The 288,358-nt window shown below is 41.2% G+C and overlaps 1 protein-coding gene across 1 annotated transcript; it reads right to left on the bottom strand.

The window, feature by feature from the left end:
- Positions 1-54,695: 54,695 nt before the first annotated feature.
- Positions 54,696-243,157, bottom strand: Npsr1 (neuropeptide S receptor 1). Its single transcript, XM_057768633.1, has 9 exons — positions 243,011-243,157; positions 207,416-207,548; positions 98,547-98,650; positions 82,039-82,132; positions 80,002-80,203; positions 68,272-68,348; positions 59,541-59,627; positions 55,756-55,936; positions 54,696-54,786 (listed from the first exon to the last, which is right to left on the bottom strand). The coding sequence occupies exons 1-9, from the start codon at positions 243,155-243,157 to the stop codon at positions 54,696-54,698; spliced, it is 1,116 nt and encodes a 371-aa protein (XP_057624616.1).
- Positions 243,158-288,358: the final 45,201 nt, after the last annotated feature.

Here is a 288,358-nt window from a genome sequence, read left to right as displayed (position 1 = left end):
GTAATCCCCATTTAGGCAAAACTTCTGTTATGTTTTCAAAAATTCTTTCTAAAGCATCTGCATTTGAGTCAGATAACAAAATGATATCCATGTAATGGTAACTTATAGACTTAGGAAATTGTTTGCATATTATTTCCAGTGGCTGATTTACTAATTATTGGCACAGGGTGGGATTATTGAACATTCCCTGTGGGAGGATGGTCCACTGGTATCTCCTACTAGGCTGAGAAAGTAGGCATTGTGAAAGCAAATTTTTCTCGATTTCTTTCTTATAAAGGTGTAGTGAAGAAATAATCCTTTAAATCAATAACTATAAGAGGCCATCCTTTTGGTAATAGAAAAGGCAGAAGAATTCCAGATTGTAGATGTCCCATAGGTTGGATAACCTTGTTGACAGCTCTTAGATCTGTTACCATTCTCCATTTTCCAGATTTCTTTTTAACAACAAATATAGTAGAATTCCAAGGGCTGGTTGATTCTTCAATATGGTGAACACCTAATTGCTCCTGTACTAGATGTTCTAAAGCTTGTAGTTTGTCTTCTGTTAAAGGCCATTGTTTAACCCATGTGTGTTTCTCAGTTAACCATTTTAAAGGCAAGGTTGTTAGTACCTCTGAAGGTTTGCTAGTTGCTTTGTGTTCTTGTACAGCCTAAATGGCTGCTGATTTTGTTTATAATATTTTATAATATCCTTCCCAGAAACATGAGTTTTGGGGACTGTAAGAATGTTAACCTGGGTATTACATTGCGGCAATAGGTCACAGCCCCAGAAATTCACTACAATATTAGATACATATGGTATCAGCCTTCTTTTCTGTCCTTCTGGCCATATGCATTCCACCAACCTTATGCTTTGTTTTACTTGAGATAGGTTTCCAATTCCTAGGTATTGAGTATCTGTCTCTTGAAGAGGCCAATCTTGATGCCAAGATTCTGGAGTAATGATAGTCACATCTGCACCTGTGTCTAGTAATCCCTCAATTACAATGACATTTATATACACTCTTAGCATTAGTCTTTTATCATTTATAGAAATCTGCTAAAATATATATTACCTATTTTCTACTGGAGTTTTTGACTCATTCTTCAGGTCTATTCCATCATCCAGAACAGTATGGTTTTTTACAGTAGGCAATGGATTGTTTAATTTTCCTGGTGAGAGTTGTTCTCCACAGTGACTGGGAATGATTGTGCCTTGTTTAACATCAGGGCCTGCAAAAGCCCCTCCTCTTCAAGAAGCTTCCCAGTGGTATTGGGTTGCCTTGTCTGTCTCTTATTGACCTATGTTCATTAATCCAGTGTTGGCCTTTGCCACGCCTCCTACATATACCAGAAGGCTGAGTCCTTCTATTCTTGTCATTCCTAGAGGAACATTATTCCTAGAAATTCATTGTCTACAGTCTTTTCTATAGACAACTGGAAATTATCAGATATGCAGTTGAGACTATGTGTAAGTCATCCCTGGGTCTAGCACATAATGATGAAGCTAAATCCTGTCCTTGTACCTTCTGTCATTGCTCATACATTTTGATAAATTCCTCAATCTTTTCAAATCTTTCTACTATTGTCTTTTTAAAAGCCTGAATCTCCTGTCCAATCCTCTGTTCTAAGGTATAAAACTTGTCCAGTAAAGATAATGTCTCATCCTTGGACATATCATAACTTTCAACAGATTTTGATACTTAGATTTAATAGCACAAATTATTTCAGATAATTTTGTCAAATTGATGCTATCCCTCTCTGTAGTATTGAACAATTTTTTTAATGAGATAATATTGAAAACAAGCTAATTCCTAGAATCAAATAAAGGGATGGAAAATGGCATAAGTCTTGTACAATACCTTCCATAATATAAGCAATTTTTACTAAGGGATATTCATGATTGCTAACTCCTGATACTTTAATTTTCATTGTTGGTGATGTTATTGTGTATATTTTCCCTTTTTTAGGGTTTGCTACTGTGAGATCATCTATTGTCTGTGTTTTTGTGGGTGTGGCCAACTTCCTTGGGTTGGAGTTTTCCTTCTAGTACCCTGTATAGGGCTGGGTTTGTGGCTAGGTATTGATTAAGTCTGGTTCGACATGTAATATCTTGTTTTGTCCTTCTATGGTGATTGAAAGTTTTCTGGGTATAGTAGCCTGGGCTGGCATCCATGGTCTCTTAATGTCTGCATAATGTTTGACCAGGACTTTCTGACTTTCATTGTTTCCATTGAGAAATCAGCTATAATTCTGATAGGTCTGCCTTTATATTTTACTTGGCCTTTTTCCTTTGCAGCTCTTAATATTCTTTGTTTATTTTATTTGTTTAGTGTTTTGATTATTATATGTTAAGAGGACTTTCTTTTTTGATCCAGTCTATTTGGTGTTCTGTAAGCTTCTTTTATCTTCATATGCATATCTTTCTTTAGGTTGGGAAAGTTTTCTTATGTGATTTTGTTGAATATATTTTCTGTGCTTTTTTTTTTTTTTTTTTTTTTTTTTGGTTTTTCGAGACAGGGTTTCTCTGTGGCTTTGGAGCCTGTCTTGGAACTAGCTCTGTAGACCAGGCTGGTCTCGAACTCACAGAGATCCGCCTGCCTCTGCCTCCCGAGTGCTGGGATTAAAGGCGTGCGCCACTATCATGATCCTTCCAGGTGCCAGTGGATCCAAGACTCAGATGATTGCTTCTCATAGTGCAGGTGGGCCATAGGTCTAGTCATCCCCATAGCCACTCATTATTCTTAGAGGTGCCTCAGTGCTCCTGGGGGTGCATTGCAATTCTGGGGGTTGTTTTGGCCTGTTCCCACAAAGGTTTCTTGCTTGGGCTGCTCCCATTGAGGTTACTGCCTTGGGCCTGCTCTAACAGAGATCACTGGCTCAGGCCTGCTTAGGTGTAGGACATTGTTTGGGTTGGAAGCATCACCCCAGCCCCTGGCATTCATCCTTGGGGCACCAATAGAGCACCAATGGAGCAGAAATTTCCATCTCAAGACCCCTCACTTTGGGATTTGCCTTGGTCCAGACTCCACCTCCAGAAAAGCCTGCCAAGCACTGACCCTCCCCAGGGTCAGGACCACTCCCACAGGTTATTTAGGCTGTTGCAGAGAAAAAGAACACGTGGTCTCAGGTTTTGCATGGTCTCTCTCCCCCTTACTATGCTGTCCCAGCCATCTGGAAGCACTGCATTTATAAAACATGGGCAGTTTTTATTCGGTCTAATTTGGTCTGATTGGAGTTATTTGCATTGGCAGAGAGGCTCCTCTGAAGATTATTCCTAACAGTCATTGGCTGGGAACTGCTCTGGCAGAGGTCGCTGGCTCGGGCCTACTTCCTAGGAGGTTGTTGATTCATGTCCATCCTTTAGAGGTCTCTGCCTCAGGATTGCTTTCTCCTTGATGTTCCCTTGTACCTGCTCCTATGGAAGCTGTTACCTTAGGCCTGCTCTGGTGGAGGTCGTTGACTCAGGCTTGCTCCAGCAGAGGCAGCTGACACAGGCCTGTTCCCATGGATGTCCCTGGCTTTGGCCTGCTCCCATGGACATCCCTGGTTTAGGTCCCATCATGCAGAGGTCTCTAACTCAGGCCAGTTCCCTCTGTGGTCGCCATTCCCTTGTACCTGCTTCTGTGGAGATCACTTGGGCCTGTTCTGGCAGAGGTTGCTGGCTCAGGCCTGTTCACACGGAGGTCCCTGACTTGTGTAAGTTGCTGGCTCAGGCTGGTTCCCGCAGATATCCCTGGCTTGGGCCTGCTCCTGTGGAGGACCCTGACTTGCTTGGGGGGTCTTGCAGATGTCTCTGGCTCAGGCCTGCTCCTTTGGCAATACCTCCCTTGTACCTGCTTTTGTGGAGGTTGCTGCTTCGGGCCTGCTCTGTCTGGTGGAAGTCAGTTTTTGAAACAAAGTCTTTTACTGGCCTGAAACCATTCTAGTAAACAAGGTCACTCACCAGTGACCACAGGGATCCACCTGCTCCCCTGCACTGGGATGACAAGCAGATGTCACTATGCCTGACTTTTATTAATTTGAGTTCGAAGGGACCAAATTCTGGTTTTCAGGCTTGCAAGAAAAGTGCTTTATCCACCAAGCTACCCTCAGCCCTCTCACCCTTTCCTACCGTCTCCTTAGATCTCTCCAACCGCTGATATCCACATTCCATGCTCTCCCTCTATGAATCCATTTACTTTATTTCTGTACATAAATGAGATCACATAGTACTTGTTTTCCTGCTTTCATTTGGTAAAATGTTCTCCAATTCTATCTACACTGTGGCAAATGACGGGATCTCTTGCTGTTGTAAGGCTGTGTAGTTACCACACTCTCTGTATTCATCCTTCCTGTGATGAAGACTTGGACTGACTCCATGACTTGGCTATTGAGTAGTGTTACTGCAAGCAAGGCCACACAGCCATCACTTCAACAAGCTGATTTCAGATCTTTGGAGATGCCCACCCAGAAGATTGGTATTCTGATTTTAGTTTGTTGAGGAACCTCTGTGGTGACTTTGCTAATACATATGCCAATCAACACATCTTTACATGGAGGTCTCTAAACAAGCTTCCCTTCTTGGACAAGCATGTCAGAATTATATTGTAGCAGGTGTAGTGAGGTGGTCAAAGGGAGAGTAGAGTGTTTTACCCACTCCAACAAGGACATACCCCCTAATAGTGCCATTCCTTATTCGATTATGGGAGACTTAGAAGCTTTGATAAAGGCCCTACTGACATTTCAATTGTATTTTGATAAATGAACACTATCTGAAGATCTGAGAGTAGAACAGTCCTACTGCTCAGTCCTACAGATCAGGTTATGGCAACACACACCTTTAATCCCAGTAGCCATAATGACATGCACCTTTAATCCCAGTAGCCAAACTAGTTGTCATAGAAACCAGGCACTGCATGCCTTTAATCCCGGTGGTTCTCACCTTTAATCCCAGCCCTAGAGAAGACTATAAAATGGGAGGAAACAGCTGTCAACAGACAGTCTCATTCTGAGATTCCAGGAGACAGGATCGCCACTTCGGACTGAGGCCAAGGTAAGAGCCAGTGGCTGGCCGTTTTGTTTTTTAGATCTTCAGGTTTGATGTGGGAGTCCCCTCTGTGTGCTGTGATTACCATTAATGAATAAAGAAACTGCCTTGGCCTGTTGATAGGGCCCAACTGGACTGAATGCTGGGAGAAAGAAGGGTGGAGTTTGGAGACATCATGGATCCACAGCCAGAGGTAGGAGTGCTGAAACTATGCTGGACCTTGTGGTGATGCACAGATTAAATTAAAATATAAGAGTTATCCAATGAGAAGGTAGAGCTAATGGGACAAGCAGTGATTCAATTAATACAGTTTCTGTGCAGTTATTTCAGGGCTAAGCTAGCTGGGCAGCCAGGACATAAAAGCAGGCCCTCCTTGCAACACAGGTTGAACCCTAAATTCTGACTATGAGCTTTTATTAATCATGCTTCAAGTCTTCATGCAAACCATTGCTGTCAGTCCTTTAACCCTCAATCCTCTTACTATACAGAGCTAGTGGTCAGCTAGATAACCCAGTCCACCAGTAAATAAAAACAACTGTAGCTGGGAACAGCCTAAGCTACAGTAATGGACTTGCAGGGAGCTAGAATCTTCCTGGTGTCCAAGACCTAGAAACTTGGCTTTATTCCAGTGCTTGCCATTCCAGTTTCCAAGTCAGTTCTTCTCATCTGCAGCACTATTCTGTGTTCTACGAGACTACTTGGTGCGTATGAACAAATGTTTCAATTAAATGTGCCTCCTCAGAGACTTTCCAAAACTGTAAGCCCCCTTTGTGTGTCCTAGTACACATTGTGCCCCTAGTGTACTTATATAATTGGAAAGAAGGAGGAGAACACTTTAATGTGGACCCCAGGCTACAGCATGAAAAGCGAGCTGCACCTATCTGCATTCCACTCCTTGTAGGAGCTGGTATTGCTGGGGCAACAGCCATAGGAACATTGGTTCTCATGGCCGGGAATGAAAACTTGAGGGAATTAAGTAAATAATTGAACCAGGAGTTAGAGATATTAGAGGACTCCATATCCAGACTAAAGAAACAAGTAGAGTCCTTCACAAAAGTGGTTCAGCAAAATCAAAACGGCTTAAATCTTTCTTGATGAAAGAAGGCAGATTCCATGTAGCTTTAGGAGAAATGTGTTGTTCACATGTCAATCAATTGGGTGTAGTTAGGGAAGAACTTGCCACGGTCAGGAAAAACCTCAAAGAAAGGGAAGAAAGAGGCATAGATCAGGTGATTGGTGTTAGTCTCTGTTTACCTGGTCCCTATGGCATTAGCTAGACTGTTGATTCTTACTCCGATTGGCTAAAGGTGGGACCCTGCATCCTCAACTGCCTGGCATCAGTGAATAAACTCTGTTAAACTACTGGTCTTTAGGATCAGCCATGTCCCTCTAGAATAGGATGAGTTAATTATTTGACTTGTGCCCATAGAACCAGTGAAGAATTTGATGGGTCAAGACAACGCAGAGGTTCCTTCATTTTGTATTCTTGCTGAAGCCATTCCAGGTTTAATTAAAATCTGATCTCCTTCATGGAGTATCCCACAGAAAACTAGGCAGCTCTATTCTAGGAAGCAAAGGTCAGGGTGTCCTAGCTAACTTTTCATAGCTTCTATTAAAACTGGAAGCTTCAAACTGCTTACTTTGTAAAGTTCCCCTTCTGTGACTACAAAAGATGCCAGGAAGTGATTTCTGCCTTTACAAATGCCCTGTTCTGGAGACTCAGGCCTACACCTAGATCCCCAAACCCTTGACTCTGATTCCAGCTGACTGAAATACAGACTTTCAATTGGCTGTAACCTGTGTCTGAGTGGTCCTCTCTGGAGACAAAAACGTGTTTACGTGTTCAGTCCAACTTCAAAACTTCTCATAGTCCTTTAAAGTCAATGGGGCCTGAAGGTCCAAAGTCTAAGGTCTCTTTGGAGACTCAAGGCAATCTCTTAATTGTGACCGCCCTGTAAAATCAGAATCAAAAACACGTCATATACTTGCAGGATACAATGTCACAGGATATACATTATTGTAACTAAAGGAAGAAAAGGACAGTGAGGATATACTAACCAAAGAAAGACTGAAAACTAGCAGAACAAACTTTCAAATCCTGTATCTTTATGTCTAATGACAAAACATTCTTCAGATCTCCAAATCCTAACTTTGATTATGCAACACACTTCTTTCTCTTGGGCCAGTTCCGTGCCTTGTCAGCACATCTGCTTGGCAGGTCTCACAGCTCTGGCATAGCCAACACTGAGGTCTCCAAGGCAATCCATGATTAGCTTTGACAGCTTCAGGTAATATCTGTCTGGGCCTCCATGCAAAGACTCTCCTGCAGTATGTACCTGACCTCAGTGGCTTTCCTTAACTATGGAAGAACATTTCATAACCCCTTCCTTGCATCCTTCTTGATCCTAAATCCAGAACTGTATGGCCAAACCTGCCAAGTTGTTCTGCTTGCTGGTACTGGAACCTGGCCCTATACTTAAATTATATTTGCATAAGCTTTCCAGTGCTATTCTATCCTAGAAAACCTCTCCAACCTTTTCTTCCCACAGGTAGCAGGATTGCTCTTAATTCTATTTAGCATCAGACTGCTTTTCATTAAACTTCTCATCTCCTTGAGCACAAGGCATGGCTCTAATATGACATTTCCTAGTTCTCTTTTGTTTAAAGGGTTTTACCTCCTGGTGTAGGTTGTAACTTCCCCTGCCATGGTAGCTTATCTCAATAGCTAAGTAACACAGGACTCTTTCCTTCCCCAGCAGAACTTCCTGCCTCTACCTGACCTTATCTGAAGAATGTCCCTGGGCCTGGAGGACTGACTTTATCTAAAAGCTGCCTCTAAACCAGATGCCTGATTCATCTTTAGCTTGACCCTTGACACAGATCTCTGTTAAGAAGACTGTATTAGAAGGTCTGCTATAGGACCCTAACGTCACATACTAAACCTTAGCTGGGTGATGGTGGTGCACGCCTTTAATCCTAGCGCTCGGGAGGCAGAGGCAGGCAGATCTCTGTGAGTTCGAGACCAGCCTGGTCTACAGAGCTAGTTCCAGGACAGGCTCTAAAGCCACAGAGAAACCCTGTCTCGAAAAAAAAAAAAAAAAAAACAACAACAACAACAAAAAAAAAAAACAAAAACAAAAAAACCTTGTGAAAGGAGAGTGCCACTTAATACAAAATAGGGCTTGTCCCCAGACTCCCCAATCCTATAAATTTCTTATACTCTGGAATAATGTTGAATTGATTCACTGAAGTCTGTCTCCTGAAAGGCTGTCTCCATTCATACCCACAGCAGTCTTGAACCCTGTTCCTTGTTTCTGTTCCCTTTACCCTCATGGAACAATGGAACAATGCAGCCAATGATCTGGAGGAAGATACAGAGTCACATTCTTTTTCCTATCAAGCTACATTTGTGTGTGTGTGTCCCACTTGCTCTTTTTTTCCTTGTATATCACTAATAACCACATAGTACACTCAATAAAAGGCTTTCTTGAAATCTCCTCTGCAGATGACATTAACCCAAAATTCTTCAATTTATTCTCTAGCAAAATTTTAGAACAAAGGTAAAAGCCAACCACATTCTTTGCCAAAATGTCACAAGAATGGTGTCTAGGCCACTTGCTGGTATGTTTCCCTTCTGACACCTCTTGAGATGCGCCTGTGTAGTCTACTTTGCCTTCAGTACTACTGTCTTCAATGATCCTACTAGTCTGGCCCGTTAAGTCCTGCTTAACATGGTCAATGACTTTTCTAATCCAAAGACTTCCATATTCCTCTAAACAACAGCATAATTAGGCTCGTCACAGCAATATCTTACTCCCTGGTATCAATTTCTTTCTTAGTTACTGTTCTATGCCTATGAAGAACCTATGGGAATCATTCTCATTCAAACCAATGCACACAGGCTTTTAGCCTTATAATTGTGCCAGGCGTGAGTTTCATTGTGTGGAGCAGGGTTTTAATCCAATCAGAAAATGATCCACTACCTCATGATGTTTATAGCACTACTGCAGAAGTAAGATTGTCTTACTGGCCAGGCATTATTGTAACTTGCAGTGTTCACAGCTGAGTAAGTTTGATAACTACTTTGTCTCCCCCAGAAGCAGGTATAGCACACACAGCATATTATCTTCTCATCCATTTACATTGTTGTTTGCTTTTAATGACTGTTGAACAGGGAGAAATGATCACAGCATCATGTCAGCTTCTTCTTCATGACTATTACCTTTAGAAAATTAGTCACAGAGATGCTTGCCCATACCAATGTCCCAGGAAGTCATAGAGGGAATTACAGGGAACTTCCCTAGGCAAACGGGATAGAGATTATTCTCTGGTGTGGTTGTCTATGAAAACCTCAACACCTTGCAGCCAAGTGAAAGGAAATAGATGACCTATTTGGAGATCTTTCTTCTTCTTCCCTTCCCCTCTGTACTTTCTTTTATCTCTTTGTTTATTTTCATACAATATTTTGAGGGAAATATGAGAGAGAGAGAGAGAGAGAGAGAGAGAGAGAGAGAGAGAGAGAGAGAGAGAGGAAAAAGAAAATAATACTGAAGACCCAATTTCTCAAGCAACTCTTTAGTGGAAGTGCAAGACCCTCTGATCCACCTCTTTTCTCCCCACCCTTCCTCTCTTTTCTTCCCTCCCCTTCCCTAATTTCCCTCCCTCCCTCCTTCATTCTTTTCCTCCCTCTCTTCTCCTCTTTGTAATGGTTGACACATAGTTAAGTAACTTTTTACATTTTGAGGTCCCAATCTCAAAGCTCATTGTCTGAATTTTCCCTATATGGCTCTGGTACCAGACCCCACCCCTGCCAACACTTTAGTTTGCTCATTTATAACTGCAACAAGATGAATAGTTGAAGTTAGAGACTGGAAAGCATTTGGTGGGTAGCAAAGACTGCAGAATGGGATGGGAAAGCTGGGTTGATATCATGGGTAACATCTTTGATACTCTGCTTTTGAGTCAGTTGCTTGTCTCTGATTCCCAGGTGATCATCTGTAGGAAGGGGGTGGCAATTGGTATAAAGATTCATAGAGCTTCATTCAACAACAGATGGCAATGACCCACATCGGAGCACTGGACTGAGATCCCAAGATCCAGGTGAAGAATGGAAGGAGTGAGATTATGAGCAAGGAATTCAAGACCATGAGGGGGGTCATCCACTGAGGCAGTTTGCTTGAACTAATGGTAGCTCACTAGCTCCAACTGGACTTGGAGTGAATGCACATGGGAACAACCAAGTCCCTCTGAAGGGGGTTGACAGCTGGGGCAGACTGAGGGGCCACTGACAGTGACACTGAGATGTGTCTCTACTGCAGATACTGGCTTCATGGGATCCTATTCTCTTTGGATGTAAACCTTGCTCAACCTAGATGTAGTAGGGAGGGCCTTGGACTTTCCACAGGGTGGGGTGCATGACACTCCCTTAGGGTTGGAGGGGTGAGGGGAAGGGTCTGTGGAGAGAGAGGGAGGGAACTGGGAGAAGGGGAGGGAGTGAGAATTTGGATTGATATTTTTTAAGTAATAATAAAAATGTAAATAGAAATCTTTATGCATAATTTATACATAAAAAATAAATATGCTGCAAATGCATAAAAATGATTCATAGAGCTAAAATATCTTGTGTATAGACTAAATCTAGACTGACATCCTTCTGTTACCTATCTCTAGCTAAATATATAAAAAGATATAGAAAGAGGCAGCCATAGGAAGGTTTTGTAATAAAGCATAAAATGCAATCTATTTCTGTTCAGTTGTCAGTCACCTTTCTCTGACATCCACATTCACAAGACACTGATGAGGGCCATGGACACAACAGACTTCTCTACAAGAGACTTTTCAACTGTCCTTCAACTCTCAACCTAAAGACTTTTCTTTTTAAAATAAACTTTTAGTTTTAGAATATCATTGGAGAAATTACAAAGAGGGCACAGCATTTCCAATCTCTCCTGTCCTCACTTCCCATTACCAAGGTCTTACTTTGTTGTGGTATTCTTGCCTGAATTCATGAAGCAATAATGGTGCTGTTATTAATGACTTAAAGTTCTCTCTATGTTCTTGTTACTAAAACTTTCTGATTTTTAAATATTCATCAGGATATCATCTTATATTTAGTTGTCATGGACTGAATTTTGTCCCCTGGGCCCATTAAAAAGAAAATATGTTGATTTGTTTTCCCTTCATAGGGCAGAAAACCCATGCCCTCAAAACCTGTGCCCCTAAAACCCGTGCCCTCAAACCTTGTGCTTTCACCAGAGCGAGAGTCCAGTGCCACATCTTTGACCTCCAGAACCCTGAGTCAGATTGAACTCTCTTGGTAAGATAGCTGACCGGAAATACTCTATACTATGAAATGGATGAAGATATTGTGATTCTGCTACAGAAGCAAGCAACCTTTCCTAGTGGCTTCCCCCTGTCAAACTCTCCCCTTCATGTGTTCCCAAACAGGGCTAAGGAAGAGAATGAATAATTGAAGAATCTTTCTGTTGGCAACAAATATGATTTCTGTGGCTGAAGCAGAGAAAATTTCCTTTGCCGGCCCCAGTTCTTTAGAGCAGGTTGTGTTGTGACTCTAGCCTGAGGAAGCAGGGTTGGGATGGGGCCTGCCATTGGCAGATAATGGCTCTAATATGTTCAGCCAATGTCTATTTTCATTTAATGGCTTTCTTTTAACGCCCACTGTTTCCAATAGATCATACTTAGGTCCTTACCTGTCCTTTATAACTGATTGTGTCTAAAGTCATCTGCTTCATTTAGAGAAGGCCAACTCCATACTGATTACACACAGAGAGAATCTGGGAGGCTCTTAGGGGAAGTAGTACTTTTTTCAGGTCTTAACCTAGAAAAGGGAGCATGCTAGGTACCTGGTCTAACGCAACAGACCCTGTCATAGAGCTCCTAGCCAAGGATTTTGGAGGCCGTCTCACACAGCGTCATAGAAATCTTTCCTCAAAGTACTTAGCATAATGTGGTTTTACTTTTGTTGTTAACTTACTACTGTACTTTCTCCTCTTACTGACCATGCTTGCTTTGCTTTAGGTTTCAGAGTATCTTGAGTTTTTCAGGGCCATGCTTGCCAAGGTCAACGAATATTGTGCAAAGGATGTGAGTTTGAACAGCAGACTAATGGGGGTCAACATCCCACCCATGCCAACTTCCAGTCTTGACCAAGGGACTTGGTGTGTAGGCCTCTGAGACGTTCTCTGGGAATTAAGATGATGACAAATGCCCTTTGGAAGGGCTCCACAGGTACCATGTTAACCTTACACTTCATCCCTCTGTTCACTTACTTCTGTGTGTACTAACTGAGAAACAAAAACCTATATCACAAGAACTCTGTCTTAGGGTTTTCTATTGCTGTGAAGAGGCACCATGGCCATATAACTCTTACAAGGAAAACATTTAATTGGAGTGGGTCATTTACAGTTTTTGTGGTTCAGTCCATTATCATCATTGTGGGGAACATGGTGGCATGCAGGCAGACAGTGTGCTGGAGAGGTAGTTGAGATTTCTGTATCTTGCAGGCAACAGGAAGTGGACTGTGACACTGAGAGAAGCTTAAGCAAAAAAGACTTAAAAGCCTTCCCCAACAGTGACATATTTCTTTCAAAAAGGCCACACTTATATCAGCAAGGTCACACCTCCCAGTGGTGCCACTCCCTATGAGCTTATTGGAGCCAATTACATTAAAATTATCACAAGCTCCTTCCTTCCCTTTTCTGAGAGAACACAGAGTGACAAATGCTGCCTGCCTGATGGATGGTCTTGTATGATGATGACCTCGGTTGGGTCTTCTGACAAAACTATGGCATGACCAAGTTCATAGATTTCATGTTTAACCAGACAAGAATGTCTATACTCCAACAGAAAAATGCAAGAAGTATTATATCATACTCTAGTCTTTAGACTCTAGAGTCCAGAGAATCCACTGTTCTCAGATGTGCAGTAACTGTCTCTCTAATAGTAAAAGAGGAAGAACCAAAAAGTCTCATCAAATGTCCACATTGTGTCCTGTACAAGGAATAAGAAGTAACATTTTAAGGATATTTGACAGATGTAGAAACCAAGGCACAAAAGAAGAAATCTCTTGTCCAGTTATACTGATGGGGTGGAAGCTGATGGATGAGTCTGTTGTGCACCGCCTTCCTGAGCCCAGCCTATCAGACAAATACCTAGGGGTAAGGGCCACCTTAGGTTACAATGCATCTTCAGGGTTGCAAAGCAGGGAGGAAAGCAAGAGCGTGTGAGGGTCTGAGCCTCTGGAAGGTTCTCATTTCACAGACATTTTTAAAAATCTGACTGGGTAAGAAGAGGAGCACTACCACAATTTTGAGCCAAATTTGAAGCGAGCTGTGAGCTGCACAGTTCTCCTTAGCCCCTTACATTTCCCACCATTTTCTGTCTTGCTGGAATCCCAAAGAAATGTGATTATCAGCAATGGACAAATGCCTCTCAAACCATGAGGCTAAGTAAAACCTTTTCCCTCTGAAGTTGATATGTCTCAGTCTGTGTTAAGGTGACAGGAAACATGGAATAGCATCCATTTCCATCCACTACCTAAACTTATCTGAATGGTAGGGGAGGAGGGTTGTGGAGTATTACTTTAACTGGGTAAAGGTCTGTTACATTTGTTTCTGCTACCTTTGGTGATGATGTAAGGATGTATTTATTACATTTGTTTATGCTGCAGAATATTACTTTAACTGGGTAAAGGTGCGTTACATTTGTTTTTGCTGCAATTGTTGCTGTTTCATCTTACTTGCCTAAGGCACCTGACTGGTCTAATAAAAAGCTGAACAGCAGCACCTAGGCAGGAGAGGAATAGGCAAGGTTGACAGAAAGAACAAGAGAAGAGATTGAGGGAGAAAGAGGGGGACATGTTAGAGGCCAGAACCCAGGCAGCTTGCGAGTCAGCCAGACACAAGAAACAGTAAAAGTAGGACAAACAGAAAGAAAGAAAGGAAGAAATAAATAAAGAAAGAAAGAAAGAAAGGAAGGAAGGAAGGAAGGAAGGAAGGAAGGTAAAAGCTCCAAGATAAATATAGATAAAAAGAAATAGATTAAAACAAGAGCTGAGATAAGACTGAGCATTCATAAATAATAACAAATCTCCATGTCATGATTTGGGAGCTGGTTGGTGGACCAAAAGAAAAAGTCACAAAGGGGTATTGAGGTAGGAGCCTCTATCACACACTGTACCTTTAAGACACCTTATGGTTGTCACAACTATGGATTTGAGAGGGGGTTCTTTCCATTTGTAGGTGAGAGGATATAGACAAGAAACATTCAACTGGATCCCAAGGAGGGCCACCACTCGGAGGTGCTCCAGGCAGGCTCACTGCACATCCCTGCTTCCTGGAAGGAAGAACAGTTGCACACTCAGCCATAGCCTGGCCAGGCTCTGGTACCACATCTCTGAGGCATCTCTGGAGTCTTCCTGGAAGAGTGCTGCCTTCCTCACCTTCATGTTTATGTTGGTCTTAATTTCCCTACTCAGTCCTTCCTCTTTACGCTCTCTAGAGGTTTGTTTTAAATGCATACCCAGAATTTTGACTCCTTCCTCAACTCCTGTTTTAAAAAAAAGTCTATGCATTCATTTAATACTGTGAAATTAGGGTTTATTCACAAAATTGAGCCACATAATCCACGAGTTTTAATGAAGCCAGGCAACTGCATTAAGTGTGAAGTGAATATGAGTGAACTCACTCTAGGAGTGAGGCAGGGGCTATCTGTCTGGAGGGACTGTGTTCCTGGAAGCATGTTGAGTTGCAGATAAGCTATGTTGCAGTTCTGTGGTCACAAATTTGTCAATATTTCCAATTTAGCATTCACTTCATTATAAGTGTGATGTATGTTCATCATAAAACATCTAGGAAACAGGAAGGAATTATGAAGTAATCCATATTAATATTATCCCACCAACAGGGACTGGAACATGAGTGTGCATGAGCATGCACTTACATAATAAGATTCTGTTATTTATCATACACCTCAATATGGAGTTCTACTTTTTGTAATACTAACTGACCATTCACTTTCTTTTAAATCAATTTTCCTTGTTGGCCAGTGTTCCTACTTGTCTCTATCAGGACTTTCCAAGTCTAGCTGTGTTCCGTAGCCACCTGGCAGCTAAATAATTCCATCTCCTTGCTGATTCAGATGATGTCTGTCCAACTGTGGTCCATATTTAGAACTGGTGCAACTGTAAGCAGTGGAAAGTGGCACCAGGAATAGGACCACCATAGCACATTGTCACAATGAGGGCGGGACGTAGAAACTCGTCAGGCTGTTTATGGCAGGGACAGCACAAGAGAACAGCTGTACTTCTCTTCCTTAGTTAGAAGCAGGAAATAACTCTGGTTGTGTCCTGACTGGAGGCTCTGTCAGCAGGAAGCCATGATTCTTTATCTCCTCCTAAATGATCACCTTCACCTGAAGGCTGGAGGTATGACTGAAACACCAGACAAGAATCCCTTCTGAAGAACAACTCTGGAATCATGGTGGAAATGTGCCATATCTGTTCTCCAATTTTAGCCCATTTCCTAAGCAATTTAAAGGTCTCCTCTCTTGATGGGGCAATGTTACAGTATCCTTCCAGGTCACCAGGGATGGACATCAGTGCTCTGTTGAAGCCCACAGAGGGAGAGCTATTTCTTCCTGGTCAAAAGAATGAGATTCATATGGCATTATGATCTACTCCAGTGTTTGAAGCTTTACATACCATTGTCTCCTCACTTAGGTGTAAACCATCTGAACCTGTCAATCACCTGGCTCAGAGATCACTCCCCCAAGAAGGTAACTCACAGAAAGAAAAGCTAAGGAGATGAAAGGAAAAATTATTCTCTAAATGATACAATGTACTTTTTCTCCCAGAACACCCTCCCATGCAAGTTTTGTGAAGCCTCTACTACGTAGCTTTGATAGACTTCTGCTTTTCCAAAGTACTCAGAAAAGTGCAACTTTTTTCCCAGCCCCCTTTCCAAAGCCCAGACATGCTTTTCTGATTCTCTGGACTTTCTATCTCTAGTTCTGAGCTACCTCATACTTGAACCATATGGGTGCTTGCAAATGGTACTTTTTTCCCTTTCTCTTCTCGATCTCCCTCTTACTAACAAATGCCAAGGTTTACAGCTTGCTTGGCCTGCTGCCATTTGCTCAAGAATTAATAAAATTGTCTCTAAACTTGTTTTCAAATCTGAGGACCCAAAGAGGAAATCCCTATTTTCTACTAGCATATGGTGACAAACATAGAGCTACCAAAATTGATGGTAACATCACAGTGGAGGAATCCAGGAAGGCCCAGCCAGCTATGCTAACTTCTAATGCTTAGCTTGTAGAGAAATAACTGAGTTGGATCCTCAAGGTTCATGGTAAAAAAGAGATGTTGTGGAATATTTTTTTTTATTTTTTTTTTGGCCCCCCTGTCTCAGTGGTTGGGTGCACCCCTCATGGTCCTGACTTCCTTGTTCATGTTCTCTCTCCTTCTGCTCCTCATTATAACCTTGGGAGCTCAGTCCGGTGCTCCAGTGTGGGTCTCTGTCTCTATCTCCATCCATCGCTAGATGAAGGTTCTATGGCGATATGCAAGATATTCATCAGTATGATTATAGGATAGGTTCATTTCAGGTTCCCTATCCTCAGGTGCCCCAATGAACTAACTGGGGACATTGCCCTGGGCTTCTGGTAGCCATTCCAGGTTCAAGTCTCTTGCCAACCCTTAGGTGGCTCCCTTAACTAAGGTATGAGTTTCCCTGCTCCCCCATCCAACCTTCCTTTACCCCCAATCACCCCGATTCCCCCAGTTCCCCTCATCCTCTCCTTCACACTTTTCTCTCCCCATCTCCCCTCATCCCCATCCCACCCCACCCCCCAAGATTCCCATTTTTTGCCCATCAATCTTGTCTATTTCCCATAGCTGGGAGGATATCTATATGTTTTTCCTTGGGTTTACCCTCTTGTTTGGCTTCTTTAGGATCACAAATTATAGACTCAGTGGCCCCTATCCATGGCTAGAAACCAATTATGAGTGAGTACATCCCATGATCTTCTTTTTGGGTCTGGGTTACCTCACTCAGGATCGTATTTTCTATTTCCATCCATTTGCATGCAAAATTCGAGAAGTCATTGTTTTTTACCGCAGAGTAGTACTCTAATGTATATATATTCCACACTTTCTTCATCCATTCTTCTATTGAAGGGCATCTAGGTTGCTTCCAGGTTCTGGCTATTACAAATAATGCTGCTATGAACATAGTTGGACAAATGCTTTTGTCATATGCTAGGGCATCTCTTGGGTATATTCCCAAGAGTGCTATTGCTGGGTCCAGGGGTAGGTTGACCCCAATTTTTCTGAGAAACCGCCACACTGATTTCCAAAGTGGTTGCACAAGTTTGCAGTCCCACCAGCAATGGATGAGGGTACCCCTTTCTCCACAACCTCTCCAGCAAAGGCTATCCTTGGTGTTTTTGATTTTAGCCATTCTGACAGGTGTAAAATGATATCTCAAAGTTGTTTTGATTTGCATTTCTCTGATCGCTAAGGAGGTTGAGCATGACCTTAAGTATCTTTTGGCCATTTTAACTTCTTCTGATGAGAATTCTCTGTTCAGTTCAGTGCCCCATTTTTTAATTGGGTTAATTATCCTTTTAAAGTCTAGTTTCTTGAGTTCTTTATATATTTTGGAGATCAGACCTTTGTCTGTAGCGGGGTTGGTGAAGATCTTCTCCCAGTCAGTTGGCTGCCTTTTTGTCTTAATGACAGTGTCCTTTGCTTTACAGAAGCTTCTCAGTTTCAGGAGATCCCATTTATTCAAAGTTGCCCTTAATGTCTGTGCTGCTGGGGTTATACATAGGAAGCGATCTCCTGTGCCCATATGTTGTAGGGTACTTCCCATTTTCTCTTATATCAGGTTCAGTGTGTTCAGATTGATATTGAGGTCTTTGATCCATTTGGACTTGAGTTTTGTGCATGGTGATAGATATGGGTCTATTTTCATTCTTCTACAGGTTGACATCCAATTGTGCCAGCACCATTTGCTGAAGATGCTTTCTTTCTTCCATTGTATACTTTTAGCTCCTTTATCGAAAATTAGTTGTTCATAGGTTTGTGGGTTAAAATCCGGGTCTTCTATACGATTCCATTGGTCGACTGCTCTGTTTTTATGCCAGTACCACGCTGTTTTCATTACTGTAGCTCTGTAATAGAGTTTGAAGTCAGGGATGGTAATGCCTCCAGAAGTTCCTTTATTATATAAGATTGTTTTGGCTATCCTGGGTTTTTTGTTTCTCCATATAAAGTTGATTATTGTCCTTTCAAGATCTGTGAAGAATTTTGATGGGATTTTAATGGGGATTGCATTGAATCTATAGATTGCCCTTGGTAGAATTGCCATTTTTACTATGTTGATCCTCCCAATCCAGGAGCAAGGGAGATCCTTCCATTTTCTGGTATCCTCTTCAATTTCTTTCTTCAATGCCTTAAAGTTCTTGTCAAATAGATCTTTCACTTCCTTGGTTAGAGTTACCCCAAGATAGTTTATGCTTTTTGTGGCTATCGTGAAAGGTGATGATTCTCTTATTTCCCTCTCTGCTTCCATATCCTTTGTGTATAAGAGGGCGACTGATTTTTTGGAGTTGATCTTGTATCCTGCCACATTACTAAAGGCGTTTATCAGCTGTAGGAGTTCTTTGGTGGAGTTTTTGGGGTCGCTCATGTACACTATCATATCATCTGCAAATAATGCAAGTTTAACTTCTTCCTTTCCAATTTGAATCCCCTTTATCCCCTTATGTTGTCTTATTGCTATTGCTAAAACTTCGAGAACTATATTGAAGAGGTATGGAGAGAGTGGACAGCCTTGGCGTGTTCCTGATTTTAGTGGGATGGCTTTAAGTTTCTCTCCATTTAATTTGATATTAGCTGTCGGCTTGCTGTATATAGCTTTAATTAAATTTAGGTATGACCCTTGTATCCCTAATCTCTCCAAGACTTTTATCATAAAGGGATGTTGAATTTTGTCAAATGCTTTTTCAGCGTCTAATGAAACGATCATATGGTTTTTTCTTTCAGTTTATTTATATGATGGATTACATTGATAGACTTGCGTATGTTAAACCAGCCCTGCATCTCTGGTATGAAGCCTACTTGATCATAATGGATAATTTTTCTAATGTGTTCTTGGATTCGGTTTGCCAGAATTTTGTTGAGGATTTTTGCATCGATGTTCATGAGTGAGATTGGCCTGTAATTTTCTTTCTTGGTTGGGTCTTTGTGTGGTTTTGGTATCAGAGTTACTGTAGCTTCATAAAACGAATTTGGCAATGACTCTTCTGTTTCTATATTGTGAAATACCTTAAGGAGTATAGGTATTAGGTCTTCTTGGAAGTTCTGGTAGAATTCCGCATTGAAACCATCTGGTCCTGGACTTTTTTTTGAAGGGAGGTTTTTGATAACTGCTTCTAATTTTCATGACTAACAGGTCTATTTAGGTTGTTCACCTGGTCCTGGTTTAACTTTGGTATATGGTATTTATCTAAAAAAGTGTCCATTTCTTTTACATTTTCCAGTTTTGTGGCATACAGGCTTTTGTAGTAAGATCTAATGATTCTCTGAATTTCCTCTGTGTCTGTGGTTATGTCTCCCTTTTCATTTCTGATCTTATTAATTTGCAAATTCTCTCTCTGCCGTTTGATTAGTTTGGATAGGGGTTTATCAATCTTGTTGATTTTCTCCAGGAACCAGCTTTTTGATTTATTGATTCTTTCAATTGTTTTCTGTGTCTCTATTTTGTTGATTTCAGCCCTCAGTTTGATTATTTCCAGTCTTCTACCCCTTCTAGGTGAGTCTGCTTCTTTTTTTTCTAGAGCTTTCAGGTGGGCTGTTAAGTCTCCAATGTGTGCTTTCTCTGTTTTCTTTAAGTGGGCAGTTAGTGCTATGAACTTTCCTCTCAGGACTGCTTTCATAGTGTCCCATAGGTTTGAGTATGTTGTTTCTTTATTTTCATTGTCTTCAAGGAAGACTTTAATTTCTTTCTTTATTTCTTTCTTAATCCAGGTATGGTTCAGTAGTTGACTATTCAGTTTCCATGAGTTTGTAGGCTTTCTGGGGGTAGCATTGTTGCTGAATTCTAGCTTTAATCCATGGTGATCTGATAAGATACAGGTGGTTATTAATATTTTTTTGTAACTGTGAATGTTTGCTTTGTTACCGAGTATGTGGTCAATTTTTGAGAAGGTTCCATGAGCTGCAGAGAAGAAGGTATATTCTTTCCTATTTGGGTGGAATATTCTATAGATGTCTGTTAAGTCCATTTGATTCATTACCTCCATTAATTCTCTTATTTCTCTGTTAGGTTTCTGTCTGATTGACCTGTCCATTGGTGAGAGAGGAGTATTAAAGTCTCCTACTATTAATGTGTGCGGTTTGATGGCTGCCTTGAGTTTTAACAATGTTTCTTTTACGTACGTGGGTGCTTTTATATTAGGGGCATAGATATTCAGGATTGAGATTTCATCCTGATGAATTGTTCCTGTTATGAGTAGAAAATGTCCCTCTCCATCTCTTCTGATTGATTTAAGTTTGAAGTCAACTTTGTTAGAAATTAGTATGGCCACACCTGCTTGTTTCCTAGGTCCATTTACTTGATAAGCCTTATCCCAGCCCTTTACTCTGAGTAGGTGCCTGTCTTTGTGGTTGAGGTGTGTTTCTTGTAAACAGCAGAATGTTGGATCCTGTTTTCGTATCCAATCTCTTAGTCTGTGCCTTTTTATAGGTGAGTTGAGTCCATTGACATTAAGTGATATTAATGACCAGTGGTTGTTAACTCCGGTCATTTTTTTTTTAGTAGTAGATTTTGTGTGTTTCCCTTCTTTGAGATGTGCTGGTAAAGGGTTTCTAGATGTCTGAGTTACTGTGGTCATTGTTGGACTCCTTGATTAGTGATTTTCCTTCTATTACTTTCTGTAAGGCTGGATTTGTGGCTACGTATTGTTTAAATTTGTTTTTATCCTGGAAAATTTTGTTTTCTCCATTTATAGTGAATGAAAGCTTGGCTGGGTATAGTAGTCTGGGCTTGCATCCATGGTCTCTTAGTTTCTGCAGTACATCTATCCAGGACCTTCTGGCTTTCATGGTTTCCATAAAGAAGTCAGGTGTAAGTCTGATAGGTTTACCTTTATAAGTAACTTGGCCTTTTTCCTTTGCTGCTCTTAGTATTCTTTCTTTATTCTGTATGCTTTGTGTTTTGATTATTATATGGTGAGAGGATGTTTTTTTTTGATCCAGCCTATTCGGTGTTCTGTATGCTTCTTGAACCTTCATAGGTATATCTTTCTTTAGGTTGGGAAAGTTTTCTTCTATAATTTTATTAAATATATTTTCTGGACCGTTGAGCTGCGCTTCTTCTCCTTCTTCTATTCCTATTATTCTTAGGTTTGGTCTTTTTATTGTGTCCCATATTTCCTGAATGTTTTGTGATGAGAATTTGTTGGCCTTGCTGTTTTCTTTGATCAGCGTGTTTATTTTCTCTATGGTATCTTCAGAATCTGAGATTCTTTCTTCTATCTCTTGTATTCTGTTGGTTATGCTTGTTTCTGTAGTCTCTATTCGTTTACCTAGATTTTCTCTGTCCAGCTGGCCTTCTGTTTGTGTTTTCTTCTTTGCCTCCATTTCAGTTTTTAAGTCTTGAACTGTTTCCATTATTTGTTTGATTGTTTTTCCTTGGTTTCCTAGGGTATCATTCACTGATTTACTCAATTCTTCAAACTTTCTGTTATACTTCTCATCCATTTCTATAAGGGCATTTTTTACATGCTGTTTAAGGGCGTCAATCACTTTCATAAAGTCAATTTTATCTACTTCTTCATGATTAAGGTGTTCATGTCCTCCTGTTGTGAGGTCGCTGGGTTCTGGTGGTTTCATATAGTTTTTCAGATTGTTGGGTGAATTCTTGCATTGGCGCCTGCCCATCTCTTTCTCCGAATGCTCCCCTATGGATCTTCTTTTACCGGATCAGGTCTCCTTGCCTACTGATGTACTTTCCCAGTGATGGCACCCTGAAGTGATAGCTCTCCTGGTGCTCCAGTGATGTCTCTCCTGTTACCAATATCAGATCTCCGTGCCCAAAGACGGCAATCCTGGTACCCCGATTAGCTCTACCACTGATGGCTCTCCTGGTGCCAAGATCAGATCTCCGTGCAGGTTGGGTAGTTCGTAAACAAAGGCCTTACCTTGTTTGGTGCAGGCAGGCCAGTGAACCAAAGGAAGTCTCCCCTGCCTATTTGCCCTGAGGATTTGCCCCCAGCGCCAGACAGACTGAGCTGGATGGTGTTATGTGCCCAAAGAGGAAAGGGGGCAGAAGGAAGAAGGGTTCTGGATGCAAGCTGGGTGGGACAAGAAGAGAGAGGCAGTATGCAGGGTGTAGAGCCCCTGCAGGGAGGCAAGGGAGTATAGGGTGGGGGATGAGGAACTTCAGAGTTCCCTGTCCAGGGCTGCTTCCGCCGCCGCTGGTCAGGTCACAAACTCACCCCGCTGCTGTCTCTCCTGGTGCCTAGATCAGATCTCCATGCAGGTTGGGTAGTTTGTAAACAAAGGCCTTACCTTGCTTGATGCAGGCAGGTTGGAGAGACAAAGGAAGTCTCGTCTGCCTACTTGCCCTGAGGATTTGCCCCCAGCGCCAGACAGACTGAGCTGGATGGTGTTATGTGCCCAAAGAGGAAAGGGGGCAGAAGGAAGAAGGGTTCTGGATGCAAACTGGGTGGGACAAGAAGAGAGAGGCAGTATGCAGGGTGTAGAGCCCCTGCAGGGAGCCCAGGGAGTATAGGGTGGGGGATGAGGAACTTCAGAGTTCCCTGTCCAGGGCTGCTTCCGCCGCCGCCAGTCTGGAATATTTTTTTAATACACTGTGAAGATGTGTCACTGTGATTGGTTTAATAAAAAGCTGAATGACCAATAGCTGACAGAATTTTTGTGGCAGAGAGGAAGCTGTGAAGAAGGTGGAGGTGCTAGGGAAAGGCCATGAAATACAGAGGATAACAGGATGGCCAGTATGGAGATGAGGCAAATGAACCTCAGGGTAGCACATAGATTAATAGAAATGGGGTAATTTAAGTTATAAGAGCTAACAAAAACACAAGCTTAAACTATCAGTCAGTCAAGCATTCATAATTAATAATAGTTCTCTGTGTTGTGATTCAGGAACTGACTGGAGGGACAAAGAAAGACTCACTACAAATGGTGCCCAATATGGGACACATATTTCCTCAATAGATGTTAGAACACTTAAAAAAGGTACCAAACATACAAAAATGGAACAAAATTTGGCTTCCTACTCCCACTGAATCTCATGAGGGCTGTGTACAGAGATGCATATGGCATTTAAAATGTTTCAATAGCATAATGTCTTTCCTTACAGTGAGACATATCTGCTCCTGGCAGCACCAGTTTACATCAAAAAGAATTGTGGGCATCAAAGAACTACCATATTGAGTTTGCTTTCTTTGTGGCAAATTATAGTCATTTGGGCAAGGGTCTGATCTTGCCTCAACTGCTGACAGTATGATGTCCAAACTGGACAAGCAAGACACAAAAAGAGAGTGACTGCCAAAATTTACTAAGACAAACTATGTCAGTCCTTCAAAATTCCTGCTTTACAGAAATGTCTGTCAGATATTCTAGGCTGATAGGCCAAAGATGGATGCTACAATATTGCAGAGGAACATTGGGGTGACTGTTCAGGCAGCCAGATGTCTCTGTCATTCCAATAGTTTCAGAAGTTACTTTCTCTCCACTTCCTGTTTATTCAGGTAATATTTTATCTTTCTTGGGTCTCTAATAGGGATTAAAGACTAGATAGTTATAGTTTTACAGTTTTTCTTGTTATCAAATTCAAAAAAGAAACTTATATAAGTGATGTAAAGTGTATAACATAAAAGCTTAAATTGTTTATCTAAGAAAATATTTTGACGTCTAAAAATAGTTTTAAGATTGTAATATAAGTAATGATAAAAATGGTTTAGGTATAAAACTTCAAATTCATCATGATAATATAGGTAATAGACTATTTTATCTAAATATGCCAAATACAAATGGACTAAACATTGTGAATGTAAGTTTTATCTGACAATTGTTCTTATTGTTTATAGTTTTACTATGTTAGAGTTAAAACCTTGCCTTTTTGTTTAGATAAAAAGGGACAAATATTGTGAAATAATTTTGTACACTGTGAAGATGTGTCACTCTGTTTGGTTAATACAAAGGTGAACAGCCAATAGTTAGGCAGGAATTTGGGGACAGTGAGGATGCTGGGAAAAAGAAGGTGGAGATGCCACAGAGATTCTATGAGATACAGAGAAAAGCAAGGTGAACAGTATATAGATGAGGAAAATGAGCCTCAGGGCAGCACATGGATTAATAGAAATGGGATAAATTAATTTATAAGAGCTAGCTGAAAAAACAAGCGTAAGCTATCAGCTGAACTTTCATAATTAATAATAAATCTCCTTGTGATTTGGGAACTGAGTGATGGGACAGACAAAGACTCTCTACAAAGTCATGCCTATCAAAACAGACAAGATCCTACATCTTCTAGTTTCAAAGAAGGGTCTGTGCTCCTTTTAGTAATTCCTCATAAGGCATACTGTCACCTCCTTGTTTGCTTTCTAGTAGCACTAAAGTCTTTCTTTGAGAGCAACTGTGCTGTGTCCTGTCTAGCTCTCTCTATGGCTATACCTGCTACATACTCTAGTTCTCAGTAGGAACATTTAGAATGCTGGACATTCCCACTAACGGGGGAGAACATATTCATGGCTGCTGACCAGCTCATTTAGCCTTGCACATGCCCTGTGGTATAGTTATCACAGGGGTTGTAATATCATAGCTTGTTGGTACTGACATTTCCTCACTAGCTGCCCCTAATTCTCCATTTGGCTCATTGATCCCATCTTCTGTGGTCCTTGGGCTTCTATGATTTGTGCTTAAATGGAGTCTTCTGTCACCTGTGTTCTGTCAAACTTTCCTGAGGCTAGTGCCTTTGACTCCAAGGTCTCTTCCCCTACCTTCACCCTGACCAGAGCAGTAAACTATCTCTGAATAAAGGGATGTGGCTGCTGAGCTCTCTCTAGAAGCCATTTCCTTCATGACCTTCTCTCAAGCCCGCCTATAAGGAATGGGTATGGCCATGCCTTTTTGTGTCGGGCTTGGAATCAGGAGCCATCACTATGCTCTAAGCTGGGCATTGCATTCTTGTTAGTTATCACCTTCTGGAGGCCCCATGTATTCAGGCCTCATCTCCTGTCTGACTGAGCCATTGTAGTTCCACCCACCTGGAATTGGGGTTCCTCTGTACTCAGTGACTTCAAGGTCCTAGCCTTCCCTATGCCTTTCTGTCACTACAGATTCTTTCCTTTGTATCAGAAACCTTGCTTGCTTTGGAGTCCCTACTGAAATACAGACATCTTGAGAGGAACCATACCTTCGGCCTTTCTCAGGGGTGCTGTGGATAGAAGGGATACTAGTTGGTAGACATATGAGCAACTTTCTGAACTAAAACTTGCTATGCATGTGTCTAATGCCCTGATGAGTACTTCCATATACCTCAGTTAATTTTATTTCACTATCTCTTTGCTCATGTGGCAAGTTCAGTACTGACATTTTGCAGATCACAGAATGAGACCCAGAAAAGATAAACTATAGTGATATTTTGTTTATGTTTTTAGCAAATAAAACTTGCTTGAAGATCAAAGTGCAGATATAAGCAACCAGAGGTCAGGAAGTGGTAGCATACACCTTTAATCCCAGGATGTGGGAGACAGAGGCAGAGGGATCTCTTAGTTCAAGGCCACCCTGGGCTACACAAGTTTGAATCTGTCTAAAAGAGAAACAAAGCTCACACAAAGGTGTCCCAGCCCTTGGGATCCCATGCCTTTAATCCCAGCACTAGGGAGGTGAAGACAGGAATGGTAAGTCTAGGCAGAGAAGGGAATAGAAGGCAGGAGACAAGAGCTCAGTGCAGTCTGAGATTTGGCGGAGACAAATGGAGTCTGGAGATGCAGTCTGAGGACAAGATCACCCGTTTAGTCTGAGCATTGATAGAGGTAAAAGAACTCTCTAGTAGTTGGTCACTCTGCTTCTCTGATCTTCAACATTAACCTCTATATCTGACTCTGGGTTTTTATTATTAATACCAATCAGAATTTGTGCTACAATAAGTTAACTAAGTAGTCAGTGAAACAAATAAAGACATTGAGCCTGGGCTTCAGGAAAACTAGTCTCCTGGTTGTGCAATGCTGAATTTCTCTGCCCTCTTCCTTCTCTACTCCCCTAAAAGTTGTTACAAAACATTTATTGGGTCTTTTTATCTGCACCCTTCCCTGAAGAGCTTACAGAACTTCTGAGGAAAGCAATGAGCTCAGTCAGGAGTGATGGGAACACTGGCTGTTAAAATAAGATTTGACATTCCCATGAGGCCTTGCTTTTGTCTCTTAGTCATTTTTCTGGTCCTTTTGGCAAGCTCATGCCATTGAAATCCTATAATAAAAGGCTATTGTGTTTCTTCAGATGAAATCAGGCCTGTCATTGCCATGGTAGACCAGAGGAGCTTTGCCTTTTCAGTCAACCATGGTAGCGTCATTGTCCCTGCTGGTCCTTATTCTCCCTTAACAATAGCAGCCTGGTACTGCTAAAGGCATGACTTGGTGCAGATGGAGGCTCCAGGGGACACCAGATTGTGCAGGATGCTTGATTCCTTGTTTTAGCTTGGAGACCTTTAGACCAGTGTGGAGTATAGGGTAAGGTGTAGGTCAGACAGTCAGGGTGTACAGTAGATAGTTATGGGGTATAGGGTGAATAGATAGTGGTCGTAGGCCATGGCCCCCTTTCAGAAGCATTTGCACTTCCAGTTCATTCATTCCATTGGCTTTTGCATATTGGGCCCAGGAAGGACCCTACCCTTAGAATAGGACTTCTGAGACTTCAGTGGTTATGGGGTTGCTGCCTGAGACTGCGTTTCTAATGAGCCTCCAAGGGAGATTAGTCAATGTCCCTGGTACATGGACTATGTTTTCAGTGGCGGGGGTTCATCTAGTCACTCTGACCTTTAATTGCTTATTCATGGGACCAGGCATGAATTATATTGTCAAGAGTTTTGCCAATTCATTCATTTATTCATTCATCCAATAAATATGCAAAAGGTCCACTATTGTCGGGCAATGAGGACACCATGGGGATGAAGATAGAAGTCCTGCCTGCAGCTGTAGGGAGTAGATGCAGGCAATTAAATAGATAATTAAGGCACAGTGTGTCAAGCCAGATAGAGAGGTGGCAGAGGAAGTAGTATCCAGGACTGGATTTTTTTTTCCAAGGCCTCTACTGCTGAGGAAGGAACCAAACAGGAGAAAATGGGGTCTGCTGCTCTGCTTAGCCCTGAAGGCAGCATCACCAAAAGTGGGGGTGGAGTAGGTGTGGTCTGCATAGGTCCTATCTGCAGGCACATTAGTCTCAGAGAAAGACAGAATGTTCTTACCTGCCTCTTCACAATCTCTCCTACTCTTTGCCTCTCGTACTCATCATTCCCAGGGGTTCCAGAAACTGTTGCTGGGACTTCCATGAAGCTACTTAGTTAGCTCTTTCAGTTTTTATGTGTTTTAAGCAATGAGATGATGTAGTCCGGGCTTTCACTGAACTGAACTGAACATTGAACATTGAATAATTCACCTTTGATTTGGGTCCTTGTATCATTCCAAGCATCCGATATGGGGACAATATGAGTGACATTTCCTCAGCCCAACATTCTCCCACAGGTTCTCTCCCTCTCCCTATGTTTGCCTTCATTCTCCCTGAAGCAGTCCTTTAACAGGGTGGATTTTGTCGTGGTCAGAGTTCAGACATGACACCACTCTATTCAAAAATTTAATCAATTTAATTCCTACTAGAACATCCTGGCAGGCAACGTTATTGCTTCTATATTATGTATGAGCCCAACTGGGCACAGACAAGCGCTATCTCTTCCCAACTCTGTTGGTTGTTACTAAAATGCCTACAGGCTCTCAATGAAAATGTTTAGTACTCCATCAAATTCAGTCCTGGGATTTCTGTTCCTTGCGAGTTCACTCACCACTCTGGAACTCAGTGAAAAAAAGTGGCGGGGGTATTTGGGCTTTTGCCAGTCCTTCCCAATGGCCTTGGTTGGTACACGTTATAGCTTTAGCTTCTTATCAGTTGTCATCTGAAGGGCTGGGCACCAATTTCTGTTGTTGTGCTCAGGGAAAGTTGACTGGCTACAAACAGGTTGTGCTTTCTGCTGCTTCCTCTAGTGCTGTCTTCTTGCTTCCTTTCCAGGTCTGTCTGAAGCTCTGGACATTGGTCCTTTTCTGTACCGCTTGCTCTCCAGTAAAAACACCCTTTGGCATCTGTCTCAAATGATACTTCCACTGAGCTGTTCATAACATTAGCACCTGTCCGCCCATCATATTCTTTTCTCAGTAAGATGTCAATTGAAGACTTGAGCTCCAGGAATACACCTGGCCTTTTGACATTAGCTGAGGTAAATCTGGCTCTTTCTGGCTTAGATAAAGTCACCTTTGTCCTGATGACTTTGTGAAGCTCTTCTGACCCACATCACAAGAATCTACATGTCTTTCTGATACCTACGACTGCACTGCAGAAGTGGTGGCTTCCTTTCTAAGTCTCTCAGGGCCTTGCTGTTCAATGTCAACACTTGTTCCAGAAGAGCACTGGCGTAAGGAACCTAAATGACTACAGTCTCTTCAAGATTTCTATAAATTCCCAAGGGGCTTACTTATGTTGCCATCTGGCTCTTGGTTTTTTATTCCAATGAGTGAATTCAGTCTAGGGATGTATTACTTTTTTTAACCGCTCTTGCAAAACCATGACCAAAGCAACTTAGACAATGAAGGCTTTATTTGGGCATATAGTTCCAGAGGGGTGATAATCTATCATCACCACAGCAGGAAGCCTGGAAGTGAGTACCAGGCACAGCGGTAGAAGCAACTGAGAGCACAGATCAGAAACCACAACCAGGAAATGGAAAAAGCAAACTGTGGGTGGAGACTTTAATCACAAAGGATAGCCCCACACTGGTGACTTGCTTCTGCCCAGCCAATAGCAACACCTATTGAGGACTACATATAAAAATGCCTGAGAATAAGGGGGACATCTCAACTACTTCAAGGGGTTACCTTGCAAGTTGCTTATATCCTCCCCAGTCTATACCCATGAGCTCAGTCATAAGACCCTGTCATGCTTCTCTTTGTCCCCAACTCTTTCACTTATCATGCAGCATTCATACTGTGCACTTTTCATAGACATGGAATAAATACAGCACAGACAAGAACAGCACAGTGGTTCATAGTCCTATACTTCACAGATCTCACGGTCATTTCCACGGTTTGGGCTCCAGGCTTATCTCAGCCTACAATTGATTTCCAAAATGAAGTCTGAAGAAAGTTGTTAAATAAGATAATTTCCCTGTTAGTGCCAAATTTATTCAGTAAGAATTTATTTTAGAGTGATCCCAAAGCTGGACCAGGAAGCTTGTGGCTAGGAGTTGAGAAATGTGCAGTCTAGGAAGAGGTGAGCACATGAGGAGGTTAAGTGATGAAGAAGTTCCAGGCCTGTGCAGGCTGCAGAGGAGGGGTCTGCCCCACCCCCCGAGGGCCAAGGTTGTCTCACACAGATGATGTTTTCAAAGCTAAGGTTTGAAGACACATGTTTAGCAGACAGACGAAGAGGAGAGGTTTTGTTCACAGAGCGCTTATGCTCAGGCACAGCGAGACATACATTCATTTGGGAGATTTTGAGAGTTAAGTAGTTGTATCATGTTGGGTGTAAGAAGGACATGCTAGAAAATGTTTAGTGACCTCCCACCATGACTGACATCAAGCTACCAAAGCAATGGTTTTGGATACAGCATTGGAAAGAAATGTGCGTGACTGGTCTCCAAGAGCTGATAGAAGCCAATGGTCACACTGCTGGCTACAGGGCATCCAAGAGGCTGATGAAGCAGGGTAATGATTTTGTCCCTAGAAAGGGACATTCTAAAGTTACAGACTTTTGTGTTGTAGTTCACTGTCATCTCCTCGGGACTTCTAGTAGTAGTCCAGTAGAGAGGAGAGAGTCAACAGGATTTTTTTTTGAATGAATAAACAGAAAAATGGATGGTGGTCTAAAGCCTTTGAGGTCCTGAGACATTTCCCTCCAGGAAAAGGGACTGTGGCATGCTTCTAAAAGTAGAGATTATGGTAACAAGTTGAAAGATTTATAAAGACTGTCGGGAAAGCAATGAGTAGGGAAAGGTAAGGAGAGATGGCTGTTTGGAAACTTCTGCCGTAACTTGGTAGTTGCTAAATGTAAAAGTTGAGGCAGGGTGCATGAGACTGAGGCCTGGGCAGAGGTTCCAGCAGGATCTGAAGTCATTGAATCTGCATTTCAGAACAGCTAGTTTAAAGCACTGTTCATGATGGGGCCTGTGTTTTGTCCCTTTGAATTATTTTCTTGTTTTACTTGAATTGCTGCATTGTCTAATCCAGGCTCCAGTGATTTTTGCCTCCACCTGACCATACAAAATGCTTTCTCCCCAATGATTTCCCAAGGATGTGGTCCATCGATAGCTGTATCTGCTACTGCATTGAGGTAGCCCTGGTTTGGAGGATGGTGGGATGTCTCATTTTCTGGGGAACTTGACCCACGATACTAAGGAGGGTAGGCTAAGCAGGCAGTGTTTGTCTAGTTCCTCTTGAGTGGTTGGTTTCCTTTTTACCCATAGCTGTGGGAAGCCTGTAGTGAATGGGACTGCTCCCTGTTCTAGCTCATTCTACCCAGCTCTTCGGTGACTGGGGACCAGGCACCCATTTCTCTATCTGTGTTAATTTTGACAACAGAGAAAGCAGTCTTGCGGCTTAATAGACATGGAGGGGGCTCCCCAAACCTGGATTAAACCTGGATTTAAACTGGAGTCCATGGGAACTGGCTCAAGAAAAAAAAATCCGAAAACCACGTGACTGATGCTGCCCTGTGCTCACAGTTGTCCAGTCTTGTGGCCCTCCTCCTGTCCCTGCCTTTATCACTGTGAGTAGTCTCTCCTCTCACAGAACAGCTGTGTCCCATCTGCTAGACAAGTGTGGACGATGCTGCTCCCGATAATGGGTGATGCAAAGATTCATGCTGTATCCCAGCATAGCTGTGCATCCAGATCACAGTCTCTGCTCTCGTTGGGAGTTTGCCCTTTGTGGACTGATGTCACCTCTCGCGGGTGAAGAATGCTGACATTTCCCAGCATCATTGTTCCATTCATTTACATCAGAGTTGCTGAGGTGAGGCTGTGAGACAGTGATAGGCTAGATGGTCTAAAGAGCTCTGTGAGGAGGGAGGGGTCCTGTGACCCCCTAAACTGTGCACCCAGTAGAAGAGGAACAGGAATCCTAAACCTCTAGTCATGTATTCCTCCAGGCACAGCCAAGACAGCAAAAATTTCTGCACACATCCCAAACCCACCTTTTTCCTGGTGACTCCTGGCTCTGGAACAAAGGAAAGTCACCTGGGGTAGATAAGCAACATTTTACAGCTCCCCTCACTGCAAGCCCCGAGACTGCAGTTTCCCCTGCTACTGACTTCAAGGGCTCGAAACTTCTGATTAAACAAATGGATTTTCCCTATTTCAGATAGGCAGGCCTCAGTCATCCATCCCTACACTCTGGAGTGCCTCCTGCTCAAAGTGTTGCTGATTGAAAGCCACACTGTCGTCATTGTATTCTGAAACACGGGCTGGGAACTGCATGACAAGGACCTTGCTGAACAAGGGACCACTTGCTTATAATCTTGCAAATTTTCCTGCTGAAGAGCCATAGCTTGCTAATGTCCTGAATAACCTTTTCTTATTTCAAGAGGAAATCCATCATCCTCGTTGCTCCTGGGGTGACAGGGAAATCTTTAGAAAAAAAGATGTCTCCACTTCTCGGATGACTCATGTGGGCCATGGGAACTTGTATGAGTCTCTCCACTGGGACGTGGACATGTCCCCCGGATTGGCATTGTTTAGGCTGATGGATTAACTGGGCCAACTGTCTGTTCCTTTCTGATTCTAGCTTCTGTTCCCCCAAACTCTAATTCTCTCTCTCTCTCTCTCTCTCTCTCTCTCTCTCTCTCTCTCTCTCTGCGTGTGTGTGTGTGTGTGTGTGTGTACTCCTGCATGTGGAGACAAGAGGAGAGCCTTGGGTGTAATTCCTCAGGAGCTATCCATATTTTTTTTCCTGAGGTAAGATCTCTTGCTGCAACCTGGGACTTGCTGATTAGCCTGGGATTCTGAGATCTACATGTCTAGATTTTTATTTGAGTGCTGGGATTGACCTCAGCTTCTCATGCTTGTATGAGGGTGGCATGTATGTGCCAACTGAGCTATCTCTCCACCAAAATCATTATTGATGGCATGGGCAGGGCGTGCTTGGAGAACCTTTCATTACTGGCTCTTTTTTGAGGCACTAAATGGTTTATGTTATCTTAAATGGGTTGGGGTCCACAGCTCCTAGTCTTGTCGTCTAGTGTTTTGTCTCCCATTCCATGGTACGGCTTATGAGCATGTTCTCTTACTTGGCCCTCCTCTATTTCCTATGCTTTGGGGGTTGTAATGGCCTCTTGCCATTACAGCTCTATCAGGGTAGTTTCTCCTTTTCTTAGGGGCCTCAATTAGTCTTGATGGTGATGGTTCTGGGTTCCTAACTCATATCAGGTCTTGTTCATGGGCTCCTGTACTCAAGACCTTGCTTATTCTTCATAGAAGAGTCTCATACACCTCAGAATCCCATAGCAGAAGGAGCTGGTTTCCTTCCCAGGCAGAAGGGTGACAGTGGGGACTGGCTTTTGTTCTCCCTTTCCTGGCATTTTCACCAGTATGGTGTTCTTGAGAAACTCATTACATCTTGTGGTCTGGAAGACTCTTCCATCTGGTGTGAGTTTGGCTGCGGGTATCTTCTCCTCTACTGTAATCTGCATGCCTATGTGTACTGTGGATAATATCTCTAGCATTTCCCTGATGTAATTGACTTTCTCTCAATGTGAAAATCTTCTCATGTGCCATCATTTATTCCTAGCATTTCCCAAAATTTTCAGTTCTCGCATCTGACAGTTTAGGTGGGAAAAGAGAAAAGCCAGTTTAACCATTTTTCTTGGGAATTTTTACCGAAGTCTGAGGATAGAGTCTAAAAAAGAGCTTTGTGTTAGTGTATCCAGGTAGCTACCCATTTGAGCTGGGTCCAATAAAAGGCTGTTATTGTAATGGTCAATTAGAACATTGTCCAGTCAATGGAAAGAACCAAACAGCTGTAGGATTCATGATACATTTGTAGTTGGGTTCCTCTACCCCCCCATTCCTTTCTCTTCCTCTCACATTTGTCATTTTAGACACTGCCCTATTGTCCTGTCTCCATCAGCTGACCTCCTCTGCTTACTCACAGGTCCTGATGCTTTAAGGGTAGAGAGGATTCATTGTGCTCACTCCCATTTGAATTTTCTGTTCCCATTAATTGACTCAGTCTTCTAGTCATAGCTTGCTTCCTAGTCAAAGGAAGCGTGCCCATCAGGTGTCCACTTCTGTCGAATCTGCTTTGTCCAGGAGGTGCTGTACCACACAGCATCGGGTGAAGAGCCACGGTAGCATTATGCCACTCAAAAATATATTTTGCGTTTGGCTATGATAGCTCTTCTGCTTCATAACTGCCTTTGAGTGGTTAGAATCTGAGCCTTTCTCACTTACTTTCAAATAAAGGCAAGGTAAGGAAGGTAAGTTCAGAGTGGACGTGGACTTTGGGAGCAAGAAACGGGGGAAGGCACAGGTGTCCCTTAAGAAAAGTCAAATGTATATGAAGAAGAAAGAAGAGCCTGGCAACCTGAGTGTGGAGCAGGTGAGAAGGATTGGTTTTCTGTCACCTCTACCAGTCTTGCCTAGAAGAGACTGGCTGGCTGGCCTCCCACACATGGACAGAGGCAAGGAAGGAAAGTGATTCCTTCTGCTTTGCTCCTGCTCAGGAAGCTAGGGGGTGTGTCTGGGGAAGTGGAAAATAGGATCCACTGTGTAGTGGAGCAAAGGGGAAAATCTCAGGGATTGTGGCCTTAGTGGAAGAGCTGTTTCTTACCAGGTAGGGGCTTGCTTTTGCGCTGCTGAAAAATGTTTCCTTGTTACTAACTTAGGAGAAAGCGGAGGGGGGGGGGGGTACAGCCTGGTTGTTTTGAATGTGGGAAATAATTATGTGCCCTCTCAGGGCAGAAGTATTGTCTTTGTTTTGGTCTGGTCTGTCCAGTGGGCGAATCACGACATCCAGGTCTTTGGATATCAATAGGGGAGTCAACTATGCTGTGATTTGGATGTGTGGTTTATTCAATAACACTTGAAATCTTGGTACCAACGTTACTATCCTAGGAAATTCTTAAGGGATGATAAATCTTTGAGACAAGTAAACCCTTCTTCAGAAATAAATTGTCATTCTGGTGGAACTGTAGAGGGTTAGTGACCATGAGACCAGGTTGCTATGAAGTGAATTGACTTCCTCAGCGGGTTCCCTTGCTCCCACTTTCATTACACCACACGTCGCCACCCACATTTCAAGCAGAAATTGGCAGCCTGCTCTTGGACCTCCAGAAATGTGAATTTTCTTTTTTAAAAATTCACCTTTGTAGGAAAACCTCAGCATAAAGTATTCAGTCTTAGGTGTTTTGTTATAGTAATGAAAGATAAACTCTGACACGCTACAGTTGACCACTTCCAGCATCTCAGTGCTTACCAAAAGAAGTATTTATTTCTTACTCATGTCTCTGTTTAATGGGGGTAGTGGCAGAGAAGTGGGCTCTGTGAAACATGCATTATTTCAGACATTTGCTGTCTTCCTGTTATGGGATTGCTAAGGCTACTACCTTCTCTGTTAAGCTTGTAAGCATGAAAGAAATACTCATGAGAAGTTTGTAGGGCATGTTTGAAGGTGCACCTGACTTCTCACATTCATTTGTTAAAACTCATTCCCGTGATTGCTGTGGCTATCCAAGTCATATGACTTATAGTTAATTAAAAAACAGGCTGAGAAATATACAGCCTGTCACTAGGAGAGAGGTGGGATGTATATGTTAGTAAATAGTAGGTGCCAAGTATGAGGAAGGCCAGGCCAAATTATCGCTTATAGGCTCTCCTGTTTGCAAATATAAATGATGGCAAAGGTGTTGTTTCAGTTCCCTCCTACAATGAATTATTTTATCACCCATTCAAAACTCTCATGGGGAAGGAAGAGCCTACTTTTGGACACCTTGATTCTAATGTTTTGTCCATGGTCTGGAAACATTAGGAAAAAATACACAGGAATAAGTTAAAAAAATCAGGTTGGATCTTGAACATCAATTTTCTTTGAACTTCAAATCACATAGAAAAAAAGAATATAAAATTGGATGTCAACATCTTCGCCCTTTAATTATTTCATTTTAATTTTTCCATGAAAATTTGTGATGAGAAGTAATTTATATTCAAATAAGGGCATCTTCTAATTGGTATTTCATTACTGAAGTCTCTTAATGTTGTCAGTGAATTTCATTGTAGAAATAGAAGAATCTATATTTAGAGTAGCAGTGTGATCTATTACCCAAATCAGAATGATTTTGAGAAAGAAAAGCATCTCTTAATAATTATGTAGGAACAACAGGTACAGACCATTTTGGATATCACTCTAGAAATATTGGACAATGTGGAAGGACGTAATAAAGAGAGGAGCAATGGAGGGGAAATAGATCATGCCTGTAAAAGATTTAATCAATCAAAATTTCTTATCCACATAAGAATTTTCTGGCCTAACTTCCAACTTCTCTAGCAGTGGTTCCCAAAGGATCCCCCAAAGAGCAAGTGAATTAAGGTGCATCCAGTCTGGAAATGAGAAGCAAAGACCAGAATTTCAGATGGAGGACACTCAGGGTGGAGTTGGTTGCTCACCTGATGGACGGCTGAAAGAGCGGAAGGGGAGGTTGCACAGACATCATTAACTATGGGGAAATAAAGGGCTTGTTTAGTGCTTGACTCTGGAGGAGTGCTTGGTGAAGGGAAGCAGACTGTTCCACCAGGAACTATGGATGTTCACTCTGGGATCACCACACCCCTGGCTGACCACAGATGACCGCCCGTGGTGGGCAGCTCCTCCCTTCCTGAAATCTCTTTTCATTGTAGAGCTATCACATTCGCATTGTGCATTTGCTTTCCAGTGACCTGCAGGAGGGGAAATGCTTATTCTGTGCTCTGAGTTTGGGGCTAGTAAACGGGGCATGCTCCGCTCTGCATTCCCTTCCCCTGGGAGCATGCTCCATGTGCAAAGTCAATGCTCCCACTGTCTCTTCAATGCAAACCGTACCTCTGAATTCCTTTAATTAGTATGTATGAGTACTTCCTCTATTCTGAACTCTGTTCTGGCTTGGGGACTTCAGACTGAACAGGAAAGATCCTTGTCTTACAGAAGATCCAGACAAGAAGAATGTATATAGAAGAAAAAAAAAAAAAAAAAAAACTCATGTCAAACGGAGAAAAAAATGAGAAACACAGAAGTGATTTCTGTCTCTATCCCCACAATGTGGAAGGACAGAATCTATCCTATGAGGTTGTCTTCTACCCTCTACATATTTGCTCACGTACACACACATACACATAATATTTATTATTCAAATATAAAGTACTTAAGAATATTTTAAATAATATTCTCGTGTTTATTATTTAAATAAATTGTAACAAAGACTTCTTTTAAAAAAAATCAAAATCTGAAATAAGATAATTGTGGTAGATAAGACTGCTGAGTTGACCATGGTAGTATTAAGTAATGTAGTTGAGATGAGCTTCCAGAAGAAGAAGCAGAAGGAGGAGGAGGAGGAGGAGGAGGAGGAGGAGGAGGAGGAGGAGGAGGAAGAAGAAGAAGAAGAAGAAGAAGAAGAAGAAGAAGAAGAAGAAGAAGAAGAAGAAGAAGAAGAAGAAGAAGAAGAAGACGACACTGGACAGGGAATTGTGTGGAGGAATTATGTCTGAAAAGGACCTATGTGTATGTCCAGTGTATATGAGGGACAGCAAACAGTGACAGGGTCCACAGAACGAAGAGAGGTCTAAGAGGACAGGAGGGGTCCACAGGCCCACACCAACACAAAGGCTAGCTGCTTGGTATTCAGGATCCAAACAGTCATAGACTTCTGAGGAGAATCCTCCTTCCTATTCATTCCCCAGTTCTGAGCAATCATTCACTTGTTTCCAGTCAGGAAAAGTCACGGAGCAGCTGGGGCCAGCGCAGCCTGTGGGCCCAGGTAGCATCCCTGCCTCTCATTTGAGCAGAACTGTCAACTGTGTCTATACTTAGCACTTTCAGTAGCTTCACAAGTACATGGAGGGACTCTTGGCTCACTCACCTCCCTTACATCAGCCTCACATCCTGAACAACAGAAATTACAGCAGGAGCTGAATAACTGCAACTAATGAGCTTGTTGGATTTGTTTTGCTTTCTGCCAAAGAAATGTTCAGAAGCTGGTGCTCAGCCCACACCAGGGACGACGCGAAGCCTTTCAAAGGGTCTGTGAGGGGCAGGCATTTGCAAAGCAATAAGCTCGTACTGGCCTTTTTTATTTTCATCCTCCCATATAAATTTTTTTTTCTGGTGGAATTTTCCAGAAGTTATATGGCATCTCATAGAAAAATAAATTAAGTTCGGAAGCAAATTGAAGCCCTCTCTTTTCCAGCTACATATTTGAGTGAGTCATGATTCCCTTTATATATTTCCATCAAAATAACATATCACAACAGATTGAAGGCAAAAGTATGGGAATCCAGTTGCCATCTATGAAGCCAAACTTAAAGAGATTTGTGAAAGTTAAAACATATCGCTCTTCTCACTCAACGATCTTTGAAAAGGAAGTTGCTTTTCATATAAGGCAGATTAGTGTTAATATAGAAGTTTGTTTTTACTTGTAAATAATTCATAAGCATTAAAATCTCCCACAGTTTTACTTTTTAGTAAATTAATTATCAACACGTATAACTCACATACACAAAAGTGGGGCCTTGTTTGGTATTTGGGGGAGTCTGAAATGTGAGGATGGGTGCCTTGGAAGGCTTTGATGCAGAGTCCCTGGCTTAGTGTGGCATATCCCTCAAAAGGCTGCTTTCAGACTCCATTCCCTGCTCCAAGATACCACGTAAGCACTCAGCTGTCTCCCAGTTTGCTTTTCTTTGCCTTTGGGGAACACACACACACACATGCACACACACACACGAACACACACACACACACAACTTTAGATTAAGGTCTACCTTCAGAGAAAAACACATTTTTTTTTTGAGGTGCCAAGAAGGACCTTGCTCAATATAAGCAGATACTCTACCCCGAACCACATCCCTAGCCCTCCATAAATTACACTTTTGCCTAGAGGGATCTGGAGAGTTATGGGAGATCAAACGTTGGACTCTTAGGAGAACATATCCATGGTCAGAATGGACAAGGAAACTCTGTGGGTGGGAGCAACCTGCAGTGAGGAGCCTGGCCTCTAACACCCAGGCACCAGCCCATGGAGGTCACCTCAGCTAAATGGTACAATCGAAGATCTAAAAACTCTATGCAAAACCCCAATGAAGTAGAACTTCATGACTGCAATTCAGAAATCTCTATGTTTTTTTACTTCTAAAGTGTTTTTTGAAGCAGGCAGGTTTGGGACCTTTAGATCAGCCTTTAAAAAGTCTGCCAAGTAGTTACGGACATGTAGAGTTTGTTATTTGCACCCAATATTACTTTATGCCGTCTACTGGTGATTACGCCTTTTGTATGAGGGAGGCCCTTTGTCCAGCATTCTGTATTTACACAGCAATTCCCACTTGAGGGGGGCAATGTGCTCCCTGTTGCTCAGGGGTACCATGTCAACAAGTCTATAATGCATCTGCTCTACCTTCTGGGTGAAGACATATATAGTAAATGAGAAAAAGGAAGAGAGATTGTTGTGGGAGCGGCAGCGGGGCTGTGTCCTGCCACCCAGCTAGCTTTACCTGGCGCCACTCTGTAGTAATATGAGTGGAGGGCTAAGTTCCTGGCACCCGGCCGCCCGCACAGTTAGTTTTACCCGAAATAATTACACAGAAACTGTATTCTTTTGAACACTGCCTGGCCCATTCGTTCCAGCCTCTTATTGGCTAGCTCTTACATGTTGATCTAACCCATTTCTAATATTCTGTGTAGCAACATGAGCTGGCTTACCAGGAAAGATCTTAACCTACGTCTGTCTGGAGTGAGAGAATCATGGCAACTCACTGACTGGGCTTCTTTCTCCCAGCATTCTGTTCTGTTTACTCCGCCTATCTAAATTCTACCCTATCAGAGGCCAAGCAGTTTCTTTATTAATTAACCAATGAAAGCAACAGATTAGAAAGAAATCACTCCCACATCAGAAATCCTGTGGATAGTCATGAACAGGAGTGTCTAGCAGCAAATGCCACCGGACTGCAAACCACTGTACAGAAAAAGAAGAGAACAGGATGTGAATACTGATTTCTGCTGAACTGACTCACAGGCTATCCTGGCTGCTTCTGTCAACTTTGAAAAATGTTGGTACCAGTATTCTTGAAGTCAGTGGATACTAATGACTGATGATACCTCTGCATGCATGAAAAGATCTTTTGGCCATCATTCTGTTTCCTGCATGCATCTGAGACCAAATTGGTCATTTCTCTGTTTCCATCTTACTCCAGTAGGATGTAGAAGCCCACTGACTCTCCTCCTATATACCCAGTCCCAAATTCAGATCCCTACACTTCTCACACGGAATTGCAATTTGGACTCTTATAAATAGTAATGTGTGTTTGTGTGAGTGTGCATTTGTGTATGCTTATGCAGGCCAGCATTGACATCTGTGTCTTCCTTGACTGCTATGTAGTTTTTGAGATAAGGTCTTTCACAGATTTAGCTATGCCAGTTAGTGAAGAAGCTCAAAGTCTCCTCCAGTTTCTATTATCCCAGAGCTAGGGTTACTGGCATCATGAAAAGGTTTTAAGTGGCTGCTGGGGATCCAATCTCAAGTCTTCAAGATGACAGGGCACACTTGTAACTGCTACTCATGAGCTTGAAGAGCAATGTCTACTCTTGATAGTAAACACCCTACCCATGATAATAATGTCATTTGACTTATCCAGGCCATTTAATTTTTTAATTAATTAAGGATTTCATACTATGAATTTTGATAATATTCACACATCCCCCATAAACATCCTTGTCTATGGTGGTTTGAATTAGAATAGTCCCCAGAGACTCATATATTTGAAGGCTTGTTCACTTGGACAAGGCATTATTTTAAAGGATTAAGAGGTGTGGCCTTGTTGGAAGACATGGCCTTGTTGGAAGTGTGTCACTGGGGATGGGTACTGATATTTCCAAAGCTCAAGTCAGGCCCAGTGGCTCTCTTCCTGCTGCCTTCAGACCCAGATGTAGAACTCTCAGCTACTTCTACAGCACTGTCTGCCTGCATGTCACCATGCTCCCCACCATGATGATAATGAACTAAATCTCTAAAACTGTGAGTCCTACTTAAATGCTTTCTCTTATAAGAGTTGCCTTGGTCATGGTGTCTGTTCACAGCAATAAAACACCGAGACAGCATCCACCCTCCCCTCCCTACCCACTTGTCTTTGTGTCTTCTCCTTTGTAAAAAACCTATGGAATACGATTTGTGCTGTCCGTATAATCTTGGCTGTGTGGCCTTCCACTGGAGTGTGGTCAACTTACCAGTGGCTACATTCCTAATGAAAACAGACTCTTTCTCTCCCAGTAGTTATCAAATATAAATATCTCCTCAGCTAGGGGTTGGATTTTGTGTCTACTTCCCCTCTCTGTCCTGGGAGTTGGTCTGCAGTCCTTGAGAATGTTGTCAGACCTCCCGTGAGTTTACACATGAAGCTGCCCCTCTAGCTTTTATACTCCTTCTGACCCTCTTCAGCCATGACTCCTAAGCACTGGAGGAAGAAGGTATGATAGGCATTCTGATTAGGGATGGATATTCTACAGTCTCTTATTCTCTGTATCACGGAAAGTTGTGGATCTTTGTGTTGATCACTATCAGCTGTTAAGAGAAGCTTCTATGATGAGGGTTAATAGATACACTGCTCTTTAGGTATAATAGTATGTTATTAGCAGTCAGTTTAATAACATATCCATTTAGCAGAATAATAATAGGTGCTTTCCTAGGGCCTATGACCTGCCTAGCTACAGGCTATTAGCCTTCAAAGCAGTGCCAGGGTATGGGTTCCTACTTATGCAATGGGTTTTAAATTCAACCAGAAAGTAGTTGGCTACTCCTGTGACTTTGTGACACTTCTGTATCAGTGGACACGTCTGGTTAGGCCATTCATTACACATTACAATAACTTACAGAATTCACATCTGGGTAAGTGTGATGATAGCTTTTCCCTTTCTGGTAGCATCCATAGCACCATCCAGCACCATAAAAACTAGCCAGTAGAGATGAAGCTTCCAGGTCAGTACCACCGTGATCTCTTTATGTTCTATGACTTAAGTATGTGTCATCTTCAAAAATACAGTCTTATTAGCAAGTTTTGGAAAGTATCTAAAAGGAATGGCAATAGCCATTCTCAGGGGTCAATGGGACCTCACTGGCAAAAGCCCCCAAAAGGTAACCCATTGTTGGCTTTGGGTTTTTTATTTGCTAGTCTTTTGTGTCTAATAGGAGCATTGTTAACCAGTTATAGGATAACTCTTTATGTATATGTCTTTCTGTATGTCTGTGTACACACACACACACACACACACACTTCTATAGTAGTAGGTTTACATATGACTTTTAAGAGAAATTATTATTATGTGTATCAGTGCTTGCTTACCTGCATATATATACATAAAACCTAAATGCCTGGTACCTGCAGAGATCAGAAGGGGATGTTGCTTCTCCTGGAACTGGAGTTATTAATAGCTGTGAATCACGCACGAGTACTGAACTGAACCTGAGTCCCCTGCAAGAGCAACCCGTACTCTTAACTGCTGCGCCATTGTACAGTCCCCTACCCATGAAATTTTTGAAAAATCGTTTTTGATAGTTATCCTCTCCCATAGCTTGTCTTTTACCCTGTCCACACCAATTTAGCTCTTCCTATTTTTATCATTCTATTTAACCTTTTAGGCCACTGCATTCTATCTTTCGTCCTTTGAAAGCCATGACACCTGACACCGTACAAATTTCTAGACCCATGTGGATATTTCTAATGAAAGACACATATATGCACAACTGAGAGAAAGCCTGCACCATGCAATGATTATCCTTCTGTATCTGGTTGCCTCACTCAGAATTATTATTCTCTATATTCATCTCTATCCATCACCTGTGAGTTTCATAATTTCAGTTTTCTTGAGAGCTGAATGATATATATTGTGTAAATGTACCACCTTTTCTTTAACCATTCACACGTTGATGGACATCTGAGTTATTTCCATTTCCTGGCTATTTTGAATAGAGAGGCAGTGAATATAGATGAATAGGTATCCCTGTAACAGTATGTAGAGCCCGAGTAAAGGTTTTGGGACAACCTTGACACTGATTTCCAACTGGCACCGATTTTCTTGGTGGCTGTGCCAGTTGGCACCCCCACCAGCAGTCAATAAATATCCCCCTTTCCCCACACCTGTACTAGTATCTGTTGTCATTTAGGGTTTTGATCTTATCCATTGTGAATGGGTAAAGTGAAATCTCAAAGTGGTTTTAATTTGCATGTCCCTGATGGCTAAGGGTGTTGAACAGTTAAAGAAAAGTTTCTCTTTTATTGATATTCCATTTTTGAGAATGCTCTGTTCAGTTCCATGCCCCAGTTTTTAATTGGGCTACTTGTTTTTTGATGTTTAGTATGTTAAATTCTTTGTATAACCTAGATAACCCTATGACAGACATACTATTGATGAAGACTTTTTCTCTTTCTGTAGTCTGTCCCTTTGCTGGAATGACAATGTCTTTTGTTATACAGAAGCTTGTTAGTTTCCTGAGGCAAACTTGTTATTGCTGGTCTTGAGCCTATGCTACCTGGGTCCTGTACAGAAAGTCCTCTCCTGTGCTAATGAGTTTAAGTGTATTCCCTAGTTTATTTTTATCAGATTAATGGCATCAGGTCTTATGCTGAGGATCTTGATCGACCTGGGGTAGAATTTTGTGCAAGGTGAAAGATAAGGATATGGTTCCATTCTTCCACATGTAGCCATCTATTTTGATTAGCTCCATTTGTTGAAGATGTCTTTTCTCTGATGTGCATTGCTGGCTACATTGTAAAAACAATAGTGTCTCTAGGAGTGTGAATTTATGTGTGGGGCCCCAATTCTACTCTATTGATCAATGTGTCTGTTTTTATGTCAGCAACATGCTGTTTTCATTACTAGAATTCTGTAGTATAACTTGAAATATTGAAAGGTCATTGATACTTCTAGAGGTTTTAATTTTATTTATTATTTATTTCTTTTCTTGTTTAAGATTTTTTCTGATTATCCTGGTATTTTGTATTTCCACATAAAATTTAAGATTAATTTTTTTTCAATCTCTGTGAAGAATTATACTAGGATATTGATAGGGATTTCATTGAACCTGTAGATTCTTTTGGTAGGATGGCCATTTTCACAATATTAATCTCACTGATCCACAAGCAAGGTATCTTCCCACCATCTTTTAATGTCTTCTTCAACTTATTTTTCTATTGTATTAAGTTTTTCATTGTACAGTCTTTCACTTCTTTGGTAGATTTACTCCAGGATATTTTATTTTATTTTTCTGAAGCAATTGTGAATGCTATCGTTTCCATGACTTTCTTCTCACTCTGTTTGTCCTTTCTATATTTTATATAGGACAGTTACGGATTTTTCTTTGTTAATTTTGTATCCCCATCCATCAATGGTTGTATTTATCAGCTGTATGTATTAGTTTTCTGGTGGAGTCTTTAGTGTCTTTTATGTATAAAATCGTATCATAAGCAAATAAAGATATTTTGACTTCTCCCTTTTCTATATTTGACTTCACATGAAGGGGAGCATGTTGCAGATGCGGTGCTGCTGCTAAGAGTCCTATATCTTGCAGGCATCAGGAAGTTGACTGATTGTCACAATGAGGGAGGCTTGAGAGAAAGAGACCTCAAATCCATCCTGACAGTCACACACTTCCTCCATCATGGCCACATCTCTTAATGGTGCCACTACCCTGGAGGGGACATTTTCTTTCAAATGCTTTGGTTCTATCCCAGGTCTCTGGGGCACCCATCCTCTGGGTCTGGCACTCCAGGTAGTGTCAGGGTGAGCTCACGCTCAGGCTGGACCAGTCATTGGCTGGCTACTCTCACAATTTCTATGCCAACCTTAACCCAGCACATCCCACAGGCAGGACGGACTTTAGGTCAAAGGTTATGTGGCTGGATTGGTTTCCCAATTCCTCCACTCAAAGTCTTGCCTGGTCACAGGAACTGGTCAGTTCAGGTTATCAATCTGTTATTGATAGCCAGTTCTGGTTATCATTCTGTTATTGATAGGAGTTATAGCTGGGCTCATCCTTGTAGATTCCTTTGCATCCAGTTTCTACCTGACCCCAAAACGTACCCGCTTCCAGTCATCTTTCCCCTTTCAGTACTTTCCTCCTCCTTCCACCCCCTAACTCAATCCCTCACGTCCCCATTCCCACCTGTCCCCAGTACCCTTGAAATTTCTCCCATTTCCTCTTCCCAGGGGGATCCAAGCACTATTCCCGGCCTTGAGACTTCTTGTTTACCTAGCCTCTCTGGGTCTGTGTATTGTAGCATGGTTATCCTTTATTTTACAGCTAATACTCATTTATGAGTGAGTACATACCATGCTTGTTTTTCTGAGTCTGGGTTACCTCACACAGGATGATTTTTTTCTAGTCCCACCCATTTGCCTTCAAATTTCCTAATGTCACTGTTTTTAACAACCAAGTAAAACTCCACTGTATAAATGCACCACTTTTAAAAACCATTCTGTGATTGAAGGACATCCAGGTTGTTTCCAGGTTTTGGTTACTATGAATAAAGCTGCTATGAACATACCTGAGCAAGTGTCCTTGTGGTATCATTGAACATTCGTTGGGAGTATGCCCCAGAGTGAGATAACCGGGTCATGAGGTAGATAGATTCCCAATTTTCTGAGAGACTGCCAGATTGATTTCCATAGTGGCTCTACAAGTTTGCACTCCCACCAGCAGTGGAGGGGTACTCCCCTTGCTCCACATCCTTTCCAGCATAAGTTGTCTTTTGCATTTTTGACCTTATCCATTCTGACAGGTGTAATATGGACTCTCAGGGTCATTTTGATTTGCATTTCCCTGATAGCTAAGGATATTGAACATATCTTCTAAGTGTTTCTCGGCCACTTGAGATTCTTTGATTGAGAATTCTGTTTAGATGTGTAAACCATTTTGAATTGGATTATTTCGTTTGTGATGTCTAGTTTCTTGAGTTCTTTGTATGTTTTGAGATGAGCCCCCTTCTCGGATGTGGGGTTAGTGAAAATCTTTTTTTTCCATTCTGTAGGCTGCTGTTTTGTTTTGTTGACAGCATCCTTTACGTTACATAAGTTTTTCACTTTTGTAAAGTCCCATTAATTAATTGTTGATTTTACTGTCTGTATTTCTGGTGTTCTATTCAGGAAGTTATCTCCTGTGCCAACGTGTTCAAGGCTATTTCCCACTTACTTTTCTATCAGGTTCAGTATTACTGGATTTATGTTGAAGTCTTTTATCTATTTGAACTTGTGATTTGTGCAGGATGATAGATACGGACCTATTTGCATTCTTTTACATGCCTACACCCAATTGTGCCAGTGCCATTTGCTGAAGACGCTTGTTTGTTCTCATTTAAATTTTGGCTTCTTTGTCTAAAATCAGACATCTCCATAGGTGTGTATGGCAGAAGCTATGCTGTTACCTCTGGGAATGGTGCATAAATGTTTTGTAAATGGAGCTCCTTAGATAGCAGGGCCCTTTGGAGAGTTCCATCCACCTGGCAGGGACCTGCGGAAGCCATGCTACAGAACCCTGCACTGATCCCAGGGAACTCATGGACTTCGGGCCTCTCTAACTTTCACTGTGCTTATTCTCTTGGTGACTCTTAGTTTTGCTTTATCAGTTGTGAATATGGTTGAGTTTACTGGGAACAAAAGCTGATTTTTTTTTTCTAAAAGTTTAAGCTGCTTTGCAGTCTATCACAGAATTCAGTTCCTCCCATTGCCCCAGCTGCCTGTGCAGTCATTTTGAGTAAGCAGGAGGAACTCACTAAGGTTAATTGCTTACATAACTATCCTAAAGAAGAGATAACTATATTCCAAAGTACTTAAGAACTTCGGAGATGATTTCTTAAAAGATGACATTAAGAACTTATAGGGACACATAAGGAAAAGATAAAGGATATAAAGGTCAGACATCTCTTTGGTGCCAGGACATGATTGACTAGATATTCTTTCAGTTAAAACTCCCAGTTCCCTTGGAAGTAAAAAGTACGCATAAAAGCAGCCAGGAGGAATAGAAACTTGTTCCAAATGGTTGAAGAGGTAGGTAATCATTACCATTTTGAGAATGTATAAAGAATAGGATTATACCTTTGTCCACATAAAAGTGATACACAGATTATTTAGAAATTGACTTACACGGAAAATAATATGCTAGACGTTGCACCATACACTCAGCTGATTACACAAATGCAGACTTATCACATTGTTAAGAACTAATCATAAAGCTTGAATCTCTTTTTTGTAATCTCATGTTTGCTGCTGACTAGGACACAGTATGAATAAGATGGGCCTGGCTAGATATAATCATTTGGCTTGAAATATAAAAATTAATGATATGGGGTAAAGGTCAATGATGTCAAAGGAGTGGGGAGGCAGAAAAGAAACTAAAATGGGTAAATGTTAATGATTGGAAGATGATTAAAGAGAAATGTCCTGCAACTACTCATGCTTGAATGCATTAGAACTTGTTTGAGAAAAGGCTTCAGATATTCAATGCCATCTGTTTGAGAGACACTTGGTGGTCAGACTCTTCATTTTTGCGTATTTCACACCTCCATCCTGTGGCTCAGAACCCTTCTGGAGCTGAACTCCAGCACACATGAATTTATGTCTGAATCTTTGAATCAATTCCATTTTTCCACCTGTCTGTTTTTATGCAATACCATGTTGTTTTTATTACTATAGCTCTAGAGTAGCACTTGAAATCAGGGATTGTGATACCTCTGGAAGTTCTTTTATTGTACTGGATTGTTTAGCCTCTCCTGGTTTTTTGTTTTTCCACATGAAGCTGAGTATTGTTCTTTCAAAGTCTGTAAAGAATTGTTTTGGAATTTTGATGGGAATTGTGTTGAGTCTGTGGCTTGATTTTAGGAGATCTTTCCATTTTCTGACATCTTCTCCATTTTTTTCTTCAAGGATTGAAGTTCTTTTGATACAGGTCTTTTACCTATTTGGTTAGCATTACCCAAGATATTTTATATTATATGTGGCTATTGTGAAGGGTGTTGTTTCCCTGATTTCTTTCTCAACCCATTTAGCATTTGTATATAAGAGAGATACTAATCGTTTTTAATTAATCTTGTATCCAGCCACTTCAATAAAAGTATTTATTAGCTGTAGGTGCTCCCTGTTAGAATTTTTATGTTCGCTTATGTATACTATCATATCATCTGTAAACAGCAATACTTTGACTTCTTCCTTTCCAATTTGGATCCCCTTGATCTCCTTTAGTTGTCTTATTGTTCTATCTAGAACTTCAAGTACTGTCTTGCTAGATAGGAAGAGAGTAGACAGACTTGATCAGTTCAACTAAAATCGCCTCTGACTTTGACAATTTTCTTTCTATCTTAGGTGTTGCTTATTCTTGTTTATCTAAGTCTTTCAGATGTATAATTAGGACATTTATTTAAGATATAGGTACATCATTAGGTCAGTTTGTTGAGATCTTTCTAGATTTTTAGTGTAGATACTCAGTAATATAATTTTTTATCTTATGGCAGCCTTTATCGTGCCCATAGATTTTGATATGTAGCATTTTCACTTTATGTTTGATTTCCTCTTTCTCTCTAGAAACTTTCAATATCTTTTTTTCTGTGTATTTAGTGTTTTGACTATTATTATGATGTGTTGGTGTTCTGTATGCCTGTTGAACCTTAGATTTTGGAATTTTTCTTCTGTGACTTTGTAGGAAATATTTTCTGTGTTTCCAACTCTTTTATACATTTTTTTTTATTAAATTAGGTTTCCATCTTATAGGGTTTCAGAGTTTATGTATATACTTTTTACTTTTTTTTTTTTGGTTTTGACCTTTTCTTTGATTGAGTATCCAATTCATGTACTTTGCCTTCCTGGCCTGATATTCTCTCTTCCATTTGACCCAATTTACTGGGGAGACTTTCCTCTCATAATTCCTTTTTGTTTGAATTCCTGACATTTTTATTTAGAGTTTTTTCATTTTGACTTTTATTTAGAGATTCTATCTTTTTACTAAATTCTATTTGTTTTGTGTGTGTATTTGGACTTTTTTTGTCCCACCAGCCAGATCCCCCCAAAAAAACACATGGAGACATAGTACTAATTACAAAAGCTCAACCAATAGCTTAGGCTTATTTCTAACTAGCTCTTATAACTTAAATTAAGCATATATTTATTAATATACATTTTACCATGTGGCTTTCACCTCTATCCCATTTTGTGTATCTAACATGTTCAGTGTCTGTCTGGCTTCTCTGCCCTTCTTCTTTCCAGCATTCTCTGACTCCCCAAATCCTGCCTAGCCATTGACTGTTTAGCTTTTTATTAGACCAACCACAGTGACATATCTTTACACAGTGTAAAGGGATATTTCACAGCATTCATGTGTTTTGAATTGTTTTCATTATTTTATTTAACTGTTATGTTTTGTTGTCTTCATTCTGGAATCTAGTCATTATTCATTGAGTTCCAAGACCATGGCTATTCTTCCTATTTAAAAATCATTGTCTTCATACACAATTTAAGTCACTGTCTCTAGAAACAATACTGTTGAAATACTAATTTTTTTGTACAGAACTATTATCTTAATTATTCATACTTGTTTTTGGAGATTGGACCTAGGTATCTGGAGATAGTTTTTTGTTAATGTATATTGATATGGAAATTTTTTCTCTCCTTTGTTAAGTTGGTTTTTATGTCTGCTTCCTATTACCCTCAGTTGTCAGGACGTTGATACTGTGTATGGGCTTTAGACTTTAGTCTTGAAGCAAACTAGCATTATTATTTGAATGGGGTATGGGAAGCAGTCACAACTCAGCTCCAGCCAGGTGAGGTTTCTAAGACTAGGAGCAGACCTTCTGTAGAGTTAGGGTCTCACTACTAGTCTTCAGGAGTCCAGGGGAAGCATTCTGGACTTTCCCTCAGGCAGGAGGAGCCAGTATAATTGACAATGTGAGTCTAGGATCCCAACCTGAAGAGGGGTAGTCAGAGGTTTGACTGAGTATTGCAGTGACATTGGTAGTGTAAGTCTAGGTGCCATACCTAGAGAATGGAGGCTCGAGGCATTTTCCAGAAGGCAAGCAGGGGATATGTGGTACTCAGGCAGATTAGAAGGGTAGGTTGGATAGACAGTGTGAGTTTGGGGCCCTGACCTGGAGAGGGTGAGTGGAGGACTGGATGAAGAGATGAATGGGGTTGGTAGCATGAGTCTAGTATCACTGCTTGGAGAGGAGTGGCTCTCAGGCCATGAGATGGGTTAGGTGGCTAGATGGTTAGAGGAAGAGTGTCAAGAATTCCGGCCTAGAGATGGAGCCCAGGATGGTGGTGTGAGTCTGTGGTTCCTAACTGAAGAGGAAGGGCTGAAAGGAGAGTCTGAAGGTAGGTCCAGGAAATGCAGTCTTCAGGCAAGTGGAAGGGTTAGGTGGTTTATCCAGCCTATTCTTGAGTTTTGCCTCCTTGCAATTATCAAAATTAAGTGAGATTGAATTCTCCACTATAGTTGTACATTTTGAATTCCATTTTCTCCTATTTCTGACACCCCTTCAAAGCATACATCCCGAGGCTGTGTTTTTAAATGCAAAGAAATTTGGAATTATTTTCCATCTAATTAAACTAAAACACTCATCATTGCGAAGTGTCTCTGTTTATCTCTGCCTATTGTTAGCCTCGATGTTTGCTTAATGTATGTCAGTGGCTTACAGTAGCTAATGTTTCCATGGTCTACCCAGGCTCATCATTTTATTTTCAAATTTATTGAATTTTTACATTGCTGGCATTTATTATTATTATTATTATTATTAATTTTACAAAGAACAGATAATTGCATATTTAAAAAATCTGATAGGACAATTTTTTATTGCCAACAGGAATTTTTTTTTCATTTACTCTAGTTGTTGTCAAATTTGGGTGAAAATCCATAATCTTTCTATGTTCTTTCTATCTGTCTTTGCTGTCTTATACTCCTCTTCCTCTTGTCTTTTTATTGTTTGATTGTTTTTAAACCAACTAACATATGGATATCAGTTAAGTTGCAAAGCTTGATGTGGTGGTTTGAAAAAAAATGCCCCTATTGGAAGTGGCACTATTAGCAAGTGTGACTTGTTGGAGTGAGTATGCCCTAGCTGGAGGAAGTGTGTCACTGTGGAGGTGGGCTGTGAAGTCTCATATGTGCTCAAGACACACCCACGTTTCAGACCACTTCCTGTTACCTGGACAAGATGTGGAATTCTCAACTACTTCTTCAGGACCATGTCCCACCATGACAATAATGGACTGACCCTCTGAATTGTAAGCCACCCAATTAAATGTTTTCCTCTGTAAGAGTCGCTGTAGTCATGGTGTCTCTTCACAGCAATAGAAACTCTAACGAAGGTACTTTTTAAGGGTAACCAGCATTCCTGTATTCATTGCAGCCAAGATGTGAAATCAAACAATGTGTTCATTGACATGGGGATGGATAAAAGTTACGGCTTCCTGTGCCTTAAGAGTAAAGAGGATGGAATTGTGTCATCAGCAGAAACACAGGAAGCCTAGAAAATCCTGAGTCAAGTGAAATGAAATAAGCCAGGCACAGAAAGAAAAATGACTTGTTGAATATTTCCACAAAGAAAATATGGGTTACCCAAGGCTGAGGAGAGGCTGGGGTGGGGTGGAGTGGCGAACAGGGAAAAGTACGGGGATTCTCTTTTTCAGCACCTCTCCATTGCCGTCTCTCTTTCACACAGGATGGACTCCATACCTATGTCGATTAGGATGGATTTGAATCCCGATCTTCCTGTGTCTTTCTTCCAAGTGTTGGGTTTGAAGGTGTCTGCCACTATGCCAAGCATTATCCTCATTTTTTTTTTCCTGGAAGTTATGTATTGCTTCTATTCTTTTAGCAATTATCCTGAAAGCTTTATGTGTATTCTCAATATATCAATGTGTAATCTTAATCTACATTCTATGCTCATTTAAAGTAATTCAAGAAACTTGAAATACTTTCATTGTATTTAATTCCTTTTTAGGCTCATAGGCAATTATGTTAGGAACTTTGGGTTACCCCCAGGGACCTTTTTTTTGGAGTCTCTGAGAACACTCCCATTCATTTAAACATTCTGTGAGGATGGAATTACATGTTTAAAATGTTAGCTGTTCCAACCCTATTGTGGATAATCAATTCTTAAACGAGGCATAGCTGTTTCGTATTTCTCCAGCTTGGTAGGGGCCACCTCCTTTTACAGGAATGGAGGTTGCCAGGCTGGAGGGAATGTTGATAGAGCTGCATACACAATGAGCTATACTCAAATGATGGCTGGAACAAGATGAACAAAACCAGATGCAGGCTGTTAGCGGCAGGTCTGTGCCTTGCCTGAAATGTCAGCTCAAACACAAGACTAGAATCATTTTATTTCTTGACCAAAATTTTTTTTCATTTCCTGCTTTCTCATCATATAGAAGCCTACAGCCCTCTTAAACCCACACTACAAATATAGGAGGAAGAGACAAGGCTGTTTCTGGTCTGAACGAGACTGGGGAGCAGGTCTGAGATGTGTTCCATCAGACTAGTTCAAAGGTGCTTCATTCTCGTAATTATGGCAGTGGAATGTCATTCACAAGGTCTTAGTGCTGCGGGGGAGGGGCGGCTGGCCTGTGGGAGCTGTTTCTCTATGAAATCAACCCTCACTTAAATTGCACTGCAAATATGCCCCGAAAGAAGAGAATCTTTAACCATATTGAATTTAGTTCAGTAAAGCAGAGACATTTTCTATAATGTGACTGAACGTATTCCACACAGCTACTCTGTTACCCTACACCTTTACCTGTCCCTGAAGTTGTGTAACGCACCCACACATTTCTTGACGCCTTGGTGTGGAACTTAGGCACTTTCATTCTCTACAGCACCATGTCGCCTTTTCCAATCCCAAAGAGCACCAGCAGCTACAGAGAGCAACACTGTGCCTTACATTCGAATTCTATTTACAAGATTACACTCTTTCCTGGTTGGGATGTTATATTGGTTTCCCAGTTCACGTGGTAGGGAGAAGAGTTATACCTCCAAAAGGCAAATGACTAAACCTCGAGTCACTCAAGTGTTAGTTTTCAAAGAGAAGAATCCTCGTAGTCCTCTCTGCCCGTCTAATTTAATCCGCCACAGTCTCCAGACTTCAGCATTCTCTGCTCCAGTGCTACCTAGGCCTCATGCTACATTTAGACTAGTGAGGCCGGAGATGTGAGAGGACTCATCAAGGTCATGAGACTAATGACTCCCATGCTGAAACCATTCCCAAGTTTGGAAGATAATGGCAGTGAAGATTTGAGACTCCAGATCAATGTAAAGCAAGCCGGGCATAAATGGCAGCTTCCGACAGGACTCTGTCCCATTATCTTACTGATCTCTAGTTCCTCTGGGGATGAGAGATGCAAGCTCACAACAGCTGCCGACACAGTCCACAGACGGCACAACAGCCCTCACCGCAATCTCTCTTTAACTTTAAGAATCGATTGATGGATGATGTGGCCATGTGACATGTCCTGCCGACCAGAACCCAACAGAGATTGAGAGCATCTATCAGGAGCCTGGGCCTCTAGTTTTGCTAGCTAGGACACCCGCCAGAGTCTCTGTGTTAATTGGCTCCTGCGGGGGCAGCTATTTCAGCAACAGCTCTCGGTGGCACATCTTAATTTAAAGGGAAACACTGGAAAGTACGTCACAGCCGCTCAGAGCTTCCGCTTGCTCATGTCTAGCTGACTGGAGGAAGAGTGAAGCAGCCTGCCAAGCTGTGGCGTGGACAGAAAGGTACACTATTCAGTCTCCTCAAACTTAGGAAATATTTTTTTGGGAGACAGTTGGTACAGTGTCTGATTTCTGCCTAAAGAGATGCTTTCCCTAATGTAGATGAAACTGAAAAAGAAATTTGTGGGAAAATTGCCACCGTGACCTTAAGCAGGCAGTCTTTGAGTCGATACAAGAATGAGGAGTAGGGTGCTGTTAAAACAGACAGGACATACTGGTGACTCCACCCAGCAGCCAGCCAAAAGGACAAGGGAAGGCTTCAACTGTGGGAGGGAGGATTTTGCCAAGGAGATTTCAATGTCAAAGACTGCATGAGAAGCTAAATATAGGATGCTCGGGCGCGTCACAGGGCCGGGGGTGGAGTTGTACACACAGGCAAATGATGCCATTTCTACTTCTGGCAAAATCTGAAGAAAAAAAAATTGACTAGAAAACATTTAGTCATATTTCATTTGAATTATACTTATAAATACTGAATTGCAGACCTGTCAAAATAAGCCCCGCCAGCAATTCCTCGCAGAGGTGTCAGATAGACAAAGGTTACGTACAGCATGAGGACAGTAAGGAGCTTGCAAGAACATCGTGTTGGGAAAGCCACAGAGCTAAGCCGCCAGCTGAAGAGGATTCTGGGAGCAAAATGGACAGAAACGTCCCTGAGGTGTGCGGAATGAAGCTCAGAGCGGCTTGAATGTTGAATACGGGAAGAGCCTTCACTCAGCCTTAGAGAGCTGTGAGTTCCAGGTCTCCGTTCTCTCTGGGCTTCATGGGCAAGGACCTATCACTGTTGGGTGTGATCTTTCTGCGAGGTGAGAATGTGCCTACATGGTGACCTTGTCCAGCAGGCAGCTGGACTGTCCCCTTCAGAAACCACAATGCAACAGGCTTGGGAGCTTGTTTCCGCCAACATTTTGCCTCGCACATGGAGGGTGTGTACAGTGCCAGGTTCTGGAAGTGAAGTTCTTGGAATTTCAAGGCAAACTTCTCATCTATACCCACCAAATTTCCAACACAAAACTGGCGGAGAGCTGTCTAATCTTTGTAAAGTCTTGTATTTCCTTTCAAGACTGTGACAAGATGACTCAGGGAGAGCCCTTCTACATCTTTCTGCCTGTCTGTGCCATTAGCTCACGAGGACCCAGCGTCAGGGCTGGCGCAGGTGCAGAGCTGTGGGAAGGAGAGCGGAGGGTTTCCTCTCACTGACACGAAGAGGTGACAGGTTCATGTGAGCTGGTGCGCACATCGCCGCTGGCATGCCCTTACTGGAAAGTGTGCTTCATGCATCCACTAGGTGACACAGGAGTGGAGCGGGGGTGGCTCAAGCTTCATGCACGTCCACTAACTGGTGGTGGAGATCCAGCAGGGCTGAAGGAGCTCAGCCTAGTATCACGGCTTCAGGGTTTAGATGAATTCCGGTTTCGAGAGAATCTGCATCTCTTGCCTCTCACTTCTCTCTCGGTATGTCATTCTGGAGTCCTGTGATCTCTGCTCCCTGGAGAAAGTCAGAATAAAGAAGGAAAGGAAAACAACGTAACCGGAGGAAAAGGCAGTGTAGACGCTAAAAGATAAGAGTCCAGAAAGGTCATTAAAGATCAGACACCTGTTAAGCCTTAACCACTGTGCCTCTTCATAACTGCTTGTCTTTACAGCCCAGTCAGTGGACAGAAGCAGCATTGGCCAAAAAGGAGACAGCTTTTAACCCATGGTCACATGCAGGAAGGAAGCTCAGGGGTGTGCACAGTCCAAGTTCACATGTGGCTTTTCAGAAGCAGGAGGAAACCCTCAGCTGCTGCCATTAAGCCAAGCCTTAGACCAGTGGTTCTCAAGCTGTGGGTCTCTCCTGTCAGCTATTTACATTACAATTCATAACAGTGGCAAGATTTCAGTTGCGAAGCAGCAACAAAAGAAGTTTATGGTTGTGGGGGGGTCACCTCAACAAGAGGAGCTGTGCTAACCCATCACAGCATTACGAAGGCTGGGAATCACTGCCTTAAACCATCCCATTACTATCCCCTGTGCTATGAGTTTCTGCATTTACGCCCTGTATAACGAGAACAGATGAAAACCAGCAGGATGACAGCAGCTGTCAGAGGATCAAATTTCAGCTCTGCCACTAATGATCAGTAAACCCTCAACAATGTCACTCAATCTTGTGAGCCTTACTTTGTAAAACTTTACCTCTGAAGTAGTAAATGTCCCATATAGTATTCCCAGCAGGCTTATACTCAGGCAGTTCATGTGGGGAAGTTTCCATCAAAATTAAGAACCTTCACTTCACGTGTGTAGCACTGCCACGGCCTGAACCTGGATTTGAGGTCACCAGACTAGTGGGGACTTCCTAACTTTTAAGCACCTCATCTATGAAACAGGAGTTCCGTAGTCTGATGATCAGCTTCAGGAAGGAAATGGGAATCAGGGTCTAGATGTAAAAACTGGTGACATGTCAGGCACCAGTGCTTACTTGCAGGGGAAGCAGATGGAGCTGCTGAAGACACAGTAGATGAGTGGGTTGATGGCACTGTTCAGGGCTGGCAGGTTCTGGATGATCACGGAGGCATAGAAGCGCTCCTTGGTGTCCGGAAGGAGGTTAAAATTGTCCAGCATGTCAAAGAGGAAGTATGGGCTCCAGCAACAGATGAAAGCTAGGGAGAAGAGAGCCATTAGTGCCATCATGGCCACAACTGAAACATCACTCTTGGTTGGCCATGACTGACTGGACTTTTAGCTAGGATGTTCTTTGGCGCTAGAGCTCTCTCCACAATACTGGCCTGGGTATGCTGTTGTGAACAGTTTGGTGTGTCAGAACAGGACTGTTATGCTTGCTTAAACATGCGTGTGTCCTGGAGACACCATTCTTGAGCTGAGATTTCCTGGATCCCCTCTATCTGGAAAGGGGGCTCTGATTTCTACTGGTGTGGACTTACTGCTGAAAGTCTGGGATCTGATAGAAACAGTCAGGGCCTCCCACCCATCATAGTGCTGAAGGCAAATGAGCAGGACCCTTCAGAGATCCCCAGAAACAGACAGAACAGGATGAAATCTGATCACATTGATTTCTAGGTCTAGGATATACGATAGATAAAATGATGCTATTATTTTTAAAGCATGGGCCATAAATGAGATCATTATGATCTCAAGTTGCTTAAGTTAGCATTTCCCCAAAGCACTCATCCAATACTCTGTCTAGATCAACTGTGTTTGAGTTCAGTGCCTCGGAGGATACGAAGGAGATGTGGGAATCTCAATTGTGATGGTTAATTTATGTGCCATCTTGACAAGGATCCAAGGTGCCCAGACATTTGGTTAAATATTAATCTAGTTGTGTCTGTGAGGTTGTTTCTGAGAGAGATCTTGCCTTCTGCTGGTGAAGAGGCCTCATCAGATCTATTGAAGGCATAAATATAACAAGAAGGACCTATGAGAATTCATTCTTTCTGCTTGGTTCTCTTTGAGAACCAAAACCTGGAGCAATAGCCCAAACTTTGAATTAAAAAGGAGCATTAAGAGTCAATTTTATTCTTGAACATGTAGGTTTGGATCTAGACTTGAATTCTTGAATTTACATTAGTGGCTATCGGAGTTTCCCACTCCACCATGGAGCCTGAGATTTCTTGACCTTCATGAGCCAGTGAAGTGATATCTATCTATCTATATCTATCTATCTATCTATCTATCTATCTATCTATCTATCTATCTATCTATCTATCTATCATCTATCTATCTATCATCTATCTATATGTCTATTCTATATATCTTTCATCTATCTATCTATCTATCTATCTATCTATCTATCTATCTATCTATCAATCTCTCTATCTATCTCTCTATCTATAATCTATCTGTGTCATCTATCCTTCTGTCATAAAGCTAGCTACCACATATTTATCTGCCATTTCTCTGGATAACACAGGCAAACTCAGAACTGCATAGCCTTGGGTTCCTTTACACCAACGTGCTCCACTTCTATCTTGTCATCACTGTGACGTTATTTTCTCAACCCTTTCTCACCCCCAGAGTTTGTCCTAGAGTAGAAGTTCAGCACGCATGGACATCCTCATGCAGGGGCAACTATCTTCCATTGTCATTAGGTAGAAATTCAGGAACTTGATTCAGAAGTTGGAAAAGAGAAATTAATTCATAATTTCTCCTGTAAGTGGACTTGATATCTTAAATGGGAATCATTCAAAAACTTAAGATCACCATCTTTCTGTGCTCTGGGTGGTTAATGCCATTACTGGAACAGTTCTTATGCACCAAGGGCAACACCATTTGTTTCTCTCTCTCTCTCTCTGTGTGTGTGTGTGTCTGTGTGCACACATGTCTGTATATGTGTATTTTGTAGGATTGTCAATCCTTCCTCATATTGGAGGCAGAAGTTCATAAGTCAATATTTTGTCTCATATTTGTTTTGAATTGTCAACTTGGCATTTATGTATGAGATACTGTAGTTTAGAGAGCTAACTATTTTTAGAGATACACCTGAATATTTTAATAAATATTGAAGCTTTCAGAAATATAGTCCCTTTATGGACAAGATGATTTTGTTCACTTTGAAGCCTTACCAGTTTTTCTTTTCTTTCTTTTTTTTTTTTTTTTGCCTGCTTGGAAAATCAGGTAGTGACAGTAAAACTGCTTGTATTTTTGTATTTGTGTGTCTCAGTGGAAACATCTGTATTTGCTGTCAGTTGTAGATGTACAGGTGTAGGCATCTGATTTCTTTATTACTCTTCCAGTGAAGTTGTGCCCACATAGTTGCATATAAAAACTGGCATTGCTCTCTTACAAGGCTTTTTAATTTAACTCTCACGCTAGCTAATTATTAGAGCAGTATGTTGACTTTAAAAATGTAGTAGTTGTTAATATTGATACTTATCATTTTATGATGGTAAAAGAGCATGTCAAAAGCATTTGCTATAGATAGGCTATTTCATTATGACAGCACACTGTCCTGCCTGTGGGCACTCCTGTCTGCAGACTTGGACAGACCTCATATGGAATAAAAATTTCCGACTGAACAGGAATACATCAGGTTGGGAATGCATGTTTAAGCATGTATTTCCTCTCTCATCATTCAGAAAATGGGCATCTGTGATTCTGGTTGTAAAGGCAAGATATCTCTGTTCTCCTTCAGAAGCCCCTGAAAGAGTTCCTAGAGCTTCGATGAGCCTTGAATGCTCCTGCAGCTAGGCTGGCGTGTGCTGTGTGCCATTTCTCTGATGGCTCAGCCACGCTGAATGCAGGCTGTTTGGAATTTTGTATTTTAGAAAGGGAGAAAAAGCTATTCTTGTGATTTGACACACAGCTAAGGTCTTCCTGGGGGCTCCTAAGTACTTCTAAAGAAGCAGAGGTGAGGCATATCAGCTAAACAAGAAGAAACAGCACAAATTCCTGCCCTTCTATATCTGCTTCCATTTGTTCATTACACAAGTATTAACTCAGTGCTGTATGTGTAACTTAGCTTTAGGGATAGCATGATTAACTCAAGGGCAAGTCATGTCCTTATGGATTTATAATTGTGTCAGGAAAGATATACTTAGTAAAGATATATGTATATATATATATATACACATATATATACTATATTAAGATATGTCTTAATAAAACTATATTTATGAATGTGTCTCATGCTAGATACAGTTAGAAAACAGGGACAAATCTGCAAGTTGGGATGAAGTGAGAGGAGAGTTATTTAAAAATACTCGTCAGGGTAGCCTGAGGAGGTGTCATTGTTGGGGAACAAAGTAAGAGGAAGTGAGTCATGCATCTCTCTTACCATTTTTGACAGACAGCAGTGCAAACTGATTTTATAGATTCTAAGTGCAGGAAGAAAAGAGCAGAAGACAAGAAGTGTGAGGAATATAAGCTTTGGCCATAAGGGAAGTATTATTGACTCTGAAATTAAATATCCAGAAGAAAAAGAATGCACATCTACTATTTCATAGGGGAAACGATGTCTTAAATGAAGCCACTGAATCAAGGGTGATTTGTTTAGAAGCTCAGTCCTAATCAGATCGTCTAAGAGTGATTCAGACCATGATTTTGGTGGGCAACTGTATTCAAAGAGAGAGGGATTAGGAGCTAGTTATTGGCTCTTGAAGCAACCAGACACACTGATGAATCCTGCCTTTCATTGTAATGAAAGGTAGAAGTGCCTGTACCATATTCCTTCCCTGCATGGCCTGGCTATCACCAGTTTGCTTTCAGAATGGTATTCAGATGTGTAACACAAGGAGGGATATTTCTTACCGAGGATAATGACGATGCTATACTTGATGGCCTTGATTTTTGCTCTCGAGATGAGCCCTCGGTTGTAGCTGCTGCACAGTTTGCCATCTGTAGACAGGAAGGGTTGTAAATGGAGACAATGTTAAAAGGACAAGGAAGGTTAGACTTTCAGACCTGTTTATCTTCTGCTCCTCTGGGGCAGTCTTAGACAGGAATGGCTCAGGGATGGCGGCTAGGACCTGTTAAGTTTGCAGTCTAATGCAAATGCCACAAGGTGCCCACACTCTCTTAGAAGATAAGGTTAGGCTACTGAAACAGCCAAAGCTGGAATTAGACCACAGAGATGCAGGGGGTGGAGTCTACTTGTTGAGGGCTGCTCTCAGGCTTGAGCTGTGCTGAGTCACCCATGAAGTCACTGCAGTTACCCCTAGAATGGCTTCTGCAGACCAGTTCACTGAAACTCTGCTCTCTGTAAAGCCCAAGCACAAGACAGAGCCACGTCTGAAGCGGCGCATAAACTCTAGTCATACGGGACTGCCATCTGAGGGCGAGATAGTCATGAGACGACTATTAGAATCTGTGGAGGGGGCTTTGTTATAGTTCAAGTCCATGAATTAAAGGATCAAAAATGTGTGCTGAATAAATCAACACCTACTTCTTACAATTGAGTTACTGCATAGTTATTATATTATGGTTGATTGAGATGCACAGAAAGTGCAATAGATCTGGTAATGAGTGAAGAGAAGGGGATTGGGAGATGGAAGGTTGGCCACAGGACCCCTTTCCGGAAGGATTTATTGTTCTCAGAACTTCCCATCTCATAGGACACGAAAGCTTTACACACACTCAGGGAATAAACATTGGGAAAACGTGGGAAAGTTGTCTAAAGTTCCCAGCCTTGGTTTCCAAATTTGGAAAATAAAACTGTATTCCAGGTGCCAATCTCTCTGCTGCCATACCAGTCACTTTGCCACTTGGCTTGAATTACGTTTTAACAGTGTTTTGGGACAAATGGGAGCTGTCTTTATAGAGGAAAACTGACAGTATTACTACCCTAGACAGTCTGTTACACAATGGTGTTGCCATAGACAGCAGGAAATTATCAGGGTGAGATTATCTCCACGGGGGCAGGGAAAGATAGTAGCAGATCAAATTATGTCTTTCGAAGTGTCCCCACACGCCGGCCCAAGGTAACAGCTGGTCCCTAAGCAGTGTGGCTTTGAAAACTTAATTTGTCTTTCAGGAAAGTTTTTGAGAATGACATTTGTGCTCTGAAATCTTTTAAAATGGAAAATCTCAATACTTTCCACAGGGTGACTGATGACAATATCATCAACTCCCTGCCCTCTGGATCTCCCAATGAGATCAGTGAAAATCATCTTTAATGTGACCACTCCAGCAAAGGCAAAGCCTCCAGCTTCACAGACAGCTCTTCAAAGAGAGCTGAGTTACAGGATACAGGTAATTCCCCTTTATTGGGAGATAAAAGGATTATTTCTACTCAGGACTCGGCACTGAGCTGGACTGAAAGCAGTGAAATTTAGCTCTCACTGGCTGAATGGCTTGTACAGCTAGGAGGAGCGGGCTCGTTAGATCCGAAACTGGAAGAAGCATGCTTGCTAACCCTGCTTTAGTTCCAGGGTGCAGCCATAGTGCGGTCACAGCAGAGGTTTGGTTTTCATTGGGTCAGCTCCAGTTTTTAATCTTCCCAAGGACTTGGGCTACTTTCAGAGTTACCAGGTTCTCATTATTTCTTGTCTGCTTGTTTATGTAATTATATAATTTTTCTACTTTTTCTTTAAAGATTTATTTATGTATTTATTTATTAATGATTGAGTGCTCTGTCTGCATGGACATCTGCAGGCCAGAAGAGGGCATCCGATCCAATTACAGATGGTTGTGAGCCACCATGTGATTGCTGGGAACTGAACTCAGATCCTCTGGAAGAGCACTAGTTCTTTTAACGGCCAAGCCATCTCCCCAGCCACTAATTATATAATTATTACTGTGGAGAACAGAATATGAGCGCCTTGATGAATGTACGGAGTCAGGGGACATGTGGGATTGGATTTCCCCTTCCACTTGTACGTGAACTCAAGGGGTTGACTCAGGCTTGAGAAGTAGGCACCTTTACCTGCTGAGCCATCTCGCTGGCTCAGGATCCCATTTGCGATGTGATCCCAGCCCTTGGATCTGGGGACTGGTTCTCTGGAACTCTGACCACTATGCCACTGAAACACCACCCTCTGGAACTTTGAATGGAGGTGAATTTCCTTCCTGTTGCATAGGGAGGCTCCCCTCCCTCGCCAGGACCTGGGATGTGGGCAGATGGTTTGTTTGAAACAAGGAAGTCTATTTTAGAAATATTTTAAGAGAAGTTTAATGTGTTGAAATTTTATGCACTTCAGGTTGATTTCTTTAAATGAATATTTTAAAGTTTCTAAAGCGTATAATCAATTTTGATCAACAAGAAATTTTCATCCACAAATATAACCCAGCTGCCCCTGGAGCCCTCAGCTAAAGGCTTTTGTCTTCGTGGCCTGCTTTCTCAACTATGGGATGTGTAATTATTTTGGGGCATAAGCTAGTCATGCGGGCGGCCGGGTGTCGGGGACGCAGCCCTGCCGCACATATTACAACAAAATGGGTTAGATCAATATGTAAGAGCTAGCCAATAAGAGGCTGGAACTAATGGGTCAGGCAGTGCTTAAAAAAAATACAGTTTCTGTGTAATTATTTCGGGGCATAAGCTAGCCATGCGGGCAGCCGGGTGCCGGGGACGCAGCCCTGCCGCACATGTTACAACAGGGATGGGGCGTCTCCTTTCCAGGGTCCTTCTGGGGCTAGTTTTTCTTGCAAACACAAGGTTATATCTCAGAATATGCCCAGATCTTCCCTGGCCACCATATTCCCAGGCTGCCACTTTGTCTTGGTCAGGTCTATATTGTTGCTGCTGCTCTGGGAAGCTTTTCCTACACCCCAACCCTCAGTTCTCCACTGAGACACTCCTGTGGAGAGGCCCTGACTTGGGCAGCATCTGTGCAACAGCTGCAGCCTCTTTAGAACCACCCTGGATGCTCTCTGATGATGCTTGTACCCATGTGCAGCCACCGTTCCCGGCTCTCTGCTTCAAGACTCTTGATCTTATTCAGCCCGTCCATCACAGACTGATCAACATCACTGCCCGTCCTGGGTCTACCTGCTCTTAACCTTCTGCTACCGGCTCCCAGAACAACGGCTTCACTTTTTGCGCTCTGCTGTTGTAGGGGCCTGAGTAGAGTTGAGGAATCTTCCAGGACTTTGGGCATCTTGAGGGTCACATCCAGCTCCCTCCCAACCCAGAGACCACAGTAAGGAGTGTGATTATGCCAGAATGTTCCAGCTGACCCAAAACTTACATAGCCTTTTGACCTTAAAGTCCTGGGAGAACTTCTGTCCCTTTCTTATCTTGGACTGTGCCTACTCACCCTATTGGCTTGCTTATCTGTGGCTTTTTCTCAGTTTTTTTTTGTTTTGTTTTTTGTTTGTTGTTTTTGTTTTTTACCTCAGTGTTAACAGGAGGTAATACCAGGGTCTGAGGGAGTGTCAACAAACTCACAGGTTATTTGTTTTGGTACTCTGCCCTTCCATTTAGGCAAAGATCTCTATTTCCAAGGGATCCATGCCCTCTTCCAGCCCTCCTGGGTAGAAAGCCCACATACTCGTAGCACACATACACACATGTGGGGAAATACTCAAACACATAAAATAAAAAGAAATAAATATTTTAAAATGTTGTTTTGTTAAGGGTACTCATGTTTCAGAGTTTATATAGCTGCTAGAGTTTCCCTTGCTGTAGCAGACATTGGTACTGTATATGTAATGCTGCCTTCATAGAAACACAAAACACAGCCAGGAGGTGGTGGTGCATGCCTTAATCCCAGCACTCAGGAGGCAGAGGCAGGTGGATCTCTGTGAGTTTGAGGCCAGTCTGGTCTACAAGAGCTAGTTTCAGGACAGGCTCCAAAGCTACAGAGAAACCCTGTCTCAAAAAAACGAAAAAAAAAAAAAAAAAAAAAAAAGAAAGAAAGAAAGAAAAGAAGAAGAAGAAAAGGAAAAAGAAAAAAAGAAACACAAGACACTGTCTGATCAGCAGCCAGTGGCAGGAAGCTGGGATACTGTGATCTGGTTGCTGGATGAACCACATGCTGAGCTTGGCAAGGAGAATCTGTGTGCCTACTCTGTCAGAGCACAGGGAGTGAGGTGGGTAAACTGAGTACTAACAGTGGATTAGCTTGATTGTTATTGTATTGATTTGGTACCATCCATATTTAGGAAGGAACTGGAGAAAAAGAAATGAGCTTCGATTGGCTTTGGTTAACTAAACAAGGACAATAAAGGAGATAGAGAAAGTTTCCACATTTCTCATCTTGTGGAGCTGTGAGCAACAATTGCTTCTGCTCTGCGCTGGATGTATTTTTCATGTGGCCTCTTGGGAAGTGAAAATACAAAGAGACCTTGAACTAGTCTTTTCTAAATGTGCAGATTTGGACAAGAACATCCCAGTTCCCAAATGAAGCCATTAACACTGAGAAATTGGAACAACAACAAAAAATACACCTTTAAGATTTAACCTTGAGGCAAAGATCAGACCAAGAACTTGGCTTCCTCCTTGTTGCTTCAGAGGCCTCAGGATGGATTCACTGAGTGGAGGGATGGGGACTGAAAATGGGAGAGGAGCAAGGTTTAGATCTGAGGATTTGGCTATGGCTGCCAGCCTGTCAGGCAGACAAAAAGCAAACAGACCAGCAGTCTGAGGCAGGCATGAGGAGTGTTACTGCCGAGCACAATTCTGTGGGTGGACAGTTGTATCTACTTGAGAATTAAATCCACACTTCCCTAGTTATTGATGGAGCTCTGAGTTTGGTTTTCCTTTCTGATAAATGCCTGTTCATGCTTTGCTGAGTGTTTTTTTTTTCCATGTGATTGGCTTTAAAATCCCCCTTTTTAAATGGCTCTGTAGGAGTTCCCCATGCTTTCTCTCAGCTCATCTTTTTCTAGGCCACTCATGGAGTGTGCACACTGGCTTTCACAATGCAGATGCAGTCAAACTAATACACTCTCACTTGCAATTTAATTTAGCATGCATCTTGTCTGTAACATCTTTTATTTTCCAGCATCATAAAGATATTACCTAACTTTTGTTTAAAAATTTAAAAATATATTTTTAAGTCTAAGATTCCAATTTCCCTGGAGTTATGTTTGTCTATAGATGGAAGTAAAGTTTAAATTTATTTCCCCATGACCTTCTGATATATGTCAAGAACTATGTATGTATAGATCTATTTTGGGCCATATTATTTTCTACTGTTCTCTATTTTATGTCAATGCCTTTCTACTCACAGCTTTGGCTTTAAAATAAACTTATATTTGGCACAGAAAAACATTCCTACTTTTTTCTATTTTTTTTTTCAGGAATAATTTGGATTTTCTTGGCTCCTGAACTTTTCTGTCTTATAAACATCTACCAGACTCAAAAAATGTTTTAATTCTCCTTTGATGGGAATTGTATTAATTTGCTGATTAGCTGGGACCAGCCAACATATTAACTACATGGCATCGTGCTATCTACGAAATTCCACAATAGTCATCTGCTCATATCTTTGTTTTGTTTTCCCTCATGCTTTTTTTTTTTTTTAGGAATAGGTAGAAGGGTGTTGTGTCCCCAGCTGGTGCTGAGAGCACTTCATGGGCTCATCAGAAAGCTGTCTGGCTACGAAACAGAACTTCAACCTAGTACCTAATCTAAAGGTTTTTTTTTTTCCCCTCTCTACCTCATTCTGCCTCATAGAATTTGAAACCTGCCATTTGACACAGTATTGATCACATCATACCCACAAAGTTGTGATGGGGAGACCCAGTTCTCTCCATAAATGTTATACCTTTTCAGTTTCATGGCTTGCCTTCCCCAATCTCCCATCCTTGTGCAGTAAATGCCCTCACCATAAGGTACAGTTTGTCCCAGACTTCAAATGCACGTGACTGTGAAAGCTTACGTTTGTGGTCTACATCATCTGTCTGTGGGAAAATCTTTAGGTCATTTATGAAACTGTTTCCTTTTTGTTTCCTTTGAGTCAACCCCTGGGTGGGAAAAAGCAAACACACTTGCCAGCAAGAAGGGTTCCACACTAAGGATGATTTGGGCTTGGCAGACAGTGTTTACAAAGCGAGCTTCTGTTCACACTAATCTTAGCCAGTGTACCTTGTTGATGAGCATTAACCCTGGCATGCCAACACTGCTGAAGACCCCATTACCAGTCAGCTCCTGAGAGCCTTGGCTGTTCTGACACATGGGACATCAAGGAAAGTCCATTGAGGAATAAAATTCAGACAGGATAAACTCTGGAGATTGCAGCTAACCTCATTCTGGAAGGAGATCACGGATGGTGACAAGCTGAACACAGGTGTAATAGAGATTTAAAATTATATTAAGTAATGAAAACTGACAGTAGCCATTTCTAATTTAGAGCAAGGCAATGCTGGGCATATTATTGGACATATATCTCTAAGTTGCTTTGTACTGACTCAGTCCTGGAGGTTGGGGAAGCCCAATGTCATCACTAAAATATACAACAGAAGGGAGATAATAAGGGGCCCTACAGAGAGAAAGGAGCTAGTTGACAGTGATGGGGAGGCTTGCTGAAGATCACCCCAGATCTCTGCCTTTGTGTGGCTTGCTTCTTTTTCTGATTGGTGAACTCAAGGAAAATGAGGTAAGCTTCACTGTAGATCATTGGGTGAGGAGTGTAGGCAACAGAAGAGCTATTGGGGGTAAGAACAGGAGGGTAGGGGCTCAGAGAGACAGGCAGGGACAAACACACCAACCTTTTGTAATGGGAAGAAATCACAGGATAGAGGATTAAAATATTGGTATCCTAGCTACCTCAATCAAACCAGACCCTCACCTTCAAATAGAGAACAAAGCTTTAGAGATGAAGGGAGGCTTCTCCTTGGGAGTGCTGTGGGCGGTATGCTGGACGAAGATCTAGAGTTTGGATTTTTAATAAAAATGCTCAGGAGGGGGTAAATTTGGGCTCGTTAAAAAGCCATTTATCACTTCTCTTTCTTTAATTTCTTTCCTTGTGGGAGATGGACTGGCTTAAAGGAAAAAGCATGGGTGTTCTAACCAGTGACATGCACTTGAATCCTGGTCATGTCACCATGTGCCACATATAAAAACTGCAATTCGCTTCACTGTTGAGCCTCTTTTTATCTACATAATACCACCTTGAAAGCTGGGCAGGGATTAGATAGGTAACAAAAGGAAAGGATTCCAGTGGCCAACAGAAGATGTTCTGTCTCTCCCTCTGTCCTGTCTGTGGCACTGGGACATAGGATCTAAGATCTGTGTCCATTGTCCTGTACTACTTCTACCAAGCAGTAGAACACAGCAGAACACACCTGCATTAAGATAGAGATGCCAAGATTCGCATACCTCTCTGAATTCGCTAGGGAAAGAGACACAAATGCTCACATCTGATAAACCTTGTGGATCCTCTTGGCTATCTCATATCACATGGGCTAAGAAACTTCTACCATGATAAACCATGCTCCATCTATGGCTTGTGTAGAGTTAGGGAGCTCAAGTCCAAACAAAGATTAGAAAAAAAAATTAATGCAGATACTCATTTACCTCACTGGAGTCCAAAGAAGTCACATGACTGTGTAAGGTGGCATGGCTTGCAGTGATAGATCCAGAAGAAGAGCCAACTTCTTCCAAAGTTTTGTATAGTACTTAGTGGTTGCTATCTGAGTTCGGATGGTGTGTGTTGGGTTGTGTTGTGTGTATGTGTGTGTGTGTTTTATAGTATATAGAAATCTAAGTGTGTGAACATCCGTAGATGTTTTGTACATGTGGGCCTGTGGAGTATGTGATTGTGTTCACGTAAGGGATGAGAGGAACGTGGGACCTAAGCAGAGTGGTTTCATTCTACATGACTGCCACATTATAGCAAGGCTTGAAACCTGTCTTCCTTCTGGCTCATCTGTTTTTTGGGTCTTTTCCAGTTTATCCTAACCACATAGTATTCCTAGAGGTGCGCTGCAACTAAGTTCAGTGAAATGGAATTTGGGGAAGGGCTATTTCGTGCCAGTCTTGTTTGGGCTAGAATATCAGGGAAGGCATGTGGACTGAGCTGCGCCTGACGTCAGGGCCAAGATCATCCTCTGATCAGATGGTAGATTTACCCGTTTCTAAATCCAAGACAAACAGAGAAGCCCATCTTCAAGCTTGGTAGGCATGTTGTACTCTCAAAGTTCTTTGTGCCTGGAACACATTTAGGGTGACTCCCCATACTGCCTCAAAAGTTGCTTCAAGGGACTTTGCTTGTATGACTGGACAAGTTCCAAGTGCCCTATCCCTTCTCCTATGTATATTTTTGCATTTTAATTAATTAATTAATTGCTTATTTGTGTGGGGTTCAGCAGACAACTTTCTGGAGTCCATTCTCTCTTTCTACCATGTCAATTCTGGGTGTTGAACTCATGTCCTCTGACTTGGCAACAAGTGCCCCTACATCCTGAACCACATCTCTCCAGCCTTCTCCAGGAGATTTCAGGGAGGCTGACTGGAAGACAGAGCCCTCTGAGCAGATTTTGGGGTCTCCGTTGTTGGGTGCTGCTGGAACCAAGCACACTTGTGGATCCAGGCAGCCTCAGTTCATCCCGCTAGAGGAGAAGTTCCACAGGAGGGTTAAGAGAGTCAGAGCCTTACCCAAGCAGTTGGAAATCACCATCTCGTGGGCTTTGCTTTTAATCCAAATAGTTCGGATCACAAGGCCATAGATGACACTGCAGAACGAACCACAGGGAACATTAACATGGCTGATCAGTTCCTTGTGTGAGGATCCAGAGGGGCTACCACTCCCGTTTCCCCTTGGGAAAGGTACCCTGGAGGGTTCTCAACCATTCCTGCCAGCTACACTTGCTGATCTGGAGGACTATAGGAGTCAGTTGGATGGAGCTGCTAGTGTCTTAAATGAAGAAACGAAGACATAGAGGAGATAAATAATTTAGATATTCAACAGTGCAGCATGGATTATAATTTGAACATTATAACCTGTGGAGGTAGAAAGACCTAGGATTATGTACACGTCAATGCATATGTTATTGAAATTTCATTACTTTTGACACTTGCAAGGGACTGTGTGTGGCGGGAGGGAGTGTGTGGAGACCTGTGGTTGACATCAGCAGTCATCTGCCTTATTTCTCTTCTACGTTTTCAATGAAGTTGAGTTTCTAAATCCCAGATTAAGACATAGTTTGTTTCTCTGGTTAGTGTGCTTTTGTGATACCCCTGTAGGCCTTGGAGTTCCAAGGCTGGAATTTTAGAAATGCTAGAAAAATGTCCATTATGTAGCCCAGCCTGGTTTGAAGCACATGGTCCTTCTGGATACTCCATAAAGGCTGGGATTACAGGAATTGCAGCATACCGCCTCACTATAGGACAGCCTCTGTGTCCCTCCATTGTCTTCTTGCCATAGTGTGATCTTGTCTCCTTGGGTTTAACAGGGACCTGTTACTTGCCTCAGCTAAATTCTTGCAGTCCCTAGGGTTACACAGAATGGAACAATCATCTAACTGCATATTTCTCAAGGCAAGGTTGTCTTTAATCCTGAAGTCCAAGTGAAATTAATTCTGCAAAAATAGGAGAGAGCTTGGAAAGACCCTTTCTGAGTTGTGCCTCCGGTGAACTTCCACACCTACTAAGCCCCTTGATGATCACTTACCCATTACAGGTCTGGTTTGTCTTGTCCACGCCTCAACAGAGACACTACATGCTAGAGATATATACTCTTTCGACGCACTAAGCTTGTGATAACTTGTTATACAGTAATTGATAACCAACACTCAAAGCCTGAGTTGAGAGTCCGTAGCGCACGCCTCTTGAAATTTAGTGTCAAATGTGATTATATTTAAAGAGCTGAGAATGCAGAGGGCTTGAATATCAGTGGACTTAAGAGTGCAATTTCCCTTCTTCTTGCCCGAATCCCAAGTTTTCCACATTCCATCACACCCCCACTTCTCCAGTGATGAGGTCTGTGCCAGCAGAATGTCAATAACACACACACATCAGCAAATTTTGTGTTTCACATCTCCTTTGATAAATACAAGAATTTCAACTCTTCTTAACGCCATTTGACACTTGAAAGTTTGCTGAACACGTCAACTAAAAACTTTGGGAAAACACTGCTTTATTTTTAAACTGCATAATCTTTCCTCTTGAGAATTGGTAGTTAAAAAAAAAATCAGAGTTCCAATTTGTAGTAGCTGACAAAGCACTAATGGATTCTAATGTGCTTTAGACTATAACTTAATTAATGATTATGTTAAAACTTTGTTTCTTAATGCTTTTTTCATTCTTGCTCTGGGAGCTCCTCTTAGTGCCCCAGGGACCCCCAGGCCTTGGTGCAGCATTCTCTTCCTTCTCATTCTACCGTCCAGGGATTTTCCGGTACTCTATGGCCCCATTAAGGGAAAAGATGAGAGAACGCTGGCAGTGAGGCTTTTCTTTGTTCTAAATGAAACATTTGCTAGATCAGAACTCAGTTCCCAGGAGAAGGCAGCACAAGGTGTCTTAGTTACTTTTCTAGTTGTTACCAAAGATGTGAGAAGCAGCAGCCTCAGGGAAGAAGGGTAGGTTTGGGCTCTGGGTTTAAGGAGAGGACTTGGAGACCAGAATAGCCCACAGCTCTGTGACTCTGTCAGCAGTCATGAGAGGCTGCTTGCTCAGTTTAGAGATGGAATAGGAAGTAAGGTTGGGCTCTATCCTTAAGAACCCCCACTCCATCCCCTCCAAGATCTGCTTCCTGCAGTTGCGTTTTATCTGCCAGAGGTTCCACAACCTCCCCAAAGAGAAGGAAACCCCATGAGCCCAAAGAGAAGGGGACATTGTGTGTGTGTTAAACCACAACACAAGGTGAGGTCGTGACCAGAAGACATTAATGCCGTCTGGCAATGATCCCAGTATTTAACTCATTGCTAATTCAAATGTTACTAACAATGAGTCATAAGCATGATGGAAAAGTTCAGAAAGGTCCTATAAGCTAAAGACTTGGGTCTAGGTGATGCCTCTTCTACTTAGAGGCAATCAGAGGAGCATAAAGCCAGGCTGTCCCGATAGTCAGCTAGACAAATGGAACCACGACGTATGTATCTTTGTCATTTACTGTTCCAGGCAAGCTGCTTCTTAGGGCAACAGTCACTGCCCAGAAATCTCTTCTTTGTATCTTTCTCCATTTTTCTCAACTTTTCCATCTAATTAATGACCAAATTCTGTGGGCTAACCCTTCACAATGACTCCAGAACCTACATTTTCTCTCCGGACTCTTCAGCAGCAGTACAAAGCTTTGTAATCTCTCTTTTTTCTCTTAGAAAAGAATTCTTTTATGCTGATAAAATATACTCAGATTACATTTTAATCCTTCTAATTAAATTGTTCTGTAACAATAGGTGTAGTCAAACTGCTGTATGATTGTCATTGCTGCCTGTCTGTAGAATTTTTTATCTTCTCTGATGTTTTATTACTGTTCTAGTTCTGTGAGGAGACACCATGACTAAGGCAACTCATAAAATAAAGCATGGAGCTGGGAGCTTTCTAACAGGTTTAGGTGCTTGGTCCATGATCATCATGGTGGGAAGCTGAACGCATGGTGATGGAGCAGAAGCTTTACATACTGATCCACAGGCAGCAGTCAGAGAGAAAGACACTGTGCCTGGAGGGGGTTTTTGTAACCTCAAAGCCCACTACCAGTGGTACATCTCCTACAACAAGGGCACTCACTCTTCCTAATCCTTCCCAAACAGTTCGGTGGATTGGAATCAATCATTCAGATGTATGAGTCTATGGAGGCCATTCTCATTCAAACCACCAGATAAGTCAAACAAAAGCAGGGAATGCTTCATGAATCTGCATAGTGTCCCTTTGTGGGAGCCATGCTAATCTCCCCAACTTTAGTCCATGTACTCTAGAAACACATGCACCTTCTAACCTCTTCCCTAGTAATATTATAATCTTCAAACATCTCTCTCCTGCTGCCATAGCCAGAGACCACAGCAGCATCAGTGATGGTGATGTAGGCTAGAAAGCTGCTCTCCAGCCGGACTCCTGGCTGCACCTGAGCAAGCTCATTTCCCTGAGACACTATCACTGTCAGGACATCAAATCTCTCCACTACTTCCTCACTTCATTACACACTCCTGCTCTTACCACCTCATTGCATCTTAGCAGATCTTGGGTTTCTCAGCCAAGGACAACCAAATGAGTATGGGCCCTCCTTTCCCGAATAGTAGGCTTGGGTAAGAATGTATTCCAGAGTTTTCTAGCCCTCTGTGTTCTGCCCCTGGGATACATTTTCTTTTGTCTCTTTGTAGTTCATATTGTTCTACATGCTACTTTGCAGGGAAACCCTCCCTGCCCAGTTCTTTTTTCATGGTCAGCTTTTCTTCCTTGGACCATCCTGTTGGACAAACACAGGCTGTGTAGAGCCCTGTCTACTACAGTCCAGTGCTGAAGGTCATGCAACCCAGAAAGGAAAGACAGTCTTTGATGTTTTGAATACAACTTCTCCTACGTCTTAGATTTCAGTAACTTTCTCAGGAGACTTAAACTTCTTGAAGGCATGAAAACTGAAGGCCTTCTCTGCCTCAGGGCACCGCTGCCCTCTGTCTGTTTACTTCGTGATCTATAGAAGGCAGTCTAAACAGCCCATTGTTCTTTATGGAATGCAGAGGCAATGTAGGATTGTGGATGTTCTAGTAGTCACTAGAGCCAGGCTTGCAGGTCCCACTCTGACAATGCCAGGGATAAGACTTATACCTTCATTCTGGATCAGAATGAAGAGAAGTATCAGAAGTCACATGGTTTGTGCTTTCACAGGTGATTCTGCACTAACACAACAGAAACTCTGGGCCCCCAGGAAAGCAACAAAATGACATGGCTGATTATGCTTTTCGAAATTGAATTTGGTCCAATATATATAATTTGTTTACATTTGTGCAAATAACAGAAAGAAAGAAACACACATATATGTTTTTGTTTATGTACAATAAAGTCCTTGGAGGTCACAGACTAACAGTGCACATCTGTGCTTCCGAGGGCAAGGGATTGGATAGAGGAAGATCTCTGCTTTTTATTTCATACCCATATGTACTTGCGAGAAATGTAAAAGAAACATACTGTCTTTTCTATTACATAGTTATGTAAGACAAAACTCCATTTAAAAAGTATTGTAAAGAAGCCACTTGGCAGAAATTCTAATTCTTGAAATTAACATTTCTGTCCAGGGTTTCATTTGGTGCTAAGAGTTGCATCTTGTGTATCAACTGCACCGTTTCGAATTAGCCACAGTGTAAGAATGTGAGGCCGAGCTTTGACCACTGGGAGTGATGCCCAGGACCCCCTTTGCATTGGAATAATAACCTAGTGGCTCCCACTGGTTGTGCTTTGCTGCTAGATTTGATGCAGCTAAGCACTCTCTGCAGAAATAAAACTTATTACCTTGCCAAAATACTTTGGATTGTGTGGTCATTTTCCTAATACCCCTGACTCATTTTAACTTGCTTAACACTAAATGTGTAGTCTTGGATGTCCATACTAAGCAGCAGCCCCAGCTATGGCGTGGAGTCAAGATTTAAAAGAGGTAGACAATGGACAGGAAACTTTTGTACTAACCTGGTGAAAGAAGTAACAGTCATGCCAGGGTTGCTCACTTCTTCTTGACCTGGTGATACCCTGTTTGGAGTGACCGGATGCCAGGGAGGAGAGAATATATCCAGAATAACTCTTGCCATTTATCTCAGGGATGTGGAGATGGGGAAAGAAGTTATGGCTCTAATTCGTGTCTCAGCATTCCATCATGGAGGCAATTAATCTGTGGTGAGCCTGCTGTGTCTGTCTCTCCATAAAACATTCCTTGTTTCATTAGCCCCATCTTTCAATATGGTTCTGGGAACCATATAATAATAACCTATGCCAACTGTGAGTGTTTTCTTTCTGTTTCATACAAGCTCATATTTTTTGTTTGTTTGTTTTTTTTTTTTTGTTTTTCGAGACAGGGTTTCTCTGTGGTTTTGGAGCCTGTCCTGGAACTAGCTCTTGTAGACCAGGCTGGTCTCGAACTCACAGAGATCCGCCTGCCTCTGCCTCCCGAGTGCTGGGATTAAAGGCGTGTGCCACCACCGCCCGGCTACAAGCTCATATTTTGTGATTTCACATGTGAGCGATGGGAATAAGCACATAAAGCCTCCACTTTTCTTGATGGCAAAGCTAGGGTTCCACAATTGTGGCTTGCCAGAGAGATTAAAATTAAGGTCTGTTTGCTTGGGAAGCTCTGAGCATAGAACAGAGAACCTCATATTCTGCATAATAAAAAAGTCAACTATGATGCGAGTCTCTCATAAACACTACAGCATTTCCTGTCACCACCCACATTTTGTGGTTAGGGCTGCTGGTTATTCCCATACACAGGTAGAGAATGTCAGAGCTGACCACAGCCTTGGCATTAACCATCACGTGGTGCTAGCACACCAACAGAGCACCACAGGCTTCTCTTTGGCATATATAAGAACTCTATGCGCTACATGTTCCTCCCGACGTCCTCCTGATGTGTTCAACCTATAGAGCAGGTGTGTACCTTCTGTAGCTCCTATGGGGCTGTCCACTTTGACTGGTCTTAACCCTAACCATATCTTTTCTGTTGTTCAGTGAGATGGTTGATCCTGATGGTTAATTGGGTGATATCCAGAATCACTTAGAGATCGGCCTCTGGGCATGCGTATTGGGATTATCTGAAAGTGGTTAGTGGTGTGGGAAGACTAGTCTCCTGAGGTAAGGTGGAAGTTTTCCCTGGGCTTAGATCCTTGACTACATGAAAAGAACACAAGACGAGCACAAGCACACACCACTGTTCATGGGTATGGGTGTGCTCCGGCTGTGTACATGTGTCTGTATCACAAGCATGTCTGATGCTCAAAGGGGCCAAGAGTGGGCCTAGTGCTACAGAAGGTTGTGAGCCACACTCAGGTGCCAGAAATTGTCTACTAGATCCTCTGAAAGAACAGTAAGTGCTCACAGTTGCTGAACCAGCTCTCCAGTCCCTCCATTTGCTTCCTGACTGGGAACACAGCTCCTGCTGCTGTGACATAAGGAACACCATGATGACCTGTAATCCCAAACTGTGAGCCAAAATAAACCTTAAGCTTCTGTCACCAAAAACATGTTGTCCCAGCAACAAGGAAAGCACCTAAGACGCACACAGGGATATTCTTTAAGCCAGAATGGCTTGCCATCGCTGTAGCTCATGTGTAAAGGAATATCTTAAAAATGAACGTATAAAAAGACATGAGGAATAATAGAGCCATGAGCCTGTCTGTGTGCAGCTGGGTTTGGGAGGGTTGAAGAAACAATCAGTCTCCGAGAGGAGATGCTGGGACAACTTGTTCCTTAAGGAACTTACAGGAAAACTGAATGTTTTATATCCATAGCTAGTACCAGGCTCCATGGACCCTTGGAATAGAGAAACACTTAAATGGCACCATTACTTGGTGCCACAGAATTAGCTGAGCTTTTTCTAAGGTTAGCAGGAAAGGGCACTCTACCAGTCTCCATGGTGATGATAAAGCCTGGTGCCACTAAATATTGAAGAGTTGGGCATCAGGAAGAGAGTTTGTTGGGGCAAACTACAGAAAGCTCGGAAACAGATCACATAGTTGTGATAACATGTATTTCTCAAAACTGTAAATTCAAGCTCGTAGCTGTCCAAGTGTTAAAGTCCCCAGTTTCTTCCACAGTCCCGGGTTTCTCTATAGAGCAGGTTTTTCATGTCAGTTGAGCATCAACACAGAGCATCACCCCATTATCAGGCTTCTTGTTAAAAATCGGGGTCTTTTTTCCTGAACATAATCTCTTCACCTCTTTGGTTTGACCTGGATCATCTGTCTTTGAGCTACTTTCATGCCAAGGGGAGGGGCTGCTAGGAGAATCTCGGAGTGGAAGCGGAATGGAGATTGGGCATTCCACACAAACACTCACTGGTCTTGGAGTGAACTAATGTTTTTGTTTTTTTGTTTTTTTGTTTTTTTTTTTTTAAAAAAAAGACAGGAAAACTTTCACTACCTGGTAGATCACGGTATTTAGGCTGTCACTTCCTTTCCTGGTAAGATAAGTTAACACACACACCACTATTCTCCTTGGCCTTAGGCGTCATGCTCATGACTAGTACTGGCCAAGTCTCTGGGTCCCTTTTAGCCACCATGGCCTTGTATTCCTCAGGAACTGCCTTACCATGGGGCTTTCCCACAGTCTGAGCCCAGTGGTCCAAGCAAAATAAACTGATTTTTTCTCACACACCACAAATCAGTGTTCCGTAAATAATGTGCTCTTCCCACCGGCACCTCTGCAATGCAACTACAGATCTTTGCTGCCTGCACCTTTGTCTCTGGGAGAGAAAATGATAGGAAGATAGGAAGGTGAGAAATCAATTAGGTCACAAGAAATTAAGTGCAGCAGAAGCAGAGCGACCACTCGTGGGCCAACAGTCTTACTGCAACAATTATACAGCTCCACCAAGTGAGCCCTGAAACCACAGGAGTTGTTCTGACCCAGAAAGGCAGAGTGCTGCCTTTGCTGTCAGTCATGGTGACTTCAGTCCATGATGGAGCTGTGACATCTTTATTCATACACACACAGCTCTAAAGAGAGTTCGCTGCAGGTGGCATGATGGCTCGCCTTCTCCTTCATTCTTTCCTTGCATATATACTAATAGTTGAGCTAACATACACCCCAAACTGATATGAGCATGAAATAATCTGAGATTTCCACATTAGGAGCACATATGTGAAGTGTGTGTGCGTGTGTGTGTGTGTGTGTGTGTGTGTGTGAGAGAGAGAGAGAGAGAGAGAGAGAGAGAGAGAGAGAGAGAAGAGAGAAGCATACAGTGGGACTGACAGACAGAGACAGAGATAAGAGACCAAGCCCCAGGCACACATGTGCCACATTATTGCCGGGTACTATTTGGGCTGCATGGCTCAACTATTCCAACATTTACCAAATATTTATGGTATGCCATACTGGGGACCAAGAAAACAAAGACAACAATCTGCATTAATTAGATACTGACAATTACATCACCCCAAACTATCCCAAGTGTTCCTTCGCCCGGGGTTGTCACAGACAACTCTCCCAGGGCATGTTGGAAAGGAGAAAGGATGGATGTAAAGGAGTTTGGACCAACCAAGGCAGGGTGATCCTGAAACTGCCATAAAGGTTCGTGGGTTACAGAAGTGGGGTGTCATTTGGAAACAGTTAATACGGGGGAGCAGAAGGCACAAGGTGAGTGCATCAGTACTCTGGAGTGGCCAGTGCCAAGTCCTTCAGAACACATTAAAAATAGAGAAGGATGTCTGTTAAGGAATATCTCTAAGGATATAGAATGGGGGAAATGAAAACCTTTTCACATAAATGAATGCTAGAATATATTTTACTTGAAGAACACAAAAGTGGCACCAAAACACAAGCGTTTCCACCTCTCTTGTAATGAAGGAAATGCAATCTAAAGCAAAAGGAAGAGTTAAATGTGGTGGCTCACCTCTGTACTCCCACCGCTTGCGAGGCTGAAACGGGTGCTGCAATGAGACCTAGGCTAGCCTGGGCTACGTAGTGACTTGTGGCATGGATGGTCTGGGTTACAGAATGACATTTTCTCAACGTCTCCCACACAGTCTCAGTTCTCCCAAACAAAACAAATAAAACACCCCAAACCACAAAATAAAACAACACTAATAACAAGCTAACAAATAAATACCCAAAGAAAGATAACAATACATTTTTTTGCCTGTTATCATAGTGAACTTAAAAACATATACTGAGCATGGATTAGGAGTTATGAGGCATGGCTCCTCCCACAGTGCGTGAAAGTCATTGAGTTGTTCTTAGTTTAGGGATGCATAGAGTTAAGAGTTTATTTAATGTTACATGAAAGAGGTATCAACAACAGAATTAAGTCAGGGGAGGTTAGAATAAAGAAAAAAAGAAAGAAGGAAATCGGAGAGAGACAGAAAAAGAGAGGAAGAGAAACAGAGAGACACAGAGAGATACAGATAGAGACAGAGATGGAGACAGGAAGAGGGAGTATAATCAGTGCAATGTGTGTCTGAGCTTGGTTACGAGGTGGAGGATGCCTTGCCCCCTCCCCCAGAGAGAGAAGTCAGTTCTCAGCCTAGAAAGGAGCTCATGGCTGACCCTCTGGCTTCCAAGAAGCTCAAGGTCATGGAAGGTGATCAATAGCCAAGAAGCAGAAGCAGTCGTAATGAAGACCCTGATATGATGCGATCATATGGTGGCATGAAACCTCCTCTGAAATTATTTCCCAAACAAATTCAGTCTTGACTTTTGAAGCACACTTACAAACCAGGAATTAAGCAACAGACAGGCTGGAGGAGCCACGCTGCTGCAGAAAGCAGCCAAAGGAATGTGGGAACGATGAAACATCAGAGTCACAGGTCTCCTGACAAATAAGCCAGGAAAGGGTCACCTAGTGCTGTGCAGGTCTCCTTCTGCAGGCACCTGCCTGGTGGGTGGGAACTCAGGAAGAGTGGCTCGGTGAAGGATGGGAAGTTAATCAGGAGTGAAGCCCCACCCAAGCCTCGCCCTGGAACCTGTGCCTGGTATTGAGCTGTGCTGGGCACTCCTACTAGCTTTTCTACTTTAAGCTTCGACTCTCTCCTTTCACTCAGTTCCTTCCAGCACTGTTGTGAAAACTTACCTCTTTGACCTTCATCTTGCTACTCAGTCTTCTCCGATTCAAGTTGAAGAAGAGGACAGGAGGAAGTTGAAACAAATGTTAAATGCTAATTTGTCAGTTTGGTGAAGATGACTGGACAGCTACCCACCTCGAATGAGGTAGTGACCTGGCTGTCTCAATCACTGCCAATGCTGCCGCCTTTAGCTTCCTTTTGCTGTAAGGCATGCCTTGAGAAAACGTCAGAGCTTCATGGTGAGGCTTTGCCCTTCCTCCCAGCCTTAGGCTTTCAGGAGACTAAAGATGGCACCGAGCACAAAGCAAGTCTGGGACACTTAGGGACAGCCACACTGATGATAAGTAAAACAGATGCCCATTAGAATATTAAGGTGTATTTTCCTAGCTCACAGTTTGGGAAAGATCAAATAAAGAAAGGGTACTACCTTTCTCTGTGCTGGGAGAAGAGCCAAGTGCCCCTCACATTGTCTATCAGAACTCGAGTTGGTAGAATTTTGTGCAGAGGCACAGTCCTAAAGGTGAGCCATCTTTGCCCTGGGAATCCTGCTACATGTGTTCTAGACAACGAGGGGTGCATTCAAAATTTTAATTACAGGGATTTATTATTATTTCTTTCACTGCCTGTGTACTACCACAACTCAAAGGCTGACTTTGCTTTTCCTATGACTTGATGATCCATCCTGGTAGGTAAGAGATTCTCAAAAACTTGTGGACTACTGTGGGTCACATGCACAGCTGCCACGGGAGCTCTCTCCACATGCCCCATGCATGCAGGCAGGGCCACTGTTGCCCTAGTGTCTTGCTGTGTGAGGGAGTGGGACCCTACCTGGAGCAGGCTGCTGGGGTCTTCTGTGGCCTCAGGACCAAGGGAATGTTCTGGGACTTGATTACCAGGACCTTTTGCAATAAACTGCCCCTCTTTGTTCTTCCAGCCATGGACGGGGGTCATTACCTACTTCTTCCTGGGAGACACTGCCTGCCTGCTCCCTTACTACCTGCAGCCATTTCTAGCCTTTGGTCACAGTGGAACCTGCTTTTCCCCTTACGTTCACCTTCTCTTCCTGGAGTTCCTTTGTCCTTCAGTGGTGGTATACAAGTGTTGGGTACCAGTTTCGACAAGTATAGCGTCTTCATGCCCTTTTCTAACTTTTCTAACCCCCGTGCATGCCCCTGCCCTGGTAAGTGGTATATGTGTCAAAACTAGTCCCTGACATACAAGAAGTGCTAGTGACATCAAATCTCAGAGCCATATACTCAAGCATGTACCCATATACTATTGTAATTTTGTTCAATTTGTTTTAAGTATGTCTGTCTTTTAATCTTCAAGATCCCTAAAGCTATTATTATAATTTGTATTTGAAATTTGATGTAGGGGAGAAACAGGATATGTAATCAGACAGACCAGGATTTCAAACTTGTGTGATATTAAGTTCCTTAACTGCTCTGATCTTAAGTTTTACTTAATCAAGTAATTGATTTCACAGAATGGCACTGTAAAAGATGGGATCAGCCACTTGACACAATGCATGTGTATGAGCACACTCCCTGTCAACGTTATCCTTTCCCAAACTCTGATGCGGGAGATTAACCCATGATAGTATTAGAATCCTGCATCCCAACAAGTCCCCACAAGGACTTAGGACCAATGACTAACATGAAGGTATGGGGTTCAGCCCTTGGCCTCTCACCTGATAATTGTCAGTGGGATGAAGTACACCAGAAAAGCCACAATGGTCATGTACGGAGTCCAGTAGGAGTCATCTGGCCACAGTGCCCAGCACTGCACCTCACCATTGGCGAGCGTCCTTTTTCCGAATATGAAGAGTGTGGGGACAGAAAACAGGAACGCGAGGCACCAGGCTATCCCGATGAGGACTTTGGCTTGCTTCTCTGCTTAGAGAAAAGAGAAAGATGCCTGGGCACCTGGGAACACACTTGGGGAAGCACACAGGGTCCACTATTGGGGACTGATTTCTGAGAGCCACTGGGACCTGTCAGTGTCCCAGAAGCCTCAGTTTCCTCATAAGTAAATGGGTGTGACCCCTCTGCTGCAGGGTGCAGTTCCCACATGGGGGTGCAGGCCCACCTGCATCCCGCTGTATAGAGCTGCAAGAAGTTTCTCCTTTTAATCTCATTTAGCTGACTGGCACAATTTCCTCTCCTCATGTTTAATCTTGCAATTCCTTAATTAGCAGTCCAAATGAACACTTCTGCATGTCTCCTAATGATATCTTTGTTTCTTGATCTGTGTTCATGTCTTTTTTTTTTCAGTTGATGTTCTTAAGTCTTTTCCAAATTTGTCATAAGAAAGATATTAGCTCTTCATCTTTTTTTTCTTTTGGTACAAATTTCCGCTTGTCCTCGTGCTGCTGTTCATGATTTTTATTTGTATAAGTCGTTTAAGACCTTGATGAAGCGACACACGTGTTCCTTTACGGTTTCTGCTCTCAGCATGATTCCTAGAGAGACCCTTTCCATGTTACGATGATGGAAGGTTTTTCATTATGTTCTCCTAGTCCTTCATGTTTGAATGACTGGCTTTCCTGGCCCAACAGGGTCTGCTTTTAATTAGCTGTGACATGGGGAATTGATGTTTTCAGCTGGCTAGAGAGCTAGTCCAATCTTCTGTATTAACAAAGCCATTCTTTAACAACTGATTTAAAGTTCTATGTGCTCTGTGTGTGTGTGTGTGTGTGTGTGTGTGTGAGAGAGAGAGAGAGAGAGAGAGCGAGAGAGAGAGAGAACGTGCACATTCTTTGGGATGCATTTTAAATGCATGTTTTATTGTTTCCAGTTTAGTTTTTGTCACGTTTAAAAGATACACATTTCCCCCTGTCTTTACAGTGAAATTTCAGTTCCTATAAGAAGGTTCATGAGGCCAGGTCTGCCTTGTGCCAAGCAGAGGGCGGCTAGCTGGTCCTGTACAGTGCTCACCACCACTCACTGATGGTTCCTGGGACCCTGGAGAGTCTCTTCATCCACAGCATCTTAGGGTTACTCCTCCTATAAGTACAGGTTCCATTACTCCCACCTGGTCAGAGTGCAGAAAACAGGAACTGGATGTAGTTGAGCCTTCCTGATTCCTCCACATCTCAGGACTGTCAGCTTACTGAGCTCTGCCTCCCCTCCTGCCCTGTACACTGGATACCATCAAGATGCACTCCTAGCCCCACTCACTACTGAGAGCATCAGTTGGAGGTGTTATGTACCATCTCCAATTTTCTTTCAGGTTTCCTGGACCAAGGAGAAATTCCTTTGTTTTCAAAACTACTTTTCCAGTTTTGTGGACTTGGGGTGAGGGGGGGCCGGGTGTTTGTCTCTTGAAAATGAAGACCACAAAGAGACAATACTCATTTCATCATAGGATATGCCTGCTGGCAGGGATATAAGCAATGACTACACTCATTTCATCATAGGGTATACCTGCTGGCAGGGCTTTAAGGAACTAGGTGGAAACACTTCCCAGAGGTGAAAGAGCCACAGCATGGCACCACCAAGGACGTCTCTTATGGGGCCAGGATCAGGTAGCACTCCCTAAGTACCCAAACATTTTTCTATATTTGTGGACTCTCAAATGCATTAGGCAGTGATGGAAGAGGAGAAAGAGAACAAAGAGAAGAGAAGGAAAAGTAGGGCATAATTGGAGCAGAGAACAATATTAATAAAATATTAGCAAAAAGAATCCCACCCCATGAAAGAATCTTTATGAAAGAGTGCTTGCTCACCTCCTTGAAGAAACTTCATGGGATAAACGATGGCATGGTATCTGTCTATGCTGAGGGACACCAGGACGTAGGTAGAGGCATAGAGCAGGACAACCTAAGGACAGGAGCCAGAGGACACACATGACTTCACCTGGGAGAGGACATGTACATAGTGTTCTTGCTATTTAGAAACCAGGGGATTGAACTAAGGTGCTGAAGAGGGCTGAGGTGGAGGCGCTGCCTGGCCCTCCCTGATGGAAGCAGATCTGGGCTTTGCTGTTGAACTTTGCATTGCTCCTGAAGATGAGTGAGAATGATCACAGCTTCCTCCATGCATTCACTGGCTTCTAGGAAATTCAACATTTCAGGATCAGTCACTCTTGACATTTGCCTGGTACACTTATCTATAATTGACTTTTAAAGCTAAACTAATTTCCTATGCCACAATTGACATTCCAGAATCATTAGAAACAAAAGTTCATTTGCCTTTTATTAGTGAGAGTAGCTGAGAGGTAACAGAAGTGTTCTGGTTCCCTGGAGTCTGCATGCTGCTCCAGTCATTGACCCCAGCATCATCCTCACAGAGCTCACCCTTTCCTCCAGGGCTCTAGCAGAGCTGTATGAGGCCTAAGCTTCTGAGCCTTGCTTCCCTCCTCTGACTCTCTTTTGAATAACCTCATCCACACCCTCTCAATCCCTCGGGTACAGTCTTAGCTGTATTCTCTGTAGAGGAAGAAATTGGGATGCAAGTTAACATCTCTTCTGTGACAGGTTCATATTTAGAATATATCTAGATTAAATACGCCAGGGAGTCTGATCTCAATGAAAATATTCAGAGTAACTGAAGCCAACGAGACATTTCCTTTTGTGGATCCAATATAGGGGCCACAGACAATGGGAGTGTAGGGCTGAGAGTCTGGCTTTCTCTTTGATTATCACATTTGTTTGGAGTTTGTACCTTTGTTGTTCTTTCTGTAGAGCAAACAAATTATAGTCACATTATATCCAACTATAGTAGATCAACCCATTATTGTTGCTTCTGCTATTCTATTAAAGCTATTGCTACCTGAAATGTGATCATGGGATAAAGCATTTGACAACACTAATTCTGTGAACATCATAGCTTATCCAGCTTTATATATGTTGAGAAAACATCTATGAGCCTCCCATTAGGCAAAACCATCACACGCACAGCCTGTCTCATACTACAAAGTGGGCTAGCTCCTGTGCTGTGTTGTCTATGGTGATGAATGGGAGATCTGTGATCACCAGGGTGTCCTATCACACAGTCTAAATATCACAGACTGGGTCAGGGACCATCTGCATAATTCTTTATTTTTTATCTCTATAACATAACCACAAATGCATTCCAGCTCTAATGTTGCAGGGAGAGGGCTGTAAAGAACAATCAGGAACTGCTGCTCCCTCCACTTTGGCACATCAAGAGAAATCTTAGTGTATGTGTGCAAAGAGTCGCCAAGGGAGAAACTGAAAGAGTTTGATTAAGTTTAAAGAAAATTAGTCAAAGCAATGAATGCCTCCTTCGAGGCTGCTGTTTCTGTGTGTAAACCATGGATTTAGAGTCATCTGGGTGACCACACAGTGCCAAGAAGGTGGCGTCGAAGGATGGGAAGGGGGACATCAGGGAAGAAGACCGTGATGAACAGTTTCTAAGAGTCTTGAATATCTGTGCTGTCTCGAGTGAGGTGATAACACGGTTCAGAATCTGGGACGGGAGGAAAAGTGACCAAAAATAGATCTTCATGGCTACAGGCCATATTCACAAAGGTGAGATTAACGTTGAGACACAACCAAAAGGAGTATTCAACTTTGTGGCTGAAACATCTTCACTCATCTAGGTGGAGCAGCAAAATGAAATAAGCATATCTACGAGAAATACATAGCAAATTATGCTTCTCCATAAAAAAGCAAATGCCAGAAAATGTGTTCAGGGTTTTGAAAGAAAAGCTGTGATCCAAGAATCTTATAAATTTCAGTTTGGTGCCAATGCACAGAACAGCTTTTTTTGGATAACTACGAAGGAAAGAAATATAACACCCCACATCTCCTGCCAAAGTCCTCAAGAGGAAACACCAGCTGAATAAGAACTATTTAAAAATTAAAAAGAAGAGATAAAATAACAATGCCATGTAAGAAAGGCATCAAAATACAAAATGCTTACATGATGGTAATATAATGACGGAACATTCCAGGGAAGAATCTGGAGAGTGGTGTGAGGGGAGAGTGTGAAAGAGAGGTGTTGGTAAGTCCCCACTTTGATATTTAGATAGTTCTCTATCTGCCTTTGATAGAGATGTGTCTAAAAAAGAAAGGTAAGTTATAATGAAGTGAACTTAAAATGGATAAAAATGAATTCCTCTTTCTTCTGTGGTTATGGTAGCTATAAGTTTCATGGCTTAAATGTCAGTTCATTCTCTCACAGTTCTGGAGAAAAGAAGTATAGAACAATTCTACTAGCCCCATACCAAGATGCTAGCAGGCCGTGCCTCTTCTGGTGACTCTAGGGGAGAGTCCATCCCCAGAGCCTGAGCTCCAGTAGCTGCCATCACCTACCCTTGTGGCCTACATTGCAATCCCATGCCCTGTGCTACAGGGTCTTCCCTCTTGTTGTGTGTCAGATCTGTATTTTCCTCTTACGATTCCATTTTAGGATTTCCTGAACTAATTTTCAATCCTTAGTCACACATGCCAATCCTCTTTTTGTCATATCTGGTGGGTAGCGGGTGTAAGTTCCAAGGGTTAAGGTCCAGATGTCCTGGGAGAATATATTTTCAGCTTCCCACAGTAAATAACTGCTTTTGAAACAAACACTCAAAGAGCAAAACTTCAAAGGAAACAGTGGCAGTGAGGTACGGGAATAATACTAGGCACTGTTTCCCATTGTAAATATAAATGGCTTGATCTCTTTCATTAAAACAAAGTCATTTAAAATAAATAACTTCCCCATGGTCTAAGTGTACTCTATTCAGAAAAGAAACCAATAAAATCAAATGACATTGAAATTTATCATTAAAGCAGTGGTCAGGGGCATACCAAACAACTAGTATGAAAATTATTAAAATGTACTGCATGATAGCAATCAAATTCAGAGCTAGCTGCATCCCATGTGACAAACTGATAAAGGCTACAACACAAGTGGCCATAGACTACTGATAACTTAGATGTAATTAGTGAGGCAACACTAAATAGATGCATCAAAAATAATGAGCAAGGCTTTCCAGGTAAACGGTCTAAAAATGCAAATAGGAAAAACTGAGCTCCACAGTATAGAATGGAAACTATCTAGACTCTACATGACATCCAAAAATTTGGTCAGATACTGAATTGCCAACAACGGAAATTTTTCAGTAGGATCCAAAAAGTAGGCCATATTCAAGTCACATATCTCAAACAAGCGATGAAGCTGAAATAAGTAACACTTGAAAAATACCACTTGGAAATCTAAACATCTTCATAATTAACTCAAGCAAAGAAGGAAATCACAGTACAATTATAGTCAATTCATAAATGTCAACAATGGGAACTCTACACACCAACAGCATATGGGGTGCCATTCAGAGAGCAGATGGCAGCCTGAGGACAAGTCTGCCTTCTTGCCACCCCACCCCCAACTCTCACAGACTTGACCCAGGGAATGTGACATTCAGGGGATTCTACATGCAGGGAAGTGAGACTTAAAATGCTGGAAGCAGAGAGATTTTACTCAGAAAAATGCCAGACTGTGCTCATGTAAACTAGCATTCTTGGGCTGACTTTAAAATCATGCACTTGATGTATTAGAGAAAGTGTAGGTTTACAAAATCCTACAAATAGTAACAGAGGATTCCTGTGTTGCCCATATCGCATTGACACATAGCCCCTGGTGTTAATATCTGGCATTGGTGTGGCATTAAACTCATTCATCAGCCTTGATACATTATCAATAACTAAGGTTCTTTGTCACTACATTCTGTGGGCTTTGACAGTGGCGTGTGGCACATAGCCACCATCAGCTTTATCCAGATGAGCATCACTGACCTAGCAATGCCCTACGTGTGTCTAGTCATCCTTTCTTCCTACAAATCCCTGGCAAGCACTGACTTATTTTCTTTGACACAGCTTCACGTTGTTGAGGTTATGCCACAGCTGAAGTCACATGGTGTTTAGCTGACCAATGGGCTCCCTCCCTCTAAATATGTGCTTTACTCCTCCTCCATGTGTTTTGGCAGCTTATTTTCATATTCCATGGGCATGACATGTTTTGTTCATCCACTGAATTGCTGATGGACATTTCGGTTAGTACCAGTTTTTGGTGATTTTTACTGCAGCTACTAAAACTACCTTTATGCAGGTTTTTGTGTGGAAATAAGTCATACACTCAATTGCAGAAATATCTATGATCATCATTGCCCAACTGTGTCGTGAGATTATGCTTAAGTTTGTAAGAACCCGTCAAATTGGTTTTCACATTTAGATCTCTCAACAGCGAGTGCAAGTTCTTGTTAATACAAATCCTTACCAATGTTTGGTATTGTTAGCTTCTCTTTAAGTTAGCCACTGTATAATACAGGAGTAGTGGTACCTTATTGTTCTGATTAGCAATTCCCTAATGAAATGTGTGTTTGCCATTTTCAGTGATGTTCCTATTTTTCCCTATTTTAAGAGGGTTGCTTTTACGTTGTTGTATTTTACATTTTCCAGTTATCCTATAATAGTTTTATAGTATTACTTATGTTTGTGGCTCATATTGAATATTTTAAAAGGTAAAATATCTGTGTTTATGGTTTAATATTTTATTTTTATTGCACACACCAGTATTTTACAGAACACCTTAGTGGTAACTACAATAATTGTGACCAATTATTTTCTGTGTAAAGACCATTAAAATTATTCGCAATAGACAGAATTTGTGTTGCAGTTAGCTACTTATGACCTTCATTTAAACATTTTTTTTTCAATTTTACATAATATTATTCAGTGATTATATAGAAGTTTAAGGTATTAATCACTATATACCAAATTGGCTTACCTATTCCCCAGTGGGTGGGCATCTAGAACTTTGTGGCCTTTCTCCACTGCTCACAATGCCTGTGGGGCTCATTTTTCCTCCTCTCTAGGGAGCCCCACAACATTCTCTGAATTCTGGCTGATCATGTTGTTGCTAGGCCCATTCTCCTCTTCCATCTCGAACCCCAACCCTGCCTCCTTCCCAGGACCCCGCAGCCCACATTGCTGATTAAAATCTTCTACTTTACAGGACTCAGACTCTTGTCTTCCCAGGCAAAGCCTTTACTCTCACCTTCCCTGGGCACACTAATGCCACCATCCCAGACTGGGTCTCAAGCTGTTCCCTGCAGAATTCTACCTCTTGCTTTTTGAAAGTTGAGCCCTACTTTCCCTTCTGTGGGAATGCCAGTGCCTCTTAGGGAGGGTACAGTCTCCCTTCCTTCTGCCCCTTGAAATCCACCATCCAGGACCCCCAGAGTGATTTATTTGCTTGATGGGTAGAGTACTTGTCTACCCTGCCCCCTGGCACTCCATTCCCACCATGTGAGGACCTGGGTGAGCCCCTTGCTCACTGCGCAGGGAAATGCCTCACTATTCCCTGGCATTTTAATAAAAGATTTATTTATTTTCATTTTATGGATACAGGTGTTTTGCCTATATGTATGTCTGTGTACCACATCCATGCAGTACCTGTAGAGGCTAGAAGAGGGCATCATATCCTCTGGCACTACAGTTACAGACATTTGTTAGCTGCTACATGGGTGAAGGAAGTCAAGCCCAGGTCCTCCAGAAGAACAGGAAGTGATCTTCACTACAGAGCCATCACTCCAGCCCTTCCCTCCAGCATTCTAACTTCACTATCTGAGCATCTTTATGGAGCATCTGCCTGCCACTCAGGAAGTGATTCCACCTATCCTCTGGTGGCACCATAAGTCTCTGTACCAAGGACAGAGGCTACCTCCTCTGCCCACAAGGACTCCAACTACTGATGTCAGGACTCTGTGGACCATCTGCTAGTTTCCCCAGTCATAACCTTATCTCTAATACCTGACCCATCCAGGCCCTCTGGCTTAGCAGTGCACAGAGCAATTGCTCCTCAGGTCAGAAGTCACAGTACACCAACCCCAGCTCACTCTCCTCTCTGGTACCATGGCAAAGCACCTGCTGAGCAGGTAAGAGCCTGTGCCTTTCCCTAGCTGAATTAGAGTCGCCTTAGCTACCGGGCTCACAACTCAACACCAGCTGGCCACTGGACTGAGCGTCATGTATAACTAGATATTCCAACCCAGCACAATCAGAATAACAGAAAACAAGCAAAAAAAGCAGATTCAAACACCAGTTCAACACAGGTAATCCAGAAACTCATATCAAGGCACAACATACTTTGCAGAGCACAGAAGTCCATCTCAAACTGGCCAAGGAAGTTCCTTCATGTCAGCTAGCTTTTATATCGTGATGTTGGAAAACATTTTGAGGGCTGCTGGGGAAGAAAACACACCAGGAGTTGTACACAGCCCTGGCCCCTGCATGCTACAATACTGACTTGTCAGGCCAGGTGTGCCCTACTGGTGCAATCGTGGCACAGGGTCACAGGGGTAACTAATGACTTTCTTACTGGATTTGATGCCTACTCTGCAGATGGAGATTCATACCTTAAACTGTAATCCTGGTCAAGAGTTCATGACCGTGGTAGCGTAGAAGCTGCTAGTGTTATTTTGCTAAATGGTTATGGCATTAAAGCCCCTGCTAAATATTTGTGCTTATATACATAGATGTGGGCTATTCTCAACCTTGGTCAGAGAAGTTCCTTTTCACAGTGGGTAGCAGTCAGTAGAGTGATGCATGACTTTCAAAGTACTGACAAGAAGAGACTTAGTGCTCAGCCTCAACAAGCTATCTCTATCATCCCCTCAACTAGCCCCCACCCAGGCCTCAGGAAAGATCTTGGAAGGGGAAGCAGAAAAAACATTAGATCTAGGGGAAGGAGAAGAGCGCTGCCAAGTTCTGTCGTTTGAACATGGCATGGCTATCATAATCATGTCTAGACAAGACCTGATGAATTAGTCAAGTCTCACATAGACATGGTAGATCATCTCCAGGATCCACTGAGAACTATTTGCAAGAGATAGTTCCTGAGATAGGGAAAGTCATTCATTTTGAAGATGTGACCACTGATGGGATTCTGACACGCCAGTAGATGGCCCCCACATAGGTATATGGGAGGCAAGAAATAAAATCCATCTCTTTGTTTTCAACAGGAAATATGTCTTAGTTTTTAAGACAGGTACCACTTTAGAGTAAAAAAAAAATGGATTAAAGTACTTCACTCAAATGGGACCACAAAACAAGCAGGCATTACTATCCTACTACCTGCCAAAATAGACTTCAAACTAAAAGCAATGGAAGAGATAAAGTAACACAATTCATTGTAATCAAGGGAACAGTGAACCAAGAAGACATCACTAGAACCAACAACAAATATATGGAGAAAGAGGTCAAGGACATACTTCATTCACAATAGACTCAAAGAAAATAAAAAGACAATAAAAAACCAAGAGAATGAAGCACCTCTTCGATGAAAACTTTAAATGTCGAAAGATAGAGATAGAAAAAGACACTAGAAAATGGAAAGACATCTCATGCTCATGGATTGGTAGAATTAATAATGTGAAAGTGACCATTTTACCTAAAGCTATTTATAGATTCAATGTGATCCCAATTAAAATTCCATAACAGTTTTTCACAAAAATAGAAAAATACTATCCTAAAATTGATATTGATATGCAACCCCATAAGACCCCATACAGCCAAACAATCCTGCAGTTAAAAAAAAAAAAACAATGCTGGAGGAATTGCAAATCCAGACCCTAAGATGTAGTATGTGGTGTATATTTAAATAATTTATATACTTATATAATAGGTATCTAAATATTTTATATATATATATATATATATATATATATATATATATATATTGACTACGATTATTGAACTCTTTTGGCATCCTTGAAGTAAATTCCACTTGTATAAGATTGTGATCCTCAATGTGCTATGGAAATTGTTTTTTCTAGCATCTTTTTGATTTTCTTGCACTTATGATAATAAGGGGTATTGGCCTCTTGGTTTTGTTTCTTGTAGTACTTCAGCTTTGTATGACGATAATGCCAGTCTTGTGAAATGAATTTGGATGGTTTCCCTACTTCCCAAATTTTTGGAAGAGATAGATGGGTGCTAACTCTTTCTTAAATATTTTGGAGAATAAATCAATAAAGACATCTGGGCCTGGGCTTTTTCTTGTTGGGGATTTTTTTTTTTTTTTTGATTTTTCAGTCTGGTGGTTCATTATTGCTCTCTTTAAACTTTCTATTAACTGATTACTTCATCTTTGTACCTTGTGCATATCTAAGAGTTTATCAGTTCCTTCCATGTGATCTGATTTGTTGGCAAATATTGATTCATAGTTGTCTCAGGATTGTTGGTATTTTTGTGATATTAGCTGTAATGTTTTCTATCTAACTTCTTATTCTATTGATTTGAATTTCTATCTTTATAAGTGAAAATGATGAATTTAATTTGTCCTTCCACAAAAAGGGAACTCAGTTCCATTGATCTTCCCTACACATTGTTTATCCTCTAGTCTTCTCCTTCACCACTTCCTGTTTCAGCTTGAGTCCTTTCTTCTGCTAAGTCTGGATTGAGTTTGTTCTTTCCTTTCCTCCTTGAGGCACCGTTTTGTTTCTCTCTTCTTTCTGAGTACAATTTATTGTTGCTAACACCCTCCTCCTCACTGGTTTTAAAATATCCTTAGGTACGTACCCATTGCATTTTAATTTGTTTCAAAATCTCTAAACTTCCTTTTGAATGTTTTAAAATCCCTAGGTTATTTTGAAACTTCTTGCCCATTACTGACTGCCTTTTAGTTTTCTCCAGTGCAGTTGGGAAAGTTGTGTGCTTTCATCGAGACTTTTAGTTTATTAAGACTTGGTTTGCGACATCTGTGCTTTGAATGTGATTGATCTTGTGACTGTTTTCATACTGCTAATGAAATTTTCCTTGAAGTTTTTGCCTTTCTAGTCTCAGATTTCTGTATGACCTGGTTTTAACATTCTGAATGTTTATTACTATTTATCACTTAGCTTCTGTACTTCAGCTCACTGGCCCTATTTAATGTAGCTTTTATGTCACATCTTCATGTGGCACACTCAGTCACTCACAGGAATTCCTCAGGAATGATTTCATGGTTTGTAATGTTTACTGTACATGAGACATTCTTTCTTGCTCCTTTTCCTGTTTCATATTTTTGTTGGAAATACTCCAGAAAACCAGCAGTTTCGAAGTCATCAAATTTTCATTTATTCACTTCTTTACTTGCGTATCTAAATTGATATTTTTAAATTTATGGTTCCCAGTGTGCTAGGAACTGAACTGGGGTCTTCTGAGGGATTAGACTGTGATTTTAACCACTGAGCAGTCTCTAGCCTGATAATACTGCCTTTGTAAAAAAAAAAAATTGATTTACAAGTATTCTTCCATCTTATAGGTTTTTTCCTTAATTTATTGTTTTGATTGATAGGCAGAAGCACTTCCTAGATTTATATCCCCATGTGTCTGTTTTTGTTTTGATAGGCAGAAATACTTCCCATGTTGATATATCCCATGTGTCTGTTTTTGTTTTTGTTACTTGTGCTACTAAGACCATAGTGAAAAATTTATCACCTAGACAAATCTCATGGAGAGTTCTTTGTTTTGTTTTGGTAGTTTTACAATTTTAAGTCTTCCGTCTAGATTTTTAATGCACTTTGAGTTTACTTGCATGTTTGATGGGAGAAAGAGGGCTGATTTCTTTCTTCGTCACACCCACTTTTATCATTGTCATTCTCTGTGGAGCATAGTCTTTCCCCTGCATGTGTTCCCGGCATCATTACTGAAAACCAGTTGAGCACAAATACTTTTACTACTTGGTCCTACCAGTCTATACATCTGGTGTTATGGAAGTATAATACATTTTTGTTCTTAAAGCTTCATGAATATTTTAAAAGCTCAAATATAATTATATCACATATCCCTTCCTCTACTCTCTCTTATTCCTTCCACTCCCTCTTCTTTAGCCACTGTAGTCTTGTATACATTTAAGTAAATGAGCACATTCATTCGGCCTTCTGAGTCAGTTCAGCACTGCCTATATGTGTATGTTCTCAGGGATGGCCGCTTAGTATTGAATAGCTGATTGGGGGGGGGCACATCCCTGGGGAAGACTGATTTTCCCTCTCTCAGCAGTTGCTGATTGCTTGTAGGTCTTCATAGAGGGTGGTAGTTCCATTCGATTTCCTCATCCGCAGTGGGATGTCAACTATTGTTGGAATTTTTCAGGTCTTCTTCAGGCAGCCATATATCTGAGTTTTCATGGGTGTAGCTTCCCTGTCATAGCTAGAATGTAAAATCTCACAGGACCATCTAGTCCTCTAGTTCTAATTATCTTTCTGATGCTTCTTCCAAATTGCAAATGTTCCCTAAGCCTTAAGTGTAAGGTTGTATTGTAGATGTATTGGGGATGGGAATCTACCATTGGTTATTCTCTGCATTTGATTAGTTAGGCATTTCTGTAATGTCTCTTTATGACAAAAAAAAAGAAGTTTTTTTGATGAAGCGTGAGATCTAACCTCATCTGATGTCATAAGAATAAGTATTTAGAAAATTCATAGTTCTTGCTTTTTTTTTTTAAAGAAAAGGGGGGTGGTGCTGTGGGACAATGGTCTTGTACCCTGTAAAGATTTGTCATTTTACTTGTTTAATAAAATGCTGGTTGACAGTAGCCAGGCAGGAAGAAGTATAGGTGGGGTGACCAGAACAGGAGAATTCTGGGAAGAGGAAAGGTTCAGTCTACAATCATAACCCAGACAGAGAGGAAGCAAGATGAGAATGACTCGCTGATAAAAAAAAGTACCAAGCCATGCAGCTAACACAGACAAAGAATTATGGGTTAATGTAAGAATTAGTTAATAAGAAATCCTGATCTAATATACCAATAAGTTTATAATTAATATAAGCCTCTGTGTGGTTTTTTGGGATTGAATGGCTGCAGGACAGGGTGGGACAGAAACCTCAGTCAACAGTGGCACACACCTTTAATGCCAGCAGCCACACTAGTTAGCTGTAGAGGCCTGGCAGTTGTGGTACTTGCCTTTAATACCAGCACTAGAGAGGAATATAAAGCAGGATGAGACAGGAACTGGCTCTCTTATTAATCTGAAAATTTCATAGAGGTAAAAGTTCTCTAGTAGCTTACTTTTCTGATCTTCAGTTTGAACCTCAATATCTGCTTTTAGGTTTCTATTATTTGTGCTACAGTTTGCAAGTTTAAAATCTTAGATTAGGCACATAAACAAAGACAGAAGTCCACATAGCCAGGTCTCATCACAAAAACACAAATAACAAAAAAGGCCAAGACAGTATATTTTCCCCAAATACATCATTGCTAGAGAAATTTTCTTCATTGAGAATTACCTAAATGAATTAGTGGATGCAGAAGTCAAAAGAACAACCATAAACCTCATCAAATAATTCAAGGAATTAGAAGAAGACACAAATAATTCAATGAACTTAAAGAGAATAGTAATAAATGCCCGAGGGATTCCCAAGAAAATACAAATATAAAGATGAATGAATTGATGGAGAAAATCTAGGATTTGAAAACTGAATTCAATAAAGAAACAGAAATGTCAAAGAGAACTCAAACAGAAATGAAGATGCAACTGAAAAACTCAGTTACCCAAATGAAGTAGGTGGAACCTGAGTCAGCTATCTCCTGTAACTAGGCAAGGCCTCAACCTATGTTTTGTCCTTTCTTCAGAGTGTTCTGGGCTGGAGTCTAGCAGAATAGTTATCCTAGAGATCAGAAAGACCACCAGCTGATGGGAACAGATGCAGAGACCCCCAGCCAAACATTAGGGAATTCTGCAGAGAAGTGGGCAGGAAAGATCTGAGAAACCAGAGCAATCATGGGCACCATGTGAGCATGGTCCACAGATTCAACTGACCAGGATTCATGGGGACTCACAGAGGTCAGAGAGCCTGTGAGGGTCTCACTTAAATCCTCGGTATATACGTTATGGCTGAATAGCTTGGTGTTCTTATGGAATTCCTAACCGAAGCAGGGGTGGAGGGGAGTTGTCTCTGATCTTTTGTCTACTTGCTTCCTACAGGGTTGCCTTGACTGACCTTAATGTGATGGTACCTGCCTGCTCTTACAGTATCTTGTTATGCCATGCTTGGTTGAAGTCCCTGGGAAGCCTGCGATTTTCAGAGGATAGATAGATGGGGAGGGAGGTCCTGGGGTAGAGAGAGGAGGTGGGGTGGGGAACTAGAGGAGGGAAAGGAGAGAGAGCTGTGTTTGGAATGTTATATATGAGAGAAAAATTTTAAAATGTCACAGAAAATAACTGGGATTAGACAGAGAAAGCTTAAAAGAATTTTTTTTAAAGCTGGCATCTGATGGCTGCTTATTTGACATAAAAGTGACCAGATTTACTGAGGGCACAATTCTGCCTGCCTATAATACTTGTAACAGCAGTTCTGAGTGCTTTACAGGTAAGAGTGCAGTTGCTGTCTCTAAGACGCTTTGGTGATTTACAGGGTCTTTATTTTTAAGTAATGTTTTAAAGACTAAAAAGGAAGAAATAGTGTTGAGTTTTCCCCTTCCTATCCCTAATTTCTTGAATGCTTCAGACCAAAGAAAGGATTAAGTACAGTGAGGAGACTCTAGACGGAAAACCAATGAAGACATGACTACCGAAGCAATAAGACAACTAAAAACACAAACAGCAAAACAAAACAATGTCCGACATCAATAGCTTTCAGTAACATTAATGGCTTCACCTCTTCGATCTTAAAACACCAGCTAGTTGATTGGGTCTAGAAGCAAAATCTGTCTTTATATTGCCTCTAAGAAACTCAACTTGAAAAATAGGTACTACATAAAAATGAAAGGATATAAAAATGTATTCCAAAGAAATGGAATTGGGATGCAGGCAGATGTTATTATTCATATATCTAGCAAAAGAAACTTCAAACTAAAAGTAACCAGAAGAAATACAGATGATCAGTTCATTCTAATCAAGGGGACAGTTACCCAAGACATACAATCCAAACCTAAATATATATACACCACGCTCTGGTGCACCCAATTTCATAAAAATGCAGTATTGGAATTAAAGACACAGATTAACACTAATCCACTAATAGTAGGTGACATTACCATGTATTTTTCAAGTCAAGCAGTGTAACAGATGCAGCTTTTTATCTCCTTGTTGAATATGGATTCATCTATTTTGGGTCTTTGTGATTTTATATGTATTGTAGTTGTGTTTTCTATTTGCATGAGAAATGCGGTTGGAATTCTACTTGGATTACATTGAATCTGTAGATCATTTAAAACAGTTTTACAAAAAACATTTCTTCTGATCTACGGCTGTTAACTATCTTTCCATCTACTTATGTTTTATTTAATTTCTTTTTACTTTAACTTATTTAATTGCAGAGTTATAATTTCCAGTTTGTAGACCTGACAGATACTTATTCAATTATATTCCTCCATGTTTTGGTATACTTTTGTAGTTATTATAAGTACAGTAGTTTTCATAATCTTTTTTGAATAGTTTTATATGTAGATATGCCTCACATGTTGTCTTTTAATTTTATCTTCTGCAAATTTTGACTTTACTTATTAATTCTAACCTTCTAACAGGCTCTTTAGAGGCATTTTTGCTTCTGCGTGCCTAATTTGGAAGCTTTTACTTCTTTCTGTTGGCAGCTGTTTCAGCTGAGTGGAAGCAGCAAGGCTGGCATCCTTGTCTGTTGCTGACCTCAGAGAAGGAACAGTGCACAGTCACCACTGTTGAGTGTGATGTTAGCTGTGGCCCCGACACACACAACATTTCTTGTGTTGAGTTGCTTTCTTCCTACTCCTAATTTCTCAAATGTTTTTTAATCATTAAAAGACTTTTTCAGATGTCTCAGTCAAAGGCAATAGCTTTGGACCACCCCCATTCCTGACAACTGTACAGTCCAAGGTGTGCACTTATTTTCTAAGGTCTTAGGAATATGTCATAGATTTTCAAGGCTCCTATGATGTGTCACTACTTAGCTTATGTTTTAGAATTTGTTTCATTTATTGTTTTTCTCAACAGTTATCTCATAGCTTATATCAATTTCCTGTAATTGTTTTGGACAAATACCCAGAGAGAAAGAAGTTTTACAAAAGAAAAGTTCTGAGTGAGCCTTACAAGTCCGGTCCTCTGAAGGACTGCCAGCTGCTCAGAATAATGGCAGCTCTCTGGGAAAAAGCTTTGCAGGGCTCTATCCATGATCTACTCTCTTGATGGCTGGCAGAATGCTTCCCTGCAAAGGAAAGCTGTTAATGTTCAAGGATACCACAGAAACGGACACTGCAGGATGGGAGTAATGAAGGCTACAATATCACAAAGTTCACTTTTCTCCAGTCAGCTGGGTTTTCTCTTTGGCGCTCTCCAGCTGTTGCAAGCCTTTGGTGAATCTGCACAACCCTACAAGACTTCCTTCCGGCAGCTTGCCAACATTCTCCTCTGCCATCATAGGAGGGAATCATTGGAGTTTTCCTGCCAAGATGTATCTTATATACTATTTTTTTAGTAATTGTTAATAAAGAAAATTGAAGAAATGTTTTTGATATGGGTATTTGGTATTGGTCACAGCTTTAAGTTGGTAAATAGGGAAAACAGCATGAATTACAAATGCACATTTGGAAAGCATGATGGTATATGTGGTGGCCAACCTCCAACAGGTCCCCAGTAGATGTCTTCTCTTGTTTTCAGTCTCTCCAGTGGTTCACTTCTTCCCCATAAAGAATCAGAGTTGACTTGGGTGCCCAAGAGAAAAAATGTGAAGGTCATGGTGTTGAATTACTGAGACAACTACTTGAAGTCCATTGGCACTTCTCTTTTGGTCACCAGGACAAATTGCTCTTGGGAAGTAATTGCTGTATTGTGAGGATATTATTGAACACCCAGCAGAGGCCACACATTAGCCACTGGTTACATAAGTGAATTGTCTGGTCCCAGATAAGCCCTACAAAGGCCCAGTGCCATAAATCATGTCTTGGATCCTAGCCCAAGAAACCTATTTCTGAGTTTTTGACTAATAGACACCATGAAAGGATACATACATATCATATTAGGCAACTAAGTCTGGTTATAATTTGCTCTTCAGCAATCAACTACTGTTATAGTAATAGAATAATCAAAATCAGCTCTCTTCACAAAAGTAGTCTCCACAATAAGGCAGAAGACATTTTTCACTTAAGTATTGCATATTGATGACTGTACCACCGGCATGCCCAAAGAGTTTATACCAAATTCACTCTAACAAAACACCATCTCTCTGCAACGACTCCTTTTAAAGTCATACTCAGAGCACAAAGAATATTAACATCACAGCTATTTGTTTTCCTACAATGAAACAAACGTTACCAAGACTCAAAAGTAATAAAATGAATGAAACCATAATCTTACTTCTGAAGATGTATATAGATATCCTAAAATCCCTAACAAATAGACTCTAAGAGGGCAATGTTTCCCAGATATGCTGTTATTCTTCTATAAATCCGAGACCTGAAGAACTGCACTAGAAATGGAGTAATGGGATTTAATTGTAAGTTTAGAAGCACAGGGTTTCTAATTGAACCCACCGCTTACCGATTGGCTAGACTGGCTGGCACCAGTTAACTTCAGGGGTTGGCTGGTCTCTGTCTCCCCACTGCTGGGGTTACAGACACATGACCTTGCCCAGCTTTTATGGGGATGGTAGGGATACAAACCCAGTTAGTTCCTCATGCATGCCTTGCAAGCCCTTTACCCAGAAAGCCTTCTTCCCAGGCCTATTCATATCATCTTATGCTATACGGTAAATCATATATGCATATTATCCATATATTTAGTTTATATTAAAGCATATCAACAGGCCCTATGGGTATGGATTTAAATGTAGATCGTAGTAAAGCATAAGACATAGTATTAGTTATAAAATATTTGAAGAAGGACAATAATTTAGAGAAGGTATTCAAATGCTAAGAGATATTTGAGAAGGTGAGTTTATGTGGTAATCAGGTGGTTAATATTTATTTTGTAGTCATTTATTAACATTTTCCTAGAAGAAGTGTCCAAGTGATAAAAGAGTAAGCATTGACAGAACTTTGGGGTATTAACTAGCTATAGCATGTCACAAGGGTTACTGCTTACCACTGTTTTCACTCGGTGATGTCTTTATTATTTTAATTGTTGCTTTGCATATGCATTATTTGTAGCAAAAGAAACCCCCATTTTTAGAAATTCTAGAATTTCACCTAGAATTCCTTTTTTTTTTTCACCTAGGAAGGAGGGAGTGACGGGTTGCACATGAACACAGGTTTAGCAGTTACTTCCTTCATGCTATCCCCAGAGCTGATGTCGGCTTCAGTGTAGCTCATCCCACTGGGGAGGCGATTTCCATACCTGCAAATAGCGGACAACTCTGCAAACCAGGTCAGGGGCCATGAAGTCTCCAGTAAATCGCCAAATAATGTCTGTCAGGATGTTGATCAGTCCTGTGAAGGAGTCTAACAAAAAAACACAAGTTTTAATCTCTCCAAAATTTGTGGATACACGGCAGCGAAAACAAACTCCTGGGTTGCTTTTGTTTTCTCTTAGCTTAGCAGATGGTGACAGAGGGAAAGTAAAGCAGGAGCTGTCTTTAAATATCAGAGTTTGTTTGCGCCTAGAAAGGATTTCAGCTGTGACTGAGGAGGAATCCATAGTCCCAGGAGAGGGCCTTCCATACTAACGCTGTGAGAGGGCTCACGGGCAGACAAAGCTGAAGACGGCAAATGTGTGCAAAATTCATCTCTGTCTTGCACAGAGTGGGCCATAATCTCATTGTCTGTCGAACATGCATGAAGACAGACTACTGCAAGTTTTGAATCTTCGTTTATCTCATAGAATACTTTCTTTTTAATTTAACCTTCATTTTTTTGTTTTTAGATCTCATACATGAATGCTGTATTTACATAACTTCTTCCTGCTCCCATTTCCAATTCCCCTCGTGTTCCCTACCTGGCAAATTCATGCTCTCTTCTTAATTCTTATGTTTTACGAGCACACACACACACACACACATACACACACACCCTACTGAATGCATTCAGTGTTGTTTGTATATGTATAGACTTGATAACTTATCAGGGGCCTGATTCTCTAGGAAACACTAGCTTTTCTCTCTCAGAAGCCATTTACTGCTATCGTGTTGTAGAATTAATTTGCCTTTCTAGTAAGAAACCATTCTACACACTTAGAGATTAGTTAAGAAAATCTCTTTAATAATATAACTTGCATCCAGTTCTGGCTGTTGCTCATAGGAGTTGTCCTGGACCAGAGAGTTCTACTAGCTTATATAGGTTTAGGCTCCTGCTTTCAACACACTTCATCCTTAAGTCTCTTTCAGGTCCAGCTTACTCTGTTTCTACAGTCTAAACTGAGACTGCATGTCTGCTCACTTGAGTAGATGGGAGATTTATAGAGTGAATATATTTCCATAATTCTGTAAGTGCACCAGAATCACTCTTTTCAAATGGTTGTTGCCCAGGTTCATCTTGCTCACCTGACAGAATTATATTTTGTCTGATAGGAAGAGAGGGAACTTAATGGGAGACAAGGACTTAACTGGTGGCTGTGACCCTGAGCTGCCCCCTTGCATTGATGGTAGAGGCATATTCTTTGGTCTAAGGATGGACCTAATGGCTAGTAGTAAGTCAAGGTTGTCTCCTAGAAGTCAATCTTGGTGAATAAACATTAGCAGAGACTTCCTTTGCAACACCACACTTCAATTATTGTATACACTATTCTTTCTTACAGTGTCTAACAAGCTTGGCTAGTACACTATTATCTGCCATGGCCACTGGAGGTGACATTCCTGTAGCTAAGCTCTTCGTGTCATTTCATATTTCATAATCAAGTGGACTGGTTTGAAAGAAAACGATCCGAAAAGGAGTGGCACTGATAGGAGGTGTGGCCTTGTTGAAGCAAGTGTGTCACTGTGGGGGTGGGCCTTCAGGTCTCCTGCTCAAACTTCCCTCAGTGTTACTTTAGTTGACTTCCTGTTGCTTCTGAGTCAAGATGATATAAGACTCTCTCAGTTGCAGTACCACATTTGCCTGCATGCTGCCATGCTTCCTGCCATGCTCCCCAAGATAATGATAATGGACTGAACCTCTAAAACATAAGTGAGCCCCCTCAATCAAATGTTTTCACTTAGTAGTGTTGCTTTGGTTATGATATCTCTTCATAGGAATAAGAACCCCAACTAGGACAGTGGGTTTATGAGTAAATCCTTTATAGCATCATAGGTTTATGAGTTTATGTTATAAATCCTTTATAACATCAATTTTACTTCTTGGAGACCTCCTGCATCAACAGTTCTTCATCTATGGGTGATGAAATACTTGAAATATTGAGACTTAAACCCAAGTCCTCACAAATGCTAGGAATGTGCTTTAACACTGAGCTATATGCCAGACACTAGTTTACTTTTTACTAAAATATATTAGTTGTTTAAAATAATGGGTCTCATCATTTCACTTTCAAACTTGCATATTTTATACTGTAATAATATCCATACCTGTTTTTATGCCAATATCAATATGTTTTGATTACTGTAGCTCTGTAATAGAGTTTGATGTCAAGGATGGTAATACCTCTAGCCAATGGAATCAAATTGAAGACCTGGATATTAATCCACATGCCTATGAACACCCGATTTTTGACAAAGAAGCTAAAACAGTGAAAAAAAGAAAGCATCTTCAGCGAATGGTGCTGGCATAACTGGATGTCAACCTGTAGAAGAATGAAATTAGATACATATCTATCGCCATGCACAAAACTCAAGTCCAAATGGATTAAAGACCTCAATATAAATCTGACCACACTGAACCTGATAGAAGAGAAAGTGGGAAGTAGCCTTCAGTGCATGGGCACAAAAGACCACTTCATAAATATAACCCCAATAGCAAGACAATAAGAACAACAATAAATAAATGGGACCTCCTGAAACTGAGAAGCTTCTGTAAAGCAAGGACACAGTCAATAAGACAAAAAGGCAGCCTACTGAATGGGAAAAGATCTTCACCAACCCCACATCAAAGAACTGATCTCCAAAATATATAAAGAACTCAAGAAATCAGACATTAAGATTCTAAATAACCCAATTAAAAAAAATGGTGTATTGTACTGAACAGTGATTTCTCAACAGAAGAATTTCAAATGGCCAAAAGATACTTAAGGACATGTTCAACTTCCTTAGCTATCAGGGAAATGCCCATCAAAACAATTCTGAGATGCCTGTCAGAATGGCTAAGATCAAAAACACTAATGATAGCTTATGCTGGAGAGGATGTAGAATAAGGGGAACACTCATCCATTGCTGGTGGGAATGCAAACTTGTACAACCACTTTGGAAATCAGTATGGCAGTTTCTCAGAAAATTGGGAATCAACCTACCTCAGGATTCAGCAATACCAATCCTGGGCATATATCCAAAAGATGCTCAATCATACTACAAAAGCATTTGTTCAACTATATTCATAGCCGCATTATTTATAATAGCCAGAATCTGGAAACAACCTAGATGCCCCCTCAACTGAAGACTGGATGAAGAAAGTGTGGCACATTTACACATTAGAATACTATTCAGCGGTAAAAAAAAAATGGACAACTTGAATTTTGTATGCAAATGGATGGAATTAGAAAACACTATCCTGAGTGAGGTAACCCAGACCCCCCAAAAATGGATATGGTATGTACTCACTTATAAGTAGATACTAGCCATAAACAAAGAACATTGAGCCTATAGTTCATGATTCTAGAAAAGCTAAGAAATAAGGTAAACTCAAAGAAAAACATATATAGACCTACCTGGAAATTGGAAACAGACAAAATTGCCTGACAAAATTGGGATCATGGAGGCAGGGGGTAGAAGGAAGGGAAGAAGGGGAGGGTTGAGGAGAACTTAAGGAAATGGGATAGTTGAGATGGAGGAAGGACAGATATGAGAGCAAGGAAAGAGATATCTTGATTGAAGGAGCCATTATGGAGTTAGAAAAAAAACCTGGCTCTAGAAAAATTCCCAGGGATCCACAAGGATGACCCCAGTTAAGACCCTAAGTAATAGGGAGATGGTGCCTGAACTGGCCTTGCCCTGTAGTCAGACTGATGATTATCTTAAATATCATCATAGAACCTTTGTCTAACAACAGATGGAAACAGAGGCAGAGACCCTTGAAGCACTGGACTGACCTCCGAAGGTCCAGTTGAAGAGTAGAAGGAGTGAGAGTATGAGCAAAGAAATCAAGACCATGAGGGGTTCAGACACTTTGCCTGAACTAATGGGATCACCAACTCCAACTTGACTGGGAGTGAATGAGCATGGGATCAAACTAGTCCCTCTGAATGTGGTTGACAGTTGGGGCAGATGGAGGGGCCACTGAAAGTGGCACTGGGATTTGTCTCTACTGCATGTTCTGGCCTTTTGGCATCCTATTCTCTTTGAATGTATACTTTTCTCAGCCTAGAAGTAGTAAGGAGGGCCTTGAACTCCCAGGAGGGCTGGGAGTCTTGCCTTCTCTTAGGATTGGAGGGCAGTGGGGTGGGAGGGTGGTGGAGGGAGTGGGAGGAGGGGAGGGAGTGGGAATTGAATTGGTATTTTTTTTAAGTAATAAAATATAGTAATAAAAAATCCATACCTGTTTTCATCTCTTGTCACATCTCTCTGTGAAATTTATTCACATTCTAAAATTTCTCATTTAACTCATCATTACATTTTTATGCCCCCTTCAAATACAGACTCAACACATGAGAGAAAATATAGTATTTGTCTTTCTGTGTCTGGATTATTTTAATTAACAGGACTATTTCTGGATACATATATATTCCCGTAAGTGATATTTTTATGAATAAACTTATATTGGTAAATATAATGCATATATGCACCATACTGAGAAATCCATTTCTCCATTGATAAACACCTAGGCTATTTCCATAAGTGGGCTTTGTGCACAGAATCACAATAATGTCCACATATTTCTTTTATATGCTGACTTTGATTCCTTTATTAAATACTCAGGACTGACAAAGGGGGTTATATTATGGCTTGTTTTAGTGTTCTAGGTTCATTTCTGTTGTGATAAAATATCTTAAAAAAGAATAACTTAGTGGAGGAAGGATTAATTTGCCTTCAATTCCAGGTTCAATTATCTTTGAGGGGCAATCAAGGCAGAAATTCATGCAGCAAGTCTATTCATGTCCACAGTCAGGGGAAGAGAGGGTAAACACAGGCCTGCTTTCTGCAGCTTCTGCTCAGCTGGCTTTCTCCACTCTTATGCAGAGCCTAGCCCATAAAAAGGATCCACCTACATTTAGGATGAGCCGTCTTCCCACCCTACTTAACAATCCCCTACAGTTCTCCATAGGTGTGCTTACAGGCCCACCTGATCTGACAATTCCTCATCCTAGACTCTCTTGCTAGGTGGTTCTAGGCTATGGCAAGTTGACTTGTAAAGCTAATTATCACATTTAGTTTTTGTGGAACCCCCACCTCCACTCTGATTTCCATAGTAGTGGAACTAATTTATATTCCTACCAGACATGTATAAGAGCCCCTTCCCCCCTCCTCCCACTCTTGGTTTCTTGAGATATGTTTTCTCTGTGTCACCTTGGCTGTCCTGGAACTTGCTTTGTAGACCAGTCTGACCTATGACCAAGAACTCGCAGAGATTTACTTGTTTTGCCTCATGAGTGCTAGGATTAAAGGAGTGCACATCCCTGTCACCACTAACAGGGTCCCTTATCCTTGAATCTTGGAAATATTTATTGTTTTTTCCTTCCTTCCTTCCTTCCTTCCTTCCTTCCTTCCTTCCTTCCTTCTTTCTTCTTTCCTTCTTGTCTCTCTTCCTTCCTTTCTTTTTTCTAATATTGTTATTTGTGTATTTCATACATGTGTATAATGTACTTTAACCCCCATTCCTCCCTCCCCCCACTTTCTTTTCTCTTCCATCCATTCCAGTTTCAGGACTTTTGGTTTTATTCTGTGACCCATTTAACCAGGATTATCTATCTGTGTGACAATTGGATTGAAACCATCTATTGGAGTTGGTCTGGGACTTCAGTGGGTATACAATAGAGGTAATGTGTTGTGGGGAGCTGCGGGATGTGTTCCTGCCACCCCAGCTCCTGGTCGCCTGGCTAGCTATGCCCCAAAATAACAACACACAAACTTTATTTTTTTAAACACTGCTTGGCCCATTATATCTAGCCTCTTCTTGGCTAATTCTCACGTATTAATTTAGCCCATTTCTAATAATCTGTGTAGCACCCCAAGGTGTGCTTACCGGGAAGATTCTAGCCTACATCCATCCTGGGTCAGAGCTTCACCGCGTCTGACCCAGAGAGCAGAGCTAAGGCATATGAGCTCACTTCCTCCTCCTCCCAGCATTCTGTTCTGTTTACTCCACCCACCTAAAGGCTGGCCAGTCAAATGGGCCAAGGCAGTTTCTTTATTAGCCAATGACCTTCCTCCATCATTTCCCCTTTTTCTGTTTAAACAAAAAGGAAAGGCATTCACTTTAACATAGCAAAATTACATATAACAAAACAGTTATCAAGCAAGAATTACAGTTACAATATTTATATCTACTTTATCTTTTACCATAACAAAGGAAAACTATAACTATAACTAACCGTTCTTCAATTCCATCAAAGACTCCAGAAGGATATAATATTACCTAATCAAACAAGAAGTAAGCAACTTACAAAACTCTAGAAATCACAGAGACATCTTGCTGCCTGGACAGTCACCCAAAGTTCCTCTGTACCGTTGGGGCATCCATCTTAGGCCTACAGGTCCATAGTATCCAGAGACATTTCCATGAAGCAGGAAATTTCAAAGGCAGTTCAGTCACTATCTGCTGTGTCCTGCAGAATGTCTTGCAGACTCCTTCATGAATCAGGAACCCTGAAAGATTATCTCACCTTTAGGCAAGTTCAGTAGTCCTCTCTCTGTGGGTTCTCTGTGTCCAGTTTATACAATAGTCCAGGCAAGAGCAGTTTCTTGCCCAAATGGCTATCAAACTCCATAAAGTGCCTCTTCGATGCCCATCTTCTTAAAGTAGATTGGTGCTGCCAGGAGCAGATGTGTCTCATTGTCATGAAAAACCCTAAGTTATTAAAACTTTAAATATCATATTCTGTAGTCTTCAAAAGATATGAAGAATGCCTATCTAAAATATATCTATGTACATCTAGAAAATCTAACTAACATGACTACAAACTTGATTATTATTGATTATCCATTAACAACCTATATACATTACATTTTTACATAAACTACACAATCACAATACCTTAATCAATATCAGAAATACATATACATATAACAATATTGACCTTAAATTTAAATTACTAAAGCAAAATCCATATCAATGCAAATTATTCATACCTATATCATATCTCCCTTTAAATGTAAAAGAACATTTATAAACAATATTTGGGAATATGGACGTAGTTATTTCTCTCCAAACTGCTTCCTGCTGAATGGGGAAGCTGTTAATCAGATATTTCAGGGTATAACCTGTGTGCTAGGTTCATCTCAGTCGTCAATTGAGTGAAGTAATTTTTTGAAAGTGTTCACAGCAACCTTGCAGGAGGGTGTGGTCTATCATACCATATTGGGATGGAAGCAATCCACAGGGTGTCACCGTCTGGGAAAACAAAGGAACAATCTCTTTTCCAAAGTATCATATCCTTAGATCCAAATTCTGAAGTCAAGGTATTTTCAAAATATCTATTTTGGATTAGTTCAGTAGCATTTATAAACAAATATCTTTTAGCAGCTGTTGCTCCTTCCTCAGCATTCAAACAATTCAAACAGAGCATAATAGCATATATAGTATCAAAATTCTCTGTGTATTTTCCATCTTTGTGCGCTTTATTTTAACCTCTATTTTGTTTATTTTTACTTTTATTTTTTGCTTTTTGAGACAGGTTCTCTGTATCTTTGACCTGGAATAACTCTGTATACCAGGCTGTCCTTGACCTCTCAGAGATCCACCTGTCTTTGCCTCCCAGGCATTGGGATTAAAGGTGTATGCTACTACACCTTGAACTCACAGAGATCTGTTTGTCTCTGCCTTTTAGGCACTGGGATTAAAGGCGTGTGCTACCCCACCTTGAAGTCACAGAGGTCAATCTCTCTCTGCCTCCCAAGTGTTGGGATTAAAGGTGTGTACTACCACACCCAACTACTCTCTTTCTTCGTTTTTTTTTTTTTTACTTTTAAGTACTTTAACTTTTAGCTTGCATATATTTTTAACACACTGTAAATCATTTAAAGGTTTTCTTTGTCTTTGAATCTCTCTCTACTGTATATCTCTCTTTTTCCGACCACACGAGCCTTTAAATTACTGAGCAATGTGGGTAGGACTACAGCCGTGGCTTTGCCAGCTAAATCCAGTCCATTCCTTAGCTTTCTAGCCTCATGGCGGAGGTACTGGCTGTAGCCATTTTTATTGCCACAACTCTATGGTGTTTCAAAGTCCCTGCCAGCAATCAAGCTTCAGCAGCTTGTGCTTGCAAACCACACGAACCATCTGCGTGAAAGAGTCAGAGTTTCCCCTGGCAGGATAGCCCAGAAAGCCAGCATTTTAAAACAGCACAACTTTTTTCCTGCTACGGCTGAGTCAGTTACCTGGTGGCTGGCTGCATCGGGTCTGGCCTGGGGAGCAGCTGCCATGGCATCTAAACTCACTTCCTCTTCCTCCCAGCATTCTGTTCTGTTTACTCCACCCACCTATGTTCTAACCTATGAGGGCCAAGCAGTTTCTTTATTAATTAACCAATGACCTTCCTCCATCAGTAATGACTTCCTCTCTCCTTGTATTTAACAGTGGTAAATAGTTCAGCAGTGAGGAGTAGGGACTTGAGCTCCTCCTCCATCCCTGCCTGACTACTGGTCAGCTCATTCTTCTTACCACACAGTAACATGTCTTACAAGACATCCATGTTTGCTGTGAAATTATCATTGGAGTGGCTTGTCTTGCCCAGAAGCTGCTACTTTCCAGTCCTTCTCCTTCTTTTCTAGTTTTACACTCTTTTCAGCCCCTCCTCTGTAGTCTTCCATGAGCTTTAGAGAGGATGATATAAATGTCTGTTTATATACTTATTCAGCACTTATCCTTAGCTCTGTGCAGTCATGAATGTTTGTGTTTACCACTGTTCACTGGAAAGAGAGGATTTTCTCATTAAGGCTAACAGTAAGGCTCATCTATGGGCACAAACATAATTATTCAGCTTGACATTGTGTCATTCTAGCTAAACAGCATTATTCAGTTCCTCCCAGAGCCCATTGTCTCCCCTATGATAGGTTATTGACCAGGTTTCCAGTACCTCAAATACAACCAGAGAGCAATTTGTTATTCCTGTAACAGTAGGGCCACTACTGTACAATTGGGCACATCTTACAGGACAGATCGGGTCTCAGACCTCATAGGAATAACACTGAGTAATGCAATTGATAGCATTTCTATGCCCAGAGACCTGGATAGCACTTTCTGAGACTTCTGGGAAGGAGGACAATCATGGCTCAGTTTCAGCTTGTCTTCTCTGTATCACACAGTATGTGTTGTCTTCAGCAACAAGTCTTGTCATCTACCTCTTGTGGGGAACCAAAAATAAATGCCAGGAAATGAAGAAATGGCTCAGATTTTAGGTGACTTGCTTCTCTTGAAGAGGACCCAGGCTTGGTTCCAAGCACCCATAGGTAGGCTGGCTCATAGCTGTCTGTAATCCAGTTCAAGAGGATAGGGGATCCTCCTCTGAACTCTTGTGGGCACCAGGCATATATATTGTACACATACTTGCAGACAAAATACTTAAACACACAAATAAATAATTTTTAAAGTAAAGGCAAGAGCTTTGTATTGTTTTGGGGGCCTCCGGGGCTTCCCTGACCAAAAACTCAGAAGGAGGCACCCCACCTCTGTAACTGAGACTTTTACTCAGGAACTCATGGTTTCTGGGAAAAGCTTTGCCAAGATACAGCATTCATTCTTCATGCTTTTTTTTCTTGCTTCCCATTTTATTCTTGCTTCCCATTTATTATTATTATTTTACTATTTTCTTTGTTTTTTTGATGATAGACTTTCTGATGGGGAAGATGGAATCTTAAAGTACTTTTCACTTTTTTAAAACGATTTCTTGAGAGCAAGTAATCACCCTGTGTCTAGCCTTCCAGGGGCAGTGCATACATTCTTTGACCCTGAGGTGGTCAGCATCACTCACCCACCACCCACTGGGCCTTTCAGATTTCTAAAGTGTGTGACAACCCATACATCATGGTAAGTGACTAGAGACCTGGCCTGATAACACACAGGGCACATGATCGGGCTCATGAACACAGAACTCAGTTCGAATCATGTACCTCACAGCTGAGAAGTTGCTGTTCTCGAAGAGTCCTGGAAAGGATGTCTGAAGCCACCTATTTTAACAAGAGTGCCCTGAGAGGCCAGGATGCTACCCTTTGGAGTGCATCACATGTGATTCGAGTCCTCTTTCTGGCATTGTGTCTCTTACAGGAAACTCACAAAGGTCTTAGAATGAAGAGGTAGAGGAGGAAGGCCTCAGTAGCCTCACTCCCAGTAATGCAACTGGGACCTTCCAAGTCTTATGCCTGTCTCTTTGTCTGCCATATTGTTACTCTATAGGCAACAACAATAAAAAGTATCAAAGACAAGTACTCAGAAACTACTAGAGATTTGTTACAGTCTCGGAGAAAATAAACCCTGTGGCAATTCAGAACTATAAGAGACATTGTTTATTCCTTCCTTCTCTATTTCCATTTTTTTCCTTTCTTTCCTTCCTTCTTTTCTCCCTTCCCTTCCTCTCTCTCTTCCCTCTCCCCCCTCCCTCATCCTTCCCTCTTCCATCCCTCTATCCCTCCCTTCTTTCTTTCCTTCGTGTGTGTGTGTGTATGTGGTATGTGAATATGTGGTGAAGTGTACATGTATGCAGATGCATGTGACCACAGAAGCCAGACAAGGCTACCAAGTGTCCTCCTTAACCACCCTCCACTTTATTTCCTTGAGAAAGTTTTCTAACTGAATGAACTAACTGTGCCATTTTTTTCTCAGCTAGAGTAGCTAGCCAGCCTGCCCCAAGAATCCTCCTGTCTCCATTCCTCACAGCGGGATTGCATAACCCTATCTCAAGTTCACATGGATTCCAGTGGTGTCAATTCAGGTCCTCATGCATGTTCAGCATGTGGTTTTGCCCATTGAACCATATCCCCATGAGACACCTCTATGAGATCAGTTGTTACTGATCAGGGCAGGCTTATGAAGAGCCTGAGAACTGTGGGCTGTGACCAACGTAACAGGACTGAAAAGGAGCTTCTTCTGGGAAGAATGGGAGGACTGAATGAGTTGAATTGATGGTGAACTTCTTTGGATATTCTCTGTTGGTTTACTTTTTCCCTAATTGAAAAATAATAGGAACAATACTGGTGATTCTGTGATCTAAGTGGCTATATGAACAATTATAGTGCATTCTGGTAAAATGTGTTTCTCCCCTGGAGATTAATCTTAAATAAACCTATTTCTGGTAGTGCAGTAGCCATGGGGCAGTACTATAGCATTTGCTAGTTGCTATTAAGCTAATGAAGCTAGCTCTGATCAGTAAGAGCTATTTAGTTACCTTAGTAATTGAGTATACCGCAAATAAAAAGCTCCTAAGAGATAATGAGTAGGACCTTGGGAACAAAGAGTAGACCTTTAAAGGCCTAATAGTGTGCATGGATTGCTCTGTTTCCTATGATTCATTACATAAAAGATATTAGAAACAGCGACATGCAGGAAACCGCAGCAGAGTGCGCCTGGCATTTTTGCTTCTTTAAGGGCATCTTGTAAGTGTGAATGTGGCTTCTAAAGTGAAGCGAAGCTATGGGTAAAGGAGGGGGAAGTAAAGGGTGATGCACAGTCTGGTCAAACCCAAAGGATAGGAAAGGTCAGGTAGGCAGAAAGGTCGTGAGCAGTGGTGGCTCTGAGTGAGGAAGGATTGACAAAGGGGTGGAAGTGAGGGATGACATGAGGTCTCTGTATTGTGACATCAGTTGTGGGGTCTGAAGCTGAGAACAGTAGTTAGAAAGTGGCAAGAGTGATGCCATCTCTCTTTAAACAGAGGAGATATTCAACACTGTACCTGGAATTGTGCTATAGACAGATTTATTTCCATATTGGGGGAAGGATCAGTTTTATAGATCAGCTATGGGAATTAACACTGGACTAGTTGGAGAACTATGTGGGAATCTGAGAATCAGATCATTGGTCTCACGTTTGTAAGCACAAGCAGGAATGTGGAGAAGGGTGTATGGTCGGATAAACTTTATGTGCTGAAATGAGGATTTAATACATGATCATTAAAGTTTTTAACATTCCTTCCATGGGTATCACTGGTAGATGGTAGTGCCTTCAGTTAATGAGAATACCAGAATAAACTTATTAAGATGGAACATTAATGAGTTTGGGCTTTCCTAGGGCATTAGACAATTACATGCAATGCTATAATTGATGCAGTAGTATTAAGATCTACCACTTTTTTTCGTATTTTTGTGCCTTTCCTCTCTTCTATTTCTCCCTGTGATGACTGACCTTTTCATTTCATTTTACTATCTGCTATTATCTTATCAACTCTATGTTGTCTGATATTAACTGAAGATTTATATTGTATAGCTTTAATTTTTCATGGTTTACTTTCAATATGATACTGTATACATTTTTCTATAATGTGCAGGCTGCTATGGCCAAGTCACTCACAAATGTTGTGTTACTGTTTAGGTATTTTCATTTTGCATGTATTATAAAGCATGTTGTTACAATTTTATTATAAAGTTACTTTTTACAGTTGCTATTTAGAAATATGAAAAGTGGTCCTTTGCCTGATGGCCTATAGGATACCCAATCCACCATGCTGGTCAGCACAGGCATCATGTAGATCCTGACCCTGAGCTCCAGATAGATTCCCAAACTGATCCCCACCCGGTCACCTCACACACTGCTTTGCTTGGGACATGGCATCTGACCCGATGAGGCAGGGCAGAAAAAAAGGAAAGTCACAATGAATAAGAAAAATTGGCCAAAATAACCTGTCAGTGGACCAAAAGCATAGTAAGTAATGATGTGCACCCCTAGCCAATCACAACACACCAAGTCCAATCGCCAGAATAAGAAGAATAGCCATTCAGAGATGTTCTGCGGCATCTTACTTTCTCTAATCCCATAACACCTCCCCCTCGACCATTTACAATAAAGAGCCTCTAGATTGGATAGTCTGTGTTGTTGCCTCCACATCTTCATCTCCTAAGCCCCTGCTCCCTGAAACTGGGAATCACACAACAGGAAGCAGCAATCAAAAACTAATGGACCACCTTTAGAACCTGGAAATACCTCTACAAACTTCTGAAGATTGTTGGACACAATCTTCTCAGGATGCAAAAGGTTCCCAGGCTCAGAAGTTGTGCCTATCCCCAGTTGAGCTGAGATTCAGTCTGACACCCCATTTGCACACCAACACAGAGAGACCCCAAGACTGAACACTAAGCACCATTCAGTTTGTACACAACTCAACAAGATGAGAGTAATATCAAACAAGGGTCCAAGCAACCACTCAACACAGGCAAAATAGCTAGACCAAGACACACTACCAGTGACCTAGCTCCAGACGCCTAGGTTCCATTGCAAAATCAAAAACAGTAATAAAAGATGTATTTCCTCCAAAACTCAGCACCCCATTGTAATGAGAAAGAAACTCAGCTTGTAGTGGGGGCTGCGGGCCTCTTCCCACAGCCTGGCTCATGGCTGCCTGGCTAGCTTATGCCCCAAAATAATGACACACAAATGGTATTCTTTTAAACACTGCTTGACCCATTTCTATTCATGTGTGTAGCACCCCAAGGAGCGCTTACTGGGAAGATTCTAGCCTATGTCCATCCTGGGTCGGAGCTTCATTGCATCTGCCAGGGGAGGGGAGCATGGCGTCTGCTCCAGAGAGCAGAGCTGTTGAGTCTGAGCTCACTTCCTCTTCCTCCCAGCATTCTGTTCTGTTTACTCCACCCACCTATGTTTTAACCTATGAGGGCCAAGCAGTTTCTTTATTTTTAACCAATGACCTTCCTCCATCACTCAGCTCATGCACAGACCAGTGCTTTTGAAACAGCAGTTATATGTTCAAGGAACTGGAGAAGATATGAACAAATGACTGAAGGAGGGCCCTGAGAACACAAGCACTTGGATGAAAGCATGAAAAAATTCAAAATATGAAAATGGAATTTAATAAAGATATAGACTCTCTGAAAAAAAGTCAAAATGAAATAAAACACAAAATGAAAAACTCAGGAAGTCAAATGAACTGCTCATAGGAATGTTTTGCCAACAGAAACAATTGAGCAGAGGAGAGATCATCGGGTCTCAAAGAAAAAGGGAGTAGAAGTTAAAGAAAGTGTTAAAATCCAAAACAAACAAACAAACAACAAAAAACAAGATTGGAACAGAACTCTTAGAAAACACCATTAATGTGGAATTCCCCTCTGTATGCTGTTAATAAAGAAACTGGTTTGGCCTGATAGGGTAGATGGGTGGGGAAATCTAAACTGAATGCTGGGAGAAAGAAGGGCAGAGTCAGGGAGAAGCCATGGATCTGCTGCCAGAGACAAACATGTTGATGGTAGGCCATGAACCTCATGGTAAAATTTAAAATAATGGACATGGGCGAATTCTAGATGTAAGAGCTAGCTAGCAATATGCTTAAGTAATTGGCCAAGCAGTGATTTAATTAATACAGTTTCTGTGTGGTTATTTTGGGCATCTGGGTAGCCAGGAAATGAACAAGCGGCCTCCTAACAACACACCATGAAAGAACAACCCTATGAATGTAGGTATAGAAGGAAAAAAGAACCCCAAGTTAAGGGCACAGAAAAAAATTAACAGAATCATGAGAAAAAATCTGAGATCTAATGGGAAAAATGCTTATTAAGGTACAAAAAAACATAGCATCAACCAGACAGGAGCAGGGAAGAAACTCCCTGTGCCACATAATAAACACCCTGAATGCACAGAACAAAGGAAGGTCACTGGAAGTATCAACAAAGAAGGAATAAAATGTTTAAGGGAAACTTTGAAAGCAAGAAGGGCTTGGATGGATGTGCTACAAGTTCTAAAAGACCACAGATGACAGACCTGAAACATTAATCTAATTAATCTTTCTTTATATCAGGGTCAGAACCTGAAAGCAGGGAGGAGCAGCCAGTCACTTTCTACCTCTACCATTCTTCCATCTGAAAGGGCTCCTCTCTCAGCCCACCTTACTGCTTCCTGTCTCCTCTCTGTCTACAGTCCTCCAAACCTCTATGGTCAGCTAGTGGCTAACTCTGCCCTCTGACTATGAGCAAGCTTTATCTGTCAGAAAATCTAAATATCACACCGTACACACAATACCCCTTTTTGTCTAAACAAAAAGCAAAGTCTTTAACTAACATAATAAAACTACATACAATAACTTTATACAAATATATACAGTCAAGAATTACATTCACAATAAGCAGTCCTTTTGTGGCTTTCTAGTTTATGTCTCTCATGTGGGAAGCAGTGCAGAGATGCATCCCCTGGTTACAGGCTGTGGGTTTGAACTACCAGTATTACGTGGTAGGTTCCCACAGTCTTTCATGCAGGCTTCATCACAGATAAGCACCTCCCCATTTATAGGCTCATACCATCAGAAAAATGACAGAGATACATAGTAAGCAGATTCAGACAAAAAAGAGCCTCAAAACGGGTCACAGTGTGTTTGAAAATGTGCGTAGGCTTGGGAGAGAGAAGAAAAAGAATATATACAATCTTAGATTAAAAATACAGTTAAAAATAAGTAAAGTCCTTAAAAAAGGAATAGAGCAATAAAATAAATATAATAAGTCATGTAAAGTTGGGAAATGCACAAAGTCTGGATCCTGTATGTTATTGTGCTGTCTTTAGGGTTTTTTTTTAAATTGTTAATGAGCAAGTGATTACTGCTATGGGACATTTGATTATAAAAGCTACTAAACTGAACCAACCTACATATTTCAAATCTGTCTTGACTTCAAAATTTAAGGCAAAAGATATGTTTCTTTGGAGGAGAGATTATGCTTTTATTTCTGTGGGAAATGAGAGGCTATTGATTCATATCAAGTGAATAAATGATGTTTGATTCATTAATGAAATGAATGAAAATCAGATTTGATCAAGGAAGATCCCCTGAAAATCCTGGCTACAGACATAAAAAATAAACCTAAAAAAACTACAACACACATTATATATAATTTACCTGCTCAATTGTAAAGCAAAAGTCTTCTTTGGCTGACTTGTGTACAGTGTACAGTCTATACTTGTATCAATACAAATATGTATGTTACCTTTAAAAGCTTATGCATTTTCAGAGCAAGGAGACAGACATCAATAAAAAACGATGACCCAGGTGATCAAGCAACTTAAAATGCCTCTTTTGCAGTTTCTTTAGAGTACTGTAGAGTGAATATCCAGTACAGATTCAAGGCTGCTAGCTGAGATTATCTGGTCTCACTGACTACTCTAGTCAAGACTTACCCATTATCCTAAATATTCTCAGGCCCCCACAAAGATTACCAGTGCCTCCAGTCAACAATAAGTAGTCTAGATAACTATACCTATATCCCCCAAATACTGTTTATAAATATTTGTCATAATTTAGGGGAGTTGGTTTCAAGTTGTTATTGGTAATGGTCAGAAGAAAAGCTAAACAAAGGAGATTAGATTCAGAAATCTCATTCTAAAAAGAAAAAGGGGAAATATAGAACTAGGATAAAAGGATAGATTCTTGAATCTGCTTTTAAATCAAAAAAGCCACTACTAGTCTCAAATTTTTACATTGATATGGATTTTTGTATATTAATACAAATTTTGAGTTTATTTTTGCTATGCTGTATGTGTGTTTCTACTCTTGTTTGAAAGAATGTGCTTAAGCACCTCATTTTTAAAATATAATGTGTGTTTAAAAATACAGGTTAATATTTGGTCATCTATAATAGTCAAACATATAGTCATATTAGATATGTTGTTAAGGTTAAATAGATATATTTAGATAGATGTCCTTCAAACATTTCAAAGACCTACATAATATGGCATTTAAAATACTTATAATAGCATATAGCTTTTTATGACAGTGAGATATGTCTGTTCTTGTCAGGACAAATTTACTTCAGAAAAGATGATGGGCATTGAAGAAACTCGGTATTGAGTTTGTTTTGTTTATGCCAAAAACTAGCCATGTGGGTAAAAAACACTGCTCTTGCCTCACCTTGATTGCTGACAGTTACTATCCAAACTGGACCGGTAGGACACAAAAAGGCAGCTGTCAAAATTTTGCTAAGACATGGTAGGACAGTTCTTCAAAATTCTAAGCTTTACAGGAAAGTCTGTCAGATATGCTGGACTTGTAGGCTAGAGCTGAATGGCCCAATGTTATAGAGGAACTTTGGGTGACTATCCAGGAAGCAAAAAGTCCTTGTTGTTAGATAATATTTTGTCCTTCTGGGGTCTTTGATGAGGTTGAAGACTAGATAGTCATAGTTATAGTTTTTTCTTAGTTAAGCTACAAGATATATTAATGTGAAATGTCAAACCCATCAAGATATAATAGATAATTGAATCTTTTCTCTAATTTTGTCAAATACAAATGGACTGGATATTGTAAATGTAATTCTTAATAATTGTTTTTCTTGTATATAATCTTACTATGATAAAGTTAAAACCTTCCTTTTTAATTAGATACAAGGGGGAAATTCTGTGGAATAATCTTTCTGTATAGTGTGAATATATATTACTCTCATTGGTTAATAAAAAATTGACAGGCTTGTAATTGGGAAAAGTGTTATGTGGGAAATTCAAACTGAGAATGATGGGGAAAAAGTGGGGGAGTCAGGGGAGACACCAGCCAGCTAGAGAGGGAAAAGAACATGCTGGAGTACATGTGAAGCCATGGATCACATGACAGAATGTAGATTAATAGAAATGGGTTAACTTAAGTTATAAGAACTAGTTAGCAATAAGCCTGAGCTATTGGCCGAGCATTTCTAAGTAATATAAGCTACAGTATGGTAATTTGGAAGCAGGATTATTAGTCATATTCAAGGGAGAAGTAAAAACTTCTCATGATAAAAACTGATTCGGGGAATTTTTATCTACAAAGTTGGCTCTATAGAGTATACTAAAAGAAATAGTTCACTCCTAAGATTAAACATATACTAGAGTGCACAAGGAATATATAATATCAAAACCAGTTAGTCAAAAGTGATATAGGAAAACACCACAGTATCAACAAAAACAAAAAGTAATTATTCAACATTATTCAGCAATAGCTCTCATTAATAATAGTTTCAATTGCACAATTAAAAGACACAAAGTAACAGATTAGATTAGAAAACATCTTTTTGCTGCCTCCAAGAAACACACCTCACTCTAATATGCTACCTTAGAGTAAAATGATGAAAGACATTCCAAGCAAATAGAATTAAAGAAACAAGAAGTTATAGCTATTCTAATATCCAACAAAATAGATTGCAAAGTAACACTATTCAGAAGGTTAAGGAAGGACTTTTTATACTCATTAAAGAAAAACCCACTGAAAGGATATTAAAATTCTATCCACATATGCACCAAACATAAGAGCATTCAATTTCATAAAAGCAGCACTGTTAGATCCAAAGTCAGAGATTGACCCCAACACAGTGATAGAAATTGACTTCAATACTTTGTCAGTAGGCAGGTAATACAGACAAATTCTAAAAAATGAAACTTTGGAGCTAAATGTGAAACTTTCTTCAAAATTGACCACAGATGAGAACACAAATGTAGTTTTGTTTTTGCTTTTGTCTTTTTTGAAGACAGGTTCTCTGTGTGGAGCCCTAGCTGTCCTAAAACTTGCTTTGTAGACCAGGATGGTCTTGAACTCACAGAGATCTTCCTGCCTCCGCCTTCCAAGTACTGGGATTAAAGGTGTGCACCACCGCACCTGGCCAAACCTAGTCTTAGGAACTTTAAGAAAACTGAAATAATGTTATGCATACTCTTTGATCACACAGGAATAAAAGTGGATGTCAGCAACAGAAATGACAAATAGTATACACAATCCTGGAAACAAAACAGCATACTTCTTGATGAAGACTGGACCAAGGGAAGAACCATGAAGAGAACTTAAAACATTCTTAGAATTGAAAGAAAATAAAAACACAACATACTAAAATCTAAAAGGCACATGAAGGCATTCTAAAAGTAATATTTTAATATTAATTGTCTACATCAAAAAGCCAGAAAGATCTCATATTAATAATATAATGCTAAATCTGAAGACCTTATAAAAACAAGAACAAATAACACACAAAAAGAGTAATTAAGGATACACGATACAAGTCAAGGTAGAAATTAATAACTTATAGAAGTTATAAGTATATAAAGTTATAAAGTATATAAAGTTATATATAAAATATATAAAGATGGAATGAAGAGTTGTTTCCTCGGAAAGATTAACAAGACTGATAAATCTGTAGCTAAAATTAATCAAAAGATAAAAGAAAATCAGCAGGCCCCAATTAACAAAATCTGAGGTGAAAAGGGAGAAAATACTGAGGCAATTGAGAGAATTATAAGAACGTAATTTAAAACTCTATATTTCACTAAGCTGTAAAAATCTAGGAAAAATAAATGGATTTATAGATATGGTTTATTAAATCAAGATGAACTAAAGAATTTAGATAGACAATGGATAAGACAAACAATAATTAAAAATTCTCCCACCTCTGCCCCTGGCCTGCACCAGCTGCAACACTCAGAAGAGCAGGCCCTGTACCTCGCCTGGGCAGCACAATTGAGCTCACCCCATTACTGGCCAGTTGGCGAACCTCCCTGAGATCATGACAATGGGAGATCTGGACCCATCTCTCATTTGCCATATGGCAGTATGGCCAGGTGGAGAGACACCTTCTCCCTTTGCCCAGCAATGCCTGAGGCAGGTGGGAGAGCTGACCCTGAGGTCATAAGAGGAGGAGAGCTGCCCCGCCCACCACCAGCTGCAACTCTCAGGAGAGCAGGCCCTGCACCTCGCCTGGGAAGCAGAATAGAGCCAATTCCTTGGTGGAGGTGTGGGCGAGCCAACCGCAAAGTTGTGGGTATGGGAGAACTGTTCTCATTAATCATCTGTCTAGTGGCATTAAGGTCGGGGCAGAGATGCACTTCCATGCACCCATCAATGTCTGAGTCAGGTAGGAGAACTCCCCAGAGGCGGTAAGAGTGGGAGAATTTGCCCGAGTTCCACATTAACTGCAGGCCCTCCATCTCACCTGGGGAGAACAATAGAGTCCATTGGCATGGGCAGGGGTAAGAAGCCCTCCCCAACCCCAGCCCCACCCATCAATGACTTAAGCAGGTGGGAGAGTTGGCCCTGTGGTCGTAGGAGCTCAGCAGCTGCAGCTCTCAGGAGAGTAGCCCCTATGCTACACCCGAGGAACATAGCAGAGCTGGCCCTGAAGGACTAGGAACGGGAGAACTGACCCTGAGGACAATCAACACAGAGACCCTTAAATGGTTAACAAACAGAGGATAAGAGACAATGGAGTAACCATCTTTAACGGGGGTGTGCCTATCACATCCCTTCCCTCAAGTCTCGGGAGTTTTGTAGAAGATGGGGTGAAAAGACTTTAAGAGTCAGAAGTAGTGGGTAACTGCAAGGGAACAATGTTTTCCCAGAGAACGGCAGGGCAGTTGTGCATGCGAAGTCACAGAAGTAGTGACAGCATCCACAAGACTGCTGTGATAGCATACAAAAGACAGACAAGCATCAAGTCCCACCCATGACTGAGGGGTTATTAACAATTTGATAGCTTCTGAGAGTCAGTTTTCTTTAATGGTGTTATGTCTGATTTATAGATCACAGTCCATGGTTGGCCCCACATAAAAAAGTAGATGGGCAACACCAATTGTATTAAATAAAAAAACAAAAACCAAAACAAAGCAAAAACCAGAAAAATGAATAAGACTCAAAGTTGGATGAATAGGGAAGTGACGGTGGATATAGATGAAAATACAATGTATGAAATTCTCAAAGAATTAATAAACATCAAAATAACAAAACATGTGTTTTTGCATTATTTTCCAACTATTTTCTCTTTTTAGAGATCTTCATGTGTGATCTGGGGTCACTATCATCCTGTAGAGATCCGTCTAACATTTCTTTCTCTTTTTTTTTAGACATTGATTTTTGTTGTTAAGTATGTTTATGAAAGCATGCATGTTTTTGCGTGGGTGTCAGAAGCATCCAGAAGACAGTGTTGGCTCTCTTGGAAATGAAGGAGTTATGGATGACTGTGAGCTGCCCATCATCGATGCTGGGGGCTGAACTCAGGTCCTCTGCAAGAGAAGTTTGAGCTCTTAGCTCCACCTTTCTTTAATGTCTTGATGGAATGCTTCCTGTGTTTTTTTTCACTTCAAAAAAAAAAAAATCTTGATCTTTTTTCTTCCAGATGTAGAAGTCTGAGCTGTCTTTTCCTCTCCAGTTGGCCTTACGGATGGTTTTAATCTTTTGTCTCGAATAATTTCTGACTAGATATCTGGGCAAATCTTATCTTTTTTTTTTTTTTAACATGGTATGCCCCTGTCTCTTTACCTGGCTGCCTTCAAGTTTTCTATTTATCTTTCCCAGTGTTTTGATTTAGTTTTGTTTATTCTTTTTAAAATAATTATTCTGCTTCAGGTTATTTAAGAATTTTGAGTCTATGGTTTGAGTCCATTCATTTACTATTGAGTATTCTACTGACTATGAAAATATTTCTATAGCTCATTCTTACTACACTCTCTCTTTCCCTTCCTCCCTCCTTTCCCCCTCTTCTTCTAGCTCTGTTTCCTCATTTTGAGGAGTTTGTATTGAATTATTTTCAAGTTCCTTCCTTCCTTCCTTCCTTCCTTCCTTCCTTCCTTCCTTCCTTCCTTCCTTCCTCCCTCCCTCCCTCCCTCCCTCCCTCCCTCCCTCCCTCCCCCCTCCCTCCCTCCTCTCCTTCCTTCCTTTTTTAATTTTTTTTTTTTGAGACAGGGTTTCTCTGTGTAGCCTTGTCTGTCCTAAAGCTCGCCCTGTAGACCAGCCTAGCCTCCAACTGACAGAGATCCGCCAGCCTCTGTGGCATGTGTCACCACCGCTCAAGTTCCCTTTTTTAAACATTTACTTAGATTGCTTATAGTAGGAATAGTCAAACTAACTTTACTTTTTTTATGTAACAAACAATTTAGTTTTTGAACTTTTTTTAAATTTTGGCTTTTCAAGATAGGGTTTCACTGTGTAACAGCCCTGGCGTCTTGAAGTAGCTCTGTAGAGCAGGCTGGCCTCAAACTCACAGGCTGAGGATGTCTGCCTCCTGAGAACTGGGATTAAAGGTTTGTGCCACCATTGCCCAGCTGACAAATTTAGTTTTAAATATAGGTGCGACTGTGTAAAAAGTGAACTCTCAAGTAAATTCATGTCTTCTTCTTTTTCTTTCCTTCCCATCAGTTTCAAACTTCTTATTGAAATATTTTTCATGCAATATGCTTGATCTAGGTTTCCCCTCCCCTATTTCCACTTATGTTTGCTCCTTCACTTTGAAAGCAAACAAAAAACTCCAAGAAGCACACACAGAAAAAATACACAAAATAAACACGCAAAAGACCAATAAGACAAAAAAAATGCCCAAATAAATCAATATGAGACAAAAAAATCTACAAGACTATTGTGTTTCTTTTGTGTTGTTTACTTCTGGGCATGGGGCCTGCCCCTGAAATTTCTTAATTTTCACATTTGCTTCTCAAAGCCAAGAGATAGTTCCTCAGATGAATTTTGTAAAGCTTTAAAGCTTTTTTCCAATTTCCACTTTGGTAGATATTCCTTGTCCATCAAAATGGCTCTTCTGCTACCTGACGTCCCTCTCCCCTAGAATGGTTCCCTCGATTGATCATGTTTATTTAGTAGATGTTGAACGTTTTTTTGTTTTAAAGTCATTTTAGAAGTGAAAAAAAAATTAGGGGCTTGAGAGATGGTTCAGTGGCTAAAAGCTGGTATCGCTCTTACAGAGAACCCTAGTTTGATTTCCAGCACCCACATCACGTGACTCACAGCTAAGGTCAGCCAACATACTCTTTCAGCGTCTGCTCATCTTCACATGTGTGCACATGTACGCAGATACATCAACATACATGTAAATTTAAAGGAAGCAGAAAAATAGCGCAGCATGTACCTTGATTCTGGCAAGATGAAAATGTAGAAACTGATGTTATAAGTCTATGGACTAAAGCACACTGCCTCTTTCGTGTATTGCCAGTTTTTGAAGGATTTGTTTATTTATGTATTCTTTATGAGTATGGCTCTGTCTGTTCCTCTCTCCCCTTCCTTCTTTGTCCCTCTCTCCCTCTATCTCTAGCCACCCCCCCCCACTGTGTGTGTGTGTGTGTGCAAGCAAGTATGTGTGTGTGCCTGTGGAGGCCAAAAGAGAGTATGGGATTCTCTGGAGCTGGAGTGACAAGTGGTGCTGGGAACTGAACTCGGAACTTCATGGAGCTTTGCAAGAACAGCAAGTGCTTCCAGCTGCTGATCTTTCTCTACAGCCTTTCTCTTCCCTCTTCTCCATGCCTATGTATTTAGCTTCACATGTGCTCACAACATTAACCCCGCAGTCAAGATCAGGAATTTTTCAGAGCTGAGCAGAATTCCCCACATGTTAGCTACACTCTGCTCAGCTCTATTCCCTAAAAACCACTGATCTGTTCCTTGTAATAGTTATTATTTTCAGAATTTATGTAAGTAGAAGGTTAGTCTCTATTTATTAGATATTAACTTCCATTTTAAACAGCATGATGCCTTTGGGATTCAGCCAGATCACATACGGTTTGTTTCTTCTTTTCTCCTTCTGAATAGTATTAAAAGGTGTGGGAGTACAGTTTGTTTATTCATTAACGCACTGGAAGATATCTGGCTTATTTCCATTTTTTAACTATTTTAGACAAAACTGATAAAAATTGCACAGGCTTTATGTAGATATCCCTTTTCTTTCTTCTAGTGGTAAGAAAATGAAATTGTTGGGACAAGGGTAAGCATAGGTCTCACCATAAAAAACAGTCCAAGTGTCTTCTAGCGTTGATGTCACATCTATGTTTTCCCACCAAAAACATAGGAGACACCATGGTTCTACGTGCTTGTCACACCTAATGCTGTCAGGATATTTTCTTTTTGCTGTCCTATTAATAGGGAATTATTGTTATTAGGGAATCTTATCATGACTTGCTTTTGTATTTCTTTTGAATTAATGAAGTTGAACATTTTTCTGAGCGTAATTTCTATCTGTACATCATCTTTTATTATACCTGTTATAAGGTATTTTCTTCCTTTATGATACATTTTTAAGGTCGTATCTAAGCACTGGCCTCCTCTCTCTACCTGATTCTCTTGGTTGCTTTGGCTCTTTGAACAATGGACTTCAGTTTCTTTTTTAGACTCGTGCATTGTGATTGAGTGACAGACATGGGATGGTGTATAAAGGAGCACAGAGTGGCCTAGTATGACACTCCTATTGTAAAGGGCTTGCTGTGGAAGCATGTGGACCTGAGTTCCACCCTTAGAACCTATAAAAACGTCAGGCACAATGCTGCATGTGTTGCAATAGCCATGCTAGGGAGGCAGAAAGACAGGCAGATTCCTGGGGTTTACTGACCTCCAGCCTAGCTGAATCTGTGAGCTTCAAGCTAGTGAAAGTTCTTGTCTCTAAAACAAAATCCAGGTAAATGTGTGTGAAGTTGTCCTGAACAGACAGACAGACAGACAGACAGACACACACACACACACACACACACGAATATTAGAGGTAAAGATAGTATTTGTACTTAAACCTGGGCAACCTATAACATGTTCAAAAAAGAACCTGAAAGGTAAATATTAGGAGATGAAGAAGGACTGAATCCAGATAATGAAGACGAGTTACGAAAGAGAATATCTAGTTCTCTGTCTCGGATTTTTCTTTTCTGTTGTGGTTAAAATATATTTGATAGCGAAAGTGTCAACTCCAATGTGAAGCTCCACAGCTTCAGAATGGCTATGCTAATGGAATATACATTCATTAATATGTGTAGACATTAGGCCTAATCATCTCGATGTGTGATTTTTTGCAACTGTTTATAATAAAGTATATATTGAAAATGGGCACGTTTCTCCAAAGATGTTAAAGTGAAATGCTGAATTAATCTATTCAGGAGTTTAGCAAGCCTGCGTTTGTTGTCTTTGAAGTCTGCCTTAGTCAGCTACAGGCTTTGAATTTCTCCTTGGGTGCTTTGTTGGGGTGGGAGCTGGGTGCTAACTCCAGGTGTGTGTTCCAATGCGTACTCTGCAGACAGCTGCATCTCTCCTAATGTGACACACTGCAGATTGTAACTCAATGCTTACAGGATGATGAATGCTGTCCTTCTACCTCTCTCAGCTCTGTAGGTGGCTGACCATTGTGGGTGGGGTAGCCTCAGCTTTGCAAATTCTTCTCCCATGAAAATCAAACTCGTACCTTGGATACATCATGGAGTTTGCATATAATAGAATTTAGAGACTTCTAATGGTATTAGAATTATCATTTTCTATGTGTTCACAAGAGATGAGGTTTCCAGCTTTGTGTTTATCATTCTTTCCTGGTGCTGGAGACAAGGCAGCAGGGTTTGGTCCCAAATGACTGAGGTTTTTATTAGAAGAATTGTCTATGCAGAAGGGTAGGAGTTCATGCTTTCATAAAAATGTGCACTAACCTTTTCTGAACACCTGCATATAATATGTAACAATCATTCAATTCTGGGGCTGTCATTTGGAAGCAGCTATAGAAAAGTGTAGACCGGGTGGATATGGCTGAATCCCAGTAAGACTCTGAAAAGCAGCTGCAGGCTGTGTTTGGCTGGCACGCTGTGGTTTTCCACTCCCGATTTGCAGAATAAACTCCAAATGCCCTACACTGGCTTCTGGAAGCCCCTAGCCTTCTTCAGTTAGATCTTTTCTCATCCCACTGTAATTTTATTTTATTACAGAAACTTTCAGTCAGCACACTAATGCTAGCATCTGGTTAATTGATAAAAATGTTGGTTAAAGAAATGAGGCATACACACAATCTGCCGTAAGCATATTAATACAAAATACAAATGTGCATTTGTTTGTCATTTTCTTAGTATAAGGCCAGGACTTTTATTGAATTTTATTCCTTTTCATTTTTTTGCATAAAACATACCCATAATGTATCTTTTACGATTTCCAATTTTGGTTTCTTTAAATTAGGGTAAGGAGTTGAGATACCAGCAAAGCAATCTGATGCAGAATCTCATTGGAGAGATTTTTATAATCCTCCTTCATCTTTTATAGCTGGATCCCTTGAGCTTAATTCTACTGCAGCTTTTTTAGTGACTCACTAAAAAATGTCAAGGCTTTGCAAAGCATCTATCTTAATTTTCACAGAAACAGCAGCTCTTTAATGTTAGCTAAATTGCACACTTTTAATAATGAGTGTGACTGGCAGAAACTGGTTTGGGAGTAAACATCTCTCACTTTCATAAGGCAAGAAGTAGGAGCCAAAAGACGCAGGCTCTATGAGGACCATGCTACCAGTCATACATTTGATTAGAATGTGGTTGCTGGAAGAATGGGAGCATCAGCACTCTCAGACGCTGATGAGAGTGGCCATTGGTCCCTCTTCACGTTCCCAGCATGCCCAGCTCTGCCCTTCTCTTTGCCATGCCCTTCCTTCCCCTCCTCTGTTGGCCTGGAAAGCTCTTTGTGAACGCTGCCTGAGAGCATCTTTTATTGAAATTCAAGGTTACTTTTCTCTCTGCCCACTGAGCCTGGCAAGATTATCCCCTCGCTCTGTGCTTCTCCCATCCTCCTTTATTAGTACCTGTGTCTTTAATGCATTTTTTTCTTAATATTGCACACTCCACTATCCTACATGGCAGCGGAGGTTATTTTTTATTCAGCTCCACATCTTCAGGCCCCAGAATCATGACATTACACTGTAACAGCTTTGTAAAATGTGATTGAATGAATGGGTATGTTAGTACTTGATTACTGCATAGGCGATTTCACAGGGCAGATTAAGTCACATCAACCATTTCCTTCGCTGTAGATTGAAATAATGATCACAGAATCTAGATGCTGGAAGGCAGAGAGTGATTTGAAATTTTGATCCTCAATCAGAATTGAAAAACTATGTTCCCTGGACTCTAAGATCTCTGCAGATTGAGTCTTTGGAGTGACAGAGATTATGCCTTGCTAAGGTGTGCATCAAGCTTTCTGACATTTCTGATAACAGATTATTCTTTTAGCTCAACTGCAGTGCTCTAGTGAGAAGCACTCTGGAGAGACCCCTGGAAACAGTAGCAGTGGTATATCTCCAGAATGTGTAGTGCTCTGGCGTCCACCCTAGTCCTGGAGTGCTTCACTCCTAAGTCTGGAGTGAAGAGTGGGAGGCAGCAATAAGTCATAATAGCTTATTTGCATGTGGCTATTTTTTTTTGTATTGCCAATTGTCCCTTTTCCTTTCACCTTTTTTTTTTGACAACCAGATACGTGAAGGCATTATGAATGGAAAAAGAATCGAAGAATCCATGTGATTGTTTATTTCATGAAAGATTTTGCCTTGCCCAACTTCATGTCAGGTACCTAACTGCCACATAAATCTCTCAAAAATAAATTCTTGCCTCACTGTTTTAGGCTTATCCTTACCATAATAACATGACGGTGGCATTGTGCCCTTCACCGAGATGAGGTACCAGCTAAGCTTAATGGTCTAAACTGTCAACTCTTTGGCTTGTTATTAATCCAGGGAAGTGGCCCGCACTTCAGTCATTACTGTTCAATTAGGAAAGAAATCATCACATCCATTATCATTAGAGCAAGTCCTTCGTAGGAATCTTTGTTCCTGGGATTTTTCAAATCATCTCACCAAGTCACAAATGATACCAGTGTTTCCCTTGCCTCACTAGAAGTGCCTTCTAACATATAAAAATCTCAAATTTAATTGAAGAAACGCTATTTCTCCTGAAATTTATTTTCCTTATATTTCTTGTGTGCAGAAAGCGCCTATCTCATTAAGTGAGGTTGACAGCCTATCTGGGTTGTTGGTTGCTGCTGCTAGATGCTAGTGTGTGCAAGCATCAAGTTAGTGAGAGCAAATGATCCCTTAAGATAAGGCATAGCCTTGTCGTTTCTGCTCCTTTCCAATTCGAAGGGGACACATTGAGGACAGGGCTGTGCAGTCATGGCAGAGCTGCTCTCAGGCTGACTGACGGTGGCTTGAGGAAAAGGACAACTAGTGTCCTTTTAATGAAATTTTGTTTTCCTGGTAAGGAGACTGCATGCGTGGTCTGGGGTGTTTGGGAACTCCAGTGATAGAGGGGACACTTTCATTGCAGTTGTGCTGACCGCTGTGTCACCTGATGGCCTCTGCTCTGTTTCTGTATCTGTTTCTTGGGCTCTTTCCCTTTTGTTTGTTTGTTTGGTCCTATTTTGATGTATTAGTTTTTGTATTATATTAGTTGTATTTCCTAGAAGCTTCTTTGTTTACTAAAGAGAGCCAGAAAGGGGTAGATCTAGACGGGAAGGAAGGTGAGGAGGACCTGGGAGGAGTATAGAGAGGGGAGACCGTAATCAGGTTATATAGGAAAAAAAAATCTAATTTCAATATAAGGAGATAAAAAGAACCCAACACGTACCAGGAGATGAGGCAGGAAGGGATGCAGTCATTCTAGGTGAGGCCTTGTACCATTTTGGTGCACATGCTAAGATCTTAGCAAATAACTATCAGCTCAAAATTCGAAGCACTAAAAACGCTACAGGACGTTAGGGAGTACCATGTCATTAGGCTTGCCACACAGGTGTTGGCCTTGTAGCCTGTGCCTTGGGCACCGTACTTCTGGTTTCTGTGAAGGTCTGTAAGAGCCCCCAATTTACTCCCTATAGTGATATTGCTGAGCACACCACGTATTGGCGTGCTGTAGAAGAGCTGCTCAGAATCAATGTTCTTTATCAGGGGACATCTCACTGTGCATTTCCCTCAGGACTACAATAAACCTTTGCCCGATTAATTCTGACCACAGTTTAAGCCACTAGCAAACCATAGGATACAACATGGCTTAGCTGCAGTGACTTTGCAGTGCCTAATTCAGTTCTGTGATTTATCCCTCTGTGGTAAGGTTTAACACTTTTGAGATACTAGCTATTTAATTATATATATATACATATATATATGTGTGTGTGTGTGTGTATATATATATATATATATTGATTTTTCGAGACAGGGTTTCTCTGTAGTTTTGGTGCCTGTCCCGAAACTAGCTCTTGTAGACCAGGCTGGCCTCGAACTCCCAGAGATCTGCCTGCCTCTGCCTCCCGAGTGCTGGGATTAAAGGCGTGCGCCACCACCGGCCAGCTAATTTTATATTTTTTATCTTTATTGGAAATACCCTCACAGGGGCAGGCTGAATATGCAGAGTGGCATCTGTCTGTGGAGTTTCAAATTCTGAGTCTGTCACAGTAGATTTGTATGGTCCTGGGCATGGTGTTGACTTTCAAAATCCTACATCCTTTGTATGAATGGGCAATAAAACTACTTGATTTATAAATGGTTATCCCAGAGGTTAAGGAGATAATGCATGTAATGGGTACTTAATACAATGATCAGCACAGAAGTCTTAGATGCTTGTTACAATGTTGGTGAAATGAGCAGAACCAAGCACAAGGTAAACTATTGTCTGCACACTCTATGATGAGGGAGTATGTCTGGCCAGAAGTCTTGGGCTCCTAGGTAACCTGTAAACAGGGTCTTCTGAAAAGCAACTGGTACATGGGAAGTAGAGGCTTTGTTACACTAGATCTCCAGTGATGACCTCTCATTGCTTAGACAGACTACATGGTCGTTAACCTAATTCATTTCATATCAGATAGAAGGAGAAATGGTGGTTGAGTCAATGGATAAGGTGAAAAGAATGAAATCAGTTCTCGTGAGAATAAATCATAAGAAAAACCAATTCCAGTGAGCAGTCTAGGGGCTGGCACCATTTGTTAGCAAGGGTGCTATCTGTGGGGCAAGTTTTTGTTGGGTTAGATGTTCTGTACTTTGCAAGTAATCTGTCATTTCTGACTTTACCTACTAAGTGTTAGAAGTAGCTGCCCCATCTCTATCTTTATGATGATTTCCAATTCCCCACTCACCTGGATGGTCTCCAGTTGAGATCACTGACAACAATCCAGAGGTCAATTAGCCCAAATAACCCTAGAATAGTCGTAAGTTTTAGTAGAAACACTTGGGTATTGGGGCCATCATGGAGTCATTAGTTAGGAGAGAGAGAGAGAGAGAGAGGAAACAATGTCCTTTGGAGAAGAGGGAATCTGGTGCTCATTTCAGAAACAAGAAAACTGGGGAGTTTCAGAAGTAGGAGTGTCACAGAGGACAGACAATATAAACTTCGTTCCTCAGAAAGTCTGGCTTATTATCTTACAAGGTTCATCTTTCCAAGTAAGCCAGATGAGTAGGGCAGGCCCTGTAACCAGACAAGAGACCTTGAGCCATCATACTCCCTGAGTCACCACAGTCCACAGCAGGAGCATCAGCTTCAAGGAACAGTGAAGGTCAGGCAAGGCCACTACTTTCTTCATCACTGTAGCTCTCCCAAGAAAGAAACATTGTTATTTCATCCTCAGGTTTTCTTTCTCTTTGCTGCACTGAAGACTGAAGTTAGGGCTGCATCTGTACTGCTTACTCAATCTTTCCCTGGGTTACACTCTGAGCCCCTTGGCCTCCTGTGGTCATTGTAAGGATAAGTTGGGGTAAACATGGAAAGCACACAGCTTCATCCCATCCACACAGGAGGTTCTAAATACATAGCACCCTGATGCTCCTACCCCCATAGGAAAGAAGTGAAGCTGGGATTATTTAAACATCTATCAAAAGCCATAGATGGGCCAGCATGATTGACTCAGTTGGTAAAGGCCTTATCTGAAAGCTTAGTAACTCGAGCTCCATCCCAGATCCCACCTGGTGGAAGGAGAGAGTTGACTCCTGCAAGTAGTCCTTTAACTGCACAGATAAACTGGTGAGGGAGAATTGTCTGTACTCTGTCAATCATGTTTTAAATAAATGCTGATTGGACAGGCAGGAAGTATAGGTGGGTCAACCAGACAGGAAATAGAGGCAGGGCGAGGAGAACAGAAGAATGCTGAGAAGGAAGCTCATTCCTCCCCAGTCCTGCCCAGACCACTGAAGAAGCAGGATGTGACCTACCCCACTGAAAAAGATACTGAGCCATGTGGCTAAAAGAGATAAGAATAATGGGTTAATATAAACTACAAGAGCTAATAAGAAGCCTGAGCTAATGGGCCAATCAGTTTATAATTAATATAGATCTTTGTGTAATTTCTTTGGGGGTTACTGGCTGTGGGAAATGGGCAGGACAGAAACCCCAATAAGCAGCCTCTCGTGTTACAGTATACCAAGGTATGTGTGTGCCTTCTTCAAATCAATCAGCCAATCAATCAATTCAATCCTGTTAGTCAGTCAATCAATCATGAACAGTCACAGAAATAACTAATGTAAAGACAGGATTGGAACTCAAATCTCTGCTTTTTGCACATTTTCTTTGTGTGACTTTCAAATTAAGGACAGATCTTAAAAGTTTCATTGACTAAAAAAAGTAATAAAAAGAAGAAATACAGGTCTGAGTATATGGAAATTGTAAGAAACTCAAATTTTAAGTTCTACACTAAAGCTTTTTTTATCCATTGTTAGACTTGTTCACTCATGGGTGGACTCGTGCCTTTTTTTGGCTACATTGGCTCAGGTAGAGGGGAAAGAGATTGTATCATTTCATAATTAGGTCTTTACAAAACAAAAGTTGGTTTACCTTTGCTGTCGACCATTGACCTTGCTTGTTCTGCTATTCTCAAAGGCTTGTGGATCTGGATAAGTCTTGACATAGGCAAATCTTCTAGCATCCTTGGGAAATTAGGAAATTACCTTGCAGGTTGCACAGAAGTGTTTCCTGTTGGCTTCCACCGGAGACGTTTCAAGGCTCCAGATGGGAACTGATTTCTTTCATTCATGTTATCAAAAATCTAATCTCAGTCTCTTTCATGTTCAATAGGATTTGATTAATTAGGACGTGAAGGGAGGGAAATGACAGCCCCGGTTGCCGAGCAGCACTAGCTACCGGGATTTTAGCTCCTCTCCCCCTTGCCTGAGAGGCCCCCTGAGTTCCCAGCCTGTCTAATCACAGTACTGTTGGGGGCTGAGTGTATGCACTCTGCGTCAGCTGTGTGTCTGCACTAGCCAGCTCCATGACTTTGAGAGATTTTTACCTCTCATCTCAGTTTCTGCTCCCATAGGCCTCTAATGCACGTAATGAGCATGCCCATGGCTCTGCATAATTTGCTAGATTCTTATGTTCCCTCCAAAATATTGGCTCAGTGAGGATTAATAAAGAGTTAACAAACATTATATGTTTGTATGCTATTGTATTTCTTTGTTTTGATTTTGGTTTTGGTTTTAGTTTTGGTTTTCTGCTTACTTGCCAGCATCTAAGGAGCCAAGTTTTGAACCTGAATTATAAAAAAAAATCCTGAGCATCTCCATGAGTTCAAGGTCAGCCTGGTCTACATAGTGAGTTAAAGGGCCTGGATAATATCTTTAAAACTTTTACAAACATAATTTATGCATAGCATACAAAACTCAAATTAGAAGTCACAAAAACAGTGTCTCAGAAAATGTGTCTGGGAATGCTCGTGGCTCAGAACAGCCCTAACCTGGAAGAGATGCAAGACTCCAGCAGTGATAGCAGGGAGAAAGCACTTGTTATAGTGCCATACACTAGGATGTCACCCCAGAAGGACAATACAGAGTGCACAGTAGAGCAGCAACGCTGGATGCTGTGAACGTTGTGATGTTTCAAAGATGCCCGATGGAAAAGTAAAAGCCCACAGACTACACGATTCCATATATATATATATATATATATATATATATATATATATATATATGATTACATTCTAACAGGAATGAGGCTGTCTGAGCTGCAGATGTCACCTGTAGTAGGGGGTGAGGGCTGATGGCCAACACTGATCAGGTATGTGGGGAATGGAGGAAGCCTAAGTGAATACAAAGAGTGGATGAAGTCCTGAGTGGCATGACCCAAGGACCAAGGGCCTCAGACCCATGGGACACAGGCTCAGAAAAGCAAAGACTCCTTCTGGTCCAAGAACTAGTTTTGAGGAACAATTGACCAGTGTGTACAAAGTCTATCAAGGGAAGCTTTCTTCTTCGAGATGTTTATGTCCTGAGACTGCTTACCTACAGAGACCTCCTACAGACTAGCTAAGTCCTCCTACCCCATGCTGCACATATAAACATAATAAACGGTTCTTGGTTGTGGTGATAGTAGGTATGACGCCATCAGGAAATGCACACCCCACTGAACCCCAGGTTTTCCGTACATGAGTCTGTGTGTATGTCCTTTCTTCATGCCCTTACCACCCTTAGCCAGGTTCCAAGGACCAAGCTACACTGGACAAGGCAGGGGTAGGGCTTGAAAACATTTGATAACAACTATTTCCTGGCTACTAGTAACAGTGTGGGAACTACTTGAAAACAATCTGTAAAACTAGACTTCATACTTCAAAAACTAATAAAACCTAAGAGTTTAGAGTGTTCATTTCTACATTTCATGCAGCCTCTTGCTCAGAAGTCACCACTGTCATCCCCTTACCACCACCCAAAGACCCAGAGCAGGGACCCAAGTAGAGGAACCTGAGTCTCATCTCTTAGATCGCTTATGCTTTGATGCAGCTCATCTAATGTCTAGCCAGCTACCTGCTTCAAAGGGGGCCACACTTTCAAACCTTGGGAAGAGAGCAGGGTCACAGAGGAAATGAAAGAAGCCCAGTATTTGGTGACCTTCGACCAGGCAAGATTTCAGTTAATGTTTAAAGAGCTACAAGTGTGTTTAGGTGCTTCAGACATGCAGACTCATTCCCAGGGTTTGCTTTGGGGCCACTGTACACTTGCTTTGTAATTGAACTCTGAATGTCTCTTTGGGCAGCTCTGGTTCCCAGACACTCATGTTCTGGAAGAGAATTCACCTGTTTGTGATTTACCAAATCATTTTTTTTTCACCGTGAATCAGCAACATTCTGGAATAATGCAATGATTTATTCTGCTTCTTTTTTTTTTGTGATACATGTGCATTATATGTAATGTGTGCACATGTATGTGCAGGTGCTCATTGCAGGCTAATGTAGAATGCTGAGTGGTCTTCATCTATCACTTTTCACCTACTGTCTTAAGACAGGGTCTTTCACTGAATTTAATCCACTACTTCTGCAAACTAACTGACCAAGGCGCTTTCGAGTTCCTTCTTTCTCTGCATCCCCAACACCAGGGTACAAGTACATGTGGCTATGCCTAACTTTTATGTGGGTGCTGATTTGTCTTCCCAGCGCCTCCTCATGGGATATTTGAATCTAGGGTCACCAGGAAACCAGAAAGACAGGCTTGCATTTCTGGCCTCTTATGTCTCCCTTCCTTTCTTTTTGATGTCATTCCCCTGTAGGGGCTGCCCTGACAGTCCCAATGTTAGCTCTGTCCATCCCTTCCATCATGATGTTCTGTCATTTCCCTGAAGGACTCTGCTTCCCATCCCTTCATTCAACACTCATTAGATCATAGCTGTTACTTACTGACTGTTATGCTGGCTCAAGTTTCTGGCCAAGATGGAGTCAATTAAGACACCAAAATGGATGACCTACATAGCAACCAGCCCCGTTAGGAAACTGGGAATGAAATGTTGTGCACTTCTGAGAAGTCACCTGACCCTTATCTCAGCAGAGCAGCCTGACCACAGCTTACTAGTATCGCAAATACCAGAAGCTTTTCCTGAGAATTTCGCTTGCAGCATTTCCTCCCCACCCCCATGCTCTCCCGCCACTCTCCCACCAAACTTACATCACACTATAAAATATCCAAACTCCCTTTTGCTGCCCTTCCTTCTTTTGGAGAGAGTTCAGCAGGCTGTGCCTCAAGAAAGCTTTGTTCTTCGGTCTCAGGGAGACTCTGGCAGTCTTGTTCTCTCAGAATCCTTACACTGACTACTTGGCTTCACAGAGGAAGCCACACACTAGGTATACAGGAAAAAGAGTTCATTCTTGTCTTCAACTTTGTCAAATTTTAGTGCTCAACAGAGTCATGTATAATGATGAATAGCAGGTTGCATGATATTTGTCCATATAAGAGGCAGCTGATCCATTTGTCTAGAAGAGAAACTGTGTGAACCAGCAGGTTTCGTAGTGTCCCCATGAACACTGTGTCTTAAGGATGAGTGGGACTTTGCTAGATGTGCTATAAAGAAATTCTCATCAAACACAGAATTATGGGCCATAAAAGGTTCTCTTTATTTCACTTGTTTTTTTATTTGATTGAAAAACCCATGAATAAAATTTCTGACCTAGGCTTCTGCATACCCCTGCCTCAGATGCTGGATCAAATCTGAGCTCCTAGATTAGATAGAAATAAAGGACTAAAGGAAAATTCAGGATGAGCTGTCTTAAAAGCCCAAATGTTGAACACTGAACAAATTTCTATCTTAAAATGTAAGTGTTCTGGAAAATTAGGAAACAACCTTCCTCAAGACCCAGCAATACCAATTTTGGGTATATACCCAAAGGATGCTTAGTAGTACCACAAGAACAATGCTCAACTATGCTCATAGCAGCATTGTTTGTCATAGCCAGAACCTGGAAACAACCTAAATGCCCCTGACTGAAGAATTTATAAGGAAAATGTGATACATTTACACAATGGAGTAATACACAGCAGAAAAAATAATGACATCTTAAGATTTGCCAGCAAATGGATGGATTTAAAAAACATTATGTTGGGTGAAGTAAACCAGACCATGAAAGACAAACATTATATGTACTCACTCATAAGTAGCTTTTAGACATAAAACAAAGAAAACCAACCTACAATTCACAATCCCAGAGAACCTAGACAATAATGAGTATTCTAAGAGGGTCATACATTAATCTAATCTATTCAGGAAGTAGAAAAAGACAAGATTTCCTGAGTAAACATGGAGCATGGGGACCATGGGAGAGGGTTGGAGGGGAGGGATGAGGAAGGGAGCAGGAAAAAATGTGTAAGACTTGGGAAGGTTACAAAGATAGAAATTTTAGGCCATTTTCCGGCATTTTTGAGTTTTGTGCAGTTTTCCACAAATCTTCTCACCTCAACAATTAAGACTGAAACAGGGCGGTGGTGGTGCACACCTTTAATCCCAGCACTCAGAAGGCAGAGGCAGGTGGATCTCTATGACTTTGGGGCCAGCCTGGTCTACAAGAGCTAGTTCCAGGACAGGCTCCAAAGCTACAGAGCAACACAGTCTTGGAAACCAAAACCCAAAACCAACCAAACAAAAAATTCCCAGGCCTCTTTGGGGCCTAGCACCGGGTAGAAGCTGCTGTCAGGGAGATGAAGCTCTGCTTGACTTGCACGGTGCAGATGAAAGACTGGGCATTATCTATCTGGAAGAGAAGATCTGAGTGAGGTGTCTCTCACTGACACCCACAAAACCCATCCACCAGTAGATCAGAGCATGGGGCTGGGATAGGAGCCTCTTCTTCATAGTATCTGGAGCTTTTAGGCAGTTTTTAAGTGGAGAGGCTACCCCAAGACGGGGGAAACGCAGCAAAATTCCCTAGACCATTTATGAGTGATGAGCCCTTGGAGGCATAAATGTAAAGCCTTCGTTGTACCTCTCATTTTGGCCTGTCCATCATCTGTAATGACTCGCTTGGCTCTTCTGCGAAGCAAGGCTTCCCCCTTAACCTGTCTACCTGCTAACACCTCACCACGCTGAGCAAATCTGAGCAAATCTAACTGATGAACTAATTGTCTAGAGCTAATGACCAAAGCACTTCTCCCAGCTACACTCTTACTTTAATGGGACATCCAGCCTTGACCCAGGAGGGAAGACAGTGAAGGGATTCCAGGCAGCATACAATAAAAAGAGGAACACAGCAGGCTGGCAGATTGCTCAAGGTCACATAGCAAGGTGAGAAAGCAAAGTGGCAGCTTCCCTGCTGCTCATCACTCTCCCTGAAACTGTTCTATCTGATCGTCCAGGAGACGCTTCCGTACGGCCTGGCCCCAGTGTGACGAGCCTGTGACAGTGAGACCTGCAGCAGTTGTACCCCATTGCTAGGAGAAAGAGAGAAGAAGAGCAGCTTGGAGGAAGCTTGGGTAACAGAGACTATGCAAATGCTTGGAGCAATGACATTCCTCTCCATTACTTGGTTAACTGCCCCGGAAAAGAGTGTGCCCTGATTCTGACGGTTTTATTTGTCCTGTTTTGTCAGAGTGAGAACCAGGGTCTGAGTGATGCCTCTATGAAAGCATAAAAGGCCCAGCCCCTTTCTCCCTGAGTTAGAGGCTCTTCCTGCGTGAGCTGGCAAAAGCTCCAACCTTGTGTGCATCAATTATGTTCCCTGGCTGAGGGCCTGGCTGTGTGGGACTAGGCAGTAAACATGCCCACATAATGGCCCTCATTTGTGATATGGCTCTGATGATAGCAAAAGGGTGCTGAGGAAGTGGTAGCCTGATCCCATTCCTTCATGGCTTCTACCTATTTCTCTAACTGGAAGATCTTGGAATCTAGCTATTCATTATGTGTTTGCAGTTACATAAGAAAAATAATGTTCTTAATTTTCTACAACTGAAATTAATTGCTACTATTAACTTATACTCTGCTGGATATCAAAACCTTAATTGAGCTCGATAAAGTTTCCCCCCACATTTGTGCATTTGTTTTCATCTATAAGCCCCAGAATAAAGAGGTGTGTGTGTTAGTGTGTGCTTGTGCCCACTTGCAGCTGTGTACCAGTCGGCATGTGAGCCTGGCATCTCATCCATGGCATCTGTTTTTGTCATTGATATCTAACGAGACATCTCTGCTTCTCTCTTGCTGGCATCTGTATCTCAAAATAGCACTTAACCTTCTCTTTCCAGTTGCAGAGTGTTCTCAGGCTACAGGTGAGGCTCCACTTCAGAACACATTCCTCTGATCTATTACCTGAGACCCTGAGCAGTAGCCTGGTGAGGAAGCATCCTGTTCGGCCTAAACACTCCATCTTTTCTCACCTTCCATTCCAGATGAAGGTGGCACCACGTTTTGAGCACATTCTGGAGTGTCCCCTGAGAAAGTGAATGGAGTGTGCATCCTGTAGCTCTTTTTCTTTTTTTAATGGTGAGAAATGCTGTACTTAGGATTATCTGTGGCACTAATTCACATGGTTTCAGTTTTGTTGGCAACATCCAAAGCATCATAATTAAGAGCTAGGGAAATCTGTGCCTTTCTTCCCTCTATCAATTATTCTCTTCAGAATGTTGACTTTGTCACACCAATGTCGGAGTTTCTTCATAGCACATCTGGCCAGGAGCTTGTTGGCTTTGACCTTCACTATATTGTCTTCTGCCTTCTCCATGGTGGTTGGGGCAATTTGTTGATGGCAAAATGGCGAAGTGTGTTTCTCTCCTCATGGAATTTGGGCTGCTTCTGAGACGTGGTGTCTTGGGCCAGGGGTGTTATGTTGACCTCTTTTTGTGAGGTTGTGTCATCTTTCATTACTACCCACTGACTTGGGCTTTGGGAGGGGAGGCAATTCCAGGTTTTCTTTTGACAGCATCTTGTTTCAAAGCACTGTGAATTTTGACTTTTTCCAAATGTAGTTTCTTGCTTTTTCAGAGTTGACCCTGGGGTGCTGTGAGCTCAAGATCGCTGTCTTAGCAGTGCTCCATCCTTAAGGCAGTTGCCTCCTTGCATGCTCTGTACCCTGCCCATTCTTAGATCTCCATGATTTGCTTTTATCGTCACAGTCAAATTATGGGAAACTAAACACTGCAGAGCAGTCTGTCCTGTTTTCCATGGTTCTTCAATTTAGGTGAATTGTGGCCGTGGAAGGGCTCATTGTACAGACTCTAAAAGGAGGCTCCATAGTGGAAAAATGCTAAATGGAAAGGTGGTTCATTGGTCAAGATGAAAAAGCATTATGCAGCTAAGTTAGCTTTTTGAAAATGCCTGCTGTTTTAATAATTTCACAGAAAATTAGGCCCTGGAAAAATGATTTGAGCTTCTATCTATCTTTTCAAAATTTCCACAGTTGGCACCTAAGCAGGGTGATTCTAGATGCACCAGAGAGAAGTGATCCACTGCATCGGTGGGTATTTCAAGGAGGTAGCTCTCATGTGTGTTTGGAGACTCTCTTAGGGTCATCAAGGCCCTGTGTTTATCAGGTCAACACTATTTTAATAATAACAAAAATAATTTATCTACATTTTGACTTCTATCTCTCCTGAGTATACAGTGGTTTTGGAAAATTCTTCTGTGATTACAAAGATCTGTGCATCTAGAAACCAGATAAACAAAAATTCAATTCAGTGGAAACACTAGATAAATGAGACAATGTTTTGGTTTAACACATACTTTAAAAATTAGATGAATATAACTTTGATGTGATTGAAAAGTATATTTAATCGACAAGATAAATTTTATATTTCTGGTTATGAGCCTCACCTTTAATGCTTAAGCCATATCTCCAGATACATTTTTAAAAGAACAAAATTCAAGTGTTCAAAATAGTGAGAAATTATGTAGTAAGTAAAGTTAGAAGGCCAATGACCACGGTACTTAGAAGATTGGAGCCCGATGACAATTAGCAAAGTTGAAGACTGGTCAGAAGAAATTACCCAGAGGCCACCAACAGCAATAAGGAGGTACATATAAGAGGACCCAAGACATACAAAGTAAGAAAATCTCATCAAAATTTCACTGGAATTCCAGAAGGAGCTAGAAGAGAATGGAAAAGGCGCTTGGGTCACAGCTATAGATTTTCCATAATTGATCCAAGGTGGCAATACTAAGAAATAGGAAAGTCCTATTTTATGTGGCAAGCTTTCTTGTCAGACTATCTTTGGACCACCAGTCCATAAAGAACGACCTGGAGACTTATTGTTAGGAAAGTCTGGCCTTATCTTAGGCTTGTCTCAACTAGCTCTTACAACTTAAATTAACCCATATTTTTTAATCTATGTTCTGTCGTGCGGCATTACCTCTCTTCCATCTTGCATCTCCTTGTCTCCTCTGTGTCTGGCTGGTGATTCTGCTCTTCTCCTTCCCAGAGTCCTCTCTGTCTTCAGAAGTCCCACCCAACCTCTTTCTGTTTAGCTATTGGCCATTGAGCTCTTTATTAAAGCAATCAGAAGGTGCCTTGGAAAAGACGCATTCTCACCATGTAAACAAATATTCCACTAGAGTGATTGCCAGACAGTGTCACAACTTCAGGCTGAAGAGATGGATTCACAGGTGTGATGGATGTCTAGACTCACAAGCCCACTGATTACTCACAATTAGCAGATGGCCTTAGGACAGGGACCTCCCTGTGGGATACCTGGGGTTTTAAAGGCAAACACAGCTTAAAGAGAATCACCTGTGTATGTGGCTATGACAGGATAAAACTGACCTTGGAAATTCATGCTGCCATTTTAGCTGACATCTTCTGAGCCCTCGCCACGTATCTAGAGGGTTTCCTAGCATTGGCATTTCTTCCTTCTCCTCTCTTGTCACTGTATCCTCTGTTCTAGAGCTGACTATCACCTATGCAACAGGTATGAGCTTGACACAGGGCTAGGAACATTAATACTTGCATACATCAAAGAGAAAAAAGCACCTAAAACACAGGGATAAAACCATTAAAATTGTAAAAAAGAGATGCCTATAAAACAGTAACTAAAAAAACTCCTATAGCTACACCAATAAAATATAAAATCTTTGAAGTTAAAAAACATTACTTGAGATAAGCATTGGTATTCTATATTTATTCAAAATGTATTTCACCAGGAAGAAATAGAAATTATAGGCTGGCTAAATAAAAAATTAATGGAACAAGAGGAAGTAAACACAAATTATATTTTGAGTAGACTAAAAAATTAATAAGGCTAGAGATAATTTGATCTCACTGCAAACAAACTTTAGGTAGAGTAGCACTTTTCAAATCTGGAATACTGCATATTATTATTTATTAAATAATGAAGAGTTTTAATTTAAATATTCAAAATGGGTAATGAACATAATAATAACAAAAATACAAACCAGCAACCTTAGAGCATTTGAAAACTAAAACTAAAAATACTTGCAAATAATTGGTAAAAAAAAATTTACAAAAGTAAATAAAAATAGGATCAAAATGAGGTGTTATAAAAATAACATGTTAACACTACTGCGCTAAAACTAAATCTTTAAGGGTGTTTGTAATCTCTACAAGCTTACATTATTAAAGAAGAAAGTGAAAAGCAACACAAAAGCATCTAACTGAAGATGAGCCCATTACTGAACACGGCACATTCAGATCATAGAGAAATCAAGAAGGTTCTCTCCTGTAACCTCATCTCTACTGGCTAACGTCCAGGTGCCATGCCTAACACCAAGGTGGGAGGAAGTAATTATCATTTTCGCCCAACCATGAACTCGGCAAGCTATGATAACTACAGACCTGACAAGATATGCTCATGGGCACAATAGTGGCAAGAATGTTATTGGAGTAACCAATCAATTTCTGACTGGATCTAGCCCATTCCATGAAATAGAACTCATACCTGGCACTGTTAACAGGTTCAAGAACCTGTGGCTAAATAGGCCTGATTCCTATGAGAGAACCCAGTACTTTTATTCCACTCAATGGACATAGTATTAAAATGTTTCCTAATGGATTATTGTTGTGCACATGAATCAGTTCATCTCTTCTCTCTCATCCAAGAAGCTTCTTCATGGAGCAGGTAGCTGCCAATTAACACAGAGACCTTCAACTGCCCAATGAACATACAAAAAATAAAACACAGTGGAGTACTCAGCCTCAAATGGGATGTACACATCAGATACCTTCTCCTAAAGCTCAAGAATCTTTGAGGGAAATGGGGAAGAAAGATTGTAAGAGCCAGAGGTGGTGGATAGCATACAGGAAGCAGTATTTTCCTGGGACACATGTGAAATCAAAGTGATTCTGATAGCAGACAGAACTTTCAACATGGGGAGGTGGGCATGAGACAGGAATGTTAGTGTTTGGTAGTTGCTGGGAGGGAACGAGTCAATTTTCTTTAACGGTATGATCTCGGTATATCTGCCATATACAGGGCAGCTTCCATTCCCAAGAGTATTTAGGCAATAAAAATGGACTAGATGTGGGGAGGGGCGAACTCAAATTTTAGTGGGTAAAATTTACCATGAGGTGTGGAAAGGCAAATATGGGAGGTGTTGAGGAAGAGGACCAATACGATCAAAATGTATTTTCTGAAATTCTCAAAGAATTAATAAGAATATTTTTGAAAGTTCAAGAAACACGGAAGTGACACTATCAAAATTAGCACAGGAAACTAGGGCTCCATTCTTCCAGAAACTAAGCTGGGAGAAAGAAGTAAGCAAACGGACGACCAAACAACAACCAACCTGTTCTATGAGATAAAGTCAAAAACTGACAGCCAGGGTAAAGTTGCTGAGAAGTTGAAGTTGCCAACCACATCATGGTAAGAGAGTGCTCAAGCACCCGAAACTGCCCACTTGCCATCTTTCCCCAGATCACTGGTGCCCGCAGGAAGGCACTGCACTTACTGGGGCAGGTGTCTGTTAACACAGAGGGGTAAATACAGACCCTTTGTCAAACATGTGTGCCTGAGAACAGTAGGTGGGCACAGACACCAACTGCGTCTGTTTTCTCAGCACCTTCAGGTTTTGCTCCTGCTTTTGCTGTGTGGTTTGAGCTACTGAGTACATGCGTGACCATGTTTGTGCACCATTTCCTTACTGCAGCCCTCCCCCCCAGAGTATCTCCTCCATTTTCCACCCCAGGCACTCTCTTCTGCCCCACAGTGTTTGTTTGTTCACTTCGGTTGTTTCTCTTGAATCTGTTTCCTTGCTGGATTCTTCCTTGCTTCTGAGTTTCTCCTCTGCAGTGTTGAGTTTTACATCCTTTTGGCTGGTTTTCTTAGATCCTGTTTTAATTTTCTTCCTTCCTTCATCTGTTCCAGGCCTCTATGTATTCACCAGTATTTAAAAAGCAGAATTCTAAAATATTTTGCAACATTTCAGATAGTTTATCATCTTTGGAAGAATCGAGACGTTGGAGAGTGGCCACGTGGCTTTCCCTTCTGTTTTTGTGTTTATTCCTTTACACTGTTAAGTGTTGGCATGGGTGTGTATTCCAGATGTTTCCCTTTCCTTCTTCTCTGGGTTTTATTTTGTGTGAGTTTTCGCAGTGAGTTGTCTCTACTGGTGATAGAAACCATGATTTAACAGCAGGCCTGTCCTGCAGCATACAGCAGAACACTTGTCTACTTCAGCTATAGTCCCTGATTCAATTCTTCAAAGTAGGAAGGCCATAAAACTGCTCAGAAAAAAAAATAACTTCTAGACTTTTTGAGTTATTAAAATTATTTTTATCAAAATATGTCAAACTATTAAAAATACTAACAAGGAAAATTAAAAACAAGAGAAAGTGGGGGAAAATAAAGTAGAAATGAAAGTGTATGCTATATTTTTATAAAAAATAGAAGACAAAGAGTAAGTGCAAAAAAGAACAGGCAACTGTGAAGACCAACTAAGGCAAGGCACCAGCTATATCAGGACGGCTAAACAATTGAAATACAAAGGTGGGAAGGGATCTTTACAGAAGAGGGGTCGAAAGATTTTTAGCCAGAGTTGTAGACAATGCCAAGAAAACAACATTTTCCACACAACAGAGCAGATTCATATGCAAACCCTGAGTGACTGTGACAGTGTGTATAGCGTGCGCTAGCTCCAGTCAGACAAAATCCCAACAAAGACAGGGTGGGGTGCGCACGCAAACCCACCACTAGCTACTGAACTATGAGCACTTGCTAGCTGCTGGGAGGGAAGGCCAGTTCATTTATTCTAACAATGTGGTGTAGGTCCACCACATTCCAGGGTGGGTCCCAGTCCCAGGACTAGCTGGGTAACACAAACTGGATTAGTTAGGGATAGAAGGGGAGACACAACCTCAAAGTTGGGTGGGGGAAATATGGGGGGGTTGAGAGTTGGGTAAGGAGAGAAGTTGAGAGGACTGAATATTAAAAATACATTGTAAGAAATTCTTGCAGAATTCATAAAGTATTTTTTAAAATATTTATTTATTTATTTATTTATTTATTTATTTATTTATTATTTATTTATTATGTATACAATATTCTGTTTGTGTGTATGTCTGTAGGCCAGAAGAGGGCACCAGACCTCATTACAGATGGTTGTGAGCCACCAAGTGGTTGCTGGGAATTGAACTCAGGACCTTTGGAAGAGCAGGAAATGCTCTTAACTGCTGAGCCATCTCTCCAGCCCCCCATAAAGTATATTTTAAAGGGAAGAGAAAATAAAAAAGAAAATTAAGTAGAAACTACAGCATGAGTCAACACGTCATCCTAGCCGGGATGGATGTCTCTTTCCCCTACTCCCTACATTGTTTCCCACAGCTGGATCTGCAAGTGGGAAGATGCCTGCTACTCTCACTATGGCAAACACGTTAGACAGGGCATCCTCCCTACTGAGAGAAATACTTACATCAGATGAATCTTTTGGTAGGTGCATCACTATTCTGAGTACAGGAAGCCTCTTTAGAATCATGTGTCACCTGCCAGCTGCAGCCCTCTTTCACCTGTGCTGAGTAACCACGCTTCCCGGTCTGTTTTTCTTGGGGGAGGTGGGTGGTCAGAGAGCTGTGTTTACCTTTGCTGTGGGGTGTTCTCTTTCATCTCAGATAGAGGCTGCAGTTTTGACCAGTGGTCCACAGTCTGTACCTTAAAACAGTCACATGTACCCATAAGACTGTGTCATATAGCTCATGCCTTGTGCTACCATGCTATTGCTTGCCTGAATGGCCTTGGGTCCCTAGATTCTCTAGGCTCCAGTGATGGTAGCATGCTTGCACCATTCCCATCTGACACTCAGCTTTGAGCCTCCTTGCTTCAACCAGAATCTCTGCAGTCAGTGTTATGACACTCCTGGACCTGGGCCCATTTCACCCAGCCCATTCTGCTTATACTTTATAGAAGGTTTCAGTGACATCTGGGAGCAGATAGATGACAGCTTACTTCAGAAAACACCACAGTTACTATGCCCTAAGGTCCAGTGAAGAGCCAGGGCTGAGAACCAACAGCTCTTGTGCTGAAATCTGTAGTTCTTAGCTCAGCTTACCTCCTTCTGCTACATCAAATATCTATTTCCCCATGTTTTCAAGCCAAGCCATCCCATCATTCCTGTGAGTATTCTGGTAGTCTTTCTCTTCCTCTCCTGTTCCTTCTGTCTTTGGGATAGAGCCTACTCTTCTCTTTCTCTTTCTCTCTCTCTCTCTCTCTCTCTCTCTCTCTCTCTCTCTCTCTCTCTCCACACACACCCTCAGACACACACACACACAGACAGACACACACACATACGGTTCTTCCTTCCTCAAGCTATACATAGCATATAATCAGCCATATTACCTGGAAATCAGCAATTACTTTAAATGTAAATGGATTAACCTTTCCATTCAAAAAACAGAGATAGATGGTATGGAGAAGTTAGTATTCAATTATATGCCTCTTAAAGGATGCTTATTTAAGATCAAAATACAAAAGTAAGAATGAAGTCAAAGAATTGTATCTGTTAGGGTTTCTATTGCAATTACAAAGCACCTAATCATAAGCAAGTTGTGGAGGAAATGATTTAATTTTGCTTATAAGACTGTGATGGGCGGGGCGGTGGTGGCGTACACCTTTAATCCCAGCACTCGGGAGGCAGAGGCAGGCGGATCTCTATGAGTTCGAGACCAGCCTGGTCTACAAGAGCTAGTTCCAGGACAGGCTCCAAAGCCACAGAGAAACCCTGTCTCGAAAAATCAAAAAAAAAAAAAAAATAAATACTACTTGAGGCCTTGCTTCTCGTAGCTTGGTCAGCCTGCTTTCTTGCTGCAGCCAGGGTCAACAGCTTAGGGATGGTTCCTCCCACATAAACTGCTAGTTAAGACAAGGCCCTACAGGGCTACCTACAGCACAATCTTATGGAGGCATTTTTCTCAATCCATAGTCCCACTTCCCAGATGACTCTAGCTTGTGTCAAATCAACATAAACCTAGCCAGAAAAAAGAGAAAAAGCAATTCCTGTGGATAATGATTAAAAGACAGATAATACTAACATCAGATAAAATAGATGTTAATACAAATATTATGAGTCAAATGAGAGAATATTCTATAACAATAAAATATTCATTCATAAAGAAGTTATAATAGGTATGTACATAAGGAATTAAGTAGCAAAACTCTAAAATAGAAAAAGATTAACATAATTAACTGGAAAATTACCTTTATAGTGATAATTGCAAACATAATTTTCTACCTCCAGCAATGTACATGTCATCTGTTTGGATATCACCATGGAAACAATAATCACATGCAATACTATTCATACCAACTTAACGAGCAGAAATCTATGTCACAGTCTACTCAGCAACAGAAAATACATATTGAACATTGTTCATTATAAACAATATGTGAGGTCAATAAACAATCTCAATATATATTAATTATTAAAATTATATAAAGTATTTACTCCAACCACAGTGCACTGTATCTAGAAATCAATGAAAATGGAAAAATAAAAATTTCACAAATATATGAAATAAAACATCACATTCATAGAAACAAATGTATAAAAGATAAAGATAGTTTTAGAAAAATAAACACAAAAACACATTCTATAAACATATCTGCAGTGACTTGAATGAAAATTGCTTCATAAGTTCTTATGGACTGGAACTATTGGGAAGTATGGCCTCATTGGAGTAGTTGTGGCCTTTTTGGAAGAAGTGTGTAACTTAGGGTAAGCTTTGAAGTTTCAGATGCTCAAGCCAGCCTCAGTCTCTTTCTCCTCCTGATGCTGCTGATCAACATATACAACTTTCATCTCCTTCTCCATCACTATGTCTACCTGCATGCTGCCATGTTTTCCACCATGAATTAAACCTGTGAAACTGTAAGCCAGCCCCAAGTAAATGTTTTCCTTTACAAGAGTTACAGTGGTCATGGTGTCTTTTCACAGGAAGAGAAACCCACAACTAAGACAGAAGTTGGTACCAGGGAATGAGGTATTGCTATGATAGGTGTATATGTTTTTGTTTGGAAGAATGCAGTATTTGGAACTTTGATTAGGAAAACAATGGAATGCCTCAAGCACACGTTAATGGCCATACTAGTAGAGTAGTGGTGTTCAGGGTGATTTGAACTATGAAAGTCCAGTTCAGGAGGTTTCAGAGGAGAAGAATGTTGGTATGTGGCCTAGATGCTGTTCTTGTGATAATTTGGCGAATAGTACAACTGCCTCTGCTCTTGTCCAAAGAAAAATCTACCTATGGCTAAATTGAAGAGCTTTTTGATTAATTGTGTTTGCGGAGGAGATTTCAAAACAGCCTAGTATGGACTGTGTTGTGTCATTATTATTTGCCTTACTTGTGTATATTATAATTATATTATATTATAATTAAAGGTGTGCTCCTGTAATTCCAGTACTCTGGAGGCAGAGGCTGGAGGATTTCTGATTTAGAGGTCAGTCTGGGGTTTATAGATCCAGTTTCAGGACAGCCAAGCTTAGAAAGTGAGGGAACCCATCAGATACAGAAAGCTGGCAAAGATGTAGTTGAATGAGGTGGCATGGTACAGACCCACAAGGCAGCAGAACTTAAGAGCTTTGATGATGTTAGATAATTTAAATAAAGGTGAATAAACTCCTAGAAAAATATCAACTATCAAAACTAACTCAAAACAAATACAGAATCCTGACTTACTTATTAAAGTAAAGAGTTAATTGATAGGAATAATTAAAATAAAATACTCAGAACAAAAAATTGGAACCAGATAGCTTAATACTATCAAACATTCTATCAGACTCATGAATACTATCAGACAATATGTCAGACTCATAAATACTATCAGACAATCAAGGAAGAATTGCTACTAATGTTTTTGTGATATTAACAGAAAACAGAACATTGAACACCTTTGATTCATTCTTTGGGGACATCTGGTAATTGGATACCAAAGTAAGATAAAATATCACCCAAAAGCTGTACACCACTGTCAGTTTTAATAAAGGTTCAAAAATTTTTAAGAAAAAATAATATACCAAAATCAGCAGCAAACTAATGGAATTATGTACCATGCACAATAAGGTTAATCGGAAATCAAGGAAGATAGCTCATCACATAAAAAGAATGACAGGAGAGAAAATGTAGTCTTACATGATTACTTGAAGAGATGCAGATACTGCATCAAAATCTATCAGCATTCATATTATATTCTGTAAGATTGAAGAATATATGCCAAACACACAATAATTATGTATTTTGGAATGATAGTAATAATCTGAATACAAAGTAAACAAATCCATACAACTGCGTGAAACAACTTTAACATAGAGCAATTACTCTGAAATTTACAAAATATTACTTAAAGTATTAATGAGTGCCTAAATAAGTTGAAAATATTTTGTCTAATTATTGGGAGATTTTAACACTATTATGAAGACACTACTTCCTAAATTGATCTAAATTCAATGCAAATGCTATAGAAATTTAAATGGCCTCTTTAGACATTCGCAGCTGGTGAATGAGCTGAGAATAAGTCTATTGAGTGCTCAGTTCTTAAACATCTGTGACATTCCATTCAAGGCCCGAGAAACATTGCAGAAGAGGAGGGGGAAAGAACATGAGAGCTACAGGGTGGGAAGAACTGCTCTATGCTCTGTCTTAGGACTATTTCATGGCCATGCCAACATGGGCATGCAGCAGCTGTAGATACCAGTATACTATCTACCCTTCAACATTCTATCACAGATGAGGGAGGATGCAGAAGCATTCACTCCTCCCTTCACTGATAATGGTTTCTGGGAAAGGGAACACTGTATGGGAATGGTGTAGCCCTTGGTAAATTGTCTATGTTCCAAAAAATAACACCCTACCCTGTGAGCTATGCAACTCTAAGAACAGTGAGTCAAGTAATCAGAAAATGGAGGAGAGAGAGCAGCTTGGAAGAAGTGAGAGGTCAGAAAGGATAGGACAGGCACAGGATAGTGTAAAGGGAGTGCATATGATCACAAGACACTTGTGTAAAGTTGTCAAAATGCCATTCAATTTAAAAAACAAGAAAAGAAGAAATGGAAAAGTTAATCCTAAAATTTACATAAAGTTGAAAAGGACTTTAAATGACAAAAAGTAATATTGGAATATAAAAAGGAAGTTGAAAATGCTTTTATTCCAGCATTAATTAAAAGTCATAGTAACTGTTGTGGAATATTATTTTAACAAGGCAAAGATGTGTTATACTTGTTTGTGCTGCAGAATATTACTTGATTGTGTAAAGTTGTGTTATATTTCTTTCTGCTGCCTTTGTTAACAATGTAAGGACGTATTACACTTATTTGTGTTGCATTTGTTTAATTATGTAAAGATGCATTTCATTTGTTTCATAGTGTATTAACTGAGATTTCTATCCCACCCAGTCCTGCAGCTGTTCAGTCCCAAAGAAACACACAGAAGTCTACATTAATCATAAACTGATTGGCCTACTAGCTCAGGCTTCTTATTAACTCTTATAACTTATATTAGCCCATAATTCTTGTCTGTGTTAGTCATATGGCTTGGTACCTTTCTTATCAGAAAGGTGTTCTCATCTTGCTTACTCTGTGTCTGGCTTCCTCTGTGATGACTGTGGACTGACTCTTTTCCCCAAATTCTCCTGTTCTCATTGTCCTGCCTCTACTTCCTGCCTGGTCATCTTGTCTGTACTTCCTGTCTATTTCTTTTATTTTTATTTTATTCATTTATTTTATGTATTTTAGAGTAGTTGGGTGTGGTGGCACATGCCTTTACTCCCAACACTTGGGAGACAGAGGTAGATGGGCCTCTGTTATTTCAAGGTGTGGTGACACACACCTTTAATCCCAATATTTGAGCAGCAAAGGCAGGCAGACCTCTGTGAGTTCAAGGACAACCTGGTCTATAAGAGTGAATTCCAGGACAGTCAAAGATACACAGAGTTACCCTGTCTCAAAAAGCCAAAAAATTAAAAATAAAAGAAACAGTGGTTAAAATAAAGCCATATAAAGATGAAAAATACACAGAAAATCTGGATATTGTATATTATTGTGCTGTCTTTAAACTGTATAACTGCTGAGGAAGGAGCAACAGATGCTAAAAGATATTTGATTATAAATGTTGCTGGATTAATCCAACATATATATTTTAAAAATGCCTTGACTTCAAAGTCAAAAGGTATGTTACTTTGGAGAAGAGGTTTTGCTTTTGTTTCCATAGGAAATAAAAGGCTGTGGATTCATTCTGGGCTAAGAAAAATCAGGTTTGATCAAGGAAGACCACCTGAAGAATCTCCACTACGAGCAGATGGTCCAGATGATCCAACATTTCAGAGGACCTCTGTTGGAGTTTCCTCTAAATTCTGCATCCAGAACAGTTCAAAGACTGCTACCTGAGATGATCAAGCCTCACAGCATACTCCAGTCAGGACTTGATTATAATTTCAGATTTTCTTTAGGTCCCCATAAGATTATCAGTGCCCCCAATCAGCAGGAACTAGCCTAGAAAACTATGCCCACATTCCCCAAAAATGGGTTACAGATGTTTTCCTTTGTTTAGAATGTTGGTTACAAGTTGTTATGGATAATGGTCAGTAAAAAAAAGCTAAACAAATGAGATTCAATTCAGAGTTCTTGTTTAAAAATAAGGGGGGAGATGTTGTGGGACAATGGTGTGTACTCTGTCACTTGTATTTTAAATAAATGCTGATTGGCCAGAAGCCAGGCAGGAAGTATAGGTGGGACAATGAGAATTCTGGGAAGAGGGAAGTTTTAGGCTGTAGTCATCACCCAGCCACAGAGGAAGACAGACACAGAGCAAACAAGATGTGGCTGCCTCACTGAAAAAGGTACCAAGCCATGTGGCTAACAAGGACAAGAAGTGTGGGCTAATATAAGTTGTAAGAGTTAATATGAAGCCTGAGCTACTAAGCCAATTGAAGGCGAAGGCATAAGTCACAAACAATCCCACGCTAGTTTGGAATTATGATTAATATAACGGTTATTTATTTAAAGGGGAAAAAACTTACAGATCACCGTCCCAGACAACAGCCCTCTGCGCAATCAGGAAGGGAGTCTAGTCGCCTGAAGCAGAGCAGAAAGTAAGAGAGAGCGAGGAGGGAAGTGGCCGCTTTTTTAAAGGGAGAGAGACCACACCCTAATGGGCTGGTATCTCAGCGGCTATTGGCTAGAGGAGTGGAAGGACCTCCCGCAACAGCCAATCAGTTTATAATTAATATGTGCTTTTGTGTGTTTATTTGGCACTATATGGATGTGGGACTTGGTGTGACAGAAACCTGGGTCAACAATAGTGCCTGTCTAAGTCACCTTATTGGTCTAATAAAAAGCTGAATGGTCAATAGCTAGGCAGGAGAGGGATAGGTGGGGCTAGCAAGTAGAGAGAATAAGTAGAAAAGAGAAGAGAAGACAGGACAAGACAGGAGAGGACAGGAGAAGAAAAGAGAAGAGGAGAGGAGAGGAGAGGAGAGGAGAGGAGAGGAGAGGAGAGGAGAGGAGAGGAGAGGAACGTGCCTGGAGCCAGAAGCCAAGGAGAGGCCAGTCAGACAGCCATGGTGATAGCAGTAAAGTAAGATTTACAGAACAAATGAAAGAAAGGTAAAAAGCCCTGAGACACAACGCAAATGACAAGAAGCCAGTTAAGTTATAAAAGCTGGCAAGAAATGAGTCTCAGCTAAGGTTGAGTATTCATAACTAACAATAAGTCTAGTCTCTATGTTATGTTTTGGGAACTGGTTGGTGATCCAAAAGAAAAAACTTAGATCAAATAGCCAAAGAAATATGCTGTTGGCAACAATTCTTTCTTGACCATGAGTCCTGGTAAAAGCTTGTGATTAGTCGCCTATATTCTAATGAAATACCCAACCCCCTCAGGTCTTCAATTTCAAACTGAGGTGAAGGTCATCATTCTTTCGATGTTTATTTATTAATTTAATGGTTGTTTCCTGAGCACTTAATATGTGCATGCAACATTTCAAGTTCCACTGATACAGTAAGGTCTCTATTCTCATGAAGAAAGAGAGGAGCACGAACAAGATTAATAATAAATATAAAAATTATAGCTTATGACAAGTCAGAAATGCTTTAGGAATAAACAAAGTGGTTTAAAATAGTTCTGCCAGTCAGTTTGTAGGAAGGTAGGTTCAATGTTTGCTTAAGATTACCAAGGAGAAATCTTACAGCAAAGATTTGAAGGGTATTGAGCCAATATGAATGGCACATACTCCTCTGGGAATAGCAGTGTCACAGAGGTGACAGACAATGTGTTCTTTTTCTTTGGGCCTGGAGATCTCTAGTGTGGCTAAAGAACAGCCAGAAGTGCTGAGTGGCATGATGTTTTGTTTCAACTCTTATGAAACAAAACATTTCATTGTGACTTGCTTACAGTATCAGGGTTTAGTCTAGCATGGCAGCATGCAGTCAGGCAGTCAGACGTGGTGCTGGAGAAGTAGCTGAGAGTTCTATATCTGGATCCATAGACAACAGGGGTGGGAGCCGGGCGATGGTGGCGCATGCCTTTAATCCCAGCACTTGGGAGGCAGAGGCAGGCGGATCTCTGTGAGTTCGAGACCAGCCTGGTCTACAGAGCTAGTTCCAGGACAGGCTCCAAAGCCACAGAGAAACCCTGTCTCGAAAAACCAAAAAAAAACAAAACAAGACAACAGGGGTGGGAGAGACACTGGGCCTGGTTGGGCTTTTGAAACCTCAAAGCCCACCCCAAGTGACAGTTCCTCCAACAAGGCCACGCTTACTCCAATAAGGTTACACCTCATAATACTTCTCAAGAAGTTCCATTCCCTGATGACCAGGCATTCAAATATATGATCTATGGTGGTCATTCTTATTCAAAGCACCACAGGCTGAATCATGGTCCCCAGATCTTCATGTCCCTGAACTGATGTTCAGATATTTTTTTTAATTTATTTATTTATTAAATATTTCTGCCTCCTCCCCACCACCACCTCCCAGTTCCCTCCCCCTCCCCCAGTCAAGTCCCCCTCCCTCATCAGCCCGAAGAGCAATCAGGGTTCCCTGGCCTGTGGGAAGTCCAAGGACCACCCACCTCCATCCCAGTCTAGTAAGATGAGCATCCAAACTGCCTAGGCTCCCACAAAGCCAGTACGTGCAGTAGGATCAAAAACCTATTGCCATTGTTCTTGAGTTCTCAGTAGTCCTCAATGTCCGCTATGTTCAGCGAGTCTGGTTTTATCCCATGCTTTTTCAGACCCAGGCCAGCTGGCCTTGATGAGTTCCCAATAGAACATCCCCATTGTCTCAGTGTGTAGGTGCACCCCTCACGGTCCCGAGTTTCTTGCTCATGCTCTCTCTCCTTCTGCTTCTGATTTGGACCTTGGGATTTCATTCCGGTGCCCCAATGTGGGTCTTTGTCTCTGTCTCCTTTCATCGCCTGATGAAGGTTAATATTCAGGAGAATGCCTATATGTTTTTCTTTGGGTTCACCTTCTTATTTAGCTTCTCTAGAATCATGAATTATAGGCTCAATGTCCTTTATTTATGGCTAGAAACCAAATATGAGTACATCCCATGTTCCTCTTTTTGAGTCTGGCTTACCTCACTCAGGATAGTGTTTTCTATTTCCATCCATTTGCATGCAAAATTCAAGAAGTCATTGTTTTTTACTGCTGAGTAGTACTCTAATATGTATATATTCCACACTTTCTTCATCCATTCTTCCATTGAAGGGCATCTAGGTTGTTTCCAGGTTCTGGCTATTACAAACAATGCTGCTATGAACATAGTTGAGCATATACTTTTGTTGTATGATAAGGCATCTCTTGGGTATATTCCCAGGAGTGGTATTGCTGGGTCCAGAGGTAGGTTGATCCCAAATTTCCTGAGAAACCGCCACACTGCTTTCCAAAGTGGTTGCACAAGTTTGCATTCCCACCAGCAATGGATAAGTGTACCCTTTTCTCCACAACCTCTCCAGCAAAGGCTATCATTTTTTTTTGTAGCATACTTACCTGCCCTACTGAACTGGATCAAATGACTTACTTTGGTGAATAGAGTTTAGGTAGACATGACAAATTCTTGAACCAAATCTGTGATTTATTTCACCTCCCACACATGTTCTATCACACTTGGGGGAACAAATCTTATTGATCTCCAGCAATCAAAATTAGAGAGCTACTGAGTATATTCAAATCAGAACCAGAAACTTCCAGAGAGCCCAATCCAGCCAGTCTCCAGCAGGCTTTCATGTCATTGGCAAAATTACACTTTTACTCTATGACCAACTGATTTGATTTTTGGGTTGCATCTTCTTCTTCTTGTTCTTCTTCTTGTTCTTGTTCTTCTTGTTCTTGTTCTTCTTCTTGTTCTTGTTCTTCTTGTTCTTCTTGTTCTTGTTCTTGTTCTTCTTGTTCTTGTTCTTCTTGTTCTTCTTGTTCTTGTTCTTCTTCTTGTTCTTCTTCTTGTTCTTCTTCTTCTCCTCCTCCTCCTCCTCTTCTCCTTCTCCTTCTCCTCCTCCTCCTCCTCCTCCTCCTCCTCCTCCTCCTCCTCCTCCTTCTTCTTCTTCTTCTTCTTCTTCTTCTCTTCTTCTTCTTCTCCTTCTTTTTATCTCCACCTCCTCCTTCTTCCTCTTCATCATTATTATTTATTACTTATCACAAAATGTAGGTGAGTAGATGAGATAAAGAGGATCAGGGAGGGTGGGGAGGCTATTAGTGCCTTTTGAGAATTGCAGGACTTCGACAGAGTGAAATCACATGCTTTGCCATGTTTTGAAATAGTCTGTTTCTTGATGCTGTTATGAAAATTGTCTGAGAGTTCAGATAGCTGTGGTAGAAGCAGGGTACATAGAAGATGTACATAAGAGTCCAGTGTAAGAATTTTAGTAGGTGGAGTAGATGAAGGAAGCATTGACTGAAGCTGTCAGGACTTTGAATGCCTGAAAGCAATGACTAGTTTTACTGATAGGATAGAATTACTGAGTGATTCTACTTCTGTTGCCTACAGTGCACGGAGGGGAAAACTTCAGGAGGTCTCCAGTAGGTTAACCTTTTGGGTGTGATTCTGGGTCAGAAGTTTGCAGTGAGAGAAGTTGGCTGGAGCTTGAGCAGTGTGTATGAAGACAGACTCTTCCGGTGAGTGGGCTGAGGGTGAGGGAGGACTGCTAGCTGCATTGTCTACAGCAGCTTCCCAGGCTGTGGGACTGATTTGTGGCTGAACCTGAGACATGATTCCAGGGACCCTTTCTGGGTAACTTGTGAGTCACTTGTCTTCTCCATAGAATGTTCAAAGACCGTTTGGTTCTGGAGGATCTAGCTTCTTTCTCAATCTCTCTTTAAATACTGTTCACATGTGAGAAAACACCAATCCATGTACTAAACCCTTTAACTCCTGTAACAGCTCTTGTGGCTCTGATTCCTTGATCAAATCTTGAAAGAAAGGATGAAAAAGGAGTAGGTCTAGAAAGAGATGATCAAGAGCTCATAAACATAAATTCCCTCCTCCCAACCCTGTGTGTGTGTGTGTGTGATGTGCTGAGGCTTAATAGGGCTGTATTAGGAAACTTGTATGAAATCACTAACAAAACAGTGTGTCTTTTTGGAAAACACCAAAAACAAACAAGCCTTTAGACATCCACACTATGACAAACCAAGAAGAAGATGTGAGGCAAAGGAAGAAGACAGAGGGACCAAATAGACGAGAGTAGCCTAAAGAGTGTGCTGTTTTAAATGGCAAGTCAGGAAAGGACTACAGGGAGGAGAGAGGGACCAGTGGCACCAAAGTTGGCCAAGAGGCATTGAGAATTGTCCGTGGGTTGTGCTGACTGAAAATGCTGAGACAGAGAAAAGTGGCCAACTACGTTTTATTATCATATAAGACAATCATTCTTCAGTGATCCATCCTTTTTATTTTAAGAGTTGTTTAATTATTTTATCTATTTGTGTATATGCTTGAGTGTGCATGCAGATCCCCGTGGAGGCCAGAAGAGGGCATCAGATCCGCTAGAACTAGAATTATAGGCAGTTGAAAACTGCCTGACATGGGTGCTGGAAACTGAACCATGGACCTCTGCAAGAGCAGCAAGTGTTCTTAACTGTTGAGCCATTTCTCTAGCCCCCTTGGTTTTTTTCTTCTTAATATAAAACTTTCCTTTTTAACTTACTTTTTAATTTAAATTTTATTTAAATTTCACTTTTTTTTAAAATTTAGGCAGAGTTCTTAGTATGCATACAGTTTTCTGTCCTACTTCGCCATGGTTGCGACTAACTTTATTTTCTGTGGTCTGTAACATTTTGAGTTTATTTGCATATGTTATCTGACTATTCTTTCTGTAGTAGAAGTTGAAGTTGTTTACAGTTTGGGGCTGCTGTAAATAGCCGAGTGATGTGTTTACCAGAAGTTTTGACAGCAATCTTAGATGATGTCCTCGGAATAGATCATGAACCCTTTACTTCTGCTTCAGAGAAAGGCACATTTCCTAATCAGTGCCAGTCTTTTGGAAGTTACCCAGTAAACACACTCTGTGGCTTGTTTCTCCACATCCCAGTAGCTGTTCTCCCAATCTTAGCTCCCGTTTCCCAGTACTTACTCAGTTGGTTCTTTGGAGGGACCGGGAAGGCTAGCCTAGGGTGTGCAGGGAACATTTGTGACCCCCGTCATCATTTATTTATTTATTTGTTTATTTGTTCCTTTATCAAAATCATCAAAACTGGAAAGAAGCAGACTCCACTGAGAACCAAGATGGCTTTGCTGAGAACAGCACATTAACTTTCCTTTGGCCTGCACTTACAGCACGGTACTTTTCCTAAGCACTTCCCTCTGGAGTATGGTGCTTGCTCCTTGTACAGACAACTGTGCATCCCAAGCAGGAAGGACAGTGTAATCCATGGAACATCTCTGAGGGCCATTGAGCTGGTCTAGTTGTGGGGGCGGGGAGGAATTGGGAACTGAAATCTCACAGTCTTTTGTACTCATCTGTTTTACACTCATATCTTCTTCTAAACATGGAACCTCAATTATCCTTCCACAAAGAGCTGCCCCTCTTCATCCTCCGATTCTAGTGACTAATGTCCCCTGTTGAGGTAACCAGAGCAAATCACGCAATAACCACAGCTATCGGCTACTGAGCTCTGAGGGTCAGGTAAGCCTACTTCTGATGGAGTCCTTTGTGGGGAGGCCCTGCTGGACTGTTATTCCTACCTCCCAATTAACCAACCACCTCCACTCTGGTTTTCTGCCACTTGATTCTTCATACCACTTCTGGGAAATACTCATGGACACCTTGTCTGATTCTACAAGTCCTGTGTTTGTGACTCTTTGGTGATTCTCAGAATTTCTTGAATGACAGCTTCACAATCTGCCCCACCCTCATCTCAGCACCAGCCCTGTTCCTCCCTGACTCTGAGTTTTCAGCAGAAATCACACAATCTTCAGCCTGACAATGCAAAAGTTCATTTTCTTGAAGGTCATTTAATTTCTTTCTATACAGTACAATAAATTATACATGAACATTCTGTAACTTCATGATGAGTCTATAAAAGCAAAACTAATGGCACAAATTAAATAGAAATTATATCGTATTTTGTCACGGAACTAATCTCTACGCACTATAGAGATGCATCTCTATAGCAACGCTGATCAAAGTGATGAATGGCGCTGTTGTTCCTATAGAGTCCACATTTGCATGGAGGTGTGATTATGAGAACTTCTCACAAAGGCCTTTTGTCTAAATTCTGCAAAGAAAACGATTCCTTAGAATTCCCTGCTTTTGTTTTGCTCTATATGCTGTTCCCGGTTTTTGATGAGGCTTCAGCTCCGGGTGGGTTTGTGCAAAGCCACCTGTCACCACTGCTCTCTCAGTGCCTTATTCTCCGTTTCTCAACCCTGATCCGAGGAGCCATTTGCGAAGTGGCTCAGGCGATCACGCACTGAATCATCTCCTAAATCGTCTTCTCTCTCTCTCTCTCTCTCTCTCTCTCTCTCTCTCTCTCTCTCTCTCTCTCTCTGTTTTCCTAGAGGCACAGCTGACCTTGGACTTCTCATTCCTGTTCTCGTGAGTTTCCCCTTATAATAAATAAAAATATAATTGTTTTATCTTCTAGTTAGCCTGGTTATTTTCCAAATCAAGCTAATTTCTACATCCAAATTTAGAGGAATTACTCTTTCACCTTCTTTATCTAAAAGTTGTGTTTTATGTCCCCAAACTATCTTTTAGTTTCCTGCTATAGCCACCACTCACAGCCCATAAACCCTAGAGTCAAATGTGCTGATACATACACAGAGGAATGTCTGACAGAGCTATGTGGCTGCTGCGTGGTCAGTCAGAGAGGCTCACTTGCTGGTTTTTGATGTGTTCTCTCAACAACAACCTGCTGGCACGAATCAGGCAAAACTAGCCTTGGTTAAGCCAAAACTGACATCGTGACATTTATCTCCAGTATAGCAAACAACATAGTCCAAAAGCCACATTGAGGGGTTTTCTGTGGTACCTGGATAATGGATTAATGAAGGGTTTTCCCCACCTAGTTGCTTACAGGTAGCACACCCTGATATCGGGTAAACTTTCTTAAACTGTTCATAGTACTATTCTCTCTCTCTCTCTCTCTCTCTCTCTCTCTCTCTCTCTCTCTCTCTCTCTCTCTCTCGATGGAGGAAGGTCATTGGTTAAATAATAAAGAAACTGCCTAGGCCCATTTATAGGCCAGCCCTTAGGTGGGTGGAGTAAACAGACAGAATGCTTGAGAGAAAGAAGCCGAGTCAGAGAGTTGCCATGATTCTCCCACTCCAGACAGACACAGGTTAAGATCTTTCCTGATAAGCCAGCTCGTGGTACTACACAGAATATTAGAAATGGGTTAGATCAATATGTAAGAGCTAGCCAATAAGAGGCTGGAACTAATGGGCTAGGCAGTGTTCAAAAGAATACAGTTTCCGTGTAATTATTTTGGGGCATAAGCTAGCCATGTGAGCGGCTGGGTGCCGGGGACGCAGCCCTGCCGCTAATATTACAACACTCTCTCTCTCTCTCTCCCTCTCTCCCTCCCTCCCTCTCTCCCTCCCTTCCTCTCTGGTGATAGGATTTGACGTTGAACCCTAGGCTTTGCACATCCTCAGCAGTGTCCCACCACTGAGCTAAACCCAGCTCTTCCTCTGTGTTTTCCTAAATCAACTGCTGACTGGGAAAGAAGGCTGGGAACTCTTCCAGGAAGAGCACATCTGCCTTGAAGGGAACTTTCCTATGGGCTCTTTGCTCTGTAAGGCTCTATCCTAAATGCATACCCAGTAAGGTGAAATTCAGCCTGGACTCTGTTCCAGGATGGAATTTTAGGATCAGATATAGTTTCTAGACACTGAGAGGGTCCAGCGTCCCCTGTTTGCTTAGGGCACCACATTGCTCTGTGCCACATTGCACTGCTGTCTGTGTGCATTCCAGTCCCGTTCCTTGACCTGCGGTCTCTTTCTTCTTTGGCGATGTGAAAACTGCTATTGTCCTTTAAGGTCACCTCTGCACTGCTGACCTTAACCTTCTGCCCCACCCTGATTTAAAGCAGGGGAGCATCATGTCCATCTCTGTGGTGTTGGAAGGTGCAACATGTCTGCCTGTTATTGGTACCCAGATGTAGTTGTCCAGGATTGACTCAACCTGGAAGTCAAAATCTTGTATTCATACTTTTCTTCTGGAATCAGATGTAGCCTCAAAATACCAGTCCTCCTGCCTTGCAAGTGCTAGTCTTCCTACCTGTGGCTGGACATCATCCTTTTTACATACAATTTTGGTTTTATTGCATAAATAATGCGTATTGGGTAATGACTGAAAACTAAGAGTAAGAAAACTATGGTCTAAAGATAAGTATTTTAAAACATTTTACATTATTTCACATAGTAGTTAATAAGAATGGACAGATGTATTAAACTACCGATTTCCTGAAACCCGCTTTCTTTTCTTATTGGGAAATAAGATGATTCATTGATATCCTGTCTGCATTTAGTCTATCTGTAGTAAGAGTGAACACTGAAGAATTGCTTGTGGGTGAATTACATCTTGCTTTGCATCTTAGCTCTTTATGTATTTGTGCTGATTTTTCTATTAAATATTTATCTTTATCGATTGGTGCACCAGAAGCCCTTATTCTGGCGAACACATCATTTTTCAGCTGTGTAGATACTGCTTATATTGTAAATATTTAAATTAACTTATAATTTTGCTTAAATATTTTATCTTTATAGCTCAAATTTTATGAGTTTTATATGTTTTAGCCCAAATGCGAGTCTCAGTGATTTATACTTTGGTATTATACTTAAGAAAATTCTTCTTCACTTTTAATTTTTTTTTCAGAAATAATGCTGTGGCAGTGTTGTAATGTGTGTTCTGCTTTAGTTTATTTCCCATCTCTCTCTTTTCCTTGTTCTTTCCTTCAATAGATGTTTATTAGGACTGCAATGTTTTCTAGCAGTCATCCTTTGAGTTCTGAGGGAGGTAAAATAAAGATGATCAAGTCCCCATTTTCATGGATCTGCAATCTGATGAGGTAAGTGGATGAGCAACACAAAAACCAACAAATGTAGATTGTAATGTCACAGGGTGACAGATGCTATGCCATAGTGTAGCATGGAGGAGCTGGAGAACAGAAAAGGGGTGTGGCGGGGCAGAGGAGAGCCCGGCTTTCCTGCAGAGCCACGTTCGTTGCCTTGCTAGTGGGCCACACCTCGCTGACTCAGAAGTCAGCTGTATTAGACTCTGGTTTGTATGTACACAATTGTTTTAGGCATAGCCAAAATAAACAGATTTTTAACCATTTGTAGTGTCTGCCTGCTTTGCACATCTGGAACCATGTCCAACATCTGGTAGCTGTAAATAACAGACTCTAAAGAGCCCAAGTGGCTGATTGCATCTGGAGGAAGAAGGAACACCCTTGGAAAGCTCTGCTCCAGACAAAGAAGAGGAAGTAGAGTCCACAGAGTTAAGTGTGCTCCAAAAAGCAGGAGTGTCAATCAGCCGAGATGCACAGGTTTTGCTACTATTTACTCACTACAGCTTTCTGACCCCATTCATTTCATATGAACTTTCTCATATTGTAAACTCCTATGTATATTTGATTTGTTTCTGACCTTTCATTCCGCTACCTTTCCAGAAGCGTAGAATTTTCAATATTAAAAATTTTAAAAAGTCACTCAATAAACTTCTGCAGCTTTCTTGATATGTTGCCACAATTATTCCAGAATGTATTCACCTGCATTTTGTACTTTAACTGCTGCAGAGAGGTCATCCATTTTATTATATTTTCTACTTGGTTATCGCAAGTATGTACAAAAGCTAATTGCTTTTCGTATTTGTTTCTTTAATAATAGGCTTCTTTAATCAGCTCTCTTATTAGGCCATGCGGCTTTTCCAAGCAATCTTGCATTTTCTTCTGGCACAGTCACACCACTGGTGATTTTCCTGGCCCTCGTCCCCCTACTCACATCTTTCTTAGTGCTTTCCCACCGAATGGCACTGGCTAACTCCGATTCCTTCTCTACCACACACTTTCTCTGTGTGTTTATTGATCTGTTTTTTTTTCTATCTTTCCAGAAAGTGATCAATTGTTCATTATCTTTAGTACTTTCAAACTTCAGAGATAGAAGTAAGATGTTTGGGGTAAGCTAACGTCTGAGACTGAGTTCATACTCACTCGTGTCAGAATGACACACTAGTGATTTCCGTGAGCTGTCCGTTCATCACTGTCCCCTGAGCCATACCACAGTGTTACTGAGTACCTTCACCAACACAGGCTGACAAAATGTGTGCAGTGTATTTGGGGAAGACTACATGGATATAAGCGTGGCAGAATGACACAGAACAGTACAAACACATTGTAATGAGTCATTTTCCTGGGTTTGATATGAAACCAGATCTATACTTGCAAAATCATCAAGGGAGAACGGTTCAGAAAACACATTCCATCTCCATCTGCTTTTGTGACTCTGAATTTATTAATACTGAAAAAATCTTTTTCTTTTAGAAAGTGAATAAAATTGGAGTGGTAAAGACGGCTCTGTGGCTAAGAGGACTGCTCCATCAGAGGACCAGAGTTCAGATCCCAGCACCCATTGTGTGGCTCACAAGTACCTGTAGCCCCAGCTCCAAGGCATCCAACAACCCCCTTCTGATCTCTATGGATTCCTGCACACACTTAATTAATAAAATAAAATAAATATTAATGAAAAAGATGAACAAGATAAATACTAAACATGATTCTTTCCATTTGGAGATCCCTATTTATGAGAAAACTGTAAAATTCCATACATGTGTTTGTAACTCTTTATTACATCCTTCCAGGATTTGTTAGGGTTTTTTTTTTAAAGAACTTGTCTCTGATAGTGCCTTTAGCATTAGAGCAGAACTGAGCAAGAAGAAAGAAGAGAGACTTGTACACACTCTGCCCTACACAGGTAGGAGCTTCAGCATCAGCACCACATCTGTGCCACGTGAATTGTGACTGGAGAAAACTCAAGGCACCGTCATCACACTGCTGGGATTGGCATGTTGCTGGTATCCAGAGTATGCAGGGTATTCAAGGCTCCATCTCAGTATTCCAAATCTATGGCTTTGATGGCTGTGCAGTCACATGCATCCTCTTATAGCTTCACTGCCTTAATTCTGATAATTTATCTTTCCTTAGTACCTGTCTTGGGCAGCATGACTATTGCTGTGAGGAAACACCATGTTTAAAGCAATTTTGGGAAGAGAGGGTTTATTCTGCTTACAGTTTCTGATCACGGTTCATCACAGAAAAAAGACAAGGCAAAAAGTCAAGCAGAACAAGAATCTGGAGGCAAAACTTGATGCAGAGACTGTGGACAGGTGCTGCTTACTGGTTTGCTCCTCATTGCTTGCTCAGCCTGCTCTCTTATAGCATCCAGGGCCACCAGCTCAAGGGGAGACAACATCCACAATTAGCAGCTAGGTCTTCCCCACCAATCACTAAAAGAATTCTGTACAGTCTCACCTACAACCCAGTCTCCTGAAGGCATTTTCAAATTGAATTTTTCCCTCTGAGATGACCCTAGTTTGTGCTAAGTTGTCGTATAAAGACTCAGGACAGTACCACTGTGGTGACCACCAGATCTTCCCATTGTCTTCATACAGTTGCTGTGGTGGCTTGAATGAGAATGGTCCCCATAAGTTCATAAGTTTGAATGTTTGGCCACCAGAGAGTGGCATTATTTTAAAAGATTAGGAGGTGTGGTTTAGTTGGAGGAAGTGTGTCAATAAAAACTTCTAGATTTTCAAAAGCCTAAGTCAAGCTCAGAGTCTTTCTCTTTTTGTTGCCTATAGATCCAGGTGTAGAACTCTCAGCTACTTCTCCAGCACTGTGTCTACCTGATTCTGCCATGCTCCCCACCATGACAATGGATTTAATCTCTGAACCTGTAAGCAAGCTCCAGTTAATGCTTTCCTTTATAAGTTCCTTGATAAGAGTTGCCTTGATGATGGTGTCTCATCACAGCAATAGGTCACGAACTAAAATAGTTTCCTTCTCTAGAATATCTTAGATTGGAATCATACTATTTCTAGATTTTCCATTGGCTTCTTTCACTTCATAGTATACACTTAAGCTTCCTCCATGTGGTTTCATGACATTTTCAGTGCTGAACAATACTCCATTCTTTATATTACATAAATTTATTTCTCCATTTACTTATGGAAGGGCATCTTTACTGTTTCCAAACTCAGGCAATTATGAATAAAATTTCTTAAATATCTGTGTGCAGGATTTTATGTGAACACACATTTCCATTTCTTTTTGATAAATTCCTAAGCATGTGATAGCTGACCAGTCATATGGTAAGAGCATACCTTATAACAAACTGCCAGATTGCCTTCCAAAGTGATTGCCCTGTTTGTGCTGCTACCAGAAACTAGTAAGAAAATGGGTTTCTCCCCATCTTCCCTAGGCTTCGGGATTCCCAGCTGTTCTGCTTTTGGGACATTCTCCTAGGTATGCAGGGTTTCTCACATTCTTGGCTTGTGTTTCCCTGTAAGTGATACGGAGCATCTGCTGTCTGCATGTCGTCACGGGGGAGGCATCTTGGTCTTTCTGTTCGTTTAAAATTAGGGTCTTTCCTTCCTTATTGTTCCCCTTTCCTATTGTTGAATTTTGAGATTCTCTGTATATCTTGGAATATAGACTTTTATTGATGTGTCTTTAGCAAGTGCTTTCTCCGGGTCTGACTTCCTTACCGAAAATCTGGCAATAGCCTGTAGCAGAACCAGTCTCAACTACCTCCATCCACATTCGGGTGTCCTTGCTGAGCTTTGGGGTCCACAGGCAGTTGTGTGAAGACTATGGTTAGGAGAACAGGATCTGGGGTCTGTTAATAAGGGCATTAATCCCTTCTCCACTGTCTATAAAGTGAACCAGTCTCCCATTATCCAGGACCCTCAGTGGAGATACACTAAGCTCATTATATGGTTTTCAGAATGACACTGTTGCAAGTCACAGGACCAGGGAACTCTGCGTACATGCTATGGGTATAATGAGGTGTACTGTGATGTCTATTTTCAGCTCTAGTGTCTTAAGCTTCACGCGGGGTTTTTCTCTTCTTGGAAAATGCTGTGGCAGCCAGAAGCGTGCACTGTGCCAAGAGCTCAGTGTACTGAGCAGACTTTAGAGAAACTTGCCATTTTTTGTTCCCTTTTTCAAGTGGAAATCCAAATGTATCATCCATTTGAGTACTTCGTTAGTACTCGCTACTACTTTTATTCAGCTAATTCCCTCACCTGACCCCACAGGTGATAGATATTCAGGGACTTGGATGTGGTCACTTCTGTCCACTACAGTGAGGAGACTTTTGCACATTGTGGTACTAGCTGTCTGTTCTTTTCATATAACATAGTAGCAATAGCACTCGTTATTGCTAACATATTATAACCTGAATATTAATGTTAAATATTTTGCACACATAAACATCATTCAGTCCCTGTATACTATAGCTTCCTTATTTAAAAAGCAAAGAAATTGAGGCTTATGAAATAACTGAGTCACTAGAATAATCAGCTGTCTAGGTGTAGATATGGGATTTCGCCCAAGACCTTAAAGTCTATGCTGTTAGCTATTATGTAAGCAATACAAAATGTTCTTTTTACTGCAGAGGTTTTTGAATTGTCTTTCAAAACTACCAGAGCAATGGTGACTTTGACAGAGAGAGAATTGAAAGTGAGCTTCCTGGGTCCTACCCTAGACCTCTTGAGCCAGGCTGCCTCTGTCCTACCCCTTTCTAAACATATATTGTCCTTCCGGGTCTCACACTGTATTGAAAGAGACTTTCCAGATCCTGGAAGGAAACAGTGCATGTCAGAAGTTATGGGGGCTTATGGGTAGAACTGGGGGACTTATGTCTAGCTTTGAACAAAGGCTGTCAACTCTAGGCTGCAGATTTCATGACATGAGTTATTCTTCCAGCATTTTCAGGTGTATTTTTGGCACCTCTTTCTGTGGTAATATGGCTGAATAGTCCAGGCGTTACCTTTTATGTGAGCTGACATGGATTTCAAGACCCAACCAGAAGTAGCGATAAACCAAGAAAGTCAATATTTAATTACGTGTTTGGAAAAACCCACAAACAATTTCGGCTTGTGTGACACTGAGGGAAAAGGTCAAGTGGAAATTTTCATCGATTGAATTTGCTGTTTGGCAACTTCATACATGTAGATAATGCATCTGGTCTCCTGTCACTCCCCCCCCTTCCGCCCTACTTCCCCACCCTGTGTTATCTCCTTCTCACTGATAGCATCCTTCTTCCCTCTATAAGACCCTTCCCCGTGTTCCTGTTTTTGTTTTGTTTGGTGATGTAAACCAAGATAATCTGTAGGGCAGCAGATTTGGAATTATTCCTTGGATCCTGGTGGGCACTACTGGGTCCATAACTGAAGACAACAAAAGACTAAGTCATCACACAAGAGGTGGATGTGCTTCAGATCAACCCTGTGGATATAGTCTCTCTATGATACCTGCAGAAATGAAGGTATCTTCCTTGTGGGGTGGCTATAAAGATAAACGGAGCTTGGCACAGAGTAGCAAGTATCTTCGTTATTTTAATTATTGTCATTATTGTTGTTATAAATCATAACTCGTAAAAATGCTAATTAGATCTCATGAAAAAAATTATCTAACAAAGAACTTCAATGAAGATGTGAAGAAGAATACCAATAGCTTGTGTCTATTTCAAGTCTTTGGAAGTCATAGACCACCTTTCTTCTCTGTTTGTATATGTGCACTCCCTCCTTCCTGCATGGGAAACCTTGTATTGTTCAAATCTTCAGGAACTCAGAGTTCTCAGCAGAATCTGTCGGCATGATGACTGTGTCTGCACAGGTGCTCCAGTCTCCTGGGTGGTGTTTGGAGCAAGTCCTGAGGGAGAGGATTTCTTGGTCTCCAAGGTCACGATTGATTATTATTAGGCAATGGAACATCAGTTTATCATTGTAAGTCATTGAATTCAAATGAAAATTTCCTAAAAATAGTAACTGTGCTGTGCTTGGCTGCTCTGCAATTCCCAGGAGCTCCCCACTCAGGAGGAAGCAGAAGCTTGACAGTGTAGTTCTTTGTGACACACTCTGGTCTTGGGCGGAGGTGTCTGGGGACTGCTAGAGCCTGGGCGGGAGAATGGGCTCTGACTTCATGTGCCCGTGAGTTCCGGAGGGAACAGTGCTACTGTTTCCCCTTGCAAACGTAAATTCAAACTTGGTGACTGTGTTTGAAGTTTGGCTGGGGATGGCCGCAGTTAGACAAGCAGGAGAACGAACGTAGACTCCTGGCAGAATTGGCTTTCTTGTCTGCCTGTTCTATAGACTCTTGTTTATCCTTTAAAGGTGGTGGGAGGCACGGTTTAAGACTTGCCAAGTTCTTGCAGATGGATCTAATGGCTGAAACATCTCCATCTGCATTCGTGCTGGCAGACTGCAAGGTAATTATCTCGCTCTCCACTCACCATCCAGCATTTCTCCCTGAGCTGTTGTATCCTCCCATGTCTGCTCTTTCTCGCTGCCATTGTTTGGTTTACTGCCATGCTCTGGATTAGCATCAATTACCTTGTCCCTCATAGTGGCCACAGCATTTCTGTCTCCACCTTTGAATATGTAAATACACCCTATCCTTGTTTAACTCTTTTACATGCAATTTGTATTAAAACTAGAAAATCCAAGTTGGTCCAAAGCAAACCAGCATAAAACAGAAATAACAAGCATGACAAATCTTTTCACGAAGTCATAATAGATTCTGACATCAGCTATAGAGGTTTTCTGTCTTCATTTTCTGTTTGCATGCACGTACACATGCCTTCCAAAAGTGGAATTATACTGTCAAACATTGTTTTCACTTTGTTATTTGACAGTCTCACATCTTGTTATGCTGTACCTGAATTTTATCTGTATTGTTCTATATTATTTTCTTGTAGATAAAGCTTTTCTTTTCTATATATAACCTCACTATTGTCCTTATTTCAATTGTTTTTACGTTGTAATGTAAATCACATTGTAAATTGTATCCTTGTTTGGAAGACATTATATCCATCATTAACTAGATCTTTGAGAAGTTGTTGAGTGAAGAATTGTTGAGTCAAGCATACACACATTTATGTGTCTTCTTTTTCTCTGGGGTACAACTCTCCATTTATGTTCACTATCTAATCACACGGATCGATTATTTATGTTTACCTGCATCTCACTAATTTCAAGACTTCTATACTGTGACCTCTGTGATCTTGGACCTTCCACTCTGCTCCCACTCTGTTGACTGTGAAACACCCTTAAGAGTTTTTAAGCCATTCAACATTCATGCCACGGTCTTCAAAACACTGGTATCTGCATGTGTCACTTGGTATGCATGACACATGGAAGGTAACACAATATCATATAAAAATCTCTGGACTGCAAACTATACTCTTAAAACTGTGAGGGTCTTTCCACACTCTATTCATCTTTGGTTTTGCTGAACATTGCAATGGCAGGGTGGTAAATAAAGATTTTGTTCTTCCTAAATGTTGAAATAAGCTTGAGGAGATGGCTCAGTAGGTAAAACACCTGCCATAGAAATGCGATTTGGGATGACCAGCATCCACACAAAAGCTAGGTGTGTCAGAGCTTATCTGCAGCCCCAGTGTTGGGAGGCAGAGACAGAACTGTCACTAGAATTCATTGGTCAGGCAGCCTACCTGAGTCAATAAACTTCAGGTTCAGTGAGAGACCCTGCCTCAAACAAATGAGAGTGATCATGGAAGACACTTGTGGTTGATCTCTGACATCTACATAAAAATACATATGCATGCACCTACATAAACACATACACACAGAAACACACACACACACACATGTATGAGCACACAGTCATGGCCAGGGCCAACACTTTGGAAATGTTTTCTCTATCCTTCACAGTTTTAGTGCTTAGCACAGAATTGAAATAAGTATTTTTGGGGTGAATGTATAAAGTGCTTCAGCCAGATCTGATGGTGTGACTGTCAGGTAACCTGTTTTTCATCACGTGTTTAAGATAGCGAACCCTTAGAGAGTTAAGATGGTAAACGCTGCAGCCTTCTTCGCTGCCACTGTGACACTCAGAGGTGGTTCTGTTCTAACGTACTTGTCATCCAGAACACTTTCCCAGTCCTGTGTCCTCTCCCACGACTTCCAGCATCCTTTATCATTTCCGTTAACCCTTTCTATGGCCTTCTGGGAAGTCTCTCAGACTTAGTGCTTCCAGTAATTGATCAGATATTCTGTATCATGAATATCACCGCTAGGTCACCGTTCCTTCTGTTGTTTCTGCCCTTCTGTCTGTCAGCCATGCTCTCTCCACACCATCCGGATACCTTATTTTTCTTCTTTCTCGTGACATCACCCTGCTCTAGCACCGATCCTCTGCTACCTTTCCCTCTCTCATCAAAATTAACACACACTGTTAAATAGACTGTCCCTCAGTCAGAGAACTGACAGATATATCCTGGGGAAAGGAACCCAAGGCTCTACTCCTTGAAACCTATGGGCCTGCAAAGTGCCTGGCTCTGTGCCAGGAGTCATATAGGCTAGGCTACCCCTTCTAGAAACTTCAGGGTCGGAAACCCCTTTGTTCTGGACAGTGAAAGTTCTTTATTTCAGGGCCCTTCTCAGACTCTAAGTAGTGACCATCTCCCCTAATGCAGCTCCTCTCTGCACCCAAAGTCCAGCTCTCTCCTTCAGGTCCCTGTCAGCTAATAGAGAATTTTCTTCTCTTTTCTTTTTATTCATAACACCTCATGTCTGTACCATCTTGCATATTTGCATATTTAGATCATATGCAAATACCCCCTTGAGAAAATCTTTCACTAGCATGCATATATGTGACACATATATATATGCAGAGATGTCATTTTTCTTTTGAGCCTTTCAGATTTGATTTCCATTTTCTTGGTATCTTGGTATGGAGTTTGTTTCTAAAGTTCTTATGCCTATGTTGTCTTCATTGTTTTTCTCAGATAAAAAAAACTAGATTTATTTTCATATTTGATGATCAAAAGCTGATAAAGCAATTCCTATCCTTCATGCTGTCCTCACTGTTTACCAAGATGCATTTGGAGGCATTCCAGGGTAGGTAATGCCGGGGTATCCCCAAGTTTCATGTGTCTTTCTCCAAAGGAAGTCTTTCTCCCTCTCAATTGCTTGACTCCTTAGAACTGTGAATTGCTCAACACACACACACACACACACACAGAGAGAGAGAGAGAGAGCGTGCATATACACATGTACCACATACATCTCCTAACACAGCACTTAACAGTGCTTAAAAGAACTCTCAATGTACACATCTAGCTGTGCATTTGTGGGAATGAGCACAACACTGTGCCCAGTCTCTGGGGCTGTATCCTGACTGTTTTCCCCGTGGGACTTTTATCCCTTTCTTGAAAGTGTGACGTCTGTATTCTGCTGCTTCATAGCCTGGCAGTCAGCGTCTGAGGCTTAGTTCTTCTGTCTGCTGGGTCAGATTTCAGCAGATTCCAATCTCTGTCTTCCTTTGTCTGGCTGTCTGTATTTTGCAGATTGAATTTAGGTGTGGCATAGAGGGCTCTTGGGCTTGGTGCTTCTTAATGCAGCACCATCTGCTTCATAATTAGTGCCAGTTTCTCTCTGAGGCTGACATTAGATTGTCTGTCACTGTGGTTTGCCATAGTAATGAGAATTTTCATTTTTCCTCACATTTCGCAAGTGAGAAAATGGGACAGGTTGCAAGCGGGGCTGTCAGCCAGGAATGAGGCTGGGCTAGAAGTCCAGCAACGTTGTGCATGAGGGAATGGAAACAGTCTGCCTGTGATTTAGAAATATACTCTGGCAACAATATGAGAATATATTTTAAATGTTCACTAAAAGGAACAGGTATGGAATATATATATTTGAGAAGTTGCTAGCTGTTGAAAAATCCCTTTCTCATATCCCATAATATTTCTAAAACTCCTCTCCAGTGTGCGAAGACAGAATGTCACTGTCACCTAGGGAGAGCATGCTAAGCATTTTTTCTTAGAAGGATCTCTACTGGGTCATTTGTTATGGTTCTGAGGCCCTGAACAATCTAGTGTGGTAGCTCTCTGCCTTCTAATGTACAAGAGAGAAGAACACTTGGTGATAAATTACTTTAGTCATTAGTCTGTAGTAGAAAAGAAAGGAAGAAGCCCCCTCCCACCCCTCCTTCTTGAGGTATAGCACACACATGTATGTACTCCGAGTGCTGACCATCTCTGGGGCCTCTCTGACGCAGCCAGATTGTCATTCTGTCCCTGGCCTGCACACGCCACACATGCAGCCCGTAGGTACTGATTGCTCAGATTCCTGGCAGAGTGCTTTGGTTTGTGTCGGCGTAACAAAATACCAGAGCCTGTGTGGGATTGCAAAGAAAGGATTCTTGCAGTAGTTCGGATTTCTAGAGGTAAGACCAGCTACCTCACCTGCCAAAGGCTTCATGCTGTGCCACAGCAGGGAAGAATGACCTTGAGTAGTGGCCACACGTGACAGGAGCAAGAAGAAAAGGTCACATGACAAGAGAAGAAGCAATCTAGGGAAGGACCAGGCTTGCTCTTTGACAGCTACTGGCATTTGTAACATGAGATCCACTTCTGGGAGCCCTAGCCCATGCCATGAGATGAATATTACTCGTTTCACGTGTGTGTGTGTGTGTGTGTGTGAGGGTAATTTCTGCCATCTTTCATGATACAGTATCTCTTAGTAGTCGCATTACCTGTTACTGCCATTATACCGTGAACTGAGCATCCAGAAAATGAATACTTGGGGGAACACAATATCGTCAGCACAAAAACACAGACTCTCTGAAAGGATAACAGACAATTCATTTGGAGCCAAATATTTCTGGCAATGGCCTGGGGACATAGATTTAGGTAATTCCAAGTATTACGTTCCAACATGGAAGCAAATTTCATGAAGTGTTTATGGTAACAGACCAAAAAAAGGTATAAATCAAGTCACTTATAAAATACGCTCATGGAAACATTAAGTAGGTCGTACAGAAAAACCTGCACTATAGGCCTCAGGAGATATCTAAAGGTGGTCATAGCTTTTTGGCTGGCAGAAACTAAGATCTTGTAAACATACTCCAAAGATTTTAATCTGTTAGATACAGAATATTAGATAGAACAGAGAGGAGAAAAGACATGGCTGTTTAAGGGCCAAGGACAGTCCAGGATAATCTACACCATTTCAACCCACCCACATCTATGAAGGCCTAATTAGTCAATCAGCTTTGCAGACGATTCAGTTGAAGGTGCAACTTCTTTCATAGTATCAGAACCTAGGAACCCCGTTACACCACAGCAAACAAGTCCCATTCTCATTCCCTCCCCTGCCCCTGAGATTGAGCCCCTTCTCACCTAGCAGGCTGGATTGGTAACAAGGGGCTCTGAGGTCTACAGACTTTTGTTGAAGGCAGGACTCTGTCCTTTGTATCTACTAGATATTTGGTAGGAGTAGCTTGAGTTTTGCATTCTTGTGTGTGATGTGTGTAAGGCTGTGTCTGTGGGGTGTTCAGATCTCAGCTCCATTCTGCAGACCGGAAAAGCTTAAATGGATGTCACCATTTTCTCACCTCTGTGCAGCGGCTGGGTCCGAGGTTCTAGTACCTTCCACTCTATGTTCCCCAGGCCTATGCGACTCCTCCTCTGAGCCACAGACCAGAAAACATGCAGGTTCAGCAAAGAGTCCTACAACTATCTGATTCTGTGCTGTAATCATGAGAATAATTTCGATGGTACCACTTCTGGAGACATCGATGAGCTTTCAGAACAGCCCAGTGGCCCAAGCAGCCCTCTAGCACAGAGAACTCAAGTGGTTCCAGCTGATTTATCATGGTGTGTGTATGTGTTGGTCTCTTTTCTGTTGAGACAAAATAGAACACAAAACAGTCTAAGGAGGAGAGAGTTTGTTTTGGCTTATAGTTTCACAGGGGGTACAGCCCATTGTGGCAGGGAGGGCCTGACAGAAGGAGTGTGAGGCTGGGCTAACAACCACAGAACTTACTGACCATATGTCATCCACACACAGGAAGCAGAGAGAGAGGAAAAACAGGAAGAGGAGGCAGGCTATAAACCCGCTACCCCCTCTCTGCCTCCACTCCCTAGTGACTTACTTCCTCCATCAAGTCTCTGTCTACTAAAGGGTCCATAACCCTCCTACACAGGGCCACCAACTAGGGACCGAATGGTCAAATAGATGAGCCTATGAGGGACATTCTCATTCAAACCACTGAGGTTTGCAAAATCTGCAGTATTTCACAATGACTCTAAACTGCAACTTCTATGTGTGCAGTAGAGTTCTGCACGTGCTATGACGTAAGTGACAGCACAGCCAAGAGATACACAAATGTACAACAAGGTACAAGCCAAGGGTACAACACTGAGTGCTGGCAAGAGTAAATTATGGAAGAAATGACTTGTCATTTAATGAAAAAATATAATTTGTATAATGGCTTCCGTTTATCTCAACATGTTCTTATAATTTAATGTGTGCTCATAATTTCCACAAATATTTTACTTTATTATTTTTATGGCAAGGTCTCATTATGTAACCCAGGCTAGCCTCAAGTCTCTGATACACCATTGTCAACCTGTTGAGTGCTGGGATTACAGGCATACACTATCACATCTGCTACTCTTTTTTTTTATTTCTACAATGTCAGACTTTAATGAATACCATCAGTTCACAAGGTCCAAAGGTCCCAGTGATAACGACTTGTCATCTAATCTCATCTACCTTGGTACCTGGCTAAGATAAATGCAAGTTCTTTTATTCCAATCTTAATTACTAATATTAACTCTCACATCATATATTATGCAGCATACAGTAAATATATCTATATGTCTATCTGCAAATATATGTGCATATATACACACACACAAATGGCTTACAGAGTAAAAACAAACTAAAGAGTCTGTGGCAGACTTCAAGAGGTTGCATAAGGAAGTTGAGAAGCAGCCCATATTAATATAATGACCCTCATCAGTGCAGGGAGGAGGCTGATGGAGCTGCTGAGTTAGGGTTTAAGATGGATGCTACAAAGTTCAGCTGTAAGGCAAAAGCCCAAGCCAGGTCCAAACAGGAACCAGGGCAACAACAAAACAACAGATCTGGCCTACGGTGGCAAATAGGTAAAGGGGCATGCAGTCAAGGGGGCCACATAAAAGCCGGGGACCAAACCTAACCAAAGATCCAGGAATAGTTGGGGAGTCCTCTGCTTGTTGGTCTTTCAGGCACACTCCAGGTATCTGATGGGAAAATGGTGTAGGATGATACCATCACAGTGCTAAGTAGCTATCACTTTATGGGATCCAGGTAAGAAAGAGAGTTATGCCTTTTTCTTGGCCTGGCACATCTTGCAAGTTCTTGGGCCTGGATTACTTATACAGTTTTAGCACATCCATGTGCCCCTGTACCTTTCATTCACCCAGTAAACTTGAAAGGTGGTTCTTTTTCTACTACCGAAAATAAAGTCACTTATGGGTCTGTGTTAAGTGCCTGATGTGAAGTCTGAATTTACCTTAGAGCTGCTGCCATCCTCCTTCAACATGGACTGAAATGCTGCTGGTAAAATGCAGTCTCCTAGCTGGGCATTGTGGCACACAACTTTATTCCAGCACTCAGGAGGTCGAGGCAGGCAGATCTCTATGAGTTTGGGACCAGCCTGGCCTACATACAGCCTGGTATTGGCATAAAAACAGAATAACCAAGAGAACCGAATCCAAGACCCAGATATTAATCCATACAGCTATGAACACCTGATTTTTGACAAGGAGGCAAATATAAAATGGAAAAAAAAAAGCATATTCAACAAATGGTGCTGGCATAACTGTATATCAACATGCAGACATTATTAAGAAACAACCTAAATGTCCCTCCATCAAAGAATGGATAAGGAAAATGTGGTACATTTACACAACAGAGTACTACACAGTGGAAAAGATAATGATATCTTGAGATTTGCAGGCAAATGGATGGATCAAAAAAAACCATCATATTGCGTGAGGTATCTCATACCCAGAAAGACAAACATCATAAGTGGCTTTTAGCAAAGAAAAACCAGCCTACAATTCACAATCCCAGAGAACCTAGACAATAATGAAGACCCTAAGAGAGACATATATGAATCTAATCTACATGGGAAGTAGGATCTCCTGAGTAAATTGGGAACATGGGAACCATGGGAGAGGATAGAAGGGGAGGAGAGAGGAATGGAAGAGAGCAGAGAAAAATTCAGAGCTCAAAAAAAAAAACAAAAACAAAAACAAAAACAAAAAACAAAACAAAACAAAACAAAAAACCCGGTAGTTTTCAGGCTGGGCATTGCTCTTGGAGATCCCACTTTATTTTACTTTTTTTGAGACAAAGACTTACTGTGTAGCCTTGGCTGACCTAGACATTGCTACTCTTAATTTTAATTTTAACATGATAATAAAATCTGTGAAAATTAGCTAGCTTATCACATGTTCTCTATATTATTTGGCCATCATCTTTGGTCAGAGAAGCCTTGGTTCTGATAATAAAGGGGAAGGCAGTATCTGACATGCTTGCTGATACACACAATTTCCTGTGTAGGACAGATAAGTCCTAAAAAGACGCCTCAGTGCTGTGCTCCCGTCTGCCAGGCCGGCACTCCTGTCTGCCAGGCCGGGGTCTGACTGCTGACTATTGCCCAGTTCCACTCCTCAGTCACCACTATGGCTTTTCTATGAGGGCTGCTCAGAGCCCCGTGGGACTCTGGAGTTTGCCTCTTCGGGGGCATGTACAGTAGGAGCGGCAGCAAGGGGACTTCTGTTCCTTGTGGGCAGATTTTCCGGGTATTCCGGCTCCTCACTCGGATGCTTCTCTTTCCAAGCTAACCCTCCAGAGACCAAATCCTCCATATTACTCACTTGTCTCCCTCATCTAAGCTGCTTTCAGGAACAGAATCTGAGAGTTCATTTATAATGAGTTGTGCGCAGCTGAGAACACTTGCTACAAGTCCTCAACCCGGAAGTTCTGAACTTGAGCCAAATGAACGTGTCCTGTCAGCTAGGAGCCTCAGCATTAGAAAGGCGTCAGGAGGGCAAATGTGTTCTTTGTCCTGGATACTAAGCATGTCGAGGAGGGGACACTGGATGCCTTTAGCCCTGAGAAAAGACTTGTTCCCAGGGCAACGGCTATGATTTTCAGAGTAAAAGCACGCTACCACCGCAATCTCAGCACAAAGTGAGCAGAGTGTCAAGTCAGACTTGGAGCATTCACACACAGGGCTTGGCATGGGGTACTTAAACCGGTACTCTCAGCCAAGAGTGGAGATCCCAGTGTCTGCATAGTCTGTGTGGAAAAGGACAGAATTGTCTCTCTTAGGCATCTGAAGAAAGAGGTGAAGGCAGCGGCATGTGCTTCCTGGCCAGCACTTTTAAGGACCCTGGGAAATTAAAACATTATAACTTTTCTAGCACTTACGTATCAGATATAGTGGTAAGTACCTTTTTTTATGACTTAGTATTTTGTCCTCATGAAAATGTAACTGCTTTCTTCATAGATGAGGTAGCTGAAGCAGAAATAAGTAAGAAATTCACGTGAAATGTCTTTGTACAGAAACCAAAAGAGGCAGGATCAGAAGCAGAAACTCTTTCCGGAATCTGCTCCAAAAACGAGTGTTCTTTTTTCTTCTTAGTCAAAAGCTGAAGTGGGAAGTGAGCAGCAGCAGATACGGAGCCAGGAGAACCCATGATGCTCCCCTCACTTCACTGGGTCGCAGCCAGCATCTGTAAGCAGGTGACTGCAAGTGCCTCTGCTATGACCATCTTCAAGGCCGAGCAGCCTGACTGTCCACCACGGAGCAGACTGCCACCTTCAGTGTGCTCTGCACCAGTGGGCACACAGGCACAGGCTGTCTATCTGCTGTAGGCGAGGCAGAGGCTCAGTGAGCAAGTCCGTCTGTACATCTCCAGTCTGGAGAATCCCACCAACCAGTGTCCGAGGATGCTCACACTTCATCTTTGAATTTAATCGACACAATTGCAATCATGCTGATTTTTGCCATCACTCAGTTTTCTTTTCAAGGAGGGCACCCAAGAATTATTTCAACACCATCTTTCCATAGTAAACAAGAAGGGTCTCTTCTGAAGAACTTCCACTCAGAGAAAACCTTCCCATAAAGGGGCCCCAACATACAGATATAAGTTAAGCTATGAATGTAAGGCTCCTATATTCTAGAGTAGGCGACGTTCATGGTGCCTTCCACAGTGAGCTGTCTCTGACTGCCATTATACTGTGAACAGACTGTATGATATATGCTGCCAGGGTTTTCCAACTCTCTTAAATGTTTTTTATGCCTGGGCTACTTTATGACTCACTTGGGCCTGACTGGCTGTCAAAAGAAGATTTCTTTGGGAGAAGTTTCTGGAACCATATTCTAGTCTGCAAACTTCAAGAGGGTGCTTACTTGGGTTAGCTCACCTTTCACAGACTTACCTGGTGTTTTCTTTATCCAGTATCTCTTAAGCCATCTGAGTTCTGAGACTGTAAATGTGCTGTATTCTAAGGCACCAGCCAGCCAGAAGAGGACCTGTCACAGACAGAATACCTGCTCTGACAGCCAGCATCCATTATACACTCCCCTCCATTGGGCATCCTCAGCTGATCTTCCTCCAGTAGAGGGAGCACAGTATTGCACGCAATTTGTGTCATTCTGAGTACACGTCTTCCTTTGGATTGTACCAGCTTGGAGGTCAGGAGAGACCTTCTTTTCCACTGGGCAGAGAAGGAAAGTTGAGAACCTGGCCCAGTCTCTCATAGGTGTGCATGATGGTCTCTTGCATTTGGAATAGCAGTAATCTTCCTCCACTGGGCTCCTAGCATCAACTTCCCTCCTCACTATGTATCTGGAGGTATAGGGAAAGCTGCCTATGCTGCTCAGCCTGAAGCCTGATGTGTTTCATTCCTGAGGCTTGACAATAACTCCAGGCAGAGTTTGGAATGGATAACCCTGTGGATCTCACCAGGCAAGGTTTGCAATAGGGCCAGCTTGGAGCTCACAACCCAGCCATGATAATGACATTCCTTCTCTTCAAGCCCATCTTCCAGATGCGTGTGTACCCTTACTATATTGTACAGAGCTTCAGTTGCTGTCTCTGACCCACTCAAAGCCTGTTTTCTGTCTCTGGTATGCAGAAACTTAACTCACTGCTTATGAGCTAAATTATTTATTTTTTAAATCTCTAATTTAGACTTGGTCTAAAATGAGCTACAAAGGAGGAATTCTGGAGGCTGCTCAGTCTGGCATCTCATCTTGAATCCCCCATCTTCTGTTTAAGATATTTTGAGGACATTTCCCCCATATGATAAGACTATACTAGCAAAATCATGAATACGTTAGCAGATTTTAAAAGATGCAGAATCATTCAGAAAACTAAAACTATTAAATTCACAGTTGTAGTCGATGTTGGCAACAAGGTGGATCTGAAAATTGAAGCTCTCTTCAGTATGGGAGGGCTAATGGTGATTATGACAGTCATTAAACCAGTGCCTGTGATCCTTATTACCAATCATCAGATGGTTATGTTCCCAACCCCCACCACTCACGACCATAACTTTCCCCAGTGAGTAGTTTCTGGGGATAGGCAGTTTACATGGATCATCAAACAATGTGCAGAGAGGGTTTTTTCCTCCTGTTTAGATTTTAACATAACTAGCAGATGGAAGGCGAGCTCTACCATTTGGCAAGAGAGTTAGTGTACTGAAATACAGTCTTTTGACAAGATACTCAGATGAACATAAGGTTATCAGGAAAAGTAAATGAAGAAAAATAATTATGGAAGGAAGAAAATCAAAAGCAGTAGTGAGGTGGTTACATGAGCTTATTGAGAGACAGATAAAGGGATTTTTCTCAGAAGCAATTGACTTCAGCCCTAGAATCCACATGTGGGACGTTGGCTCTTAAGCGTAACCATGTCTCTTCTTAGGTTGTTTGTACCATTGTTTAAAGAAGCCTCAGTCTGTTAAAGAAGAATGATCTGCCTCAGCCTGTTCCATTAAAAATGTCCTTACCCTTGTCAATCACCAGAGCACTTTATAGGCTATCGATGCCATCGTCTATACACCGAAATAACAGGGCTACTAGATCTAACTGTGTACTTCTTATACTGTCCCCTACTTCACTAATTAAATGTGCTTGGATTTTGAGATCATTTTGGTTACAGTGTGAATACAGGATGTGAAGAGACAACAGCACAGGAACATAGCATATGGAAAGCCGAGCAGATCTTTGGGGGTTTCAGTCTAGCATCTGTGGCCAGATGATTAAATGTGTTTGACTCGATCCCATGCATTGGACTTCTGCTTTGTGACAGGGCAGAGGACGATGGTGACAAAGACAGGAAGCAAATAAAAGGGCTTTTTTGAAATAGATGAAATGAAAACAAAGACATTATGAGAACTGAACTGCATGAAGAAAGACAAAACAACTGAAGCTAAGATGATGAATTGGAGGGCAGCCTATGTGGGGCTGTGGGGGAAATGCTGATGTCCAGGATCTGCCCTCAGGGATCACCATTGGCACTGTGTCAGCTGGACAACTTAGATCCCAGTGCCCTCGCCGAATTTCCCGCTAATTCTAGTGAGCCGTTGGCATGAAAACTGCTGTATGATGGGGTCTCAGTCATGATTTTCGGGTAACTGTGGGACATGGGAAGAACATGGCCTTAAGAAGTCTGAGCTCAAAGGACCTTGATAAAAAACAAAAGCTAACCCTTCTCACACATACCCTGTGCTAAGTATTTTATACGCATCATTTCCCTGTTCATCAACCCTGTTGCTTATGAAAGTTCAGTTGGGAGCGTTGAAGAAATATTTCTGTCTTAGTAAGTAGATTAGAATTTCTGGTGTTGCTGCTGAACATATAGATGTGTGGTGTATGTGTGTGTGTCCATTTGTATGTATCTGTATGTATATATACTAGTGCATGTGTATGGGTATATATATATTTGTGTTGTGTTTGTATATGCATGTACATTTGTGTGTATGTTTGCATATATGTGAACATATTCATTTGTATGTGTATGTATTTGTATGAAAGTATGTCTGTACATATCTGTATGTATGTGTCTAAATATATATCTGTGCTTGTGTGAGTGTGTAAACCACAGTGAGGCCATTGGAAGTGCCTGGTGCCATCTTAGCTTGTGCAGTACATGCCATGATGCTCAGATGAAATGGCTAATGATGTATCCCTCAGAACTATGCCCATCATTAAGAGACATATGGCTATATTAATGAAACTTTTCCTTTGGAACCCCAAGAAAACTTATGAGACATTTTTCTGAAAACGCCAGAATGGCATCGCCATCTTTTTGTGAACATTATCCATCACTTGTGATCCATCTCTTTCAAAAAAGGCTCTCTGAAAATTCTTTTATCAGAATATAATTTTACTGTCTGTGAAACCCTCTTAGTACTTATTTTATCGATTTTTTTCTTATGACCTTTCCATTTTTTCTTATGCCGTTTCAGTTTACAACTTTGATTTATTCTCCCCTCTTCATAGATGCCTCTGAGCAAATGGTTGTTTCCATGATCATCCCCCTTCTCTGCTGTGCCTAGGAGCACTCTTGATGCACAGTAGCCCACAAATTAGAATTCCCTACTTGAGTTAGGCTCCTTTCTTGTTTGGGTGAAGGATATTTTTCCAATCTTTGATTGTTCCTGTTCTCTACAAGTCAACCTAGAAACTTCAAAGGGAAGTTCAGTCACCAATTGTGGACTCACGAGACAGATTGCATAGACAGTTTTTCCTCCCCACTTCCTCTGCTTTCTCTCTTTTCCATGAAGGTAAGATACTTTACAGAAATATAGAAAGTGAATCATATACATAAGATGACAATAGAATACAAAGAACCAGGAAACACTCCCCTAGAAATCTACAAAATATGTGGAATTTGGGTGGAAAATAGCTCCACAGACATTCCTGTAAAAAAAAAAGTAGGAAAGGTTTTGAATACAGGGAAGTGGAGACCAAAGAGAGCTCAGCCATGGACTCATGAACTGTTGCCTGAGCTCATAAAACTCAAGTACTTGAAGTTCTGAGAGCCACTGTCACCAGTTCATCTGATGCACCACCAAAGAAGGTGGCCACCTGCAGTCTCTGTACAGTTCAAGGGTGTTTGGAAGTAGCAGGAAGTCGGCTGCTTTCTGGGAACCAGTTCAAAAAGAGACTCTGACATGTGCCACCCGCTTCCCAAAGTCTTGAGTGACTTTCCTACCATGAAGAAAAGTCCCATCTCAACCAATCTAGACCTGTTCTCTATGAAGGATGATCTACAATAACCATAGTTTGGCTTTGAATGAGTCACTTTATTAGGCATGTGGTGAGAAAATAGGAAAGAAAAACCAGCAAGCAGCAGACTGAAGCACACAGGCAATACAAATCATCCAGCAGAAATGATGGCGTCTTCTGATTGGAAGTGCAAGCTGAAGCAGCGTCATCAACTTGAGCACCTGGGCTATCGCTTAGAAATGACTATTATGCCTTGATGGAACATTCAGGATGGAGTCCCTGACTGAAAGACCTCCAGGTTGCAAACATTGCTTCCATGATATTCTGTGCTCATGTTTTCACTAATGGCATTTATACACCAAGAATAAAAAGCGTCCTATAATGGAAATGATTAACCTAGCTTTGCTCAAGGGTGTGGTTTTTTAACCCTCAACTACTTATGGTGTTCCTTTCTAATAGTGTTAATGACAGGGAATTTTGGAAGACACTTCCAAAGACAACTTTTAAGTGTTGTGGGGGTTTCAGTCCTGCCCGGTTCCCACAGTTGTTAAGTCCCCAAAATACTACACGGAAGTCTACATTAGTTATAAACTGATTGGCCCATTAACTCAGACTTCTTATTAGTTCTTATAACTTATATATTAGCCCATTATTCTTCTCTGTATTAGCCACGTGGTTCGGTACCTTATTCAGCAAGGCAGTCACATCTTGCTTTTTCGGTGGTGGGTCCAGGACTGTGGGCCAAGCTTTCCTCTTCCCAGAATTCTCCCGTTCTCATTGACCCACCTCTACTTCCTGTCTGATTGTCCCGCCTATACTTCCTGCCTGACTACTGACCAATTAGTGTTTATTTAAAATATAATGGACAGAATACAGACAATTGTCCTAAACCCTTCAAGTAACTTAACGATGTAGCAATTTATCAGTATAATATAATGTGTATCACAACCCACAAAATCACATGGTTTTTAAATAATCTGCATAAGATAATCAATATATCACTGGATGTGGTTCATCATCAAGAAAGACTCAGAGGAAGAGGAAGAAAAAAATGGTGGGTCTCAGAGCCCCTCATCACATCCTTTTTTTTTTTTTTTTTTTTTTTTTTTGGTTTTTCGAGACAGGGTTTCTCTGTGGCTTTGGAGCCTGTCCTGGAACTAGCTCTATAGACCAGGCTGGTCTCGAACTCACAGAGATCTGCCTGCCTCTGCCTTCCAAGTGCTGGGATTAAAGGCGTGCGCCACCATTGCCCAGCTACCTCATCACATCCTTATCCAGGCTGTTGAACTCTATTGTCTTTACCTGGCTCATGTTCCACAGGGTGGATGCATTGGCCTGGCATTTTGCACAAGATTGGCAATAACAGATGCTCTGTATATTTTGGTCAACTTAACAAATGTATAATCATTGTGACAACTGGTGACACAGAATTCGTTTGAAGGAAAAATATTATGTGAGTCATCTGATTTAATGTACTTCTCTCTCTCTCTCTTGATCTGTGGCAGACATTTAATTCCATCAATTATTCTTTCTTACTAGAAAGCACCATGGATTGTTAGTCACTTTCAATGATATACACATTGATGTTTGTATTGATATCTTTCTATTTATAAAATAGCAGCCTTGGCTTCCTTTCTATCGCTATAATGAAATACTCCAGCAAAGGCAACTTTAAAAAGGTATGTTTTACCTCACAGTCAAGGTACAATCTACCAGGGTAAACCCATCACGGCAGAAGGAGCTTGAAGACACTGACTGTACCACACACAATCAAGAATGTATTATGGGAGAGGGTACAGGAGGGCTTGGAAAGGAAGGATGGAGGGGTAAGTGGTGTAATTATATTTTATTTAAGAGAAGTATTTTTTTTAAAGACCCAGAAAGGATAAATGAATGCTTGCACACTAGGTGTATTTTTTTCCTCTTTATACAGTCAAAATCATAACCTAGGGAAAGGTGTCACTGATCTTAGAAAGGTCTTCCCGCCTCAAGTAACCTAACCCTGACATGCACACAGACATGCCTAGAGGCTTGTATCCCACGTTATTCCAAATCTCATCAAGACTACTTATTACAGTATCCATCCACCCAGCCATCCATCCATCTGCTCACTCATCCACCCACCCATGTATGTATGTATGTATGCATGTATCTATCTATCTATCTATCTATCTATCTATCTATCTATCTATCTATCTATCTATCTATCTATCTTAGCATATGCTTTATATACATGTATACATTATAAAATATTTGTCTATATATGCTACTGCTATGTCCTCCTTCACATGCTCTCCTCCAAAACATCTTCCTAAGCAGTTTCCTGAAGCTTCCATGGTATTTCCTGCTGCTTCTCTTTTCACAAGAGACCTTTCGAAAAAATTAGAACAAGATCCCTATTGTTCCATTGATTGATTCTTAGTTGATAAAGGAAGACCACAGCTTCAAACTGGACTGCTATGTTTGGATTGACTGGTAATTTGTTAAGCTTCTGACATGGTAGGAATTAGTCTTCCTGTACCCCATGTCTTCTACATAGGCTCCTATCGAGTCCTCTACTTAGCTCGCTTTTGTTTTCTCCATCTGTCTAGAAATGACTCATGTTGTTTCAAGATTTCCCAAATAATTCTGCATTACATTGCTCTCCTATTCCAATTTGCTCTATACATTTAGTTGTGCAATTAATATCAACATTGATTATATTCTGACACAGTCTTCTAAAATTCTTTTAAGCATATAGAGAATAATAAGTTATTGATATATGCGCCTACTTTTATTTTTTAAATATTCCTCCCATTGTACTTAGTAGATATGACTTATGAGTAAATCTATATTCATTTCCTTTTTTCTTTTGCTTATTAATTTTATCAACAGATATTTATTGAATATCCAGTACTCCATATTCATAAAACAAAGCAAAATCTCTGCTTTAATATTGTTCACATGGTAGACACTATAAATTCCATACATCAATTAATTATAGCAGAATAGAGATTGATGGATATTGTAGGAAAGAAAAGAAAGAAAAACACGAGAAAGTCAGGAATATTCAGTCTTTGATTCACAGAGTTTACTAATTAGATTGGTTATTACATGTTCCACGGAACTGATATTTGAGCAAAGCTTTGAAGGAGAGAAGAAAGGAAGCCAGAAAGAGTATTTAGTGGAAAGGAATTCTTTGGACAAAAATAATCGCATACACAGAAGTTCTGAGTCACAAACATGCCTGGGTTAATGAAAAGTAGCAAGGGATCTTCTGGGTGGAACAAAGTAGGTAGAGCGATAGACATGAGAGAGACGCGAAGGCAAATCCAGATCATGTGGCTTTGAAGGCTTTGTGAAGCCTTCCAAGCTTTATTCTGTGCAACACGCAGCGTTGTGGGAGGGATGTGTGTAGAAGCATAACTTGCTTTGCTTTTCACTTGAAAATGATCTTTCTGGTTGATAAATTGAGAATAGTTTAGAGGTAAGCAAACCTTTTTTGAAAGAGTCAGAGAGTAAATATTTTTGGTTTTACAAATCATGCAAAATCCTTCTGTTAGTTACTTTTCTTAACGATGTGACAAAATATTTGGCAGAGGCATCTTAATGGATGAAAGCATTATTCTGGTTCAGTGCTAGGGGCTTTGGGTTCATTGTGGCAAGGAAGGTGTAGTGACAGCAGGTGTTCAGTCAGTCGCAGTAGAAGCGTGGACTGGTTGCACCCAGGTTGCCAGAGGAGGAAGCAAAGAGCTTGGGCCAGAACAGGGCCTGGGCTGTAATCTTTAAACTCTCAATTCAATGACCCACCCCTGCTGACAACACCTCTCACACCAAATATTCTACAATCTCCCCAAATGACATCAATCATTGGGAATGAACTGTTCAAATATATGTGGAGGTCATAATAGAGCTAAATGACAACATTCTATTAAATTCTATGCTCTTCCAGAGGTTCAATATTCAATTCCCAACATGGAGGCTCCCAGAAGTGTGTGATTCTAATTCCAAGGGATTTGAAACCCCCCTCTGACTTTAACAGTAATAAGACATACATGTGATATACAGGCATACACATAAACAAAATACCCATTCACATTAAATAAATCAATAACCCACTAGGACACACATGAAAACTTACAACTCCATGCCTGGCTTCTGGAGATTATCATATTATCATACGAGCCCCAGTAGGCTTAGGAAGCCCCAACCCTATAACCACACTGCCTGAGACACACATGGGCTCTCTCTTGGGCCTCCTCTATTCACTGCCTGCAGCTTCCCTTGGTGGATGTTCTATATTCAAGGGATTTCTAAATATCCTTGTTCTCTAGTTTGAGCTAGACTTTACCTTCACAGCTTCACACAGGGCTCCTTAGTGAATCTTTGCAGGGCCGTTTCTATTACATATTAAATGGCCTCCTCAGATGCTGCAGAAACCTTGACACTACCCTTCATGACCTGGTAACGTTGGCATTCTTCATGCCTGCTAAACCAATTACTGCATGAATGATGCCAAGTTCTGTGTCCATCTTGAATGTATCTGGACTCCTTGCTACTACAACTGCTGTGGCATAGGAGCAGCCATGTGGCTGAAGCTGGGAAATCATTTCCCCAGGGGATAGTGACTGCACAGGATATCCCATTCCATATCTGTCCTATTCTGTTTGTTGTTTTAAAGTGGCACTGCAAGTCTGAAGGGGAGCAGTGAAAAGTCAAAGCCTCAATATTATGCTGTTTGGAATTTTTTTTTGTTAAATGAATCACTCTATTATTTTGTAACTTAGCTCAACCTAAAATTTCAGAGTATGAATATGATATAGCTTGAGTCCTTGCTCAATTATAACATAAATGGCTTGGAGACTGATTCCCAATAGTCTCATTCCCTTCTGGTACCGGGACAGTACAGCTTTTACTGTTCACATTTGTATCTGCATTCTGCTCCTCTGAACATCCATCAGAATGACCTGTAAAGCTCGGCTTCTCAAGCCAGCAGCTCCAAAGATTTCACATTTCTCCTATAAACAAGTCCCAAAGACCCATGAGTTACAGCTTTTTTTTTTTCACTAAAGAACTTCTCAGCACCAATTTTCTGTTACTTTTCTCATCTCTGAGACAAAACATCTTATAGAAATAGCTTGCGGGAACAATGGTTTTATTTTGATTCTTTTTTTTTTTGGATTTTTCGAGACAGGGTTTATCCATAGCTTTTGGTTCCTGTCCTGGAACTAGCTCTTGTAGATCAGGCTGGCCATGAACTCACAGAAATCTGCCTGCCTCTGCCTCCCAAGGGCTGGGATTAAAGGCGTGCGCCACCACTACCCGACCTTATTTTAATTCTTATTGGAGTACATCACTCCACCATAATACTGTAGGCACAGCAGTGGAAGTAAGGTCAGATCAGTCATTGGTAACAGAAGTCTGTGGCTTGGCTAATTCACATATTGAAGGATTTCAGTGTTCAGGTGAAGGGTGCAGCTGTTTTACAACCCTTAAAGGTCCAGGCTTGATCCACCTCTACCAGCTGTGCCTCCTACAACAAAAGTTTTACAATATTTCTAAACCCTTTATCACCATCAAATGTTCAATATGTGAGCCTGTAGGGGGCATTCCAGACCCCAATTAAAATACTATGTCACATCTATTGAACTCTGCCAGGTTAATACAAAAACAGCTATAGACAACACATATATAAATGAGGCTGATTGTGTTCCAGCAAAACTTCATTCATAAAAACAAGCTTATGGCTTGATTGGCTCATGGATCAGAGTTTTCTACACCTGGAACAAACTTTAAGACAATATAGAAACAGGAAGACCTGTAATATAGAAATCATCTGAGAAAGAATGGACATGATTTGGATAAAATTTATATATGCCAACATATCTATGCTTTGTGTTTATTCCCAGAAATTGCACAGTGAGTTGTTGGTTTCAGTTAAGTTGGGGAAATCTGTGTATGAAGAAGAGTGTGGAATTTTTGTGTATGTGTGTAAGTGTGTTTAGACCAGTAGTCAATATAGTAATTTTTCCAGAAAAGAACTTTTGGATATGCTAGACAAGGAGTTAGGTATATTACTCTGTAGTATTATTAATTTGTTTGGCTTAAATGTATGTTACATGAACACATCATAAACATACCTGTTGATTCATTATCTTTCGAAACAATGACCAAATTTTAGAAAAATATAAGGGATTAAGGAGGTTCCAGTGAGACTGGTGTGGAAAGTCTGATCATCAATCACGTCCTACGTCTGTCTGTACACCTGTGGCCAGCCGCACACCCACACCGTCAGTGACAGTAAGTCAAGGACAGTTGATTTAAATGTCACTGGCATTTATAAAATGCTTATTATTAAAAGCTAAGAATAGACGATAATTCTCTATGCTACAAGTGCTTAGCAGTATTCACTGGGTTGAAATTACTAGTTGCTAAGCCGACGGCACAACTGCAGAGCATGAAATTGTATCTGCATATTAAGTTATTCTCCTGAGCATTCCAGCTGTGTGACTTTAAGAACTTGCAGAGTTGAAGGGAGACCGCTAGTGTCCCCAACATATGCTTGGACATTCAGGAGTCTCTTCAGGGGAAAGCAACCATCTGAACCCCTCATTCTCTGTGCCCTTCAGCAGGGAGACACAAGATGATGGGCGCCAAAATTGCAGAGCAGCTGAGAGTTCTTGGCAGTCTGTTTACTCTTTCTGTCTCACTAACCTCATCTGAACCTGGGAGCATCACCTCACAAGGTCGGTATAGGATAGAAGTAGTAACTGTGGGAACATCCAGGTTAATGTCCACCACTCACCAACTTACAGAAACATTGATGAGTAAAACACAGTCCCAGATTACTTGATCTCTGTTACTTGCTCTGAGTTGAATGGAATAGAATAAATGTATAACTTGATGTGTATGGTTCTTTATAGACAGTGCCAGGATGCTTTAAGCTTTGAAGATCCTCAAGAGATGGCAGTTGGAGAGATGGTTCAGAGGTTGAATGTACTTGAGCTCTTTCGGGAGATCTGGGTTTGGTTCCCAGCCCCTGTAGTGAGGGATCACAACTATGTATAAATACTCTCCTAGGGAACTTGAGGCCCTGTACTGGCCTCTGATGGCGCTATATACATAAGGTGAACATGATGACAAGCAGAGACTTGTGCAGATACATAAATTAATATGCAAAAATACGATATTCAAGAGACTTCCAGCTCTTGGAAGTTTTTCTCTTCGGTTCTTGCATCCAGGCCCTGAGTGTCCAGGGGCCCCAGAACTGAGACCAATGGACAACTGCAATTTCCCTTCTCCTGAGCACCAGGTGTTGATGGTAGCAGCTCTACACTTTCCCTCTTCGCACTCAGAACACATTGAGAGGCCTTCCCTAGCATCTCCCTGTCAACTTCATTAGACACTCAGACTTCTGATTTTAAAAATGTCTGCAAATTTCAGGTGTTGTGGAGAACGTTGGATCTCGGAGAGTGGTCCCTCTGTGCAGCCTCCATGTAACTTCATGCTTTATTCACATTTATTGGTGTAAGTATGAACATGTAACTCAAGTGAGATCGGTGAAGCATGTGCAACATTTGGCAAATGGTGCTGGTCAGGGCTCCTTCCTATTCTGAGAAAGCTCCTGGAACCCATATGCGTTTTCTGTGCACATGGACAACAGTTGACCAGAAGTTATTAATAAGAACCTGTTAGGGATTGAACTGTGTCCTTCCAAAATTTGTATATTGAAGTCCTCATATGACCTCCAAATACGACTGGACTATAGATAATTAAAGAGGTAATTAAAGTGGAGGAAGCCCTGGGAGGTCAGCTTAAGTGGAACAATACAGGTGTCTGTGTATGAAGAGCAGATAAGACATACCACACACTGAGTGAGCAAACCAACGTGACTCAGAGAGGAGAGGGCAACATTGTGACACAGGGAGGCCTCAAGTGAATTTGGCTCTAGCAACAACTCCATTTTGAACTTCCATCCTCCAGGACTGTAAGAAAAACCTCAGCTTCTTAAACCGTCCAGTCTATGCATCTTGTTATAGGGGCTCCAGCAAACTAATACGGCATCTTCTGCCAGGAAGCCGAGCAGAGCTCAGGATGAGGATTTTCTCTGCCTCCTTACACGACTAAATCACTACAGCAAACCCAGCTCAAGGCTCATTCTGCCACAGAACTTTCTATGAGGAATATAAAATTGTGTTTTATTTTTGAGCTAGAACAGCGCCAAGCATGGCCCCTCAGCTCCTTGAACACTCACCATAGTTCGTGCTTAGTGAGACTTATTAAATGACCCATGCAGGAAGGAAGGGATGGGTGAGCTGTGGAATTACAGGGTAACTTGGAAAATGGAATGAAGCAGCCGAACAGCAGAAAATCAGAAGTCATACCCGTTGCTATATTAAATCAGTCTATTCCCTTTACTTGGGCCAGAAATAGTGTGTTTCTATTATCGCATGCAAAATTATTTCATGGAGGTGGCCTCCACTCATTGCAGCAGAAAGTTGTTACTTTAGCAGACTTCTGAAAATGCAAATGTTCACTCCAACTTTTACAGCTCGAACTTTGAAGTTCAGAAGCATAAGTTTCTTAGACTAGCTAGATGGCCTTCAGCCTTCTGAAGATGGTGGAGACAGCATCTCCATTTTAGAGAGGAGAAGACGAAGGCCTATGAGCCTGTTAGGAGCCACACGGTGTGAAAATACTAAAATAGACCCAGGGGACAAAGAGTGGTGAAATCTTCCTAAAGAAGAAAAATGTTTTATTGGGAGAAGAATTCGTTCCCTTTGGTTAACTTATTCCCAGAATAGGAGGATGGTAATTTTTTTTTTTTTTGCTCGAGGAAAATTGGTTTTCATCATGAACATAGCCACCTCTCCCTAAGTAAAAAAGTACTGTGCAAGCACTCCAAGGAGCGTCTCAATAAAAGCTTTACACATGTATTCAGATATTAGACAATTAAACATTTGCTGGAACATTATATGATAGCATTAAAATGTAGAAAAGAGCATAGACTTGTCAGACAAAAAAATACGTGTTCCAAAAAAACTTCAGTTCAGGAAACATATTTAAATTTTAAGCAACGTCTGTTTTGCATTTTTTTATATGTGGGGAGTACTCTGGCCACTGACATAGGATAGGAGGTAACTGACAGGATAATAAGACATTAAACAAGTTGTGAGAAGGGAATTACCAAGGAGCTGATGATAAAAAATAATATTCTGAAACTTGCCATGGGCAAGGCAACTTTTAAAATACTAAAGAAACACGAGAAGTCGAAGTGATGTTACAAGAGTTGGGTCAGCCACTTGAGCTTTGCTGATCAACGCAGGTCTTTTTCAGCTAGAGTGCAGACGATGAATCCCACATGACCTAGGAGGGCCATTTTAAGAGCTCAGAGCCACATTCACATGGAGAACCAAGGACAGTGCTCGTGGGTTTAGACCTAGCAACTGCTGTATCCTCCAATAGACTTGCCTGTAGCATCACTGAATCTTGAGTCTGCTGCCTGAACATCTATCAAAGGATCAGAGCAGTCGGGTACCCCACTGCACTGACAAGCAGGGCTGTCTGCTGCTGACTTCCTTCTCTGCAGTGGATCCCAAACAGCCCTCTAACTTATCTTCAACCCTGTTCAGCCATGGCCCCGGCTTAGCCCTGTCTCCACAAAGACTCACAAAGAGACCTATCCACTGCTGTCAACATGACGAGAGTCCCAGAACCCATTACACAGCAAATCTGAAGTGGCTCTCTCTAGACACCAGTCATTTCCTGCTACTGCACCGTGCAGGGAACACCTGTGCCATACATACAGAAGAGCTTGCCTGCTGTGGCCCATAGCAGTTTCTAAATAGTCCCTTCCTCAGGACTGTAGATGAGAGAGCAGCCGTGGTATGTGAGCATCTTGTCCACATAGGAAATCATTGGGACTCTTCTGCTGATTCCAGATTGTGCTTGCGGCAATCATTGCTGTGGAAAATTATAGATTAACTTTGAGACTTGATTTCAACCTTTCCTTGATATCTGCGAGCAATTCTGTTCAAGGAAAGTACCACTAGAAGATGTACCTGTTTGAGTACTCTCTCCGGTGACCCTGGGTTTTGTACCTGATCCCTTCTATTACTAAGTTGAGAATAGTTCTGGGTATCAGAAGTGTAGCACCTGTACAAGGGTTGCACTAGGCCACACCCGCCAAAATCCCAGCATGGGATGGGGGGGAGCTGATGAGGGTCCACCCCTTGCTGAGCAGATATTGACAGTTAATGGCTCCTGGATTCAGGAGAAAAACTTTTCTTCCAGGGTTTAGGCACCGGTAAATTAGCTATGATCCCAATAACTTGGTGGGTTACTAAAAAGTGTATGGGGGTTGGAGAGATGGCTGGGTGCTTAAGAGCACTGGCTGCTCTTCCAGAGACCCTCTGTTCAGTTCCTGAAGCAGCATAGCAGCTCACAACTGTTTCTAACTCTAATTATAGAGATCCAGCATCCTCTTCAGGCTTCTGAAGGTGCCAGTTGTAAGGCCTCTGAGGCACACATTTGGTCAGGCTCCTCCCCTAAGGTGCTCCATCTGCCAGGTTCTAGCTACAGAACACTCTAACTGCTCTAACAGTTGGACCCTGACCCCACCCTACAGAGTAAAGAGCTGAAGCTCTGGACTTGAAATCCCATCAATCCCTATCCTAGATAGCTAACATCACTCTGGAAAACTCCATCCCATCCAACCCCAGGAAAAGCCATATAAATATTCTGTCTTCTGTTGTTTTTTTGCCCGTGCAGAGGCAGCCACCTGCCTGGAGTTTTTCCTTTCCAATAAATCTCATGTGTGAGGTTTGTTGTGCGGTGTGTCTTTGTGGCATCCTTTGGCTCCTGACTGCCAGGATACCTTTCCATCTGAGTTGTAGCACACTCAATACTCAGACTGTAAGCAGACAAACATGCAGCAATCACTCACAGGCATAAAATAAAATAATGAAGAATTGTGAAAGACAATAGGGAAGGAATATATTGGAGTGGGAAATTGTTCCAGGGTGGACAAGAGAGAGGATAAGAAAGGGTATGGGAATCAGATATTGTTAAAATATGTTTATTATATGCATTACACAGTTGTCAAAATAAAAGAGGTTTCAAAATAGAACTTTATATTCTAGGTTTAAACTGTGTTTCATTTTCTAAATGTATAGTTTAGTGTGTGTGTAGGCAAGGAGCAACTTACAGGGATCGGTTTCCTTCTTCCCCTATGTGGTGCCCAGTTACCAATTTCAGGTTTTCAGGCTTGACCGACAGACATATCTACCTGCTGAGTCATCTCACTAGCCCCATCAAAATACTTTCAATCCATTCAAAGGATAGTAGCTTTTGATTATAACCTATTAAGTAAGATCTCTTAAGAATAGAAAACGAATGATTAAAACTATGAACTGGTTATTGTGTAGGAGAACACTTCAAAAACTAAAACAATATCATTTAATTTCAAATGTATAGGCTTGGAGAAAAGCTCGGTTTCCACTATTTTAAGAGTTAATGGTTAATGGTAAAAGTGTTGGTCGTCCATAAATGAATTAATAATTAATTAACAATGTAATTCAAATTCATGATGTCCCCCAGGGGAACTGCAGCACTTCCACCCCCTTGCTCTTGGTGCTCCCTGGAAATGCCTCCCTTCCTCTGCCTTCTACTTTGTCAGAGTAACAAAGCAGGAGAGTTCCTAGGTCTGTTAGTAAATTGCTCTTGGGCTAATTTCCTTTCGTGGTATTTGAAGGTCTGGCCCTCCCAGAAGAAGATGATTTGAGTGTATGCCAAAAACGCCTTCTCCCTCTTTCCTTTGTTGCAGACTCAATGCATGTGCCTCTCATCAGTCCCCCTCCTTACTGCATTTGAATAAAGCAGACAAGTAATTCTTGAAGATGATAAATGACTAATAAATTTTAATTGGCACTTTAGCTCATAAAATAAAAACAGTCATTAAATGCATCCAGAAAATGGTTAGAATGGCTGTGCTAACACTGCAGGATGTGCCAAAATAGCAGCTGTTTCCCTGAAAGTTCAAGTTTAAGCCTCAAGCCAAGATTCCAAGCAGATTCTTTTTTGACCTAGGTGGCCTAGAAGGCCATTTGCAAGTTTGAAAGCCAGATGAGTGTCTTTCTTTGGTGTAATAAGTACTGTTCCATAAATCATCTCTAAATATGCTATAATGAATATCCACAAAGGTTTCATTAGAAGGATGTTCACTGAATAATTACTGATAGCCTCCAGTTGGGATGAAACAATACACAGTTGGCAACACAGGAATTGTTCTGTGCAATGGTACACACCTTTAATGGACAATATAGTGTATACAGAGTATGCCAAGTGAAGCTGATAGAATCAGAGATCAGAAGGGAACAACATGGTTGTGATAATGTGAAATACATTTGAGTTCTAGTCTTGATTCCTGAAGTATGACTCCCAAAGTTCTTTAAAAGCTTGGAGAGATAAAATATCTTTTGGAATATGGATGAATTCAGTAATGGCAGGCAGCCCCAAAAAGTTTCCGAAGAAGGATTGCTCTCTAGAAAGACCAAGGCAGGTTTCGTGACGACTGGGACTGTCCATTCCATCCTTCAGCCTCAGAAAGAGACCAATAGCTGAGGATTAAGTGATAAGCAATGTCCAGTGATTCAATCAACCATGCCTTTTCAAAACCACATGCAGATAGGTGTTGGGGACCTTCCTGACACCTGTGTCTATGGGATTCTTTGAGTGGCCTTCTGGGGAAGGCACGCAAGCCCTGCTTCTTCCTCCTACACTTTCTCCTGTACATATTTTCATCTAGCCATTCATTTGCATCTCTTTAACTTTCCTTTGGAATAATCCAATGAACACATATTTTCCTGTATTCTGTGAGATGCTATTGCAAGATAATGCTATCTAGGAAGGGGGTATGGGAAGTTGGGAGTGTAAATCTTCCCACAGAAGCCCCAGTAAAACACACAGACTTCAACAGGAATCTGAAGATGAGGGGAACAGTCCTCAGCCTGGGATCTGGTCTGCAGGCACTCAGGTTTATATTAGGTTAGAGGAAACCCACTGAAGTCCACTGGAAAGCAATGGCTTGCTTTCATTGGAGATAATTCATCATGCCTTTTGAAACCACATATGCTTTCTGTGCTCACTGCTGTGTAAGAATAAAGGCAAGCATTTCCTGCACAATGGCACACCGAGAGCAGCCTCGGCAAAGGGGAAGGAGTGAGCAAACACTTATTGCCTGAATGCCTTAGTTCTTGAAGCAGAAGTGCAGAACATGGGCTGTGACCACAGACACAAGAGACTCCCCCGCCCCCAAACAGACACCTCTCTCTGTCTGTCTCTGTCTCTCTCTCTTTCTTAAGGCGGGAAAAACTCTTCTGGCCAACAAGCTTACAATAAGAGTGAAATAAATAGTATCTTCTAGTCTTTCCACAGTTGGAAATGGTAAGTGAAGCTCAAGGAAGAGTCAGTAGGTGGAGTTCTAGGTAAAGGGGGGGACAGAGATCCCTCTGCATGAACCCCTCTCTCTTCCTTTTGTCTTTTGTTGACTTAATTTGGGCATGAGGATAGGAATTCTAGCAGCTGTCTTAAGCTAACGGCCATTCATACCATGAACTAACCTTGAGGACGAAGTATGAAAGATGTCTGGGTCCCCTGTGATAATAAGACACACTATGAGCCCTGGATTACCTAGGTCTGAACTTCCTTATCTGAGAAGAAAATTAAGCCATGTAAATGTAAGCCTCCGTTATCTACATTTTATGTATGTGCAGCTGAATCTAACTCCAATTGATTTGCCAGCTAAATGAATAAAAGGCAAAATGGAAATGAGGATGTTCTTCACAGAACTACTCAAAGCTACGGGTCTGTGAGTAGGAGGCTGTTCTGCAGAAGTGGGTCCCAACAGAGCAATGATGAAGAATGCTAACTGGCCTTACCCCACATGACTGCCTGCACCTATGTCCTCCCTCAGAAGAGCCACTGAAATGCCTCAGAAAATAGGTTCCCAAATATGCTGTCACTGGTGATATCACCTGAATTGATAATGTTAGGGGAAAAGGAGGCTCCCTTCTGTTTCCAATAACTAGGTTTATGAAATAAGAAATAACAGGTAGAGAGGTAGACAAATTTACTCATTTTTAATGTTAGATACAGGAGGGCACATAGAGGGGTGGGGTACATACCTAATTACTTTAAAAGGCAGCAAGGATTTAAGATGATCAATGAGCCACTATCAGACTAGATACAGATACGACAGGTCACCAGGGCAAGGTGCAGCACCTTCCAGGTTGCTCTCAGGATAAGAGTCCATCTCCTTGGAGTAATGAAATTCCCCAGAGAAGGATTTATGCCCATTGGGCTCTTTGTGGAGGATCTGTCCTTAGGTAGGTAAGAGGTATGTAGGAAAGTCTCTTGAAGTGTTTTCTGGTTTCAACTGCCTTCAGTTCAAACTAATCAATATAACCAGTTAGGCATTTGAAAGTGATGTGTCCTGAAGTCATTCAGCATGTGTTATGTAAGAAATTTCCACCTGTCTTCTATGGCATTGACACTTCCCCACCCCTTTTCCTAGGGCAAATAGTAGATGGTAAATAAGACTGAAACCAAACCAGTATTCTTCCCAATCCTGAGTCTTGATTATTTAGACAATTTCCCTCTCTAATGGGATGGGTAATTCATAGACACAGGAGATAATGGAACTCTGGTTAGACGATGGAGAGCTGGGTATCTGATGGAGCGAGATGGATGGACATTTCTACTGCAAATATCCACGCTCCTTCCACACTTCTCCTCCAAGAAATCTCTTCCATCTAGGAGGATATGACAAATGAAAACATGGCATGCATGTTTACTGGAGATATGGATGAGAAATGTCTCCAGTGACACAGATTATAGTCAAGATGAGCAGGCTTGAGAGGTACTGGTGTATGCAGGAACTTCCTGTGTCCTATCCTCCATGAGCAGTACCCCCTCCTCCTGCCAGGCAACCCTGACATTCCCTGTGCAGGCTGGGAATCCAGCCAGCTGCTCAGCTATAGATATTTAAGCTGAGTCATCATACTTTCAAATTTTGAGATTTCTATAGTTAGCTCTTACATCCCTCTGCCCCTAGTTACTCTTATGTTCTATCTTGCTTAAACCCACTCATTTGTTAAATATGTTGGCACCAGCCTCTCAACTTCGCAACATCCACTTCCATTATTCTACAGTAGTTCATGCACCATGGATCACCCACCCACACCTCTGAATGCTGGGAAGGTGCAATGTAGAGTGATTGAGAGTTCAGAATTAGAAAAAGGAGCACCCGAGTTTGAATTTCATGTCTCCAACTCACTGTATGACTTAGGGCAAGCTCTCCTTGCGCATTAACTTCCCTCACTATAAATATACGAGAAGAATTGATGAGGAACAGTTGACACCAAATGTGTTTGGTAAAACTTTAAGTAATCATATTATTTTATATAAAAATATATGTGGAGAAATGTTAAGCCACCAGTGCTGACAGTAGTCCCTACAAGAACCATAGACCAACAAAGTCTCTAGTACCAGGAATGAGGAATCCCCTTTAAAGTACATGTCAGGGTAGTCCAAGTAACTCTCCAAAGAATATAAACCACTCATACAATTCTTGGTTGCCTTTCAGAGGTTGAGGGCGGCCTCACTCCTATTGCTGAAGAGACCACACAATTAGAACACAGGACTCAATGATTCCATCTTGTTCTGACCTTGAAGCTGATTTCCAGCAGTCTGGCTTCTGTGGGTCCAGAAAATACTATGCAGGGTACCAAGGGAGGCAATCAGTTAAACTTACCTATGAACCACAGAAATTTCCAGATTGTTAAGATAGACGTAACAGTTCAATAAGTGGCACTCAAGTGTCAGTGGCAATTAAACGCTATATAATTGGCCTTAAGATCCATCCAATAGGAGAGAAACTAGGCCTGGTCCTGGAAACCTAACCATCCTTCTGGGGCTAGTGAGGTCATGGTCTTAGGAAGGAATCTACTACTGTCACTTTGGTAGACCAGTGCAATCCCTTACTACATGCTAAACCCCATCCTTATATCCACAGGTACGTGTAACGACCACCTCTTATCAAAGAAGCTTTTCTTTATGGCCAATGGAGACCAACGTGGGAAATCACACCCAACACAATACAAACACTAACAGATTATAAAGAGCCCAGCCTCAGTGACACAACTACATCACGACTTGAGCATCTTCGGTTCAGGGAACATCATGGAACATGGGGCAGAAGGATTGTTAAGTGCCAGAATACTAGGAAGTCTGCTGGGAATATCTCTTAGAAATAAGACGGGAACAATGACAGTATCAACGGACTTGTTAATGCAGAAGGAGGAATTTTATGGGGCCCCACCCACCCCTAGACTAAGAACTGCAGGTAACTAATGGCTTCTAAGTGAAGCCAAATTAGTCTCCCCAGGGTTGAGTCCCCGCAGTCTGCAAAGCAGAGTGGTCAGCCTTGAACCATATCGACACCACCAATAAAAAATGGAGTCAGTTGGCTGCATATGTCCACAGAGAGAGGGAGAGATACCCACATATGCATAACAATAATAACTAAAGAAAACAAGGCTATCAACTTGAAAGAAGGGACTGCATAGGAGGGGTTCATAGTAGGGTAACTGGGAGGGGTTGGAGAGAGGAAAGAGGGAAGGCGATGCAGTATTTCAATTTAAAGATAAAATATGGTAGGCCACAGGACTGCTATGAGGGTTAAAGCAGACACAATGCATGAAGGATGTGAGACAGACAATAGACCCTTATCCACAATAAGACTTCACAGGTCCAATTTTCACGGCTCTGTCCTTGCTTGCTGCTTCCATGTTCTGCCACACTGTCTCAGCACCCAGTCCACAGCATCACTGAATCCCAGCCCTTCCAGTACTCATCAGGAAATCCCACTCTCACACAGTTTTCCTTTCATTGAGCTCTACTCTTCGGCTGTCCTCACTAAACCCACCTGATGGCTTCGTGTGGGCTGCACTTTCCCTGGCCTTCCACGGCTCCCACCTCACTGTTTAGCCTTGCCCTCCACAGCCCAAGACTCTATCACACTGCACAACAAAGTTAGTCACTTACTCAATGTGGTCTCATTCTATCAGTAACACCTGGTTATAAGATAATTAAGTTCCTCATTTCCTGCGCTTGGATGGTTTCCAGCAACCCCCTGATTGGAGTCAGCAGAACACATATGCTCAGAGTACAGGCAAGGTTTGCTTACTTCTTGCAACAAGACCTGTCTTCTAGGACCTCTGTTCTCTCAAACTGTGTTCCATTAGATCTGAGTCATTTTGTAATTCTCTGATTCACTTGGCTTTTTCCATTCCTAATAGAATTAGCATCTGCAAAACTGCCTACAAACTATTACGTTGAAACTCCACCTCTCAATGTTGTTATATTGAGGATCGCATCTTTGCAGAAATAATAAAGGCTAAGCAGGGTGACATGGGTAGGTCCTTCAAGAAAAACCACAGAAGAGGACAGTGATTCCTCAAGCCCATCTCCAGTGACATACTTCCTTCAACAAAGTAATACCTACTCCAAGAAGGTGGCACTAATAGTGTCACTCCCTGGTGACCAAGCATTCAAATCTATGAGTCTTGGTGGGGTGTGTCAATTTATTCAAACCACCACATTCCAATCTATAGAACCTATAGTTTATAGCCATATTATAATGTAAAAATGCATCCAGTAAAATTTCAAAACTCCCCATGTTCTGTAACAGTCTCAACTCTATTTAAAAGTCCAAAGTTTAAATTCTCATTGGAAATTCAAGGCACTTTCTTAACTGTAACCTTCAGTAAAATCAAAATAGAAAAACCAGATCACATGTTTCCAACATACAGTGGCACAGGTGATGCATTGCCAGTCCGAAAGGGAGCAAGAGGAGCCGAGAGGAAACATTGGACCAAAGCAAGACTGAAAACCAGCTGGGCACACTCCAAACTCTGCAGCTCCATGTCTGATGTCCAAGTGTTCTTCAGATCTCCAACTGTTTTCAGCTTTGTTGACTGCAACACACTTCTCTCTCCTGGCTGGTTTCACTCCCCGTTAGCAGATTTCCTCAGCAGGTATCCCACAGTTCTGACATCTCCAACATCTTGGGGTCTCCAAGGCAATCTAGGCTTCTCCTTCACAGCTTCACACAGATGCCTCTCTGGGTCTCCAAGAATGGACAATCCTGAGACAGGTCTGGCCTCAGTGAATTCTCTTAGTCACAGAGGGAGATCAAACAGCCCCTTTCCTGTATCCTTGACTCTAAAACCAAAACCACATGACTGAAGCAGTCAAGTTCGCTTGCTTTCGGGGGCTGGAGCATAGACTCCTTATTCAAATACATTTTCACCAGATTTCTGTGTTTGATTGTTTCCTTCACTGCCTAAGTTTGGCAGCCTGAAACTCAAGCTGTAGACCAGGCTGACCTCAAACTCAGAGACCCACTTACCTTTGCCTCCCTAGCTCTGGGATTAAAGGCATGTACCATCAAACCCTGCCCTAGCTTTTCTTAATTCCTTTTCACAAACTGGAAGTTTAGCTGGGTGGGGTCTTGTTCTGGGGTCACCTCTCCCTTTATTCCATTAAGGATCAGGCTTTTCTTTAAATTTTTTCATCTCCTTGAGCACTAGATTTAACTCCATTACAATTCCTGGTACTCCATTTCTCAAATGTACATTTTTTGTTTGTTTTTCCTTGCTTAGCTTGTTCCTTCTCATTAAAGATTTCATGAGCATGTCTGACCACAAAGAACTAAGCATCACAATCAATACTAGGCTGTCTGGAACTCTGTGCCAAAGCTATTAATCTATGACTCTTCAATTTAGCTTCAGACATATTTTTTGGACAAAGGCAGAAATCAGCCACAATCTTCGCCAAAGTGTCAAAAGAATAGTCTCTAGATAACATACTATTAATTATTCTTCTCTTCTGAAACCTCTTTAGTCAGGCCCCATCAAATCACCCTAAGCACCACTATCCTCCATGCTCCTAATATAGCCCATTAATTCATGCTTAAAGCATTCAACTGCTTTCCTAATCCCAAATCCCAAAGTCCACATTTCTCCAAACAAAAGCACAGTCTGGTCTATCATGACATTACCCTACTTCTGCAACCAAGTTCTGTCTGAGTTAGAGTTTCTATTATTGCGAAGAGACAACATGACCACAACATTTAATTGGGCCTGGCTTACACATCAGAGTTTTGGTCCATTTTCATCATGGTGGCAAGCATAGTGGCATGCTGTCAGATGCGATGCTGGAGAAAGAGCTGATTGTTCTACATTCAGAGCCACAGGTAGCAAGAGAGAGAGACAGAGAGAAAGAGAGAGAGAGACAGACAGACAGAAACAAAGACAGAGACTAGACCTGGCTTAAGCACTTGAAACCCCAAAACCTACCACAGTGACACGATCCTTCCAACAAAGGTATGCCTGTTCCAACAAGGTGGCACCTCCTAATAGTGCCATCCACCTGGCGACTAAGCATCCAAATCTTTGAGTCTTTCGGAGCAATTCCTATTCAACCCCCCCCCAACTTCCTTCTCTCTCTCTCTCTCTCTCTCTCTCTCTTTTTTTTCTATAGTTGAGAATGCGAGCTTTCAGCTTCCTGCTTCTACCATTGCACCTGCTACTTGCAGCCACGATGGACTCTTATCCCTCTGGAACCAGGAGCCCAGATAAGCTCTTCCTCCTGTACGTTGCTCTGCTCATGGTGTTTTCTCAGAACAACAGAAAAATAACTAATATAGCCCCTTAAATTAAAATATCCTCCTTGATGCCAGGAGGAAATCACCTATAAATGATAGTGGTGCTTTTGCTGGCTTGTTCTTTGCATGAACATCCTAATATCAGGACCTTTAAGTAAGAACAGCTCACCCTGATGAGCTTAAACTAGAAACCCAGTTTTGTAAAGAAACCCAATATACAGAGTTCCAACCAGAATCCCTGTGCTCAGTATATGAGCTGATCTGGGTTTTTCTCTTTAACCTAGATGATGGGATGATCCTCATCAAGACTTCCACTATTGTTGGTAGGATTTTTTTTTTCATATTTTTAGTTCAACTGTTAGGGTCACTGAGCACAGAGGGTTTCAGGTTTATTTTTAAACCTTACAATTAAAAACCCTGGAGAGATCCTATTGAGGCAAGGTTAATATGGACAATAGATGTTTAAATTTTCTCAAATAAAGTCTGTGAAAACCATTGAAAATATTAAATGCTTCCATCTCTGTCCTCCATTCCGCACAACCTAAACCGAACAGCTTACTCCTGACCCTCGTGGCCTGCAGATGCTATTTATGCTTTGTGTGCCAGACTTTTATAACAACACAAGCTTTTCAAGCTCTTAATTTTAATTTTATATCTGTGGTTATTAGCAGATTACCCTCAGGCCGAATATGGCCATCATGTGCAGTGTGCACTTTGTTTGATCAGCATAGTCTTTGAGAAAAATTGGGTCTGAATGCCTTAGGCAGGGTGCTCGCTGCACCCAGCTGGGCCTCCACTGTGCCTGTCTCATTCGTGTTCATCTTCTGTTGCACGCCTAAAGGCATTTGAGATTGAAACCTCTGCTCTGCCTTGGTGTGAAATATTTTGCAAATAAACTGCATCAAGAGTAATTCTGAGTGTGTATGTGATGCATTGTTTCAAGAGGAATACAGTTGTGAATTTGTAAGCCAAATTGTTGGTCAATAGATTAGGCTTAGCCTTAGAAGCCCTCTTAGCTTCCTTTCTGTTCCTCCAAAGCAACTATCAAGACAAAGATAAGGGTACAAGAATCTCAGAAGAGCACAAGAAGGACTGTGAATATATAAACATTTAACGTAGCTGCAGAGTCTTCGTTCAGTTGGTTTTCTGTGTTTATTATCTTGGTCTGTTGATGCTACTGTCAAAAAATGCCTAAGACTGGATAACTTATAAAAGATAGAGACTTATTTCCTCACAGCCGAGAACCTGGAAAGTCAAAGATCATGGATAACATCTGGTCACAGCCATTTTGTTGTATCATTGTGAGTGACAGAGAATGAAAGAGGTAGGGAGGAGAGAGACAGACAGATGGACAGAGGGAGAGAGAGAGACTAGCTTTTTTTAAATAGAAACTCTACCGCATGATAATATCTTAACCTATTTGTGATGGTGGAGCCACTGTGGCCCAGTGACCTCTGGACATAATCTTTAGGAGTCAGAGCCTAGTAGAAGGACATTAGAGCACTGGGTGTTTGCCCTGAAGGGAAGATTGGTTCTGTTTCCTCCTATCATTCTTTTTGTTCTGGTCACTAGGAGTTAACTATGTGGGTCTTTGTTCACATGTTCCCACCTAATTTTCTGTCTCATCATAGTCCCAAAGGAAACACAGCCTTGTCACAATGGACTGATGCCTATGAAATCATAAACCAAAGCAAATGTTTTATTTTCTTTTGATAAGATAATTGTCTGCTTTGTCACAGTAATGGAAAGCTAGCCAATACAGATTCACAATCCTTTTCTCTTTCCTTTAAATTTTGACCTTTGGTGTATTACAGCACAGACATTAAGGGAAACATTGAATAAATGGGACCTCCTGAAACTGAGAAGCTTCTGTAAAGCAAAGGACACTGTCACTAAGACAAAAAGGCAACCCACTGACTGGGAGAAGATCTTCACCAACCCCACAACTGACAAAGGTCTGATCTCCAAAATTTATAAAGAACTCAAGAAACAGGACTGTAAAAAGCTAATCAACCCAATTATAAAATGGGGCACTGAGCTGAACAGAGAATTCTCAACAGAAGAAGTTCAAATGGCCAAAAGACACTTAAGATCGTGCTCAACTTCCTTAGCAATCAGGGAAATGCAAATCAAGACAACTTTAAGATACCATCTTACACCTGTCAGAATGGCTAAAATCAAAAACACCAATGATAGCCTTTGCTGGAGAGGTTGTGGAGAAAGGGGTACACTCATCCATTGCTGGTGGGAATGCAAACTTGTGCAACCACTTTGGAAAGCAGTGTGGCGGTTTCTCAGCAAATTCGGGATCAACCTACCCCTGGACCCAGCAATACCACTCTTGGGAATATACCCAAGAGATGCCCTATCATACAACAAAAGTATATGCTCAACTATGTTCATAGCAGCATTGTTTGTAATAGCCAGAACCTGGAAGCAACCTAGATGCCCTTCAATGGAAGAATGGATGAAAAAAGTGTGGAATATATACATATTAGAGTACTACTCGGCAGTAAAAAACAATGACTTCTTGAATTTTGCATGCAAATGGATGGAAATAGAAAACACTATCCTGAGTGGGGTAAGCCAGACCCAAAAAGAGGAACATGGGATGTACTCACTCATATTTGGTTTCTAGCCATAAATAAAGAACATTGAGCCTATAATTCGTGATCCTAGAGAAGCTAAATAAGAAGGTGAACCCAAAGAAAAACATATAGTCATCCTCCTGGATATTAACCTTCATCATGCAATGAAAGGAGACAGAGGCAGAGACCCGCATTGGAGCACTGGACTGAAATCCCAAGGTCCAAATCAGGAGCAGAAGGAGAGAGAGCATGAGCAAGGAACTCAGGACCGCGAGGGGTGCACCCACATACTGAGACAGTGGGGATGATCTATAGAGAACTCACCAAAGCCAGCTGGACTGGGTCTGAAAAAGCATGGGATAAAAACGGACTCGCTGAACATAAAGGAAAATGAGGACTGCTCAGAACAGAACAATACACTGGGTTTTGGTCCTACTGCACGTACTGGCTTTGTGGGAGCCTAGGCAGTTTGGATGCTCACCTTACTAGACCTGGAAGGATGTGGGAGGCCCTCGGACTTCCCACAGGGCAGGGAACCCTGACTGCTCTTTGGGCTAATGAGGGAGGGGGACTTGATTGGGGAAGGGTGAGGGAAATGGGAGGCGGAGGCGGGGAGGAGGGAGAAATCTTTAATAATAAATTTTAACCTTAGGTGTATTACATTTAAAATGCATCTTTTATGAATAGACTATAACTGATAATTTTTAAAGTATACATGATGAACTTGTTATTTTGGTTTGGTTATTTAGTCTGTATAAAATGCAACAGTTGGTATAGCCTATCTTCTGGTCTAGTAATTCAAATATTATTAATTCCTTTTTAACTAACCTCCTTTAGATGAAGTGTATATAACACAGTGTACTATGTAAAAATTTATATATTTTTGCACTTATTAAGGACTGCATTTTATAACTCTTTTGGGTTAAAAGTTGTTTCTATAGGATGTGTTGCTTGCCCTCAAGTCTGAGCTTGCTTTAGTACTGATGGCTACCTTGTAAAAAAAGTTTAAAAGTTGTTCTAATTATTATTGGTTATACTATTGAGCATAAACTGACAAGTTCAAATTGTTTGACATAAGACCACATAATAGTCTCATAGCTGAAACCATGCACCTCACAATTTAAAATAATTCAGAAGGGTTTCCTTTTGGCCATGAGAATTTTAAGCATAAATGTGAATCCATGTACTTGCTGGTGAGCCCCTTACTATAACTGGCTCTTGTGTTGTTTCCTTAGACAGGAACTCACTTTCTCTCTATAAAAGGCACCCATTGACTTTGAAATCTAAAGGGTATGATTTGGTGCAGAGTAAAAAAGACGACAAAAGTAAAATACAAATAAAACAAAGAAAAGTTAGAATTCTTTGACATATGGTAATAGACATTTAGAAATAGAAGAACATGTTTTAAAAAGTAAAGGTAAGACCCAGGGTTGGAACAACATAGAACTGAGAAATTCTCGTGGCAGCTGACAGTTGTGGAAGCATAAAGTACACAATTTTAAGGTGTTTGCTTTTCAACGATCTCATTATGTTTCTTCAAATGTTCACTCATCTGTTAAGGACAAAAATTCATGTTTCTACAGGTAATCTTAAAGAAAACAAAAGAAAGGTGTGCACTCAGTTAGGGCCTGCAGGTCCTAAGCTCACACGATCTGATAAAGATGGGATGTCTGTGAGAATGGAAGTCGGGGCTCCCAGGAAACCTGGAAGGAGCAGGGGAGACAGGCAGCCAGGGACAAAACCTATAGGGGCTCTGCGCTAGAGAAACTTTGAGGAGCCTCGGGGACACGGGAGAAGCAGACGTCTCTAGAGTGGGTTCCTCAATGGTGCCTGCATGTGTCTGTGTCCTCCATCCTTGCTCCCATCTTCTCGCCTTGGCTGACAATGACACAGAGATCACAGCTCCTGGTTTGTGCGGGCCTTCCAGTGGTTTCTACAATATATAACATTTGGACCCTGAACCTCAATCTTTGACTTCTGGAATAGTCCATGTGTTCAAAAATCTTTCTTCACTTGAAATATTTCTGCTGTGACCCTTTAGAAACTTCAAAATATAAAAACATTCTCATGACACCATGATAAATTAACTCCAGGTTAATCAGACTATGAATTAAAATAGGACATGTATCTTCCCTATTTGGTAATAGACGATAAAATTTCAATTGTTCCTTTGTCATTTGTGAGAAAAAATAAATTTCAGGTTGATATCCCTTCTACCTCTAAGTTTTCAAACTATAAGGGAATATACATTTTTTTTTTTTTTAGTGTGTGGATTACAACACTGCAGCCAGAGCAACACAATGAATGGCAGCTCCAGCGCCCATTCTTGGGGTCTGTCACATTTTAGCATTTGCTGGATAACACTGAGAGTGAGCAGTGTGACTTCTTCCGTTGGCCTAAGAAACTTCAGGAACATTCCTCCACCACACCCTCACCTTCTCTAATAGAGGACCCTTTAACTGCTCATATCTTTTTAATGGTGGTGTTGTTTCTCACAACTCAAGTAGTACAATTCAAGCACCCAGACTTACTGGAAATGGGTTAGACAATGAATTTGAGGAGGGGTTTGGGTTGTTGATTTCATTTCTTTTTCTATTGCTATAATTAAATACTCAGATAAAAACCATGTAGAGAAGATGGCTTCTTTAATGCACAGTCCTGGGTTTCCTGGAAAGAAAGTAGAGGCCCCAGAAACTTGAAGCAAATGGTCACTTTGCATCCCTGGTCAAGAAGCATTGAACAATGGACGGATGGATGGGATGGATGGTTGTACTCAGCTCCCTTTCCTCATTTTCTACAGACCATGATCTCCTGCCCAACGGATGGTCCCCTCTCAAATAGGATGCCACTTCTCACACTAATCAACATAATAAAAGTAGTCCTCCACAGGCAATAGTAGAGGCCTGCCACGAGGTGAGTGGTTTCCATTGGATTAAATACATCCTTCTAGAGGGAGGAAGGGGGATCATATCACTCAGGAAGGAACAATAGGAGCAATCTTAGGTGTTCCTGAGAAGGGACTAGAGAGAAGAGACTGTCTGTCCCAGGAAGGTAGAGGCTGGCAGATAGCTGAGTTTGATGCAAGCCTGCTCTAACCAGTGAAAACAGAAAGTTAGTGAAGATGTGATTGATAAAGGGGGGTTAAGTCTTAGCCCTAGTAAGCAACAGAACTTGACAGTTTTAGTCACGTGGATCTGGAGTTAAGGATAGACAAAAAAGGGACTATGGGATTTGTCCCTGAAACTAAGGAAAGCTGCAGAGGCCAGACATATGTCAGGGCATCCCTGAATGGAGACCTATTGCATGAAGCTGTGACGTTGAAGCCTGGATTGCCTTGGAGACTGTAAGATGTTGGAGACGCCACGGCTGGGGGATAGCTGCTGAGGAAAGCTACTCACGGAAAGCAGCCAAAGAGAAAGAAGTGGTTGCAGTCAACAAAGGTGATAGAGTTGGAGATATGGAGAGCAATTTGGCATCAGGCATGGATATGTAGATACTGGAGTTTGCCCAGCTGGTTTTGGTCTTGCTTTGGTCCAGTATTTTCTCACTATGTTCCCTTCCCTACATTTAAAAATGGTAATGTATATCTTGTGCCATTATATATTAGAAGTATGTGATCTGGTTTTTATTATTATTTTGATTTTATAGGGGATTGCAGTTAAGAAAGAGAATGCATGAATCTCAGAAAAGACTTGAACTTTAGACATCTGAACATTGTTAAAACTATAATAGACTATGGAGATTCTTGAAGTTGGACTAAATACATTTTGCATTATGATATTATGGCAAGTTTATAGGAATCAGGGAGTGGAATGTTGTAGTTTGAACGTAACTAGCCCCCATAAACTCATACAGCATGGCATTATTAGGAGGTGTAGGTGTGGAGTAAGTGTGGTCTCATTGTAAGAAGTGTGTCACTGTGGAGGCAGGTTTTGAGGTGTCATATACATTCAAGCTACTCCCAGTGAGACAGTTCACTGCCCACTGCCTGCAAAATGTAGGACTCTCAGGTCCTTCCCATCACCAAGTCTGCCTGCATGCCTCCATATCCTACCTTGATGTTGATAATAGACTGAACCTCTGAAAATTCAGGTCATCCCAATTAAATATCTTCCTTTATAAGGGTTTACATGGTCAGGGTGTCTCTTCAAAACAATAGAAAGCCTAACTAAGCCAAAACTCTACCTCAAGGTTCAGGGATCTTCTCAGAAGTGTGCATGTGTCAGGGTGTGGGGGAGAAATTTTTAAGAGCTATTGGTAGTGAATGAGTTTAACAAAGTGTTTTCTAGACAAAGCAAAGCACTTACACACATTAACTCACAGTAATAGCATGCACAAGACCTGCACAAATGCAGGTCAGGAAAAAAGTCTGAGCATGGAAAGTGAGTACAAAGTCCCATCTCTAGCTGAGGATTTGATAGCTGTTGGCAGGGGCAGAGTCATAGTTTCCTTCAATTATGTGACCCCTAATAGGTTGACCATACTCTAGGACCACACCTAAGAGCAGTTGACTAACACAGACTGGAATCAGTGGGTTTAAGGAGAAATTGAGAAAGAAAAAGAGATAGAGAAAGGAATGATAGAATTAGAAATGGAGATGATAGAGATAAAGATGATGGAGATAGAAATGATGGAGATAGACAGAGATGATGGATGGAGATAGAGATGACAAGATAAGATGATAGAGATAGGTAGAGACAATAGATGGAGATAGAAATAGAGATGATAGAGATAGAGATGATGGATAGAGATAGAGAGATGATTATCTCCCTATAAAGATCTCTCTTTATATGTGTGTATATATTTATATATATGATATTGTTAGATAGATAGGGCATAAAGTTGAGTAGGCAGGGAGGTGTTGGGGTAAATGGAGGAAGGGAGTGAGTATAATTAAAATACTTTGCCTGAATTTCTTAAAAATTAATTGAAATATAATTAAATAAATAAAATGTGCACCAATTTTCTTTAAGAGAAAGACGACAGTATCTCTCTGTGGCTCAAACCTAAATTCCCAAGAAGCCCGTAGTCATATTGCAGCTGAAGCAGTAAACAGCACCTATTGATACTTGCTAGCCGTCCCTATGAAAATTTACCATCGTTCCTGTTAGCACACACAACACTTCTTTTTTTTTAAACTTTTCCTATAATCTAACCCCAACAAAACTACTCTGGCATCCATCTTGCGAGCATACCCCTGGGCTCCACGCCAGGTTTTGCATGGACTCCCTGTGAGCCTCACTTGCCCTTCTCTCTCTGGCCTATTGAGCAATGTTCCTTTAAACAGGTTCTCTACCACTGTGCCCTCTGCTTGGGACCTTCCTTCCAGAGTGCAGTTCCTTCCTTGGTATAGTTCTCCCTTCCTCTTCCAGATGTGCTGTCTTCACCCTTCTTGAGCTGGACCTTCCCAACGCCCGTATTTGATCTTTCAAAACCTGGCTATCAACTTATTTTCATGCTACTTCCAACAGAGGTGTTCCACATCACCTGTATTTTGAAAGCAATGTCCATAGACTTTAATCTGCAAAGGTCTGGAAATGTCACATTTTATCAGTAAATATAGATCACTGTGGTTGGTTTTCTAGGAAGGATATATTTCCAGTGCTCTTAAAATGGGATGAAAAGATCAAATGACCATACTGTACTAGGGAGGCTATTGTGTATAGGAAGGATGAAACCCTACAGATCTTTGTGGTGACACTGGAAGTGTCATTTTCATGTTGCTAACATAAGAAGTTATTTCCATAATGGAGTCTCATGGACATGTAAAGATGCAAACTCCTTAGAGAAAAGGATTCCAATACGGCATTTGTAACCCTATAGAAATTACTCTCAGACTTACTGATACTGCAGGAATTTGGATACAGCTTTCTTGTCTCTGGCTGGTACAGTCACTCACCCGTGATGGCCAACTGAGTCACAAAGAAGGTCATTCTGGACTTTCTTTTCCTTCTCCATGTAGAGAACAGCACAACAGAGTTTCCCACAATGGTGAAGACAAAAAGAACCCATAGGGTTATCAGCTGTTCCGTCTGAAAGAAACAGAGTAGCTTGTAACAGAGGAGGTAAAGGACCTGGTGCTTCCTGGGAAGACTGCTACAGGCACCTTGCTTGGAAGTGGACTTGCTTGGAAGTGTTTTTCTGAACCCTTCTTTACTCCCTTCTCCTCCCCAGCCCAGGAAAGCTCCACTCCTTTATATAAGCAGTACAGTAAACTGACCCAAATGAAAATTCTTCTTTAGCCAAGTAATTTTAACTCCATGTGAGAGGTCAGGGTATATAAAAGAATACTACAGCCACAAAGATAGGGGAAATGTTCGATAATAAGATAGATAATAAACCAAACTCTTTGATTTGGTGAACCATTGTGCAGCTATCAAAGGTGAAGTGATGAAGACTTAGTAGTGATATTAAAAATACTTGCAATATAATATTTAAGTGGGAAAACATGAAAAAATTTTATACTGAATATGATTACAATTTTGCAAAATTACACACATAGGGAAAGAAATAAAATGCACTAAAATGTTAACCGTGGTTATTTTAGGAGTATGATTATGGGTTATCTTCCTCTCTCTCTTTCCTTTGACAAATTTCATAAGATGGTAATATTAACGTTCTGCTGGATAATGTATAATTAATAAAAAAGAAGAGCAGGGATGCCACTCACTTAAAATGCCAAGTCCCTCAGAAGATATTTTCCATGATCACTTCAAATGAAGCTTTTTATCTGCTTGACATCCATAACAGAGAATAAACAGATGAACTGTGATAGGCTAGACCCAAGGTGAGATATAGCGCAAGACTTGTCAGGAAAAAACATGGGCTCAAAGGAAGCCAGAAGAAGCCAGAAATCAAAACCAAATCAGTCCAAAGAGTCCAGGAGAGTCATTTTAAGAATGGAGCAGACCAGGACTGCAGCCCAAAAGCTAAAAATCTCAACTGGCTAAATTCAGTGTGTTAGGTAGCTAGATTCTGGGATTCTGCTGCTTGGCCAAACATAAGTCTGAGATGCTGAAGGCAAGTATTTTTATTGATGTGATTAGCATCCATTGTCTGTTGATTTTAAATGACGGGGATTCTCCTCCACAATGTGGGCCGACCTTGTTTAGTGAGTGGACTTTCAGTGGGATCATGTAATTACAAACGCTTTTAAAGTTGAAAATATCACTTCATAACTATATTTTGTATATCTAACACATCAATCATCATAGTAGCCTTGCCAACCTTAACTGTGTTCAGAACACTCACATTGAGCCACAGGTCGACACAATTACCTAGCATAAAATCTATTTTATGAGAAAGTGTTAAATATCATACGTGATGTTTTGGAAAATCATAGCAAACAGTTACTTCCTTTCATGACAGTGTGGTTCACCGGGCACCATGCTTTCTTGTTCCCACCCAGCATGACAAAAGAAAGTCAAACTGCATACCTGCTAGCCCAGGAACAAAAAAATCCATATTCAAAATTCAAAGCACCATTTATGGAGCTGGAGATTTGGCTCAGTGGTAAATGCTTGCTTAGCCTTGACAGAGCCATGGGGGGTAGCTTCAGCACCACACAAGTTCACACACACACACTATACTGAGTGCATATTCTTCACCTCACTGTAAATAACAAACTCAGGAGCTGAAGCCCAAAACTATAATTTTTATACACTTGCATTCATAATCCTTTCACTGCAAAAACATGGCTAGTACTCTATGTATTAACACCATTTTCTGCTTAACACAGAAATTCATTCTAAGTTATGTGATCACAGAAAAATTAATTGTTTTAAGAAGCCAGAACAATGCAGATCATATCCTTTTTGGCTCCCTTCCCATTTTAACCAACCCCCCATTCCAAGGTAAACACCATCAAATTGCTTCTTAGTGTTAGTGAGCACACAAAACATTAGTTTCACTATGACATTTTCAAACAAAATGTATTTTGTTGAATCCTCCTTTCCCATCTCCTCCATTTCCCCAACCCCACTGTAACCCTTCCTCCCCCAGGCACTACCTTCCCACTGTCATGTCCATGAGTCCCATTGCTCTCCTGGCAATCGGTTCCCTAGACAGCTTTTCTTCCTCTTAAGAAGACTCCTTTATGGTTTTTTTGGTTAATGCCCACATTCAGACCCGCACATATAACTGAATCTTATTAGAGGCTATGCTCCCCAACGGGGAGAAGAATCTGTGATATGCCTGTTTGTGTCTCGGTCAGTTCACTTTCTATAATTTTATCCAGATTTCATCTGCTGTCTTGGCATTTTCATAGTTTTATTTTGTTTTAAATCCATACTTTATGTATAGCAAGGCAATTTATATATCCTGTTAAATTATACTAGGAAGCTTTGGTGATTTTTATTTAATTTCTTTGCCTATCTAATAATTAACTAAAACGTTATTGAAAAGAATTTGCAAATAAAAAACCTTACACATTGAAACTAGGCAGATACAAAATCCACACCTCTCAAAGAAGTTCTATCCAGTGAGAGTGGCTGTTCTAAAGCCGTGTGGCTTCCCATGGGACTTTACATACTCACTGTAATATAGTATTTATGGTTTCTTTTTCTTTTCTTTCTTTCTTTTCTTTTAAGAAAGGTTCTCATTGTGTATCTATGACTGGCCTGGAATTCAATATGTAGACCATGCTGGTCTTGACTCAGAGAGATCTGTCTGCCTCCACCACTGGAGTGCTGGGGATTACAGATACACCCCATTATTTCCAGGCTATGCTAATGAAGTTTTAAACAGAAGGAAACAGGGAACTGGTTCAGGTTACAAACCCCCTCTCCCTAGAACATTTTTTAAAATTACTTTTCCTAAGTTGGTCAGTGCAAGAAATGTACTCAGTGCCTAGCCATGTCCAGTTCCATTACAGAAATTGACTGTGGAATTAAAAAGAAAGTCCAGATTTACAGTCACTGTATCAAAGGGATAACACATGCTGGTTTCTTCAGAAGAGCAAAAATTCTTCTTGCTACTTCATTACACAGAGAGTTGAATTCACATATCCACCACAGCTGTTGGAAGCCATAACAGAGTTAAAACCAGAAAAAAATATAGCTTTCTATTTTCTTTCATGATTTAAGTGTCCCTCTCTTGATATCCTTTCTAAACTTTCAGACTTTACTCACGTATTTTTCTTTATAGCAAATACAATTCTCTGCAAAAATAATTTTGATTATAGTGTATATCCTTCCAATGCTTTGAAAAATGCTTTATAAACATATACATGAAAGAACAAATACATCGTGTTACGTTGTGTGTGTATGAGTTTGTTATTTACTATGGTCCACATATTGTATCACTTGCTTGTTTGACTCTGCAGGAGAAGTGGCTAAATATGAGTGATAGGTTCACACAATAGAATAAAGTATTTTACTTAAAAATGGATTGATGGGAAGTGAAAGATGGGTCAGTGGGTAAAGACATTTGCTGCCAAGCCTGGAAACCTGACTTTGATTTCTGTGACATACATGGTAGAAGAAGAGACTCTAACAAATTGACTCCACCCATGTGCTGTGACATACTTGTATACAAATATACACATATATTACATACATACATTACACACATGCACAGATACATCCATCCATTAATGTAACAAAATAGGCTAATGGAGGATGGGGAAATTGCTCAGTGGGTTAGTGCTGTTTGTGAAAATATGAGGGTGTGAGTAATGACTCCTAGCACACAGGTAAAAGCCAGACACTGTGGTACATGTCTATAATCTTTGCTCTAGGAAGATACAGAGATCTATGGAATTCACTGATCAGCAAATGATAGTGAACTTATAGATTTTGAGAAAAAGTTTCTTGCTAGATAATCATTTGATATAGGCTTAACCTGTGGCTAAAGACTGTGTGTCCTTGAGCCACAGAACGTGGAGAAACCAAGTTGGTCCTTAGTTGGATGTTTTACCCCTACTGACTAGATTTCAGAAGAGGGGACAGAAAGACTGTAAGAGCCAGAGATGGTGGGTAACTTTAAGGGGACAGTGTTTTTCTAGACACAGCAGGGCACTATGCTCACTCATAGTAGCTGTGACAGTGTGCACAAAACCTACACAAATTCAAGCTAGACAAAACTCCAGCATGCAAAGTGGAGGTGGGCACAACATTTGATAGCTTCCAGGAAAGGCAGAGTCCGTTTTCCTTAAAGATATGACCTCTGTAAGTCATACACATGCCAGGGAAGGCTCCATCCCTAAGATGTTAATCAGACAACACAAACCAAACTCAATGGGGGTCAGTAAAATGAAATCTCAAAGCTGGGTTGGAAGGGAGTAGAGGGTAGAAGTTATGTGTGAGGTTGGGGAAGAGGAAGACATGTGTTCAAAGTACATTGTATCAAATTCTCAGTGAATTAACAAAATTGCTTTTAAAATATAAGGATGAGAATGTAGAAAGATGAAGTCAACCTCTGTCACAGAACATACACACACACACACACACACAAATCTAGTAAATATAAAATGTTGAGAAGCTTATAAGGCTGTGGGAGTGGAGCACACTGGGGAATGAGTTGGGTGGACTCATATTGTCTTACCCACTTGCATCTTCTCAGCAGAATGTGGTCCCTTTGGTTGTCATATTAAATCCTAAACCTCCCTGCCAAGGGGCCACAGAGCAAGTGAGAGCCCATGGTATGTGTGGGTCAGACACGCCATGAAGGCAGAACTTATGTGGGAGTTTTGTTGAGATAAAGGTTGAAGAGAGAAAGAGGAAGATGAAGAAGAGACAAGGACCAGCAGTAGGAAAGAGAGCAGGAGTAGGCGGAGCTTGTGTCTTCGAGGGACCTTTTGCACCTATGTACTTATGAGAGATGTGTCAGTCACAGGACCCTGAGTTGGCCAGGATATTGCTTGGGTGCGTCCTACCAGGTGACAGGGGCCAGCATAATGCCTGAATTCTAACACTTAGGATATTCTACAAGTCTCTAAGGATATTCTACAAGTCTCTATCCATGTCAGAAGTCCAGGATAAATCTAGCAGGTCTGTGAATCCTAGAATGTACTGCCTAATGTTTCAGTTCTCCACCCTGGATTTACAAAGGAGACCTAAGTTTCCGGTTAGGCCAGGGCCTTGGAACCATCACAATGTGAAAGTAAAGGAGCGAAGACACCGGTAGTGGAAGGCACGAGGGAGGCAGAATTGAGTGAGAGAACTAGAGGGCTGATCTTGGTTATTTTGAAAGCTACAGGCCACCTATAACTTAATCCAATATGTTTGTAGTTTCTCACTTAGAGGATCACTACCTTGCTAACTGCCAAGTCATAGGCCTTGTCTCTTGTCCTCTCCTCACCAGAGAGGGTTATATGTCTAGATGGTCTGCTACTTGCAAAGTCATCTTCCTACGAACGGCATCAAGAGAGCCCAGGGATGTAAAGCTATTAGCCTGGAAAGGATTGTTTTTACTCTAATGGGGAAATTCAGTTTTGTTAGAGAAATGCTGTGTTGAGCGAGACAAACAACTCTCTGCCAGAAGCTAATACGGAAAAGGGGCCCTTCCATGCATCATGCTGACAGTCCCCACTCAGCAAATGGTGTGCTGGAAGTGGGGCATGAACAAGAGATTTGATCATAGAGAACTTATCTTTTAAACATTGTAGATCAACTTGGAGAAGGATGTAAGATCTGTGGATTTTGCTTGGAAGGTGCATTTGTGGAGCTGACTGACATTAATGCCCCAGAGGTTTGGTAGGAGGCCCAGGTGTTTATGTCCTGAATATAGTCCTTGTGTTCTGTCCTGTCAGGAAGGATGGTGAGAGTGGCACATGCGGGTCAGGAAAGGGTGAAGGAGACCCTGGGCGGGTGGCATGGTATGGCAAGTCAGATGGAGCCACAGAGAGCTCGTGCTCAGCTCCTGGAAGAAACTACAGGAGTTGATGGATTCATTCAGTGCTGGACTCTAGTATGAATGTCTCTCTGAAAGGCTTTTCTGTAGTCACCACCCTGCCCTGTGTGCTCTGAACTTGCTGTCAGAGAAGCCCACAATCTCTCATAAAGAATTCTTGTCTGTGAACTATGATCACAGTGACAAAGAATCGCGTGTGTTGGAAGCCTTTGGAAAGTATTTCTCAAAGTTTGAGTTATAAGTTCAGTAACTTCATAATATGGTTTGCTTAGGATGATCCTTGATGAACATTCACAAATAATTATGTAAATTGACCTTTGTCCTCAAAGTGCCATAGTTTGAATAGTAAACTAACCTTATTAATAGTAAAATAACCTTATTAATAGTAAAAGCTAGCCCTAGGCTGAGTGTGACATTGTGTGTGCTTCAAATAATAAATGTTATACCCCAATGTGCATCAGCACTTAGCAATTAGTCTATCTCAAGACACTGGAGTTGGGCCATTTAACATCTCATGATAGGAGGCCTCTGGAGATCTCTCAGGTACTATACTCACTGGACATTGGAACACATTTATCTGAACCCTAATGTAAGAAGGGAGTGGGTCACCAATAGCCTCCTCCATTGTCTCACCTAGAGATTCTAGATTTACTATCTCTTTGGGATGGTCACTGTACTTGGATACCATTGAAAAATCCAGGAAAGGACACTCTCTACTTCCTGCACTGCTGTTCTTCACCCACAGGGGAAAGGGCACAGAACCAGCAAGGTTGTGCACACTTCCACCTTCCTTGTATTTGCATGAACTTGCTCCCCTACATTTGTTGACACATCATAAAAAGTTACCCAAGGTCAAGGTGAACTGCTATTGACCATGTCTAAAGTTGTGTGGGAAGTAAGGCTGCCTGCTTATTCCCGGGCTCATCATAACTGGGAGTGCACAACTTTGCATCAATCTGATATGACCCTGAGGCTCATCTTATTCTCCAGGGATGAGGAGGTAGAGAAAAGGCTGGACCTCCCATTCCAACAAAAGAGAAATAGATCTGCCTCTCACTCAGGTTCTGGGAAGAAAGGGACAGCGCAGACCTTTAGTCTGTAGGAGATGGCAATGCATCCATGATACAGTGGCAAGAAATGAAACAGGAAGCCAGGAGTTTGGGGCTGTGCAGATGGCCTCCTTGAGCTAAAAATCCCAAGATCTGGATTGCAGCAGCATCAGTGAGACTGGACTAAACTTCCATGCAAGGATGTCATGTTTGCTGTGGCAATCAGATTCGGAGAACCTGATGAGAGCATCTTGAGGGATCTCTCATAATAATAAAAATTCCATCAATAGGTTGTTTCCAGGTTCTGGCTATTACAAACAATGCTGCTATGAACATAGTTGAGCATATACTTTTGTTGTATGATAGGGCATCTCTTGGGTATATTCCCAAGAGTGGTATTGCTGGGTCCAGGGGTAGGTTGATCCCGAATTTGCTGAGAAACCGCCACACTGCTTTCCAAAGTGGTTGCACAAGTTTGCATTCCCACCAGCAATGGATGAGTGTACCCCTTTCTCCACAACCTCTCTAGCAAAGGCTATCATTGGTGTTTATTGAAATAAGAGCGGCGGGGCTGCGTCCCCGGCACCCGGCTGCCCGCATGACTTTACCCAAAATAATTTCACGGAAACTGTATTCTTTTGAACACTGCCTAGCCCATTAGTTCCAGCCTCTTATTGGCTAGCTCTTACATATTGATCTAACCCATTTCTAATATTCTGTGTAGCACCATGAGCTGGCTTACCAGGAAAGATCTTAAGCTGCGTCTGTCTGGAGTGGGAGAATCATGGCGACTCCCTCACTCAGCTTCATTCTCCCAGCATTCTGTTCTGCTTACTCCACCCACCTAAGGGTTGGCCTATCAAATGGGCCTAGGCAGTTTCTTTATTAATTAACCAATGAAAGCAACAGATTAATACAAGACCCACTTCCATCAGGTGTTTTTGATTTTAGCCATTCTGACAGGTGTAAGATGGTATCTTAAAGTTGTCTTGATTTGCATTTTCCTGATTGCTAAGGAAGTTGAGCATGACCTTAAGTGTCTTTTGGTCATTTGAACTTCTTCTGTTGAGAATTCTCTGTTCAGCTCAGTGCCCCATTTTATAATTGGGTTGGTTAGTTTCTTACAGTCTGGTTTCTTGAGTTCTTTATATATTTTGGAGATCAGACCTTTGTCAGTTGTGGGGTTGGTGAAGATCTTCTTCCAGTCAGTGGGTTGCCTTTTTGTCTTAGTGACAGTGTCCTTTGCTTTACAGAAGCTTCTCAGTCTCAGGAGGTCTCATTTATTCAATGATACCCTTAATGTCTGTGCTGCTGGGGTTATACGTAGGAAGTGGTCTCCTGTGCCTAGAACCTGGAAACAACCTAGATGCCCTTCAGTGGAAGAATGGATGAAGAAGGTATGGAATATATACATATTAGAGTACTACTTGGCAGTAAAAATCAATGGCTTCTTGAATTTTGCATGCAAGTGGATGGAAATAGAAAACACTATCCTGAGTGAGGTAAGCCAGACTCAGAAAGAGGAACACGGGATGTACTCACTTATATTTGGTTTCTAGCCATAAATAAAGGACATTGAGCCTATAATTTGTGATCCTAGAGAAGCTAAATAAGAAGGTGAACCCAAAGAAAAACATATAGTCATCCTCCTGAATATTAACCTTCATCAGGAGATAAAAGGAGACAGAGACAGAGACCCACATTGGAGCACCGGACTGAAATCCCAAGGTCCAAATCAGGAGCAGAAGGAGAGAGAGCAATAGTAAGAAACTCAGGACCGCGAGGGGTGCACCCACACACTGAGACAATGGGCATGTGCTATTGGGAACTCACCAAGGCCAGCTGGCCTGGGTCTGAAATAGCATGGGATAAAACTGGACTCGCTGAACATAGCAGACAATGAGGACTACTGAGAACTCATTAACAATGGCAATGGGTTTTTGATCCTACTGCATGTACTGGCTTTGTGGGAGCCTAGGCAGTTTGGATGCTCACCTTACTAGACCTGGATGGAGGTGGGTGGTCCTTGGACTTTCCACAGAGCAGGGAACCCTGATTGCTCTTAGGGCTGACAAGGGAGGGGGACTTGATTGGCGGAGGGGGAGGGAAATGGGAGGCGGTGGCGGGGAGGAGGCAGAAATCTCTAATAAATAAATACATACATAAATAAATAAATACATTTAATAAAAAAATATAAATGAATAAAAAGGCTCCACAGGTTTAACCTAAAAAAAATTCCATCAATACATGTTATTAAATGATAAGATACTGTGTTAGTTGCATTTTCTATTGCTGTGAAGAGACACCATGACCATGACCATGACAATTGTTATAATTTAATTGGGCAGCTCACTTACAGTTTCATAGGTTGAGTCCCTTGTTATCATGACAGGGAGCATGTTGGCACGCAGGCAGTTGTGGTGCTGGGGTAGTAGCTGCGAGTCCTACCTCTTACAGGCAACAGGAATGAGACAGTGACAGCTAGCACAATTTAAACAAAATACCTCAGAGCCTGTCTCCACAGTGACACACTTCCTCCAACAAAGCCACACCTACTACAGCAAATCCACACCACCTAATAGTGCCACTCCCTATGAGATTATGGGGGCTAACACACTCAAATTACCACAGATATGCAAACAGAAAGAAGAAACTAAAATCACTCATGTCCGACAGCCACATAACCCTGTGGCTTTTTTTCTTCCATCACAGTATATTGAATAGGAACAGCATGACATTTGACAGATATCCCCTTATTTAATCTTCCTAGCAGCCAAATAAGGGAGCTGTGTTCTCAGGAGCATAGGTGAGACCACTGAAAAACACGCACATTTTCAAATGAAGTCTGATCTAAGTTAATTTGCTTGCTCTGCCATTTGGACTATAATAGCAGAAAATCACTTCCTGTGATCTGTTTAGTAGCTACCTGCCTTTTAATGTTGACACATTAAAAGTTACTAAACTGATCCTCTATTGGGAGAGTTCATGGAATTTTAACTTTTTTAAAAAATCATAGATCTACAAACATCTATTACATGTATACATGTATTTAATTCCAACAAAATCCATCCCTAGATGTGAAAGATTGAGATCAAAGAAGTAGCAGAATCCAGTGTCATTGCAGAGTTACTGATTAACCTTTGTGGCAGTTCTGCTCATTGCTGAAGGATGGAAATGAGCATTTCCAGGGTCCTCACATAACAAGAACTCTCTTTTACTAATGTGTTCTTGTTTGGTGAATGACAAATATTAGAGTTTCTGGTCTGCTTGTCTACGTTCTCCTTCCTCCTGGAGATCCCAGCTCAGGTCCTCATGCTTGTGAAGCAAACACTTTACCAATCAAGCCATTTCCCCACGCAGACCTTGTATATGCTTCATGCCTTTGTCTTTTGATTGCTATAGCAAAGTACCTGACGCTGGGTAATACATGACATAATTCACCTGCCCAAAGCTTTGGTGATTCAGGACCATGATCTATGATGTGCATCTGCTTGACTCTGGTGAGGGCTCCTGGCTACATTACAAGTTGGCAAACACCACTGTGGTGGGGACATTGATAAGAGGGGAATCGTATGGTAAGACAACAAGCGAGGATGATTTATAGGCCAGGCCATGGGGACCAATTCTCTTCTACAATTCTTTCCAGTCACCACTATAATTAAGCTATTATAGCTTAATTGTCTGCCACATTGTCCTATTTCATTAAGGTTCAGCCACTACAACATTACCACTCTAGAGACCAAGTTTGCATATTAACCTTTTGGGGACACATTCAAGACATGTCTCAATCGGAGACTCTTACCTGTTTGGTTTGTAATAAGGGCCATCAATTTTGTTGAATGGTTGTAGGGTTTTATTGTTGCGTAGTATTGCTCAATGACTATATTCCAATTTTTAAATAATTTTCTTATTTTCTGTGTATGACTATGGGTATTCATATACAGATCTCTCTGTCTCTCTCTCTCTGTCTCTCTGTCTCTCTCTCTGTGTGTGTGTGTGTCTGTGCACTTGTGTGTATGTGTGAAGACCCAAAGTTGATGTTGGATGCATTCTTTGATCATTCTCCTTTCATGTTTTTAAACTTAAACAGAGTCACCCACTAAACCGGGAGAGAGCCTGTTCTCTGTCTCCACCTGTAAATGGCTGGAATTGCAGGTTACTAACTCTGTCCAGGTTTTTACATGATTTCTGATGCCTGCAAGCAAGCGGTTTACCCACTAAATCATCTCCCCAGATGTCCAGTTGATCTCTTCCATGCACTTCAATAGACACATGGCTTGCAGCTGTTGGTGGCAGTGCTGCTCTGTGTACCTCTTGCATGTGTGTATAGGTATGGGATGGCGGGGCATGAGGAACCACACCAGCCCTTGACTAGATGATGCCAAAATACAACCTCATTCTTCTGAAACATTTTATCACTTGCTGTATCTAAAAACTTCTTACGGAAATGGTATCTTTTATTTATTTAATTTTTTTCCCAAACAACAAATGGTGATTTATATGACAGTGACTCATTTTATATATTTTGTCGAAGCTTCCCAACTTGGAAATTACTGATTTTTCATTCCCTCCTAAGTCTCTGAGTTCTGCTGAAATAATTTGTGAGCATTACTCCTCAGACTCTTAATAAATTTTAACGTATCTTCCTAGCAATCATTTTTGGCAGGTATATTAAAGTGTCATAAACCAAGAATTATATAGCTATTAATTATGGTTTTTCAAGCTCATGCTTCTGTTTGCTTATTTTCTGTCTGCAACACTGTTGGTTTTACTTAGAAAATTTGGGGCAGGATCTGAACCCTCTGCGGTAGAGGGAATTCTGTACCTGCATAGCATCTGCTGCTGAGGGATGGCAGTGTGTTCTGTTTATAGCCTGCAGACATGCATTGCAAACGTGGAAGTGCAGAGCCGCCTTGCTTCTGGTGCTTTCTTTGTCTTTGCAGCAACTCATTTTTCTTGTTAGATGTTTGATCTTTTGTTCTCTCCTTCAATGTTTTTGAGACTTAGACACAAAGTTATTAGGTTGGGTCTTCTTTCAGTGTGAGTCTTCTTCACATTTTTTATATTAAAGTGTTCGACTTTGAGAGTCAGGTAAACTGACTTCTATGATGGTTTCTTGCCCCTGTCTACTCTCAGCTCTGTCATGGCTAGGTGACGGTGTGGACCTCTTAGATGTTCTGTCTCTCTCCTCTTCCTGTGTCCATCCTATTTAGCTTTCCTTCCTTTCCTGTAAATTTTATGAGAATTTGTCGAGTGCCCGTCTATCTCACCCATCGAGCTATCTTTTCACTCTGTATTTCCGAAGTAATAGTATTTCCATGTTAAGACAGTATTTCCCTGCACTCATTTATGCCCTCTTTTTAATGCGGTGTCCAGTTAAGTCTGATGAGGATGTAGATGAATTTCTAAGACTTTTTCATTTCTTTCAGGAAGTCAGTTTTATAGAGTGAAGCGTTTTGATACCTCGAGCAATTTCTTTTCTTGAAAATTATTTGATTTTGTACATGCCCAGCATTTTTTCTCAGATTGTCTGGAGCGCCAGAAGAATGATTTATTTTTACCCCTGCCTAGAAGTTCTTTGGTCTCTGTTGATCTCTTCCAACCTCGGGTGAAGAAGAAAGGGAGTTCTATTGTTTGTGATGTTTCCTCTCTATCAGGGAAGGTGGTAATCTCATCTTTTCCTCCTCTTCTTTATTTTCATTTGTTTGGAGTGAATTTAGGGCCTTAATGATACCAGTAAGCATTTAGTACCCTCATTTTTCCTTTTAATTTTGAGGCAGAAAATTATTGAGTTGCCCAGGATGGACTCAGATGGGTCTTGAACTTTCCAAGTCTGTGCCTTCCACCCTGGCTTCCTATTTTCTAGTTTTGATACAGAATGTTTTTCAGTCATATTTACGCTGATAGTGTTTTACAGGCAAGTCAAAAGAAGAGAAGAACTGAGCAGGAGAACTCAGTTTCTAGTACTGAAAGTCAATATTATCATTCCAGATTAAATCTCTTTAATGATTTCCTTCCCTCACATAAAGCCCCACCTGTGGTGAGTGCAGTCAGATCCCAGCTGCAGAAAAGTCAACAATGACATGATGGGTAGAAGAATGGTCCCCTCTCTACTTGGTGGGCGAGCAAGTACAGTGGTGTCACCAAAAACACATTTAAGGAAGTTAATTTTCTTTCTACTGGGACTACAGTGGCGGTCAGCTTGCTGTATATACTAACAATACATTCCAGATTCAGGAATCCCAGCTTCAAATAGGCGTGGGGCTCACATCTGTTCCACTGGGAGCATGCAGTGACTGAAGGTACAGTATAATCAATGACCAGTTTGCCATGTCAGTGAAAAGCAAACTTCCTTCAGGAGTGCTGGGAAGTCAGTGTGAGCTAGCACTGGACCTGCTTTAGAACTGGAGATGGGATTTGCAGGTGTAAAGAGCTCTGGAAGCAGATTAAAGTTTCTTTTCCTCTGGGTTCATTGGGCAGATCCTGTACAAACAGTGCACATAGGCTCTCCGTGTCTGAGACTTTAGATGTGGTCTTAAGGAAACTCCCAGATGGAGGAAGTTCAGTATTATAGATTTCTGGGCTCTTCCTAAGAGTTGGCATTTATTTATTATTTATGTATGTATTTATTTATGCAACATCCATTAATTATCCACTGTGAAGCAAATTAAATAACCTAAATCACTGATGCTACAAAGGATAATAAAACATGAGGCAGGTGTAGCACTCACGTTTAATCCTACCTCATCAAATACAAATAAGAAAACACTGAGCTGCTGGCTAATTTTTCTTGCTATACACACACACACGTAGCATGAAGGTTTGAAGAGTTACGGTGTCTGGACTTGATGAAAGAGGGTCACGGGAGTAACACCTCACACACAGGTAAATGGAGGAGCACAACCTGACTGAATCCAAAGGCTTTGGTCCGTTCACAGGTGAGACATATGGTAGGCAAGAAACTCTCTGACTTTGGTTTTCTTTTTTCCAGAATAATGGTAAAAATAAAATCCATCTGAGACTAAGTTAGTTGCTGACTGAGATTGTGACGGTGGAGAGATTTAGCTTAGTGCTGGATGCAGGGTCATAAGACCAGTCACTACCTTTGAACATGGTGCTCCAATTCTCCCTGTTCCTCTGTCATCTGTACCAATCTATTGTCCTGTCATCCAAGTTTAGCAGTGATCCTAACTTTACCCCATCCAGATTGTGTCCAAGACCTTTCTTGACCTTCACAGGATATAGTTGAGGACTAAATGCCCCCTAGTGGTCAGATGAAGCAAAATTCAGCCAGATGCCTAACAACTGGGTTGAAACGATACTTGAATTTGTCATTTTTTCATTTTAAATATTTAAAATATTTCTTTTTAAATATCCTTGCATTGATTTACATATTACCTATTTGTGCATCTATGTGTGTATATGAGCACACGTGCACACGCACACACTAGTGCATTTCATGATGTGCATGCAGAGGGAAGAGGACAACCAAAGAAGTCAGTTCTCTACCACCATATGAGTTCCTGGACAGAACAAGGTACTGTTTCCTATAAAGGTCCACCTCAATTAAGAATTTTCAATGCCTAAAACCAGAGTGCTCTCGGTGCCATGATTACCGACTTACAGACAATTGACCTTGAAACTCAAGACTATTGGTTGATGTGACAATGTCAAAGACCTGGAAGGGAGCCTCAGTATACTGCAGCTCAGTTGTGAAGAGGTGAATCAGAAGATCCCATGATGGACATCATATCATCCAGAGCGGACACAGGACTGACACACAGTGCATTTGTGGATGGTGTGGAGTAGGATAGCTTCAAAAGGATGCTCGTGAATATGATGCTGAATCAGAACCTCCTGGGTGATCCTGGCGTCTGCATGGCTGTGCTGGCTGATTTAAAGTCAATCTGACGGAAGCTAGAGTAATTTGGTAACAGGGAGCCTCAGCTGAGAGATTTCTCCTACCAGATTGGCTGGAGAACAGTTTCTTCATTGATGCCTGATGTATGAGGGCCTAGCTCATGGACTGTACCACTTCTGGGATGATAAACTTAGGTCCTGGTAGTCCTAGGCAGGATGGGCAAATTATGGGAATCAAGACAATAAGCAGCACTTCTCCATGGTCAACCCATCAGTTCTTGTCTCCAAGTCCCTACCCTTCTTGAGTTCCTGCCCTGGTTTCCCTCACTGATGGATGGTTACGTGGAAGTGTAAGGTAATTCAACTCTTTTCTCCCCAAATTGCTTTTTGTTCATGGTCCTAGCAATAGACACTCAAGACAGTGGCCCAAAAGGAGTGTTAATGAACATGTTAAATAATTAAATAGTGGATAACAAATCCAGAGAGGCTCACTTGCAATTCAAAGTATCTTGGGAAATCTAAAACATTTAATCGCTCTACTTGACTCTATGTGTCAGGATTGTCTGGAGTGGAAGTCATAATTTATCCAGATGCAGTTGGAATCCTCTTTCTCACAGAAAACCTAGGAAGCATAAAACCTTTGTTGTTAAGGTATATTTATGGTACATAGCTACGTGTTCTCTGTTATCTGAGGCCAGGCTCTGAGCATCCCTGGGGAAGCCTTCCATGTTGGTGACTCACTGTGGCATCTCTGTATTCAGTCTTACAAATAAGGAAAAGCAGTTGAAAGAAGTGGATTCCTTGGCTTATAAATGCTGCAGCCTAGATTCTGATTCAGTTTTGATCATGGAGACATTCAGGCTATGCCTGCCAACATGCTGGATGTCTATTGCAAATTGAGTAGAGATTGACATAAAGTGATGACATTGCCTTATCGCTTTACTTTATGCCTTCACATTGAAACCAATCTTCATTTACGCTTGGATCCAAATCTCATCCAAAGCTTGGCTAGGGAGCTGGCTTGGAATAAGCTTTAGGATAATGCTGATTACACAGTTTGGATGCTGGAGCAATGTGTGGCTTCCACATGACAGTAATCAAATATGTGACAGAAGGGGTTCAGCTCCATCATCTGCTTGGAGTGAGGGTTAGAGCACTGTGATACCCTCACATTTTCATGGCTTCTTTTGTGGATGCTGTTATTTGTGTGATGCTGAAGACTGATATTTCAAACAAAGGAAGGAGGAAAATATCTGTTACTTTCCAAGTCGGGAAATGAAACTGCAGAGAAAGGGTCAATGGTAAATTTATAAAGCCCCAGTTCTGAGCCAGCAGCAAAGACTTTCCTGCCACTGAGACCTGTCTGGCTCTTACTGCTCATATCACCTAAGTACTGAGCCCCGAGTAAGGCCTGATGGTTTGTTTAGGTTGGCTGGAAATAACAAAAGCGGAAATAGGAATTCTTAATTCCATTAGCACAGAAATGACCTTATGCCAAATGGTCATTTCAGTGAGAGAGACTGCAAAGCTTCGATCCCTGAAGACAATTAGACGTGAATAGTTTGCCATTCTGCTAAGCTCTGGGGACTTCAGGATAGTTACTGAGCAGTTAGGAATCTAACTCAGGATTTTGCCCTATCCTCTCTCATCCTGCATTGCTTCAAAAGTTCTGCTAAGTGGTCAGTAGCCACCTGGCTGACATGGAAGCCCAGAGGTAGGAATGCCCTTGCTCAGAGGGCCACCTTCATCCTTCCCTAAAGCCATCTTCTGATGATACAGTTTTGAAAAGCCTGTCTTTTTGTTTGCTTGTTTTGGATAACTGACATCCCTTCAGCAACCCAGCTGGGATATCTTTGCAATTACAATTGGAACATTGTCATCCCAGCTGATTTTCTGTATTCACCTTTCCAGCTGTTTCACCTAGAGCTAGAAGAGGGCTTCTGTCTTGCATTAGCAAGATCATCTTCATACTCACACAGTGTGAGAGAAATACTATAAAACTATGCATAAATGGGTACTTAATTCAAGTTCTGTTCTATTGAAGGCCTTTAATAATTCTTTCACAGATATGCAGAACAGGGATGGAGAGAACACCTCTGAGATATCTGGACCTGTCTGGGGACTGGCAACACAAGTGTCAAAAGACCTTCTGCATGAAGAATGGGGGACTGGCTGGGCCTCCACAGTATGGCAGGGCTGTGGATCAGGCTATCTGGAGTAGCTGTGGACTAAGAGTCATCCTATGAACTTTTGAGGATTGAACCAGAAAAGTATTCACCTTGAGGGTAGACTTGGCTGTTAAATGGTTGTATAGAAATGATGCATAGAATAAAAATGGAAAGCTGTCTCAGAAATGGTGTAACTGTGGACATGATTCAATTAGCTTATGGCTTGCAGGAGGGTTATATGGGAGTCCAAACCAAAGAGCTTGTGATCAGATGGTGCGGGAAGAGATTGTAAACCAGTGTTCTCAGGGAAGCATCTAGGAATGAGCTGTTATAGCATTCTATCCATTATAGCATCCCAACAGCTGAGGGGTGGTCATGGTTGGTCAGACCTGCATTCTAAAAACATACACTTATGAGATGAGCTGAATTTGAAAACCTGGAAAAGAGTCAAGCAAAGAATTCACAGACAGGAGTGAAGACAGGCCGGGAAAGTTCACATTGGGAGGTGTGACCCTGGCTGTCCAGTCTCCTGAGTGGTGGGCACTGAGCTGAGGAAGACTGATAATGAAGACCAGAGATGAACCCTGAAAACCAAGTCTCAGGATGGGGTATGGTCTGGACTGGTCTTGTCATGGGCGAGGAGAATTGATTCTTGGAGAAAAGACCATACATCTGGATCTTCTTCAGTAGCAAGCCCATCTTCATGGGTGACAGAATTAAACACATGCTTCTTTCACCAGGTGGGAAAGCTATTCAACAGACTCAAGATAACCACTTAAAGTGTATTTCTTAGTTTAGCCTCTAGGAGATGTTCACACTGGTTGCATGGACATTTCTAGTTGTGCAGGAACAATTAGTCAACTGGGTTAGGGTGTTTAATTAGCAGTGCTGGGAGCCATAGACCAGGCTTTAGTGGTTGTGTTAATTTCTCATTCCCTTATCATTCTCATGTCAATAAGGTCTTGAGCAAGGAGCTATGCTCACATTACTATGAGATTCAGTGTCCTGGTTGCCAGGAAACTCTAGATTCCGCAACAGAAGTACTGATGTTCCATATGCACCTCAACAGGGGCCCTTGTGACTCTTTCTTGGCACACAAGAGGATGTCCTTATTAACCACAAATGAGGTGGATTGGGAGATTTAAAATGATTAAATTCTGAAGTTCCATTTGAATTCCCACAATGCATCAAGTCACAGCTGTTAGAAATCATCTAAAAACCTATTGTGCTTTGAGTCTATGGAGTAATTAATATTTGCTGAATAAACAAATGAAGTGTCTGCTATGTACCAAGAACTGGGATTAACATTTAAATTGCTATTTAAGCTCTAGGCTCTTGAGATAATAAAAAACTAACATTTGGATAAATCAGATCCAAATCTCTACAATCTAGAAGAAGTCAAACCACTCTGTCCTTCATAGCCCACATGGAATTGGTTTCGATCTTTTGCATGCCACAATACACCTGTGCTCAAATCTGTTATAAAATGGTGTAATCTTATCCCATAACCTTTGCCCATCCTCCTGTGTACCTTAACTCATCCCTAGGTTACCTAGGTAGATCAAGGCAAATTCCGTATAAATGATTGTTACAATGTATTTCTTGGGGGAATAACAACGAGAAAACAGGCCCATATGTGTTCAGTACAGACATTTTTGTTATTAATTTTGGGGAGTTTGGATGTGGATGCAGAATCCACAGATATGGAGGGCCAACTGTAGTTACTGTAAAGCCAAAGTGAAAAGACAGCCTTCTTCCTACTGAGGCATGCAGTTGATAAAGCTGGGATAGTAGGAACTTGTTTTCTGGTCTGGAAGGTAGTGTCTGAGGAATTCTCATGGACAGGGCAAACTCTGGTCTTTCCATCTCATTCAGAAGGCTCAGAATCAAATGATGATGAGGGAAGGTGGCAGAATGTTGGAAAAGCAGCTTGTTTTGAGAAAACACATATTGAAAGGAATAGGTACTCTGTTGCTCTATACCTAGTGACTACCAAGAACTCAACTTGGAATTAGAATATGGAAAATTAAAAGGGTGATAATATAACAAGTTGGGGGAGGAAACAAAGTGGGGAAACTAGTGTGGTTCATTGAAATACTCCTGCCTAATTCCTGCACACCAGGAGCTACCCAGTACAGCGTTCATACAGCTGAGCTTCTCTGTGACTCTGGATGGTATTCCTGCATCCTCCTACATAACCTTGCCCCTGCCGTAATCATGGCTTCATCATTTTAAGATAACATCCATCTCCTACCACCCAGTGTTTGTAAGGAGGCTCTGAGAACACCCCAAACCTGTTTCTGTGTGGTCATGGGGGCTGTAGTCTGAACATCCTGTGTATGTCTAATCTCAGCTGTCAATCATCTGGAATCAGCTAACACAAACTGCTGGGCACTCCTGTGAGGAATTCTCTTGATCAGGCCATTCGAAGCAAGAAGACCACTCTAAATATGGATGGCACCTTCTACTGGTGGCCCAGATCAAAGGACAAGCACAGAAGAAACCTTGTATTTTGCCTGCTTGCCCTTACTCTCACTGGCAAGTTCATTTATTCTATTGCTGCTGCTGATATTAAATCTCAATCCAGCAACTCTCTAGGACTTCCAGAGGCCTCCAGCACTAAACTACTATATCCTTGGTCTCTCCAGTGTGAATTAGCTATGTTACCATACTGGACTAATCCTACAAAGCCAACCTAATAAATCATATATATATATATAATTTTTATGTGTGTGTGTTTGTCTATGTCTGGTAGGTGGTGTGTGTGTGTGTGTGTGTGTGTAGGATTCTCTCTGTTCTTTTCCTTTAGAGAACCCTGACTAATACCTGATTTGACAGACTTTGTCATCACAAGACACCTGTGTTGTAGGAGACTCAATAAGAGGATGCTGGCAGCACTGGCTATTAACTACATATCAGTTTTCCTTACTCTTGTCAACTTATTTTTTTCATATTTATTACTGAATTTTTATTGCTTAGGCTACAAGTAACATTTTTCCTATATTTTTTAAACTTTGTGTGCAATATATTTGCTCAAGATTTTCTGTCTTCTCTCACAAGAACTTTATTTATTAAGACCTTCACCATGTTCTATATGTCACATAACCATCATATATACTGTGAAGCAAAGGTTCCGCATGTACTTTTAATGTTTATTTTCTGTTTCTTTATTTCCTTTAACAAATGTATAGGCTTGGACAGTCTTCGCTTCTACCCAATATTTATTCTATCGATTCTGTAAAACTACAGCTCGAAAATGTTACTTTTTCTTAGAAATTCCTTGGGTGTAAATTCATCACGTGCCTGCCCTAACTCCTCTAATTTTATTGACCAGATATTCATTCCTTTTTCTATTTTTGGCAAATTTGTATTATTAAGTTCATATGTGCCCCAATATTTCCTTTTCAGGACAAACTGTTATTCATTATTGACCACAGGCTTGGTTCACCGACTCTGTACTACGAAGTGTGGATTGATGTTCACTAGTCACTGGCGGGGAGTCCCTGTCTCCTGTCAACCCTACTCAGTCTCTGAGCTTTCCTTGTGGAGTTTCCCCCTTTCCCTGGATGTTCCCTGTCCAATAGGCCCCTCTGTTGTGTGTGGTCCACCAACCTTCTAGCATACTGAGCCCACTGAGCTAGTGAGAAGTTTGAAAGGAGCCCAAGGACAGGGCGCTTCCTAGAATAATGGCATGTCTATTTCTTTTAATAACATTTGAATTCTTTTGCCACTATAAACCAATTTCTCTCTCCCTCCAACCTCCTCTTCTTTAGCCTTCCTCATTTCTTCCCCCTCCTCTCCCTCACCTCCCCTGAGGTAGAATTCCAGAAGTCTGTGTTGGTGGCAAATCTATTACTAGGGCCCAGACAGACTGCAATAATCAGAGGTCTTATCACCATGTTACAGTGTGGGGCTGACATAGAAAACAGACATTAGAATATGGCAGTTTGGATTTGCATGTTAACTAAGTCTAATCTAACTTAAACACGATCAATGAAGGAACAAGCCAAATAATCAATGGAAGGGACAAAATGCTTGACAGAATTAGCATTCTCGAAATTATTTTTAAGTTTTATTGTGAACTAATAGTTTCTATGTTATTGAATTTCCTTTGAATGTTTATTCAGTTTAATCAAAAAACTCCTCAAAAGATGCTAAATGTGTTGGAAAGGGAATCAAATTTATTCTTGGCCAAAGAGCATCTTCTGTATGGATTGCTTGCCTTGTCAGAGTTTAGAGTCTGCAATAGCAGATGATTAGAGGGACGCTGCACTTGAGCACACATAATATTCCTTTCAATTATTTATTAGCCTATAATTTGTAGCTTATAGTTTATTAGGTGAACAATATTCTTGAGCAAACACATTGGTTCAATACCTGTATGTGACTGGAATTCCCTCTCCTACTGGAGACTTTCATGTGTTTCAGAAGGTTGCGTGGCTTAAGCGCCAGCTTAACAGAAGAGTTCTAGCTTCTCTTAGAAACTTCTAGAATCTTCTAATTAACTTGCTAGTTGAGGATGACGTTGAACTTCTAATCCTCCTTTCCTAAACGCTGGTATTGTAGATAGTCACCAACACACCCAGTTCATGCAGCACTGGAGATCTAACCAGGGTTTGCACATGCCAGGTGAGCATTCTAACCACTGAGCTACACTCCAGTCTGAATTATGAAAACAGACCAGCTGTGACTAACGTCCAGGAGGCTCTCAGGGAGGGGCTTTTCTTCAGTAATCCAAGGCTTCTTCTGAAATGAAATGTATTCTGGAAGTTCAGGAAACAAGGTGTAGGTTATTACCCAGGAGGTACAGAATCAGTTTATGCTAAAAGGTTTCAACGCTAGTACTTGACAATTGGCTGACTGAGGAAAAGGGTTTAAATTATGTGAAATGGAGCTTAAAGTAAAGGTGGCGGCAGGGATTAGCCAAGCGTGCCCGGTGTAATCAGAAAGTGTGAGTAGAGTGGCAAGGTCACCAGAAGACACTGTCAAAGGTCACCAGGAGACACTGGTGTCAAAGGTCACCAGAAGACACTGTCAAAGGTCACCAGAAGACACTGTCAAAGGTCACCAGGAGACACTGTCAAAGGACTGTCTTCGGGGGGGGGGGAGGCCTTTCCTGACTTCCTGGGAGTCTATGAAGGGTCCACTCAGTTCTTAATCCTCCCCTGCTACTTATTCCTCCCTTAAGGGGAAGTTTCTGAACTTCCAAAAGCAGAATTGAAGAGGGAAGGAGTCCCATGAATCTGTTTGCTTTCGTGGTGGTCAAATAAGCAGTATTGGTGGTCGAAAAGTCAGAGAGGTCACAGAACCTGAAAAGGAGAGCCCCAAGATGGATGTGTGGAGAAGCTGGGAGGGCAGAGAGCCTGTCAATCTGTGAGTACTGAGATGGATAGATGCAAAAGGCAGGTGAGCTAAGTACACAGATATATGGGCTCCAAGAAGCCCCTGCTTGAGGAAACATCACTCCCTTCCCCGCCAGCCATCTGCTCTGGGCTTGCTGAGAATATCTCAGAGTCTAGTGCTCATGACTCTTCCGTGATGGTTTCCTCCTTCTTCCCTGAAAACAATGATGGGCCCAGGAGAACTGTCACTTTTAGGCCTTCTCCAGGGCAGGACATTGTGTCAGGATTGTAAAGCCTGACTGAACAGCCCTGAAGTCCTCAAGAGTGCACAGCGAGAGACTGACTGTCTTTAGAAGTAAGAGACTGGTTGTCCCCAGAAGCCAGAAAGCTACATTTTTTTTTGCTTGATTTCAGCTTGTACTTTTGGGAAGCTTTTTGAAAATCTTAGGGAGCTATGATGGAAAAGTGAGCCAATGTTATGCTCACTTCTCCCCCAAAGCTATTTAAGCAAATGGCATTTTTAACATCTGGAATGAGGATCATCTAAAGAAAATTTAAAGCCCTTTTCCCCCAGGCGGAAGAGTCTTTTTCATGTTACTCAGAATCATATGAACTATGTTGGATCTTTGTAGTCTAGATACAGGAACAGGAACTGGACATAACCAGCTTCTGTATTGCCAAAACTAGAACCTTCTGCCGTGGCCCCCTGGCTCTGTACCCCACCTGCAGGGACTCAGGTTCACAATACAACATCTCCATTTCCTTTGAGAATTATACCAATAAACTTTCAACTTAAAAGGAAAGAATGTCTATTTAAATAGAATCACTTAAACGAAAATGCTTTGGCTTTTTCCGTATAACTAGAAACCTGAAGGCAGGTTCCCGCTGCCCCCATCTCCAAAATGTCTTTGCTTTTCCTCTTTTGGTCGCAGAATGGTTGGCACATCTTCACACGTTGTATCTGAGCTCAAGGTAAAAAGACAGGGAAGTCAAATTCCAGTGCTCTCTATTGTCTCAGATAAAGAAAAACCTTTATTTGATACTTCAGCGACTTTCCCACAGCAAGACATTGTTAATAGTGGAGAAAATTCAGGCGAGCTTCAGCAGGAATGACCAGGAGCAAGTGAAAACAGACTCCAGGGCCATCCTAACAGCTTGTTCCAGAAACTTGCTCCTTCCGGGTTCCTTCTCCAGGCTCAGGTCCTGCATCTGTCCCCCTACTCACGTCCCCCATGTACGCACAGAACCAGTGTCATTTTTCACCCTCACTGCAGATTGGATTGTGAAGATTCTGAGAAAATGTGTATGCTAAAGTCTCCACGTAAAGCGTGGTGAAGAGGACCCTGGGAGAACCTCAGAACTCTCCTGGGTCTCTCTGTCAAGTGACCTCTGTATCTCAGGGAAGGCCAGGAGAGGACTCACTTACCCTGTAAGACTCTCAGGCACAGCTGTTCAAATGGGAAACATAGAGACAAGTGACAATCCTGTCTTTGAGGAATATCATTTCCAGAACCTGAGAGGTGACACAGGACACACGCAATATACAATATCACATATGTGTCCTGAGAAGAAAACCAGTGAGCCACAGGGAACACAGTTAAAAGTGTCCTTGTTCAAGGAGTACAAAGGAGACAGGGTTTGAGCAATGCCCAGTGGCCCTGTGGCAGTTACCTTGGGCCATACCTGCTGCCTAGCTCCCTCTATTATTGGCTCTGTGCTAATGTATCCTTCCAGGTCCTTCTGGAGCCTGAACTGTTCTTCCCTTTTACTTTCCCTCAGAATTTGTGACTTTAAATGGAGCATGGTTTGTGAAAATTACATGCAATAATAATCTATATAAAATTTGCATTAAGGTTTAATATATGCGAGGGCAAATCCACCCCCTTAGTGCATAGCTCTATGAGTTTTGATATGTGTATAATCTCTGCAATTAAAATATAGAACAATTCCATCATCCAGGGAGATTTCCCCGTGCTTTTCCAAGGCACACTTCTCTCCCCTACCCCTAATCATGACAATCATTTGGTGTCTGCTGTTGAAAGCTTATTGTATGTAATTTGCATATCAGTACCTCCCTCAACACACATCAGCAGAACTTCTTGTAGTAGATGGGAATCAACAAGGGGCCCCCAAACTGGATGATGCGCAGAAAGTGAGAGGCTTTGGAGTACTCAGCCCTAAATAGGGTGTTTTTATCAAAACTCCTCCCTTGAAGGCTCAGGGGTCTACAAAGAAGAGGAGACAGAAAGACTGTGAGCCAAAGATGACAGAGGAGGCCAAAGAACAGTGTCTTCCAGATACAAGACGGAAGCACCTGCGAATTCACAGAGACAGTAGAAACACACAGAGGACCCACAGAGGTTCACGTGAAGTGGGGTCCCAGCACTGACAGCGGGAAGTAGACATGGGCTTCCACCCCTAACCAAGAAGCTTTCTGTATCCACTGGCAAAGGGAAAATGCGTTTTTTCAAATGGAGTGTCACTCAGGCTATGAGCCATACTCCAGGGCAGAACCCACACTCCAGATCAATACAAAACAAAGTCCATGGAATTTAATGGAGTTTTTTTTTTTATATTTTGTTTTTCTTTGTTTTGACATCTTTGTCTTATTGGTCTTTTGCCTTGCCTGTTTGTTTTGATTTTAGTTTTTGTGTTATTGCTGAGATTATTTCATTGCTTTTTTTAAAATAACATAAAATTGGGTGGGTAAGGAGGTACATGGGATCTAGGAGGAGTTGGAGGAGTTGAATATATTGTATGAAAAATTAAAATATTTAAAGAACAAACGGAAATAAAAATAAATGAAATTATTACCAATTATTATTATTAGTACTTTTGACTGGACCCATCTAACAGTGAACAGAGGACTCACTCATGATGCTGAGTGCCGAGGAAAGTTGATTCATTTTTCATTGCTGAGTAATTTTCATCATGGGCTTTACCACAGTTGGTTTATTCATTTCCCATTTTAAGAATGTTTGTTTATTTTTATCTCCATAGTTTTTTGCAAACAAATGAAGCCAGTTTCATTTGTTTGCATAGGAATGAATATGTTCTATTTTCCTTGGAAAATTGCTAGGAAGAGAGTTTTATCTTATGTAATAAATGCACGATTAACTTTATATAAAGAACATGGCCAGTTTTTCAAAAAATATCTTCACTTTTATTATTCCACCAGCACACTCCATCTCCTTGCTGGTACTTGGTTCTGTCAGTGTTTTAACGTGAGCCTCCCCGTCAGGACATAGTGCATTCCTTTGATGACGTTCCTCTTCCATTCTTGAGTGAACTATGGCATTTTGTTGTTTGTTTCATGTACTTTTCTTGTATTTTCTTTGGTGATGTCCTTATTAAAATATTTTGTCATTATTTTAAACTATTGATCCTCTTTTTATTAAGTTTTAAATAATCTCTTCATGTCCTAGATACAAACACTCTATTGGACTTCCGAAGTTGGAAATATTTCCTCATCCATTAGGACTGGCTTTTTTTTTTTTTTTAATGGTGCAAACCCTTGATTTCAGTGAAGTCTAGTTTATCAAAGTTCTTCTGGGTGGTTGAGCTTTTGGTGTTGACTGGAAGAAACCCCTTGCCTAATCCAATGCCACAAACTCTTCCCTATGCTTCCCTGTATTTTGCATTAGGGTTCTCACTTGGGCATATGATGGAGTTGGAACCAGTTTTACAGACTGTACACACAGGTAGTTTCACTTTTCAACATGGCTGTCTCTGCTCAGACACATTTGGTTTTTCCCTGTTCTCTACTGAAGTATTTTTTTCACCTTGGTCCGAATGCAATGCAAACGCATATGCGGGCTGGTTTCTGGCTCTCTTTCCCAATCTAAACTACAGTATATTTATGACTGTAAACAGTTTTTACTGTGTTTTAGGGTCACCACTGTTTTAATTTTCTTTTCCTTCCCATGCAAACTTTAGAATCAGCTTTCCTGGTTAAGCCTGCACCTCATTTTCCTCCTCTGACTTTTCCAGTCTGACCCCCCAAGGCTCACACTCCTATAATCCTTCCTGATGCCTGTAGCTTCTTTCTCTTCAATCTCACACTCCCAGTGACTGACTGAGCACATAGCTCTCATACCTGCAAGCATTTTCCCTGGATCTCCGTGTTACCCTGATTAAATGCTCCAAAATACAGCCTGAACGGTTAACAGGTATTTCTAATAAAACATCAAAGATTTCTTCTTGTTTGGAAGAAAAAATACTGGATTATTAGTGTGATAGACCACAAGAGTCAAGTTCTCCCCTCTCTCTCCTCTACTGAGACCTAGTTTCCTAGGTGGGGCCCTGGCTTTCTCTGGAGTCCTTATGGATCTTGTACTTATGACCCTGTTGAGCACCTTGCTTTGCCTTACCTGACTGGCTGTATCTTCTTTCACAGTGACATCACCTGTGTCTGTCTCCCCCAGTGGACAGAGCTGCCTGAGGCTCAGGCATCTATTTCATTTGCCTGTGCACTGCCAGTGCCTAGCACAACACTCAGCTAAGAGCATCTTTGATTCTTAACCTAGTAGAAGAAAGGGTACTTACAAAAACAGGAAAAAAAAAAAAACACAGTCCAAAAGATTGGATTTCACAATGTTACAGTTTAATTTTAGATGTGACATTTATTTAAAGTTTTCTATTACATTAAGTAAGAAATATTTATGCTGCCTTGTGCATTAGAGGTATAAAAGGTTGTGAATCAATAGAACATCCCCATTGTCTCAGTGTGTGGGTGCACCCCTCACGGTCCTGAGTTTCTTGCTCGTGCTCTCTCTCCTTCTGCTCTTGATTTGGACCTTGAGATTTCAGTCCGGTGTTCCAATGTGGGTCTCTGTCTCTGTTTCCTTTCAAGGCCAGCTGGCCTGGGTCTGAAAAAGCATGGGATAAAACCGGACTCGCTGAACATAGCGGACAATGAGGACTACTGAGAACTCAAGAACAATGGCAATGGGTTTTTGATCCTACTGCACGTACTGGCTTTGTGGGAGCCTAGGCAGTTTGGATGCTCACCTTACTAGACCTGGATGGAGGTGAGTGGTCCTTGAACTTCCCACAGGGCAGGGAACCCTGATTGCTCTTCGGGCTGACGACGGAGGGGGATTTGATTGGGGGAGGGGGAGGGAAATAGGAGGGGGTGGCGAGGAGGAGGCAGAAATCTTTAATAAATAAATAAATAAATATAAAGGTTGTGAATCATTTTAATACTATTTCTTGGGTATCTGCCTTAGCTTCTGGGCCCCTTAGTGCTATACTCACTCTTTGTCTTTTTACTACTTCCTACAAAGTGCAGTCCAGAGAACACATCAGTTTTCACAGATAGGGAGTGCTTTTGGAGCACTAGGATGGTGATGCTGATGGACACTGAGTGAACCTTGAGGCTTCACAGAAGAGAAAGGCATCAACAGAGCTCAGAGTGGTACCAGAAGACACAGATGGGGGGACATTAGCTGTATGCAGTACAGAAAGTGAGAAAAGGAGCCCATAGGGTGGCTGGGGAGGCATGAAAGGTCAGGAAGACCTCTGCAGGATCATATCCTACAGAAGGACTAACTGGAGCTTTGGACCTGCATGGAGATACGGGGGAGGCATATTTCATATCAGGTAGGGATTCCTGATCCACGTGGGCCACTGTGAAATTCTGAGTCTTCTCAGCCTTTCACCAGCAGGGAATAAGGGCCGTCTCTCCTGGAGGCTATGTGTAGACATAGCTGCAGGTTGACCAGCTAGCCACTGTGATGTGGGGGAAATGACCTGCCTTCTATTAAACCACTGAGATTGCAGGCTTGATGTTCTATTTCTGCAGCTCTTACTCTATCCTTGCATTGGCTTGGAATGCTATTTCCTTTTGGGTTTTATGATGTTTCATTTGTTTGGAAGTCTGTGCCTTTAACTTCTCCCAGTCTTTATTTTCCCATCTGGTTAGAAAAAGAGAATGCTATTTCAACATCTCTAAGAGCAGAGAGGAAGTTGGATGCACTAAAAGGAAATAATTTGTAAACTGTAAAGTGCTGAGAAGACTGAGAGATCCGTCCTGTTTCAGGTGGGTGTCAACATTGCTTAAGTGGGGAAACAAGAACTGGAACTATTTTTTCTGACCCTGGGTAACTTTGCTGTATGACGACCTGGAAAACTAAAACTCCTACTTCTTTCCACAGTAGAGACCCATTCACTTTCTGAGCAAGACAGTTTCTTATCCAAGGAGGAACCATTGAGCTAATAATAGAATGATAAGGTAAGAAATACCATCTTTCTTAGATATCTGTATCTTATTCCAAAAGTTTGATGTTTTAATCACAATTGAAGTGAAGATTAAAAAGAGTGATGTGTGCTGTCATCTGAGGGCACACACCAGTGAGAATCATCTGAGGGCACACACCAGTGACCATCATCATCTGAGGACACACAGCAGTGACCATCATCTGAGGGCACACACCAGTGACCATCATCATATGAGGGCACACACCAGTGACCGTCATCATATGAGGGCACACACCAATGACCATCATCATATGAGGGCACACACCAGTGACCATCATCATCTGAGGGCACACACCAGTGACCATCATCTGAGGGCACACATCAGTGACCATCATCTGAGGGCACACACCAGTGTCTGTCATCTGAGGGCACACACTTGGTGCTGCCAACAAGCACTGTGGTATGCTCTGCGCTCTCCCAGTGTGTTCCAAGGTCTTCCATGTCTCCAAACATCTCCCACACAGATAATGGCAACACATCATAGATCAATAGGTAATATCAGGAAATAGTAAAAGAATTTTATTCTGAGACTATAATTGCTAAAAATTATACACTGTTCTAAGGCACTTGATACTCTGAAAATTGTAGGCCTTTTATTAAATTTCACAACAGTCCCCTAAAGGGTCATCTGATAAAGCAATGACCAGACCAGTCACAAGCCACTGAGAACATGAGAAGTAAGCCTCCTGCAGGTCAGTTCGAGGGCCCATCCTCTCACCTTCTTTGCTCTAGCAAAGAAATGAAAGAGAAAATTTGAGCATGAACTATATCTGGTGATGAGTCAGTTACCTCTCCCTGCAGTGAGATGGCTGAAACACAGAGAAACTAGATCTCACTGAAGAAAAACAACATGACCTTCTCATTCCCTTGAGGCTAGGCACTGCCGCCCACTGCATAAACAGGAAGTTATTTCCAGGATGGGGATGATAGGGTGATGCTTTGAAGCATCAATTGATGTGCTTCTCACTACAGCCCACGAATCCCTTTCCCTTTGTATATAACCTTGATTGTACCCACGCAGAATATACCGGAAGCAACCCGGTACTGAGCATCTGAATATTTCATGGAGATGACTATAAACAGCTTGAAGGAAAGTGATTACTTTTTCCTTTGTAAAAGGATGTGTCTTCAAAGTCCCACCTTAACCCAGAAGCTGTTTGCAGGTTTTGCTGTTGAGAAATGGGAAATGCATTTGAACCAATGAGATGTCACTGGTGTAGTGGCTGGAACGGGAATGCCCCCCATAGACTCAGAGAGTTGAATACGTGGTCATCAGGGAGTGGCATTATGTGAAAGGATTAGGAAATGTGGCCTTTTTGTAGGAATTGTGACACTGGGTGTGGACTTTTGGGGTTTCAAAAGCCCAAGCCAGTCTCACTGTCTTTCTTCCTGCTCTCTGTGGATCTGAATGTAGAACTCTCAGCTAGTTCTCCAGCGCCATGTCTGCCTGCACACCCATGGTCCCCACCATGGTGACAATGGACTAAACCTTTGATCATCTGATGAAACTCCAATTAAATTCTTACTTTTAGACGAGTTATCATAGTCATGGTGTCTCTATTCGTATCAGTAAAACACTGACCAGGACAACTGGGTATAGCAACCAGACTCCAGGGCAGACCCAATGTCCAAGAATAGTTGGCAACACAAAACTGACTCCATGATTTTGTTTGTGTGGGAGGGGTTGTTTTATTTCTTTATTGTTGTTTTTATTGTATTTTGTTTGTGCACTTTGAATTTGTTTTTGTTTATGAGAGAGAAGGGGGAACCTGATGTTGGGTGGGTAAGAAGGTGGAGGATGTCTGGAGTGGTTGGGGGTTGTTAAACATTATCAAACTATATTGTATAAAAATAAATGAAAAGTTATATAGAATGATGTTCAATAGATAGGTTTAAAGACGCACACACACACACACACACACACACAAACACAATGTGTCTTTGATCATTTAGAACAAAGAATCTTGGCTATGAGTATTGAAGAACACAGGGAGTCATTTTCCCATCGCAGAAAGGGGGCTGAAGAAAGGGTGTGCTGGATGGGGTGTAGTGTAAAGAAAGACACATGGGGAGAGAAAAATCGCATTGTTTCTCCTCGTTGGAGAGAGTACTGGATGAGGAAGTGCCAGACAGTGAAAAGAACACAGGGAAATAGCACTGGGAGAAACCAGACTCTGGTTCTCTGGATGTCATGCAGATATACATTTAAGATGGAAATGCTGGGAGAAACAGGAACGGAGACGGGGACACTGTTTCCTTATAAGGTTGTGGAGATTTAGCAAGCAAAGAGATAGAGAAAGGGGGACCCTGGAATGGGAAGGCACAGTCACAAAGATTCACTGCCCCTTCTCCAGAGCAGGAGCTAGACCAGGGCCCAGAAAGATGAGTGATCTGAGGGTCAACAAAACTTCCTTCCAGTTTATGTCCTCTTGCCTTGTCACTAACTGGGCAGATGCCCCAACCACTGCCATGCTTACCACAGACAAAGGAGGCTATCCTTGGAGTTAAATGATTTCCTTAAGCCAGTTTCTGAGAAGATCCTTCCTAGACTGAAAACCTCTCCAAGTTTACTTGGAGACTAAGTTTATTCTGAATATGATGATTCTTCTTGATATCCAATTTGTTAATAATGCAGAGATATTTAACAGAAGACAAAATCTTTATGTAGTAATAGATAGCCAGTCATTGCATGCCATCCTTATGAAGTTATTAGCAATGCCCATGTCTTAGAGGAGATAAAGTTGGACTTAATGCATGCACGATGGGGCCCACCAAAAATGAGGGGAGGCACCACTTGTGTATTAGGTCTGAATGGCAGAAGCAATCAGCAAAGGAGAGAACTTTAACAGACATTTGCCTGAATAAGACTTCCCCTTAGGGACAGCCGTAGTATGCAACTGGAGAAGCCCAGTGAACAAACTGAGAGGAACCAATTAGAAGAGAATTAGAAAATGCACAATGGGCCCCATGGCAGGCAATGAAGCCACCAAGACGTGTATACAATAGGTGAAAAGGGGCTGTCAGAGAAGGAGACAAATGGATATATTGAAGTGAGAGTTACAGAAGGTCCGAAGATGTTGTCACAGGGCAAGCAGATGGGGTCTTAGAAACGATCTGTCTGACTATACAGAGCTAGCAGTATGCAGAAGTTTAAGTGAAATCCCTGTTGCCTGGCATTCGGTGTAGATCACTGGGACAGGTTGGGTTAAAGTTTCCTTTTGTTAGAACAGGAGGAAAGATAATGTTTAGAAAGCTGGGCATTAAGTAGTGCAGGAAAGAAGGGCACACACAGTGTGCAAGTGTATCTCATCACCTCTCACACTCAGGCCATGGTTTACATGCACACAGTAGTTGGACTAATTGCATAGCATTTGCAGCTATGCACTGAGGGAGGATGGTGGAAGACCGTGATTAGGAAATGCTTAGCATTCTTAGTTCACATTTGCCCCCTCACCTACGAGTAATAAGACTGAGTTTCATTTGTGTTATTTTATAATTTAGCTAATTTCCTGATTCAGACATAGCTCCTTCCCACTTTCTTTAAATTAGATTTCTCATCACTCACGAAGTTCCAGAAACAATGCCAACAAACTCACCTGTAAGACGAAAGGCATTTGTATACAGTGTTTTGCTTTTGTTTTGTTTTTGGACAGAACTATGTATATTCTAATGAGTTAGGCATTTGAAAACTGATACGTTCTCAAAGCTCAGATAATTTCTCAATCCTAGGACTTCTCAACTGCAGGAAGGTGAATTGGATGAGACATCTGGGGTAGATGAAACCGGAAACTGAAGCACATCAAAGCTTTGGTTGCAAACCTTCAAGCCAACAGCTGTGTGTCCACACACACAGCTCCTGGGGAGGACCAAGATGCACGGAGGTGGGAGGCAAACTCATGCTTGACTGCCATTCTGAGTTTTGTGGGAATTTGATATGCTTAGGACAATGCAACAGGACAGTGAGAGTTGATGTTTAAACAAGGGTCAGGAGGGCTAGAAATGGGAGGAAAGAAAAGGTTATAAGCTTGTGAAAAAAAGGCCAGAAAGTCAGACACTGAGATATTGTGTCTTCTGCCAACATAGCTTAGGGTCAGAGAATAGGAATGCTGTGCTGTCTCAAGGCTATGATGAGATGGGGGAGTTTCCCAGAACATATGCTGACACTGGTACGGACATATAGACAGGATCTCAGGGCTGTAGTCATGGGAATCAATGATGACTTTAGACACATTGGCTTTGAAATGGAGTAGGCGTTGGGTGAATGTGTTCTTCCATTGGTGAGTATAGTTGGTAGAGACCACGTAGGGTGAGGACAAACTGTGGGATGAATGGTGTCTCATCAGGTCCCCCCACTTCTTCTGAGGATAAACTCAATATCGTGTTGCCCATTCCAATGAATGTTGAAGATTGAAGTAGAGTGCCATACTGCGTTCATGCTCTAATTGTTAGCAAATGTGCCTAGCAAAGTGGTAGGTTTGGGAAAAAATGTGAAACCAATGTAAGTTCAGAGTCTGTAATATACTCACCCAACAAACATTCCAGCAGAAATCTGACCCAGCAAATACTCCAACAGAAGTCTGACCCAACAAACACTCCAACAGAAGTCTGACCCAACAAACACTTCAACGGAAATCTGACCCCACAAACACTCCAGAAGTCTGACCCAACAAATACTCACTCCAAAAGTCGGAGACAGTTGCCCGAAGCAATATGCTGCCCAGTCCAAGAGCCCAAGGAAGCTCAGCAGGTGGGGACTTCCTAAAGGAAGCAACCCCTGCTGACCCTTAAAGAACTGGCAGAAGTTAGATAAACCCAGGTGAAGACAGGAGCCAAGTGCTTATGCTGTGAGTCTGGGAATGACAAGAGCTGCTTCATGGAAGTCACACAGCAAGGTTCTTGGCACGAAGGTGACAAGTGGCATGCACAGAGACGAATGAAGGTGACTAGTGGCATGCACAGAGATGACTCTTAGACTGCTGTCACCTTTTCTATTCTGTTTCTTTTACTGCCTATTGCGAAGGTAATATGAATTAAGGGGACACACTTAGGAAGCAGTAAATAGGGCACGTGTTTTGTCATTTTGCCTTAGAATTATGTGGCATAAAAGGAACCACGGTTAGCAAGGGATTAGATGGCAGGCAGACTTCTGTAGGAACAGTGTAGCAGAACCGCGTGTGCTCAAAGGCGACCACAGAACAAAGTTTCACTAAGACTGAGGTTTGGGTTGCCAAGGCTTCTCCCCTGATTTGTGTATATCTGAAAATTTCTGCTTTAGCCAATAGGTGTATTTCTGACAATGAAGCAGAATACTAAAGGCTCCTGGTTTCAAAGGACATAATTCTTTTCTGTTTCTCTTTGTGCACTGGCCACAAGCTTAACTACAGGAATGAAACAGAGGCTGCAATTCTCCAGTGTCCAGTGACAAAGACATCACTGGGATACAGGATGCTGATACTAGTGGAGGGGCACAGGGATTTGTTCGTATATTCAAAACATCCCCTCAGGTGGGATTCAAGACGGCAAATGAGCCTTCAACAGAGAATGCGTATTTCCTGAGCTTCGCAACAATGGCCTTATTGTTGATTATTACTCATTTAGGGAGGGCCGGTCTCTTCAGTATGCTTGTTGTCGTGTTTCATGAACATCACAGGCAAGTTGCCAGTGGCCCTGCTGAGCCCAAGCTTCCTGGGAACACAGAGACTGCTGAGATCCACTCTGAGAACAGGCTGGTTTCAGAAAAGACAGTCCTCAAACATTAGTCGGTGACCATGAATCGGAGCTTCAAAGCATCTGGTGTGTGTGTGTGTGTGTTGAGTTGATTTTAAGGAACCGAGTTCCCTGAAGCCTACCAACAGTAACTCACTACAGGTCTCTGCCCTTGATGAAGAAGCTAGCTGACTGACTCTCTGGACAGCTCCCAGACGAAAATTTTATTCTAATTATTATAAAAGTTGGGAACCGGGAGTGAATCTGTAGAACAGAAAGGGTGGATGCTATGGTAATCGTATATCCAACTGCAAAACCCCAGTCATCTCAAGAACACTGGAGAATTATCAATAACAGCAGCAACAACACAGCAACGGCTGGACTTTATTTGACATGAAGGACAGGCTGAGCACAGTGACTTAGGCTAATGACTAAGGATATTCGCTGTGAGTCGCGTTAGTCAGGAGGGGTGTGAAATGGCCCCACCACCCAGTGTCTGCATGTGTGAAGCAACAAACTCACATTTTCCAGACAGCTGTCTTGTTCCCGTCCACTAGATCATTTTATAAAACAGGGGCAATATCAGCATAGTGAAAGAGTTATCATCTTTTGATATTACGGCAGTGAAGCTCGTCAAACTCAGATTCTTTTGATTTATTCTAGGACGCAACTTGTTGCAATTATCACCACCACTAACTCATCAGTTTGTTTCTTACTAATGTTCACTAAGAAGACATAGCTAAGACAGAGCGATTCTTCCTGCCTTCCACTCTCTCCCTCCTGTTGTCGGCCACGGCCCCGAGGGATGTAGTTTCCCAAACCTCTGATGAAAAACCAACCAACCAAACAAGCAAAAAACAACCAACGCTGATGATTAAATGAGTTTACACCGAGGAAGGACGTCTAGTTTTAGAAAATGTACTACTTTTGCTAAAAGCAGACCTTTACACACTACTCTGGGGTTAACTACAGTGCTCTCAGCCAGGGAAACAGAGAGGGAAATATTTCACTGAGATGGGTTACTGACGAGTTACAGGATTTCATAGAAACAGCAAAAACATCTGCCTTCTTAAGAAGCCACAGTGCTGAGCTTTGAAAACTAGGAAGCTGTATTTAAACTCATCAGGGTGGGGGTTGCCCCTTCCTTAATCCAAAGAAAGAAGGAAAAGGAAAGAAAAGGAGACTATTCCTAGTAGCATCTCTCACACCCACAGTCCTCTTAAGTCCCACCTGTTCTAGCCTTTAAAGCCAAGACACTTACCTTGAAGGAGGAGTAGAAGGAGCCCCACTCCTCTGCCGCCAGCACTTCAGTGAAAGTAACAATTTCAGTGCAAGCTACTGGGGAAGCATCTAACATTGGCATGGTCTGGTTGGCAGGTGAACTGCCCTCTGTGAGGATGGCTGGCATGGCTCAGGCAGGGTCGAGTCTCACTGTCCCTGCACCTACGCCTCAGTCAGAGAGTCCAGTTGGCCTCCTGAAAGCCGGGGCAGCAGCTGCTGCTGGATTGCTTAGCACCTCTTCTGCCTCTCAAGGCTTCCGGCTATTGCTCACCAGAGCGGAGGCACGGAGCCTTCCCTGAGCCCACCTCATTGAAGAGTTCTGCCTGACAACAGGGAAGATCCACGTGCTGCTCTCTCCTCTGCAGTTATGATCCTGCAGCCAGCACAGCCTTTTCCATCCCACAGACCTGCCCTGCATGGCCTCATCCCAAGGGCATCCTCCAGGACCCTGCTCGTGTCCCCCTGAGAGGGCTTTCCTGACTGTACAGTAGACCCTTATCTTTGCTCCAGCTTCCACTAAGTAGTAACTGGGATGTTTAGCTGGTCCATTAATTCAGGTCATGTTTGTATTTCTGAAATCAGAGTTATGCATTTCTTTCAGCTGAGATTGCTCTCTGACTTAGAATTCTCACCTAGGCATTCATTTGGCAATGCTTACTTTACTTCACTAAATGCAAGCACACTGTACCCATGCTTCTATTGAGGTTTTCTCAAGGGAGCACTCACTTGGAAGCATGTATCTGTTTGTCAGTAAGCCACAGTCTCTCATAATATAACTAGGGGCTTCCTATATGAACTCATCTCCCCAAGTGGGGTCACCTCGGCCGAGCCGGGTAAGGGTGGAAATGTGGTAGTAGCAACATCCTTGGTACTATAGAGAGGACTAGGCAAACAAAGAGATGGCTTTAATGACAAACTTATAAAACACAACTATGTGTTTTTTCATTCGATTTCATAAATGACTGTGGGCTAGGCAGGGAAGTGGCCTTTATGTTCTTATTTTGTCCTAGAAGAGACTGATCCCAAAAGGAAAGATGACCTGGCCACCATCACACAGCTGGTGAAGGTTTGCAGTGGTATCTCCTGAATTTCTATACAGTGGTGATTTTCTGTGATACAGACTCATGTTTGTTTGCTTTCAAATAGGACATGAGACTGATATAAATAAGGTAACGGGCCAGGTACAAATCTAAGTCACAAGCCCATTCCTGATTCCTTACACCCACAGCCTGTCTGCGACTCAGGCAGGCCAGCATTGGTTTGCTCTCCTTGGTAACCACATGGAAGAACCTGATTCATGAAATACTCTGGGAAAACTTTAGGGTGACTTATCCAGCACCATGGTCAGTGGACTGGAGATGGGGAGACATTAAGTCCATAGGGGAAGGAGTCAACAAGACAGAGCTGGGTAAGTATGCATTCTTAGAGAAATTAATTAATTAGTCAAAATTAATCCAGGACTCAATAACAAAGCACCTCTGTCTGCAAGAAGTCCTCGCGACAAACGGACAGAAGATGCTCAGCCACGTTAGCAGCCAAGCAAAGCAGTTAAGCAGAACTGTAACCCACAAGCACAATGAAAACTGACAATCCAAAATTGTTGACAAGATCAAAGGGAAATAAAGAAAGTATATGTTTTCATTGTGATGCAATTCAGTTGTCATGGTTACTTCAGAGAGAGAAGAATGGCAGGAACTTGGAGTCACATGCTCCACTCCCATGCATGATTCCTCTTATATAGTTATTTAAATGTGTTAACTTTGGGAATGTTCATTACACTGTAATTTTAAAATATGCACTTTTCCTGTAAGGAATTTCCTATAGGAAATTTTCACTTCAGTTGCCTCTTTTATTGAAAATAATTTTTCCATACAGTATATCTAATCACGATTTCCCTTCCCCCAGCTCTTTCCAGCATCTCCCTACTTCCCTACCCACAAAGCTACAGCATTTACACCCCTATTAGAAAACAAATATGCATCTAAGAAAAAACAAAAATAACAAACAAATCAGGATGAGACAAAACAAACAAAGAAGGAGAAAAAAGAGCCAAAGGAAAAAACAAAAGAAACATAAAGATACAGTGACACACACATTCACAAACACAAAAATCTCATTAAAATATAAAATTAAAACCATAATGTGTAAACAAAAGACTTATAAGGTTAAAAAATGCTCAAAGTATTATATATTATGAGACAAAAAAATAACCTCCTGAAAATATCATTGAGTTCCTTTCTGTTGGCCATCTACTGCTGGGTGTGGGGCCTACCCTGATGTGTGGTTTGTATATCTAGTGAGATTCTGTTAGAGAAAATTAATTTTTTCCTTTTGGACCCTTTGTCAATTGGCAATAGCTTCTGGGTCAGAGATGGGGCCTCTCAGCACTGGAACCTCAGCCAACTTAGAGCTCGGCAGATCCTGCTCAAGCTGCCCGTGTCAGAGTTCATGTGTACATCGGTTTTGCTTTATCCAAAACACCTTTTCCCTTGGTGTCATCCCACAGGCTCTTACAATCCTTCTACCTCCCTGACCCCTAAAGGGAGGGATTTGATGAGGACATCCTCCCATTTAGGACTGAGCGTTCTATGGGGTGTCATTCTCTATACATTGCCCAGCTATGAGTCTCTGATTTGTTCCCATCTAGTTCAGGAGGAAGCTTCTCTGATGATGGCTGAGTTAGACACAGATCTATGGGTATAGCAGAAAGTCACTAGGAGTCATTTAACTGCTACGTTCCTTTAGCAGAGCAGTAGTCTTTGTTTTTCCCTAGGCCCATGGCCTCTCTAGTCTCAGGCTCTTGGCCACCCAAGCAGTATCAGGGATGGGTTGCATCTCTTACGGGAGGCTTTAAATTCAACCAAATAGTGGTTGGTTGATCCCACAGCTCTTGTGGCACACGTTTATCAGTGTGTCTTACAGGCTGAGAGCAATTGAAGACCAAAGGGTTTGTAGCTGGGTTGGTGTTTCATTTTCTCCTCTGGAAGCATGCAAAGAATTTTCTAGTACCATGAACAATAGTCAACAAGAAGAAGGTTTGACTTCTGCATGTCCAATTAATTATGTAGATGTTGTCTAAAGAATTTCTTTAAAAGTTTTCATGAGAGACGTCTGAGAGAAAGAAGAAACTGGCTCGGTCATAGAGTAATGAGAGTGATGGGGAGAAAAAGACAGTTGTCAAGGACAGCGGGGAGGTGGGGAGGGATTTTCCTCTGTGTTTAGGTAGACCATTGATTGATTTTCGATTTCTTAAAAAAAAATAAAAAGATGTGTATACATGTGCCAGGGGACATTTCAAAAGAACCGTCTGTAACACTGTTAAATATATTGGCAATACTCTAAACATTCACATAAGCAAAGAAACATTGGAAGGTAGAAACTTCCCACAGGTACCAGTTATCCAATGAAATACTACTATAGCAATGAGAGCGGCAGACATTGTGGTTTAAACTCACAAGTTCAGCACTAAGCAAAAGCATGACTGTGTTTTTGTAAAGCATAGCTCTGTGCACACAAACACACTGGAACACTACAGTTTCAGGCTAGGTGATGAATTTGCTACCGTGTCTGCCAATTTCCCTGGGCTACTGGGTCTCTAGGGAGTTGCTCAGACATTTCTCTGGGTCTGTGCATAAGAGTGGTTAAGGATGAGATTACCATTTGAGTTAGGACGCTTAGTAAAACAGGTGTCTCCCCTGTGGACAGCATTCAGTCACTCAGCTGAAGGGCCGAAGCACACAAAGGACTGGTTCTCTTGTGAAAGCGAGAGTGTTATGAAGATGGGATGTTGCTCTTAATGCTCCTTTGCAACTGAGTTGGACTACGTTCACGAGCCAATTTGATTTCCAGCATGGGTCTTGAGTTTATTGATTCTGCTTCTTTGGAGAATGTTGAGTAAAACATATGGCTTTTAGATCCTCACCTGACCTTTTCCCAGGATCTTATGGGTTAAAATGAGGGACACAGGTGAAATGTAGAACATAGGTTCAAAATCATAGGTCAGTAGCTAAAATCGCTTAAGTGATAATTGTGGAAGTTCTGTGTGTTGGTCAGGCTCCAAAGAGTCGGGGGTAATCATATTCTTTATTTGATACTAATGGGAATAAAAATTAGTGCAGACATAATGGAAATCAACCAAAACTCCCATATGATCCAGCTTTGCCCCTCTGCGTATATACTAAGAAGAAGCACAACTATTGTACTACAGAGGTGCCGACATACAAGTGCTTATCACTGCAATGTTTACGCTAGCCCAGTCACAAAATCAGTCTCAATGTGGATTGCCAGCTGAATGGATAAAGTATGCTATACCCACACAATGGAGCTTAATTCAGCCACAAAGAGGGATGAAATGGTGTCATGTACAGAGACACGGATTGAAGCAGAGATCATTGTGATCAGGGTGATAAGCCAAACCCAGAAGGACAGAACTCTCTCTTATGTAGAATTTATGTGTGGGGAGCACAGACAAGTAAGGGGCATGGGGATAAGGAAGGAGAGGGACAAGAAAGCATAACTGCAATGGATGTGATCAAAGGCCGTTGCATGCATCAACCTGTCATGAGAAAGCTCATTACCTTGTGCACTTAATACATGTTCATTAAAGAGCTCTCGCACTCTGCTAGGGACAGCAATTGGAGAGAGCACTTCTTGCCTTGGCAGCATTATGTAACCTGAGTATATGATGGACACTCTATGACCCAGCAGTTTCCATGCTAGGAAAATGCCCAGCACAAATGAGCACATTTGTCAACCCAAGAATATAACAACGAATCCAGCAGTTCTGTTGATAATTGCCCATAACTAGAAAGAACTTAATTACCCAAGAACAGCAACGTGCTAAACAAAGTGTGGTACATTCACACAATCAAAAACATATCATAACGAAGATGAATTATTTTGGGTGATTATACTATCTTCTCCCCTGATTGGGGTGATAATGGCATGGGGATATTCTACGCGCTGAAGTGAGCGGAGATTCACACACTTATAGCTTCTACATACATGTTAGCAAAGCTTATAAAGGAGAAACTCTGGGAGAATCCTGCATGGAGTAGAGGCTGCCAGGGGCTCTGTTTGATGGGACAGATGTCAGAATGGGAAAGGACTGCCCAGAGCAGGCGAAGGATTAACAAGAGAGAAGATATGCAGAGCGAGTTTTCTGGCTCAACCCTGTTCATACTGTATTCTCACACTCAACTCTGCACATACCATATCTCCCTGGTGGGCGAGCCTAAGGTCAGCAGAAAAATAGCAGCAGCAGACCAGAGCCAGACGTGAGGGCATCCAGTGAGTGTACAGTGGGGCTGTGTGGGCCCAACACACAAATGAGAAACCTGGCATCTAATATTTCTTTTTGCTCATCTGTATTAGTCTGAAATCAATCTGTCTGCCCACAGTCAGGATCTCACTTGAGACTCCACTTCTAGGTTCCTTTCCTGTTGACAAAATTCTCCTGGGCATAGAACACACGCATCCGTTCTTCCAAGTTGGCTCAGAAATGGGATATTGCAGCATGGCGGGTGCCATGGTCTTAAGGATTCTCATGCATGCCACACACACCCTATTGGCTTTTCCTACTGTGGTTGGTTCAATAGCTCAGTGTGCCTAGAGGCCATCAGAGCATGCTTTCTGCTTGCTCCTATTGAGATATGAGGAATTTTCCCATCCCCCTCTTTTGGTTTCCTCCACCTAGACTAAGCCAGCCTGACCGGGTTTGGGAACATAGGTCATCACAGCCCTACTGGTGGCAGAACTTCAGTTCCTATTCTTACTACCTGTTTTTCTGTTTTGTTTGTCACCGATGTGGACATCAAAGAATCAAGGAGCTTAGTTCTGGGATCACTCAGGACATGCTATGAGAAGTGGCTCAATCCCCTGTGTCCAGGCAGAAGAGTGAGGCTGGAAAATTTTAGTAATTTTCTCAAGTTCACATAGACTCCTGGGACATTTTGACTCTGAACCTGGAAGTTTGACTCTATGGTCATGCTATGAACTCACATGGAAAATTAATATCAGTATAGATGTTTTTTTCCTGTTGCCAAAGAAGAAATTAATTGTGTCACTGGTTAAAGAGACTTGGGCTTCAAAGACATCCGTTACACACTTCAAGCAAGAAGAACCATGAAATTCATTGTTTCTGTGGATTTGATGCACTTATCCTTTAATCTAGATCCTGAGCTGTATAAAGCAATACGATTTTTCTTCAAAGAAAATAAGCTATTGAAACCTACTTTTCTTTGGGTTTGGTGCACAGAGCTCTTATGTAAAAGGGCTGAGTCCTCTAAGCTTGGATGATGGTGGTACTGAGCAGGGCAGCTTCCACCCTCTGCTTCCCATCAGTACCCAACTGGGACTGCACCTGGGCCTGTTGTCCAGGGAATAGCTCAGAGGAGACTTTTGTGAGGTAACATGTACCGGGGTTGTGTGTCGATGCACACACAATGTGTTCTCCTATCGAGATCTGAGGAGTTTTCCCAGCTCACCCTTTCAGCTTACTCCACCTGGGATGTTGTAGGCTATATGGAGAGGCAGCAGAGAGTCTGGGCTAATCTAAGAGGTGTCATTGATTCTCAGGTTTAGAAAATGACTACAAGAAAATAAGACCATGCAACAGAAAAAGCCAAAGCAAGCCTCAGGTCAGGAGTGTCCATACTCAAGAGAAGGGAAGGACATATGAGTGTGTTCCAGGCATCAACTATCACAGGAGCAGCTGAACTCCTGCCCTCTATACTGTTCCTTAATGGTAATAATTGATAGAATCTGCTTTTGAATAAGATAAGATTGGAGGCAGAAGTGTAGTTCCACATGCTGGGAATACTGAGTTTACTTATAAAAATAAGTAGGTTTGAAAAAAAAAGAACTGAAACAGTTTGAATAGGGAGAAACAATAATGAGCTAAAAGGTAGCTAAAAACTCTCAGAAGATGTAAACAGTTATAGAGTTATGAGAAGAATGAGAGAAAAAATGATTATGGAATCCTCCCAGTAGGAAAAAAATGTGAGTATCTGGATAATGAGTCCCAGTGGGAGAGAAAAAAATAATTGGAAGGAGTTGGGGAAAATGTTTGTGAAAGAATTTCATGTTTTCATTCATAAGATGTGTCTAAATTTGGAATTTAAAACCTTAGGCTAACAAAGGAGGTGAAACACCTGTGAAACTCTGCTGGGAAGAATGGATGAGGCGTGAGAAAATAAGCTTCATCACTCTGGGTGTGATGGTGACTTTATATTAGTAGGGTCAAATTATTACCCATTTTATTTGAGGATTTGATGAAATTGAAGTCATAATCAAGATTTCCCAGCATTGACAAAATGATATAACTTTTTTTTGTAGGAATGTAATGTATCCACACTCTCCACGAAACTTATAAAATGAAGAACATAGACGGAAAGCTTAAAGTACTTTCTGGTTTTCTTAGAAAGCCATGAGAGCCCAGACAGTGCTATGATGACGTAGGATGGGCAATGGTCATCAGAACAGAACATCAGGACGTGGAAATGAAGCCTCTTCTGGCTGGGCTTCTGGTTTTGACAGGTGTCCAAAGAACTCAAGAGAAGCATCTTTACAGGTGTACAAACAACCGCTGCACACACAGCAAAAGAACATGGATCTCTGACGCATCTCTCACTGGACCAACACACACTTTAACATGGGTCATAGGCCCAAGGTTATGTGTTTTGATGAAATCACCCAAGAATAATTTAATATATTTGATGAGGCACAGATTTCCCAGTATTGATCAAGAGCCAGTCATTATAAATGGAAAATGAATAAGCTAGATTTTATGGAAACAAAAATGCTGTGTGAACTAAAAGTTATTTGATAATGCTTTTATAGAATAAAAGGTGTAGTGTATAGACAAGATTAGAAGAAAGCACTTATTAAATGTATCTAACAAAGATCTATCATCAAAGATACAAGTAACAATATTAAAAGCAACAAAAAATTAAAATGGTAAAAAGGATTTCATGCAATGAATGATTGACAAATGACTGTATAAAAACTCTCCGTAGCATGTGAAAATCAACAGGAAAAAGCTCCAGTGGGAGGAACCACTTGCTGACAAGGATATGGAGTTCAGAACATAGAACTATAGACGGGAAGAGATGTGGAACCAACAAATGCCCACATAATGCTGGCAGAAAAGGAATGAGGAAGTTTCAACTGTTTGTATGAATCAGGGCATACATTTTACTGTGTGATCTACAACTTCTTTTGACGGTGCACAATAAAAGTCTGCAAAAGAATGTGTATCAGTTTTATCTGTGATTGCCCCAAACTGGAAAGATTCCATACGTTCACCCATTGAGGGAGGGAAATGAGAAAATAGGTCTGGATGTAGTCACCCAATAAAGCGCTTCTCCATGCCAATACATGGAATACATATCTGTTGTTTCAGAATTACTGTGCTGGGTGAAAACAGACATTGTTAAAAAGAATAACTATTAAGAGATTTTCATTATTAATCAAGCCCTGAAATAAAGGAAATTTATCTAGTGCTTGTACCTGTGAGCATGATGATGGGACTGGAAATGGGGCTGATGATTGGAATCTGGATTATGCAGCTGAATACGTTTGTCAAAATCAATTGAAAGTTGTAAATAAGCTTTCTATGTGTTATTTCATGTATTACTTAAACCTGGGTTGAAAATGCCAAAATACCAGTCTACATTTTTTTCTTTTTTAAAAAATTGTTTTTATTGAGCTATATATTTTTCTCTGCTCCCCTCCCTTGTTCTCCCCTCCCCTTCTACCCTCTCCCATGTTCTCCATGCTCCAAATTTACTCATGAGATTTTGTCTTTTTCTATTTCCCATGTACATTTCTCTTAGGGTTCTTTTTGTTGTTTAGGTTCTCTGGGATTGTGATTTGTAGGCTATTTTGTTTTTATGTCTAAAAGCCACTTATGAGTGAATATATATGATATTTGTCTTTCTTGGTCTGGGTTACCTCACTCAATATGATGTTTTATAGGTCCATCCATTTGCTCACAGATTTCAAGATGTCATTATTTTTTTCTGCTATGTAGTACTCCATTGTGTAAATGTACCACATTTTCCTTATCCATTCTTTAGTTGAGTGGCATTTAGGTTGTTTCCAGGTTCTGGCTATGACAAACATTGCTGCTATGAACATAGCTGAGCACATGTCTTCGTGGTGTGATTGAACAGCATTTGGATATATACTTCAAAGTGGTATTGCTGGGTCTTAAGGAAAGTTGCCTAATTTTCTGAAAAATCACCACATTGAAATCCAAAACAGCTCTATGAGTTTACACTTCCACCAGCAAAGGAGAAGTATCCCCTTTACCCCACATCCTCTCCAGTATGAATTGTCATCAGTGTTTTGGATCATGGCCATTCTTACAGTTGTAAGATGGATTCTCAGAGTTATTTTGATTTGCATTTCTCTAATGACTAAGGATGTTGAATGTTTCTTTAAGTGCCTTTCACCCATTTTAGATTCCTCTGTTGAGAGTTCTCTGCTTAGGTCTATACCCCATTTTTATTGGATCATTTGTTCTCTTGTATATTTTGAAGATGAGCCTTCTGTCTGATGTGGGGTTGGTGAAAATCTTTTTCCATTCTATAGGCTGCTGTTGTGTCTTGTTGACCATGTCCTTTGCTTTACAGAAGCTTTTCAGTTTCAGGAGGTTCCATTTATTAATTGTTGCTCTCAGTGTCTGTGCTGCTGGGGTTATATTTAGGAAGTGGTGCCAATGCTTTCAAGTGTACTTCCCACTTCCTCTTCTGTGGGGTTCAATCAATGTGGTTGGTTTTATGTTGAGGTCTTTGATCCTCTTGGACTTGAGTTTTGTGCATGGTGATAGCTCATTCCAAGCTCTTCCTCTTGCCTGCCAACCCAGATGTAGAACTCTCAGCTACTTCCCCAGCAACATGTCTGCCTGCATGATACCATATTCCTCACCACAATAATGAATGAACCTTCTAAAACTGTAGGCAAGTCCCAACTAAATGCTTTTTAAAATAAGATTTGCCACGGTCAAGGAATCTCTTCACCTAATAGAACCCCAATTAATAACCAGCGTGCTTGAACAAGTACATGGTGAAGAACATCTGATGTCTCTGTGGAAATTGCTACAGGGTGAAAGCCAGCACTGGATTTTCAGTGCTCCTTGAAATTTTCCACTGGGCACACATTGAGAAGGATCCCTGCCCCAGGAGAGCAATGACTCTGGGCCCTAGTGCCAGCATGAGTTTTCTACATGCCCACCTTCCAGTCTTCACCCTGGGGCTGCTCTCCTAATTATCTGGTCATGTCCATTTTTCAGCCTTAAGGGCTGCTTTTGGGGCTCTAAGACTCATGACAAATCTGACCTCATTTGTGTGTCCTGGTTTCCATGACCCAGTTTTATCCAGACAATGTCTATAATCTATGAGGGCCAGAAAATGGGTGAGAATTTTCTATGTTTTGTCCCTGGACCACTAGGCTTTCTTGTTCTTTCTCAACAATTGAGCATCATAGTCAATCTCCTAGTTGAAGACTTGCAGAATCTAAATTGAGATCACATTCCCAGGACTGAGTCTTTTCTTATTAAAGAAGAGCCTAGAGAATGTGCAGTCCAGGAAGGGCACACACAGCTAGAGCTCCAATCGTTTCCTGTTCATGCAGGGCTGGATAAGTCACTTTGCTTTCTGCTATGGAGAGACAGAACTCTCAGCTGTACCCAAGAATGCAGCATGTCAGATCTCCCAAAGGCTTAATTGGAGATTTGTGATATTAAATTCTCATCAACCACTAGGAAACTGACTTATAAAAAGAGAACACTCACATTGTGAGCTTCTGGGTACATAGACAGGTTCAGCGTTATAAACGAGATGGTGGACAGAGACTTCCTCTTTCTTTGTTGTCTGCCTTTGCCCCCAACAAATGTCCAGCTCTCTTCTCAGGATCCTTCTCCTCCTGTGGTATCGTTAATCATTGATTTAGACAACAGCCGCTCACGTGGCCCAACTCTTTCTTCCTCATCACTTTGGTTACTGTTCAATCACTAGTAGCTTCTGAGATATGTGTGGGATCATGGTCTGCAGATGCAATGGAGACCTTGTCTTAGTTAGGATTTCTATTGCTTTGAGGAGACACCATGACCATAGCAACTTTTACAAAGTAAAACTTTTATTTAGAGTGACTCACTTACAGTTCAAGATTAAGTACATTATCATCATGGTGCGACGTGGCAGCTTACAGGCAGGTGTGATGCAGGAGAGGTAGTCAAGGGATCTATATTGTTCACAGGCAATAGGAAATAAACTCAGACACTAGGTGTGGCTTGAGCATAGGAGATCCAAAGTCTACCCCCATAATGACTCACTTCTTTCAACAAGACCACATCTACTCTAACAAGGTTGTACCTCCTAATAGTGTTACACCCTTTGGGGTCCATTTTCTTTCAAAACCATCACATTCCACTCCCTAATATCCAAAAGCTTGGAGTCATATTATAATGCAAAAATGCATTCAGTCCAATTTCAAAAGTCCCCATAGTCTATAACAGTCTCAAACTTATTTAAAAGTCTAAAGTTAAAAATCTCTTCTGAGATTCATGGAATCACTTAACTGTAATATCCTGTAAAACAAAAATAAAATACCAAATCACATACTTCCAATATATAATGGCACAGAAGATACATTACCATTACAAAATGTAAGGAAGGGATCATAGTGAGAAATTGTTGGGCCAAAACAAGACTGAAAACTAACTGGAAAAACTCCAAACTCTGCAGCTCCATGTCTGATGTCAACATGTTCTTTAGATCTCCAACATTTTCCTCTTTGTTGACAGCAACATACTTCTTTCTTTTGGGCTGATTCCGTTCCCTGTTGGTAGCTTTTCTCAGCAGGTATCCCACAGCTCTGGCATCTCCAACATCTTGGGGTCTCAAAGGCAATCCAGGCTTCAACTTCACAACCTAACACAATGTCCTCTTTAGGCCTCCATTCAGGAACACCTCTGACACATGCTTGGTCTCAGAAACTTTCCTTAGTCATAGAGGCAAATTCCATTGTTCCTTCCCTTCATCCTTCACTCCAGAATCACATGGCTGAAGCTAAAACGTTCTGCTGTGTACTGGGGCTGGTACATGGCTATCTTGTTCAATTACATCTTCACCAAATTTCTGCTTTTGATAGTTTTTTTCTCTACCTAAGCTTGGCTGTCGGGAAACTGAATCTGCAGACCAGGCTGGCCTTGAACTCAGAGATCTTTCAATTACATCTTCATCAGCCTTTTGTTTTCAGATGATTTCCTTCACTGTTTAAGCTTGGCTATTCTAGAATTTTCTCTGTAGACCAGGCTAGCCTCAAACTCAGAAATTCACCAGCCTCTGCCTTGCCAGATCTGGGACTAAAGGTGTGCACCCCACACCTGGCTCTAAGCCTTTCTTTAATTCTTTTTCACAAATTGAAAACTTTAGCTAGGTGGGATCTTGCACTGAGTTTACCACTCCTTTTATTCCATTCCATATTCTGTTTATCTCTTTGAATACAGAACTTAATTCCATTTCACTATCTGTTGTTCTTTTTCTCCTTAAGTAATTTTCTTACTCAGTTCACTTCTTTTCATTATATGTGTTCATTAGAGTTAAGACCAGTAAGCACACAACAGAGTCTGTAGTAGACTGTTTTAAAATTTCTTCTGCCAAGGGAATAATCTAAAACTCTTCACTTTAGCCTCAGATAAACTTTTCAGAGAAGGACAAAAAGCAGCCACATTCTTTACCAAAATATCACAAAAATGATCTCTAGGTCACATATTAATATTGTCCTCTGAAACTTCTTGATTCAGGCACCCACACTTCAAATGACACTTAGCATCACTGTCTTCCGTGCTTCAACTAGGATGACCCATTAAATAGCACTTAGAGCATTCAACTTCTTTTCTAATCCATAGTTCCAATGCACCACATTCCTTCCAACAAAAGCATGGCCAGGCTTATCACACACCGGGTACACTCCTGGTGCCAGCTTCTGGCTTAGGGTTTCTATTGCTGTGAAGAGACATTATGACCATGGAAACTCTTACAAAGGAAAACATTTCATTGTAGTGGCTTGCTTATACTTCAGAGGTTCGGCTCATAATCATCATGTTGGTACACGGTGGCATGTAGGCAGACACGGTGCTGGAAAAATAGCAGGACACAGGAAACGAACTGAGACACTAGGTGTGGCTTGGGCATATGTGAAATCTCAAAGACCACCTCCAAGTGAAACACTTCCTCCAATAATGTTATACCCACTCCAACAAAGTCATGCCTTCTAATAATGACACTCCCTTTGTGGGTTCATTTTCTTTCTAACTACCATAGACCTCAAAGCCTTAACTCCTTCAAGTCTTTTCAACAGTACCAGAGATAACATGCAGAAGGTGGAAGACTTCTATTTATGGTGCCAGGGCCTTGAAAAATACATCATTCCTCTGTCATGCTGAAGAGAAAGAACTCATACACCTTGGTAAAAAAAAATTACAAGGAAGAATTTAAAGCTCATTTGTATTTTATTAGTCATCATTTTGGCCTGTCTCTCTAGGGAAGGCTATTCTGCTCTACTGGAAGCTAAAAGCCCAAAGGTTTCTTATTGGTGCTACATCAAGGAGAGTGAAGTTTGAGGACTTCCAAGTCTAGACTGAGCACAGAAAATACTTGTTAGTTGTGATATTGGCATTTACCATAATGTTGCCTGTGACCTGAGCCGTCCATTGTCCAGGTGCAGAGTTGGTTCTGCTCCTTCCTGCCCCGGAGCCTCTGGCTGTTTTCTTAGTCCCTTAATTTTTCTTTCCTTTCTTTTAACTTAGAAGAGTACAGTTCTGAATCCTAAGGGCACTAGACGACTTAAATAGATCATGCTTGGCTGTCATATCTAATTGTTTCCTTTCTTTCCTTCTTACTCATTGTGTTTTTATATTTTGCAATACTTTATTCAAGGCTTGACATTTAGTCTTCAAATTCGTAAGGGGAGAGATTTCTTTCTATATTCTCTATCTCTGCTGAACTTTCTGATTGTTATTGTTTTGCTTTTTCATTCTTTAACAAAAACAAAGCAGCTTGTTCAGGCTGACCTTGTAATAAGTAACAAAGACTCACTCTTACTGTGTAACAAAACCTAGGCTAATCTTGAAGTTTTGACCCTCCTTCCTACCTTGTTTCCCAAGTGCTTGGGTTATAGGTATGTGCCACCACATCTGGTTTGATCATATTCAACATTTACAGGTCTGTGAGATCCTGATTAAATATGAAGGTTAAGAATCAAAACTTTGACGACCAGTGTTAGTTGTTACCTTGACAACTAACTGTTTTGACTCCACTGATATCTTGAAACATAATAATGTGTAAACAAAGTTGAAGATTCTGTCACTCATCTCCATGGCAGAACTTGTCCCCACCTGTCTCAGCTCCTATACACCCTCTCTTAAATACCCATTCACTGAAATAAATTATCCCAACTGCAGGATAAAATACTCATGTACCTGCTCTCAAAAGAAGCCTCCAAAACATCCCACTCTCCTATCTTTCCAGATCTAGTTCCTATAGCTTTCTCCCTTCTAGCCCTCACAACCCTGAATATGTACACAGATTTCAGCATAATTTTCTTTTCTAAATTGTCTTTCTTCCTTATTGCAGTGGTCCCTTTCCTCACTCTTGCAGTGATCTTTTTAAATAAAACCCCTTCTTAGCTAAATCCTAAGTTATTTTGGTAACTCCAGAATATTTTAGTATAATACATACTGTGTTGAACTAAGACATGTTATCAGCTAAAAATTAACAAGTAAAAATTTCCTAAGAAACTGATACATGAGGACTGTGCTATATTAGCTAGTGCCAGAGGATCCTTGATGAACAGATTCTGGTTTGGTTGAAGGAAAAAGGCATGATAAAGAACAGGAGAACAGAACACCCCCCCCCAAAACAAAAGTTGATGATGTCACTAAATAATTAATTTCTAAGTGTGTAGTGAGTAGAATTAATATTCTGAGACCAGAAGAAGATGAGATCAGAGATTGGGGATTCAAATTGGGTTTGTAAATTGTATTGCCTTGCATAAGAACTCAATTTTTCCTACTGTGGAAAGAATGGCAGGCATGGATTAACTTCCATCTGCAGGGTTTTAATCTTTGATACCATTGTGTATCTTTGCCTGCAGAGATTAATTTTCTCAGGGTCAAAGTGTGAATCCACCACTTACCCCATGACTTTTCCCTTAAAGAAATATCTGACAATTAAAATACTTATTTAAGTAGGATGGAATAATACTGCTTTGTTTGAGCAAATATTCTAAGAGTCTCTCCAGGGTATGTGAAAGTTGATTGGTTGAGGAGATTCAGATACAGCAGAAAGAGATAGGGAAAAGCAAACAGGGGTGTGTAGGGTAAAAGGTCCAGTCAAAGAAACTCACATAGACCCTGACCCAGAGCCAGCGAAAAAACACACCCTGGCTCTGAAACCAGAGCCAGTGAAAGAAACACATCCTGGCCCTGAAACTAGAACCAAAAGGCTAAAAACATCCAGTGAAAGAAATGTACTTCCACCCTGAAGCCAGAGCCAAATCTGTCCCTGACCAACTGAACATCCAATCTCTGGGCACAAAACCAACCAGTCCCTGAGCATATAATCTAGTCTATTTGAACTTGTGCAAATTCAAGGGGATTGAAATCAACCAATTCCCTTCCTGAAAATCTTCTCCCTGGAAAACCTCAGCCTCCAAGGAGTCCAGTAAAAGTTCCTCTGCCTGTTGGGTTTGTAGCTGTCCTCCTCCACCCAGGCACAGGCAGCCGCCCTTATAGATTCCTCCTTCCCAAATCAATCTCTTGAAAGAGTTAGTTTAGGTGAAAATCTTTCACTGGCATGGAGCAAAATCTCTGCTGGGAAAGCTCCCTTAGGGAAGCAGAGTGGAGGAAGCAAGGACATCTCAGCTGGGACACTCCGTTGGGAACAGAGCAGAATTAATGAATTTTTATGGGAGCCAGAGCAGATTGCTACATTTCTGGGGGTGTTTCCCCTTAGCAAAGTGAAGCAGAAGAAGCAACATTTTGGGGCTGGAGCTGAGAAGAAATGGATACTTGTTCTGGGAAATTTCTTTAGGTGGGTGGAGCAGAGCTCAGCTGCAGGGGCTCTCTCTCTTGAAGGGGAGTAGGATTACCAAGTCTTTTGGGAAGACCATTCCCCCACTCTGGACCCCAGCTTCAGGTATAGCCTGACTTTCTGACAAGTCAGGATACCTTTTTCCTCACAGCTGTAGGTATCCAGGATACCTTCCTCTCCAGAGTTGTAACACTTGCAAGTATAGTCTGACTTCCCAACAAGGGAGGGTACCTTTCCCTCCTGAGCTGTAATACTTGCAGTGGGGTGCTCCTTCACTGGATGCTAGACAGATAATACACTTAATTTTCAGAGTATTCCGTTAGCATGGATACACTTTTCCCCCATTTAAAAGGCACAGAGTGCTCTTGATAGATGATAAATTTTCAACTTCAGAGGTGGAATCAGAAACAGTTCTCAACTCTCTATTCTGTTTAACCTTTTTATTTTTCTTTTTTTCCACTACTATTCTGATGTGGTTGTGGAGGCTTTAAGTCAGTGTGAAATAGAAACCTATGTTCAGAAGCACTGGACAGAAACTTCTTTTGAATGCAAAGAAAAGTTCTTCAGATCCTGAAGCAGAGGCATGTGTGATATTGCATGTGGTAACAGCTTGTGCTAAGTATGTGAGAGGTTGCATAGCTACAGTGATTAGGAGCCTTAATCTTTGAGGAAATGGAACACCATGTTCTTGAGGGAGAACACTGGGGAAATATAGCTCAGTAGACAATCATTTTGAGTTTTTATTGCAATTATTTAGTGTGTGTACATACATGTCTGTTTGTCTGTCTGCCCCCCCCCCCGTGTGTGTGTGTGTATGCCAAGGAGGACTACCTGCCAAAGTCATTTCATTTATTGCATCAAGTAGTTCTTAGGGACTGAATCAGACTTGGCAGCCAGCCCCTTCTCTGATGTGCTGTCTTGACAGTTCAGACCACTCTTGTATGCATTCTTCTGTTTATAATACTAAAATGTGCCTACTTGAAAGAAACACCTGAAACTGTCAAGGTGCAAGTTATATTAATTGCTAATATGTTCTCTGTTGCTCAAATAAAATCATTCATATGTTCCAGTTTGTAGTCTGTCTTTTAATTTCCGCAAATACGGGTTTGTATATAAAATTTAATAGTAATTTTTAGTGTGGCCATTATGCTACTAAGTGATGTGTCCTGATGTATTCAATCATCCTTGTAATAACTGAAGTTTAAATTGTTTCAGGTTTCTCAGAAACCAAACAGAGGCATTTACATGACAATTTTCTCTAAGTATTTTCTTGAGATAAATTTTTGCTGCTGCTTTCCCTAGAGCGTTCCCTCTTCTGTGCTTGTAGGTCTGCTGTCTCTACAGCCTGAGTCTTTCCACTTTCTCATGTTTTTAATTAATTGAAGTGTTTAAGGCAATGCATTTTTCTCTTACTATGTTTTAAACTATTTGCTAAGACTTCTGATATATAATACCCTTACTTCTGTTATTCCCTGTAGTATATATATATTGTATGTTTGATTTCACAAGGCCAAAGAATTACTTGTGAGTGTTTTCAATTATATATAGCTTTGTTCCACTGAATTTGTTTTTATATTTTGACTTATATTTAAATTGTACTTGAAGGGGGCTGGAGAGATGGCTCAGTGGTTAAGAGTGTTGCCTGGTCTTCCAAAGGTCCTGAGTTCAATTTCCAGCAACCACATGGTGGCTCACAACCATCTGTAGCGAGGTCTGGTGCCCTCTTCTGGCCTGCAGGCATACACACAGAGAGAATATTGTATATATAATAAATAAATATTTAAAAAAATAAATTGTACTTGAAGACATGTTTGAAGTATTTTGGATTTTATTATTTTTATTTGTTCTTATTTTATATTTACATTTATTTGTGTATATATGTGTGTTGCACACACATTTGTACAGGGGCCTAAGGGGATCAGAAGAGTACACTGGCTCTAATAAAGCTGGAGTTGCAGGTGGCTGTGGGCTTCCTTGTGGGGGTGCTGGGGCCTGAACTCCGCTTTTCTTTAACAGCAGCAAGCACTCTTGACTGCTGGGCTATCCCTCTAGCTCATTTAAACCTTTCTGTATAATTTATTATTGAAGGTAACTTGCTGAGAATTCTATCTAAAAGGCAATTATTGCCTAATTCTGCACACACGTATAGACACAGAAAGGCTTCCTCAGGCATGCTGTTGGTGCATCCTATTGATTATCCTGTATCCTTTTCTAATGCATAATATTTGTATCAGCTCTTTAAGAATTTCATACACACATACAATGTATTTTGATCATATTCACCCCATTCCTTCCAGATCCACCCATGGCCCCACCCTGCACTCAGTTCTTCATTCTTGCCTGTAACACTTTGTATGAAAACTAAAAAAAGGTCAGTTTCTATAATCACTGAAATTCTAATTCTGTTTCCCCTTGGATTTTATGAATATAGTCTTCTTTTTAATTCAGATTAACATCACAGATACATGTGGAATCATTTTAATTTGCAAGCCATTCTCTGTCATAATGAATGAATTATTTTCATCTTGAATTTGACATTTTTATATTATGACCTGATAGTGGTAAGGAATTGCTTTTGATTGCAAACATCAGAGGACTGGGAATTGGTAGCAGAAGCAGGTCACTTTTCCTCCATCTGCCGCCACACTCTCCTTAGAACCAAGGTGCAGCAGGTTGCAGGGAGGGCCAAAGCAGTTCTATGAGGCCATCAGTGGTCCAGGCGCCTTCTATCTTCTTGCTCTGGCATCCGGTGAGAATCATTCTGATTTCAAACTCAGCATGTGGTAGTAAGAAGGCAACTCACTGGTATCACACATTCATCCCAGCCACCAAAAGAAGGAAGAATACAGAGCTCCTGAGCAGCTCCCCAGAATGCCTCTCAGACAGCTTCCCTTCACATTCTGTTGGAAAGTGTTTGCTCCTATGGTTGGCATTTGAATGAGGCTGAGACTATTGTTATGCTTCACAAAGTCGGCTTTCTCGGAGTGAGTTGCACATAAATGCTACTGTGGATGATGTATATATGGGCATGTTTCTGTGTGAGAACTGGGGCTCACATGTGGAGGTCAGAGGACAGTATTATCTGTTAGTCCTTGCTTTCCATTTTGTTTGAGATGCATACATCAGGACAGTTGGACCCCTAACTTCCATGAATTCTCTCGCCTCTGTATCCCATCTCTGTCGGAGTCCCGGGACCTTAGACATGTGTTGTGGTATCTGGCCTTATGTGGTTTCTAGGGATCTGAACTCAGGTTTTCACAATTATGTTGAAAATGCTTTACAAAGTGACAATATATTTATGTTTAAATACACAATTTCTCCAATCCCACTAATATTCATTGAGTATAATTTCTCAACCTTATTCCAAGTCATTGTCACTAAACATATTTTATATTGTTATTGTTGTTTAATGTGGGTTTCTTTTTGGAATCCTCCTGCTTCAGTTTGTTTAGATTGTCTTACTGATATGTACCACCACAACCAGTGGGGGGGGGGATCTTTCTATGAAGAAGGGGCTGTTCAACAATTTATAGGATTATTAAATACTCTATGTCGTGTTGCCTTTATATACTTTCTGAGTCTTACCTTTGTTTCTTAAGTTTTTATGTTATTTTTACATTGCTTAGTTATATATTTGAAAGGTTTTCTTTGGTTCTTTTTCTTTTGTAACATATACGATGCATAATTTTTTATTGATTGATTGATAATTTCATATGTGAATACTGTATTTACACCATTCTCCCTTACATTCTCTTCCCTCCAATCAGTTCCTCCCATGGTCTTTCCACTCCTCCTCAAATCCACAGCTTCCTGTTCTGTAAGTATGATTCTCTCACACACATAAATGTGTGCACATGTAAGTTTATAAGCACAGCCTGCTGAGATAATTCAGTGTTTAGCACTGACATCCATCTTGGGCTTGGCTAGTCTATCAGGGGCTGCTCCCTGGAGAAGGCTGATTCTCCTTTTCACATCAGCCATTACTCCTATAGCTCTTCTTTGAGTGAAGCCTTGTGAGATTCTTCTAATGCACACTGGCATGCCAGCTGGTGTTGTCAATTTTAGGTCCTGTCTATGCAACCATATGGTTGAGATTTCTTGGGTGGAGCTCTCTACCACATGTAGGAGACACTATCTCACAACAGATCCAATTCTTCTGGCTCTTAGGATTTTTCTACCTTTCTTCCAGGATGTTCCCTGAGACTTAGGGGTGGGGATGGGGTTCAAGTTGTATAAACTGGGGCTGGGTTCCCCATGGCCAGCTTTCTCTGCGACTTGGTTGATTGTAGCATTCTGTCTGTTGCACAAAAGCTTCCTTTGTGAGCTGTATGTAAAGCCACACTTATCTGTGGGCATGAGGATAAGTATTTAGAATGCTGTTAGGAATTATTCGGCTTAGGAAGGTGGCAGTCGTACCTTCTCAAACTCGACCTATCTCAATAATACGGCTATTATAGTGGTTTAGTAAAGCAGCAGCAGTAAATTCTCTTCTGCATCCATGTCCTCACCAGCTAAGGGGAGTAGGCTAGGTTTACAGTACCAGTGTAAAATATGTACATATTTAATACATATTTCATACCCCTAAATAATTTAATCAAATCTCAAAGTATACACTTGTCAACACTAGAAATGCATTATTTATTGGCCTCTCCTTGTGATGAGTAGGAAAAGGAACTCGCATGTGTCTTCTCTCATTGTTCTCGCTCTCCCATCCACATCTTCATAAGCCTTCAGCTGCTGAATTGCATGTTGCCATTGTGCTTCATCTCAAAGGGCTGAAGCAATCATAGTCTCATGAGCATTGTACAGATGTTTCAGTGTCTTCATATCCCTGCAACACTTTTATTCTCTTTTTGAAAAGCAGATTTTTTTTGCCATTTATGTGTTTTAGATTTGCATTCTTGCCTGGAAAGTGATGCTGAACATCTCTTCATGTATTTAATCATCATTTTTTTTATCTTCTTACACATTTAAATATTTGAAATTGAGTTACAATTTTTCTATATTCTGGATTTGATGCATGATGTTTGTTCTCTCTTTGCTCATCTTCGCAAAGGCTTGGAATCTGGACAGACATGATGTTTCCCTATGCTGGTATGATCAGTACTTTCCTTCTGATAAAAGAAGGTTTGTATTAGCAACACCATTTAGATCGGGAATATAGAATATAGAATGTGGGCAGGCATGTAGACAACTTCAGCTTTGGTTCACAGTTTTCCTCCTGTACACATTGCTGCTATTACATTTGTCAAGCTCTAAGAGACTTCCAAAAGACAAAACAGTCTTGAAGTTTCCTAGTCCAGGGAAGATTAGCTACATTTGTGAGACTGCTAGAGACAGTTGCTTCCAAGCTTAACTAGATTTCAGATCACGCAGGAATCTGCATAAGCCATGGATGCTTGGTTCTACTTCCAAATTTTGCTGCAGTCTGGAGTGTGGCAGGGGAATAAAGGAATTTTAAAAGCTCTGTAGAAGATGCTAATGAACAGCCGAGGTCAAAAAGTAATGCCTGAAACAACAGGATTGACTGCCTTCCCAAGCACTGAGAATGGGCAACCTGCCTTCATGCATTGATTATCAAGAAAACTGTTCCTATCTTCCCTGTGGTCTGACAGTGTGCAGATAGAGTTCTTAGGTTGTTAATGTGTTCAGAAGCATAGAGTGAACCTCTGTAGTCCAGAAACCAACTGCTCTGTGAAAAATTAAGAAAAGGGTCATTTGGACATTTCTCCTTTTAGCTAAGCGACTCATCAAAAACTGTCTAACTTTATTCAGTTTCAACAGGTATGGAGTTACCAATGCTGTTTAGACTCATGTTTGGGCTAGTCTAATAGGCTATGCTTATTTTTTCTGATTACCTTTCTGCTGTTTGTTTGCTGTGTTTCACAAACCTTCATCTTGAACCATGTAATTAAGTACATGTTCCTATACTATCCCCCAAATGTCCACACAGATTACCAAATTATCCCAGTCTCATCATGTTTTCCAGTTCCAGTTTTGAGAGCCGCTGTCCACACAGGCAGATACAGCTCATTCAGGGAGAGAGAACAAGGATGGATACAGGATGTATACAGGATGGATACAGGAGCTGTAGCCAAAGCATTTCCTGGCAATATATTCATCACTGCATACAAAGAACTGAACTGCTGCTGCAATTACAAAACCAGGAGGAGAGAGTTAGCTATCGGTGGATTGTGAGGTGCCTGGGGAGTCTTGGATAGGATGCTATAGCCTTGATTAGTGTAAACTCACCGAGGAAAATGTTCTGTCTGCTGAGTCTGGATGAGCTGATGCCAGGCACATTGCCGAATCTCCACTGTAAGGGTCTTTCAAAGCCCTGGACGAATGTCAATGATTTCAATTCCCTCTTTCACACATTTCTTGAGAAGAAAATGCTTCTTAGTTACCTGGTAACATGCATTTATCCAACTCCCCGCTTTTCCTTTCCTGCCTTTATACACTGCCCATTTCTGTCAGAACGGGGGTGTCATGCTCCATATTGTCACACCCAAAATATCAGTGTTCAGGTACAATTGCCAAAAACAAAATCAACAAAGCCAACCTGTAGCTTAAATAAGAAGAGATTCATTACTAACAAACAAAAAAATTAACGCCAGCTGGCTATACCAGGTGTTGGAACCTACATATAATTAAGTGGAGGACTCAAAAACTCGATTAGCTTGTCTGAGCCCAGCAGTGACTTGCTGTACGATATTGGAAAGTTACTTAACCCATTTGTATTTTTGTTCTTTTGAAACAGTTATTTTTTTAGATTGCGTGTATTGAGAACACATATGTTCCTGATGTCTTCAGAGGTCAGAAGGAGGCTCTTGATCTGCAAGAACTGGGATATTAGATGGTTGTGAGCTGCCTCTCTGGCACTGGGACTACAATTCAGGTCCTCTGCAAGAGTCACAAGTGTTCTTAACTACTGAACCATCTCGCTAGGTCCTGTAATTTCTTTACTTAGTGTATGAAATGGAGATAATAATATATAGATTTGCATATAATATACACTAGAACAAATAGCTATGGGTGCTTCACAATTGTAATTCTTAGTTAATTGTTAAGTATTAGTGCCTAATAATTGTTAATAATTATTAATTGTTAGTTGTCAATTTTTTACTTCCTTTGTAATTTTTTTAATCAATATTCTCATTTTGTATTTGTCACATTTACAATGAACTGCATATTATCTGCCTGGAAAAGAGAAGCAAATTACATTTATGGAGCATCTGTCATGCTCTCAATAGCATCTTCACAACTATGCATTAAAAACTCAAGGTACTAGGAACATTTCTTTTGTTTCGTTTCCTGTGTGTTATTTCTGTATAGCTAATAAAAAGTTGAAGCCCAAGAGAACTTTGAAGTTTACTTAAAGTCACAGAGCTAGTGAAAATGAAATTCCAACTAATATCTATGCAAAATAAAAACTCAGATTATTTCCATGACAATAACATGGAAAACTTAAGCGCTCAATTGCTGTCTTTAAGAACTTTAAATACATTTTTCCAAGCCTTCTCACTTTACAAGTTTCTATCAATCAGGTATTCTTTTGGGTCTTTCTTTTTAAGTGACTTGATTTTGTTTTCTAGAAGTTTTTAATGTCTTTTATTTTTTTTAAAAAAAAATATTTTTACTATAATATGCCACAGAGGTTTTATTTCTGGTTCTGTATATTTGGAGTTCTGCAGCTTTCTTGTACTTGGATGGACACCACTATCACTAGGTTTGGGGAATTTCCTCAAAAATATTCTCTATGCCTTCACTATGGTTTTCTCCTTCTTTTTCTATGCCTATCATCTGAAATTTAGATACTTTCATGGTGACTTAGAATTCCTCAATTGTTTGTTTCTAATTTTATTTCAAATCTATCATTGGTCCTTAATGCATGATCTAATTCCTCTATCTTTTTTCCACTCCTTATTTCTTGGTTTTGCATGATCCAGTCTACTGATGAAGCTTCCCCCTGAGGATTTTATTTGGCTTATTACATTTTTCATTTTCAATATCATCTCAGCTTAGGTGTTCTTCAGCATGTCTACCTTTATTTTCATATCTTGGATAGACTGCTCTCATTTCATTCATCTCTTTGTTTTTGGTGTTTTGGAGTTTATCCATGTCTTTGAATTGTTTGAGCAGAATTATAACCATTCTTCTGAATTCTTTGGTAGTTCTTTCCCAGTAATTTTTCATTAGATATCTGCCTTAGTTAGAGTTTATTCTTGCTGTGAAGAGGCACCGTGACCACAACAACTCTTACAAGGAAAGCATTTAATTGAGGGTGGATTGCTTACAGCGCCAGAGGTGCAGTCCATTATGATATGAAGGCGAGCAGACAATGAGCAGGCAGATGTGGCTCTGGGGCTGAGAGGGCTACATTGTGCAGTCAACAAGAAGCTGACTGATTGTCACACTAGCAAAGCTTGAGACAAAGAGACCTCAAAGTCGGCCCCCACAGTGACACACTTCCTCCAGCAAGGCCACACCTCTGAATAGTTCCACTCACTTTAAGGGTCATTTTCTTTCAAATCACCAGTCATTATGATGGGATCATGGATTTGTGGGGGAACAAGGCTGTCTTTGTTTTTCATGTTGTTTATGTGTCTGGGCTGGGACTTGAACCCTTGGAGTTAGTTCATTGGCTGAACTTTACTTTCTTTTGTATTTTTCATTATAAAAATCGTAATTGCTTTTGTCCTTTTAGAGGTGGTACTTGCAACGTTCAGTGAAGGACTAAGTTCTAGTAAGGAGTACGTGTTCTTTTCATCTGCTGGCCTGGTGTTCAAGGGAGGAGCCACTATAGCTAGTCTCTCTCTGAGGGCTTATTTTGCTTCACCGAGGACCTTTTAACTGGGTCTAAATCTTTCCCTGTGATTTGTGGGTGAGCCTTATCCAAGGTCAGCACTGTTTTCCATGCTGGTTCCTTGGCTACTTCTTCTAGACCTGCTTTGAGACACTTACTTTCCCATATGCTTTGAATGTGAAGTAAACTCTGTTTCCCCTTTTGTGCTGCTCCTTCCTCTGAAGCCTTGTAAAGTGTTGAACCCAGCACCAATGCTTCTCACATCAGCTCAGGAATGGTCCTTAAGAGAAAAGTTTTTGATTAATGGACAGAAGATTTAAAACTCAATATTATTTCAGGCCCTCAAGCATTTAAACTTGTTAACTGCCTATCAAAAATGTCACTGATCTCATCATGATCTATCAGTATAAAAATTATTTAGAAATATTTTTTTCACCCTTTACCTTTACCCCCCCTTTCTTCTTCCCCCCACACTCCCAATTTACTCCAGAGATTTTTACCTGCTTCCCCTTCCCAGGGGCATCCATGCATGTCTCTCTTAGTGTTCTCCTTATTACCTAGCTTCTTAGCAATTGTGGATTATAGCCTGGTTATCCTTTTCTTTACATCTAATATCCACTTATGAGTGAGTGCATAGCATTTTTGTCTGAAATATATGTCAGTGGAAATTACTTATAATGTTCATAATAAAAAATCATTTATAACTTATAATTTTATAATACTTGTAAATTAATGTATATTCCTTTATTGGGAGAAAGCTCAGTCAATAAAGCACTTGCTGTGCAAACATGAAAAATAGAGTTAGGCGGTATGAGAACTGATCCTTAAAAACTGCTATTTTGTAAAATTACTTAGTTTCTTTTGTCACATTTATGAAAATGAATACAATATGATTGGCCAGGTAAATCCATACCTGGATAGAAAATTAAATGAGCTAATGAATGTGAAAGTGATGGAAAGATGTGATTGCACAAGACAATATAATGGCTTTGATTGAAAGAAAACGCCATGTCATTGAGATTAGCAAGCACAGAGAACAGATTGGAAGTCAAGCACACATGGATGAGATGCAGATATTTCCCATCTTAGCTTCATTATTTTTATTGAGAAGTTAAAAATGGGAAAGATAATAGAAAGCATGAATCAGGTCGGGTCATGAAAGGAATCATGTAGAATGCAGAATGGGTGAATTTTTGAAAAAAAATAAATGTCTTTGAGATAAAATGACTTTCCCCACAACATGAGTGGCATTTTGCTGTACCCATCAGTTAAAACTTCAAGTGCAAAAATTTAATTTTATTTCTCAAGTTGTGTTCTTAGGAGAAAAACATGCTGGAAATTAATCTGAACTCCTTAGAACAGTTTGTGAAATTCGACATTTATAAAACACATACCACACTCATATATCTGTTGTAGCTAAAGACCATATGCTTCCTGGCTACGAAGAGGCTGCTTCTCTCATGACTCTGCACTGACTGCTGCCATGGGTCTTGATAATTGTATATTCGCTACCATTCTCCAGCCTCATACTACTTCGAGAAGTTTGTTACAAGTAAAACTTCCTTGAAAAGCGAATTCAACAGTACATACACATATAGACTTTAAAATTGTCTAGGAATTAAAGGGAATTTTATGCTTACATAAAACCACAGTGGTACACTAGAGTCCTGTTTAGGTTGATGTTGTCTGTATCTAGTGTCCTTCCAATTCCAAAACATAGGAATATCTTTTCAAGGTCGTATCCTGTGGAAACATACAAAGAAAGATGTATTTTGTCCAATTCCTAAAAATACTTGTGACCCCATCCATCAGATCCTGTAAGCTACAAGCCCCACTCTGCCCTATCCTATCCCCCACAACCTCATAGAAACTCTGAAGCACAGAATGTGATTACACTGAGAGAACCAAGAGGTGAGTGGTCACCCACTCATCTGGACACCCCACTCTCTAGGTCCTCAGTACTGGGGCAAAACCCTGGGCCCCTCCCCCACCTGCTTCAGCTTCCCATGTCAGCCAACAGATAAACTTCCTGTAATAGGCTGCTCCAACACCCCTATGGCATTGATAGGACCCTGTAAGTTATAAGTCCCACTTCTCCCCTAAGTCCTCCTATCCCCTGGGACTTCAGAGGAACCCTGAAATATAGTTTGCAGCCGCACAGAGCATGCCAAGAGAGCACACCAAGAGAGTGGACCAACAGATTGGGTCAAGAGAGAACTGAGCGACTCCCTGAGGCACAGACATCAACTGTACAAAGCAGACCAAGAACAGCTCCAAAAGACACAGACATCCAACTGCAAATATTGGACCAAGAGGCAAAGACACTGCCAACACCCACTGGAGGAAGAGATGGATAGGTGCCTATGCAAAAATTCATTCAACAGCCTAAAAATCAACATGGTAACACCAGAACCCAGTGGTCATACAACAGAAAGACTTGAACATACTAAGCCAGAATCAGGAAAAAAAAACAATTTTAAATGTAACTTTATGAGAATGATGGAGACCTTTAATGAGAAAATTAAAAATTCCCCTAAAGATGTGGAAGAAAAGACAAATAAAAAATTGGAGAAATCAATAAGTCTCCTAAAGAAACCAAGAAAACCAAGTGAAAAAAAGCTATCAAATAGGTGAAGCAAACAGTTCAAGACTTGAAAACTGAGATAGAGGCAATAAAGAAAACACAAAGTGAGGGAATTCTGGAAATGGGAAACCTGGGTAAATGAACGGGAACTACAGATGCAAGCATAATCAACAGACTACACGAGATAGAAGAGCAAATCTCAGATCCTGGACAGATGTGATGTAGACATTAAGAGACCACAGATGCAAGCCCAGACTACTATACCCAGCAAAGTTTTCAATCACCATCAATGGAGAAAACAAGATATTCCATGACAAAACAAGACTTAAACAATACCTATCCACAAATCCAGACCTATAGAAAGCACTAGAAAAAACCCTCCAACCCAAGAAAGCTAACTACATCCACAAAACAGGCAACAGATAACCTCCCGCCAGCAAAATCCAAAGAAGGGAAACAAACAAACACTACCACCAAAAAATAATAGGAATTAACAATCACTGGTTATTTATATCTTTTAGTATCAATTCACTTATAAAAAGCTACAGGCTAAGAGAATGGATACAAAAGCAGGATCTATCCTTCTGCTATATACAAGAAACACATCTCAACCTCAAAGACGGGCATTACCTTAGAGGAAAGGGTTAGGAAAGGATTTTCCAATCAAATTATCTAAGAAGCAAGCAGGTGTAGCTATCCTATTTTCTAACAAAATAGACTTCAAACTAAAATCAATCAGAAGAGGTAGAGAAGGACACTTTCATACTCATTACAGGAAAAAATCCATCAAGATAAAGTCTCAATCCTGAACATCTATGCCCCAAATACAAGAACACCCACATATGGAAAAGAAACATTACTAAAGCTTAAATAGCACATCAAATCCCATACACTAGTAGTAGTAGACTTCAACACCTCATTCTCCACAATGGACAGGTCAACCAGACAGAAACTTAATGGAGAAATAAGAGAACTAGCAGATGTCATGACTCAAATAGACTTAACAGACATCTACAGAACATTTCAAGCAAACACAAAAGAATATACCTTCTCAGAACCTCATGGAACCTTCTCTAAAATTGACCATATACTAGGTAACAAAACAAACCTCAACAGACACAAAAATATTGGATAACCCCCTGTTATTTATTGGATCACTGTGGTTTAAAGTTAGACTCCAACAACACTAATTGTAGAAAGCCTACAAACTCATGGAAACAGAACAGTGCTCAATTGAATCACCACTAGGTCAAGGAAGAAATACAAAAAGAAGTTAAAGACTTGATAGAATTCAACAAAAATGAAGGCACAACACACCCATACCTATGGGACACCATGAAAGTAGTGCTAAGAGGAAAGTTCTTAGCGTGAAGCGCCTACATAAGGAAAATGAAGAAATCCCATACTAGTAACTTAACGCCACACCTGAAAGCTCTAGAACAAAAAGAAGCAGAATCACCCAGGAGGAAATAATCAAATTGAGGACTGAAATCAAGAAAATAGAAACAAAGAAAGCAATAGAAAGAATCAAGGAAACAAAGAGCTGATTCTTTAAGAAAATCAAAAAGACAGACAAGCCCTTATCTAAACTAATCAAAAGGCAGAGAATATCCAAATTAGCAAAACCAGAAATGAAAATGGGAACATAACAGACACTGAGAAAATCAAGAGAATCATTAGGTCATGCTACAAAAACCTGTACTCCATAAAATATAAAAGAAATGGACAATTTTCTGGACAGGTATCACATACCAAAATTAAATCAAGACCAGTTGGACAATTTAAACAGACCTATAAACTGCAAGGAAATAGAAACAGTTATCAAAAGCCTCCCAATCAAAAAAATCTCAGGGCTGGACGGTTTCAGTGCAAAATTCTACCAGAACTTCAAAGGAGCTAATACCTATGCTCCTTAAAATGTTTTACATAGTAAAATCAGAAGAAACATTTCCAAACTTTTTATGAGGCTACAATTACCCTGATACCAAACCACATGAAGACATACTAAGAAAGAAAATTACACACCAATCTCCCCCTCTCTCTCCTACCAAAAGCAACCTATAGAGTCAATGCAATCCCCATCAAAATCCCAACACAATTCTTCACAGACCTTGAAAGAACAGTAATTAATTTCATATGGAAAGATCAACAAAACCAGGATAGCCAAATCAATACTGCACAATAAAGGAACTTCCAGAGGCATTATCATCACTGACATCAAGGTCTATTATAGAGCTACAGTGATGAAAACAGCCTGGTATTGGCATAAAAACAGACAGGCTGACCAATGGAATCAAATCAAAGACCCAGATATTAATACACACACCTATGAATATGTGATTTTTGACAAAGAAGCTAAAATTATACAATGGAAAAAAGAAAGCATCTTCAAGAAATGTTGCTACCATAACTGGATGTCAACATGTAGAAGAATGAAAATAGATCTGTATCTATCCCCATGCACAAAACTCAATTCCAAATGGATTAAAGACCTCAATATAAATCCAACTACACTGAACCTTATAGAAGAGAAAGTGTGAAGTAGCTTTCAATGCATGGGCACAGGAGACCACTTCCTAAATATAACACCAGTAGCACAGCCACTGAGAGCAACAATAGATAAATGGGGCCTGCTGCAACTGAGAAGTTTCTGTAAAGCAAAGGACACAGTTAATAAGACAAAAAGGCTGCCTACTGAATGGGAAAAGATATTCACTAATCCACATAAGACAGAGGACTGATTTCCAAAATATATAAAGAACTCAAGAAATTATATATCAAAATACTAAATAATCCAATTGAAAATGGGGTACAGATCTAAACCGAGAATTCTGAACAAAGAGTCTCAAATGACTGAAAGACACTTAAGGAAATGTTCAACATCCTTAGCCATCAGAGGAATGCAAATTAAAATGACTCTGATATACTGTCTTACACCTGTCAGAATGACTAAAATCAAAAACACCAATGACAGCCTATGCTGGAGAGGATGTGGGGTAGAGAGAACACTCCCCCATTGCTGGTGGGAATGCAAACTTGTACAATCACTCTAGAAATCAATATGGCAGTTTCTTAGAAAATTGGAAATCAACCTACCTCAGGACCCAGCAATAACAGTCTTGGGCATATACCCTAAGGATGACCAATCATACTACATGGACCTTTCTTCAACTATGTTCATAGCAGCATTATTTCTAATAGCCAGAACCTGGAAACAACCTAGATGACCCTCAACTGAAGAATGGATAGAAAAAATGTACATTTACACAATGAAGTAGTACTCTGAGGGGAAAAAATGACATCTTGAAATTTGAATGCAGATGTGTGGAACTAGAAAAAAACATCCTGAGTGAGTTAATACAGACCCAGAAAGATGAGAATGGTATAGATTCAGTCATAAGTGGATACTAGCTCTAAAGCAAAGGATAACAGGCCTATAGTCCATGACCCAAGAGAAACTAAGCAACAAAGAGAACCCTATTTAGGTTTAGGACATATTTAGATAACCCTGGGAAGGGGAAATAGACAGGATTTCCTGAGAAAATTGGCAGTGTGAGGGTCAGGGGAGAAGGAGGGCAGTAGGGGAGGAGGAGGAGAGAAGGGGAGAGAGAAGCAGAACTTGAGGGAACAGGATAGTCAAGATGGGGGAAGGCCAAAGAAAGACATCTTGATGAAGGGAGTCATTATGGGACTAGCAAGAAACTTGGCACTAGAGAAATTCCCAGGAATCTTAGCAAGGATGGCCCCAGCTAAGACCCTACGCAATAATGGAGAGGGTGCCTGAACTGGCCTTGCTGTCTAGTGAGATTGATAACTATCTTAAATGTTACCATAGAACCTTCATCCAGCAATTGATGGAAGCAGAGACAGAGAGCCACAGCAGAGCACTGGACTGAGCTCCCAAAGTCCAGGCAAAGAGTGGGTGGAGTGAGAATATGAACAAAGAGCCATACAAAGACCATAATGGGGACACCCACTGAAACAGCTTACCTGAACTAATGAGAGCTCACCAACTCTGGCTGGACAAGGAAAACACCAGCATAGGACCAAAGTAGACCCTCTGAATGTGGATGACAGTTGTATGGATAGGGCAGATTGTGGGGTCACTGGCTGTGGGACCAGGATTTTCCCTACTGCTTGTTTTGGCTTTTTGGAACCCATTCTCTTAGGAGGCATACCTTGCTCAGCTTAAATATAGTAGGAAGGGCCTTTGGTCCTTCCTCAAAGCAATGTGCCTTACACTCTGTGGAGTGGATAGGGGTGAGGTGGGGGGAATGAGAAGGGAATAGGTGGAGGGGAGGGAGTGGGAACTGGAATTGCTATGTAAAAAGAAAAAAAGATAGTTTGTTTAAATTTAAAAAGTTAAAAAATGATAATATTCACAGCTAATATCATTTGATTTGCAATACAATCTAAAGCTAAATGTCCCATGTATAAAAATTAAAAAATATTTTGCAAGCATTAAATATTTCCATTTAAAAATATTTTAATATACATAAATCAAATGCAAAGTAGTATTAAATATGGTTACTCTATAATTTGGCCCAGTTTTACAAGTATATGAATGAACCTCTTAAATACATTTTTTAAAAGATACTTGTTTAAGTATATACACAAATGAGCCTGATGGCAAATGAGATTTTTTATTGATTTTATTGAGCTATACACTTTTCTCTGCTCCCCTAACTTCATCTTCCCTCACCTTCTACCCTCTCCTGTGGTGCCCATGCTCCCAATTTACTCATTTTCTACTTTCCATGTAGATGAGATCTATGTATGTTTCTCTTAGAGTACTCATTGTTGCCTAGTTTCTCTAGGATTGTGAATTGTAGGATGGTTTTCTTTGCTTTATGTCTAAAAGCCACTTATGCATAAATACATATATCATTTGTCCTTCTTGGTCTGGTTTACCTCACTCAGTATGATGTTTTCTAGATCCATCCATTTGCCTGCAATTTTTAAGATGTCATTATTTTTTTCTGCTGTGTAGTACTCCATTGTGTAAATGTAATACATTTTTCTTATCCATTCTTCAGTTGAGGGGCATTTGGTTGTTTCAGGTTCTGGCTATGACAAACAATGCTGCTATGAACATAGTTGAACAACTGCTCTTGAGGTACAATTGAGCATCCTTTGGGTATATACCCAAGAGTTCTATTGCTGGGTCTTGAGGAAGGTTGTTTCCTAATTTTCTGAGAAATCACTATACTAATATCCAACGAGGCTGTACCAGTTTGTACTACCACTAGCAATGCAGGAGTGTTGCCTTTACCCCAAAACTTCTCCATCATAAACTGTCATTAGTGTTTTGATCTTGGACATTCTTACAGGTGTAAGATAGAATCTCAGTTGTTTTGAATTGCATTCCTCTGATGGCTAAGGATGTTGAACATTTCCTTAAGTCTCTTTCAGCCATTTTAGATTTCTCTGTTGAGAGTTCTCTGTTTAGGTCTGTATCCAGTTTTTATTGGATTATTTGTTCTTTTGATAACTAATTTATTGAACTCTTTGTATATTTTGGAAATCAGCCCTCAGTCTGATGTGAGGTTGGTGAAGATCTTTACCCATTCTGTAGGCTGCCATTTTGTCTTGTTGACCATATCCTTTGTTTTACAGAAGCTTCTTAGTTTCAGGTTCCATTTATTATTTCTCTCAGTGTCTGTGCTACTGGAGTTATATTTAGAAAGTGATCTTTTTTTTTAATTAATTTATTTAATTATTAAAGATTTCTGCCTCTTCCCCGCCACCACCTCCCATTCCCTCCCCCTCCCCCAATCAAGTCTTCCTTCCTTCTCAGCCCAAAGAGCAAGCAGGTTTCTCTGCCCTGTGGGAGGTCCAAGGACCACCCACCTCCATCCAGGTCTATTAAGGTGAGCATCCAAACTACCTGGGCTCCCACAAAACCATTACGTGCAATAGGATCAAGAACCCATTGCCATTGTTCTTCAGTTCTCAGTAGTCCTCATTGTCCATTATGTTCAGCGAGACCGGTTTTGTCCCATGCTTTTTCAGCTGGCCTTGGTGAGTTCCCGATAGAACATCCCCATTGCCTCAGTGTGTGGGTGCACCCCTCGCAGTCCTGAGTTCCTTGCTCGTGCTCACTCTCCTTCTGCCCCTCCTTTGGATCGTGAGACTTCAGTCCAGTGCTCCAATGTTGGTCTCTGTCTCTGTCTTCTTTCATCGCCTGATGAAGGTTAATATTCAGGGGGATGCTTATATGTTTTTCTTTGGGTTCACCTTCTTATTTAGCTTCTCTAGAATCACGAATTATAGTCTCAATGTCCTTTATTTATGGCTAGAAACCAAATATGAGTGAGTACATCCCATGTTCCTCTTTTTGGGTCTGGCTTACCTCACTCAGGATAGTGTTTTCTATTTCCGTCCATTTGTACGCAAAATTCAAGAAGTCATTGTTTTTTACTGCTGAGTAGTACTCTAGTATGTATATATTCCATACTTTCTTCATCCATTCTTCCATTGAAGGACATCTAGGTTGTTTCCAGGTTCTGGCTATTACAAACAATGCTGCTATGAACATAGTTGAGCATATACTTTTGTTGTATGTTTGGGCATCTCTTGGGTATATTCCCAATAGTGGTATTGCTGGGTCGAGAGGTAGGTTGAACCCGACTTTCCTGAGAAACCGCCACACTGCTTTCCAAAGTGGTTGCACAAGTTTGCATTCCCACCAGCAATGGATGAGAGTGCCCCTTTCTCCACAACCTCTCCAGCAGAGGCTATCATTGATGTTTTTGATTTTAGCCATTCTGACCGGTGTAAGATGGTATCTTAATGTTGTCTTGATTTGCATTTCCCTGATTGCTAAGGAAGTTGAGCACGATCTTAAGTGTCTTTTGGCCATTTGAACTTCTTCTGTTGAAAAGTCTCTGTTCAGCTCAGTGCCCCAGCAGGTGTGGCCACACTAATTTCTAACAAAACTGACTTCAAACTAAAATCAATCAGAAGAGATCGAGAGGGACACTTTATACTCATAATAGAAAGTGATCTTCTATGCAAATGTGTTCAAGTGTACTTCCCACTTCATTTTCTATTGGGTTCAATATGGTTAGTTTTATGTTAAGGACTTTGATCCTTTTAAACTTGAGTTTTATGCATGGTGATAGATAACAGATCTATTTTCATTCTTCTATGTGCTGATATCCAGTTATGTCAGTACCAGTTGAATATGTTTTCTTTTTCCATTTTATATTTTTAGCTTCTTTGTCAAAAATCAGGTGATTGTAGGTGTGTGCATTAATATCTGGGTCATCGGTTTGGGTCCATTGGTCCTCTTGTCTGTGTTTATGCCAATACTAAGCTGTTTTTAGTATGGTAGCTCTGTAGGAGAGTTTGAAGTCAGGGATTGTGATGCCTCCAGAAGTTCCTTTATTGTACAAGATTGTTTTAGCTATCTTTGGTTTTTTGCTTTTCTATACGAAGTTGAATACTGTTCTTTTGAGGTCTTGAAGAATTTTGCTGGGCATTGCATTAAATCTGTAGATTGCTTTTGGTAGGATTGCTTTTTTTTTTTTTTTTTTTTTTTTTTTTTTACTGTGTTAATTCTACCTACCCAAGAAACTGGGAGGTCTTTCCATTTTCTTATTTCCTTCTTCAATTTATTTCTTCAAAAATTTAAAGCTCCTGTCATTTAGGTATTCCACTTGTTTGGTTAGAGTTACTTTGTGATATTTTATGCTAGTTGTGGCTATTGTGAAGGGTGATATATCTCTGATTTCTTTCTCAGTTCATTTATCATCTGTGTAAAGGAGGGCTACTAATCTTTTTTTTTTTTTTGAGTTAATCTTGTATCCAGCTACATTACTGAAAGTGTCTATGAATTGTAGAAGCTACTTGGCAGAATTTTGGGGGTTGCTTATGTAAACTATCATATTATTGGCAAGTAGTGAGAGTTTGACTTTTTCTTTTCCAATTTGTATCCCCTTGATCTCCTTTTGTTGTTTTATTGCGCTAACTAGAACTCAAGTACTGTACTGAATAGATTTGGAGAAAGTGAACAACCTTATCTTGTTCCTGAGTTCAGTGAGATTGCTGTGAGTTTCTCTTCATTTAGGTTGATGCTGGCTGTTGGCTTGATGTACATTGCCTTTATTATATTTAGGTATGTTCCTCGTATCCCTGCTCTCTCCAAGACCGCTGTCAGGAAGAGATGTTGTATTTTGTCAAAGGCTTTTTCAGCATCTAGTGAAATGATCATGTGGTTTTTATTTTTCAGTTTGTTTATATGGTGGATTACATTGACAGATTTTCATATGTTGAACTATCCCTGTACCTGCTTCTGTGGAGTTCACTGCCTCAGCAGCAAATAAGATTCCTAATGAGACCCAAAGGGATAAAAAAAGAAATAGATAGGAGGGTAAGGGGGAAGGAAGAAAGGAAGGAAGGAAGGAATGAAGGAAGGAAGGAAGGATAAAGAAAGAAGGAAACTACATTCTGTAGGTAGATTGTCCACTTCCCTTTGAAGAAGCTTTTCCCTAGAATATTCCAACTAACAATTTATCATCTAAGATAAGAACCATTTCACTGAATTTTCTCTGTATAAATAAGAGATGACCATGGTGCCGGTGCCTAACACTACCTGTAAAAATATAGTCAGGAAAAATGACCGGACTACAGACATTTCCAGCACGATAGTGGAGTGTTCTGTGAGCACTGTCTCCTGAACTCCAGGCAACATCAGGGAAGTGTCTGCTTAGTAACACAGCGCAAGGTAACTTGAGGGCTCCCAGACAGAACAAGCTCAGTGGTCCTTCCCCACTTCTGATATTTGTGATAACAAGCAATGCCCTTCAGCATAGTTTAGTGAGCATTCCAATCACATTATTTTCCATCTTTCATGTGTTCTTTCTACCAAATAAAAAGAATGATACATGAAAACTATCTCCTTTCCAAAAGGGGCAACAAGATGTTTCTTTCTTGAATATCATGATTGATGAAAAAGGATGCCAAATTAACTATCATGAGACCAAACTGTCATATTGTGATAAATTTACACACACACACACACAAACACAACCTATTTAGATTTCCCAAGGGTAACTGATATAGAGAATCAGCCAGAAAAACCAGAGGTAGCATGGGCATAGGCATTAACTTGAGAACATACCCAAATGGTGACTGAATGTTTCAGAATTGTAACCAATACTCTACTAAGTAGAATTTTACACACTGCATTTTATTTTACCCTAAGCAATGTTGCTGGGTAGTTTTTATTCAGAGGAAATCTGGAACCAAAGGCATTCAAGGGTACATAGATGGCGAGTAGGAACCAAACCCAGTTTTGTCTGACATTCAAGTTCATACTTAAGCATGGCTCTAAGAAGAGGCAGCATTTGCATGCATGTTGAATGCATTTTTTTGTCCTGCTCTTCCCTTGCTTTATGTTGCCACTGGACCAGAAGTTTGGTGAAACCAGGCTGCACATCTTTCAAATTTTTAGCACATAATGGTCCTCAGTAAGTACACTGTCTCCCTTGAAGACTTAATTGAAACTGTTTTGGAAATAATGAACTCACCATGAAGAAGGCTTTGACAACACTTCAACCAATTAAGTTCATGTGTATTTTCCTGTTATACATGCATAAGAGTGATATCTGAAAACCTATTAAATTAACTTTTTTAACAAGAAAATAGGTAAGACACTGCTTTTGTGATTTAGTTGTTTCTTATTTCTTTGTAGTAAAATGGTATCTCTTCTAACTGATTTCTTCTTAGAAACTAGGAAAGCCATGTAAACTCAGGGTATTTTGTTGTGTTTAAATCAAATATTCCTTCCTTCATGTTCATCCCCTGTAAGTGGCCTGTTGTCTCACTTAGGGTGAATTGCATTTGTCCTAGGGATTACTTTGTGATTTGTTGTATCTGGCACCGGTTTCCATCTCATTAACCCCAGTTTCTTCCTAATTTTCCTGGCTGATTGGTTAGGTCCTTCAACATGTCAGATATGCTTTTGTTTCAATCCTCCTTTTTTCTTCCAATTTCCCTTGACCTATAATTAATTGCCCTTTTCATAATTGTTCTCAGGACTGATGCCATTCTTATGTCTGTTCAACTGTCAGTTTTTCAGAGTCCGTTTCCATCACACACTCACCCCTACACTCCACCGCTCTCATTTCCTCATGTTTCCCTGTCCAGTGCCTTGTAGGACTCATTATTTTGTGGCCTTCTATGTTGCCCTGGCTTGTGTATTGTCTGCTTCTGCTGCCTCCTTCCACTGAAGTAGAAACACACAGAGCAGACCCACAGTCTGTTTCCTCACTGCCTGACTAGCATTAAGAATCATCTCAATGTAACAAGTCATCGTTGAATGAATCTTTGGACTGATAGGCAGGTAGATGAATAGCGTTCTCTATGACGTAAGTTATGTGGGACTGGGTAATACAAAGATGGGCTACTATTTACCCTTTTATTGGAGAGAAGTAACGTTTGAAGGTCAGAGTGCAAGCATACAAAATAAACACTTTTTTTTGCACCAGAGAAAATTCCCAGGATTAATATTAAGAAGTCAAAACTCATGGGCTTCCCTGAAGACTCAGAGCAGGAAAGGACTTAGGTGTTTCCAGGAATGGCACAGCTACAGAGCTAGGCAAGCATGGTACAGGAAGGAGAGGCTCTCTCAGCCTCAGAAAACCGGGAGGGAACATTAGGGGAATGCCTGCCTCTCCACCTCACAGGCTTTATCCCAAGCCTCTTCTTTGCTTCCAAGGCCTTCTCACTCATAGGTGCAGACTGAGTTCAATTACTTTCAGATACTCCTGACAGTTGTGGACTGACAGAGAGCTTTTTGCTCATGTCTCCCAGGTTCATATCACTTTTCTTACCATCTTTGACTCCAAGGCTATGTGTCTGCTGACCTTATTTTCCTCTCGTCAGGGATTCACATGAGCTTAACCGCTAGAAGGCAATGGAAGGAAGCTACCAGGTAGAAAAGGGAGAAAGGACTTCCTCTTGGCATCCTTCTCCCTATTGTTTTAAATTTAGCTCAGCAGTGATGTTCACCCTGCTGAAGACAGTAGGTACTCAGTTTAGTTAAAACTAGCTTCATGGTATCCTCTAAGGGACTTCTGTGACAGCAGAGTTGTTCTGTGCCTGAGAGCCTGCTCTCCAAGCTGTCTCTTGTGAATCCCCAAAGATAAAGTTATATACTGAATCATCAAGCAGTTGGTGCCATTTTTTAAAAGGGCTCTTCTCTGTTCCTGACGACCCCATCTTTAAGAATCTGATGATCCCAGTCATTTCTCTTTGTCCTCTCAACTGGGACAAACCACTTCTCCTTGTAATTGCAACCTCTGAAACCTCAGCATCTCACAGTCCAGATGCTCTTTCCTTAAGAACAGAAATTTCTTTCTTTTAATTTTTAATGTAATTATTTATTGATTCTTTGGAAATACCACATCATGCATCCCAGTCCTGCCCACCTCCCAGTCCTTCCAAATCTGTCCCTCACCTCTGCAGTATGTCCCTTTTCTCCTACCTAGCTATTGGCCATTCAGCTCTTTATTAAATTGATTTGACGGTGCCTTAGTCAGAGATATATCTTTACAGTATACAAAAAGATTATCCCACAACAATGGCTCAGACCCTTGACCCAGTCAACCATTGATACAGAAGATTAAAGATGCTATTTGGGGTGTCTTTCTTTCCTGCTTTATGCAGGTGGCTTCTGCATTGTTGCATAGACCAAATTGGGAACTTGAGTTATCAGATAATGACTTCCTGGACGTCTTCAGAGTTGCCTGCTAGGTGCCATCTTTTCCCCATTCTATGCAGCACTGGAACTCAGCCCAATTCTAGCCCAGTTGAAGAATCTCCTCCTTGCACTGGAAACCTCCTTGACTGAATCCCAAACTGAAAAGTCAGAATCCACAGAAAATCAGAACAGGCTATCTGATTCCTTTGGAGATAAATTAATCAATTGCTTCCACTAATTTCCACAGAAGGCTGGTCTTGCCAATGGAATGGTAATCAAGTGCTCCTGTGACCCCCCCAGATACTACATCACCAGGAGATTCTTCCACATAGCTTACTGCCTGCTCTGTCTTCTTTCTCTTACAAGTCCACTATTAGACTTCATTCATTAATACAATATTTTTTTTTCTGGAGATTCTATCACTGTCCAGTCTTCTGATGTGTGAAAATACACATAATGAAAAATTACTAGGGGAATTGTTCAGTGGTCTTAGGTATGTTCTGATGCACAGCCACCACCCATCAAAGAGGAATTTCCCATGTCACTACGCCTCAGCTCTCATGAACACAGTTCACTTTTGCCTTTATGACTTCACTTCCCCAAGTCCATACTTAGAACTTTTACCTAGCAGTGACTATTTGGCTGAGAATTGTGATGTAGATTAAGATTTCTTTCCTTTTAAAAATGATGACAACTAGCCCATTGCACGACTACACTGAATTTTATTTATTACTGTGTGGACAGGTACACAATTTGCTTACAGGTTTGAACCATAATGAATGATACATTATAAACATGGGTATATGGGTGTGTTCTCAAGACCTATTTTCTATTTATTTGGGTAGAAATACAGAAGTGCCATGCAGACCTAAATGGAAATTTTGTTTATAATTTTGTGAGGAACAGCCATATTGCTTCTCATAATAAATGTATTCAAGTGCTATACTACAGAACACAGGATGGCAGTTTCTCCAGATCTTCATCACTCTTTGCTATGTCTCTTTTGTGTTGGTTTTACAGTAGACATTCTAATGGGCATGAGATGGTATTACATGGTTATTATTAATGATGTTGAATATATTTTTATGTGCTTATCAACACTTTGTGCATTTTCTTTGGAAATAGCCTATGTGGATCCCTTTCCCAGTATTCAGTCCAGTTGTTAACTATCAGTTACTTTAGAGGTTCTCTGTGCATTCTGAATTATTTATACTTTATCCAAATATATTACTTAATTGTCTCCTGCCATCTCTTTGCTGTTATTTTAACCCAGCTAATACAACATTCTAATGAATACAACTTCTAATTATCATGAAGTGTTAATGTTTATTTTGTAGCTGGGGCCATTGGTGTCATATCCAAGAAGTCTTTTCCAAATCTGATGAAGAATTCTGCCCTGGTTTTTATTCTGAGTTTGTTGTGCCAGATATTGGATCCTTTTGTAGTGACTGTGAACAAAGGGCTGTGCCTGGGGAACGCAGATCTCTTTCCCAGCACTACTGTTGCAAAGAGAGTTCCTTTCTCGTTGAATAGTCTTGGCAACCTTTCAAAAAAGACCTTTTGATCAAAGAGAAGAGAACTTATTTCTGGAAATTATTCCATTGTCTATATGTCTGTTTTCATGCCAGCCTAACACAGTTTGGATTATTGTTATTTTTATTAAGTGTTGAGATCAGAAAGCATGAGTCTTCTGGCTTTGCGTTACTTTCTCAAGACTGTCTTGGCACAGGCTTCCTCTTGTGCTACTCCGCTGTGTCCCTGGGCTTTGAAGTATTGTCTCCTCATGGTCATTTACCTCTAACTGTTTTCTGATTTGCTTTGTGATTTATTCTTTGAGACACGGCTATTTAGGAGCATGTAATTTAACATCCAAAACTTGTAAATTTATAGTTTTACTTTTATTATCTATTTTTATATTCATTGTGTTGTGTTTGGGAGAGGTACTTTAATTTGTGACCTAACAGCTGTTGTACCCTAAAAAATGTCCTGTGTGTATTTGAGAAAATAAATATACTGTTAAAATTTATATAATATTATTGGGTATCACGTAGCATGAATAATAAAAATCCGGAGACAGATAATGGGATTCAAGCTGAAAGATCAGAAAAGTAAAGCAACCAACCACTTGACAACTCTTATCTCTACAAAATCTTCAGACTGAGAAGAGAGCAAGTTCCTGTCTCATGAAGCCTTATATTCCTCTCTAGTGCTGGTATTAAAGGTTTGCATCACCACCATCCAGCTTCTACGGATAACTAGTATGGCTGCTGGGATTAAAAATATGTGCCACCACTGCCAGGCCTGTATGGCTGACTAGTGTGGTTAGCTTTGAACTCTGATTTTCAGGCAAGTTTTATTTATTAAAACAAATAAAGTATCACTATAGCAGAACTCAGAGAATATCTGTCAGGTCTTGTTGACACACTTTTTTGATTTCTGAAATACAATACAATAGAATAATTTTCCTTTATTTTCTTTACTTCTTCAACTCCTCCCATGCCTCCCCTCCCTCTCATGCAAATAACACAGGAACAGACTCAGCAGGTTGTGTCTGTACATACAGAACAATCAAAGAAGGGAAATCATTATGTTGTTTATTTCATTTATTGCTGTATGGACAGGCACATGGGTTGCTTACATGTTTGAACTATAGTAAGAGGCTGCTAGAGTGTTCCTGGCTACCCTGACTCCCAAAATAACCACACAGAAACTGTATTAATTTAATCACTGCTTGGCGCATTAGTTCTAACTTTTTATTGCCTATCTCTTACATATTAACTTAATCCATTTCTATTAATCTGTGTATTGCCACATGGCTATGGCTTACTGGGTAAAGTTCCATCTGGTATCTGTCTCTGACAGGGATACATGGCTTCACCTGAGTCCACCTCCTTTCTCCCAGCATTCATTTTAGTTTTCCCCACCTAGTTCTACTCTGTCCTATCAACAGGCCAAGACAGTTTCTTTATTAACCAATGGTATTCACAGCATGCAGAGAGGAATCCCACATCATCTCCCCTTTTCTGTTTAAATAAAAAGAAAAGTTTTAACTGTTTTTGAAATTTCCTGCTTCATGAAAAAGTCTGCTAGATACAATGGGCCTGAAGGCTGAAAATGGATGCTCCAAAGGTAGAAAAGAACTTTAGGTGACTGTCCAGACAGCAAGATGTCTCTGTCAATTCTAGAGTTTTTGGAAGTTGCTTACAATGCATTTCCTCTTTACTTAGGTAATGTCATATCCTTCTGGAGTCTTTGATGGACTTAAAGAATTGATAGTTACAGTTTTCATTAGTTATTATAAAAATAAAGTAGATACAAATATTGTAAGTATAATTCTTGCTTGATACCTGTTTTGTTATATGTAATTTTACTATGTTAAAGTTGAAGTTTTTCCTTTTGTTTAAACAGAAACAGAAAAAGGAAAATAGTGTGGGAGGTCCTTCAGTCTATGTGTTACTTTTATTGGTTACTAAATAAAGAAACTGTCTTGACCTGTGATTGGGCAAAAGAATAGAGATAGGCAGGAAAAACTAAACTGAATGCTGGGAGAAGAAAGATGGAGTCCAAGGTAGTTGTTTTTGGGAGCAGGGCCCCTTGTTTGTCCCTGCCACCCAGCCAGCTTTCACCTGAAATAATCATACAGGAATTGTATTAATTAAATTATCGCCTGGCCCATTATGTTTAGCCTCTTATTGGCTAACTCTCATATCTTGATTTAACCCATTTCTAATAATCTGTATAACACCACAAGGTCAAGGCTTACTAGGAAAGATTCAGCATGTCTGACCTGGCACCTCTATGGCAGCTCTCTCTCTGCCCTTCTTCCCAGCATTCAATTCTATCTACACCACTTACCTAAGTGCTGCCTTGTCAAAAGGCCAAGGCAGTTTCTTTATTCAACCAATGAAAGCAACACATAGACAGAAGGTCCTCCTACACCAGATAGTCATGGATCTGTCACCAGAGACAGATGCCAAACCTTGCTGGTAAGCCACAATCATTGAGCAATACATAGATTAATGGAAATGGGTTAAATTAAGATATAAAACTTAGCCAATAAGAAGTTAGAGCTAATAGGCCAAGGAGTGATTTAATTAATACAGTTTCTGTGTGGTTATTTCAGGAGTCTAGGCAGCTGGGAAACAAACAAGTGGTCTCCTACAACACTGAACAATCATGAATGACATATTATAATCACATTATGAATACATAAGTGTCTTCTCAAGACCTTATTTCTATTTATTTGGGTAGAAATCCAGAAGTGCTTGAAGATGTGAATGATTTCCTCCAAGAACATGATGGTAACACCTTGTTACTTGAGACACTACACATTTATTTCAGACATAGAATTGAAGGAACTGAATTGGAACTCACTTACAAGCCTCCTTTTTTGGGGACTAACTCACTTATATACAAGCTGACTATGGAGAAAAGCAATTAATAATCTTACCTACTGGTAAAGCCTATAACATGTAACAATCCAGCATATCCCCAAAGGTGTTAGAGTGCCACGTACAGCTTGGAAGCTAACACCTGTCTAATTGGACTTGGGACCCACACAGCAGGAAGGATTTCATATCTGGTAATGCTAGCTATCTACCACAACCAGTGGTTGATAAATCATGAACCCTATAAAAGAAATTACAACTTTCACTGACTAAAGCCAGTATAATGTCTCTTCATCCTAACTACTTATATTTATACCCACAGATAAACTAACTCTCACTTTTCATCAAAGAAGCTTCTTTCTTCAGTAGGCAGAAGCTATTAGAGACATCTGTAATTTGTTAAAACACAGATAACAAAAGTTTGTGGTTCCCAACCTTGAATGGTGCATTTATAACACAAGTCCTATACCTAAGGAAGCACTGTGAAAGAAGTGGCTGGAAGACCATAGACAAGAGGGTCATGACATCTGTGGAAAAATAGCTTCTTCTGTCTAAGATCAGGTAGTGACTTAGGAAATCTAAAGCCCATATTGTTGTCTTGAAGATATCCTTGTCTCTTTAGCTGTCTTCATTTTCCTTTGATTTGCTCCTGTTTATTTTAGGTCCTTTCTCTATCTTCTCTTCAAGTTTAAAGATTTTTCTGCTTTTAAATCATTCTATAACTTAAAAAAAAATTCAATTCTTGCACCTTTTGACTCTGAGGTGGTTGTTTTCATCTCAAGTTTATGATTTTATTGATGGCTCCATTTTGGTCCTGAATGACTTTTCTATTTTCTGCACTGCTTCCATCAGTTCTTTGCATAGCTGTTCTACAATCTTCCCCCAGTAGATCGCTCATAAAGTCTGTGTCATTGACTTTTTATGTTGAGTTCTCCACACTTTGAGTGTCTCTTTGCATGCCTTGTCTGTTTTTAAACTGGGTTCCCTAAATCTAAAGATTCTATGACTCCAGAAATCATGTTCTCCCCCTTTCTCTTTGTTTTATTTTTATTTTTTGCTTTGGGTTTTGTTAATTACTCTTTCAACATTTTTTGAGGGTTGTCCTAAAGATTAGCCATAAGTGCAAACTCAAGTCTTCTGAAATCTTTCCTGGGAATAAATGAACACTTTCTATTTTTTTCCCTGATAAACTTGTGATTTTTAAAATATATAAATATTTAATGTCTGGTTTCCAAGAAAGGAAAAAAACTGGAGAGATTACAAAAAATAGGGTGTTGTGTCTTCCAGTCCTTTGTAAATTGCTTTAATCTTGAGAAAAGGGTCCTGTACCGACTAAGGGGGCAGAGCAATGGTCTCTTACACACTTCTCTGCACATCTACGGAAAGCATCAGTTAGTAGATCTCTCATACTTAGAGTACTTATTTTCCAACCTGATGCTGCAGGCATTATGCAAACCACTGCAGATTCGTGTATTGAGCCACCTGTCATGGGGTCTGGGATGAGGGAATATATAACTGCTAGTGGGCAAAGAACTGAAGTTGATCAAAATTCAGCACACTTTACAGACCAAGCCATTCTCTAAAGTTGCAAGATTTCAGAGACTCTCGAGTCTCAAGGAAAAAATGTCAGACAGACGCCACCATGACAGTTTTCGATGTGGACGAAGAGAAGCCTACAGAGTCCTGTTTCACTCTATTCCAAATCACTCTCATCAGTTATACATTCTTCATGAGTCTTTTTTTCCT

The sequence above is a fragment of the Chionomys nivalis genome, chromosome 4 (assembly GCF_950005125.1).
Source record: "Chionomys nivalis chromosome 4, mChiNiv1.1, whole genome shotgun sequence".
NCBI lineage: Eukaryota > Metazoa > Chordata > Mammalia > Rodentia > Cricetidae > Chionomys > Chionomys nivalis.
This window is presented reverse-complemented; position numbering and strand designations above follow the sequence as displayed.

Coding starts and splice junctions, on each gene's coding strand:
- Npsr1 (XM_057768633.1), bottom strand. CDS start 243,157: ATGCCAGCCATCCTCACAGAGGGCAGTTCACCTGCCAACCAGACCATG. Junction 98,651..207,415: donor GACTCAGTTGGCCATCACGG/GTGAGTGACTGT, acceptor TTTTTTTGTTAG/ACTCCTTCACAGGACTGATC. Junction 80,204..82,038: donor CATGAAGTTTCTTCAAGGAG/GTGAGCAAGCAC, acceptor TTCTCTAAGCAG/AGAAGCAAGCCAAAGTCCTC.